General features: G+C 55.9%; 22 protein-coding genes, 3 long non-coding RNA genes and 1 pseudogene across 38 annotated transcripts in view; 15 read left to right on the top strand and 11 right to left on the bottom strand.

Moving 5' to 3' along the window:
• Positions 1-7,249, top strand: part of LOC117652694 — a 16,397-nt gene extending 9,148 nt beyond the window's left edge. The window contains exons 3-4 of the long non-coding RNA XR_004588178.1: positions 4,606-4,693; positions 7,174-7,249. This is a non-coding gene — a long non-coding RNA (uncharacterized LOC117652694). The remainder of the gene's footprint in view (positions 1-4,605; positions 4,694-7,173) is intronic.
• Positions 7,250-7,279: 30 nt separating this feature from the next.
• Positions 7,280-16,032, top strand: LOC117652684 (cell surface glycoprotein 1). Its single transcript, XM_034397779.1, has 12 exons — positions 7,280-7,461; positions 7,546-8,143; positions 8,252-8,559; positions 8,821-10,317; positions 10,689-10,851; positions 10,933-11,167; positions 11,952-12,092; positions 12,174-12,356; positions 12,438-12,815; positions 12,909-13,037; positions 13,216-13,569; positions 13,659-16,032. Exons 2-12 carry the CDS (start codon positions 7,704-7,706, stop codon positions 13,710-13,712), a joined length of 3,882 nt encoding a protein of 1,293 aa, XP_034253670.1. The 5' UTR covers positions 7,280-7,461; positions 7,546-7,703; the 3' UTR covers positions 13,713-16,032.
• Positions 16,033-22,964: 6,932 nt separating this feature from the next.
• LOC117649873 (bumetanide-sensitive sodium-(potassium)-chloride cotransporter) lies at positions 22,965-45,515 on the top strand. 3 transcript variants are annotated; one of them, XM_034393061.1, is made up of 18 exons: positions 22,965-22,981; positions 23,030-23,099; positions 26,628-26,945; positions 37,248-37,542; positions 37,833-38,086; positions 40,116-40,230; positions 40,320-40,459; positions 40,546-40,755; positions 41,132-41,363; positions 41,445-41,566; positions 41,688-41,823; positions 41,894-42,105; positions 42,857-43,098; positions 43,194-43,429; positions 43,507-43,743; positions 43,869-43,983; positions 44,093-44,238; positions 44,330-45,515. In XM_034393061.1, exons 3-18 carry the CDS (start codon positions 26,637-26,639, stop codon positions 44,575-44,577), a joined length of 3,249 nt encoding a protein of 1,082 aa, XP_034248952.1. In that variant the 5' UTR covers positions 22,965-22,981; positions 23,030-23,099; positions 26,628-26,636; the 3' UTR covers positions 44,578-45,515. The 3 variants fall into 3 exon arrangements, with proteins under 3 accessions (XP_034248952.1, XP_034248944.1, XP_034248959.1); XM_034393053.1 differs by lacking the exon at positions 22,965-22,981 and having other exon boundaries at positions 22,996-23,099; XM_034393068.1 differs by lacking the exons at positions 22,965-22,981; positions 23,030-23,099 and adding an exon at positions 23,539-23,667.
• A 444-nt stretch (positions 45,516-45,959) lies between these two features.
• Positions 45,960-48,328, top strand: LOC117650031 (adenosine kinase 2). The gene is made up of 8 exons (XM_034393291.1): positions 45,960-46,154; positions 46,547-46,754; positions 46,843-46,978; positions 47,239-47,384; positions 47,488-47,658; positions 47,749-47,896; positions 47,971-48,057; positions 48,133-48,328. Exons 1-8 carry the CDS (start codon positions 46,138-46,140, stop codon positions 48,258-48,260), a joined length of 1,041 nt encoding a protein of 346 aa, XP_034249182.1. The 5' UTR covers positions 45,960-46,137; the 3' UTR covers positions 48,261-48,328.
• A 267-nt stretch (positions 48,329-48,595) lies between these two features.
• Positions 48,596-49,829, bottom strand: LOC117650077 (60S ribosomal protein L37a). Its single transcript, XM_034393370.1, has 3 exons — positions 49,686-49,829; positions 48,851-48,979; positions 48,596-48,775 (listed from the first exon to the last, which is right to left on the bottom strand). The coding sequence occupies exons 1-3, from the start codon at positions 49,686-49,688 to the stop codon at positions 48,629-48,631; spliced, it is 279 nt and encodes a 92-aa protein (XP_034249261.1). The 5' UTR covers positions 49,689-49,829; the 3' UTR covers positions 48,596-48,628.
• Positions 49,830-50,269: 440 nt separating this feature from the next.
• Positions 50,270-58,972, top strand: LOC117649864 (ubiquitin conjugation factor E4 B). The gene is made up of 22 exons (XM_034393042.1): positions 50,270-50,587; positions 51,142-51,286; positions 51,374-51,555; positions 51,637-51,807; positions 51,909-52,169; positions 52,260-52,472; positions 52,551-52,712; positions 52,788-52,982; positions 53,188-53,376; positions 53,461-53,581; positions 53,664-53,809; positions 53,919-54,014; positions 54,109-54,344; positions 54,429-54,664; positions 54,749-54,875; positions 54,950-55,034; positions 55,120-55,232; positions 55,313-55,458; positions 55,557-55,684; positions 55,776-55,950; positions 56,045-56,191; positions 56,285-58,972. Exons 1-22 carry the CDS (start codon positions 50,564-50,566, stop codon positions 56,347-56,349), a joined length of 3,363 nt encoding a protein of 1,120 aa, XP_034248933.1. The 5' UTR covers positions 50,270-50,563; the 3' UTR covers positions 56,350-58,972.
• Positions 58,973-59,154: 182 nt separating this feature from the next.
• Positions 59,155-62,650, bottom strand: LOC117650039 (ubiA prenyltransferase domain-containing protein 1 homolog). Of its 2 annotated transcripts, none has more exons than XM_034393312.1 (2): positions 62,563-62,650; positions 59,155-62,065 (listed from the first exon to the last, which is right to left on the bottom strand). In XM_034393312.1, the coding sequence occupies exon 2, from the start codon at positions 62,055-62,057 to the stop codon at positions 61,077-61,079; it is 981 nt and encodes a 326-aa protein (XP_034249203.1). In that variant the 5' UTR covers positions 62,058-62,065; positions 62,563-62,650; the 3' UTR covers positions 59,155-61,076. The 2 variants fall into 2 exon arrangements, with proteins under 2 accessions (XP_034249203.1, XP_034249195.1); XM_034393304.1 differs by having other exon boundaries at positions 62,372-62,618.
• A 58-nt stretch (positions 62,651-62,708) lies between these two features.
• LOC117650052 (uncharacterized protein YJR142W) lies at positions 62,709-68,411 on the top strand. Of its 2 annotated transcripts, none has more exons than XM_034393332.1 (9): positions 62,709-62,922; positions 63,528-63,766; positions 63,925-63,988; positions 64,064-64,194; positions 64,430-64,548; positions 64,625-64,754; positions 64,832-64,931; positions 66,030-66,167; positions 66,460-68,411. In XM_034393332.1, exons 1-8 carry the CDS (start codon positions 62,850-62,852, stop codon positions 66,125-66,127), a joined length of 954 nt encoding a protein of 317 aa, XP_034249223.1. In that variant the 5' UTR covers positions 62,709-62,849; the 3' UTR covers positions 66,128-66,167; positions 66,460-68,411. The 2 variants fall into 2 exon arrangements, with proteins under 2 accessions (XP_034249223.1, XP_034249213.1); XM_034393322.1 differs by having other exon boundaries at positions 64,832-64,952.
• Positions 68,412-68,772: 361 nt separating this feature from the next.
• Positions 68,773-72,399, bottom strand: LOC117649915 (endoplasmin). Its single transcript, XM_034393102.1, has 8 exons — positions 72,351-72,399; positions 71,866-71,961; positions 71,620-71,780; positions 70,909-71,541; positions 70,140-70,838; positions 69,800-70,039; positions 69,444-69,714; positions 68,773-69,370 (listed from the first exon to the last, which is right to left on the bottom strand). Exons 1-8 carry the CDS (start codon positions 72,397-72,399, stop codon positions 69,180-69,182), a joined length of 2,340 nt encoding a protein of 779 aa, XP_034248993.1. The 3' UTR covers positions 68,773-69,179.
• Positions 72,400-72,816: 417 nt separating this feature from the next.
• On the top strand, positions 72,817-80,684 carry LOC117649891. Of its 2 annotated transcripts, XM_034393077.1 has the most exons (10): positions 72,817-73,368; positions 73,530-73,600; positions 73,909-74,064; positions 74,140-74,335; positions 74,430-74,706; positions 74,852-74,989; positions 75,074-76,162; positions 76,263-76,820; positions 76,942-77,032; positions 77,120-80,684. In XM_034393077.1, exons 2-9 carry the CDS (start codon positions 73,547-73,549, stop codon positions 77,027-77,029), a joined length of 2,556 nt encoding a protein of 851 aa, XP_034248968.1. In that variant the 5' UTR covers positions 72,817-73,368; positions 73,530-73,546; the 3' UTR covers positions 77,030-77,032; positions 77,120-80,684. The 2 variants fall into 2 exon arrangements, with proteins under 2 accessions (XP_034248968.1, XP_034248975.1); XM_034393084.1 differs by lacking the exons at positions 72,817-73,368; positions 73,530-73,600 and adding an exon at positions 73,694-73,818.
• Positions 80,685-99,086: 18,402 nt separating this feature from the next.
• LOC117650091 lies at positions 99,087-112,958 on the bottom strand. Its single transcript, XR_004588014.1, has 4 exons — positions 112,880-112,958; positions 100,002-100,240; positions 99,703-99,741; positions 99,087-99,574 (listed from the first exon to the last, which is right to left on the bottom strand). It is a non-coding gene; the product is annotated as an uncharacterized LOC117650091 (long non-coding RNA).
• A 7,713-nt stretch (positions 112,959-120,671) lies between these two features.
• Positions 120,672-124,656, top strand: LOC117650005 (MAP kinase-interacting serine/threonine-protein kinase 1-like). The gene is made up of 6 exons (XM_034393254.1): positions 120,672-121,124; positions 121,953-122,078; positions 122,156-122,512; positions 122,602-122,951; positions 123,069-123,277; positions 123,360-124,656. The coding sequence occupies exons 1-6, from the start codon at positions 121,058-121,060 to the stop codon at positions 123,622-123,624; spliced, it is 1,374 nt and encodes a 457-aa protein (XP_034249145.1). The 5' UTR covers positions 120,672-121,057; the 3' UTR covers positions 123,625-124,656.
• Positions 124,654-128,813, bottom strand: LOC117649905 (A-kinase anchor protein 17A-like). Its single transcript, XM_034393094.1, is given in 14 exon segments — positions 124,654-125,373; positions 125,457-125,744; positions 125,825-125,966; positions 126,043-126,213; positions 126,297-126,411; positions 126,501-126,575; positions 126,672-126,891; positions 126,971-127,119; positions 127,193-127,429; positions 127,520-127,702; positions 127,778-127,898; positions 127,981-128,038; positions 128,041-128,246; positions 128,524-128,813. Coding segments are annotated over 14 exon segments (2,445 nt in total). The 5' UTR covers positions 128,553-128,813; the 3' UTR covers positions 124,654-124,922.
• Positions 128,814-128,958: 145 nt separating this feature from the next.
• Positions 128,959-135,997, top strand: LOC117649956 (protein pygopus-like). Of its 2 annotated transcripts, XM_034393171.1 has the most exons (7): positions 128,959-129,617; positions 130,219-130,334; positions 130,661-130,759; positions 131,393-131,592; positions 131,698-132,929; positions 133,015-133,160; positions 133,249-135,997. In XM_034393171.1, exons 2-7 carry the CDS (start codon positions 130,297-130,299, stop codon positions 133,367-133,369), a joined length of 1,836 nt encoding a protein of 611 aa, XP_034249062.1. In that variant the 5' UTR covers positions 128,959-129,617; positions 130,219-130,296; the 3' UTR covers positions 133,370-135,997. The 2 variants fall into 2 exon arrangements, with proteins under 2 accessions (XP_034249062.1, XP_034249071.1); XM_034393180.1 differs by lacking the exon at positions 130,661-130,759 and having other exon boundaries at positions 129,051-129,617.
• Positions 135,998-136,378: 381 nt separating this feature from the next.
• On the bottom strand, positions 136,379-143,597 carry LOC117649949 (macoilin-1). Its single transcript, XM_034393158.1, has 13 exons — positions 143,361-143,597; positions 142,573-142,714; positions 142,360-142,486; positions 142,139-142,268; positions 141,993-142,059; positions 141,737-141,896; positions 141,395-141,614; positions 141,052-141,261; positions 140,814-140,972; positions 140,515-140,715; positions 140,311-140,431; positions 140,045-140,219; positions 136,379-139,878 (listed from the first exon to the last, which is right to left on the bottom strand). The coding sequence occupies exons 1-13, from the start codon at positions 143,435-143,437 to the stop codon at positions 139,658-139,660; spliced, it is 2,010 nt and encodes a 669-aa protein (XP_034249049.1). The 5' UTR covers positions 143,438-143,597; the 3' UTR covers positions 136,379-139,657.
• An 827-nt stretch (positions 143,598-144,424) lies between these two features.
• On the bottom strand, positions 144,425-146,382 carry LOC117650023 (mucin-3A-like). Its single transcript, XM_034393278.1, has 5 exons — positions 146,112-146,382; positions 145,775-146,038; positions 145,366-145,689; positions 144,902-145,274; positions 144,425-144,808 (listed from the first exon to the last, which is right to left on the bottom strand). Exons 1-5 carry the CDS (start codon positions 146,181-146,183, stop codon positions 144,609-144,611), a joined length of 1,233 nt encoding a protein of 410 aa, XP_034249169.1. The 5' UTR covers positions 146,184-146,382; the 3' UTR covers positions 144,425-144,608.
• A 232-nt stretch (positions 146,383-146,614) lies between these two features.
• LOC117649967 (SH2 domain-containing protein 4A-like) lies at positions 146,615-178,394 on the bottom strand. Of its 4 annotated transcripts, none has more exons than XM_034393210.1 (8): positions 178,119-178,394; positions 151,544-151,719; positions 150,910-151,066; positions 149,040-149,382; positions 148,765-148,933; positions 148,514-148,673; positions 148,063-148,415; positions 146,615-147,986 (listed from the first exon to the last, which is right to left on the bottom strand). In XM_034393210.1, the coding sequence occupies exons 2-8, from the start codon at positions 151,716-151,718 to the stop codon at positions 147,718-147,720; spliced, it is 1,626 nt and encodes a 541-aa protein (XP_034249101.1). In that variant the 5' UTR covers position 151,719; positions 178,119-178,394; the 3' UTR covers positions 146,615-147,717. The 4 variants fall into 4 exon arrangements, with proteins under 4 accessions (XP_034249101.1, XP_034249084.1, XP_034249092.1 ...); XM_034393193.1 differs by lacking the exon at positions 178,119-178,394 and adding an exon at positions 155,640-155,859; XM_034393201.1 differs by lacking the exon at positions 178,119-178,394 and adding an exon at positions 153,152-153,365.
• Positions 178,395-178,823: 429 nt separating this feature from the next.
• Positions 178,824-181,138, top strand: LOC117650061 (mitochondrial 2-oxoglutarate/malate carrier protein-like). The gene is made up of 5 exons (XM_034393345.1): positions 178,824-179,133; positions 179,481-179,714; positions 179,794-180,098; positions 180,200-180,299; positions 180,394-181,138. Exons 1-5 carry the CDS (start codon positions 179,084-179,086, stop codon positions 180,578-180,580), a joined length of 876 nt encoding a protein of 291 aa, XP_034249236.1. The 5' UTR covers positions 178,824-179,083; the 3' UTR covers positions 180,581-181,138.
• A 602-nt stretch (positions 181,139-181,740) lies between these two features.
• Positions 181,741-185,842, bottom strand: LOC117649990 (2-phosphoxylose phosphatase 1). Its single transcript, XM_034393229.1, has 8 exons — positions 185,481-185,842; positions 185,258-185,361; positions 184,978-185,142; positions 184,539-184,893; positions 184,296-184,458; positions 183,935-184,210; positions 183,545-183,826; positions 181,741-183,457 (listed from the first exon to the last, which is right to left on the bottom strand). The coding sequence occupies exons 2-8, from the start codon at positions 185,349-185,351 to the stop codon at positions 183,098-183,100; spliced, it is 1,695 nt and encodes a 564-aa protein (XP_034249120.1). The 5' UTR covers positions 185,352-185,361; positions 185,481-185,842; the 3' UTR covers positions 181,741-183,097.
• Positions 185,843-186,049: 207 nt separating this feature from the next.
• Positions 186,050-188,927, top strand: LOC117650016 (probable histone-binding protein Caf1). Its single transcript, XM_034393265.1, has 9 exons — positions 186,050-186,240; positions 186,952-187,245; positions 187,337-187,541; positions 187,618-187,795; positions 187,896-188,090; positions 188,169-188,246; positions 188,321-188,455; positions 188,543-188,641; positions 188,717-188,927. The coding sequence occupies exons 1-9, from the start codon at positions 186,222-186,224 to the stop codon at positions 188,795-188,797; spliced, it is 1,284 nt and encodes a 427-aa protein (XP_034249156.1). The 5' UTR covers positions 186,050-186,221; the 3' UTR covers positions 188,798-188,927.
• Positions 188,928-189,161: 234 nt separating this feature from the next.
• LOC117649998 (NADPH:adrenodoxin oxidoreductase, mitochondrial-like) lies at positions 189,162-191,595 on the top strand. The gene is made up of 7 exons (XM_034393242.1): positions 189,162-189,713; positions 189,802-190,020; positions 190,100-190,315; positions 190,396-190,588; positions 190,670-191,011; positions 191,103-191,276; positions 191,362-191,595. The coding sequence occupies exons 1-7, from the start codon at positions 189,579-189,581 to the stop codon at positions 191,514-191,516; spliced, it is 1,434 nt and encodes a 477-aa protein (XP_034249133.1). The 5' UTR covers positions 189,162-189,578; the 3' UTR covers positions 191,517-191,595.
• Positions 191,596-192,485: 890 nt separating this feature from the next.
• On the top strand, positions 192,486-197,199 carry LOC117645812 (annotated as a pseudogene).
• LOC117650086 lies at positions 193,997-194,416 on the top strand. Its single transcript, XR_004588013.1, has 2 exons — positions 193,997-194,096; positions 194,182-194,416. It is a non-coding gene; the product is annotated as an uncharacterized LOC117650086 (long non-coding RNA).
• LOC117649924 (poly(A) RNA polymerase, mitochondrial-like) lies at positions 197,087-200,950 on the bottom strand. Of its 5 annotated transcripts, none has more exons than XM_034393144.1 (11): positions 200,860-200,950; positions 200,434-200,580; positions 200,216-200,333; positions 200,051-200,133; positions 199,885-199,967; positions 199,612-199,795; positions 198,881-199,527; positions 198,423-198,794; positions 198,169-198,318; positions 197,804-198,082; positions 197,087-197,720 (listed from the first exon to the last, which is right to left on the bottom strand). In XM_034393144.1, the coding sequence occupies exons 2-11, from the start codon at positions 200,534-200,536 to the stop codon at positions 197,532-197,534; spliced, it is 2,208 nt and encodes a 735-aa protein (XP_034249035.1). In that variant the 5' UTR covers positions 200,537-200,580; positions 200,860-200,950; the 3' UTR covers positions 197,087-197,531. The 5 variants fall into 5 exon arrangements, with proteins under 5 accessions (XP_034249035.1, XP_034249018.1, XP_034249027.1 ...); XM_034393127.1 differs by lacking the exon at positions 200,860-200,950 and adding an exon at positions 200,718-200,855; XM_034393136.1 differs by lacking the exon at positions 200,860-200,950 and adding an exon at positions 200,709-200,849 and having other exon boundaries at positions 200,434-200,551.
• A 3-nt stretch (positions 200,951-200,953) lies between these two features.
• Positions 200,954-203,212, top strand: LOC117650067 (FGFR1 oncogene partner 2 homolog). Its single transcript, XM_034393358.1, has 5 exons — positions 200,954-201,095; positions 201,390-201,524; positions 201,613-201,864; positions 201,978-202,103; positions 202,212-203,212. The coding sequence occupies exons 2-5, from the start codon at positions 201,390-201,392 to the stop codon at positions 202,377-202,379; spliced, it is 681 nt and encodes a 226-aa protein (XP_034249249.1). The 5' UTR covers positions 200,954-201,095; the 3' UTR covers positions 202,380-203,212.
• Positions 203,213-203,435: 223 nt separating this feature from the next.
• On the bottom strand, positions 203,436-246,184 carry LOC117645805. Its single transcript, XM_034386246.1, has 24 exons — positions 246,158-246,184; positions 245,755-246,009; positions 243,827-244,110; positions 243,644-243,748; positions 243,465-243,556; positions 233,088-233,147; positions 228,850-228,950; positions 215,656-215,720; positions 215,379-215,556; positions 213,760-213,899; positions 213,239-213,605; positions 211,849-211,986; positions 211,456-211,761; positions 211,149-211,372; positions 210,531-210,659; positions 210,294-210,423; positions 209,963-210,223; positions 208,285-208,488; positions 207,061-207,452; positions 206,848-206,977; positions 205,979-206,162; positions 205,289-205,465; positions 204,156-204,943; positions 203,436-204,054 (listed from the first exon to the last, which is right to left on the bottom strand). Exons 1-24 carry the CDS (start codon positions 246,182-246,184, stop codon positions 203,875-203,877), a joined length of 4,917 nt encoding a protein of 1,638 aa, XP_034242137.1. The 3' UTR covers positions 203,436-203,874.
• Positions 246,185-272,042: the final 25,858 nt, after the last annotated feature.

Genomic DNA, 272,042 nt, shown 5'->3' with positions numbered 1-272,042 from the left:
CTCTCCCCACCGCGTGGAGGAGCCGAGTGCCTGTGGCGTGCCTGGCCGCGAGAGAGCGGCGGCGCCGGCGTGACCTATCACGACGCCCTGCCCAGACACCTCGGCGTCCCGGCGCTGGCTGCCGCCATGCTGCCGCCGCGGACGAGTGCAGGCAGGGCTTGTCGTCCCGGAGCAACGCGCGACGCGCTTGCGACATGGCCTGCGACGCGTCGCGGCGAGGGCTGTGCTGGCGGCGCTAGCTACGCTGCTGCCCTGCCGGCCTGCCTCGGCCTGCCTGCCTGTCGCCACCGCCTGTTGGCGCCGCTGCACGTCCATTGCCGCGTCATGCCTCGGTCATGCCGCTGGAGTCCGAGTCCGGGACGACGCCCGCCCCTCCGCCTCTCCAGCTCCAGTGGCGTCCGGCGTGGGACTCGCGGGGCGGGGCGGGGAGGCGTGATTCACACGTCGTGTCCCTCTGAGGAGGTCACGGCGCGGCTGGGACTTCCCTGCCTATATAGGGAGGCTTCCTGCTCCAGGTTATATTGTTTGCTTGACGTATCGCTGTGCCGCCGTTTCGGCCGTTTCGGCGCGAGGCGAGGCGAGGCGTGTTGTGTCTGGTTTGAGTGTTTGTGTGTTTGTTGTCTTGTTTTCGCTGCTGCTGTGTTTCGTCGAGCGACGGTACGGATGTCCGATTCGCCGTGTTATCATATCCTATCCGCCAACACAACACGCCCTTCTGTTGCACAACTCGCGTCCTGGATGGCAATAGCCTGCAATGGCCGGTGGAGGTGTGCGAATCGGTTTCGGACCATAACAGAAAAAGTGCCAATGTCGTCTGTTTTGGACATGAACGTGTCATTTGCTTCAAAGGATTGTTTTGATATTAGATTTTATTTGAGTTCGGAAAACTGACCGGCATGTGGCGCCGAGCTCGGCCAGCTCGGCGTCCTCAGGAAACTATTATGTGCTTTTGCCGGACGCCATTGCGCATTGCGCCGCCCTCCGCCCCCGTTGAGGCAGTTACGCCCTGGCCCCAGTCCCGGTGCCGGCAGTGGCGTGGCAGAGCCGTGGCAGTGGCGTGGCGATGCGGCTCAGAGATCGCGCCGTTTCCAATGCGCTGGCCGCCGCCTTGCCACCATGCTTGCCACCACGCCGCCGCAGATGTGTGTGCAAGATACCGCCGCAGGTATTATTGCCACCGAGTGCGTGTTTGTTTCCCCTTCCTTTCTTCTTGTTCTTTCTCTCTCATCTTTTATGGATTGCTTTTCGAGTTACGCCACGCCGGACGCGTCTGCTCCGCGGGCCGGGCGGCTCGGGGGATGCCTCGGGGGATGCCTCGGAGGATGCAGCCTCGCGAAACACTCAGCAACGCCAAAAGAAGCGCGCGGAAGGTGGAATGAAATTGGAGCAGGCGAGAATGATGGCCCGGGCCTCGTGCGCGTGCCGGGCCGGACTGCAGAGCGACTCCGAACCTCCGAGCAGCGCTTCGTCGCTCTGTCTCTCTCGCACTCATGGGGCGTCCCGTGCGGGTGCGAGGGACAGGGCGCGGTTCGGCATAAGCCTGCAGGCGCACATCGCGCGGCTCGGCGGCCAGGCAGGCCGGCCCGGCGGGGCCAGCACTGCACGACAGGGAAATGGGTTCTGCTGTGTTGACGGCGCTGCGCTTCGCGACTAAAATTTGCAGACATCATCGCGCGCCAAGTCAGGGTTGTAAGTAGCGCTGCTGCCGGCCCCCGGCCCCGGGCCCCGGGCCCTGCCGCGGCAGTGGCGTGCTGAACGCTCGGCTATTTCCAGCGGCAGCGCGTTTGCTCAGAGGAGCCTTCCTCCTCGCTGACGGCCTGACGCCTGACGGGCCAGGCGGAACACGGGGTGTCAGCCTGCTAAGCGGTTCCGAACAGAGACGCTTTCGTTTCTCCGTCTCCCTCGCGCTCTTGGGGCGCGCCGTGTGCGTGCGACAGAGAAGACGCGGCCCTTCGGAGCCGCTCGGCTGTCGGGTCACGCGAGCTGCGCGAGCTGCGCAGGCCAAACAGCCGCGGGACGTCGGGACGGCGCCCTGCTGCAACGCGCAGCGAACGCCCAGCACCCCGACAGCCGAGGCCGAGGCCGAGGACGCCGTCAGTCCCAACGGGCTGTTTGCAGGCCGTCAGCGACGCCACGGCCTCGCCACCATTCACCACCGTGCCCCCAACAGTCGGCGGCGCGACGCGGCTTCCAGTGCCGGGGACGGTTTCCTCGCCCCCTGACCTCGGACGTCTCGGACGTCGTACTCCGTGATGGTGATGACCGGCGCCCGCCCGGACCCATCCCACATCGACGGAGTGGGCTTTCGGCTTTCCTGAGCCGGGCGGGGATTGGCTGGCTGGGATGGAGCGGGAAAGTTGGCCGCGGATACTTGGCGTGTCACGGACCGCTGGGGAGGCTATCACGTGATGCCCTGCCGGTCTAACCACCCCGCCGGCATCTTCACCCTCTACTGAGCCAACCGCCGGAGAAATCCGAATCCAGTCGTTGTTTTTTCGGCAGCAGGGAGAAACTCCGCGTCGAATTACCACACTGTTATCCTTATTACGCCGAGGCGGTGGCACGGTGCGGGCACTGCAGCACGCGTGGGCCGAGTTGCCCAACCCGGTCATCTTCCTGGCAGTTTTTTGGGCAGCGCCGCGGCGGCCCGTCCGTCCCTGCGGCCCAGCAGCAGCACGGCACCGCCCTTTACGTAAGGGTTTGATGGTTATCCGGCGCCAAAGAGTTCCGCCGACGCGAGCACGGCGCCAGGCTGCGCCAGGCCGACCGGCGCCCACTCTGCGCAGCCCAGACATCCTCGCTCGCGGTTCGCGGGCCTTACGCCTCGCGCGGCCCTTTGCCATATACCGATGCTACCATTTTGGCACCGGAGGTCCGAAGGCCAGCCGATGCGCCCGGCCCGCCGGCGCGGCCAAGTGGTCTATTTTCGCCGGCCGTCTCCGTTGACCAAACTATGAATCGGCCTCCAGCGAGTCCAGGGGGCCGAGGGGGCGTTGACCTGCCGCGGGCGTGGTGGGGCGTGGCGTCGCAGCGCCGTGCGGGGCTGGACGGGCTGGGCGGCACGCTGGGCGGCAAGCTGGACGGCCTCCAGCGCGCTCCAAGACTCAGCCGCACTCCAGCAGCGCGCCGCGGACTTCCCGGACACCGCGGCTTACCGCGGCAGGCTTGCAGCCTTTCGTCACCGTCTCGCTCGCACTCATGCCGCGTGCCGCGGGGGCGCGAGAGAGACGGAGCGTTGTTCGGTAGCAGCCTGCTGGACCGACCTGGCCGCATTATGCGCGCAGGCGGCGTAACACCGACGACGGTCGACGGCGACCCCGCGGCCGCGAACACGCGCGTTGTGTGGGCGGCGAGGTGCGAGGAGTGCGCCGAGGTAATCCAAGGCTGGGCCGCGCTGGCCCCTCGGGCCCAGAGCCTAGAGGCGGCCCGGGCCACATTACCGGCACATTACCGAGCCGTGCCGCGCGCCGCCCGCCGCGCCGAGACTCAAGGGCAATAGCACCTCTTCTTATGGCCTGCGGGATGATTCCGAATAGCGATCTGTCTCTCTCGCACTCTCGGGGCATTGCGTTGGGGCGAGAGAGAAAGAGCTCTGGGAGCTGCTCGTCGTCGGGGCGAGCAGCTGCCAAACGCCGCGCCGTTTGGATTTACATCCCGAGAGAAGCACCGCCGAATGTGTGGTTGCGAACACCGCGCAAGCGGTCGTTACTTTACTTTTAGTGCCAAAAGTAAAACTCCGGCAGCAGAACCGAAGCGAGCAACCACTTGTGTACCCTTTTGTTCTGCCCCACGCGCTTGCGTGTGACGGATCCCCGCGGCCGCTGGCGGACTGGCGCCACTGGCCACGCCACTGGCCACGCCGTCGGGCACCACTTAGACACGCGCCAAAAGTGCGGCGCGGGCACCCTGTACCCTGCTCGCCGGAGGACGCCGCCGCGCGCCGCTGGAGACGCTCCGGGTCCAGGTCCTCTTGTCCTCTTCGGCCCGGGGCTGCAGACCAAGCATGACACACAAGGTCTCGCTCAGGAAGCGCGTGGCCCGGCCGGGCCCGGTACGGCCGGGCATGGCCATAGGACGCTTTTGGTGTCTTTGGTGGTTCGTCACCTTGTTGTTTTTGTTGTTGTTTGACGAGGGTGCAGTGCATCCGGTGGTCGCGGCGCCCCGCTGCTGCTTCGAGTAGCTGCCCCACTTCCCGCTTCCTCGGCCTCTGATTGGTCGATCTGTCACTAGAATGGGGTACGTCGCCGCGGTCGTCGTCGTTGTGGTCGGGCTTTTGACCCAGATGTCGATGTCGCCGATGCGAACCCGCAGCGACCCGTCCCCCGTCCCGCCGCCAATTTTGCAAGTCAGGTGGAAATATGGGCGCTCGTAACGTTCTCCGGACTGCAGTTCCAGTTCGGTTCGTGCTGCCAAGCCTGGCAGCCTGGCCAAGCCCTGCAGGCTGATTCCCGCGCGCACGAGTCCGAGGGAGACAGAGCGACGGCTCAGCCTGCCGCGGGGGAGAATGATTGTGAAACGGGCGAGCTGATCACGGCGGGGTTGTTGCATTTGGAGCAGCGATACGATCCGTGCTCACTGTTTAACTTTTTTCGCTCGCTGTTGCAGGTGCACTATGAGGTGGCCCGCCCCCGCCACTGCCGCCGCTCCACAGCCAGACGCGCCGCCATGATCGGAGTGCCCCCCGGCCTCTTGGGTAAGTCGCAAAAAAACAAAACCACAGTTAGTTTTAAGAGAGGGGAAGAACCGATCGCCCTGGGCTGGACGCCGCCAACCGCCGACCGGACCGTTGGCGTTGGCCGCAACAAAGGGTCGCCTCGCCGCCTCGCCGCCCCGCCAGGACCGCAAAGCAGAGTCGCCCAGTCGGCGCTTCTCCGCGAACGGCCCGTAATTGTATCTGAAATTTTATATTTGGTTTTACGAGCGTGTTCCACCGCGATGGCGCGAGCGTCCCGCAGCAGCAGGCTCATTTCGAGCTGTGCTTTGTCTCTGTCTCCCTCACGCCGCTACGGGACACTCCACGGTGCGAGAGAGGCAGAGCGACGCGGCCATCAGAGATTAGGCCGCGCAAAAAGTGTTCCTGCCTGTCCCGTGTGCTCCGCGGCGCTCGGCGCTCGGCGGGCGGCAAATGGGATTCGCCGTTATAGCCGGGATGTAGAGCATGAGGGTCGTGACGAGGATCTCGAAGCGTGACAGGAAACACGAGTACCTTGGCGGCGCCCTGGCGGCGCCCTGCCGGAGGACAAGGCGGCCGCCCTGCAGCCGCGACCCGGCCCACCGCCACCGCCTCGCCGCGCAGAGCGGGTCCGCGTTTTTTCCTAGCCCGACAGCCCGACACTGCAACATTCCAAAGCGAAAGGTGGCCGGAGTGACTGCTTGGCGCCGATACGGATGCCGCTACCCCGCGGCGCGGAGACTTTGTGCGGGCCGCGCGGGGTATCGCCGACGCCCTTCACGCGGCTGCGCCGTCGCTGGGCGCGATAGTGCAGGCCCCGGCCGTTGGCCTGCCTAACGGGGGTGTCGTTGTCCTCGGCGAGCGCGGCGTGCGCGGCGTGACGCAGAGCCGCGGCGCGTGTCTTGGCGTGACTGGAGCCTGAGGCTGCGGCCCGGAAGCTGGCAAGCAGGCAAGCTATGGCCGTCAGTCGCTGAGCCTAATCCACGTCCTTCCGGCACCGCCTTGCCGCCTGGCTTCTTGTCGGCGCGGTGCAGCCATTAGGTGCAGCCCGGGGCGCCGCCGCGCCACGCCCGTCGAGTGCAGCGTCGCGGAGGACCGCCAGCGCCCCGGGAAGGAAGGGAAACTTAGAGCACGTTACTGACGAGCCACGCCGCGCCACGCCTCGCCACGCCTCACCGGCGCACCGCGTTAATTTCAAACGAACGCGAGAGAAAATGAAAACGGCTTCGCGGCGGCGCCGGGATTCGAACCCCTTCCCAATTAGGGGCGACGCTGGCAGCCCAGCCGATGCGAGTGAAACCTGCTCGGCAGTCCGACAGTGAAAATGAGGAATGGGGGCGGCGAGCGGTGGCGAGACGAGCAAACGTTGAAATTCAACTTGTACACTCTATGGAAGCTGGTCCCGCAACGGTCCGCGGGGTCCGCGGCCAGTGGCGGCCCGCCCGCGGCCTGCCCGCCACGCGATCGGATCTCCGAAGCGGCCGGCAACTGCAGCCAGCAGCGAGTAGCGCAGCAACGCAGCGGACTAATGGACAGGACTTTCATCCACGACCATCCGCTCGCCTGCGCTGCCTGCGCGTCCGTCTGTCTGTCCGTCCGTTTGTCTGGGTTGCTTTCAGCTCGGCGATGCCGGCAAAATATGTGCACGTGCGCTCGGCATCGGCACGCGCCACACGAGCGTGTCGTGCCGGCCCGCCCCGCCCCGCTCCGCCCCGCTCCGCCCCGCCAGGTTTCCATTCCTGCAAAAGGACTCACTTCACTTGACAGTAATTGAACCATTACTACGGCCGTGAGTCACTCGCCAGCTGGGCCAGCTGCAGCTGCCCAGGCAGATGCGAGAAAGTGCCGCCGAGTCCGCCGCGCAGGTGGTGGCCGTCGACATCTGCGCCGCCTCCACCGCCGCCACCGAAGTCGGACGCTTCGACACGTTTTCGCGGTGCGCGGTGGCGGCGGCGGCGGGGAGTGTTGAAATTTCCTGACGCACTGATGCATATGCATGCCGACTAGGCACGAGCATCCTGCGCGTCTTTTGTGTGCGCGGGTACAGTATGTGTTAGTGTGAGTGTGTTCGCACCTCGTGGACTCTACGATGTGCGTGCGTGTGTGTGTGTGTGTGTGTGCGAGCGTTATCGCCGTGCCCCCATCTGCAGCTGCGCACGCTACGGCAGCTGGATGAGGCCCTCCCCGGACCTGCCGGGCCTGCTAGGGCCTGCCCGTCGAATCCCGGAGCCTGGCTGCCTGGCTCATGTCAGTGCGGATCCTCCTACTTTCGTCATGCGCATGAACGCTTCGAACGGCGACGCGGGCCCGTCCCGCCCCGCCCCGCCCCGCCCCAGCGAGGCCCACTAGGCGTTCAAGTGGGCGTCGGTGGCGCTCCCGATCGTGCGGCAGCAGTGCGCATTAGCGCAGCACGTGGCTGGGAGGGGAATTCCCAGCATGTATTTTCCTTGCCTCGCCGTGCCTTGTCGTCTGACGGTGGGATGTGCTTCGCTCTGCTGCAGGTCTACTACTGACGGCGGCATGCCTCCTGGGCCCCGCGCGTGCCGCCACGCCGCCCCCGGAGCAGGGCCCCGCCGCGCCATGGGAGGCGGCCGCGCCGCCGGGGGTCGCCGTCGACCTGGCCAAGCCCGTCCTGAACGAGCTGGTGTCGGGGCCCCAGGCGCCCCAGGCCCCACAGGCGCCCTCGCTGGAGCAGGCGGTCAAGGCCGCCGAGGCCACGCCGCAGCCCACTAGTGCACCTGGTGACAGCCACAGTACAACGCCGCAGCCCACCAGGCTCGCGGCAGCAGGTAAGCGCAACTGACACACCGGGTAAGGTCAGCCCCCAACCTTTTGAAGTGGACGAAAGCTGCATTATCACTTTCATTTTTCAGGGAATAAATTACCACGGCCGACGGAGAAGACACCCGCCGAGCGCGGTCCTCGGCTGGTGAGCACGGAGCAAGATGCCAACTCGCTGGCCACTCGGCCTCGCACGCACCGCCAGGACGCCGTCGGAGGGGAGGCCGAGGACGCGGACCCCGCGGGGGGCATGACCAAACGTCCGCGCGTCCGTATTTCGGTGCGCCGCGGCGTCAAACCCAACGCTACCTCGAGTGCCCCGACGCAGCTCCCCGCCGCCCCCGCCGCCCCCGCTGCGCCTGCGTCGCCCCCGCCCACCAAGGAGGCGGACTGGAAGCCCTTCGCCGTGGAGGACAACGCGCTGCTGACGACGGAGCCGCCCGCCCCCGCTGCCGCGGCCAAGCCCGGACCGCCGCCACCCACAGTGGCCTCGGCGCAGCCGCAAGAGCGCCCCGCCGGCAAGGAGGTCGGGGAGATGATGGAGCTGAGCTCGGTGTCGCCGCTGCAGCGTTCCAGGTTGTCGACGCTGCGGTGGCGACACCCGGAGCGGGACGACGGCCCCACCGAGCCGCCGCGAAGGCTGCGGCACCGGGAGACACCGTGGGAGGCCGGCGCCACCACCACACACAGGTAGGAACGCCAAAGGCTTAAACTCCCAGGGCGTCACTTCACTCTTTCCTTTTCATTTTACTATTGCTCGCTGCAACGCCCCGATTCCGATATGCCGACTGTCTGCAGGCCGCACTCCAAGCGCGGGTCCGTCCGGTATGGTGCTAGCGCTGCGACCCCTGCGGCCTCGACTTCCACGTCGACATCCACGTCGACCTCCACGACGGGTGCCACGCCCACCAAGTCGTTGGACGAGGACATGCGCGTCCCCGAGACGGCCTACGCGTGGTCCTTGGCGGCCATGCGCGAGCCAGGCTCCCCGGGGCCCTCGGGGGCCGCCATGCCGGAGGAGGCCCCGCAGGGGGTCGTTCCCATTGCGGGCCCGTCGTTAACCACAGAGTCGCCAACCATCGTCATCGAGGTGTCCACCCTGCCAGGCAAGTCATTTATTTGAATTCACGCTGCGGCCATCGAGTCGGTCAAGTTGCCGAATGGCGCTCTCGTGTCACCGTCACATCGTGTTGTACTGTGTCACTGTGTCGTGTTCCGTGGCTAAAGTCTCTTTCCGGCCCGCTTTCGCAGCACCGCGTGTAACATTCAAACTCCTAAATTGCTAACTCTCTAAAAAAGGTTGCCATCAGCCTCGCTTTCCGCCATGGGTGGCAGTCATGTGACTAAATCTCCTCTCTGCACAACAGACGTGACTCCCGCTCACGCGCACGCCATCCACACGGTGCACGCGGTGCCCGCCAAGGCCGAGGCCGAGGAGTTCAGCAAGGACCGGCGGCCGGCGCCGCAGACGCAGCCCGACAAGATGAGCAACATGATGCTGGACTCTGAGCCCCACCTGCCGCTGGAGAGCGTGTTCTCGACCAGCCGGCCCGCACCGCGGCCGCAGAGCAAGCCGCCACTGCCCGCAGCGCCCGCCACACCCGCCGCGCCCACCACGCCCGCCACCAACAACACGGGAGAGAACCTGGTGGTGCAGCCGCTGCCAGAAGACGTGATCGTGGAGGTGGAGCCGTCGCGCGCTCCGACGCGAACCCCAGCCTCCACGCCGCCAAGCCCCGCGCACATCGCACACAACGCGGTGCAGGCCTCAGACGACGAGGAGGAGGACGATGACGAGCCAACCAACCCGTCCAACATCCACGTCATCGACCCACCCGACCTGGCCACGCCAGCAATGGGCCCAGCCCCCGCCGCGCCTGCAGCCCCCTCGTCGACGTCAACCACGTCCACCACTAGCGGCCGGCCCGACCTCTGGCGCCCAGTGCAGCCAGTGCAGCCAGTGCAGCCGGCAGTGCCGACGCCAGGCACCCCCGCGGGGCCGGGGATGGTGGAGTACTTCACTATCGCGCCGTCGGCCAGCGCGCCCAGTGCACCCAGCGCACCCAGCGGCTCGACCTCGGACTCGGCCTCGGGCCCCGCGAGTGGTTCTGGCCCGGCGAGTACAACGTCGATGGGCAGCGCGCCAACGGCCGAGGCCTCGCCCAGTGGCGCAGCTCCAAGCGCGGGCGCCGACCAGGACTTGGACGAAGACGTGATTCCATCGGCCGCCGCCCCGACCCCGCTGCCAGAGGACACGGTGCCGTCCACGCTGCCGCCCGACGACGCGGCGGAGGAGGAGGAGCGCGAGGAGGACGCGGTGCTGGGCCCCGTGCTCGTACCCACGACGCGCGGCAGGCCGAACACCACGCCGGCGGCCGCCGTGACCGAGGAAGACGACCCCGTCGACATGTCGAAGCGGCAGCCACCCGTTGCCACCGTCACTCCGGAAGACGCGTCTCCCCCGGCCAGGGTGCCGATCGGCGGCGACGTCCAGGACAAGACCACGGCGTCGCCAACACTCGCTGAGCCTACCGCGCCGTCGGTGGACACCTCCGCGGTAACGGCGGCGTCCCCGGCTCCCACGACGCGCACCGCGCCACCGCCCCCACCGCCCACGCTAGTGCCCACCGCCCCCGCCACGCCGCCCGCATCGCCGGCCGCGCCTGAGACGACGCCATCGCCAACTGAAGCCGCCGCGACGACCATTGTCTCCCAGCCTCCGGCGTCGCCGTCGTCCCCACCATCACCAACACCAACAACGCCGACCACCCCGACGGCGTCCTCTCCAACGCCGACGCCAAACGTCGGGGAGGTGCACGGCAGTGACGGCGATATCTCGGAGCCCTTCGATGACACCGGGACACGTAAGTAGTAGAACTCCCCCCAGGACGGGATGCATAAGTAGCGGCACAGCCAGTCCGCCTGCTGTGACTCACAAACTGGCCTAGACTAACTCGAGCCGTGCCGAGGGGCCTTCATTTCGAACAAGCGTCAGATGTAAATGCTCCAATCAAAAGAAAGCAACCACATTTTTAAGTTGTTTAATTGACAAGATTTGTGGCTTGCAATGATTGGCACACTTGATGAGCCCCCCGGTTCTCGCTCGGCACGAGGCGTTGCACTGCATGCGCAACTCCCCAAAGACCGGTCGAGGACCATCACGATCACAGCCTTCCTCCACACTCTCGCGGTAACCTCACACAGTGATAACCTGCTTTTCAAACTCATTTTGCAGCGCTGCCGGAAGAACCAGTGCCCGAAATCACCCCTACCCCCACCCCCGAGCCGCCACCCGCATACCTGCGTCTCGTCATGGAGTCCGACTGGGGGCGCTTCTGCCAGGAGGTGGAGGCCTTCAAGGACGCCGCTGCCTTCCTCATGACCAACGGCACGGGCATGTAAGTCAAACTCCAGCAGCGGTTTTTTTCTGGACAAAAAGAAAGGGATACTGGAATGATTTTTTCTTTGTCGGTTTCCAGGAAGGTACACGCCTCGCAGGTAGTGCTGCTCAACACGGGCGTCTCCTGCTCCGAGGCCGCCGACGAGGCTCGCGCCGAGGACACGACCACCACGGAGTCGCCCAGCGCCAGCGCCAACCCTATGAGCAACATGATCATCATCCAGATGTACGTCGCCGACACCGCGCTCCACTTCAACCGCAACCTCACCGAGGACTTCCTCCGTTTCTGGGGCTGCAGGGGGCTGGAGTACCCGGTAAGCGACGCCTGGCAACGCCTGGCAACGCCCAGAAGCGACATTTCTTGGCGCCTCGTTTGGGCCTAACCCAGCGGTTCCCAACCTTTTTCGGTTCGCGACCCCAAATTTGTAACAAAAAATTTCCGCGACCCCCAGGAAGAAATTTTGCGACCCCACGCGACCCCTCCTTTAGCATGCCTTTGATACAAAGTGCGATAATCCACCTTATTTTGGGAGCAGTATTGCCGCAACGTTGATCAAAACGGCCACAAATGTCTTTTAAAAATCGTGTTTTGGGCTGACTTTAAGCAGCCACTGCGTTTGATCCGAGGCGGTATTTCGTCCCCCCTCAACGGGCATTTGGTCTTTGGACCTTCCTTTAGCATGCCTTTGTTACGGAGTGTGATTATCTGCCTTAGTTTGGGAGCAGTATTGTCTCAAAGTTGATGAAAACAGTAAAGAATGCCTTTGAATGCCATTTTGATCCACTTTGAGACAATACTGCTCCCAAACTAAGGCAGATAATCACACTCCGTAACAAAGGCTTTCTAAAGGAAGGTCCAAAGACCAAATGCCCGCTGAGGGAGAGCGAAATACCGCCTCGGATCAGACGCAGTTGCTGCTTAAAGTCGGCCTAAAACACGAGTTTTCGAAGGCATTTTCGACCGTTTTGAACAATTCTGCCAGCCGGGAAACAGCCGCGACCCCAGGCGACCCCAACCACCTCGCCGCGACCCCTCGAAATTTTTTCGCGACCCCAAGGTTGGGAACCGCTGGCCTAACCTGCTCTTCTGCTTGGCAGATCCGCAAGGTGGACCTGGTGCTGCAGCCTCTGGTCGGCGCGGACGGCGGCTCGGGACAGGGCAGTGGTGCGGGGGTCATCGCCGCCATCGCCATCTCCTGCGTGGCCGCCGCCTGCCTGCTCGTCCTCGCCGCGCTCCTGGTAAGCCCCTTTCTTGACGCCCATCCTGGAGGCCCACCCTCGAGGCTCACTCTCACCAACTCAACCTCCCTCCTCTTGCAGCTCATCATGCGCAAGCGGCAGAAGAGCCTGAGCTACGGGCAGCGCTGCACGCCGGTGTCGCTGGACGCCTACAGCCTGGACAGCGTCTCGGTGTGCAACAGCAGCAGCGTGCGCCGCAAGGGCGCGGGGGTGGGGGCGCGCGCCTCGAAGCGCTCGTACGGCAACCCCGCTTTCGCCGACCCGGTGAGCTGAGGGCGGAAGCCGAAAAGCGAACAAAACCATTCCGCCGAGCTGGTGTTTGAACCGCGTCCGTTTCCTTTCCAGGCTGCGCCGTCGCACCCCCTCACCTTCCCGGCGCTGTCCAACGTGAGCTCGGACCGCAGCGCCCTGGAGGCCGAGTTCTCCAACATCCCGCAGGTGGCGCCCAAGGCCGACGAGCTGCCGGACGGCGCCGACACCCGCAACCGCTACGCCAACGTGATCCCCCTGCCCGAGACCAGGGTGACGCTCAGCTGCAAGGATGGCGACCCGCTGTCCCAGTACATCAACGCCAACTACGTCCGCGGGCCCAAGAACGCCGAGAAGTTCTACATCGCGTGCCAGGCGCCGCTCGCCACTACCGTGCACGACTTCTGGCGGATGGTGTGGGAGACGCAGGCCAAGGTCATCCTCATGCTGACGGACCTCGTGGAAGACGGCGTGGTACGTCCAGCAGCAGGGCGATGACCCAGTTAGTGGGCTCACTCACTCTCGAATCGGCGCTCTCATTCTTCATTCTTCTCATTCTCTCTGCAGGAAAAATGTGCCGACTACCTGCCGCCGTCAGAAGTGACCGACTGCCACCGCCTGTTCGGGGACTTCCAGGTCACGCTGAAGAAGCGAGAAGTGAAAGACAAATACGTGGTCTCGAGCATCCAGCTCAAGGTGAGGGCGTCCCCTGTCCCCTTCCCTGCCTCGGCTGCCTCGGCCAGCCCGAGCGCCTGTGAAGCCGAGGGTAGGCCGGCCCGCCGAACGCCGGGGCGTTGCGTGGCTGCCTACCCTGGACTTCACAGGCGCTCCGCCCTCGGCCTCAATCTAACGCCGTTGCCGTTTGCTGTTGCAGAACATGGAGACGAACCTCTGGCGCGAGGCCACGCACATGTGGTACATGGGCTGGCCCAGCAGGGGCGTCCCCGACGACCCCAGCACCATCATCGCCTTCCTGATCGAGGCGCGCGCCTTCATGCGCAACCCCAGCGCGGCGGCGGCGGGCGCCCGGCAGGCCCCCAGGGCGGCGCCGCACGTTGTGCACTGCAGCCCCGGCACGGGCCGCACCGGCACCGTCCTCGCCATCGACCTGTGCATCCGGGAGTTCGAGACGACGCGCCAGGTCGACATCCCGCGCACAGTGTACCGGCTGCGCAAGGACCGCGCGGGCAGCGTGCAGACCAAGGAGCAGTACATGTTCGTCTACAAGGTGCGTCACGTGCGGTACACTAAACGCTGCCCACATCGTCCTGCCGTTTCAATGGAGTTGTGCGATTCTATATCCGCGTCTGCTTCCAGGCCCTGAATCTCTACGCGACCAAGCTGACGGGGGGAGCCCTGGACTCGATATGAAGGATCGCGACTAGTCCACTGTAGTAGAGTTGCCAACACAGCTAGCAAGTCATGAACGGGATGAAGAAGGAACAAAGGAGATGGTGATGTCTTTGGCAAGAGAATACATGTAGTTGCTTTTTTTTCAGCGGTCGGGTACTGCTTTTAACTTCTTTTTATTCTGTTGAGAAATATTACAGCACTGATACCAACTAGGTTTAAGTCGGAGGGCAAAGCTTTAGTTTGAAAGAAAGGTAAGCCTTATCCAACAATGTTGTATTCCAATGTACATTCCATGACAGAAACTAGAATTTTTACTCTTTTTTAACCCATAATTTCCTTGTGTTTTTTCTTTATTTTTTTGTATTCCTTGTTATGGCATCTGAAAATGCACTTAAAGATTTTTTTCAATACCTGGAAAACGAATCTGTGACAGAATGAAAATTGGCTGTGTGGTGTTTTATCTATGTTGTGTTGGTTCATTGTATTTGATAAAATACTCTATTATATTTGTTACTTTTTTTGTTAAAGGGAATGACTCCATGTAAGGCAATGAGGATAAGTTTTGTTGCTCATCCTTGAAAATGTTGAGAGAAGTTGTTATTGTGTGTGAAACAAATGGGCAAGACACAAATAGCTCAATCTAGCTGAACTGGAAGACCCTGTAGTCATGTGATATTATGTGTATGACTTTTTTTATGATGTGTAAAACCTATACATAGACAATTTGTCTTTTGTAGCCGTGATATTAATACAGAAATTTGTATTTGCTTTAGAAAATTTTGACAAATTATATTTTTAATTTATATAGAGAAATTCTACGCACTGAACTTAGTCAATGATTTGTATTGAAATGAGTGTATGTGAATGTAGAGGAGATGACATATTTTAAGTGGAAAGATTAGAACTTCAACTTCTTGACAGGCCTGATTGTACAATGTATAAAAAAGATGCATCACTGGCATTTCAAACGTACGTAAATAGGTTCAAAATATTCATGAAACCTCTTTGATCGCATTAGTCCTGATATGTTAGAGTTATGGTTTCTTAATTAATGAGATTACAAATGACTGCAAAGTTGATCTCTTCATAAACTAGGACTTGCAGTTGATTGATTTTAGCTCTGAGGTGACTCCTATGTTCTGATGGAAAATATGATTTGAGGTAATCTAGGTTTGAACTTATGCAGTGAACTTACTAGAGCACCATTGACGTGATGAGCATCACATTTGACTAAACCGTAGCACAGAACCAAAAGATTTTCCGAGCTGGTTCAAAAGAATCATTATTCTATTTAGAATAATTTAGAGGTAGAAAAAAAAGTCTTCCTTAAAGATTGTACTAAGATTTTTAGTTTAAATATTGAAAATATTTATATGCATGTAAATCTTTTTGATGAGTCAGACATGGTACGTAGTATTTTAATTCCAAAGCAGAAAATGTTTCTCTCTATTAAGAATGTGTTTGTACATCCTTTTTCCAAAACTACAACTTGCATAGTTTGGATCATGGATTTGTGCTTGTAGGCCTACTTCATCATAATTAATCCCATTATATGTATGTTACCATAGCATAAATGCTAAGTGCACTGGAAGTCAGCACCCAAAGATTACTATCCTTTGTGTTTTGAATTTTGATTTATTCATTAGACAGTTTGGCAAAAGCACGAAAGGTTTGAGGGTTCTTGTGAATCGCACTCTCTATTGACCTGCAGGGCACATTTGATGCTTCTGTAAAATGGAACTAGATCTTTGTGAGTTAATGACATGACAATTTTTTAAAGTTCCTGTTGTATAATAATAAGTATCTCATAAACAAATACTCTTCACAAATTACAAATCATAAGAAAAATAAATTTTTATAGTCCTGTTGATAGAATGTCAAATTAAAAATATGTTTTAATTAAGCAAAGTGCTACTTGCGAAATTTTTACTTGTACTGTTTGCAGCTAGATTTATCTTAGGTAGTTCAACACTTTCATTTCATAAATTAGCGAAGGAGGACGTTCTAATCTTTTCCCAGAATGAGTCCCCTACATAGTGTCAGTTTAAATTGACAAAGCTGAACATTTCTGTAGGAAATACTAAAGCACACCTAATCAGATCACTGAGCGCAATTTTTTAATGTTAAATTATGGAAAAATATGAGGGACCATTACAGAAACTGCAAAGCAGTACAGTAGGCGCAAGCTCATGGTAGTTATTTATTTATTACTCATTAACCAGCTCAATCCCAATAGAGCGTACCAAGCACTGGAGTTGTACTTCTGTCTTGAATACAAATGTATAATCTATTTTGTAAATGTGTATTTTGTGTGAAATATAAGGAGCAATTACAGAAACTGATTCTCTTTTATTCATTTTTGACATTGATTGAAACACTGCAGGGTGCATACAGAGACAATCGCTCTGGCTGTCTGGAACGTGAGAAGCGGCATGCATAAGCTAAGCCGCCTTTGGACCGCGAGCCGGAAAAGATTGAGAACCGCTGTGCAAGACTTTGACTTGACATGAAGCCCCTAGTCTCCCGCCGGGTAGGCAACCCAACTTACCGAGGAGCCGTCTGGGCCGCCTAGCCGCCAGGGGCCCTGGACGCTGCGTGGCGTGGCGGCCACCAGGTTCGTCCTGCTCACCGCCGTGATACCCGCGACTCCACCCCTCCCCGGCCCAGGCCTTCCACAGAGGAAGTCTCGGACATTCTGCCGGGTAGAGTCTTTAAGTCCGCCGGGAAGACTTGTGTGCTGCATCAGCCGAGCCGTCACGAGCAGGAAGGAGGCCTACTTTTAGCCAAGAGGCGCCCGCAGCGCTGCGAATCCTTGGTCTTGGCCCAGGAGTGCGTGTGCGGGGCGGGGCGGGGAGAAGAACATTCGCCAGTGAAAATGGCAAGACTGTTCAAGCTTTCTGAACGTGCCCTCGGCGGCACGTTGGAAGGGCCGCTGCCGCCGCTGCAGCGCCGAACACGAACGCGGTGGACGCCGAGCTGCCATGCGTCATTGCCCCGCGCACGTGGGGCAGGCCGGGCAGGCCCACCGTCGCGCTGCCTCTCTCGCACCTGTGCAAAACGCCCTATGAGTGCGAATGAGACAGAGCGACCAAAGTACTGTTCGGCGCCTGCCCTGCGCCGGCTGTTGAGCCCGGCGCCCGCCGCGTCGGCAAGCTGGCGGAGCAGAGCCCTGCCTTGAAGGCAGGCGGTGCCGTGGGGCCTGGACCCGCCGACCCGGCGCCGTCCAGCCGGGACTAAGGACTACCCGACCAGCCACCGCCACCTCCGTCTACCCGGCAGACACATTTCTGCTGGACGAATCTGGTTTGAGGCGGTTCTCCGTTCTCGCGGGGCGCGGGACCGCGCGGGGCAGCCGCGGGGAGGAGCGAGCCTTTTGGCCGGCGGGCCGAGCCGAGCTGCGCTGTGCCGAGCCGCGCCGAGCCGCCAACAGGGACCGAGCCGAGCCGGGGCTCTAGCTAGCCGAGGCGCCGCCGCCGCTCAGGTCTTCGCTTATTCGCTCATCCTTCCTTGAGGCGCTTAGCGCGCTTGGCGCTTGGCGCTTGGCAGAGCGAGTATTGTTCGTGATGAGGCATGTCTGCTTCCGAGAGACGCTCTCGGTCGGGGAGGAGGGGGCGGGGTCGCGCGGCGGACGGCGGACGGCGTGACAACGTGACGACGACGCGCGTGTGACAGGTGGGACGGCCCGGGCGGCCTCCACTGCCTCGGACGCCCTCACCTGGAAGTGGAACTGGAGAAGAAGCGGGTTAGTGATCCTCGCCGCCTCCTCTTCCTCGTCCTCGCCCGGTGACGTCACAACGACCTGCATTGATTGGCCGCGGCCGGGGAATTCCCCGTCAGCCGAGCGACGTGCGGCTGGCCCGGCCTGGCGTCCGTCCGTCGTCGTGACGCACCCTGCTGCACCGCACTGAGATCGCGGTGGCGGCTGGCCCAGGGTAGCCCAGGGCCGGCCCGCGTCTGTCTGGCGCCTTGACGCCTTGACGCCTTCATGTTTCTGGGCCATTACAGCGACTCACCCTCGCCAGCCGGAGCGTGGAGGTGCGAAGACCCAAACGAGAGGAACGTTGTCGCACGCGGCGGCAGTGTGGGAGCATCGCACCGCGCGTCTGTGGACGTACCCCCTCCTCTCCCCGCGGGCCTTAATTTTTTGCCTAGGGCTTCCGCGGGTCCGGGCTGGACACCCGGGGCCCGCGGCTATCCGGTGCCATCCGGTTCCAAGACGCGGCGGCTAAGTACCCTCAGACTGCCGCACTGCGGCCGTCGGGGCTGGCAGATTGGCCAAGTAAGTAACCGAGCGAACAACCTGAGCGCTGTGCGGCTGTGCGGCTCGCCAGTGCCCTGCCAAGCATTTGAAACACGTTGGAACAATCAACGAAGCAGCGGCACCCCGCTGTACCGAGCTGTCCAAAATGGTTCTCTGCCTCCGCCACGGACAACAGCCAGTGCCTCCGGCATCGCGCAGTCCCCGGGTTCAAGTCGCCGGGGGGCTCGTCTTTTTGTCCCTGCCAATGATTTGCCTCGGTTTGACGGTGACCTGTCGCTTCTCGGACCGGAACCGGTACGCCAAACGTAGTAATGCATGACACTTTTTTTCTTTTCCCACAACTTTTTATCCAACACGGTGCGCCCGCGGCCCGCCGCTGCGTCGTCAGGTCACTGTAGCGTCCGCGGCACGGTGCGTCCTGGCGGCGCCCGCGGCGTCCGCGCTTCGCCTCGCGAGGTTCGCGCGCTGGGCGCGCTGGGCGCGCTGGGCGGTGGGAGGGGCTGATTACCTGCGCGGCGCGGGGCATCGGCATGGCTGGGCATGGCTGGGCATGGCTGGGCGGCCTGGAGGGGGCACCGCGGGAAGGGGGTGGGAGGGGGCGCCCTTGATAGATCAACATTTGTCACCTGGCGTGTGTACTACTACAATGTTGCGGCTACACGTGCCCTGAAGCCTGCCTGTTTCGGACAATGCGGTGCGCGGGCGAGGCGGGGCGGCGAGGCAGCGGAGCTCAAGGTGGGGCCGAACACTGAGTCAGGCGTCAGCAATATGCCCTTCCAAGGCGCTAAACGTTCGTACTGCCTCTTACACGGCGCGTTCGTCGGGTAATGCTAGAGAGACAGAGCGATGACACATTATGCTGAAATTCCCAGGTCCATCACGTCTCTCCGCGATCTGAGCGGCGATGACTGACGCCAACAATTTAGGCTGCCGTGGCGTGCGTGCACCTGGCGCGTGCACGTAAAAATGTCGGTATGCGGCCTGAGAGCAGCGGGCGGAATGTTGGCCTTTGTTTTCCAGTGAACCAGCGCAGTCGGCGTCAGCCAGCAGGCCCGTTCCGAACCGCGCTTTCGTCGCTCTGCCTCTCTCGCACGCACGGCGCGTTCCGTCGGGTTGCGAGAGAGACAGAGCGATGACACCACGTTTGCTCGGAATCGGTCCCCAGCGTCCGGTATGCACTGGTTCGTCTCCGACGATGCTGGAGTCGTCCTGCGAATGACTCGACGCCAACAATGTTAGGCGCCGTGGCGTGGCGTGGCACGGCGTGGCGCGGTGCGGACCCGTGATAATAATGTCGGTGGATGACGGCCTTGATGAGCACCGCGAGGCGGAATAGTGGTGGCGCAGTGTAAATTGAAATTGGTTGTCCGCGGCTGCATCAGTGTGAGTGCACTGTGAGCGCACTGCACTGCAGGAGCCGAACTACTGCGCCGCACCCCGACCCCGACCTTTTTGGGGCCGTCCCGACGTTCCGTGTCCGTCTCCGTCCGCCGCATCGGCGTTTAATATTGTCTTTATCTCCACCGCAGACTCGGTCAGCTCCCCCCCCCCCTTCCCTTTTCCGCCTCGTCCACCTAATCCACCCTATAAAGCTCGGAGCGTCTCCTCGTTATCTACGCAAAGGCTCGTCCGCCACGCCACGCGTCACGCCACGCCAGAAATTACATTGAACCGGCTGAATCCACCCCGAACTCGATAGAACGGCCGGCCGGCCGTGCAACAACACGATGCACGTTGACCATGGTACATGGCGCCGCATGGCGCATCCTGCGCGTCCGGCTATCGCTACCGTCGCAACGCTTGCCCAATGCACTAGAAGAAGAGAGATCTTTTCTTAGAAAGGAAGGGTGGACAGTGGACGGCGTCCGGTCTGTGGGTGGGTTGTCTAGCGGGTGCGCGCTGCGACGCAGACCCACCCCGCACCCCACCCCACCCACGTCCGGGCGCCTCATCCGTTCCGTTCCCGGCGGTGGCGGCCTGCCGGCGGCAGGCTGATTGTTGGGGGATGGCCGATGACTGACTGCGCCGACGTGCCGCTGCGCGCCACGTAGTCCGGGGCCGGGCCGCCCAGCACGGCTCTCGGAGCGGAAATGCCAGTGGCGGCACGAGGCGCAACAGGTCCTGCGGTGGGGCCGGTGGGGCGCCGCGGTCAGCACGGCCAGCACGCAGAGCAGCCCGCCGGCCTCGGACGCCTGCCGGATAACGCACGTGTGCGCCGGCCACGGCGGCAAGGGCCTAGCCCGGCCTGCCCGGCTTGCCCGCGGCATGGAGGCTCGGCGCGGGGGCGCGCTATTTTCAGATCACAACATTGTGAGAGTGGTGGGCAGCGCCGGCAGCGCACCCCGACGCCCCCGCCCGGACTGGACCTCCCGCGCTGCCCCGCCCCGCCCCCAGCCGCCACCCCCACCCCCGCAAGCCCTCTCCCCCGCAGAGTCGGCCAGTCGGCCCGTGCGGTCGCCCCGACCCCCGACGTCCAACGGCCTGGGCAGCCAGGGCAGCCAGGGCACAGCGCGCCTTGGCAGGGCGGAGTCTTCTACGACGCCAGTCCGTCAGTTTGCACCACCCCGCGGTGGAGACGCCCAGACGCCCCGCAGCACGGCCAGCACGGCCAGCACGGCCAGCCGGGTGGGCAGCGCCACGCAGCGCCAGGCAGCGCAGGGACCTTCGTCCGCCCCCGCGCCACCCCCGCGCCGCCCCCGCGCCGCCCCCGCGCCGCCGCCCGCCAGGAGGTCACTGTCCCTGCCGTCACTTGTTGTGTGCGAAGAGGGTGGACAGGACGCGCTGTCCCGTGTCAGGGCACTCCGGCTCCCCCAGCAGACGGTGACGAGACCTCGCTCAGACCAGGGTCCTCCGACGACGGGGAGGTGCTGACGACGGGGAGACGACGGCGAGGCCCTGACGACAGGCACGCAACAACCGGCAACCCTGGTGGAGGATCCTCATGATGGGGTCCGAGTCGGGGTGAGTGTCTTCCCTTGGACGCCATTCATTTGTCGGCATTAGCTTAGTCTGTTTATCTTGTTTACTACTTTCACGTTCAAACGGGACAAACTGTTTTTGCTCTTGCTTTTTGTGCTGGATTGTGCTGAAGAGATAAGAATAAATATTCTAAAATGCGACTAAAATCGCGTATGCGGTCACCTATTCCAAGGTGCGTAGTACGTAGTGAAGCCAGATCCTCGAGATCGCGGGACTGCGGGGCCGCGGCCGCGGGGCCCACACTGCCCACAGCCCAGCCACCCTCTCCACTGTACTGGCCTGGCCGACCGCACAACAACGCTTTAACGACCGCAGCCCGGGACCGCGAAAGTGCATCGCGACGATATCAGCCCTTGCCGGTGTGGCGTTGTAACCGCGGGTGTAACGGTGTAACGACATCCTGGCCAAACAAGCGGAACCGGCTCGCCCGAAAGTGGAGTTGAGTTTTCAGGGTCGCGCGGCGCGTCGGCGCGGCAGCTGGCAAACAAGGGGGGTATCGCAGACGTGGCGCGGGTAGCGGGGCGTCGGGAGGGCGGGATGCATGGAATCAAAAGGCGAACGGGGGCCGGCGGGGCTTTTGCGGAATTTAAAAATAGTGCGGTATGTGCAGCGGCGAGCCGAACACAGGCCGAACCGAACCGCCGAACAGGCGGCGACGCTTAGGCCTTGGCCTGGGGCACGGCTGGGGCTCGGCTGAAGCTGGGCTGGGGCTGGGCTGGGGCTGGGCTGGGGCTGGGCTGGGGCTGGGCTGGGGCTGGGCTGGGGCTGGTCGGGCCTAATGCACACTGGGCTCGTGCTCCTCATGCTCCTCATGCTCCTCATGCTGCCCGAGTGCCTTTAATGGCGGCTTGTTTATTTTCAGATTGCTTCCGTAGCGACTCGCCCCCAGGATGCCGACGACGGTGCGCGCATTTCAATGGGACCCCTCGGCCGCAGAGTCATGTTCTCCGGCGTGTCACCGACCGACAAGGCCACCCCCGGCAAGGCCACCCCCGGCAAGGCCACCCCCGGCAAGGCCGGCAAGGCCGCCCCCGAGCCCGTGGACCCCTTCCTCGCGCGACGCCGCCGCCCGTGGCCGGGGCGCCACCGGAGGTCCATGCCGGCGGGGTTCGTGTCGGGCGCGGCGGCGGGGCGGCTGGCGGGGGCGGGGGAGCCGGGCTCCTGTTTCACGCTGCCCTACGACCGGGTGAGTGCGTCTCCGCCGAGTCCACCGAGTCGGCCGCCTCGGCGTCGTGGCCGCCGACGCGGGCTGTGCCGCGGGGGCTGTGTGCAGTGCGGGGTTCAAGGTTGGGCGGCCACTTTTCTCGGGCTTGCTGTGTGTTCGGACAACACCGCGACGGCCTATGTGACGTGCTGCGGGGTGGGGTGGCGCCGCGCCTCGCGCTCCGCGCTCCGCCTGGCGAGGAGTGATGAATTGGGAAGTGCGGAGAAAGACTCAACCTCAGCGCGGCGGCGCCCCTTGCCTCGGCGGGGGTCGGCTCAAGGCTGCGCGCCGCGCGGGGTTGGGCGGAGGGGGTCGCGGACGGCAAACACGGAGGTGGAGGTGCGTCGTTCCTCCTGGGTGGCGTGGCGGCGGAACACACGTGCGGGCTGCGCGTCTCGCCGAGCGTCCAGCTGTCTGCGTGCGAACCGTGCGGACAGGTCCACTGATTCCGGGCAGTGCTTTTGTCGCCCTGTCTCTCTCGCTCTCATCGGACTCCTCGGGAGGAGTGCGAGAGGGACAGAGTAACGAGAGCACTGGTCGGAATCGGACTGCAGTGGGGCGCGGGGCGTGGCTGACGCCGTGGTGGGGACTCATCCCCGCGGCGGCGGCCTCGACGGGCAGGTCAAGGGTGCGTGCGCCGGGGCGTCTGTCACTTGGTGCGGCGTGCTGCGGTGTGGCCTAGGCCCGCCCGGCCCGTGCGCCGCTCCCCTCCACTGTGTCGGCGGTGGCCCAGTGAGAGAGTACTCAGTCCGCACCGGGCCAAGCCGACGGGTAGTACCGGGTGGCAGCGGCACACCGTGTTGGCCCGCCGCACCGGCCCGACGCACCACGCTCCACGCACGAGGCCACGACGACGGCCACGACGACGGCCACGACGACGGCCACGACGACGGCCACGACGACGGCCACCCCGCGAGTACCCGCCGCAGTGACGCAGTGAAGCAGTGCACCCCGCACAGAGGTAACCTAGGTAACCTAGGCGGGGTCCGCGTCCGCAGCGTGCCGTCCCGCTGCTGGAGCCTGGAGCGCTCGATGCGCTCGATCCGAGTCGTTTTGCACGTGCGCGCCGTGTGCCCTGTGCCGTGCTGGAGGCGCTCCCCGCCGTCTGAGAGCGCCCGCCACACCGCCAGTCTCCCCGCGGTCGGCGATTGGCGCGGTCGCGGTCGCACTGCCACTGACTGGAGCCTGGAGTGCGGAGTGCCAAGTGCTGGAGTGCCGGAGTCAGCGGCCCGGAGCTAGGCGCGCTAGCCGCGCTAGCCCGGACGGCCCGGACTTCCCGCGCGTGGCGGTGTGGTGGCCTCCCCGGCCACAGTAGCGCGCGGCCTGCGTTCGCGGCAGCCTGGCACGGTGGCGACCAGAGAGCACGGCTATAGCTTCAAGCCGGCGACCAGCCGGACTGTCATTGTCAGCGCGGTGGAGCGGCAGTGAGCCGTGGAGGGTGGACTCTCGGGTGGACTCCCCCAGCCGGAGTTCGACAGTGCGGCACACGGCGGCACAGGTGTTCCAACCTAAGCGAACCAGGAAGGAAGGTACTTATCGGCGGCCTTGCGTTGGGTCACCGCGTGCGCGGCGTGCGCGGCGAGCGCGTCAAGGGCCACGGGCCGCGGGCCACGGGCCACGGGCCGACGGGAAAGCCCGGCCCGTCACCTGAAGGACTCGCTGTATCAGTGAAAGCCTGCATATCAGCGCCCAGGGCCGTCCTTGCAGTGACGCCCCAAAGGTCGGCAGCCTTGGCGCCGTGTCCAAGAACACAATGGTGATGACGGCAGTGTGCTGGACTCGACATGCACCTCGCGTGTTAGACTGTGCCACTGCCATAGACTCCGAAAGCATTTATTTTTATCAGCCGTCTATTCGTTCCTTTCGTGAAAAATGACACATCAGTCACGTCCCGACAGCGCCGTTGCATAAGCCCAACCTGCGCACGACAACATTGGCGGTCATTTTTCCAAAACGTGTCCGGGCCGCGAGCTTCCCACCCACCCACGCACACTAGCAAACTTTCCGGCGACGGTCCGGGCCGTGCAACGACGCAACGCCGAAATAACCAGTCGGCCATCCAGCCCAGCTTTGTTGCACCGAGTGCACAGTGGCCGTGCCCCCGGCCCCCGGCTGCCCCCGGCCGCACACAACTTGTCAGATTATCAGCGGCCACTACATCAACTCCCCCCACCTGTTGCCTGTCGGCTACCCGAACCGCTTCGCACCGCCCGTCGCCCCGTCGTCGCTCGTCGCCATGCACAAGTAGTGCGTGGTGGAAATGACGGCCCCAGCAGCCTGAGGAGTCGTTATCGTCGCTCTGTCTCTCTCGCACCTATACGGGACGCCCCATTCGTGCGAGAGGGACAGAGCGCATCGTTCCGCGGCTCGTTAGTTTGGCTTTCGGTCGCTTCGGCGGCCTCAGCTGTCAGCCGCCTCATTGTCCCCTATTGGCTGTCGGTCACCAAATGAAGCGGCGCGCGCGATCCGCGTTTGGGGGGCCTGACGCGCCGGACGCACTGCCCAGTGCCGTCGCACTGCACTCGCACTGCACTCGCACTGCACTCGCACTGCACTCGCACTGCACTCGCACTGCACTCGCACTGCACTCGCACTGCACTCGCACTGCACTCGCACTGCACTCGCACTGCACTCGCACTGCACTCGCACTGCACTCGCACTGCACTCGCACTGCACTCGCACTGCCCGGCCGCTCGCGCGGTCCAGCCGGTTCAGCGGCGGCGCGGGTTCGAGTCCCAGCCGGATCGGACCGGACCGGCGGCGGTGCTTTTCTGCGAGAATCTCATCGGTCGGCCGCAAACCGCAAACGGCGCCGTATTCTCGCTTTATGTCCGCTTTACTGCGCAGCCCTTCGCGACCGCTACGCGTGCCCCGCCCCCCCAATCCGATATGGGGCTGTCCACATTCCACGTGACGCTGGGGTGAAGCTCGCTGGACCCCCTTCTCCGCGCGGCTTGACCTAACCTTGTTGTCACTGGATCCGCCACGCGCGCGGCCGCACCCTTGACTGCTGTTACGTGATACGTGGACGCCCCCTTATTAACCCAGCAACAGGGGGTCTCGCGGTCTCGGGGGGAGAGGGGATGAACTGCTCCCAGCCGAGCAAAGCATTGGGTTTGTCCCATTCTTCTGCCGTTGTTTTTACGCGAGCGGCGGCATCGTTAACTTAAACAAACTCGGTGCCGCCCGCCCAGTTCGCAAGGTAGCGCACGTCTCCCTCCAACTCGTGGGGCGCCCCCTCGGAGCGAGAGAGACAGGGCATTGTTCGGCCTGCAGGTGTCCGTCCGCTGATTACAAGCCGGGCCTCGCCCCTCGCAGTCATGCCGCGGCAGTTCGCAAGGCGGGGAGATGAACAGAGTCAACAGTGCCGGGGCCGCGGGGCCGCGGGGCGGTCTACCGAGAAAGCAGCGCGGCTGACTCAACGCCGGGGCAGTTGATCCGGGCCGAGTGGGCAGGGCAGGCCGGTCCAATGAGCCGCGAGCGCGCATCTTGCATCGTCGTACTATTTCGGTGGCCCGCCGAGGCGAGCCGAGCCCCCCGGGCTGCCCTGGGTGCCGGCGAGTGTTTGGCGAGCCGGCCTACTCTTTAATGGCCTGTGGGGCCTCGACTAGCCTCGACTAGCCTGGGCCACGCCGCCGCGCCGCCACGCCGTCCCGCCCTGCCCATAAAGCCTTATCTGTCTCTGCCGATTGGGCGGCGGGCTGGGCAGGCCGGCCGGGACAAGACACGCGGGGTAACGCGAGTCGAAGTCGAAGCCGAAACCGAAATCGCGCTGCCGAGCTGCCGAGCGAATTGGCGGGGCGGCGAGGCCTAGACCAAAGGCCAGCGGTCACCCCCGGCTGGCTTGCCGCTCCAGCGGCCAGCGAGGTGCTGCTGCGGCGCTGCGGGGGGCGGAGGCCGGCCCGCGGTGCACGCGCGTGCTCGTGTTGCCTGCCGCCCAGGGGCTCCTCTCTGGCCGCTGCATCGCGATGCCGCACCCAGAGGCCGCGCCGCGCCCCGCCACGACCAGCCTCGTCCAGCCTCCCCGCTCCAGCGCTGCAGCGCTCCAGCAGCCTCGCTCCGGGTCGTTCCGGATCGAACCCGATCTGCGGCGGCGGCCGTGGCGGGCCGTGGCGCGGTGGCGGTGGGTCAGTGGCGTGCGCACGCCGCGCAAGGCGTGACGTGACGCACGACGCATGTCCGAAACCACAATCCCCGGATTATGGCCGAGGAGGGCGAAGCGAGGTTGGGGCAGGTTGGCTCCAGCGGGTCGGCGGGCCGGCCTCTACGCGCGCTCTCAAATTGAAATGATAATTGCGATGAGACCAGCCGGTCGGCGTTGGGCCGAGGCCGGGGCAGGGCCAGCAGGGCCGGCAGGGCCGCTGTGCGGTGCGAGTGGACGGTGGCACGCCGGCACGCCCCCGCCGAGTCTGGCCGAGGCCTGGCCGAGGCCCTGCTGGCCGTGGCCGTGACCCCCGCCAGCGTACTGACGTCGCCTCTCTGTCTGCAGCGCAGCAACATGTCGCGCTTCTCTGTGAGCCACCCCGAGGACGGCGACGTCTCCCGGATCCCCGACGTGCCCGAGAACGGCGTGCTCGAGATGCGCCGCCACGACACGGCGCCCACGCTGCAGATGAGCGTGGAGACCGACCTGGACCTCTTCTCCGCCGCCTCCACCACCTGCCTGTACGACGTGGGATGGCGGCAGCAGCGGCGGCGGTCTCTCGTCCAGCTCACCCGCGAGGCCCTGCCCCGCGTCGACAACTACCGCAACGGGCCCAAGAAGAGGCCATCTCTCGGCGACCTGCACGACTGGCACGGACAGGGGGTGAGTCCATGTAAACAAACACGGCCAATCGGTCTGCACGAGTCCTCTGTGGTCCAGTAGGCCACCACGCCACCGGGAGGGGCTGGCAGCGCGCCAACAACATAGCTCTGTCTCTCTCGCGCGGCCCACCCTCCGCCCACGCTGGATCACGTACTCCACGTGTGTGATCTCGTAAACATAGAGAAGAACGGACCCGATGCGCCACTGCAGCCGGCACGGCTGGCACACCCGCTTTTGCGTGGCGGAAACTATTTTTCTCTGAGTACTTCTCGCGCTCAATGTACTCGCGACTTGAGTGTCGGCGAGGCGTGGCACGGCGTGGCGTGGGTGGCGGCTTGTGGCAGGCCGGGCCGCCGCCTCGCATAGTTTCGGCGTCCTCTACCCGCGTGCCGCGCCGCAACTACTGTGTCGGGATGAGCCGAGACGAGCCGCGTCGCTCGTTCCATGCAGTAATTATCACCTGCCAGTTTGACTTTTAGCACTCTTTTTGTAGCTCGGTTTGGTGGTTGGTGAGACTTGGCGGACTTGGCGATACCAATCAGGCGCACGTAGGATGCGGTCGGCGGTCGGTTTGGAGGTCCGAGGGGACGCGGGCAGCGAGCTGGGAGCTGGGGCCTCATCCCGAGAGTCATTTTCGTCGCTCTGTCTCTCTCGCACCTATACGAGACGCCCAAGAGTGCGAAAGAGACAGAGCGACGAAAACGACTCTCGGAATCAGTCTGCTGGGGCTCGGCGAGGGTACTGAGGTTGCGCTGGGTGGCGCTGCGTGCGGCGGCAGCATTTTTCAGCGGCTCTGACCAGATCCACGACCCACCACTGGCAGGCGAGCCAGGCGAGCCAACAGGGCCATCCATCCAGCTCCGGGCGACTCCGGGCGACTCCGGGACACACACAAAGACGCGGGCGCCCCGCCCCAACCCCGCCTGTTGCCACATCGCGGCGAGGGTGGGAAAGGGGAGGGGGTCGAACGCGGGCAATAACGCAAGACTACATGCAGGCAGGATGAAAGTCGCGAATTCTTTTTATTTCGGCGCCACGAGAGAGGAGCACCTCGAAGAAAAAAAGCGGGTGCCCGCGTTGGCGAGTTGGGTCGAGGAAGACTGGCGCGCGGCATGGCGTGGCGTGGCGTGGCGTGGCCTCCTGAATAGACGCGCTGCCGCCTGCCAGGAGTGCCGGGCCATAGAAGCCTCCTCGCGGACAAGGCCGTGAACGTTCTGCTTTCAGGAGGCCAGGCGGCCTGGCGGCCAGCCCCGCGCCTCATGGCCCTCACGCCCTTCATGCTCGCGCAGTGCCATTCCGCATTCCGCCGGTAGCAGCCGAAGGGCCGCCGAAAAACCGAAGGGCCGCCGAAGAACCGAAGGCCGTGGCGTCGGCACAGCCGAGGGCGTGCGTGAGTCGCCTTTAAAACCGTCAAAAAGCTGGGGTACACTCCGCCACTCGCCACTCGCCGCCGCCCCAGCCGCCGCCTCCGCCTCAGCTGCCGCCTTCACCCCCTCCCGCCCCCGGACGACCCCTGCCGTGGAGAGGGCAGGCCGGCCGCGCGTCTCGGCGCACGTTGGGTTGCCGCCTCCACGGCGGCGGCAAGCGCTTCGCTCCGACGCCCTTCTGCGCTTTCCTCGTCGTCGTCCTCGTCGTCGTCCTCGTCGTCGTCCTCGTCGTCGCCGCCGTCGGGCGGGGCGACCGCAGCACGTACAGCACGCGCGCTTTGCCTCACGGTCAATAACAGTCATAACGGGACCGAATTCGGAGCGCGGACCAACGCGCCAATTTCTGTGTGTGATTAGGTCCCTGCTTGTGGGCGTGAGTGCATGTGCGTGTGTGTGTGTCGGTGGGTTTCTGTTTTCCTCCGCGCGGCGCGAACGGTGTGGATGCCACTCAGAGAGAGAGAGAGGAGAGATCCCCTCGCGGACTAGGTAGCACGTTTTACGCACACTTTCACACACTGACACGCAGGCGCAAACAAAAAAACACACGGACAGACACGCCCACAGTCATAGACCCCCGAACCGAAAGAGAGAAAGAGAGAAAGAGAGAGACGGGAGAGATGGGCGTAGTTTCGCGAGCGGGTTAATGACACACTGTGGGCGCGCAGGTCCCTCGCTCGCGGGGCTGTCTCCGGCCGAGCGATTCGGAGGAGTCGCTTCGGCGCTCCGTCTTCGTCGCTCTCATGACACTCTCCATAAGTGTGCGACAGAGACAGCGAAAAACCGCTCCTCTGGATGCTCGGCTGCTCGGCCGGGCCGACACAGACAGCAACGCCTTGGCGCCTTGGCCTCGCCGGGCAAAGCGGTTTTCGAAGCAGGCGGGAGGAGCAGAACCGAGTCTGTCCTGCCTCCATCTCTTCCTCTCTCTCCCTTTCCACGGAAGAAAAAAAATGAAAGAGTGTAGGGGGAGGCGCTCAGCAAGTGATGTCCTTGGACCAGTCGCCTTTCTTTATGGCACAGTGATGGAATACGGATGGGATCTGTGTTTGTATTTGAAGACATGTATGTCATTGACCCTCAGAATCGATTCGAAGGGAGACTCTCTGTGGGCGCGCACACACATACACACACGGTCTCACGCGCTCACACACACACACGCACACACACACACAGACGCGCGCGCACGCACGCAACACCTACATCCGACGACAACACCGCTGGCGTGCGTGGCCGACGGCAGAGAGTGATAAAAGTTGGGGCAAGGCTGTCCGACGCTGTCCGTATGGAGATGGAATTAGCGAGGCGAGCGGGTCGGGTCGCCTTGGGTCGCCTTGCCGGCTGCCGGCTGCTACCTGTCACGGATACTGTCGTCGCTCGTGACGCAATAATGTGTATCCGTTAAAATGGGAAACAAATGCAAGGTTTTTTGGGTCAGTAAGCAGGTTTTCCGTGATGATGTACTCGCCGAAGCCGAAGCCGACCCCGTGGCAGCGCCAGGCTTCCAGCGGCTTCCAGTCGCAGCAGCGAACGGTGCGGTGCCTCTGTTGACAGGACACGCGAGTGTGAAAGTGTATGGGTCGTACGGGTTGGCGAGTGCGCTGCCATGCCGCGGCCGCCCGCAGGATGATTCACTCAATGGCTCGCTTCCGGCAATTAGCAAAGCGGGCCAATCCGACCGAACAAAATTGACAGGAGCGTTGTGGTGGCGGAGGCGTCCGTGTGAGTGGTCCTGGTTTTTACACGCGCCTGCTCGTGTTTTGTGTTGCTCCTTTGTCGGGGCGGCAATTACAATCGCCCGACGGATTATCGTGGGAATGACACAACTTCCTCGGCGCGGGGCGGCGCGGGGCCTCGTCAGAGGCGTCAGGAACACGCTAGCGTCGCACCGCGCGTCGCACAGTGGGCCAGAAGACCGGTGGGGGCGGTCAAAATCCCGGACGCGTTTTGAGCGCCAGAGTCGCTAAATGGGACCCGAACCGAACTTGTGACAATACCAACCGTAACCTAACCTAACTCGAGTACTCGGAATTCTTTGAATGAGTCGCCGGCGAAGGATATGCACTGATAAACTGCAAGGCCCCGCCTCGAAGAAGGTGCAGCCAAATCCTAGCGGGATCACCGCTGGGGCTCCCAGCCTGGGAGTGCCGCTTGAAGAGACGATACGGGCGAAGCCCGCGCAGGGGCACGTCGAGGGAGGCGTGGACAGAGACTGTGTTTCCGGGATTGTTGAAAGCCGAAGTGGTGGACACAACTCCGAAAAACCTGCTGCACGCGTGGTCGTGGTGCGTGACGATGATGAGTCTAACAGAAACAACACGGAAACGGAGGCGGAAGATCACACCTCTGTCACGGCGGTTATTAGAATACACAATCGCGGGCCTCTTGTTTGTGGTTGCCCAACTAACCAGCTTCAAGTGGGGCCTAGGTGTGGGCGTGGGCCGTCGCCGCGTCGCCGCGTCGCCGTGTGAACGGTCACCTTATCACAAAAGCGGCGCCGGGCCATGCCGGGCCATGCGGGGCCCGTGGGCGGCGTAATCACATTCACGCCCCGGGAGCGACTGGGAGCGACTTGGAAACAATTATCCGAAAACGCAATCTCGTCTCGTTAGCGCCGTGTCGCGTGCTGCCGTGCTGCGCTGTGCTGCGCGCTGTGCCGGGCGGGTGGCAGCACGGCAGGCGGCAGGCGGCAGGCTCCACGTGGAGGGCCGAGACCTTGGGCAGGGCGGCAGGGCAGGGCAGGGCAGGGCCTCGCTGGGGTGCGCGCGGCGACCGCACAAAGGACGCCGTTCTGCACGCCGCCCCGCGCCCTAGCCCTGCTGTTCCTTGGCAAATCAGTCACGTCGGACAGCAGCGAGAACGAGAAAGGGCCGACAGCGCGGTGGCGTTGTGGCCGCGGTGTTGCAGCGCGCTGCGCGGTGGCGCGGCACGCGCACACTAGCGCACACCTGTGCGGGTCACAGCCGCCTTCGCCTTCGCGCGTCGCCAACCCCCCGCGCTCGGCCGCCGTGCTCCCTCCGCTCCGTGCTCCGTCCGCTCCACCCGCCCGGTTCCGTCGCTCCTCCACGCTCCACCCCGCTGCCCGGGTGCCGGGTCCTGGTGGTTCTGGGAAGAAGCGGCATCAAACGCCCCGCCGCGTCGCTGCGTCGCCGCGTCGCCGTCGCCCCGTCCGAGAAGACGCCGGCCGGCGCGCGCTCGACCACTCCGGATCAAACCCGCCTCGGGCCGTGCCGGGCGGGCGTCGGCGTCCCGGCCTGGGTGCCTGCATTCATGGGGGCGCGGGGGAGCAGCAGGGGCGGGGCCAGCAGGGCCGGCAGGGCATGGCCGAGGGGAGCTGGGGGCGTGGGCGTCAAAGTGGAACATCGTTGGCAGTGTCTCGGCGCCGGCGCTGCTGCCCCGCCAGGACAGCGGCAACTCGCCCGACCCGCGGCGGCAGTTACGCCCTTGCGGCCGGCAGGCCTGACGGGCTGACGGGCTGACGGACGCCCCGCGAGCGCGCAAAGTGGCTGTGCGGGCAGCCGCGCCACGCCGCGCCACGCCGCGTCGCCGGGATCCTTCGAAAAGGAAAATGGATGACGCCTTTATTAAACATGACAATCACGATCGGACGGACAGCTCGGCTGCGTGGTGGGCCAGCGCAACGGCCAGCCCGCCCATCGCCATGGCAGCGCCATGGCAGCACCAGCACGGCGCCGACGTCGCGCGCTGCAAGCCGCACGCACGCCTTGCACACATTGACGCCGACCCCAAGGCTCCAACGCTGATGTGCGAGCGACCCCTGCCCCTCCCACTGGGCCAGAAGGCGTGTTTTGGCAGCAGCATTGATGCATTTTGTTTCATGCTCTGTAATCCCTGGTTTGCTCGCAATCCAATACATGTAGCTTCCTCGGTCGGCGGTCGTGTGTTCGATCTGAGCCGAAACGTTTAGCAATAGGACTGATGCGCGCGGACGTGTGTCCCCGCCCCCGTCCCCGCCCCGGACTGGTGCTGGTGCACTGCGCGCTCGACTGCGCGCCTCGTCACGGCAAATGCTTCGCCTAAGGCCCATGCCTCACAGCCCCGGTGTATTTCGGAGGGGCACTGCGCTTTGCAGCGCGGGCTCCGCTAGCGAACGCCCCCGGCAACACCACAGCGCCCTGCACCTCCCCGTCGAAGCGCCGCGCCGCGCGGCAGACGCGTTTGTTCCCCGGCGCGGTTTCGCTTTTGTACTTTACGCCATTTTTAACTGGCCGTTCGCTGCCTCACAACCGCTTCCCTTTCTGTTGGCGCGGAAAATGTTGCAGCAGCTCCGCCGATAGGAATCAGGTGCGCCAAAGTTGGGGCTCCGCCTCGGGCTCTGCTAATGCAGCCGGAATGCCGCACCAACTTGAGCAGTGTGTCTGTCGGGTGACACACTGGGCGCGTTTCCCTAAATGCGGCGGCGTTCGCGCTCGTGACCGTGACTTGGTAAGCGTGCCCGCGCCGCGACGCGGCGCGGCAAGTCGTCAGGGAACGCTGATTCCGAACCGCGCGCGCGTCGCTCTGTCTCCCTCGCACTCTTGGAGCGCGCCTAGGGGGGGCCGAGAGAGAGACGCGTCCTTCCGTGTGCCGTGTCCTATGGCCTCGTTTGGAGGCTAAACGCCGCCCGCCGGCACGTCGTGTCGTCCAGGGCCGCGCGGGGCCAGGAGCCAGGAGGGCCAGGAGGGCCAGGAGGGCCAGGAGGAACCGGCAGGAGGTGGACGATAGAGTGATGACTGACGGCAGCCCCTCCCCCTCAATGGGACCAAGAGTCCATCTGACGTGCGCGACGGCCGTCTGAGTCGGGCTGAGTGGCGGCGACCCCGAAGCCTCCACGACGCCACGCCCCTTCGGCGTGGGATAAACGAACCAAAAACGGATTTGGCGGCTCGTTGTGCCCTGCCCGACGGGCGGCAGGGTGGTCCCGAGGAAGGCGCGTCGCGCTGTCTCTCACGCACCCCTACGGAGCCCCACACGAGTGCGAGAGAGACGAATGCTGCTCACGGAAGTGCGGTGGCGATGCAGCGGCAATCAGTGCCACGCCGGGAATAGACGGACGCGGCAATCGAGCCGCGTCGCGCCGAGTGGCCATACACTCCACAGTAGCGAGTGGCTCGCGAAGCGATAAGGTGAGCGGCCGGACCCAGCCCATCAGGCCGAGCAGGCCGAGCTGGCCGACCCGAGGGGCCGAACTGGAACGAGCCAGACCGGGAATGAAATGGCGCGGCAGCGCGGCAGGACCGGCGGGACCGGCGCCTCGAAGGACACCAAGGCGTCCAAGGCGTCCTAGCGGGCCAACGCGGGGCAAGGCGGGGCGGGTCGTGGTGGCCAGTAATGAGCAGCGGGGCGGCGGGCCGGGCCGGGCCGCGGCGTCTTGTCAAGGCTCGTTCTGATAGCAGCCGTGGAGCCACTGGCAGCCACTGGCAGCCACTGGCAGCCACTGGCCGGCAAACGGCGCCGGGAAGAGGCGCCACGCCACGCCCCGCCACGCCCCGCCCCGCCCCGCCACGCCAAGAAGGTCCTCAAGGACTAGAAAGGCCGCGAGGTCCTCGGCCACCAGGACGTGGAGGCACCGGCGGCGACCTTGACCGGCAGTGCCACAACTGTGGATCCGCGCGTGTCCTTCCGAAATTTAGAACAGTTGGGCAAGGCCGACCGGTGAATCCTCAACGGAATTAAGGAGCTGCTGTTTGGGCTGTTAACGCCATAAAGGTCAGCTGAAGTCAGATTCTTGGTAGAATCTCAGCCACACTGAAAGTTTCTCTCCGTTCCGTGTGGTGGCCCATGGTATGGGGGCGGCCTGCGGCAGGCAACACTTATTGAGCATTTGATGCCCCATTACGACCCGTTTCAACATCGGAAGTGTATTCCTGAGGCGCCAAGGAGGGGGTACCCGGCCAGATGCTTGCACATACACACTGTACCGCAGGGTAGGTGGGGAAGAGAGGGGGAGGCGATTTGAATATGTGAGTCTGTGTGTGTGATACTGATGATCTCGCGTTTTACGCGCAGTCGTTTTGGTAGTTGAGTGGAGTGAGAACTGGGCCGCTGCCGCCGCTGCACTGCTGAGTCGCTTGTGACGCATGGTCGTGTTTAGTGGCTGCGGATGACTGCCGGACAACACGTGTCCGACGTGTCCGTCCACTCTCTAAGGACGAGGGGCGCGTAGTCCCGGGGACGGGTTCACAGCCGACGGAGAGACGAATCTGGACACAATCCCCGATGGGACAGAACAACAAGAAATGCGTGTGCGCGCGTGCGTGCTCACATGACGCGGAGCCTGGCAGTCTGGGAGTCACTTCACTGTGACGGCGACCTGCCCACGCCCCGACCGGTGAGGGGTGGATTAACGACCTGCCGTAATCGCACACACACACACACACACACACACACACACACACACACACAGACACGCACGCGTTCGCACGCGTTCACCTCTTTGGTGACGACGCGGCAGCCACTATCTCGAGTTGCCTCTGATTCCAAGCCGGGATAGAAGATTCAAGGTGAAGAAGCAAAGCCGTGGCGGCCAACCCCTCGGCCTCGCCCTCAGCCCTCCCTGTGGTGACACTGGGGACGCACCGCGCACCCCACCCCTCGGGCTAATCAGCCAAACGCCCCCTCGGCGCGCCGCCCCTGCCGCCCCTGCCGCCGGGCCGCCCCACCCCGAGCGATGACGACGTCCTGTCCGTCGGCAGAGGGAGGCGGCACGGCGCGAGGCGGGGTGGGGCGTGGCGGGGCGTGGCGGGGCGTGGCGGGGCGGGGCGGGGCGGGGCGGGGCGGAGCGGGGCGGGGCGGGCCCAGCGTGGGGGGCGCGCGGCGTATGGCGGGGCGGCCATGCGCTTCGCTTTGCCTTGCCGCCTTGCCGCCTTGCCTCGCTCCGTGCCGCCCGGCGAGTGCTGCTCGAGTAGCCAGACGAGCCACACGGGTAGGGCACGGCCGGCACGCACTGCGCGGCCTCCTCGCCGCGACCGCCCCGCGCATCGCGCACCGCGCACCGAGCACATGGCCAGCATGGAGGGCGACGCGACGCACGCCGGTATCATGCGCTCCAGCACGGACGGGCGCGCGCGCAAGAAGAGCACCGCCACCTTCAACCTGCCCAACAACGCCGGCGATGGCGACGGCGGCAACGCCAACCCGTACGCGGGGCGGCGCGCGTCGCGGCGGGCGTCGCAGAGCGCGTGGAAGCGGCGCATGTCGTTCGCCGCCCTGGGCGAGGTGCTGCCCTCCCTGGACCTGTACCGCCTCGGACACAACCGGAAGAAGCGGCCCTCCATCGGCGAGCTGCACGGCGACAGCGCGGCCGGCGCCACCGCGGCCTCGGTGAGCTGCCCCTCCGGCCCCTCCCCTTCCTTCTGCCCTCCGCGGCGACGCCCTGCATGGCGACGCCCTACATGGGGGTCGTTAGGCCGGCAATCGGGCGCCACAGGCTCTAACGAGGCCGCGACCTTGAACCGGCCATGCCAAGAGCCGCCGGCTGGAATACTCCGAGTCCGGTGCCCGCTGCCGCCCGCCGCCCGCCGCCCGCCCGTCAACAGGTGTCCCGCGCGCCGAGCCCGGGCGAAGCAGCGCACGGCCGTGGTGGCGGTCCTCTCCAGTGATAATTCCCCAACCATCCCGGACCGGGCAGGGCCGGGCTGGTTTCAATTTCGATTCCAGCGACGGTGGCCCCGCTGGGATGGCCACGCCAAACGAGCCCCGCGATTTAACCACTTTACGCGCGGCATTAAAACGCCATTTAAATTAAAGGCTCGCAGATAAGCCAATGCCCCGAACCACCAGGGCACCGCCCCGGTTTCTTGCAAACGCGGGCGAAGGCCAAGGCGAACGAGAGCGAACGACACCGCCAATGAAATAATTGTCCCGCCCTCGGCCACTTCGTGGTTCGCCACTTTGAAGAGCTGATTAAATCCATCTCGTGCAGATGTCCTGTTCGGGCGGACGGACACACGCACGCATCACGCTGCCCTCGGCACGCTGCCCTCGGCGCGCGGCACGCGGCGCCTGCAAGTGTGCCGCCGTGGCGCGTCGCGGGGCTGGGGCTGCGGGTGGGGGAGCGCAGCACGCTGTCGCTCTCCTGGCTTGGCGGCGCTTCGCGGAGCTTCGCGGAGCTTCGCGGCAGCGCTGGCTTGTGTCACGCACGCGGCTGCACGCGGCGCGCAGAGCGCGCACGCCGCCTCCCTCCAGCCCCTCCTCTTGCGACATGCTCACCTTGCCCATTGACTGGCGCGCCGTCGGACCGTCGGACGTTCCGCCGATCGTCCACGCCGACTGGCCGGCCCAGGCCGGCCGCCCGAGGAGGGACTCGGCTGCAAACTGCAAAAAAGACAACGGAATAAACTGCAACAATGGCGGCGCTTTGCGACGCCGCTCTCGGTGATTACCACTCTCGAGACCGCGGGATTAGGCTTATCGCGTGCCTGTGGATTAGGCTGGCGTGCCTCCGCGGCCCTACACCGCATTTGCATATGCGTTTCTGGGTCTGCGGGTCTAGGGCGCGCCGGCCCGGCCTTGGGGGCGTGGCGTGGCTGGCCGGTGTCCACGTCGGCCAAGGTCGCCAGAGTCTCCAGGGAGGCAGCGAAGGCACACTCGTCGCGCACTCGGAATGAGAGTTTTCTGAGACTAACTTCCGTGAGGGCAGTCGTGGTGTCGCGGGTGCGGACTTCGTCGGCATGGACTGTGGCGGCAGGGCGGCCACCCCAGAGCACGTCACGTCGGAGGACTCGGCGGCCCGTGACGCGGCGCGGCTACGTCGCCGCTTGTTTGCGCGGCTGACGGCTCCGTGTTGCCGGGGCACGCGTGTTGCGACGGCCCTCGGCCCACGCTGCTTTTGCTGCTTTTGCTGCTCTTGCTGAAGGCTCACCCTATTCACCTGTTGCAGCGTGACGATGGCGACCCGGCCGCAGGCGGCGGGGGCGGCGGAGGCGGCGGCGACCTGGAGGCAGCAGCCAGCGCCGGGGACGGCCACGCCGGCATCAAGCTGGGCTGGATCCAGGGGGTGTTCATCCCCTGCCTGCTCAACATCTGGGGCGTCATGCTGTTCCTGCGGTTGGCCTGGGTCGTGGCGCAGGCCGGCATCTTCCAGTCCCTCATCATCATCGGCATCTCCACCATCGTGTGCGTGCTCACCACCCTGTCCCTGTCCGCCATCTCCACCAACGGCGAGGTCAAAGGAGGTCAGTATGGCTGCCGCCTGTCCACCTGTCGGCAAATGACAACACCCCAGGCAACCCAGGCCCAGGCCGGACGCCGCGACTTGCGGCGGTGTGAAGGGCCGGGGCGGGCCGGGCCAAAGCGCCCGGGCAGCGGGCAGCCACCCCGCACGCCTGTGTGGCGGGACTGCCTACCCTGAGCGCTGCAGGCGCTCCGTGACTGCCCTGCAGTGCAGTGGCCGCGCTGCGCGGTGCGCTGTCCGCGGTTCCCGCTCCCGTCGCCATTTTCAAACCCTCCCTCCGCTTGCTTCCAGGCGGCATCTACTACATCATATCTCGCTCGCTGGGCCCCGAGTTCGGCGCGTCCGTGGGCGTGGTGTTCGCCTTCGCCAACGCCGTCGCGGCCGCCATGAACACCATCGGTTTCTGCAGCTCCCTCAACGACCTTCTCAAGGAGCACGGCCTCAAGATTGTCGACGGACACAACAACGACATCCGCATCGTCGGCGTCCTCGCCATCCTCGTCATGATCGTCATCTGCGCCGTCGGCATGGAGTGGGAGTCCAAGGTAAGACCCATCATTGAGGCCGCGTTTTATAAGGGCTCGTATACTTTGGCGACGTGTGACGTCACGGCGAGCGGGTCGGCACCACCCCGGTGGGGACCGGGGGGCGGGGTGGGGCGGACAGAACGCTTTATTGTCGCGGACGGCTCGTCGGGCTCGCGGGGGCTGTGGACGTGGTGGACGTGGTGGACGCCACCCCAACCCCCCTGGTGGCAACGCCGCCACCACCACCCCCGGCAGCGGCCACCCTCGCGGCCATATGTCTTTACTGACACGGCCTGGCTGCCTGGCCGCTGGCCGCCTGGTAGAGGGTGACATGCGACCCGCCCCGCCAGCCCCGCCAGCCCCGCCAGCCCCGCCCTTGGCCGCCGTGCTGGTCGTCGCGGCTAGTCGCGGCGTGTCCACGCGTACTCTCGGCGTTACACCGCGCCTATGCTTCTCACGACGGAGCGCCTGGAGTCACGTGCCGTGCAGTCCAGAGCCACCCCTTGACGACGGGGCGACGGGCTGGCGGCGCGTCGTCCACCCTATGTTGCTTATAAATAGCAGCCGTCATGAGTGTTGTTCGCGCGTCGCACCGCCGCCCCGCCACGCCCCGCCCCGCCCCGCCACGCCCCGCTGCACGCGAGTCTCTACGGGACGGGCCGACGGGCGGGGCGTTCCTCCCTCCTCGCCCCCGCCACGGTCAAGGCCGGGCCGAAGCTGGCGTCGGCTGGCGTCGTCGCGGACGTGAGGCCACTGTCGTCAGCCGGACGGCCCGGAGCGGACAAGCAGGGTGCGTGTTTATCGACGCACTGCTTGGCGCACGTGATCGTGTGTGCGTGTGAGGGGGAGGGGGAGAGGGAGGGCGCCACTTCGCCGCTCGGACTCGTCCGCGAGGTCCGCGGCGGCGTCCCCGCCACAGGCCCCCGCAGGCCGGGACAGCGCGCAGGCCGCGGTCCAATAACGCCGCAATGAAGCTAATGGAAATGGGAAGAGGCGCGGCGTTAACCGGCTACCAGGCCTGGCAGGGCAGCAGACTGATTCCCCGCGGCGTTTCGCCGTTCTGTCTTCCTCGCACCCACGCGGAACGCCCCAAGGCGCGAGAGAGACAGAACGACGACAGCGGTCGGTCTGCAGGCCAAAGATTGTCTCGGCACACAGCACGCGCGCGTTTACCCCGGGAACACATGACCCTCCTGGTGCGGTGCGGCGAGGTGCTTTACCCCTGGGCGACCTGTGACCCGCCGCCCGCCGAGCACGGCAGCCAGCACGGCCGGGTCGGGTCGGCCACGACTTGCACTTGGGCAAGTGACAGGGCAGGGCGGGCGTAGGTCATACGTGCTGCTACATAATACGCGTGTCATTAACGCGAGTCAACACGCACCGACGTCGTGCAGGGCGGCAGAGCGCGCGCACACACACCGCCACACCGTGACTCGGTCTTTCTGTCTCTCTTGCACACACACACACACACTGGGTCAGTGGCGGCCCGCGGCGCGGCCACCACGGCGCGAACGCTGTTAAAGTTTTACGAGTCCAGCCTGCATCGCCGTCACGGCCAGTGTCGCGAGTGTCGCGCTGTCCCGTCGGATCGGAGTGCCCATGTAATGCGCTATGATGGACCGACCGGCATTTCACCACCGTAACCCCCACCCCCTCCACTTGGCGGAGTATGGACACAACGCAAGCCGACAAGCACTTTGGCCGCGGATGCAGGGCCTGTCACCATCGGGCCAGGTGGACGACGCGTGTTGTGGCCCCACCCGTCTTGCAGGGCGAGCCGCAGCCGCAGGTGGCAACCCTACAGATGTTGCGGACTTCCGGACTGCACCACTAAGCACTGCAGTGCTTCCACCTGGTAGTGGATTTCGAAAGTCTTGGACTACAGGATTGCCAACTTCGACAGACTGGGTGTGGGCACTAACTACTATATAGTTCACCCTAGGCCCAGCAGGCCCAGCAGGCCTCACACTCAGGGCGTCCTGTGAAGACGGGGCCGCCAACCTGTCCTACGCTCACTTCATTTAAAATGTGCCTTTTGTTTCTGCAGGCGCAGAACTTCCTGATCGTCATCATCGTGGGGGCCATCGGCATCTTCGTGGCGGGTGCCATCGTGGGCCCGCGGAGCGACGAGGAAGTGGCGATGGGCTTCGTGGGGCTGAGCAGTGAGTTCATGTCGGCAGCAGAGCGCGCCGGGCAGGGCGAAGCGAGGCGAGGGGTGGCATATTTTGAGCGTTTTACTTTCCTCCCACAGCGAAGGCGTTCGCGGACAACTGGGGCCCCGACTACCACGAAAGCGAGGACGTCATGCACAACTTCTTCACCGTCTTCGCTATCTTCTTCCCTTCGGTTACGGGCATCCAGGCTGGCGCCAACATCTCCGGCGACCTCAAGGTGACGCATAGCAAGTTGAAATAACTGCCTGACTTCGCCTTTCCCTTGGCCGAGATGCCTCAACGTGGATATTTGGCGGCCCGCAGGACCCAGCCGGCTCCATCCCCAAGGGCACCATGCTGTCCCTGCTCGTGTCCATGGCCTCGTACGTCCTGTTCGTGCTCATGGCAGGCGCGTCCGCGGTGCGCGACGCCAGCGGCAACGTCACCGACCTGGTCAACGGCTGGCCCAGCAATGCATGCCGCAACGACACCGCCGGCCTGCACTGCGAGTTCGGCCTCGGTAACAGCTACACGGTGAGTCTGTCCGGTCTTCCCTCGTCTTCCCTCCAAAATGACATGTTTTGCGGAAGCTCACTGGCCCCCTGGCCCTGCAACGGGTCCGCGCGATTCACTGCCGGGACGAGTCGACGATGGAAGCACTCCGCACGTCGACGGCCACGCTCCGCCCCGCCCCGTCCCGTCCCGTCCCGTTCCCGTCCCGCCCCGTCCCGCCCCGCCCCGACCCGCGCGGCCGCGGGCTGCTTGTTACGCTAGAAATAGCGTGGCCGGCAGGCGGCAGGGCCAGCGCGGCCCGGCCCGGCCAGCCCCTCGGGCGGCACAGACAGAGGGCTTGCTGGACAGCGGCGTAGATCGACTGCCAAAACCAACGACCGCGTGACGTGTGTTGCAGGCCATGCAGCTCATCTCGTGGTACCCACCGGTCATCTACGCGGGCTGCTTCGCGGCCACGCTGTCCACGGCCCTCACCAACCTGCTGTCCGTGCCGCGCCTCATCCAGGCGCTGGGCGTGGACCGCATCTACCCCGGCCTCATCTTCTTCAGCAAGGGCTACGGCAAGCACGGCGAGGCGTACCGCGGCTACGTGCTCACCTTCTTCATCTCGGCCGTGTTCCTGCTCATCGGTGAGGTCTTGGCGCAGGCAGGTTATGCGTGGCGTCCGCGGGCTGTACTGTACTGTACTGACGACGACGGTCCTTTTGCAGCGGATCTCAACTTAATCGCGCCGCTCATCTCCAACTTCTACCTGGCGTCGTACGCGCTCATCAACTTCTGCACGTTCCACGCCGCGCTCATCAAGCCGCTCGGCTGGCGGCCCACCTTCCGAGTAAGCACCGCCCGCAAGCACCGCGCAGCGCCGCGCTGACCTGGCCGAGCACCTGGAGGTCGCGACGTCGCGACTGACCGGCCTGGCCATTAAAGAAGCTAATCCTTTTACTTGCCCGCAGTACTACAACGTGTGGCTCAGCCTCCTGGGCTTCGTCATGTGCATGGCCATCATGTTCCTCATCGACTGGATCTCCTCCGTCATCACCCTGGTCGTGATATTCGCGCTGTACCTCATCGTCGTTTACCGCAAACCAGGTTCGCACCCTTTCCCCTTGAAACGCTGGCACGGCGCGGCTCTGTCTGACTTGCTGTTCACTGTCCGCAGACGTCAACTGGGGCTCGTCCACGCAGGCGCAGACGTACAAGACTGCCCTGAACACGGCCTACCGACTGGCACACATCGGCGAGCACGTCAAGAACTACCGGCCGCAGGTGCTGGCCCTGTGCGGGGCCCCGCGTTCGCGACCTGCCCTCGTAGACTTCGCCAACCTCATCACCAAGAACAACGCCCTGCTGGTGTGCGGGGAGATCGCCAACGTAAGTCTGCAGGCCATGTGCTGGAGTCGGCCGTGCGGCCTTGCACTGATGACCGAGAGTGACTCATGAGAAACTGGTGTGGAACAGGGTTGTTAAAGTTAATTTAACGATTAACGACGATAATCGATTTTCGATAAGTTAATTTAACGGTTAACGTTAACTCGATAACATCCTGCAGACCAGTTATCGTTATCGAGTTATCGTTAACACGATTCTGGTTAACTTATCGATTAACTAAAGTAACTAATTCCCCAAAACTTACAAATGCACGCAAAATTTAAACAAAAAAGGTTTCTGACCTTCGTATTTTGGCGCCGCTGGCACTTCGCCGTGCCCCGACGGTAGTGGTAGTCAAGCCAGTACTGGGTGTAAGTCATCGCTAGTCACTTACTAACGCGCTTGTCAGTCAGTATAAGTTTGTAGAATTTTAAATTTTGATCTTTTTAACTCTATATTCCTAGTTGTCTTTATTTTATCATTTAAAGATTGGTAATGTACACATATTAGTCCAATTAGACACCACTTTTGAGCATTTAATGTTGTTTTTGTTGATTTTCCTTCATTCCCTCATCCTTTTAAAAAAAGTTAGTTACTTTTAACGATTTTCGTTAAAAGTAACTTATCGATAACTCGATAACGTGGCCGAAAGGTGTTAACGTTAAATAGTTATCGTTAACAGGGGTCGAAAATTAACTTAACGATAACTCGATAACCAAAAAAATTAACTTTAACAACCCTGGTGTGGAAGCAGGCGTCGCTGCCGCACCGCACGCGCCTGGAGCTGGCGCACAACGCCAACTTGTGGCTGCGCTCGCGCAAGATCAAGGCCTTCTACTCTCTGGTGGACGGGCTGCGCTTCGAGGAGGGCGCCAAGGCCCTGCTGCAGACGAGCGGCATCGGCAAGCTCAAGCCCAACGTGCTGCTGATGGGCTTCAAGTCGGACTGGAGGACCAGCAGCGCGGCCGACCTGCTCGCGTACTTCAACGTGCTGCAGTGAGTGGCGGACGTGACGGACGTGGTGGATAAACAGGCGTCTTCTTTCCTTTGGCCCTGCTGGTATTCGAACCGCGGTCTTCTCTTGCTCGCAGCGACGCGTTCGACAACCGAGTTGCGGTGGGCATCCTCCGGCTGGCCGACGGTCTGGACTACTCGCGGCTGTTGGAGAACGACAACTTGAACGGGTCCTCGCTCAACGACCTGCAGTCCACTCTCACGCTGTCCGTGCAGAACCTGGGCATGCTGCACAACGCCGACTCCAACCTCAACATCTCCTCGCTGCCCGGCGCGCGCTCCGAGGCGTCCCTCGCCGGCCTCCACGTCAACGGTAAGCTCGGCCTCCGCCAGCCCACTGCTACCCAACAACTAAACGCTGAGCACGACTTGGACGACGCCTCGTTCCAGGTTCGACAGTGTTCCCGTCCGAGAGCCCCAATGCGACCAAGCGCAACGCCAGCAGCCCGCTGCACAGCATCCTCAAGATGAAGAAGAAGGCCGCCTCGCAGCAGGTGCTCAACACGCCGGCCAACATGGCCGTGTCGTCCGTGCCGGTGCCCATGGACGAGCTGGCCAAGATGACACAGTTCGAGCGCCGCCAAAAGAAGGGCCACATCGACGTGTGGTGGCTCTACGACGACGGAGGTAAGGGGCGAGGCAAATTCCTCGCCTGGCTGCGGGCTGCGCGGGGCTGCGCGCTGTGCGCCCGGTGGGTAGGCCACCCACCGTGCTCCCCGAGCGCGCCGCTCAAACAGCCTTTCTGTCGACAGGCCTCACCATGCTTCTGCCCTACATCATCAGCACTAGGACGACGTGGGCCAACTGCAAACTTCGTGTGTTCGCGCTCACCAACAAGAAGCACGAGCTGGAGGTGGAGGAACGAAAGTACGTAGGCTCGTGCATTTGTTTGTCATTGAATTGGAGTTTTGTCATTCACAATGTCCTGGGAGATGTTCTGCGAATGCGTTGTCTGACCGACACGGTGTGTTGACAGCATGGCCAGCCTTCTGTCCAAGTTCCGGATAGACTACTCCAGCCTGACCATGATTCAGGACATTTCCGAGTCCCCCAAAGAGGAGACGGTCGCCATGTTCAACAAACTCCTCGATGGCTTCCGCGAGGAGGACATGAAGGATGGCGGTAAGTTGCAAACCCTTTTGGTCCTCTCACTTGCCTCCCCTTGCATTCGCGCTTCCAAGCCAAACCGCTAACGACTTGCTGTGATTCGCAGACTGCGTGGTGACGCAGGCGCAGATGGAGGCGCTGCAGGACAAGACGAACCGCCAGCTGCGGCTGCGCGAGCTACTCCTGGAGAACTCCAAGGACGCGTCCCTGGTCGTCATGTCGCTGCCCATGCCCAGGAAGGGGCTGGTGTCCGCCCCGCTGTACATGGCCTGGCTCGAGATGCTGACCAAGGACATGCCACCCTACCTGCTCGTCAGGGGCAACCACACGTCCGTGCTCACCTTCTACTCGTGAGGCGTTGCAGACCCTCGGTCTGTGCAGCCTGTCCCTGGTCACCGCGGGCACCGCGTGGCCCTCCACGCACTCCAAGGCCTGGGCGAAGGAGGCTGGGATTTCCCCGGAAACGAACTGACCGACCGACGGACCGAGCCTCCATGTGATATAGCGCACGCCCCGCTCCCCCAAGCGCAGGCGCCGAGAGGGACGCGACGCGACGCGCACCGTGCCTACCTTGCCTACAAGTTTCGTTTTCGTAGTAAATCATAGTTAGTGTCGTCGCACAAAGACAAATGGGTGCGAAGACCTATTTTTATTATTATTGTATATCGTCATTTTATTTTATTGTGTAATTTTATTGATTCCATTCGCCACTCCGTGGATGCCGTCGCGGCCTCGTGCTTGCACTTGTAGCAGAAAGCGGAAAACGCGCTGCTGGCAGCCGGAAGGCCTGTGCAAGGGAGGGTAACGGCTGGCAAGCGGTATGCTCCTGCCAGTGACAGTCTAAGTGAAGGCATAGGCATCCCAACTTGCTCCACGTTTTTTCTTTTCAGGAATTGATGTGCCAAGCTGCGTAGTCAGGAGTTTATAAGTGTATGTATTTTTTAAGAATTGTGCGCTCAATAATTTTCAACAACGAATGCGCAACAGAGATCTATTTATTTCACTTAGATAACTTTGAAACTTAAATAGACTGTTAAATCTCCACACCATTGGTAGCTAAGCTGTAGCTTAAGCCGACAAATGAATCAGTATTCTGGAAGATAGAATTATTTTCCTCGTGTACATGTTGTAAATATGAATGAATGAAAGTATGTGTATGTATGTGTGTTATATTATGGGAATAGTGTCCTCCCCCAGGAATAATATACACAAATGATAGTCTTAATGTATGAGATTTTACCCATATCAGATTTCAATGTTGTCGTGAACTATAATAAATGAAACATAACGTCTTGAAGTTTTATTCCATCCCGAGCCATTCACTTTCTCGAATTTTACTTTGCAACTTTCACGTAGGATTTTACAACCAGCTATGATTCTATGCCCGTGAGGCGTAACCAAAAATATGTATTCTGAGTAAACGACTGTGTCTCCATGGTGCACGGCCTCGTCTCTCCAACAAAACACGAATAAATACAGAATTCACACCTTTGACATATATATATATATATATATAGACATATATATATATTGTTCTCCAATTTGGACTTCCATTTTTAATTTTGAAAACAAGGCTCGTTGCCGCGTACTGTATATCTTTTGACATGGAGACATACATACTAGCTTAGTGTATTGTCTCCATGCTTTTGAAATTGCCGCACTGTCTTACTAGAGTCCTACGCGCGAGGCTACTGCCACTGCCGGCCCCCTCACCCCTCCGCGCCGCGGCCCCCCTTCCCCTTTCCCCAGCACAGCACATGTACAGACCGCCGTCGCCGCCCGCGTCGCATTTTAATTTCGAAGTATTCAGTTCGTCTCTGGCTTGCCAGCTGATAAGTAAATCTGCGTCTTAAAGGAAAGCTTGTACCCGTCGGTTTGGACTAGGACACGTAGAGCATTACCTCTGCTCCCAGGATGTCTTCTGACTTGAAGTGAGAACATTTTACTTAACCTGACCTTTGTGCCTCAATCTTGTGTTTGTTTAAATTTGTTTACCGGATGACCTTGTTATCATAATGCTGTCTCTGAAGTGATCCATCGCCCTGTGTTTGGTGCTTTTTACTGACGTTTAAAGTTCAAATATCCAATATTTTTTCTTAATTTATCAGTCGTCTATGATCTTCCATTGCACTTAAAAAGTTTTAATACTCGAAGGAGCGTAGTGCAGAGATTCACCACCCTCTAAAAGCGTTCCACTCTATTCTTAAAAATTTGAAATGTTTGCCTATTTAGTCTCTAAAATTTAAGGAAAATATCTCCCAAGTATTGTTTTAATAGTTCTTCGCAGAGATTGTCCACTAACAACCGTGTATTTAAATTTCAGAGACGGGACGCTACTTGGCTTTGGAAATCCATTGCTTGATGTTCTTGCCACGGTCACTCCTGATTTGCTAACAAAATACAATCTGAAACCAAATGATGCTATTTTGGCTGATGATTCACACAAGCCACTCATACCCGAGATGGTTGAGAAGTTCAAAGTAGAGTATATTGCTGGAGGATCTGTTCAAAATACACTCAGAGTAGCTCAAGTAAGTTTGAAATTAAGCCTTATTTGCTCCTTTCTTACTTTGTCCATTGCAAATATTCAATATTCTTTAACCTATGCCTTTTCATTAGTGGATTTTGAAAAAGCCCAACGTTGCTGCATTTTTTGGCTGTGTAGGCCGTGATTCCAACAGTGAAATTCTTGAAAAGAAAGCAAGAGAAGCTGGAATCAATGTTCAGTACCAGTACAGTGACTCACTTCCAACAGGTAGGCAACTATTATTTCTAAACTTTTGCTATTTCCATTTTGAAAATGGTTTTCTGGCACATTTATCCCTTTGGAAAACAAATATTTTGTTGTTTTGAATGTTTTTAGAGGGCGTATATTGACCTTGAAAAATGAATTATCTTCTATGTCTTATCTCTTCTCTCCGTGACGCTACATAAGTCAAAATACTGAAGTCAGTTCACTGACCGAAGTTTTTCATACTTTGATAAGAAGTTTATGAGGTTGTGTTTTGTTTTCAGGAACTTGTTCGGTTTTAGTGACTGACAATGGCCGTAAGAGATCATTGGTGGCAGATCTATCAGCTGCCAACTGCTTTACTACAGCCCATATTCAGAAGCCAGAAAACAAGCAATTAATTGAGAATGCCAAGTTTTTCTACATTTCTGTTAGTGTTCTTTGCCTATGACATGTGTCAACTGCTTCCCATTTAACTTTTTTTTCCTGTCCTACTTCGATGTTTCATCAATAATTGAATTCTTCATTTGTAGGGCTTCTTCATGACAGTTAGCCAGGAAACAATATTGACTGTTGCCAAACATGCCCATGAGACAAGTAGAACATTGGCAATGAATTTAAGTGCTCCTTTTATATTCCAATTTTTCAAGGACGGTATGATGGCAGCGATACCATATGTGGACATTCTTTTTGGCAATGAAACTGTATGTTCATCCCAAAGACATTTCTGGTCTCAGCTAATTCTTTACTAAATTATGTTCTGGTCTTATTTACTTGTTTCCTAATGTCAACAGGAAGCTTTGACTGTAGCTAAAGAGCTCAATTTCGGCACAACAGATATCCAAGAGATAGCTGTGAAAATTTCTGAATTGAAAAAGGAGGGATCCAAGCCAAGAATGGTCATTATCACACAAGGCCATGATCCCGTCATACTTGTGAAAGGTAAGTAAATTTTTTATGCTAAGATAGTTCTTGTTCTAAATGGGATTATTGCATTGGACAAATTTCTTGTTTAGGAGGAACTATCAAAACTTTTCCAGTAGAACAAATTTCAGAATCAAAAATTGTTGACACTAATGGAGCTGGAGATGCGTTTGTTGGAGGTAAGTATACATTGAATTTTCTCTAGTGCAACATCTCTGTAAGGATGGACTTTTATTTCATTTTAATGCTTCTAGGATTCTTGGCTCAGCTAATCCAAGGCAAAGAATTGGATGCCTGCATTAAATGTGCCATCTGGAGTGCTACTCATGTGATTCAGCAATCCGGCTGTGCCTTTGATTCCCACATCCATTATTTTGGTTAAGAAACAGATATGTTAAATATCAATGAAATGAATCAAATTTGTAATAAAATACATTTAGCTTGTATCAATCCTGAACAACTTATTTTAACATTGGCCCTGAATGAAAAAATATAATTCTACAAAACATTTGTATGAATGAAAATGCCAGGATAGACAACTTTTACCAATCACAACACAACAAGGACTTCAAAATTTCAGAGGAATGATTCTTTCCCTCCCAGACTAAACTTTACTTAATGCCAGAAGATGCTCGAACTTGTTTGATAGTAAATAAGCAGTGTCAGAATATGAAAGGAACATATGCTTATTCAATTGAAGGAAAAAGACCGGCGAGATTAGTTTTTTTTTAAAGAGTAAGTTTAATATTACTAGTGGTCGGCAACATCCCTCAATCGTCGGACAGCAGAACGCACTGAAGCTGCAGCAGTGGTGGAATAAACCCAGGCGCCTCCGGCAACTGTGCGCTTGCATCGCTTGCACGACCAAATGCCAACACAACTCCTCTTCATGGCGTCCTAGAGCAGAGACAAATGTCTTGAAAGGTCTACAAATGACAAGTAAGATAATAATAGGGTCAAAGTGCCACATACCTTGCCACAGAAGGTGCAAGTGTATTTGGAGTGCTGGGTCACCTCCATCTTCTTGACCATCTTACGGAGTGAGGCACCATAACGGGTACCATATTTACCACAGATTCCAACCTTCTTGGTACGCTTGGCCTGAAACACACATACACATGCACATGTCATTAACATAGAGTGAGGTCATTATTAAAAGAAAGAAAAGGTATGCTTTTAGCATGACAAGCGTAACATTGGACTCCCATCCCAGACTCCAACATGGAGATAATGCTATGTGATGGACGTAACTATAGGGAGAGCTCCTAACGAAAGTAAATTAATTTCCAATTGGCAAAGCAGAAATCAGTCACAAGGTTTATTGCAGAAATTCGAAACAACTCAAAAGGCAGCCGAAGAGTGTGTCATGGATGAAAATAAGGACTCGAAAATGGCAAATAAGCTCTGCGTCAAAAATGCAAACCAGGGCTCAAATTGGAAGAATGTGTTTAAAGACCGGCAGTACGGAACGCATGCGAGTGAGGTTAGGTGACAAGACAACAAAACATAGGCGATACGTGAGCTCGAGGATGTATAGTACGTTAAATATGGTATATGTAGATTCTAAATGTAAAAAATTGCACGTGTAAGAAAGAAGGTGGGTTCAAGATAGATTTGGATTGAGATTACGGGCCGCAAGGACCGACCCGTGTACAGGTTTGAGGTAAACAAATCCCGTTCTCATACATCTACGTTCGGATTTTCAGCATAACAGGACGCTCAGCGAAGCATAATATTATCTCATCCAGAGGGAAAAATGTGACAAGTAGAAAACTGAGGCCGATTCTTTCGGATATTTGACACATACCATTTTGACGAGATTTGGTGTACGCCTAGTCCACCGGAGAAAGAGCGGAAGTGAACTCGGCGAGACCTCAGCAAGAGGAAAATGAGGAAGAAGAAGATGGCTGGTCGCTTCTCAAAGCAGTATCCAGAGGGCGCTGAAAACATGTTGGCGGTTTCATTTGAAATGCACCGTGAAAGTGTCGTTTGGACAAAGGTTTCGGAGCTGCTCGCATGTGTTAAACTAGACACCCTGGGTCTCTAGAATGTTGAGAGAAGGTTAATTCAATTTTCGAACCACAAACACTGACGGAAAACACATTAAACCCAATTAAACCACATAAAACAGTTCAGGGCTTGCAGTATGGACAACATGACAATATTCTAGTCAAAACAATAGTTTCTAATTTTCTATGAGTACATCACAAAGTTACCAAACTCCAGCACAGAATTTTGGAATTTATTTTAGGAATTTAAACTGAGCATCTTTGGCAAGGATCAAAAATCCATCTCTATTCTGCAATGTTTTTCTTTCTTGCCATACTGTCAAGCTGCAGTAGCAGACGATATTTTGACAGGAATAAAGTATTGCCCTCTCATTTATTCACGCAGCGTGCTGTTTTGCGATCATTTGACCAATACATGAAACCGGTTCAAATTTGCTCATTCGACTCCACTGTTTCGAAAGCAGACATGATCAAACAGCTGAGCAGCAGCCCAGCAGCTGAGTCAATGACGTCAGCATAGCAGGAGAGGCAGTTGCTAAACAGAGACACAGAGGGTGACTGACACTTTATTTGGTCTCTGTGGCTCAAGTCGAAAAAATTGTTATTGGTCCATTGAGCTACACGAGTTCGTAAGTGTCGGTACCTCGTTGTCTCTAGTTACCTTGACGCGGGGGAGATGAGCGAGCTAAGCCAAGAGGAGGTACGTTGTCTTTAAATGAGTGTCTGTGTTGAGATTCTTTGTGTTGTTTATGGCAGCATCATGCTGTGTCAAGCAGCGAAAGGGCCAATTTTTCGTCTTGAATTGTTATGTCGACGGCTCTTGTGTCTCTAACACTAAAGTCTTCATCTTGTAAAGAAATTCCCTTTTGTCGAAATGTCCCCATTCATTTAACCATAGCCTTGGATGTTATTATAACCTCAGTTTTGTTCCTTGGGTGACATGCATTTCTCTAGTTTAGAAATGAATGGTGCCATCTCTTTCTATTCAGAATAGTTTATTCTCTATTTAGAACATTGATCATGTGAGGAGATTTCGTTTTCTGCTACGTAATCATGCCTCACTGTGAAATTCCTTTGTTTAAATTGGTAAGAATTTAGTTAACTCCAGATTGTTTACCTTTGCACCAATACATCGTCTACTCTCAGTCTGTTAAAACTGTGGCGGAAAGCAGTCATTCCAGAATTAAAATACCTATCTGGGTTGCTTTGCTTCCAAAGTTTTATTGGTACTAATTTAAATTGTTCAAATTTTAGATACGTCAGAAGCGATTAGCACGTCTGGCAGGCCTTGACACCGCAGGAAATGTGTCTCCAAGCCCTGCCTCCTCTTCAGCACCATCTACTTCACCCTCTAGCACTGCAGTCTTGCCATCTCCTTCTGCACCGGGTCCTTCCAGAAGTAAGATTCATGATGCTGACCCCTCAAGCTACATTGTTATTCTATTTTCTGTTTTCTATTTAAACTAAACTCATTATTGCATTTTAGGTAACCATGGAATACCTGTTCTCAACACCCAGAAAAGTGATTCATCAGTCAGTGACAATTCACTTCAAATGGAAGTGGATTGTGAAAAAACTAATGTTTCTCAAGTTGATGTTGACTCAGGATTTGAAAACATGGAAGTAGATGAATCTGATAACAAAAAAGAAGTAACTAGGAGACAAAGAGTAAGATTTGAGTGAACAGAGGCATTGTTGATTATTATTACAAGTGTGCTCCACCTAACATACCTCATTCTTGTATTACAGACTGTAAGCTCAAGTGCAGAAGTTACAGAAGATGTGGTCCTTTCAACCATATCTCGTGTTCTTTGCGTGTCTTGGACTGACCGAAGTGAAGCTACTGTTTTCCTACCACACACTGCAGAGGCCATTAAAGAAGCCAGGCAAGAAGACCCAGCCATGCCTGTAAATGTTCAGGTATAACTAAATTATTGAATCCTTACCACCACTCCACTACCATGTGCTTTTGTTTTTGGTTGTAAAATGTTTGAAACAACTGTCATTTTTACTGTCTTTAGGACCTAGTGAGCCAAGCTTTGATGGAAGTTCTAGACCAGTTTGCAAGTGGTGAAAATCCACTGACATATCACAGCTCTGAATCTCCGGCACCATCCTCATCTACGTCTACTTCGGCATCAGCCTCAACATCAAAAGAACAATCAACAGAATCTAAAGAACTATCTGCCTTGCATCTTGTTCAAGCAAAAGCCAGTAATGGTCTCAACTATCTGTTTGATTGCTATGCAAGGGTTGCAGTTGAAGAAAGAAACCAACCCAAGGTGTGTTCTTGTCACTTTTATGTTGTTTTTGTTGTTTTAAATGAAAGACTAAATATTGATTTTTGTTTTCTATGCTTGTTTTGTTAATAGAGAAGCAGCACACCTCCCCTCAAGGAGGTTCTGGCTGACATTCGAGCCCAATGCGTTCAACTCTCCTCTCTTTTGCTACAAGGCATTGCCATGGAAATAGTTCCTCAACTGCCATCTCCTCTGTTGGCTCCTGTTATGAACCAGTCTCTTCCTCGTGGTTTCCTGCCTGAACTATTTGCCCGAACCTTCAACAATAATGCAGTCTTTCTTCAAGTAAGCAGTATTCTGATCAATTTTTTATTCTATGCTTTGATTTTCCTTTCTAACCTTTTCATTAATTCCTCTGCTCAGATTATGACTCCTGTGCTGCGAGGCTTGTTCCTAAATATGCAAACTGCTTCCATCATTGGGAATGCTCATCGTCAGCCTATCCAAGCACTGTGTGATCTTCTTGAGATACGCTGTGGGCCCTCTGGTAACATAAGGCCTCTGTGCCAGCTACTGACCCAGCAGGTGTGTTGAATAACATTCATAGTTTATGGTTTTGCTTTATCCTACTAAACATATCTTTAATTATTTCTTTTAAAGGTTAATTTCTTACCCGAAGCTGTTACCCAAGCAGTGGGCCGTGAACTATCCCGCACCTCTTTCCTTGGTGCATTCATGCAAGTTTCAGTATTTGCTGAAGATGACCCAAAAGTGGCAGAGAAGTTTTTCTCTGGAAACACAAGCTCTGACAAAACCATGAATCATACTTTGCAGCTTGAACTTGACAATACAAGGGTTTGTACTATGTGTCTTATGAAAGTCAAGCTATGCATCAAAATAACTGTACTTACAGGAAAATAAAAAAAATATGGCTTTTTCTCTTGAACCTTAGTAGAAGTCTGCATGGAAAAGAATTAAAATGCGTGCCTCATTCTTTAATCTTTTTTCTATTTTAACAGTATTTAGCATTGTTTAATCTCACAAAATCTTTCTTGTGCAGGGACTTCTGGCCAAAGTGTTCCACACAGTGCTTCTGAATTCTAGCTCTCGTGAGCCTATGATGAATTGGCTTTCAGCCATGGTCAAACACAATGATAGAAGAGCACAGCTCCAAACTGAAGAGAGTGCTTTGGCAGGAGATGGCTTCATGCTCAATTTACTTTCCGTTCTTCAGCTCTTAGCAGTAAAGGTATAGAAATTTTTAATACCCTTTTAAATTACTATTTATTTGTGATGTTTGCTTGCTTGTTGTAAGTTTTTGTTTCCATTTTAGATAAAATTGGAGAAAGTAGACCCCCTTTACCCCTTTCACCCAGCAGCTGTTATTGACATAGTCAATGCGACAAGGCTGAAACTCAGTAGTCAAGAAGTCTCTGCCTGGATTGAAGGTTTAAGTAAGTTCTTTAATCTGATCCTATTTCCATGTTTTGACCAACTTAAATTTGCATTTTTGAAATTAAATTTTTGTCTTTGCAGATTCATCTGGCACTCATACATGGCTGGAACCAAAGTTTCCAACACAGTGCTGGTTCTTGACATTACACTGCCACCACTTAGCTCTCTTACCAGCCTGTGCCAAGTATCAATTGAGATTAAGAACACTCAGAGAGCTGCATAAGCTGGTATACACTACATGAATATTCCTTTCCATGAATTGAAAAACCACTTTGAGCCCATAATTATTCTTTAATTTGCAACTGTTTTACTTAATATTTTTTACTCTTTAACTAGGTTGAAGAGATGACTCAAACTGAAGCCCAATGGAAGGATCTTCCTTATGCCCAACGCAATAAGGATTTGATTCGTCGTTGGAAGCAACAAATTAAGGTAATTTTATTTCACTCAGTTGCAATTTCTTTTTTTTCTTTGCATTCTCAAAATTTATTTTGTAATGAATCTAATGATTTTATTATAATTGCAGAAATTGAATCGTAGCAAGGCATGTGCAGATGCGGGCCTGCTTGATGAGGCTCTTATACGCCGTGCAATGATATTTTACACCTCTGTAGCTGAGTTTTTAATGAGTACTTTAACTGGCTGGACAGCTGGAAGTCCACCTCCTAGCCTACCCATATCTTCAGAAATTCCCCAACTCTTTGCTGCATTGCCTGAGTGGTATGTGGAGGACATTGCTGAATTTCTACTGTTTGCTCTGCAGTAAGTACTTTACCATCATTTACAAGATAATGTTTTGTTCAGCTTCTTTCTTGTAAATTAACCACTTTTATCTTCTACTTCCAGATTTTGCCCCTCAGTTGCTGCAGATTGTATGGAAGATTCCTTGATCTGTTGGCTCTTGGTGGTTGTATGTGCCCCTCATTGTATCCGAAACCCTTACCTCGTGGCGAAAATAATTGAAGTCTTGTTTGTCATCAACCCTGGAATACAATCAAGGACAGAAAACTTACACTCTCGTGTAATGTCCCACCCTATATCTATCACACATCTCCCTTCTTATTTGATGAAGTTTTATACTGGTATGTTTCTGTAGTTATAAAAGGCCCTACAATATGAAATTCATACCGTAAACTGAGACAATGTTATCTATGCTATTGTTACAGATGTTGAAACTACTGGTTCTAGTTCTGAATTCTATGATAAGTTCACTATACGCTATCACATCAGTCTTATTCTGAAAGGAATGTGGGAAAGTCCCATTCACATGCAGGCAATCAAGAATGAATCTAGGTTTGTTGAAGTCTTGATGGGTATACAAGTATACAACTAAAATTTTTTGACCTCCCATTTCTGATGTTCAACAGGTCTGGTAAACAATTTGTCAAATTCATCAATATGCTCATGAATGATACGACTTTCCTTCTTGACGAAAGCCTGGAATCCCTCAAGGTATTTACAGCTAGGTTACTATGTAACAGTTTGAGAAGGAACATGATTGATTTTGCCTACTGTAACTATTTTTTAATTCTTCTAGCGCATACATGAAGTGCAGGAAATGATGTCTGATACTGCATCTTGGAACCAATTGTCAAGTCAGCAACAACAATCAAGGCAACGTCAACTTTCTGCAGATGAACGCCAGTGCAGGTTTGCATTTGTGCATGTTTGTATCAGTAATCTTTTCTCTCAGCAAAAATACGAACTAAATTGTATGTTACCCTCCTTAGGTCATATTTGACTTTGGCTCGTGAGACTGTTGACATGTTTCACTATTTGACTGCTGGAATACAAGAACCATTCTTGAGACCCGAATTAGTAGACAGACTGTCAGCTATGCTGAACTTCAATTTGCAACAACTTTGTGGGCCAAAATGTAAGTTTCAAGGTTTTTTTCTCTCTTTAAAAAAAATGTAAATTAGAATTGATTGGACAAGTTTTACTTATGTAGCTCCTCTACTTTTCTAACTGTAGGTAAAAACCTCAAAGTTCGAACTCCTGAAAAGTATGGCTGGGAGCCTCGCAGAGTTTTGAGCCAGTTGGTTGATATTTATCTTCATTTAGACCATGAAGAATTTGCATCTGCTCTCGCAGCAGATGAGGTAAGATATCTTTCCTTGATGTCTTTATGATGTTCCTGTTCGGTAAACCTGCAAACCTGCTTGTTTTTTAACAAAATAATTAAAATTTCAGCGCTCATTTCGCAAAGAACTGTTTGAAGATGCAGCAGTTAGAATGGAGCGCGCTCGTATTAAAACCCCTGATGAAATAAAGAGATTCCTGGCTCTTGCTCAGCATGCTCATGAAATCGCTGTTCAAAACATGAAACGTGAAGTGGACTTCAATGATGCTCCAGAGGAATTCAAAGGTGTGTTGGTCAGGCCATTTCCTACATTGGAAACTCCATAACTTAAATAACAGTCTGTCGCTCGTACTAATTGAATGCTCTTATTTTGAACCAGATCCTCTCATGGACACATTAATGGAAGACCCTGTACAACTACCATCAGGAAAGGTAATGGATCGCCCTGTAATCATGCGACATCTACTCAACTCTTCTACAGACCCTTTCAATCGCCAACCTCTATCAGAGGATATGTTGATGCCTGGTAAGATTAACATATTCCCTCAGGCTACATTTTTCAATATTATTCTAACCAAGGTGTTTTGTTGTCACATATATTTTCTTTTCTGTCACCCAGCTACGGAATTGAAAGAAAGAATTGCTGTATGGAAGCAAGAAAAACTGAGATCCAGTCTAACTTAAGTTGATTTTTTAACAATCATTTTTCAGCATGATCTCTTGATTCTTAATTAATTTTCAAATAATTTGTACGGACTTGTTTGGAAGATCAGTTGTAGTAGGTAGAAAGATGCCTCAAAGAATCTTCGAAAATGTTCTTAATGTTGATTTTTTTCTGATATTCCTTTTTTTGTCTCCCTTTTTATATGGAGAATAACAGTTTTCTGTGTTGTTAATATAACCCCCAATCATTTTGTGAAATCTGACAAGGACAGTTTTTAGTTCTTGATGGACCATGTTTAAAATTGTTAGTTTATTTATTTTTCGTTTTTGAAGAGTGTTTGATAGAACTGGCTGTGACGTTGCTTTCAAGAGTTTGTTGAAGCTGCTTTTTCAAATCTTGCGGCTGTTTTGCCAGGACCGTAAGTGTTTTTCTCTCCTATTTTGTTTTATTTTTTTAAATCATTGTTTTCTTTTTATGCCATGAAAATCCTATTGGTAATTGTTAAACAAAACACTTTCCTGCATTTCCCTTGGAAAGTCTGTCAATATTCAGTTTTCAACTTCAGCTCTTTGACAAACAAGGGGATATTCTAAATTTCTTCAGGAAGTGTTGACCTAAGCAACATTAAGACTTTTAAATTGCCTTTCCAAGGAAAATGCAGGAATTTATCAAGCCTTCTAAATACAAAACCAGTCAATGTTGTTGTTTTGTAACAACCACTCTTTACATTGGCAGCATTTTATGATCCTGTGTGTATAAGAAAAAGGATTATTTATTTGTTGTGCGGGTTTGCACATAATCTTAGTCAAAAAGAAATTATATTTTTGTGGAATGCTACCTGGTGATGCTATTAACGTTCTGGCATAAAATCCCATGTAAGGTCTACTGTTAAAATATTTTTAATTTTCAATACCTGTTGAAGAAGTTCTTAGTTAAAATGCAAGTTGAAATTTGCAAACCAAATTTGATGATTAAAGTCGGCCTGCACTCACACATACACTCACTAACACCTAAAAACACTGATAATCGAAACATCAGAGCATATCACTGCCAAAAAATATTTACTACACTTACGATATATTGTTTTGTTCACGCACAATGCCCACTTAAATTATTTGGGAAGTTATTTATTTTCTGGCTTACTTGTGCATGTGTAGGCTCATAATGAAAACTATGTGATATATCAAAGTAGTGGTCTATCCATCTGTTAGTTTAGCCGGTGAAATCAACCCTTTAATTTTCTTTTTGTGAGTACTTCGATGAGTCATGTGGATTTTACAGTGAACTAATCTAGAAATGGCTAAACACTATGAAGAAGAACATTGTTGCTGTAGTATTTAATTTTTGAATTGAGAAGGCTAAGCATCTAGATTGTTTTCTTCACCCTTGTAGATGTGGTATTTAAGAAAGCAAGCACTTAATGTGTATATATTATATGATGGGTTTACTAGCAGTAAATCTCATGTATCTTTAGTACTGGACCTAATAAGAACTGAATTAAAAAGTAATTGACCAAAGGGTCCGAACTTAGTTCTTACCTGCACACATTTTTGTTCTGTTCAAAATTTTTTTTTTAACTCAGCCAGGCACTCATAAAGAACGTTCTTGCTTTCCACTTTGAAGTTTGGGCTTGTCTTCTATCTCTCTGAACTGCATGTTGAGTGTTGTTAGTCAAACCCATGTATAACGCTCAGGAGCTATCAAAGATTTCTACTCAAAATGTGAGATTAATGTAACTATGTTGACTGTCACATTATGAAGAATGATCGCTGTAGAATAAGACTGAACCTTTTTCTTATGTGGCTGTCTTCCATTTCATTACTGCAGGGAAAGGCATTAATGTTCTATAATCCTTGATATACTGTGTGCCAACCGATTTTAACATTTAAGCGTATTGGCACAGTGTTTTCCAAAAGTAATGATAGGATTACTCTTTACTCGTACTTCTACATGTAGTTTGAAACTACAATTGGGTTCAAAAATTACTGTTTCAACTTTTAGGAAATCAATCAAAATTCATATTTAAATTATAATGCTGTTGATGCTGAAATTATTATTTAAAAACATCTTAGATGAGACTGAAGCAGCTCCTTCTAGCTTAGTCAGTTGTTAGTATTACAGTTTGCATCACACTGTTTAAGTAGCCTTTGTTACAGATATTATTTTTTTTGCTTCCTGTGTTAAGTATTACTGTTTCTCCCTACTTTCAATCCTTCATGCCCTAGCAGTGTAGATATGAGGCAAATTAACAAGAAATCTCCGTGAATACATGTTGTCACATCAAGTTCAATTCTTATGTTTTTAGTTGAAAGTACAAAGTCCAGAGCATGTCTGATTTGCTAATGCAAATTGCACTTGTCTCTGTGCTCGTTTTTGTGATGTTTTACTTTATTTCTTGAATGAAGGCAACACACTTTTGAAATGGTTTTAAATTGCTTAGGAAAGAAAAATGCTGGCCTTCATCAAATTTTAACTGTTACACATTTAAGGGGAGTTTGGGTGTATCTCAAAAGGCAAAAGTTTTATGTACTGTTGTAAACATGATAAGTAATTGGAATTCCCAGATTTGTGTTTATTGTAAATAGAATAATATTATTTTATGTGTCCTGAGAGATAAAAAAAATAAAAGTATGAAAGTGTACAGATTGTCTTGGGTACAATTATTTTGTTTTGTGTCAATACACAACACAGACGACTCAGAGCTCTTAGCAAATGAAGATCAGACGCTGCTACATCTCTAACTCGTACGACCCTCATCTATTTTTTTGCATTTCTCTGAAGGCTGAAGGCTGATTTATCTATTTTGGATAAAGAAATAGATGAAATGGATTTATAGAATCTAGTTTTAATATAAAAGCAAATATAAATAATCAGACATATCACTTTTTGAGTTTCTTGGCAAGCATTAACTGAACAAATGACACACCAACATGCTGGTTTTAAAAAAATTCACTGTTCAATCGCAATACTCTTACTTAGAGCTAGAGCAAAGTGAAGGCTGGGAACAGCTGCTAAGAAATAACTCACTTCTTTTGGAAAGGAGATGGATTGATAAATAAATAAATAAATAAATAAATTGACATAACACCCTTGTCATAGGTGCAGCTGTCAAGGCCATAGTTAAAAGAAAGGTTGGAAGTGGTACTGCCTTCAGATCAAAAACAGTAAGCATGGTCACTGTCAGTTTTCAAAACATACCATATTGAAAAGTTGGTGATGTAAAAGTACGTTCCCAATCATCAAACGTCTAAGATACCATATATTTTTTACAATCAAAGCACTGCTCTGCAAGCAAATCAAAGTTCTTCCCTCCCCAATTAACAAAAATTTGAAAAAGTTGTAGTTAAATGTAGCACTAAGGACAATATAAACAACGCATTGACTTTCAACTTGCCTGAAGATGCCAACATACCTTCTTAACTCCTAAATGTTCACATACTAAACACATGGCCTTAAAAAAAAATTCCCACAGACAAATTTAATTTGAAACCAAACAAAGACCAAACAAATTCACTAATCCCTTTAGTCACAGATATTGTCTAAAATATGATATGAAATGTTTGAAACATCTGCTTTTTCTGTTAACAGAGGTAGAGCATGATATGATGCAGGGAAAATACCAAATCATTTCTTTGAAAGGAAAGGGGAGGGAAAATCTCCAGCGAAAGTTCCATTCCCTTGGAAAGAACATCAGTCAACTGTCTACTGTAACTTGTAGTATTGTTATTGTCATGACACATCGATACTTACTTATGCTGGCATCCACAGAATATGCAACAGGCCACTATAGGTAGCCATAACAAAAATATATTATTATTACATAAATAAATAAGTTCTTAAAGACAACAACTTTGTTAAGCTAGGTAAGACATATGCAAAGTTACTATCAATGTAGAAATCAATGTCATTAAAACTCACTTAGTGACTAATTGCATAGACATGCTACTACTTCTAGCATTACTACCATCACTTGACAAAGGCAAATTAAAACTTAAGATTTCAATACCTGCTGTAAGTACACACCGTTCAGGATAAAACCAAATGAAAGCACTCTATGTAAAGGTTCAATCACAGCAATGTCAAAAATGAGGAAAGAAAAAAGATTTAGGGAAGGAGGGTTTAAGTACTTAATTTACTAAGGCCATTTTTTGTTAGATGGCGAAAGAAATGAGCGATGTGAAACATAGACATATGATGATAACGAGATTTGTTTGATAAAAAAGGGATACCAAATTGTAGAAATAGAGACCAACTGAGTTTGTTACGCACATTATGCACTATTGGTTTCACCATCGGTTTATTACGTAATTTCAGTCATAACTAGGGATATCTTTCGCATTTAAATTAGTTCAGAAACAAGTTTGGAAAACGGATTGACATTCTATTCTCACTACATTAGTTACACAATCTACCCCCACAAAAAGGCTGGCAAAAAAAAAAAAAGTAATTGGAGTGCAACATTTATTAAATTCCAAGGGTTCACCTACAAGACTCCATGTTTTTAATCTTAAGACAAGACAAGAATGAGCCACCAACAAGACATTTCAGCTAGAGCCCATACAGTCCTCCCTCAAGTAAATCTGTAAATAAGGTCCTAAAGCTACAAAATTTTAAAAACCAATGTTACTAGAATGATGATTTAAATTCGATAAAAGGATAGCTTACTTCTGTAGTCACAAAATCACATTAAGGTTGCCTTGAAATATTTTATAATGAAGCACATCATTTATAAAAGAGATAGTAGAATCTAATGATTTAAGAAAGGTAGCTGACTGGTCTCAACCATACTGATAGTTATAACATACAAGACACCAAAGAAAAGATTTAATTTGGCTGTCTTTTGGGGTACTTTTTGAATAGTTTCAGGATTTCGGAATTGCTTTTCAATGTCAAAGGCTGCTGGCAGAGTTACAAGTGGCAGTAAGAACCAAAGACTTAGTCTCACCCCCAAGACCACAAATAATATGTATGGAGTGAACAAAAGGAATGCATACAAAATATGAGATGCTGTATGACCAATAAGTATAGCTAAAGTAACTATACCGACTCGTTGGTCGCTTTCTAGATCACGAGTATTGTTGCTATGGAGTATTGCTTCAGTATTCAAAGCAAGTGGAATCGCATAATAGATGGTGGCAAAATCTATTCTTCCACTTTGAGACATGAATGCGAAAAGGACAGATATTGGGCCAAATATAATTAATATAAGAACATCTCCTAGAGCTATATATTTTAAACCAATGCCACCTGTGTAAAGAAAAGAGCTTGATAATCCACCAAAGTACACAAGAGCTAAATGTTCCATCTTTGCTGGTGATATTGCGGCAAGGAGAAGGAATCCTATAGAACCCGCTGCATATAGCACTCCTCCCAGTGTTGCAACTTCATCCTTAGACAAAATGTGATCCACCAAAGTTCGGTCATCACTTTTACGTCCATCTATACCTTTTACATAATCAAAGTATGTGTTTACAAGATTTCCTGCTCCATGTACACACAAAACAGTTAAGAGAGTGAGTAACAATGTTACCCAACTAAAGAAACCAGCATTAGGACTAAGTTTATAGGCGAGCGCACAGCCAGTTAAAGTTGGCATCAATGATGCACTCAGTGACCATGGTCTTAATGCCAATAAGTACGAAGACACTTTCATCAGAGTAGGTTTGGAGTCCGTTTGAGCTGAGGTCACTTGGTGCACCGTTTTTGTTGTTTGCCCATTATCCATCATAGATTTTCCTGTTAAGAAAATAAAAAGACACAACATCAGTCAACAAGAAATGTTACTTATAAAACTAAAAGTTTAAACCACATGATAAGTAACAACATAGAAGTCTCCTACAGATTTCCATACAACATAGAGACCGATTCAAGTCACTTGTGGCCTACATTTTTTCACATATGGAACATCCAAACACACAGAATAGATTTCCACCCCAAAAAGGACAAAATTTATTCGGAATCTCTCAACATTCAAAAACACAATAGAGAAGATAGAAAGTTTTTCTACATTTGTCATAAATTGGCTGTATTTCCTATACTTACAATGTTGAAAGCACAGTGGTAACTTGAATGAAGTACGTAAAAATTCAATATGTTGAAAAAACATTAAAGCATTAATTTGCCTTTCAAAGGACAATCACACCTTAACTGTGTCTGTGCTAAGATTTAAATGCAACATCCAAACTTATTCTGAATTTTTTCAGAATACAAAACTAAAGATAGGCTATGCTGACCTGTTCTTTACAACACCGCTGTCTGCTGTCGGGCAGACACCGTGACCGACACACCTAAACATTCCAAATGCCGGATATGTTCCGTGTGGCATCCTTTCTGCTACTTTCATTTCCGGTCTCTGCCTAAATATCTCCCTCCCTCTCCCCTCTCCCCTCCCCCTTCCTCCGAGTGTTGTGTTGACGCGACGGTGATTTTAGCGAGCGGACGGTGATGGGTGATGGAGTTTTGCTGACTGCTGTCAGCTTGTGTTAGTGGCGATATTTTCCTTCTGAACTAAATCAAAAGAATGGCTTCGTACAAGCGATCCTCGTCACCTTTCCTGAAAATAGCGAAAAAGTTTAACTGTTTCTACATTAACGGTGCGTATTGGAGGCTCAGTATGTAGCGTTTGCCCGACCCTGTATCATGCACTCGCACGCCGATGTTAGCTTCCTGCCTTCTTTGGGAACACTCTATGTTTCAATTGACTCTATTTTGTTGATCTTAATCCTCCAGCAGATTTTATTGATTCTCAATGTTCATTTCATTGTTATTCTTTCGATTCTATGTGGCTTCACCTGGCCTGTTGTTGAGGTTAGGACTCATATTCTGCCAGGTCAAAAGAACTTCCATTCATTATGTTTCTATTGTCTCCATTTTCTGGGCGTTCCAATCTCTGTTCTTTAGTAACACTCTGGATGGATTCATTGAACGTTCCTTAAGGGGGCAGGGACCAGAATTTTTAGGTAAAGATAGTGACTAGAAGTTTTACTTCGTGCCTCTCGATTTGGTACAAACAAAGTAACAATATAGAAGTTGCGTTGTTTCTCTTCTGCACACTGAAGTTTCAATGATTATACATCACTGAATTGATTTACATTGTACCCTTAGTACATCAGACTTGTGTTGCTTCTATGTTTGAGGACGTTTTATCAAGCATTGCAAATTTTATGCACATTTGTCTGAATAATTACTCTGGTTTCAGGTCTTCCAAAGAGGCACTGCAAGCCCTTTGTTGTCGAAGGCCACCAAGTTGGACTTGTTCGTCCAGACATTATGGTTGAATTATTGCGTTATCCAGAGGTCTTCATTGTAAGGCCAGATTCTGTTGAATTAAACCCAGCATTTCGTGACTTTGATGAGAGAACTGCTCGTGTTGAGCAAGTTTTGCAGGAATGCAGGGCTAACAATACATTTGTTACCCTGAAAGGTTGGAGAAATGAGGTAAGATTTATCCATTTTTAATTATAATTATTATTTATTATATTTTATTTTTTTCATTTTGCTGCTTGTTGTATATATTTATCTTGGACAACCAAAAAATGAAAGCTATATGTCCTTTCCATCTATCTAACATTGGGAAACATGTATTGTGTTCATAGTGCTACAACGTGCATTCTGTCTTAACTGATCCACCACTACTCCGCATGGATCGGTCAGCGACTTGTGAGTAGGCACATCTCTTACACCTTATAATCTTTAACATTCATATGTTAAATTCTATGTTAAATTTGTTTTTAGGTCTGTTTGGCATACGTAACTATGGAGTTACTATCAATGGCTTTGTTCATGACTCAAACAAAGGGCTGTGTCTTTGGATGCAGCGCCGGTCCCCTACTAAAGAAACATGGCCGGGGAAATGGGACAATATGGTAATAAATTGTGTTCATTGTCTTTTCATTCAACTTTCTGATAAAACATAAAAGATAAATTCCTAGTTATATAAATGCCTATTAAAAGACATGGCTATTAACAGCTTTTAAGAGAGTGTATGCACCCAACGGTGCTTGCACTTCGTATGTGCGCCGGTTGGCCGCCGGCGGCATTACCCTGTTCCCGACACGATGCATACAGTATGTTGTGTTAATTATTATTGTTGTTGTTCAGGTCAGTGGTGGTTTAAGTGTTGGATATGGAGTTATTGAAACTGCAATCAAAGAAGCTCAAGAAGAGGCTGGCATACCAGAGAACATGCTCAAGGATATCAGACCTTCTGGTGCAGTATCGTAAGTGTTTAAGAACTAGGCTTGTCTGTTAAATGCCTGAGGTATAGGCTGTGTTAACAATTCTATTTGTTTCCAGTTTCTTCTTTGAGAGTGAGCGTGGATTATTTCCCAATACTGAGTATGTCTTTGACTTAAAACTGCCTTGTGAGTTTACTCCGAAGAATAATGATGGAGAGGTGGAGACTTTTGATCTCCTATCAATTAATGTAAGGTTTTAATCTTATTTTTTAGTTGTAGGGTGTTTTCTTCTCTTTAAAAACTGTTTTTCCAATTTTTTTTTTAGGAACTGAAAGAATTGATTGCATCTCCTGACTTCAAAACAACAAGTTTACCAATTGTCATAGACTTCCTTGTCCGTCATGGAGTGATCTCCCCCGAGACTGGTGGGTTGGGTAGTCTCAAAGGTACATGTTCTATGCATGTCCGCTTGGCTGGGGTTTAGGTAGTGGCTGCTAACCCTGCTCTAAAACATGAAGGGGTTCTTTTTTTTTCTCTTTTTAATATGTGTGTATATGCATACATCTATATTTATTGATCTGAACAGGGTAGCCCACGGACCTCGTGCCATATTGGGAGGGTAGGCAACTGGTTCATTAAATTTTCTCCTAGTTGCAATCGGTTTCAAAAATTGGCCTGCTATGGCTCTTTGGCCTATGAGACATGGGCTTTCAATCATTGCATGAAGCAAAACATTCTAGTTAAACTTGTATTGAACCACACCAGTTCCAGCCTTAATTCGCAGATGGATACGGGCTGCTTACCTCCTCCAGAAGTTGCTAATACTCATTCAGGGTCCGTGAAACACCCTGTAAATTTTCACAAAATATATGTATTAATATACATATTGATTTTTTAAATGCCTCCTCAAAAACAAAACAATCACTTACTGTAAGTTGGAATTATTTCCACCCCTCCACCCGCACTTGTATCCATACAAGAATGTGTGGATTCAAATCAAGACTAAGGTATGAATCATCATTCATTTTGAAAATACTCAGCATATGTTAATTAGATGATGACTGATGACTCCTGTTGTGATGCTTCCTGGTAGTATTTTTTTCTTCTACCCTTATATTGCTTCTGATTGAGCATGGTCGTGTTCAAACTAATGCTGTATGTGGCTTGCTTGGCATGAATTGTCTCATCTTTTATCTGCACATCTTTTGTATTTCTTAGCTGTCTCTCGCTGTTCACTCTCTCTTGCTGTGGTGTTTGAGCTTGCTTTCGAATTTCTTTTAACATGCTACTGCGTGTGAAACACACATTCTTGTTAGGCAGCCATCTTGTATCAATGATAAACTTTTAAGATCAATTTGCATATTTTAGTATGTGTACAATTTCCAGCATTTACTGCCCTGTGAGCTTTAATGTCCAGAAGCACATTTACTGTTATCTTTCTCTTAGTCAAGTTTAAATTTAGGAGAGAAAATGGTGACCGTGTTGGGGTAATCTCTTTGTTAAATGTTAAAATCATGTTACAGAACCCAACTATGCTCAGCTGCTTGAGCTTCTACATGTACCACTCCAAACAATTTACCATCGTGCTGCTCCTTCTGAAAATGGAGACAAAGGTCTTTGACTTGCCAATGAACGATCTGCTTGGATCAGGGCAATAAAAGGTAAGACCACACTTTACTTCCTTATTGCTGAGCAAGAGCAGCTCTCCTTTGGACCTTCTGAAGCTTGTAGTTCTGACAGACAAGGCGTTCATATTAATGTGATTCCAAAACTCTATCTTGGAACTTTCCTTCCATCTCTGTATGTGTGCACACATACACATGATACCTATGTACTTTTACATGTATCAATCCATGTCTTAGGGCTTAGTGAGCTTTGCTTGTTTGCGTTGCAAGGTGGTCAATTAAGGATTGTGCCAATTTTGCTTTTATGTTGTTTTTCTTTCTTGTGCAGGTACTTACACAATTTTTAAAAATTTTATTCAACTCGTGCATTAGTGCCTTGAATGGAAAAGAATGTTTTTGAAGAAGAAATGAAGAAGTAGTCATAATTAGGAAAGTAGTTTAAGGAAACATTCCTGTGTGTTTGTTTGAAATTTTATTGCATGTTATGCAAGATTTCATGATTAATAATCATCATGAAAATTAACATACACTTGTCTTAATTTCACTGCAGTTTCATTTTAAGACATTACTTCAAACTCTTCACAGTTTGTTTTGTGTATGATTATTCATTAATGGTTATTCAGTTTTTGCTTCTTTTAAATACAGTAATATATATACATATATATTATATATAACATTCATACAGATACAGTATATTATAAAAATTGAACGGAAGGGTTCAGCTGCTTCATTTCACAGATATTTTATTGGTTAGCGATACTGCATTATTGTCAGTGTCACACTTGTGCAGTTGATACTTGTTAACCTTAATCAAAATAATGTTTCTCAGTCATCATTTTAATCAACTTAATTGAAGTCAGAATCACTGTGCTTTGATTTTGCCTGTTAATGAACTTCGGTCAGTTCTGATAATCATTTAGTCCTCTCACCTTGCTTTCTTTTTTTTTCTGTCAACAGTAAGACCCAAGGACTCTTGTGATAAAGCAATTTTTCTCTGTTGATTCATTTCCCAACAAATTGTATATTCTGTGATGTAATGGTTTCTCTTAGAGTGGGTACTTGAGGAAGTCTATGTATTATTATAATAAACAAAACATCAAGACAGTGGTAGTTTTTTTCTTTCTCTTTCTGTAATAACAGAACTTTTTTCTGTATTTTATAAGATAAATGCTTTCATGTGTTACAAGCACATTATTAAAATAATGTGCAGCCCTTCTTAGCAATGTACTTCACATTTTTAGGATAGAAGATGACACTAGCATTTAATGTGATGCTTGTAGGTATATTGTATTTACCTAAATTTTAGTGTGTGGGAATGTGCAAATATTATTTATTAAGTTATTTTCAATTCATTTCTGTTACTTCTGGAAACTTTTCTCAGATCATTCTTCCCCAACACAAACAAACAACAAAGCATCATCTCTAGTGAAGGAAAAAATTCATATGTACTGCGTATTTCTGTTGTCTGTATACCTTATGGTGAGTGAACCCTCCAATCAGGGTTCACTTGAATCTCTGTTGGCAGTGCAGGTTATGGAGAGTAGTCTTTATCAGTATAATATCCTCGCTTGGAGTGGCAGTGTTTTGTTACTCATACCAAGCTTCATGTGATATGAAGATTTGATTGTGCGTGTGCATGTATGTGTGTGTGCGCGCGTGTATGTGTGAGCGTGTATGTGTGTGTCTCCTAACAGTTGTACATTCTGTACAGGGAGCAGAGAAAGCCAACTGTATCATCAAATCAGGTGTCATGAAATATACTTGTTTTTACTGTAATTAATTACTTAAATTAATAAGTGCATAAACCCTCACTATAGTTTATTTAATCTGCTGTAAGATTATGTGAAGTGTTGGCTGTTTTGAATTTCATAACTCTACTGAGTACAACTCTGTTATTGATCTCACACTTCATATCTTCAGTTTTAACTTCTGTGGGTGAAGTCTGCTATTTGAGCTTAATGTTGGCTTTCATCTCAGCTCATAACAGTTTCTATCCCAGAGTGATTGCTTTCTCTGCTTTCTTTATATCATTTACATCTATAATTAATACTGTCAACAACCTGTTCAATCTAGTCTATTTCTTTGGCAAATCTTCTTACCACCATTCTCTATACTAGTCTAGTTTATTTTCTGGGATTGCTTTGAAGGTTTTCTAGTTCTAGTCAGGTCAAGACTTTTTTTTCTTTTCCCATGAACTTTGATCTACTTCACCTTGTTTTTGTTTAACCATTATTTTGTTTAATCTAATTTGGTAAATAAAGGTGGTTGCTTCCGATTCCAGCCCTCCTTGCCTTAACATCCTCACAATTGTTTCAAACCAGTAATTTTCTTGTTTTTTCTTTCAATTTTGAAGGTGGCTGCCTATTGGTGCATCCAGAATCATCTATTCCAGAATCCTCAACTCAACCCTAATCAAATATAAGGGTAGAGGAACACACTCTTAAGTAAAGAAAATGTTCTTTATTCACTTGCATTCGTGTGACACCATTCATCTGCTTGCACCTTTCAGATACACAACAACTGCACCCACACGCAATAAGCAAGTTATTGTAAAGCATAATACTGAAGAGAATCGGGACCAATTTGCTCTTTCTCACAAAGATAGATGAAATAATTACAAATCTATATCAATACACACAACTGATAAGGTGGGTCCATTCACAATTTTAATCACAAAGTTTATTTACATTATAAATATATCCGAAACTCTACAATGCGGACCACTTAATTGTTGGAACAAAAACTTATGGAAATGCACGGGTTTGAAGAAGTCTCTCTTACCATTTACATGGTATTGTGAGTCCATGTCATGAACACCAATATGGTGCAAACATTAAGAGATGATGTCAAACATGATCAATATGACATCAATAAAAGATTAAATCTTGCACATGACTTCTTGTTCTGAATTTTAGTCAGCAATTATGAAACAGAAAAATGTGAAGAGAGAAGAGGAACATTAAAGAATTCTTTCTCACTCACTGGAATCACATAAAACTGTCAGTCTGTCGTAAAGGTACTTCGTTGGGACTAAATAATAAGAGATCTTCACAATTCATCATGATCTTGATCTTCATCTTCCTGCTTGTCATCCTCTTTGTTTGTTGAGTCCTCTTCAACTTCTTCCTCTTCTTCAACCTGTTCGTCTGCTGGTATACCTAAGGTTTGCCTCATCATTTGTTCTACACTGGCTGCAAATTCAGCTGTATCCTTAAGCATGTATCCTGAACGCAGGGTTGCTACAAAAGAAGAATATTCAGTTAAGCTCAACCATAGCACAGAATAGCCTAGAGACAGCAAAACAAGACATACCTGTCCTGAACATCATAACAGCCATTTCTTTGGCAACAGGATCTTGAGCGTTGACCTCTACCCTCTGCAGAAGGCTTTTGATCAATGGGTGACGGGGGTTGATTTCTAGAGTTTTCCGTTGGTTAAGATGATAAGCTCGGTTGGGATCATCAGCCTTTTGGTGAGCATTACTCACTGCCAAGCGCTCCATGTTGCCAGTCCAACCGAACATGCTGGCAACCAGCGCACATGGTGAATCAGAAAGGCGTTCTGACACAGCAGCCTTTGCAATCTGTGTAGTGGAATGAAGAACCGCGATTCAGCTAAAATCATCTTTCAGATAATGGATTGGATTAAGAAGCAAACCAAAACAATACCTGATCTTTCAAGGCTTCTTCAGAAAGCCACTTTGTGAGGGGCTCAAATGCTTTGATAGCAGCCTCATGGCGGTCCTTGTCAGCCTCAGAGAGAGAAAATCCTTCCTTAGCAACGTTTTGGAATTTCTTTCCTTCAAACTCTGGCAGAGCTGTGATACAGTACTCATCAACTGCCTCCACCAAGTACAGGACTTCATACCCCTTCTTGCGAAGCCTTTCCACAAATGGTGACTGCTCAACCTGAAATTAATTTAAAAAAAAAACAAAACAAAACAGACATTAACAAAATTGATTAGAAATAAAAGGAGGGTAGATTGAATTGGCTGTATCAGTTACCCACCTCCTCACGATTAGCACCAGCCAGATAGTATATATGAGTTTGCTTGGGTTTCATGCGGCTAACATACTGCTCTAAAGATGTCATCTCTGGTTGGTTGGATGAATGGAACATCAGCAGCTTAGCCAAACGTGAACGGTTAGCGGCATCTTCAACCACACCAAGTTTAATATTAGTGGAATATTCCTTCCAGAATTTCTTGTATGAGGTCTTGTCCATTTTCTTCATCATGTCCAGAGCTTTTCTAACTAATTTCTTCTTGATCACTTTCAAAAGCTTGTGCTGCTGTAAGGTTTCACGAGACACATTCAAAGGTAGATCATCTGAGTCAATAACTCCCTGAATAAAACTAAGGTAGTTTGGAAGCATTTCTGCAAATTCATCTGTGATGAAGACTCGACGAACATATAATTTAATGTGGTCACTCTTTGTTCCATAACGATTGAAAGACTCGCTTGGTAGAACTGACGGAACAAACAGCAGAGATTTAAATGTTACTTCTCCCTCGGCAACAAAATGAACCTTCCCAAGAGGCTTAGTAGCATCCTTGGTGAGGGCCTTGTAGAATTCAATATATTCTTCTTCAGTGATATCAGCTGGTTTTCTAGTCCAGATGGGTTTGCTGTCATTCAGAAGTTCCCAGTCCCACACAGTCTTCTCGACAGTCTTAGTCTTTGATTCCTCATTCTTGTCTTCTTCAACCTAAACAATATTCAAATTAGAAAATTGCATCACCCACTAGCCTACAAGAACAGAAAACATTACCACTCACCTGCGCTTCATCCTCATCTTCTGGAGTTTTCTTGGGCTCATCTGCCTCCTCGATAGGTTCCTCTACTTTGACAGTTTTACTGGCCCACAGGTGAATAGGGAAGTTAATGAACTGAGAATACCTCTTTACAAGGTTGCGGATAGTATCTTGCTCAAGATAATCACCAGCCTCTTCTTTCATGATAAGGGTGATTTGAGTACCGCGTTTCAGAGTGTTACCTCTGGGGTCTTTTGTAATGGAGAAACTGGATGCATCAGATTCCCAGATGTACTGGTCATCATCGTTGTGTTTTGTGGTAACTATGACCCTATCAGCCACTAAGAATGAGGAGTAGAAGCCAACTCCAAACTGCCCAATCATGTCGTTCATATCTTGTTTCTCAGCTGACTCTTGCATTTTGCTCAGGAATTCAGCAGTACCTGACTTTGCAATGGTTCCAAGATTGTTCACTAAATCTTTCTTTGTCATTCCAATACCAGTATCAGTGATATGAAGAGCTCTATTTTCCTTATCAGCCTTTATCTTTATAGAAAGTTCGCCTGTAGATTCCAAGACAGAGGAATCTGTCAGGGATAGCAGACGGATTTTATCGAGGGCATCCGAAGCATTGGAGATCAACTCTCTCAGGTATATCTGAAAAGCAAGACGACAGTTCATTACAAATCTCAACTCAACTAGCTAAGAGCAACATTACGTCAATTTCTTAATTACCTCTTTGTTCCTGTACAGAGAGTTAATAATCAATTTCATCATACGGTTCACTTCAGCCTGGAATGTAAACTTCTCTGCATTTTCTCGCAGCTCCTTAACTTGGGCAGCATTTAGTCCATCTAGTTTAATAGCTTCACCTTCGCGCTGAACAACCTCAGCATCTGTGAACAACAGGTTCGTAAGATACAAAAAATACAATTTGCCTTAAGATTGATAACATGAAGAAGATTGGTAATTTAGACTCACCTGTCCTGGATCCTTCACGGCTGACACCAAGATCAACATCAAGATTCACTGAATCTGAGACTACGTCATCAGCCAGAGAGAGATCGGTAGCAAATCCTGTACACAGAGAAGGTTGTTACGACCAACATACAGAAAACACAGAAGCAGTCGAAAGAACGAATGTGGAACAAAGCGGTCTGAGAAGAAAGAAGCTCCTATTGCAATGATAGCATAAATAATGGTGGAGCTGGGTTAACAATGACGGACGAAAGGGAGGGCCGGAGCCGCCGGTTTCGAAGTGTCCTGAACACCACGAACCAGAGCAAGACCAGGACCGAGGGAAATCGATATCAACGGAATCACAAGAATTTGTTTTGAATGGACCAAAACACCTAAAACTAAACCGACTGACAGGGCAATAAGTAACGCTTCAAAAGCCACTGCTAACCTTCCAAAAATCGTCTGCTTTCCGAAATAAATTATTAGGAAACAGTCGGAGGACTTACCAACTAACAGGGTGATTCCCAGTACATAAACTAGAAGGGGAGGCCTCATCTTGAACCGCAACTCGGGTACTTCAGCCCCGACAGGCGACAAAACGGGTACTACGCGACGTCGCGCTACTCCTGGCTCCTGCCGTCAAGCACTTGTAAATCTGACTGCTTCTGGAAAGATTTGCAACAACCAATCAGCCTTCACCACGCGAGAGATGCTGTTTTGTTCCTTATTTGTCGAAATGTGATTGGTCCACAGCAATCCACTCCCACTTGAGAGCTACCAACTTAATCGAAAATGAAAATGTGTCACTGTCGTTTGATCCCGACGTACATACAGCGAAAACTCAGTGGAACAAAAATGTTGCTAAGAGTCTCTGTCCAGCCAAGGTCCTACTTATCTTGAAATAAGTGTTTTGAGATATGTGTGGCAGCATTGTTTCCGTGTGTTGGTCACTTTGGTCAGTTGCTCGAAAAAGTGGGTGTCGACTGGAACGCCCCTGTTCCCCTGTTCTTCTGTCAACCCCTGTCAAATCGCAACACGATCTGATTTTGCCCCAGAATTCTTTATCGAAGACATAAAATGCCGTGAATCAACTTTGGTTGGAATCAGTGCCATAGATTAGTGGTCCGTTCAGCCATTGGCTGCCGTTGGCACGTTCAGTTACTATGTTTACTAATGAAGTGTGGGAACGGGTGTCTTGGGCTGGGTATCAAAACCCTTGTTAAATCCCCACATTAACCTGATATGACCGATATCAGGCCGTAATTTCAAAGAACTTTCTTTTCTTCGTCTTCAATTAGCAATCATACCATAGCCTATTAGACATCAAATTGTGAAGATGTGCCTGCTAACCAGCGCCATTGTTGGAGCTCTTGAGGAGCTTGAGGATTCAAGCGTCGTCTGCTATCAGTCAACTTTTCCAACTTACTGCCCATCAATCCCATCAACTCAGACGGGATAGTCGTTCTTGTTTTGGAGTACAATTGCGAGAAATGTCACCTTCTCGCAATTGAGCATATCAAGAAGGTACTGTTAATGTCTAAGTCTAATGTATAACCCTTTCCTCTTTAACCATAAATGTTGGAACCAACTCGTCTCTTTCTAAGTTTCTAAATTTAAGCGACTGCTTTACGAGTCTCGTTTAGTTCTGTATCTTATCGTAGTTTATTGGTTTCTGTTTGGTGCAGGGAACTCATGGTTGGAAATGTCAAATGACGAAGATACGCCCATTTCCATTTTGGAGCTTTGGCGCCTAAAGGTAGGCAACCCATTCATCAGCTGTGTTTTGCGGGCGTGGGCGTCATGAACTTGGAAGCGTGCGCCCCCCACCCCCGATTTTATGGTCTTAGTCTATGTCTCTCTGTTCTACTTTTTTCTGCCGTGATATCAAGATAAACACTTTGCAAGTTACTTTGAATTAATGAACTATAGTTTATCTGCTCAATTGCGTTTTATGGGTAGAATATAAAGGCAGAGGTTACACATTGAACTTCATACATAGTACCCTCAGCAACCCTTATTAAATAACCCTTATTTTATATTTATTTTATTCTATTCTCTCTGCAGTTCAACATGTCTCTTCTTGGAGAATGCCGTGATATCAACGGATTAGCTGTCAAGCATGGCCTTATGTACATGGCTGGCCCTGGGGAATGCCACCAGTGTGTGTGTGAGAGTGGCGTGCCAAAGAATTGCCAAGATGTTATGTGCCATCAACCTCAGGCAAGTGCAGTTTGCAGTTACAGCTTATTCTCAGAAGAAAAGAGATTAAATGCTCATTTCACCATATTCTTTCAGAACTGCTCAACATTCAGAAAGGGGGCACGTTGCTGTGATTTTGTTTGCCTTGATGATCTCTCATCAGGAAAAACTGATGTTGTTAGCTTGGAAGGTGACTTTGGGCTCCGTCTTATAGCTTCAGTCATCACAGCAATCCTGTCTTTTTCTCTTCTTTTCTTCCTTATACATCGTCTAAGGCAAAGAAAGATACGTTGTAAGTTAAACCTTATGATTTTTGAGGTCTGCTTTTAGTTTGTCAGAGATGTTAATTATGCAATTGATACAATCATACAATTGGTCAATTGCAGCTGGACGTCAAAATAGACAGATGAATGAAGATGAGCGGAGCTTGGGAAGTATTGGGTACATAACGGGCTCTTTGGGCTACCTTCCTGGAGCCATGGAGCGTTACGAAGAACCTGCAGCTCACTTTCCTCACTACCCTTTGTGGAAACCTCCTGGAAATTACTTTCCTCGAGGGGAGGCGCCACCTCCATATGAGGAAGCAGTAGCTGCTACTCGTGCAGAAGCATTGGCAGTTGCTATGGCAAGTGGAAATCTGCATTCAGCCCATCCAAACTACAGGTTTGTAGTTGTTTTGCTTCTTGCCAAGTGGCAGTAAATTTTGTATAATGTCAATTTCTCACATATTTCATTGATTATCATTCGACATCTGCTCATTATTGTTTATCTCCCCATTATTGCACACTTCCAACCAATTCTGTTTCAGCCGAGATGCTCTGATGGGTGTCAGTGCTTGTAATTACAACACATATTCTGCTGGTAATTTGCTGAGTGGCACTGCTCATCGAACAATCCCTATCAATCTTGCAACAAGTGCCAGTTTCACTTTGCAACCTGATCGCTAGTAAGATTTTTCCACCTTGCTGACTTGAAGGAAATTGTCCTCTAGCAGCATTAATTATATCTTTAACCCCTATTCTCTTTGCAGTGATGACAACCCGGCCGCTGGAGGGGCTTCTTGTGTATCTGTTTCTGCAGGTACAGTGCAGGTCACAGCAACTGTCACTGGGCCACAGATCCCAAGACCGGATTTGCTTCACTCTGACATTGCTCTTATAAGACAAGGAGATCCTTCTTCCCGGTCCAGTACCCTCAGACGTAGTGACATGACAACACGAGCTGAAATTAGTCACAGGCCAGACCAAAATCTAAGAGCTGATGTAGGACGTAATCATCGTCCTGAAGCATTCCAATGGTCAGACGCTCCTCACAGACCTGATGCTGGCCATCGGTCTGATGGAGTTCATTGCCCAGATTCAGCTCATTGCTCTAATTCTAGTCATCGAACGGATGCTGGACATCGATCTGATAATAACCATCGTCTAGAAACTGGGCTTCAATTAGAAACCGTCCATGGCATGGATGGTATCCCACGAACAGAACTGAACCAGTACTCAGATTCTCACCGAAATGATGTGAACCACCGACCTGATATGCCTCACAGGAAAGAAACTCCGCACCACCTGGATCCTAGTCATAGTCACATTCAAGTGGACATCAATGATCGTTCAAGCCATAGACCTGATAATCATCACCGTCATGATTTTTCACATCGAGATGTGGGTCATAGAGACATGTGGCGGCAAGATGCAAATGACTCAGTGAATTTCCGAGGGGATGAAAGAAGACTCCCATCCATACCCCTTCCTGAGAATTCACACTCTCTACCTCCTCACCACTCGCACAGCATACATCATCAAGTTCACAATGTTGGACAGACTCTTCACCAAACTGCAACAATCCATACCCATTCATATGGAAGGCAACTTCAGACAACAACTGTGGGCCATATGGAGATACCTGCTCCAATCCCAGGCCCAGATTTGGATCCAAAGGATAGGAAGGCTGGGTCCTCCAAAATGGTCATCCCACAGTTAGCTAATGTTCCCAAATCTGGAACAGGCGTGTACGAAGACTCTTTTCATACAGCTGTTATAGATAGCTCTCATCTTCACACTGCAACTTTGCGACGAGGGAAGCACCACAGTACAGCAGGAAACGGGATGGTCACCTTGAGGTAATTTTGAAAAACCGTTTGTTTGTCTTTGTCCTTTTAGTAGTTATGAACACTTTTTAATTCTGGTTAAAATTTCTGTCTGGTTCTTGATATGTCATAGAAGGAACCCAGTACCTGTGGCCACCCCCACACTAAAAATGGTACCATCTCAGCCAATGCTGAGTGACTCTACCTGTGTAGCTTCAAGTGGCATGCCTGGCCCAACGTCCTCGTCATCGGCCATTAGCATTCCTCCTCCAACCATACCATCCATGGAAGCTCAGAGTAACATGGCTTGCGTGAGCGCCCCTTCAACTGCGTCTGTGATGGCAGCCATTGTAGCGGCCTCACCCCCGAGGTGCACTTGCCCCAAAGCATCAAGCCCTAGATGCACTTGCCCAGGAAGCTGCCATAGTAGCATTATGAGCCTAGCTGTGAATGAGGCCTCCTTGCCCCAGAACAGCAATGTTTCCCTCGCCCAGGCTGGTCTCGATGACAATGATGATTATCGCAGTGAATGTGAGAATTGTAAGAGCACTCACAGCTCCAACTATTATTTGGATGCAGAGGAACCAGAGCCTGAAATAACGATGACATTGCATCGTAAACCTGCGGATACTAGTGAAGAGAATGGGAATGCCTATTATCGCACAAGCCTCACTTTGCCCACTCGACACAGGTAAGAAATCGACAAATTTCTCCCTACAAAAATGATCTTTTTCAAGAAAAATTGCTTCTTAAAGTATTTTTTCTTGAAACAAAACTGAAGATTTGGTTTGACAAAAATTGTTTTATTTTAGGGTGATTCCTCTCCATGGTAGCGGAGCAAGAGACAACTGGTTTAGCAGTATGCCAGAATCATCGTCTGATGATGAATCAGATGAATGATAGGTACCACATTTCCTTTTTTATTTCTTGAAACACAATCACTCTTACGTTGAAAAAAAATCTTCATTCACTTCTCTGTATTTTTTATAGGTGCAGCAAAAACTCGTGTATTGGAACCATGGCCTCAGAATCAAGATATTTCAGTATTTCAGCCACCAAAGTTTAACTAACTATGCAAGCAAAGTATTATTTTTTTGTGATTACCTTACAAGTATTGCCTTTTTTTTTGTTTTATAGTTTTATATATTATTTTTTACTTTTTAATGTCACATTCCACAGGCTCTGTTTTGCTCTTTTCCTTTTATACTCATGCTGGTAATGAGTTTCATTTTATTCATTTGATGTTTGGTTTGTTTGTTGTTTCTTTGGGTTGTGACCATTCATGCTCATCATAAATAAATCAAAATATGTCACTTCTTGAACCGTTAAGTTATGACCTTAACTTGTGTGATTAAAACTGTGTCTTCTTTATGTTTAGCTCAATTTGACCTGGACTTACAATGTTTAAAAATTTATTGTAATATTTAAAACTTCATTTATGCTTGGTTTCACCATGATTTAGGAACTGGACTCATTATTTAAGTTTCTGTACTACTTTCGGGAGGTAAATTACTATTGATTTAGTATTATGCTCACTGACAACTCATATAGAATCAATCTCACTCCATAAAAAAATAACTGGCCAACTGAAACTGTTCAGTCTCCATCCATGCACCTCATAAACATTTAAGATTTACTTAAGCTGAGTGTTGTCAAATTGTAGCTAGGATATTAGTGACAGATGAAACAGTTCAAATGATGGGGAGATAGTTGGAGAAGTAGCCAAAACAAGTTGAACCTGGAATCTCGTCAGTACAATTTATGGAAAGAAGTCTGTAAGTTGAAGCCTAAAGATTGTATATGTAATGAGTGGACTAATTAATGAAAGGATTTCTTCTTTAGCTGATATTGTAAATATTGAAACATTTTCCTTGCCACTACCTAACCTGTGATACAAATGTAATGCTTTGAATGAGTTGCTATTTATTTGTAATTCTGCAACCAAATTGCTCATTTTATTATGCTTGAACCTGAAAGTTATTGTAGTTCTGGAATACAAAGAAAAGACTACTTTGTAAAACCTAATGTTACCTAAACTGTTTGTTTGTTTTGTTTCTTTTAATTTTAAAATACTCTTATCCAATTGTCAGCTTTTCAACAATATGCCATTTTTTTAAAACTTCTTTGATTTATATTGTGTTTTTATGATTGTGCTAGATGTATTTTCGCTCATCTGCATTGATTTAAAATGCCTATAATTATGGTACTACTACTATTTTAACAAAACAAAGCCTCTCTGAACTAGCAAGTTAATGTGATTCTGAATTATATTATGTGTCAATTGACATGCTAACATGTAGGGTTAACATTTAGTCTGTGTACTCAGATACTACCTTGTGATTAATGTAAACCCATACATTCCTATCCATTAACAGGTGTAGATAAATTGTTCTACCTAATGTCTGTGTGTTTTTTTCCTGAAAGATTTCATGTGTACAGTCCAAATGTCTTCAGTGTGATTTCTCATATTGAATACCTTGTAATTTGGTTAGCATGTCTATTTACACATGCAGTGATAGTCCCATATTATCTTACTGAGACTGTAAGTTAAGTTGATGTCGAAACGAAATGTGCCAAAGAATATGGTTGTCCATTAAATTCATCATGATGACATAGTTATAGGAGAAATAATGACAAGACATGTAAGGGCGAAACATCTGGACTTATTTCAAATTTTTACTGTTGATGGATTGTTTGTGTAATCTGAAGAAAAAATTGATGTGTTCATTATTTAATGAGAGTTGTAAGGTCTAGTAAGGCCTGAGTCTCTAATTTGTATAAAGTTGATCTAATCTGTTTGCTTGTGGAGAGTACCAAACACAACATACTTTGTTTGCTATGGGAAGGAACCCTTAGGGTATGTGCTGCTATTTTAATTGACAAAATGACACTCTTTTCATTGAGTTTAGTGTGTTTTCAAATCTTCATTGTTAGAATTTTCGTTTTTCATCTAGGAAAAAATATGAAAGACCAATAAATGGCTTCAGAGAGAATAGAAATCTATGTCATTCTATTTTCTTGCCATGCAACTATGTAAAACAGAGGATTTGCTTTATGATATGATTCTGCTTAATTGCCAGTCTGCTATGACAGGGACCAGTCCTGAACAACTTTTGCCTTCAACAGTTTTCAGGAATCAGCTTGGCTGCCAAGGATGAACATAACACCTGCAGTCTACAATATACATAGATTTGGCGCCTTTCCTAGAATCAATGGCACATAAAGATTACAAGGAAGTACAAGTGTCTTCTCCTCTGGAATTTTCTTGAAGTCAGTTTCTATTTACAACTCCTAAATTGTCTTTATTCTAATTAGTCTGCTCTTTGTCAAACAGGCATTTATTCAAACATTAATCAAAGATGAGTGTTGTTGAAAACAACTAAATTTGTAAGCACTATCTTAGCATATCTCACACCTTCTTTTTAGATCCGTTCAGGTATGTTGGTCTGATAATATGTATCAGACTGAGCCCCATTCCTCTGTGGAACATATTACTATTCTCAGTGTATTTCTTAATAATTAAGAATTATGTGTATAAATATGACAGCAATATGTATGTCTATAGCTGGTACAATGACTTACTCTTGCATTCTGTTTATATTATTCTTATGTTCTGTTTTTAATTCTCTGTGATATTGGTTTGGATTGAATAGAAATTCATACTGAGTGGATGTCTAAATACTTTGAAATGCGACCTCAGATGTGACATTTGCTAAATAATTTTCAGTATATTTTGTTTGCTGTGCAAAGTTTTAAATCCAAAGGAATGTTAATTGATTTTAAATGGCTGTGACACTAATTGTGGAGGTCTACTTCCCATTTTTCTTGCCCATTCTGATCCACATCTGAAGCTCCTTAGTTTTGATGTGGGCTTTCTGTCTCTTTTTTTTTTTTTTGTTAACAGATAATTTTACTGTTGATGAGAGCACTTTCTCTACAGGCCGAAATCGACCAAACTAATTTAATTAGGCAGTGTTATTTTCCTTAAATTATAACATCAGAAGCAGACTATTGTTTTCTGGATTGGACAAATGAAAATGCCAAGGAGATTCCATATGAGGGTAGCAATGTCACATCATATCAGTTAAGAGGGAGATGAGGAATCCCTTTGTTCCGTTTGAAATCTAATATAGCTATGTTATTAGATTCCTTGTGCAGCTTTCCTTTTTTTGTTGGGACAGCAATGAATGTGATCCTACTTAAGAGGGAAGGAAGGACCATTTCTAAGCCTGTGGGGTCCTGCTCCTCTACTGTCAAAGCTTTTATATTGGCTTGGTATTCAAACCCAGCCACATTACTTGCTCATGCTTGTCCTGTTTTCAATGTAAATAGATGCACTTCAAAGCAATCTTTCAACACATATATTACCAAAGATAAATGTACTAATATAATTTGTGTGTGTTCATGTTTGATGAAGTATGTGAAGAAGTGAGAATTATGTTTAATTCATTCATACCAAAAATACATGCTGAGTTTGGTGGAAACAGATGGAAAATTAGTATGTGCTAATCTTTTTTTTTTTCTGTATCAATAAAAAGACTTGTTAAGACATGCGTCTCTCTCTACTCACCTTGCTCTACTCTTTAATTTACCCATGCTCTGCCTACGATTAGAAAAAAATTATCAAAGTGGAAAAGAGCAGAGCTCGGAAAATGAGTTCCACTCTCTAAAATGTTGGAAAAAAAAAATACGACTTGAAACTGGAAATGCAACACACGGTGGGGGGAAAGGCGGCGCCAGTTTCAAACGCCCCTCGCCTCGGTCCGAGAGCACAAGACGCGCCCCGCCGCCCAGCGGGCTTTATGGCGCTACTGGTGATTGGCTGGGCACTGCCACTACATGAGGCATGGGGCAGACTTGTTTCACCAGCCCATTGCATAGAATGCGGAAAACGCGAATCTTTTTCTCGGATTTCCCTTGAAATTGAAAAGAACTGTACCAGGGGAGCAGGGCGCGGGAGGACGTCACCGCGGACACCTCTTCCAGCCCGCGCCGGTGGAGGGGGTAGGCCGGTAGGAGCCGGTAGGGGGTTGCCTGGTGGGTGGTGGGCTGTGGCTGCCCACCCCAGGGCAGTGCGTCAGCGCCGCCCGGCGCCCAGGGGTGTGCCGGGCCGGGCTGGTCCCGCTGGTCCACTGCGAGCTACCTCGACTTGTTCTGAATCTCGCAGCCGTTTCTGTCGCCACGCGCGCCACCAGAGCGAACATCGCCGTCAGTTTTCCGACATGACGTTCGCTGTGCTCTCCTGGGCGCACCACCCATTTGTTACGGCAAGAATAACCCCCGTATGATGCCCCTAGGTTCATTCCCGACATGGCCGACATGGCAGCAGGCACGCTTGTTCGAAGGGAAGGACCAACTCGACAAAGACTCGTGATTCACCCATTTGACGAATTCCGACACTGTGAGTCAGCTGCCGGCGGAGTGGCAAAGTTTGTTCAAGTGTCGATCATCGGCGAGCCTTCGTGACGGAAGTGGAAAAAGCCACACGTGGAATGTCTATTTTCGGCTCTATCGCCTGACGGATGGAATGGAGTGCTTCTTCGACCAAACCTGCATCATGACAAGATTGCGGTAAAATGAAAAGGGATCGTGCTGGGTGATGAGTGACTGGCGGCCGCCGGCGAGGTTTCCAACGTTCCCTACCCCCTCGGCGCGTCCGCGACGCACCTGTAGCCGTCGGGGGGAAGGCCCCTTGGCCGTTGGGTTGCCTGCCCACAGGCGCCTGGCTCTCGGGCGTGCTCGGCGAGGGGAGCTGGATGGGTGGCCTACCCGGCAATCCCGCAGGCGCTCCGTCTTTTCCACCCTGATCTCGACCCTCGACCAGCCGAGACGCCGAGACTGGCCGAGACCCCCGAGGCCGTGGTCGCCTTGGATACCGCCGAGACCGCATGGCCTGGCATTGCCTGGCATGGCCACAAAAGTGGCATGGCAACCAACGGCAACGCGCGGCGCGACTGTGACACTTGTCAAGTGCGTTGAACGGCTTGGTGCTAAATATAGTCGGTACTGATGTCGCCCGATAGGCCTGGCCCAGGCTGGCCCAGGCCCGGCCCTACTACCTCCCAAGGACGATGGCCCGTCGCGGCGGCGCGGCCGGCCGTCTCGGCAAACAACTTCATAAGGGCGAGGCAGCAGCGTGCAGCAGCGCTCGCCGTCCACTACTCCACTCTTAGCTTTCCCAGCCCCTCGCCTGGCTACTCCAGGGACTTCCCTGGCAAACGTCGTGAAACGCACGCCGTCCTCCGCGTGTCGAACTAGACGCGGCAGGGGCTTCTCTTTGTGTCGTGTTCGGAACGGAAACAGGGGGACATTTCGACGGAGTAAACAAAACGTTCTCAGGTTGGTGGCGTCGGTGTCGTCGTCGGCGCCGTCTTGGCTGGGAGCGCCCCTCGTCTTGCACGTCGCGGTGCCGTGCCGCTGCCACCGCCTGCCGCCGCCGCGCGGTGCTGCCCTCTGGCGAGGAAGCGAGGAGCCGCGCAGCGCGAGCGGCTGTACCCCCCGTGGCAGAGACCCTGCAGATCCTTCTCGCAAACTTGCTTAGCCAGATGAAGAAATAAAAGGGAGTGGTGTTGGAGAGTGAGGCCGTGGCCGTGCCATGCCGTGCCGTGCCTCCTCAGGGCGACTGGGACGACTTGCTGTCTGCCAAGGCGCGACGCGACGCGATGTTGCGGCTCGATGCCCGATGTCGTGGCCCAATGTGACTCACACTGTGATAACGCGTCGCGCGCAGCCTGGCGCAGCCCAGGACCCTGTCCGTCCGCCCTGTCGCCTTCCTTGTCCCAACTCGGACAGGAAATGTGTCAGGGTGGCAAAGGCAAAGGCAAAACGAGGCGAAGCGCGATGTGCGTGCAGGCGCAGGCCGCAGGGTGCAGGGGACGTGCAACCACAATCACAAGGCCCATAGCTCCTGCTTGCTGCTGTTGCTGTCGCTGTCACTGCTCTGCAAAACTAAACAAAGCCCCTCGCGTCACTGCGCGGTGCGCGAACCATCCCGAGCGGCCAGGCCCCGCCGGGGCCCTGCACGGGACGCCGAGGACGCATTGCCGGCCTTGCATCTCCGAATACTAATGAGATCCCGGTGACGTCACTGGGCCCAGGGGTGCACCGGGCGCGGCGCGGCGGGCGGGGAAGTCCCAGGCAAGACGCGCCGGCAGCGCCGGCAGCGCGGCGCACTGCGTGGACTTGAACGGGCTAAAAGGACTAAGGGGGCGGTACACCGCAGGGGCTTGCCCGGGCTTGCCGCTCGCTCAGCTCGACGGGGAGGATGCGACGGCGAGGGTGTGGCGCATGGCCTGACGGACGAGGTGTGAGGTGGCGCGGCGTGACGTGCGGCGCGGCGGCCTTCTGACAGGGAAGTTCCAACGTGGCCGCCGCGCGGTAGCTGTGTGAGTGAGTGTGCCTAGGCGCGCGCGATTGTCTCATGCAACGTGTAACGTCGTGGGGGCGTTCTGACTCATTGATAGGGTCGGCAAGGCGCGCGGCGCGCATTCGCGCGAGCTCCACTCCGCCGCCAAGCAGGTCGGCAACCGCTGGGGCCGCCCCCCCGCGGCTTACCCCAGATTGCGGTGACTTGCGCGCATGCGGTCAGTGCGTTGCATCCACGTTGCATTTCGCGCCATCATTGCGCATTGTTGCAACTGCAATTAATTGCTTTTTTGCGTTGCGATGCCATCTGGTGTGCGGCCTGCACCGCCTGCGCCGCCTGCTCGGAGCGCGAGGTGCCGCGCCGTGTCCGCAGTGGCCATCGGCCATCGGCCATCGGCCATCGGATCGGCCATCGCGACAGCTGTTGTGCCGCGGACACCAAGGCCGCCTAGGCCGCTGAGCTGACTCGCACTCAGCGAGCGAGCGCCAGCGCTAGAGTTAGTGAGTCTGTACTGTAAGGAACTGAGTTACCGTCACGATGTTAATAGAATCGCTCTGTACCGGGAAAATGTCGCATGCACACACCCACTCACTCTCTCACTGGCCGCACGCGCGCGCGAGGGGCGCGAGGGGCCTGGCTGCTCCTGCCTGGCCGGGATTGCTGGCCTCTGGCCGCTGGGAGATTCCCGGTAACTGTCTTTCTCTTGGCATCGCGAAGCGGCGCAGCGGAGGGCTGGCTGCTCTTCGCTTGCTTCGCGCTTCGCTCTTTGTCGCCATGCAGGACGCCAAAGCCGAAAGCAGACTGGGCTGTGAAGTCATGGGTATTCTTGGGGCGCACCGCGCAGCACCGCGCAGCACCGCACAACACCGCGCAGCACAGTGCTACGGTTGGCGGGACGGGCTTCGAGACGGCCTCTGTGGCGAGCCGAAGGAACTGAAGGGGCTGAAGGGGCTGACGGAGCTGAGGGTGCTGAAGGTGCTGCAGGAGCTGAAGGGCCCCCGCGCCGCGGCCGCCACGTCGCACGCCTCGGCGCACGCCGCGCCGCCGTCAGGTGGAGGAACACTTGCACACTTGTCCATCGAGGATCGAGGCCAGGCGCCGCCAGGCCCTTGGGATTCTGCAAATGCGGCCTTCGCAGCGCGTGGCTAGGCCGATAACCAATTGGGTCGCTCGGCGGCACGGCGGCACGGCGCCGCACCGGCCAGGCTGGCTATCATCCGGCACGGCTTCGCGGCGGGGCGCGGGCCGGCACGGCCACGGCCAGGGCACGGCGCCGCCCTGCCCCAGTTCGCCCTCTCCTCTATTAATACCGATCAAAGCTGTTCAAACAGGCCACGCTTCCGCCATTCCGCGATTCGCGGCCGCCAAGTCACCCGGCGAATCTGCTATCATTTTCGCCGGCCGGCTGGCCTCTCTGGGCGCCGCGCTCAAGTGGAGCGCCTTCGATGCAACGCCAACGGGTGCGACGCGACGCTCTAGGGCGCCGCCGTCAGCATTCGCAGAGCGATTGCGAAGAGTCGTTTGTGTCTCTGTCGTACTCTTTGGGCGGCCCGTAGGCCCGTAGGGGCGCGAGAGAGAGAGAGAGACAGGGGCGTCGCACTGCCGGACTGGACTAGCCGGACTGGGATGACGGCAGTAGGCTGTGGGATGGATCCATGGATCTGGGGCGACGGCGACGCGCGACACCGCCGACATCTCGAGCGAGCCGTGAGGCCGACCGCGTGCCGCGTGCCTTGCCCCGTGCATGGTCCCGTGCCGCGTGCCGCGTGCCTTGCCCCGTGCCGTGCCCCGTGCCGTGCCGCGTCCACGTCAGCAGCGTCGCCTCGTCAATTCGAAGGGCGGGTCGTGTGTTTCCCCGTACCCATAAATGAAAGACAAGCATTTCGCAACGACGCCGGGAAACCCTTTCTCTTTTCCGCGAGGGCTGGGGCAGCGCCGGGCAGAGCCGGGCAGGCTGGGACGGGCATAGGGCGTCACTGTACAGGCCTTGACCAGGCACGCCACGCCACGCACAGGATGCCCACCACCGGCATGCCATCGGCACGAATACTAAAGCGGAATGCACTCGCAGAAATGGGACGCGGCAGCAGGCTGCTTCCGAACAAGGCTGTCGTCGCTCGCTGCCCCTCGCACTCATAGGCGTCGCGGAGAGGTGCGAGAGAGACAGAGCGACACAGCCCGACCTGTGGTCATCGCTATCAGCTGGCCCTGGAGTGTGTCCAATGTGTCCAGTGCGTCCGTTAGGTCGGCCACGCGAGGCCCTGGACCTGCACTGCCTCGTGCACTGCAGCGTGGAGTTGCCAGTGCAGTGGACCTGTTGAAACTGACTTGACGCCGCGCCGTCCCGCAGAGACCCCTTCCCCTTCCGCTTGCCGGGTTGCCGGGTTGCCGGGCTTGCCGGGCTTGGCGCGGGTGCATCTGCATAGGGTGGCGTTCATTCGCATGCAGCGGCCCGCAAGCAGCTGAGTCGCATTGTGCCTCGGCCCAGAAGCGCCAGGTCACCGGTTCGGTTCCCACCGAGAAGTCTTTTGTGCGACACAATACCCGCTGCTGACTGTGCTGACTGAAACACGTAGAGACATCGAGAACGCAGCGTGGGTGGTCGAACCTCTTCTCGAACCAGTCCACCACGCAAGCGCCCGACGGACGGATCAGAAAAGAATTCGCCACGTTCGGGATTCGAACCCGAGCCCCCGGGCACCGCAGTACACTGGCCGCGGCCCCGCGGCGCGCTGGCGGGCTGCAGACGGGACAGGTGGCGAGCGCGTCATACGCGCGACACGCTTCGAGCACAGGTAATCTCGTTCCACTTTGTGCCCCACTTTCGTTGAGGGCGAGCAGGGCGAGCGTGCACTGGTTATTTGGGCCGCGTACAAATACTCATTGTGCTGCAGGCCGCACGCAGGCTGCAATGCTGCCCGGTGGGAACAGCGGAGGGTGGGGGGCGGACGGGGCGGACATCCCTGGCGCAGCCCTTTGCAACGCCTTGCCTTGCCTTGCCACGCCAGCCAGAGTGGCGTCAGTGATAGACGCTAGGGCTGCCAACTGGCACTCAATTCAGGCCCACTGTTGCCAAATTTTCGTTTCCCGTGAACCCCTTCCAACCTCCACCCGTCCCCGGTGGCACAACCTGGGGCTGCCACGGTGCAACGGAGGGAGGCCCTCAGCCTTTACCCGTCCCCGACCGCCCACGCTCCGGGAGCCCTCCAAGGATCGTGTAGTCGCTGTCTCTCTCGCACTCAAGGGTTGCTCCGGGTGGGAGAGAGACAGAGCGATGACGCCCCAGACCTGAGTGAGCCCCGTGGGGAGGCCGCGGGGCTTCGGCGTCCTCCCTTCAGGCGGTGGAGCGGCCGCGGCGTGAAGTCAAACGGTGAACGACTTGCCCAGGACTGGCAAGCAAAGGCCCCCGCCAAAGACCCCCGCCAAAAGGCCCCCGCCAGGGAAGACCTCCACCGGCAGCGACCCGCCCCGCCTCGTCCCGCCCCGCCCCGCCCCGCGACACGCCAGGCGTTCCGCCCGGTGTTCCGCCCCCACCGCCCCGCCGCCGCCGGGGCCGGGACCCCGCCGAGACGGCCGGGACGAAGAGATGCCTTTGTCGCTTCCGTGGACCCACGGCACGGACCGCGGCGTCGGAGACTCTATTTCGGTTCGGGGATCCTCGGGCGGGGTGGGCCTCGGCAGCGGGGAGGGCGTTCCAGCAAAGGGCGTCTCGTCGTCTCGTCGTCTCGGCGTGTCGGCGAAGGCGGAGGAGGCGGAGGAGTGAGGAGTGGCGGTGACCACAGCCCCCGTTTGATTTCGGCCCCGCGACGCGCGACGCACGACGCTCCCTGACACGCTGCCAACGCCGCGCCACCCCACCACACCCCACGCGCCGTCCGGACGCACGCGCGGCCAGGCGAGGCGTAGCCGAGGGCCTAGCCGTGTAGCGAGGCGGGGCGTGCGTTAGCACTGCCGTGGCACGGGGCGTCCCGTGCTGGGGGAATCCGCGTGACGTGAGCGCTGTAGCCGCGGGCTCCGAGAAACCGACCACGTGGCGGGCTGGGGTTCGAGTACCGGCACCGCCGCCATTTTAGCACCCCGGTTGGCACCGTAGTACGTTCGTCGTCCTCCACTCCACGCTCTCGCGGTCGGCCAGCGCGGCCAGCACTAATGCGGGACCTGCAGACTGATTCCGAGAGTCGAGTTCGTCGCGCTGCCTCTCTCGGACGCACAGGGCGTCCCGTACGAGAGAGGCAGCAACGAAAACCACTCTGGGAATCATCTGGCGGCCTGGCCATCGCCCTCGTCGCCCTGAAGACGTCAAGAGTCAAGACACCGCCTGACAGTCTTTGAGTGTTGTCCAAACCCCGTTGCCATGCTCCCCGGGCCGCACCACGTGTAGTGTTGGCGGCGCGGCCCGGCCCCACCCCGCCCCGCCTGGTTGGTCACGACGCGAGTCAGGCTCTAGCCGGTTATTCGCTATTTTCGATTATCAGCTCGGCACGGTGATGGGAGTAGGAAGCGATTGCCAGCTGTGTCCTTCTAGAGGGCCACCCGGCCCCATCGCTGCCCTTGACGACCTTGACGGCCTTGACGGCCTTGACGGGCTGCTGGGCTGCTGGGCTGCTGGGGGCTGCAGAATAAATTCGAGAGTCCCTTTCGTTAGTCTGTCTTTCTCGCGCCTAAACGGAACGACCAATGCGTGCGAGAGAGACAGGGCGACAAAAAACGACTCTCAAAGTGAGTCTGCTGTCCGGGCCGCAACGCCGCAACGCCGCAACACAGCGATGCGGACGGGGGTGGAACGGGGATGGAACGGGGATGGAACGGGGATGGAACGGCGATAGCACGGGGACGCCCCAGCCCGCCCCTGCCAACCGGCCGAAGCAGAAGCCAAAGCCAGCCAAGCAGACGAGCCTGTTTTCGGGCACGACCGAGTCGTTAAAAGGGCGACCTGTTTTCGAGTGCGGTGGCACGTGCTGCCATGGTGCATGCCTGCACCCACGCGAAGGCCGCGATCGTGTTCAACGCTTTCCCTCTAAGTGCCTTCGAGTGGCCGAAGCCCGTTGCCGCCCAGAAAGTCGCTCTTGCCCCTTGGCCGTTACTGGGGGTGGTTTTCTCTTCCTCGACTGCAGACTGATTCCGAGAGTCGTTTTCACATCTCTGCCGCTTTCGCACCTACGCTCGGCCACCCGTGGATGTGAGAGAGACAGAGCGACGAAAACGACCCTCGGAATCAGCCTGCTGGAGCGAGCTAGGACGTGGCCGAATCACAGCATCGACCCCGCTTCCATCCGGGCTGCTGCCGGCCGCTGCCCACTGCGTCACGTCTCCGCTTTGACACACACCTGTCCGAAGCCCCTCGATGCCAACGACCCTCCATCCCAGCAGTGCCTGGCAGTGCCAAGCGCGTCTCGCGGAACGGAGGAACGGACGGCAAAAGTGTCGGCCGAGCCAAGCCAACCCTAATGACGCCCGCGTCCTGACGACTTTCCGAACGGGACTGTCGTCGCCCTGTCTCTCTCGCACTCACGGGGCGTGCCGAATGGGTGCGAGAGAGACAGCGACGAAGCACCACGCGGGATGAGGGCTAGCGCCAGCTAGCGCAGCCCGGGAGGTCCTGGCGTTCGGGACGCGTCCTGGTCAACGCCCTGCCGGCAGTGACGGTGACGGCGGATCACGCCGGCCCACTCAAGCACTCGCACCGCAGATCCATCGCGCAGGCCTCGGCGCTGCTGCTGCTGCAGGCACACCAACCTCTAGACGCCCTTCTCGAGGCCTCGCTCGAGGCGGCCAAAGCCAAAAGCACGCAGCACAGTACACACATTGATGTGTTGTTGCTGTAAAAATAAATCATTCATGCGAAAGGTAAATTTAAGGAGCAGGAGGCGGAAAATTTTCCCCCTGATGATAACCCTGAGTGCCGTTCGCCTTCGCCGGGGTTCGAACCCAGCACCTCGGGCTCCACGAGTCGACGTCGCCTCGTGTATATTTAGTGTAGTTTCCGATTCCGCCCCGCCTCATCCTCATCACCGGCCGTCCTGCGGCTAATCTTATTTACCCGGCGGGATTAGCGCCGGCACCGTAGATCCATGGCGGCAGGCTGGTTCCGAAGAGCGCCTCCCTCTCTGTCGCGCTCACGGGACGCTCCGGAGCGGTGCGAGAGAGACAGAGCGACGTTCGGCGACGCCCATTGGCTTTGAGCTCCTCCTGCGCTGCGCCGCGGCGTGGCCGCCCTGCCCCGCCCTGCCGCCTTGTTTACCCGACGATCAAGTGTGAGGGCCTGTACACCACACTGCACGTACTACACCAGACGAGGATTAACGGCCGCGTGGCGAGGTGCGTCTCGGCCGCGGCCCCCGGCCCTCTGTCTCTCTAGCACTCCTGGGGCGATCCGTGTGGGCGCTCTACGCAGCGTCGTTCGACGTACACGTGGTGGTGGCGCCCAGACCTCGACCCAAGTTGAACGGAGGCCACCCCAATGAGTTGATACCGCCCTCTAGAATGACAGCGACACCGTTAGTGCGTCAGCAATCGGAATTTATTTTTTCGCCGCCCCGATAGCTTGTCGGCTTGGCCGTCGCGAGGCCGCAGGGGCCGCAGGGCAGTCGACACTGTTGGCAGCCCTTGGCTTCGGCCGGGGTGCACCGCGGCACCGCGGCCAGGGAGGAGCGCTACACGTGGCCGCCGTTGTCTCCGTGCTTTATTGGATCCGAGGCAGTACAGTGATTCATCGTTCTGTCCCTCTCGCACCCTTGCGGAACGCCCCGAGAGTGCGAGAGGGACAGAGGGAAGGAGCCACTGGCGTGGGGCGCGGCACTGCGCGGCACGCGGCGCAGCGAGACCCCTCCAGCCGGCAGCGCCGCGTCTTGCTCCGTCTCCGGGAGAGGGGCGGGGAGGGGAGGGGGAGGCGGTCCCAGCGCCGCACAGCGCGCCGCGCGCCGACCGCGTCTTCTGTCTTGCGCACCACCGCCACGTCGCAACGCGGAGCTCAAAAGTCCAAAGTCCAGAATGGTCTCTGGGAGAAGAATTGCTCTCGGCGGAAATGCGGCAGAGGAATGCTCTCGACAGTGGATGGGGGTGGGGTCCATCGGGGGCGACAGAGGGCTCCGCGTGGCGCGGAAGAGGAAGCACCCAGCGAAGCACACGCGTCGCGACTTCGGGACGCACGCGGAACCAGGAAGGCGAGTCGCGAGGGAGGGGGAGGGGGAGACCAGCATGGGCCGCAGGGCATGAGGCCGACGGTGGAGGGGGGGAGGGGGCACGAGGGGAATGCGAGCGGGGAAGAGGTTCAGCCCGCACAGATATTTCGGGACTCCAAGGTTTCCAATGCCTGTGCCCAGGCCGCGGAAATAGAGCGGTGGACCTAGCCCAACAGCTGACGGGGGCGGGGCGGGGCGAGGCGGGGCGGGGCGGGGCGGCAGCGGCCTCTTCCGAGTGCTGAGCCACGGGAACCACGCACACGACCGCTTTGAACCCATACGTGTCGCGTACCGGCTGCGCACGCTGTGCAAAGCTCGCTCGCGTTGCATCGGCGAAAACAACACAAGGTGTCCTTGCCGCGCCGCGCCCGCCGCGCCATCGAGTAGTACGCGGCCGAGGAGGACCCGTTGCTTATCGCCCGGCGCAAGGCCACGCCAAGGCCCGAGCCAGGCCGAGCATTCGGGGCGCTACCAGTGTACAGCCCCTTGCAGGCTTGCAGGCCTTGCAGGCCGCAGCCTGCCTCAGCTTGCAGTGCGGCGACGTCAGTCCCGGCCCGCCCGGCCCGCTGCACTGCAAAGACGTGCCGCCGTCCCGTTGGTCCAAATCCTGGTCGGGCGGCTCCGCGAGGCGCCGCGAGGCGCAGGCAGGGTGCATCAGCAGAGCGCGCAACTTGATACGAGTGGCGCGGTGTGGGTTTGCTTGCTGCTCCGCTGTTGCAACGTGTTTGTCACGAACCAGTGAACCAGGCCGGGCCTGGCCCCCCCTCTCGAAAAACAAAAACATGCATCGATTGTGGAAGGTGCCTCGACCAGCACAACGCGAACCGCGAGGCGCTACCGAACAACGGCCGCCGTCCGGACGGCGCATCGCATAGCAGTGTAGCGCCAGCGAGCGCCTGGCAGCCGCCGAGCTGCGCAGTGCTGCGTGTCGCGTCCCGTGGCCCGCGCCTCCCGCTCCCGCGCCCCCCACAGCCAGGCAGCGCGACAGGATGCTGCGAACACTCGCTCCAACACGGCATGAATATGCGGCGACTACAACTCGTTCCGACGCGTCCGAAGAAAGTTAGTCTCTTTTTTCCCGGTGTCTGTCGCTAATCGGCGCCGTCCTGGACATCTGGACGGCGTGACGCGCGTGACGCGCGACGCGGCCGCCGACGGGAAGCTCTAAAAAGCAGAAGTGGTGTGACCCTCGTTGACACGGCGGCCACGGCGGCGACCGGGATGACGGCGGCGGCCGCGGGCGTCAGCGCTCCTCCCCCCCTTCCGCCCACGCCACCGGCAGGCTGATCGCGCTCGGCGCTCTCGTCGCTCCGTCTCGCTCGCACTCGCGGGCCACGCCGTAGGGCCGTAGGTGCGAGAGAGACGTAGCGACGCGGCGGACGCGGCGGTCCGGCCGTGGAATGGCGCCACTGATAAGCGCAGGGAAGAAGCCGCTGACAATTGGGGTCCCCGCCGGCGACCCGCGACTCGCAGCATCGCCGGGCAGGCCGAGCGGGCCGAGCGGGCCGGGCGGGCCGTGAGTCAACACGAGGCGACCGCGATAAGGGAGGCTGAGGCGTCACCCTTCCATGACGCCGCGCCGCCGCGCCGCCGTGCCTCCCGCAGGACGCTCGCGCCTTGCCACAGACCGCAGCCCGGACGTGTTTGGGACAACCACGCCCCCCGATTGCTTCAAACAGGACAGTCTCAGGAGTTCTGGAGTTCAGGAGTCTTGAACTGCAGTCACTTCACTGTTTCGTGCAGACCGCGTCCTGCCTGGACCCACCATACACATCACACATCCCGAGAGCCCCGACAGTGCCCTCGTGACGTCCAGTCCCGCTCGCAGCCCATAGGTTCTAGCGTGCGCCTGAATAGAGTTGGGAACGTGACCACAGTCGTGTCGTCCTCACTGGCCTTCCGGCCGCGACACTGTTAGAACGGCGCGCCGTCCGCAGCGGGGTGCGTCGCGGTGCCGCGGTGCCGACCTACGTCACGCCGTCCGCGGTTATCGGCGTCGCGCGGCAAAGCGGCAGTACGGGGCCGGCGGGGCCGGCGGGGCGGGGCAGTCAGGGGCAGCGCGGACAGGGCCGCCTGGAAGGAGGAAGTGACGTGCATCCGCGCCAGACTGAAGGATCGTCCCGTCGCTCTGCCTCTCTCGCACCCACGGAACGGCCGTCTAGGCGCGAGAGAGACAGAGCGACGAAATCGACTCTCGGAATCAGACCGCAGAGTACGCAGCTAGACAGCGAGGACGCGGGCGACGCGGGCCGCGAGACAAACAATGCTTCGGCCCCGAAATGGAAAACAAGCGCGGGGCTTTAACGCGGGGACGCGGGCCCCAACTGGCGCAGCCGGGCGGGCCTGAAATTAACGCACTATCCAGACCAGACAATGAGATAAACCATTCAAAACAAGCGCAAAATAGTGTCAGCAGATAAGGATGAACTGCGCCTTGGCGCGAGGGCCGAGGCGAGTCGAACCGAGCCCAGCCGAGCCCAGCCGAGCCCTGCGCGCACGGCCACACGCACCGCACCGAGCCGGGCGACGGCCGGCCGGCCGGGCCGGCAACATGTGACACGTTATCGAATTGGCGCTATTATCTCGAGGAGGCGATGGCTTTGTGTGTGCTGCGTGCTGCGTGCTGCGTGCCACGCCATGTTGTTGACGGAGGCCCGCACTGCACGCACAAAGGCGGCGTGGAGTACAGAGCAATTCTGATTGGCTGTCGGGAAAGCAGTGGCGTGGGCACCCAGGCGCCGCCGCTGCGCGGGGCAGGGCGCGTATACGATCATGTGTGGTCCAGCCCGTAATGGTAATGGCAATGGAGCGCCTGGAGGACGGCCGCGCCCGTCGGCCGCGCCCGTCGGACGCGACGGTGCGGCGGGACAGCCTACCTCCCAGGCTGGAGCTGCTGGAGCCTCCCTCCCGGCTTGACTCCCTCCTCTCCGCGCTCCGCCAGCATGCCGCCAGGACGCCGAGAAGGCCTGCCTAACCTAACCTAACTCACCCTGCCGGCACCCTGCCCGCACCGCCGACTGCGCCGTGCAGGTGTCGTGCCATGAATCGTACCTGGAAAAGTGTACCTAGGGGTACAGCCATCGCGCGATGGCTGTACTCTGTTCCTGTCGGATCCATCGTGCCACAGGTGTCGTGCCTTGCTGGCATGCTGGGCGGGCCAGTTAGGGTCCAGGTGCGAATCGGAGCGCTCTCGAATCTCGAACCGCCGCCGCCGCGCCGCCGCGCCGGGTCCACCGCCAGCGGCGGCAGGGCGAAGGCCCGGACCCGAGGGGCGGCGAGGACGCTGCGCTCGCCCGCCGTTCTGCGTACTTCGTTCTGCGTGTGAATATTGTTCTTTCCTTTTGGTATCTCTCGCGAAAACCTATACAAACGGGAGGAAGAAAACACAGACGCGATGCCCTTGCCGTTGTCAAAGGTCGCGGCGCGCGGCGCGGGGCCGGCCGGGCGTGCGGCCGGGAGGCTGGGAGCGAGAGAGACGGAAGGTGATCGTCCCCTCGTTCTAGTTGCGCTAGTTACGTAAACGGCGGAACGGCGCCGCATACAAAGTAGTCGGCAAAACAGCACACACACAGTGTGCATCCAAACACACACCTTTGCACACCGCACAGCGCCGCACGGGTTTACACACAAGTGCATCCAAAGTCAAACACAGGAGAGGCGTTCTATTCTGGGAGTCCTTGAGACATTGACCTCGCTTCGCCTCGAGGATGCTCTCGCCCAGGTATTTGCGGGCGACTGGAGAGCGCGGCCAGTGATAAGGCGAGGCTCGCTGCGCCACGCCACGCCGCGCCGCGCCACGCCAAGTGAATGGTTGGGATGGCGGCGTGGTGCGGGCGGCGGACGTGCCGCGAGGCAGGCCTGCATGGCGGCGAGCTCGAGGGGAGGCGTTTACTCCCAGTATTGCCTGTACATACGCACTACGCACCGCGCCAAACCACCATTTTGACACGTTTGTGACAGGTTCTGACCAACTTTGTGGCAGCATTGCCCTAATCCTTTTACTCCGACATCGACCCAATTTTGTACTCTTTGGTCTTCGCGCCAGTCGCGCCAGTGCTTGGAGAAGTGTGCGCACTCGCATTGAGAGGTTGGTACTCGGTGCGGTGGAGGCGGAGGTCGGCGCGTCTCCGCGCGACGACGGTGACGAGTGTGCCGAGGACGAGGCGAGGAGGGAGGGGAGGGGCGCCAATTTGGAGCGAGGCTGAAGGGCTTTGGGGCCGGGCTGCCCTAGCTCCTCGTCCGCCTCGTCGGGGTGTCGTGTCGCTGTGTGCCGTCCTCTTATCTCCCACCTTCCGCGTCTGCATTAGCGTCTAGTGCGCGACTTAGCGCGCAGCTCGCTCGTCGCTCTGTCTCTCTCGCACCCCGTCCGCAACGCCCGGTGAGTGCGAGAGAGGCAGAGCGACGAAAGCGGGGTTCCGAATGGGCCTCAGGTGCTGCTGCAGCGCCACAGGTGGCCGCGCCTCGCCGCGCCTCGCCGCACTGTCCGTCCTGCAGGCCGAGCGCTTGGCGTGGCCGGGCGTGGCGCTGACCCGCCCCAACCCGGCATGGCAGGCCGACGGCAGGCCGACAGGCCCGACATGCAGGCAGGACCAAGGACCCTTTCCCTCTCGCGGGGAAGAGGCGATAAGTCTTCAGCGTATCAGGGCGCAGTGGAAAGGCAGGGATGGGTTGAAGGACAGAGGACAGAGACTACTCTCTCGGAATCAAAAAGGAGGCAACTGTTCGCCATTTTACAAAGTGGCCCCCAGATTGCCCTGCGTTTTCGAAGCGTACCTCAGCTTCCCGGCTTCCTTTCTTCCTCGAGTTTGTTGGCCGATCCGCACCGAAGCGCCCCAATTATTCTGATGTAAATAAACATTGCCTTTCATCATGGCCCTCGCCGCGGCCCTCGCGACCTTCCCGCGATAACCGCAAGCCGATTTGAAGGGAGCGAGTCGAAGGGGCACTGCCGGCAATGCCGGGCAATGCGTGCGCGGAGTTACATCACCCCAATCGGCCGGTATCGCTCGGGGGTCACTGCCGTGGTCCGCGGTACGTCCCTGCGCCACCTGCTGTGAGAGGAGGAGGTGGCGGTGGCCGTGGCGGTGGCCGTGGCGGTGGCGGCGAGCGCACTCGGACCGAGCGTGCCTTAATCGGACGGACTTGCGTTGTCTCATCATCGCATGGCTCCATTATTTTTAACCGCATGCAAAGTACACATTACCTCGGGTGAGTCACCCACTCGCCAAACTTGATTCTTTTCCTGGTGGCTCGACTTACTGCCTGCACGTGGAGCTTGGTTTTAAAATAATTGAAAGATTCTTTTTAAAATAAAGAGAATGAGCTAATGATCACTGCACTCTTCATGATTCCCAACGTTCCATCTAGATGGTGTCCAGAGGTGGTGCCCCATCCCAGGGGAGCGCAGAGCCTGTCTCCTCTCCGCTGTCAAATTTAAAACGCAGAAAGTAAAGAGGGAGGGTTGATTGACCAGCCAGAGCTCGGTAGAGCCACGACGTATCGCAGTATCACGACCAGACGGCCTGCCAACGGCCTGCAGCCTGCAAGGCCGTGCAATTCGCCATGAGACTTGCCATAAGGCTTGCCATGAGGCTTGCCGCGAGCCGCGAGGCTTGCCATGTCATCCCCCCTTCCCCCTCTCGGCTCTTCTGGCGCTCTTCTGGCTCTGGTCATGAGGCGGTCCGTGCCGACCGGCCCGCACCGGCCCGCACCCCGCGCGGAGGTGACCGCGTGTAGGGACTTTAACCGGCTGCAGACGACTGGGCCGACTGGGGCAGACTGAGGTCAAGCGGCGGCGAGAGAGACTCGACGCGCGACGGGGCGACGCGACTGGGCGACGCGACGCGGCCGAGAGGCACGACGTGAGCGTCGCCGCCGGACACAGCAGCGTCGCGTTGACCTTTCAGGCTGTCGGGCGGCTCGGCCTGGTTGCGTTGCCTGCCTCGCAGGGGCACGCGGCTTGCGCGGCTCGCGGGCCGCGGCGCGGGTGCAGTGACCCGCGGCGTGGCGATGCGTGGTGCAGCGGTGCAGCGCGCAGCACGGGATGTGGCGTGGCGGAGCACCACGGTGGTGGGCGTCGCCACGTGACTGGTTGCACGGCGTGGTGCATGGCGTGGTGCGGGGCATGGCTGCACTGCGCCGAGACGCGCCAGGACGCGCCTAGCCGCGTCACTGCAAGGTCAGCCTGACGCGCAGACGCGCAGACCGCACCAACCCAACGGGCCGAAATAGCCGCGGAAGAGCAGCGGCCAGCTCCTTTGGCCGGCAGGCGGCCGGCAGGCCTTTGCATCCTTATGTCTCTTTCACCCGGCCGACGCCCGACGCAGCCCGACGTCTCGATGTCGGGGTGGCGGTGGCGGCGGCGGGGGCGGCGAAGGCGGTGGCTAAAAGCGCGCCGAACGCACCTTTTTCTCTCATCGCCGCGTGCGCGCGCGTCCGAGGCGGGGGCCAGGCTCAGGCCACCTCGGGCAGGACCCGCGGCAGGAAACGGGGCGACTGGGGCCTAAAGAACGGGCCGGGCGGGGCCGGGGCTGTCGGGAGGCGGACTGATAGCCCGGCCTTCAATTGGCGGCCTGGCCTCGAGTACGAGTGACATAACGTGAACAGGCCAAACCACATGAAACCGAGACCATGTGCCCCACACGTGGACGGCCCGGCTCAAACTTGAACCGAGATTCCAGCCGTCCTGAGCGTGACACCACCTGAGCACCGGACAAAAGTAGAGAGATCACCCCGATCACCAGCCGCCATGTAATAGCCTACCCATGTAATACCTACTCGTCTTAGATCTAATTGCACAAATGGGAGAGGTGACCTGTGGGGTTCATGATGGCGATGGCGGCCTGATGGCGGCGGGTGACGGGGTCTCTTACTGACTGACCTGTCGGGTTCAAAATGGCGGCGGGTGACATGGAGGTCTCATACTACTGACTGGCCTGTGGGGTTCAAAATGGCGGCGGGTAACATGGAGGTCTCATACTACTGACTGACCGACTTACTCCAGTGGCGCGCCCTCCAAAGATGCCAGATTTTGACCCTTCCATGCTGCAATCAGGAGAGACGCAGATCCTGGCCGCACCGCCGTAAGTGGGCGGATGCGCCTGCACTGCACTCTGCCTCTCGGCAGCGACAGCAGCGACAGCCGTGCAGGACACGTGAGCGAGTGAATGCATCGCCTATCTAGCCTCTTGTTGTCTCGTCGGCCTCGCCAATAGCGCTCCGTCACCTTTGTCCTCGGGCACCTGTCGTTGGGGCGACCAATAAGAGGGTCGGCGTCGAACACCGGCAACGGCGGTCCAGTTGGGGACGAATTTGGCCATTTGGATGTCCCTGGTTCGGTTCAAACAACCGGGAAGCAGGCAGGCAGCACACCTCCAATTTGTTGGCGGTGGATAGTCCAACTAAACGCAGCGGTTCTGTTCGACTTCCCGGCCAGCGTGTTCCGGTCGTGACGCATGCTAGCTCGCTGCCACCTGTATCGGATGAGGGCAGGCAGGCGCAACGGGTGCGCACCGGACAGTCAACTATAGACACTGAGTCACGATTCACAATCGCCGGCAAAAACATTAGTTATTCCGAAGCACGCCCCAGTTCTTTTTACCGAGAATCGCTGGTCGTGCCGCAAGCGTCAAGGTGAGCGGAATATGCACGACTCAGCATATCTTTCGGAATACTCGGAATACCTATTTTACCTTACGAAACATTTTATAGTCTTACATGTTGCGGGTCCCTTAGAGATAAAAAGACAAGTCTGAGAGAATATAAGGCATAAATCAGTTTCGAACGACTTCACTCAATCAAAAGGCAGTTTATCAAAGTCTTGAAGTTCTTTTGTTTTTTCTCTCCCGTATTATTTTCCAAATTGAAACTGATGAACGCCTTTGTGAGTGTCAGCTGAGTGCGACAGGAGCAAATCACCCCCTCAAAGCAGATACGGCTTATCGTATTAATCTGATTGTGTCAGGTTTTTTTCTCGCCTTTATCAACCCCCATCGCACAATGTCTGAATACTGACCAGGCGACAGGCGAGTCGGCGGGGCTGAATTTTTCATTCAGGTCGTTGCCGTGCCTCGCCCCGAGCCCGCGGGGTCCGGGGGCCTCCCGGGGCCCCCAAGGGTGGAAGGGGGTCGTCGTTTGAATAAACTGACATAAGATTCAAAAGTTTGCAGCTCCGCATTGTAGCGCCCAGAGGGCGTTCGCCCGTTTCACAATCAACGTCGTCCAGGTGTCCTTCCCTGCGGTCCTGGCTGGCCGAGTGGCTGGCCGAGTGGCTGGCCCGGGTCGCCCGGTCGGTCCCCGAGGCGGTGCTCCAGATCGCACCTAACTAAACCTCAGCCAGTCGGGGCGTCGGGCCGCCTCGGGCCGCCTCGGGCCGCCTCGGGCCGCGGACCTCAGCCGCCCTTCTCTGGTTAGTGTTTGCGAGCGGAATAAGCCCTTGCATCGTGTTTACGGTGTGGTTGCGCGCGGCCCGACGCGGCCCATGGCGGGGCCCCGAGCGATTCGAAGAACGGGGCCGCCCCACTTCACCGTATCGTCTTGACTCTGCAGAACGGTCTCGTTCAACATGGCGCGCATACAGTCTGTTATTTGTCTCAAGATTATTTTTTCAACTCCCTCCCGAGAAAGGGGGTGCCGAGTGTGCGCACAGCCACACTCCTTATTTCCACAAATCGCGCGAGCGACGCCATCTTAGCGTCATTTGTTGATGTTTTGCTAAGGTTTCCGTGATTTTCCGTCGCCGCCGTCACCTGTCAGCGTTTTGGCCGGCCGCCCGGCCTCCGCGCTGCCCTGGCGTTGCCCCTGATGCTGATAGCACGCCGTCAATGGCAGCCCCGGGGTCCACGGCGGCGTGGCCGAGGGCGTGGCGGGAAGGCCCCGAGCTGCGTCAGACACCTACGACTTGCGTCGCGAATAAAAGGAAAGTAACAGTTTTATAGCAGTTTGGCGGCTGGGGGTCTCTAACCCAACCCATCGACTAAAATGTCACAGCTTGTCACGAAATTACAAATAAAAGTACTCTGACTCACTTGTCGAGGCTCCAATGGACGTGACCATGAGGGTTTTTCCTGTAACAGTAATGAATCCGTCTCGTGCCAGCTAGCATGACATGGTCGGCCGAGTGAAGAGCCCGCACAATTTTAATTTGCCTTTGCAACCAGGCTGCAACGCTCCTTCAAAGATAAAACCGACTGTCCGACCGCACAGCAGCCAGTGGATGGATTTCGAACTCTGCTACCAGGTCCAATTACCTCCGAGAGCGCGACAGAGATGGAGCTCGCCCTGCCTATTCTCCCCTTTCTTCATAGAAGTAATTGTTGGTGCATACCTTTGACCGCTGACGCCCCGGAACCCATACCACGTGCCTTAGTTACTGCAAACAGAACGCCGACACGCGGCGACGCAGCTCTCGAGCGGGTGACACTTTTCGCGCGAATCCGCGAATCCTTCTCCACGATGCGGGGCGTCGAGGCTTCAGCGGCTTCAGCGGCTTCAGCATGCGGCAGTCAGGTGCAGCCGTCGTGCGGGAAGACAGATAAGGCGCAATGAATGGGCCTTCCCAGAAAACTGCAAAAGCGCAAGTCAAACAAGGTGTAACGTAGCGCGCGTAGCGTGATCTCACCCACCGCCTGACGAGCAGTGCTGCCATCCACGCTGCCGTGCCGTGCCCGTTGCCAAGCGCCTGCGAAGTCGGCGGTAGGCACCTCTGCACGACACGCGTTCGCGGCGGCCGGCCCACCCGCGTGCCTCCAGGCGCTCTCCAGGCGGAGGCGGAGGCGGGGGTAGCGACGAGGTGCTCTCCTATGCAGCGGGGGGTAGCGCCGGGCCTCCAGGCCGCCAGGCAGTGGCCGAGGCAGTGGCCCGGGCTTCCGGAAGAGGCCGAGGCCATGAATGGGCACGAGTTCCAGCAACGAAAACCCATGCATCGCTGCAGCGGTACGTTTTGGAGCCAGCAGACGTCCGGAGGATGAGTTCGACCGAACGAGCTTTAAACTACCACTCCTCGACGATCCCGAGGAAGGGCAAGGCGATCTTTATTTTATGCCCCCTTAGAAGAAGACCGAAGGCACGTGTCAGGTCTATATTGAAAACACACGCGCCCGTATCGGTTTCTTGGTACAAACAACTCGTACACGTTTTTTTGTCGTTATGGTCTTCTTGCTGTGCTCGTGCCAACCGGCAACCGCGTCGTGCGGCGTCAGTTAGTGCTGTCCGCTGGGCCGTGGCTCGGGCGCACGTGGAGGTTTTTGGGTTCAGTGTTCGAAGGGGGAAGGAAGACTGCTGCTGTCACCAAGGGGCTAGCGGGGCTGCCCGGGGCTGCCCGGGGCTGCCGACCCGCCCACTCCACACTCCCCGCCTCGCCCCGCGTGCATGCAGGTTCCAAGGAGCCCTTTAAACCTGCCGCGGCGATGCGAGGCGAGGCAGCAAGTGACCGACATGGCGAATTTCGTTAGTCAGATCACTGACCTGAGTCCTGAGGCTGGCCGCGGCGCCGCAGCCGGCGGATTCCTGAGGAAAGGCCGGTCGGTGGCCGGACGGCGGGACGGCGGGACACTGCTGCAGGCGGCAGGGCTGGGCAGGACTGGGCAGGGCACTGCAGGGTCAACGGCACCACGCCACGGGGAGGCAGCGACCGTCCCTCACCCGTCTGTCCACGCAGCCTCCGCCCCCGCGCTGCCCCCGCGCTGCCTCCGTGCCGCCCCGCCGGAGCATTTCAATGCGGAAGGAGGGGTCAGGGAGGCCTAGGTCAACCAAATTACCGCCCCCAGGCGGCAGCCGGAGCCTGAGTCTCAATAATTATGTATTCAAGCATTTCCGGGCCTTGGTTGGCAAGCAGCTTGTTGCGGGGGCGGCCTGCTCGCCCACTCCACTGGTGGGAAACTGTTAAGACGATCGCCGAAGCTCAGAGGCCACCGTGGCGGAAGGCGCAGGGTAGTCCACCACAAGCCAACCAATTAACTCGAACCAATTTCCGAAGGGCCGCGGAGCGATTTTATCGGATTCGACCCCCACCGCCCAACGCGCCGCGGCCGTGCAGCCATTGCGGAATGGACCTCGTCGTCTCAACCTCCAACAACCCCAAAAACCGGCGTCCGAGAGCCATACACTTTTGCAGCTTTTTCGCCCCTTCCTGCCTTTGGTTTGGCCTCTGCTTGAAAGGGTAGCTGTAGGCGGGCCGCGAGCCGCGGGCTTTGATCATGCCACTCTGACTGTCAACGAGACCGACCGCGAGGCTGCGGGGCTGCGGGGCTGCGGGCTGCGAGGCTGGCTTCCTGGAATATCGCATACATGCATAACTGCGTAGTGACGAGACGGGCGGCGTCGGCCGGGGCAGGCCGGGGCCCGGGGGCGTCGACCCACGCATGGCAGCACATGGCGGTGCACCAAATTGGCGTGAGGCTCCGCCTAGCTCCGCCTAGGCCCAGGGAATGAGGCAGAATGTGAGCAACCGCGCCCCGCCCGCCCTCGAACCAAACAAAAAGCTTCCGGGCCGCGTGGCCGTGAATTTCAAAGTTTCCTTAATGTTGCAATTTTGTCGCCTGAGAACGCGCCGTGCGGCGTGGAAAAAGAGGTTGGGGTCAGGGAGGCGGGCAGGGAGGTGCGCAGGGGGCGGCTAGGGAGCCGCACCGTGCAGATCGTTGATATGCATTTGATAAGAGCCGCGGCCGGCACGGCCCTGCAAGGCCGGGGGGTCAAAGACTGGCCAGGCCGGCGCAGCCCGGCGTGGCGTGGGCCGCAGACACGACACGAGCAACGTGGACGTCTTGGTGTCGTGGCGGCACGCGGCAGACTCGTCCTCCCGCTGATTCGGCCGCAATAGAGTCCCAACCAGCTGATGCTGCAACTCCATCCGCTGGAAGGACCAGAAGCGCCTGGGGCCGCTCCAGGCATGGGGGTGGAAGCAGGGGTGACTGCGGTGGAAGTATCCTGGGCTTCCTGGGCCCTGGGCCGACGCTGCAGCTCCAAGGCACTCCAAGCTGGCGGTGAGGCTGCTCACTCCACACTCCAGGCTGGGAGACGCCCGGCTGGGTAGGCCGCCCACTCGGCAGGAGCGCGTCGCTTCCGAGGCGCTGCCTGCCTTCCAGGCGCTCCCCTTCCAGTGGCGAGGCCGGCGGGATCACGCCACCCGAGGCACCGCGCCGCGGCCACGCCCCCGCCCCGCCCGCCCCGCCCCGCCGCGGCTAGCGAAAACAGCGCGTAGATAATGCCGGCCATTGACGGGCGTAGTAAACAGGCGGGATCGTGCAAAGAAAAACACCTAGGCACCTTCCGCCGTGGACGTCGCGTCGCCACGCGGCCGCGTCAACATTTAAAATTTTCTTGTTTTCCTCGTCGCGGCAAGTGCCGTGTGACGCGTGCTTGTCACGCCGCGAGATTTATGCCGTTTTCCCCATTTTGATGGCGCCGTCGTTCGGCGTCGGCCGGGCCGGCCGGGCCGTCTGCTTCGATGAGGCCGGGCAGCGCGTTGCGGCCCCGCGCGGCCACGGCGACGCGGCCGGACTTGCGTCGCGTCGCAGCGCGTCGTTGGCGACGCGCCACGGATCGCCATGTAGTACCTGTGGGTGGAAGTGGAATGACGCGGGGCGCGGATGACGACGGCGGCGTGGCGGCGACCGGCGGCGACAATCCCACACTTCTGGGACGCGGCGCTGTTTATTGCCGCGTCGCCAAACACGATCGTTTGCAAACGCTCCGTTTCACGGTCAGCCAAGTCGCTGCCAAATTCCAGGCAGCGCGCCGCGCCGCGCAGTGCCGCGCAGTGGAGTGGACTGGCCCTCCGCTCCGTTGCGGTCCGCTCCGGCCGGCGAATGCGACCGCGGCCTTTCTATCCAGTTTCAGCACCGCGGCTGCAAACCTCTGATTCGTCTACCGCCTGCCGTTCACGCCAGTAGCTTGATGTCTGATGTCCGATTGTCGGAATCAAAAGAGTCTGCGGCAGGAGACTGATTCCCAGCAGACTATCGTCGCTCTGCCTCTCTCGCGCTCGAGGGAAGTCCCTAGGGCAGCCTGCTCGAAAGTAGTCTTGAGGCGGCGCGGTAGCCAGGCCCAGGAACGCCAGGGAAGTTTAGCCCAGCCGCCGCCAGCAAGGGTGATATGTGATATTGATACGGGGAAGATAGCCACGTTACCCCCGGCCGACGTGGATCGCGGATTGTACAGTGTAGATACCGGACCGCCAACCGTTACGCGTGCAGGCGGCGCCTGCGCCGCGCGCGGACAGCGGCCCCGTGGAGCAGGTTTAGGGCCTCGCCCGCCTGTGCAGTCGGCAGCGCACACATAGGCACGCACACACCACACACACACACAGGCACGCACGCGCGCGCACGCACACACACACACACACACGCACACACACGCACGCGCGCGCAGGCGGCGCGAAGTGAAGTGGCGGGAATAACGCGCGACAACAAGGAAACGAGGAAACGCGACGCGGCGGCGCGGCGTGCCTTATGGGCTTCACTTAAATGTCAGCGGGTGTGGCGGCGCGCGGCGCTTCGCCTTTCATTGCCATCTCACGGCGCGGGCCGCGGGCCGCGAACCGCGAGCACCGCCAACGCCAAACGCGCCGCCGCTGTACGCGATTGTGGTTCCCGTTGCGTCACCCGGCACGCCACACCGCGGAACCCCCCCTCAATGTGTAAACCAGTCGGGGGCAGGACCGCGGCCGCCCCGCCCCGCCCCGCAGTCCGGCCGGCCCGGCACCGCGGCCACGTGGATGTGCGGCCGGCAAGACGCGGCCGCCGTCGTCGCGGTGGCGGCCGGTCGTGGCGGCCGGTCGTGGCGCCCGGCGCGTGGCCCAAACGGCCGAGGACAACGCCGAAGGGACGCCCCCGGGCCCGGCCACGCCGCCGAGCCACCACGCCGCGCGTTCATTGGGATCGCACCGTGGCGGGGCCACGACGGCCACGTCACCGCAGTCGCCCGTCGCCACCCAGTCGATATGCGTGGCGTGCGCGGTGGCGTGAGACACCACCCAGCGGCCACCAAGCGTCCAGAGTGCGGTCGATCTGGCCTGGCTGATGTAATCCCAGCACCCGCAGCGTAAGGAGTTTAGGAAGTCGCTAGCCCGGCCTAGCGCCGCCTTGCTGGTGCCCGTGGAACCTGCTGGAACCTGGAACTGGAACCCGCTGGAAGCTGGAAGCTAGAGCACCCCTTGCGCCCCCTGCGGAGCGCGGAGCCGTGCGGTTGCTGGAGGCGAGGCGCGAGGCCGGCGAGGCAGACCACAGGGAAGGCCCGCGGCGTTGCCGGCCAGTCCCGATACACTCGGGGACGTGGCGGGGCGGGGCGGGGCGGGGCTGGTCGCTGGCGTGATCCGCTGTACACTACAGCTTGCTTACCTTAGGCACAGCGCTAAAGCACTCAATGAAGCCAACGGGGTGCTATTCTCGTTCACTAAACGGCTCAAATAGGTCACCAAAACACCGCGGCCGGGTCAGATAAGCGGAACAGGAGGGCAGGCCCGGCCGCAGGCTGCCACAGGCTCCCACAGGCTCGCCTTGAGTGGTCCATCAGCCGCAAAGCGCGACGAGACGAGTGCCTTCCAAAATGACGTCAATCGCGTTCGAGGTGCCGCGCCTCAGGGCGGCAGTGGCGGCAGTGGCCAGTGGGGCGTGCGTGCGGTCGCACTAGGTGCACTACACCCGACTAGACCACGAGCGCGGTGCGGGAAGAGCTCTCTCCGTGCACAGCGTGCCGCGTGCCGCACGTGAAGGGTCAGGGGGCGTGTAGTCGTGCCAGGTGGCAACCCCTGACGGGAAGGCGTTCCACTTCCCGGCGGGATGCTCTATGACGTGTTGGCCGCGTTTGTTCTGAATGTTGAACGGAACTAATCCTCGGGCTAAACGCCGACGCGTGTGTGCTCTCCGGTCTAGACGACCACGTGGGTGACGTGGCCCACGCGGCCGCCGCCCTCTGCCGTTACCAAGGCGCCGAGGACCGGGACGCCTTTCGCAGCGGGGCGGCGCGGCGGCGCGGCGGCGAGCACGCGGGGTCCACGTCGTCGGCACGCCCTCGGGCACGCCGGCCGGCTCCCACATACTCCTACGTGCGGCTCATTATCTCGCGGGGTGGAACTGTGGCACAACGACGTGGTGCGCGACGGCGGCACGGCAGCGTCACTCGGCACACACCGCGGGGTTTAGGCGGCGGGACGCAACGTCAGCGTCGCGACTACCCCGAACCCGCGAACCCGCGCCTGTGTCTCTGGCCTCTGGGAACCCCGAACACTGGGCCAGACCGATAAGGAGGCCAAGCCACCCGCGCAGTATCCAGGCCGCGAGAAGGGCAGGGCGCGTGCGCCAGAACGTCGTGAGTAGTATGGACGGGACATTCGGACATGCGCCATCTTGGTTATACATTCGAATGACGTACTCATTCGAACCTTACCCAAGCAAACCACCCCTTAAAGCGGAACTTCCTCTAACTAACGCAACCTCTCGGTTAGAAGAGACAAAGATCTGTCCAGAGAGCTACAAAGGTGCCGGCCCGTCCAGATGAGCCACCCCTCCCACTTAGAACAGAATGCAGACATGCTGGCAGGCATACCGCCATACTTACTGCCTACTGGGAACCCTCGTATGGCTATGCAGGTCAACGCGTTCCTCCGGAATTTTTTCTCGGCAGGTCGCGGTGCACGCGGTGCAAGCGGTGCACTCGCGGCTGTCCCGTGGGTGGGCGTGGCGGGCTGGCGGGCTGTGCCGTCGAGGCGCGCGGCTTTTATCCGGTGACATTTCGACGTGGAATCGGCCGGCACCCACTTCGGCCGCGCATTGATTCCGAGATCCCCGGCGGTAAAGGGCAGCGGAGAAGCAGGGCAGCGGGGCCGCGAGCTGGCTGACGGTGCGCCGCGGCGGGCAGGTGCGGGTGACTGCAGGTGCGCGGCAGGTGCCCGAATCCGGTGTGCTCCGCCCCGATATCGCGGCCGCCGCCGCCTTGGCCTCCGCCACCTGCGTTGCCCGCGCCTGCCTCCGCGGTCTGCTCCGCGGTCGACGCTGGCCGCTGGCCGCCATCATCGCCAACCACCATCACGATGATCACGGGCCTGGCGAGTGTGCCGGACACAATGACAGCGATACCGCCGCGGGAAACCCTCCGCGATGCCGTCCGGGTACCGCCGGGTACCGTGGACAAATAAGGCGGCATGATGAAATGCACGTCCGCGATTTCACCGGCGGCAGTCGCCGCGCGTGCACCCCCGGGGTGAGACGGCCTGACCCGAGGGCGCCGTCGCGGGCGCCGTCGTGGCGGTGCAAGTACAGCAAGTACATAGGCGGTATCGCGGCCAGGACGGCGCGAAAGCGGAGTGGCGGCACGTGTTTGCCGAATTGGCGTCTCGCCTGCCGAGACATCGTGTCGGGACATCGGGGCGTCCCAATCGGGATGGCCCATCGGCCGGGCAGGCTTCGCCATCGGCGTCCCTATCCGGAATGCATTGCAGGCGGCGACGACGTCGTCGGGCACGTGTAGCAGGCGTATAGCAGGCTGCTCCTGAACACTACTTCGTCGCTCTGTCTCTCTCGCTCCCCTACGGGAAAGCCCCCTGAGTGTGGAGAGCCAGACCGACGTCAGCAAATGAAAATTTCATGAACAGCCACCCTGGTGGTCAGCTCCGATGCGCAGTTGAGGGCGCAATTAGAATGTTGCGAAAAATGCTCTCGGTCGGAAGAAGAGCTATTGAGATCAGCACCACCATCAGCATCGGTGCTCATTTCCGAGTCCTTAGTCCATTTTCTGTATCCATACCTCGGTTTTGGGGGAGGGGGGGGGGGACATTTGTGGCCCAAACTTAAGGAAACTTAAAGAATCCTCGGCGCGGACCGCGGAGTGTCAAGGCTGTGCCGGGCCGGCACCGGCAGCGCCGGAGTCAACCTCACGCCGTCCTTGGGCGTGTTTTCTTTCTGGTCCAGTGATCCCCAAGTGGGCTGCCAACTGGTCCAGACCACTACGAGCCACTAGGAATGGACCAACGAATACCCTTTCGCGAGGACGTCAACATCGGCTTCGATCGGCTTTCTGACGCCCGGCCGCCCGCGTGCTTTGCAGTTCAGTCGCCTTTCTCAACTTCTTTTCCAATTCAATTTGACCACGTGAGCTCGACACGACCACAGCACGACACGTGTCTATCGACAATACTAGTTAGTGTTCAGTATTACCGCATTTTCTTCTCCGAAAAATCGCGCTGTGGCCGTGGCTGTACTTTACGTGCCAAAAAACGAAAAGCGCCCCTTTTTTGCTGAGCGAGGTGTCTGTTTTCCCGGCTGGCTGCTTGCTGTTTTTTCGGGTCGGAGGCCACGATGGCGCCTCTCAATTACTCTATTCCCGGCTCGTTTTTTCACATCTGACCCGCAAAACGCCGCGCTGTCGTGCAGTCAGCGCTTCGGGGTGCAGGGCCGGCAGGCGGCAGGGCGGCCAGGCCAAGGGGTGCCGTCAGCGTTTCGGCCTTCGGGGTGACGCCAGTCGCCGGTGCCGTGGCGAGACGGGCTGCTGCAGTGCCGCAGCGGGGGCAGCGGGGGCAGCGGGGGCAGCGGGGGCAGCGGGGGCAGCGGGGGCAGCGGGGGCAGCGGGGGCAGCGGGGGCAGCGGGCACGAGGGTGTCGTGTGCGTGGGCTCCGGGAACCGGGAAGGTCGACAAGGGCGGTATCGTCACGTCCCGAGGAAATGGCGACTTGAACTTGAACCCTCGACTCTCCCAGTCGCAGACGCAGTCGCAGAGGTGGCGCTAGGGTGTTGTTGACGGCATCCGGCTTGCAATGTAAGCAACAATTGAGCCTTGCGACACTTGGGGTACATAGATACATTTCATCATTCCATCTCAAAGTCGCCTTCTCGAAGTCGCTGGGCCGTCGCGTGCGTCACTACTATCCGTGTGGTTCGGCGACTTCGCCCTGCTTCGCCCCCTCTCGCTCTCACACCGTTCGTCGGAACGAGTTCTCCTCTCTCTCCGCCTCACCCCCTCTCTCCTTCTCCGATTCGCTCCCCTTCTAAACATTCAATCGGTTGAACGGCCCGAGACGTTAGGCCCGCGTGACGCGGCGCGATCGCTACCTGTTTCGTTTTCCTGCAAAATTTCCATCCAATGCGCGCCCGGACCATAAACAAATAATGGCGGTTGGTACTCAGCCAATCCCACCTTGGACGGATTACCATTCGAATCCCCCGCGCGAGGCGACGCGGGTGGCGAAGGTGGCGAGCACCGTGGCATACTCTGTCTCTTTCTCACACGCGTGCGGAGTAAGCAACACCCCACGAGTGCGACAGAGACAGAGAGACGAAAGCGCTTCGGAATGGGCCTGCTGCGGGGAACTCTTGTGTATTGATACCGCGATACCGCGAAGGACCGGCGCACCGGACGTGTTTCAAACAGGTTCCCTCGGTTCCGTCTAGGACGGGGCATCGGGCATCGGGCATCTGATCGCAGGTGCGAGGATGATTCACACACGGGGCCTCGGCTCGCTGGCCGCGCCGCCACGCCGCCGCGCCGCCGCTCGCGTGCCCGTGTCCGTTCTGGCCCTTGCCTTCGCCTTGTTTTGGTCGAATCTCTTGGGCCACAAAAGGAAAGAAAAATACTTCCTTTCGCGCGTAATATAGGTCCGCGACCATTCGGCCCATTCAGACTTCGCACCCGTGGGTAGTTTATCTGGCAAAGGCGCACTAGAAATCGAAAAATATTTCGCAAGCCGCGCCGTATCGGACCGTGTGGTGCGGATTGCGGACAGTGTGCGCACAGCGAGGCGCCGCGTAGTTTTTTCTTCCTGACCTGACACGTTCCGTCTTTAGCTTATCGACTACGGCCGAGTGCCAAGGGCGGCCTGGTCATGCGGGCAGGGCCGGGCAGGGCCGGCGGAGGAGGGGGGCTACCACACAGGGCCTACCGGGGCCTACCGACGCGCACCCGAAGGAGCACGGAGGCGTACCCGGGGGCGCCGCTGCGTCCGAGTAGGCCCTCCTCAGCCTCTCCGTGTGGCGAAGCGGGCGAAGGCGGCGCTTTCGGGCGTGCAGCCTGGCCGAGCCTGGCAGAGGGGCGGAGAGGCACGGAGGCACGGCCCGTCACGCTGAGAGCCAGCGCGGCAGGCGCGGCAGGCGCGGCCCGACTCCTTTCTCTCTCCTTCGCCTCCTTGTCTGTCTCTCTGTCTTTCTCCTCTTCCCGGCCTCTCCTTCCCCCCGGGGACGTACACACCAGGACCAAGGCGCGGACCGCCTCCAAAGGGAACTCCAAACTGGTTCTCGGCGGGCCTCGCGCGCGCGCGCATCGCAGCACCGCCGAGAGCGCCGCCCACGGAGCCCTGTGACGGTCTTCGGCTGTCTCCGGCAAACTAAGGCAGTCTCTAAGAGTCTCTGGCAGTGTCTAAGAACATGGCAGTATCTAGAAGTCTCGCGGTCTCGCGCGGATTGTTCCGGGGCTCCGGGTGCGGCGTGCCAGGCGTGCCAGGCCACTCTGCAGCCCATCAGTCCATCAGTCCCGCGGCCTCGCGCGACACCGCCCAGATCGCGTCTCTCGCCTCGCCTCGCCTCGCCCGCCTCGCCTCGACACGTGACTCCCTGACTCACGCACGTTGCGCGTTTCGATAATCCGGCCGGCGACTTGATGACTTCCTCGCGGGGTCTTCTTTCCGTGGAAAGTTCTCCCGCTGGAGTCGCACAGAGTCGCGGCTAGATCGCCCCTCGTCCGCGGACTTGTGGCTCCGGACTCCGCGGCATCACACGGCACTGCTAGCACGGCACGCCAGCTCCGCCCGCCCCGCCCATGGAAACATTCCCCCATTTTTCATCTGCCGTGACACCGTCCGATCGTCCGAAGCGACTTGCGGCGGCGGCGTTCGAGACGTTTGCCTTTTCACGGGCCCGCCAGCAGTCTGATTCCGAACACTGTGGCTGCGCCTCTCTCTCGCAGCACTGGGGGACGCCCCATGCGCCCCAGAGCGACGAAACCTCTGTTTGGAAGCAGTCGGCCGGCGACGGGGAGGCTGCGAGTCGCTGCGAGTGCGCGAACCCAGTCCGTGCCAAAAGCGAGCGAATAGCACACCGCCCCACGTACGCACTGCCGTAAGGCCGTACGGCGGGGGCATGCAAAAGGACACATCCGCGGACGCCGTCTTCGCGCTCCGCGTCGCCGCGGCTCGCCCCGACCGTCACCGTCTCCTCCGAAATTAGAAACGGTCCACGGAGTACTTGCAATAATAAACGCGTCCCTCGCGTGCGAGCGCAGAGAGGGCCAGCTTTGAGCACCGACGCTTTGACGCGAGGAGAAAGATCCTGAAAAAGAAATGCCCCCACCCCTTCGCCAAAACGGCCACCGGCGGTACTTAAATTTGTTTCGTGGGATGGGACTTCCCCGGCCCGTTCTGCTTTGCTCTTGTGCCGTGGGGTACGTACAGTGGTACAGTCGGCCGGAGCCAGGAGGCGCGAGGCGCGGGAGGGGAGTGGAGAGGGGCGAGGCGGGCGGAGGAAACATGGACGCTTAGCTCGCTTGCTCCTCTAACCTCCCCGCGACCTTGGCGTCAGCGCGTCAGCCATTGACACAACTGTCATCCCCTTTCCGCGGGGGCGCGAAAAGCGGCCCATTTCGGAATTGATTTCGTGACAGATCCGTCCTGCCGCCTCCGCGCAGGCCGGGGGCGGTCGGCGGTCACGCAGGACAGAAACGCCAAGCCGCGCTTCAAATTCTAAACGGGGCGGCGCGATCAAAATAGACCACCGGAGGCCCGGCTAATTGTAAAGCCGCGCGGAACTCCGGGGGCGGGACGGAGTGGGGCGAGGCGTCCGCTTGACCTACCTCGAGGGCTGCGGGTTCTACTCACCGGGTGGGCACTGGCACTTGCCTTCTGCGTGCCGCCCCGTGTGTTCGGCGGGGCTTATCATTATGCCCGCGGGAATTAAATTTTAAACTTAAGCCGCGGGTCCTCTCTCTTTCTCTCTCCCCCTCCCTCTCTCTCCCTCTCCCTTGAGCGCTTTGTTGTTAATAAGGTGGTGCGCGTGTGTTGGAGCACCCCCTCCCCTTTCACTTTCATTTGACCTTCCCCACGCGCCGTCCGCACCCCGTCCCGTCCGCACCCCTCCCCCTCCCCTCCCCCAGCGGCCACTCTCCCATTCACCCTCGCCCACGGCGGCTGGCTCGGCGGGCTGAATGGCGCTGGAGCTGGAGGGGAGGGGGCGAAACCGGGCGAAACCGGGCGAATCGAACACGCGACCCCATCCCTCTCTCTCCCTCGCACCCGGCGGCGCGGTAGTGCGGTGCGGCGGAACTCCGGGCGGGGCCGACTCAGCGCGCGCTTCGCGTCGCTTCGTGTCGCTTCGTCGCTTGGAGCAAGCAGGAGACCTCGCTCAGCAGTCCAGGCCGCGATCACTATTTTTCACTTGTTTTGTCTACGTTGCGGGGCGGGGCGGGCGGGGCGGGGCGGGGCCGCGAAGCCTAGCCTAGGCGGCGTAGGCACGCCGTTGTCAGAAAAATAAAAACCCGTTCGGCTCCAGGCCGCGCGGACCGTCAATGGTTTAGAGGGAAGGCCGAGCTAGAGCTGGCCAGCTAGCCGCTCGTTGTTGTTGTTGCTGTTTGCCGCAGAAGTCCCACGGCATCCCGCAGCGCCATTTAGCGTCTCTCTCGCACTCTGCCAGGACCGCGGCAGTGCGAGAGAGACAGAGAGAGGTCCAGGTAAGGAGCGCTGCGCTCCGCGGCGCCGTGCTCCGGCCGGCCTGCTCAGGTGATGTTTGTTTTTGCCTCGCGGCCACCGCGTCGCCGCGACCCCCTCGCCGCGGGCGCGTCGCCGTGCATGCTGTGTGCCGTTGTGGTGTGAAGCGGTGAGCGGTGTGAAGAGGCAAGGCGAGGCGGTGTTGTGCTGGTGGCGCAGATGTTCCGCGCGCTGGCCATTCGCGAGGCAGTGCCAGCACGCCAGCACGCCAGCAGCGACGCGGCAAAACAACAACGGGCCTGGCCGGGAGTCGAACCCGCGCCGACACGCAGCGAAAACACCGCGCGTGCGGCGTGGCGGCGTGCGGGGTTCACTCGCCCGACGTCGGCGTCACCCTAGGGGCGCGCTGCGCGCTGCGCGCCACCAGGGCGCACCATGGCCGCCACGGTGCTCATTGTTGCTGCCTTGCCTGCCCTTGGTGTGGTGCATATCCGTGTTGATACCCTTGGTGGTCACTTGCGGCTCGTTGGCGCCGTGGCCCGTCGCGCCGGGGCGCCACTATATAACTTCACCCCGTTACTTACTAGACACATTTCGTCCCCTCTGACGGCGCCGACGGGTGTCGCCGTGTCGGGCGTCGCCGCCACGTGGCCGCGGGGCCGGCCGGCCGGCGAGATGGTGCTTCTAGGCGTACTGCGCAGTTTGGCCCCCCTAGGACTCCCCCCTCCCCCCGCTGGTGTTCGGCCCCCTCTTTTTTCCACCGGGCCCCGAGGCACGCCGGCATGGCGAACTACCGCAGCCTAGCAGACGGACGGGCGTCGGCGTCGCGACGACCCCCGCGGCCTCACGGTGCCTCACGGCCGGGAGGCGCCGAGAAGTCTCATTCCTAACAGCGCTTCGTGGCTCTGTCTCCCTCACACCCTGGGAGAGAGACAGCGACGTAGTTGACGAAGTCACTGTTCAGGTGTCTTTTGCGCGTTGCGCGTGCGGCCAGCGAGAATATCTCAGCGGCCGACATGACCATCAGCAAGCAGCACCACAACACCTTGTCCCTGCCAGACAACCGCTGTATCACTGCGTCATAGGGGCCCGGGCGAGGCCCGTCCCATGGGGCCACCGGCGTGGTCGAGCGAAGAGACGTTCATCGCTCTGTCTCTCTCGCACCTCACGGAGAGCCCAAAGAGTGCAAGAGAGACAGCGACGAACCGCATGGCGCCGGACTCTGAGCAGATGCTCGGTCCGCGTCAATGCGGGGGGCTTGCCCGCGCCGCGTTCATGGCTGTCCATGGCGACGGTCGGGGCGAGCGGAGCGGGCCTCCCCGTGCACCTTTCGAGCTTCAAGCACTGGCGATGCTGGTTGCCAGGATAGGCCCTAGCGGCACAGGGGGCAGGTGGGGCACGCTCGCTCGTCTAGGCACGTCCAGGCTGTGCAGGCTGTGCAGGCCCGTCTAAGCTCATCTTGCGCGGCGAAACGCGCACTTCCTCCGTGGCCCCTCCTCTCTCTCCTCTCTCTTCCACTCCTCTTCTTTTCGCCGCTCCGCCGCTCCGCGAAAGAAATGGGCAAATGGCGTGGCAAGGCACGCGGGCCCGTAGAGGTCAGAGCGGGTACCACAACACCGCGGCGGGGTGGGCGGTGGGCTGGCGGTGGGCGGGGCGGGACGGCCAGTCACCAGAATTGGGCTCGGCAGTGTACGCCGCTAAGCCCAAAGCCCGTGGACGCGGAGGGCAGTGGAGGGGGCTGGGTTGATTGTAAACAAACCGCAGAGGACGTCGATGGGCGTGGGCTAGCTTGGGCTGCGCTCCGATGACTGCGGCGTTTGTCCACCTTAAGCGCCTTCTTGGGCGTGGCGCCAGTCAGAGGAAAGGGGCGAGTGAGAAGGCATTGGGTAATTTGCCTTTATTTGTCATGGCAGCGTCGCCGTGGCCCCGTGGGCCTCCGTGGGGTATGTAGTTTCCAAGCCGTGGCAACAATGGCTGGCTCTGGCTTGGGCTTGCTTGGGCTGCCTCGACTCGACTCTTGCCTCGCCGACGCCGCGACGCCGACAACGCCGACGTGGCTCGGCACCGGCATGGCCGCCGTGTTTACGAACAGCCCGGCGTGCGCAGCGTGCGCGGCACGCGTGGCCGAGGCGTGACCGGGCGTGACAGCGCGCCGAACACGAAGCGGCATTGTGCTCCACTGCGGGCTCGCTCCCAACACTGCTTGGGTCGCTCTGTTTCTCCCGCACTCGTGGGGCGTCTCGCAGGGCTCCGAAAAAGACAGCGACCAGCCAGGACACTCGGCGGAAAGGGTTCCAAAAGTCCTCGGTGGAGGACGAGGATGCCGTCGAGTCCTGATAGTCAACACTACTGGTAACTGGGTTCCAGTGCTGTTGCGCGGCCGCACGGCCGGGGTGATGCGCCGCGAGGCGATCCTCGCTCTCAAGGACACCGCGCGACGCCGCGCCGCCACGCCGCAAAGTCCACAGCTTGACTTCCGCGCGCGGCCCGCGGCCAGAGACCACCAGCGCGCACTTCGCCGGCGAATGGCCGGCAGGCAGGGGCCGGCCGCCGGGGAGTCGACGCCGGCGTCGCCGAGAGCCGCACGCTGAAAGCAAGGAGGACGCCGCGACGCCGCCGCGCTGCGCAGTTCCGTGGGCTTTCTTGCTGCCGAGACTTGCGAACGATCGTTTCGTCGCGCTGTCTCTGCCGCACTCATGGAGCGTCCCGTAGGAGTGCGAGAGAGACAGAGCGGCTATCCTTCGGAATCGCTTGGTTGGCGCCTTGCCTTGCCCCTGCCGCCTCGCTGACGACATGGACGTGGGCCTCCTGGCCGGCGCGGCGCCGTGTGGCGCGGTGGTATTTACCAATGGAAAGCGAACCAGCTTTCAGCCCGGCCGGCCGGGGCCCGGCCCGCATGCAGGCACCCCACCCCGTGCTCCATGCATTTGGCGCCCAAGGCCAGCCAAGGTCAAGGTCCACGCGGGAAAGGGAAGCACAGTGCCAGCCCCTGTTCTTCCCACAGAAAACACAACAAAGTGCGTCACTGGCGGTGGCCGGTGGTGGCGGCGGAGCGCTTCCTCTCGTCGAGCTCTCCGAGGCTTCGAGGGCGTCCAGCGCACCCGGGCCACGGCCGCACTGCTGCTAACTGGCGCGACCTCGGTGCACACCCTGCACTGCAAGCCGCGGGCCTTGCGGGCCGCATGCAGCGTGCGAGGCGTGCGTGCTCGAACAATGATTCTGTGCACTGCACTCGAGCGGATGGCGGCGCAGCGCGCAGCTGCTGCTGGGCGTCGCCGGCGTCGGCGTGGCGTCGTCGTCGCGCTGATGGTGCACTACACATGCTGCTCCATAAAGCAGTCCTCGCCGGCGAGCCTGGCGAGCATGGCGAGCTGGCTGGCAAGACAGACACTAGCGGTGCGGCGTCGCCGGGCGTCGCCAACGCCCCGCGACCGCCATGCTGGCCATGCTGCCGTCGGCGTAGCTGCGCCGCTGCGCCGCGTGGGCGTCAGCGACAACAGCGCCGCTACGCCGCTGGCTTGGTTCTCGGCTTGGAGTGCTGTTAACCCCAAGTCGGCCGAGAACGAGTCTCGCAAGCAGCAAGCCTACGCCTCCAGCCTAGATTGCGGCCTACGCGGCCACGTCAACACAGCCCGCCCCGCCCCGCCCCGCAAGCCACCAGGATTCCAATCTGGTTTATCAATTTTTCGCCGCCCTGGCAGAGAACAATGCTCGCCTTCATCGCGTCGCGACGCGTCGCCTGGCGACAGGGCCGGCAGGACAGGCAGCGCCAACCCGTTTGATTGATCGAAACTGATTCCGAAGCCGAGGCCGAGTGCAGCGCTAGCCACTGCTGGGCGGCGTGAGGAGGGTCGCGGGGTGGGCGGACGCCTTGGACGCGGAGTCCAGCCTGCTGTGGTATCGATCGGACGCGTCAGTGACACGTCAGTGACACGTCAGTGACACGTCAGTGACACGTCAGTGACACGTCAGTCACTCAGTCGCTCCCCTTTCTCTCGAAACCTGCCCGTCATCTGCCGCACACGCCGCCGATACCCAGCGTGTGCACTTAGAGCGCGATCGGCAACTGCACCACGGTGGGGAGGACAATGACTACTGACTCCTGACGCATTCCGTGTCCCCTCCAAGGTTGGGGCAGGTCGGGGACTGTACCAGGGCTCCCTAGCGCTGCACTGCGCGGCACCGTGACTGTACACAACAAGAACAAGCTTTCCAGAAGCGTCTCGCTGCACCCCTCCTACCCCCTCCTCCCGAGGCCCGCACGGCCCGCACCCACCACACCCCAACCGAGCTGTGGGATCCCCTTCCACTCAGCTGCTGTGTTGGTGCGGGCGGGTGGGGGCGAGGAGGATGCATCATGTGATCGCCTCTGCGCCTCAAACACGACAAAAAGAACAACTTGGCGTCACGTACACTACAAAGTATCCCAAGCCCGTTGATTTTCCTCCGCCGGCACTCCGAAACATTTGAGCGCCTACGGGTTCCTTCCTGGTCGGCCGTTCCGAACGAACAACCCGCATTCCGCATTCTTGACAAAGCGTGTTCGGTTCTCTGCGTTGGAAGTGAGCATCGCCTCGAAAGCCCGCGACTGCGAGTGCCAAGACGAGGCCCGCCTGGGCCGCCCGCATGGACGCCTCGCACTTACCCTGTAGTCTGTTCCGAATCGAAGTGCCCCGTCGCTCTGTCTCTCTCACCCCTACCGCACTCCCCATGAGCGCGAGAGAGACGCGGCGACGAGGCACAGCCTGCTGGAATGGAACTGATAACCGTCACAGGCGCGCCCCGACTCGCGAGGCATTTGACGGTTAAATGGTTCCGCGCCGTTGCGTGCTGCGCATGCCGCGCAGGGTGTGCGGGTGCAACGAAATCGTTAGTGGGACCCGGCAAGGTTTCTTGTCCAAGGCTCATGCATTACCGAAAACCCTTGACTCCAATCCAAACCAAATCCGCCGTCAGACAAATCAGATGCCTATCGACCTCACTTTTGTTTTTCGCGGGCCATGAAAACAAGCCGACTGTTTAAATTCCAAGCCTCGCAAGGTCATAATAAAGTCGTACCGCCGGGGCTGTGTGCTTAATACGTCCCGATTCGGACTTAGAAATAATGGCAATGTCAGAATGGGGTGTACCCACTGAATCCAAAAGTTGAAGCGACGCTTGGCCAAGCCGCCAGCCGGGCCAAGCGGCGCGTCGCGGTCGGTCGGGAACGGTGTGCTGGCGGTGCTGGCGGTCCTGGCGGAGTGTCCGTCTTCCCTGGCTTCCAGTGTGGCTATTGTCAGAGGGGCTGTACTAACGGCCGACGCGGCCTTCCAGAAGTCGAGTCCAACCTTGCATCATCCGCCGTGTATACATAGCACAGGTACAGTCATCGACAATTTGGGTCTGGTCCGAACCGGCTGGAAAGGGAGCGAAGGGCCGCTGGAAGGGCCGCTGGAAGGGCCGCTGGAAGGGCCTCGCGGGACGGAAGAGACGAAGGGAATGGATGGAGGAGGCTTGTCTGGAACTGCGCACAACGCGACCAGCGAGATAGGATAGAGGAGAATGGGCGAGAGAGGGGGAGGGAGAAATGGCGATAGGTGGATAGAAAGGGGAGGGGATAGGCGTGCTGTGCGCTTGGCTGGGCTTGGCTGGGCAGCCCGGCAGGGCTGGCGGGGCCCTACGCCCTACCCTTCTACTGCCGCACGGCCACCGCTGCCGCAGCGTGCCCTTGGCCGTGACGCCGTGACCTTGACGGGGTTCGGCAGGAAAGGGAAAGGAGTGGGGCGGGGAGCAGGGCGGGGAAAGGGGGGGGGGTACTTCGCGGCCTTCCCTTCTTTTCCCCGACGGCGGTTCCTCCTCTTGTCGGAATCTGCTCGACTCCTCCAGAATATCCGGCGATTTGTGTGATGAATAGGAAACGCCATGGAAATGTGTGTGAGTGTGTCTTTTGTTTATTTTTGTGCGTGGACAGCAGCCAACGCTGCGTGCGTCAGTCAGACGTGTGGGATCCGAGCGTCAAAGCAATGCAGACGGCATGTTGGTCGCAGCTCGGCGCAGCTACACTAAGCCAGCGACAGCGAGCAGTCCCGAGCAGTCAGACTGCACCACACGCGTTCCAAATGCACACGCAGGCAGCCAGTCCCCATTCTGTCGAAACTCTTCCGTCCCAGCAATCCAGCCAACTTTGCCTTTGGATCCAACCAGAACAATGTTGATGCAACTAAAACTGGCTCCAGCCCACGGCGTTCCGCATCGAGACTCCAACTAACACGGTAAAAGATTTAAATATTTTGGACGCTCGAATTGGCAACGCTGGGTGTGTGTGTTGTGATGGAGTGCTGCTGGCAGCGGTCTCGTCTCTCGCCCCAGCCCGCAGGGGCCTGGACTGCACCTGCCCACAAACACATGCACACACACGCACACACGCACACACGCACACACGCCCCACCCGAACAAAGCCCGGAGCAGGTTGGAGAATTCTGGGTGGAAGCAGTAGAAGGCCATGGATGGGGTGACATCCCTTCTCCTCCTCCTTTCTCGGTCAAGTCCTTCCAAATGACGGGAGGTACGTACCACTCGTTTTGCAGCATCACCTCACCCCACCCCTCCAAAAAAGACGAAATCGTGAAATGACGTAATCTGTGTTGTTGTTGGGGGAAGGGGGAGGGTGGCAAGGAGCAGGGGGTGCGTTGGTTTGTGGTCTTTGTTCCCTCGGCTCCAGCAAGCGGGCTCCAGCTGACGGGAGGCTCCAGAGCTCCGCCCCCTTGCATCACGTTTCCGAGTCGGCTTCTGAGAACTGAGAACGATCCGTCCGATACCTGCTGCCCGGCCTGCCCTGCCCGACCCAGTCGCCCAGCAGGGGGATTTAAATTTGTTGTTATCCTGCAGCGCACGCACGCGTGCAGTCCCTGCAGGCTGTGCAGGCTGTGCAGGCTCAGGGACGTGTACTACGCGCAGGCACGGACTTGCTGGCTCATTCCGAACAGTTCTGCGTCGCTCATTTTCCATCTCTCCCGCACCCCTCCCTACACCGTGCGAGAGAGAGAGAGAGACAGAGACAACCCTGTTCAGAATCGAATCCGCCAGCAGCGCCACCCCGATGCCCGAGCGCTGTCCGCAAGTGATGTTACGGCACCGGAAATGAAGAACCTTGAACAGAACACGCCCCCCGGGGTGGACGGGACGGACTCCTTGCTGTCTTTGCAGGGATTGGGGGGGGGGGGGGGGGGCAGGACGCGAGCACCGGCAGCACCGGCACCGGCAGCCTCTGGGGGCTACAGGGCCTCTCGAGCCCTCTTCGAGAGGCGAGCCGAGCGGCCGAAATGAACTACATTCCGACGCACGGGGGAATTCGCCGGGAATCAGAAGCGGAATTCTGTTGCTGCCGTTGCCGAGTAGGCAGTGTAAACGCGCGACCCTTTCACCGAAAGGGTAGCGCGTAGGCGGGTTGCCGTAAGTTGCAGTCCTAAGGGGTTCGGGTCGTTCGGGGGCGAGAGAGAAGGGGCCCGGGGGTGGAGCGCCCCCGCCCCCCACACCTTTGAGCCAGCCACCCCTCCCGTCCCGGGTCGTACTTGCTGGCAGTCACGTAGGCGTCGAGCCAGCCGTGTGGGCGTGGGGGTCGTCCGAGTTCTGGAGTCCTGGACTTGGCGGGGCCGTCTCCGACCCGTCGCAGCTACTCGCAGCCCTTGCCGGGGACGAGGGCCTTCTTCGGCTTGGCCTGTCCCATTAGGAGAGACTCTCAGTCTGGAGCATTCTGCCTGCTTCTGCCGCGTGTCGTCGTCACGTTTCCGACGTTGCCGACCGAAGATTGCCGACCTGCGTCTCGCATATCTCGCCTATGTCACGAGACGGGAGCGGAAGGCGACAAGTGGACACGCGAGTGCCCGGCATGCACTGCATGCACCCACCGGCACCCACCCGGCAGGCCTGGGCCGGCCCAGGCGGCCTGACTGCAGGGACTTCCCTCGCCTTTCCTCGTGGCCTCCCGGGCCCCCGCCCCCGCTCAACCTCTCTGGACCCAGAGCCCGACACTTTACATTTGCGTCCACTTGCAAGTTATGCACTCAAATCACACTGCACTCGGGGCCCAAAAGCCTAAAGCCGCACCGGCATCGCGACGTTGCCACGTCGGGGCTCATCGCTTTGCTTTCCGCGTCCCCTCCGCCCCCTAACTCCCCCTTCCCCGTGCCCGGCCTGTTTCCAAACAAGCCCCTCCCCTCTCCGCCCCTCCCCCTCCCCCTCAGCTCGTCTTTGTCCCCCACCCCTCCTCCCTCCTCGGACTGCGCACGGCCCGGGTTCGATAGCAACAGCGCCTGCGCGTCGACGTGGAGCGAGTGGAGTGTCTGCGGGCCTGCGGCCGGGCGAAGCTCTTTGGCCTGAGTATAAACTGTTGTGGCGTTCACTTTGCAGTTCAGTCGGCTTTCGGCAGCGAGCGCGAGATGAGTGTGGTCTAGCTTGGCGCAAGTCGGCGCAAGGAAGCCCAGTGCTTTGTGCAGGGGAAGGAAGAAGGAGGAGTTGGTCGGTGTGGATTGAAGAAGTATCACCAACGGAAGGATTGTGCCGAAAGACTTCTGCAGTCACATGGGGCCAAGCACGCAGTGACAAACCCTCATCCAAGTCATCCTTACACCGTGCTGAGAAATCTGCCCCGCTGTGCTCCCAGAAGATTATTTACTCCGAGTACCTTAACGCTACCTTGTGATTCGTTAATTTATTTGTTGATAGTTTTTGTATTTATTGTGTTATTTATTGACTATTGAGTGTTAATTAACTTCGACGAAACAATGGTGGAAAGTATACTAGAGGGAGTTGTGCAGCAAGGAGGACTGGACGCCGCATCTGTCCAGACGAGTGAGTATTGCCCTTTGTTTTGACTTTGTTAGTGGCGTGGGATGGGATCTCGCGCAGAGCCCACTCAGTGCCGATGTGGCCGTATTTTGTCCCTTTGCCGAGCTTGGCCGTCAGAGTGTAGTCGGCCAGGCGCACCTAGCCTCTCCGGACCTCCGGACAAAGGAACCGTTGGGCGAGCTCCTTCCCTGACGCTCTGTCGTCTGTTTGTGTTTGTTTACATGAGGGTCTGCATGCGACTCTAGCTTTAGTCTCCCCTTTTCGATGTCTCGCACACCCTCACTCTTCGGTGTCCGACTTGTTCGGTATGGTAGGGCCTTTGTCTGGTGAAAGGTGCCCTGGTCCTTTCCTTCCGGTATCCTTCCCCCGGGAAATACCGACGTTGCGTCCGCCTGGTGCCTGGTCCGCCCCATTTTTGTCGTGGGCAATCCGCCCCTTGCGGGGGCTGCTTTTCTCGGGGGTCCGACGCGAGTGTCGATGTAAAATATGACTCATGCTGGAAAGTCGGCTGGAGCTGGAGGCCCGGTGGCAAGTGCGACACCCCCTCCCTCCCCACCCCAATCGGAAGTGACTTTCACCGGACGGCCGGACGGGACGGGACGGGACGGGACGGGACGGGACGGGACGGAACGGAACGGCGTGGGGGCGCAGCCTGGCGCAGCGCTGCGAGCCGGCGCGGGCCGTTCGAACAGCGGCGCAAACTGTAAACCCTACTTTTCGCGAGTTTTTCAAAATTGGGCTGGTGGTTGTCAGGGATTTTCCTTTGGCTCTTCTGTTGCACAGTTGGATTATTTTCTGATGAATCTAACATACTTGTTTCCATTGTTCCAGGCGAAGTAATGTCTGTTCTGAGAGATGCCACCAACGCTGATGATTTGGCTAAGCGTAAGGAGGAGGCAAGACGCAAAAGGCGCAAGAAGAAGACGGCGACAAGTCTTGTTTCCGCTTGTTTCCAAGGTAATTCTACTTCTTAAAAAATAAAACTTGATTTTTGTTCAAGTTCATGGTTACTACTTTACCTCTTTTTCCCACAGATCTGTATAGGCTAACCGGAGAAGTCCTAGGAGAGGGAGCCTATGCATCGGTTCAGACGTGCGTCAATGTTTGGACGGATTTGGAGTATGCTGTGAAGATGATTGAAAAAGTTCCCGGTCATTCAAGAAGCCGCGTTTTCAAGGAAGTTGAAACCTTCCACCATTGCCAAGGACATCCCAACATCATTCAGCTGATTGAGTTCTTTGAAGATGAAGAGAGATTCTACATGGTGTTTGAAAAAGTCAATGGAGGTCAATTACTAGGCCGTATTCAGGAAAGAAATCATTTCACTGAAAGGGAAGCTAGTCAGATAATCCGTGATCTCGCTAGTGCTCTTGAGTTTTTGCACAAGAAAGGTATAGTATATTAGTTTTTCCTTGAATTTAATATGTTGCTTGGGTGTTAATAAGTCACCTTACATATTGTTTTATTTTTTTTTGTCTAGGTATTGCTCATAGAGACCTGAAACCGGAGAACATTCTGTGTGTTGATCCTGACAAATTAACACCAATCAAAATTTGTGATTTTGATCTGGGTTCTGGAATTAAGTTCAACTCTGCTCTGACATCTCCAATTGCCACTCCTCAACTTTTGACTCCTGTGGGTTCAGCAGAATTCATGGCTCCAGAAGTGGTTGATGCATTTGTAGGAGAGGCTAACTCCTACGACAAACGCTGTGATTTGTGGTCTCTTGGTGTCATCATGTACATCTTGCTATGCGGATATCCACCTTTCTATGGAAATTGTGGCATGGATTGTGGATGGGAACGAGGAGATAACTGCAATTCTTGCCAGGTATGAATTTGAACCTCTCTATTTTCTGTGCTTTGAACAAACCTATTTGTCTCTTGGCTTTTGTTTGTTAAATAAGCTTCTTAAATTAATTTTTCAACTTTTTTTGTTTGTTTGTAGGAGCTTCTATTCACAAGCATTCAAGAAGGCATTTATGAATTCCCTGAAAGAGAGTGGGGTGGTATTTCTGATGATGCCAAGGATCTCATCAAAAGACTTCTTGTAAAAGAAGCCAGGCAAAGAATTTCAGCAGACTCTGTCCTCAATCATCCCTGGATCCAACCTGGTCCATCTACCCGAGGACTTTTTACACCACACATTATCCGCAGGTATGAACTGTTCCAGACATGCTCTGTCCACTTCCATTCCACATCATGGATTTCTGATTGAATTTTCATCTTTTTTCTTCAGGAACAACAGTGCACGAGATCTGTCTGCATTTGCTGAGAGTGCTATGGCTGTGAATAGAGTAGTCCTTCAACACTTCAGTATGAACATGGATCTAGTGCCACGTGAGGAGTACCATCCAAGCAGCAAGACTTCCTGTAGCGCTGCTGTAGCCGATTCGATGGACTCCGGCCATCTGTTTGGCCTCTCACCACCATCAGAATCCAGGCTTTTGCAGCGCCGTTTGCAAGCTAATTCCGTCCCTCTCATCCCTTCACCATCATGTTAGTGTCATCATCGTACTGTCCTTCATTTTCTCCAGATGTTTTGTTTAGTTACTTTAGACTTAAGTGTCCTTTCCTTTTTTTTTTTGTTGGAATTTTGGAGCAGTGATATGTGGTTGAGAGGATGTGCTCAGTCTTCTGAATGGATGTGTGAGTGAATGTGTGTGAGAGAGATGTAGGTCAGGCTGTTAATGGGTTTGCAATTGCATTGATTTTTTTTTCACAATTCCTTGATGTCTTTAGTTTTGCAATTGCAAGTTTCTTCTTTTTTTTATCATCGACGCATAAATTTCATTTTGTAAGAAGTGATGTGATTTGATTGAATACTGTTTCTCAAAAGTTTTGTGAGTTTTGCAAACCCAGCTGATAGACCTCTCTCTCTGATTAAATTGAACTCAAATTGAGTTTTTCCTGCCAAGTGATATGAATGAATAGACTGATAATTTTTAATAATAGAATTTTTCCAGAGTGTGTACTTGTATGAATAAGCGTGAAGGCTGGGTGCTCAGCGCTTACAGCCAAAGACTATACTACGAAATTGTTACTCCAGAAGTGGAGCAGTAAATGGAAAGTTGCAAATTGATGATAAAATCTTTTTGATCTGTATGCTTTGTAATTGATTTTACTATGGTGCCGAACAGAATTCATGTTCAAAGTGAGTAATGAATCTTCATTTAAATCCTCAGGGCAATTTTGTAATATTCTGTGTTTGGTCCATATGACTGAATGTTATGATTTTAGCACACAAAGCCAAAGTAATGAAGCCATTAGCTTTTGAATTACCCCTTGGCACCTGCACATTGTAATCAATAGCTCATAGACATAGTCCTTGTGTGGCTAATGTGTCAGTCTTTATTGAGGTACCTTGAGGTGTGAAGGGGAATGAAATGCTACAAGTCAAATTGTTTGAACATTAAAAGTATTAATTTGATAGGTACGTATGTACAATTTGTATCTGGTAAAACTAACGCTAAAACCTCATTTTTCACATGGAAGAAGGTAAAATTAATAAAATAAAATGAAAACCCAAATGATAAGATCTAGACCAGTTTTTATTTATATCACCTACATTGTGAGCACATATCATCTTTCTCATAAATGAAGAACACACAATGAGACAATCCAATATTCAATCATAGACCTTTTGCTTAATATCACAGTAGAAGGAAACCAGCTTCAGATTACTGAGATTCCCAGTCTTCAGTTAAACCCCATCTATCGTTGGAGAGGAAAATAAACCTTTCAGTTCAAAATTGATAAAACTTTTGACACATATACAACTACAAATAAAATTAGGACAATCTCATTTATCCTTTTTATGCTTATGCTTCTTCTTCTTTTTCTTTTTATTAGAATCAAGATCTGAATCTTTGCCTTTCAATGTGGAATCTTCTTTGGCCTTTGGTAAAGAACTACCATTCTCAGAATTATGTTTTTGCTCAAGTAAAACTGCTGATGAACTCTTAGCTGCCGTCTGTACAGACGCTTCAGTGGCGCTGCGTTTCAGGGTTCGCGACACAGACAACTCCTTAGACACTAATTGAGGACTTCTTTGACGTGATCTTGATCGAGATTTATTAGTTTCATTGGCCACTACCGAATTTCTTAAGGCACCTTGTCTGGAGGACTTGGAGGGAGATCTTGACCTACTTCTGCCCCTAGATTTCAAAGTAACTGTAGACTTTGATCTGGAGCTAGACCGCGATCTTTTAGATCGATTTCGCGATCTTGACCTTCTCCTCGACTTAGAACGCCTGCAATCAAAGAATCGACGTTCGGGAGTTACAAAAAACATGCGCTTGACCACAGAAGGACCTGATGGTGTCTATAAACTTGCCTGGTTCTACTCCTACTTCTCCTCAATCTCGAATTACTTCGTGACCTTCGACGACGTGTCCTTGAGCGACTACCCGAATGGCTCCGTGATCGACTGCGGCTTCGGGAACGACTAGATCCTGTCTGACCAGCGAGTTTGCTGAAGTACTTGTAGTAGTCGTCGGACATGCCATAGTAGTAGTTCTGCATCATGTAACCACCGCGGCCACGAGGAGCACGAGGCCACCGCGGCCAGCGACCCCTTCCCCCTCCCCCTCCCCCGTACATTTCGCCTTGTGGGTACGGAAATCTGTAACAAAGACAGCAACATTGAAAGCCGACCCATTCATCACTTCAAGTTTATTTGGTAAAATCAGGCAGAGTACTAACCTTCCCGCAAAGGAAGGGTTGAATCCCAGCAGACCACCATGAAAGTCCATTGGAAACATTCCCGCTGCTGACTGAGCATTCACTGAATTAAACCAAGACCCAGGTTCATCTGAGCTCTTTCTGTCATCATCTTTCTTGTCACCTACACAACAAATATGGACATGACAAGTTTCAAAACATAAATCAGTGAGAACATCCTTTGATGAGTAAATAAATACCTGGTAACTTCTTTTTGTCAATTTCCTTTTTATGAGTCGCATTCTTTTCTGTTTCCTTAAATGAAGTTACAGAATCACTGCTGGATGAGCTTGAGGTCGTTGAGTCATCAGAATCGGCATCATCTTTCATCAGTTTTGATGATGTCAAAACACTCCGTACTTTGCTTCTCCCTGATTAAGGCAGCATAAAAATGATTAAAGTCAGTTTTTTTCTTCCTATTTTATCTTAGCGATTATAAGGGCCAACACTTTACCCTCAACAGTCTGACGCAGTTTTTCTTCTTGACCTTTCAATTGAAGTTCTTGCATGCTTTTGTATTTCTTCATCAATTTAGATCTTAATTCTCTTTCTTTCTTCTCCATATCCTCCTAAAGTTTCAATGAGCACATAAGTGTTAATAGCTAAAACTAATTTAACACATCTGACAGTCAATAAGCTTAATCATGAAGAGACTTACTTTTTCATCTTTCTCCTCCTTACTTTCCTTCTTGTGCTCGACATTCTCTTTCTTTAACTCTTCTAATCGCAACACCTATAAGGACAACGAGAAAGATCAGTTCATAGGATTCATACTGCTTAATTAATTGCTGATTTTGGTGCCACAAATAAAAGTGAACACACAGCTCACCTTAACTCGCTCAAACAATTCGTCTAAAAGGCGTATACTTTCTAGTTTCCTTTGGGCAATTAATAGCTTACGTTCCTCCACAGCTATTTTATAATTCATGCGCTGAGCTTCTTCTCTTTTCAGCCTTCTCAGCTGCCGGGCCTGATGTCGTTCTGCCTTGCGCTGTCTCCGTTCTTCAGCAACTTGAGCCTTTAATTGTTCTTCTTCTTCAGCTTGTTTTCTGTCAATTAGAACAATCAAACATGCAAAAGAGGAACTTAGCCAATCACCTTTTCAAAACAAAGAGAAGAAAATTTTACCTTAAATTTTCTGCCTCCTTTTCAGCTTCCTCTTTAGCTCGTCTTTCTTGTTCTTCTTGCTCTCTTTCTTTAGTCATCAGCCTTTCTCTTTCTAATTTTCTCTTCCGAATCGAAGTATCACTCAGATGTTTGGTACGATCAAAGTCAATCTTAAAGAAAAGAAAAACCAACTTAAAATTAAAAAAAAAAAAAAAAAAAAAAGGCACGATGCACTTCAAATACCTTGATACTAGCAGTGAAAGCCTTGTCTCCCTCTTTGTGAAGAAGTTTCATGCCACGCAAAGCATCCATAGCTTTCACAAAGCAAACATATTCTTGGTACTGAACGTAACCTTCAAACGCTAGCTCTTGGCCAAATGAAAATGTCTTCATACCAGAAATGTGAGCTTTCATCTGACTTCTGTAAGGGTCTAGCATGGGAATATCTACATATCTTATTTCACCAAACTGCTCAAAAACCTGATGATATTTAAACCAACATAACATTAGCAATCATCTGTTTAAAACTGGCTTCTCTTATCCTATGAGACCAAAATTTTCTTATTTTACCTTCCGAAAAACATATTCACTTGGTTTGTCACTTCCCCTTCCATTTTCTTGTCTTGATGAGAACCAACGACTAGGTAAGTTGGAGAGATGGATTGTATCTGGCCTCTCTCCTGGCTTCATTTCATTCATATTTTTAGCGTCTCGAAAATATGAGTCCCAAGTATGCCGTGATGGAAATGCTGTCTGAGAACGATATTTGAGATATAGAAACGTTTCTAGTTCATCCATGTATCTGTTTTCCAATGTATTCTCACTTACTTTGGCTTCTGCAGCTCGGACCTTCAATAGGTCAGAAAACCCGGATAGCTTGATTGTTCTGCCATCGAGGCGAGATACAACTTCACCTATGTTTGACTTGTTCTCAATTTCTCCTTCAAATCTGAAACCGAGGAATGAAATATGACGTTTCTCAGTTTTTAAGAGAATGCAGGATATATCAGACATAAATAGTTTGCACATACCGGATAAATTCTAGGGTGCTTTTGGAAACTTTCAAAACAGTAAATTGAACAGGTTTACCATGGTTTTTAATTTTTCCATCACTTCCCAGTTAGATATTGTTTTACCAGGAAGTTTCAACTGCGGAAGTTGTACAGAAACATTTAGTTTGGCAACAGGCTTGAGGTAAAGCTGTTGAGGAATAAATAATTCCACAGCATCACTAGTATCACTACATGTTTGAAAAGCACTGTTTAGTGTGTTGCTCACACTTCCAGGATGTCCGGCACTGTAAATGAAAAGAAAAAATCAGGTAATACAAATAGAAACATATTTATAGTGTAACCATTTTTTTTCCGTCAAGGGTTGAAGAAATCCTTAGGAAATCCTTAAATAGGTTGCAGAGAAAATTAAAATGTTCAAAGCAGGAAAGTGGCAGTACATTGATCTGTCAATGTTGACATAGAATTGTAACATTTTGAAGGTTAGGAAATATCAATGTAGTCAGTAGATATAGGTACATAAATATAAACAAACGCAAGCAGATAATTGTGATGTTATAGTACCTTTTGGCTTGATGGTGTGTCTTGCTCATGATTATTTTGATGGTCCCAGTGTAACGAGGCCGGATTACCTCAACATGAACGTAGCACCTCCCGAAACATTTGTTAGTCAGTGGGGTTTACCATACATCTATCAGTATGTGAGGAAATTAAGGTCATTTTCATAAGATGCTGGGCGAGTTCTACCGATTTCCACAGTTTAAGTCATAGCAAAGGCGGCAGAAATAAACATAAGTTGCCCCCTGGGTCTGTTTGCTGACAGGTTACACAAGGAGACGTCGCGACCGACGTCGGTCGCCGTTGTGCGAGACGAGGTAAACCAACCCACAAGTGGGAGTGAGACACAACATGCAGTTTTTCAAAGTGCAAGTGAGATGGACATGGAGGTAGTCAGTGCAATCAAAGTTATATTTGAAAATGGAAATAATAATCATCATTAAGTAGAAATATAAGGAACTAATGTGCTTTCTAATAAAAATGCGTGAATTTGTGGCATTGCCGGCTCTTCTTGAACAAAAATCCGTTTTTCTGATTTTCTGCCCGGTGCCTTTGACTCCGCGGAAGCGGCTGACTCAAAAAAGTGTTGTTTAAAATCAAGATTTCCCGAGTTTTGGGGGTGAAGTTCGTCGCTGCTGTATTTTGAGCGACATAAGGGATGGAAACACCACGGTAGACCAGTCAACAGGAAAACTGCATCAAGAATCAAGGGCAAGAAGCCGGTGCCGGGCGGTGCCGGGCCGATTGCTCTGCTTGCAACTCCCGCCCCGCGATTCGGCTGTGGTTTCCGACGTCGCCCAAATATTTGGATCCCCCACGACTACCGCGACCTCTGTATGTAAATCATTGAAAGATGGCGACATGAAAGTAGCGTGTGTTTGGGCACTCGAGTGTAAATTAGTAATTTGTTTTGATAAATGTAGGGTTAATTATATTTCTAGTAGTATGTTGCTCTTTGGAAGAAGTATTGGATCGTGACCCGCACCGTGCTCTGTGGAACCTCTTCCCCCAGTCTCAGGAGCTGCGGGACTTAGCAGTTTGGGTTAAAATAGTCGCAAAAGCTGTGGATTTGCGTCGGAATTTGGCGTGAAAATGCTGAAGTGAGTACCTGCAAATCATATTTGTGTTATGTTTTCAGTTCTTATTTTTATTTAAGTTAGTATATGACTGCCTCCGTTGAGTTTAAGTTCATTTTGTTTTGATGCGAGAATGAGGTTATGTTGTTGATTTGGCTGCTTGCATACCAAGGCCGGTCATCTTGGTATTGCGAACATTTCTCTTCATTCGCATTTGTGGACCTCGTTATAAAGCTTTTAATTGCATTTGTTTTGAATTTCAACTCCAGTTACTTCTAGACATAAGTGTAATTAAATTGTAAAGTGTAGCTTTGAAGGGCATTAGATGAGCCCAACGTGAGCTGGACAGACATATTGCTTTGTAGTGATTCTGTTTACCTCCTGAAACTACTCTTAAAACTTGGTTTGTAGGCTACTCTATCATTTAAAATGGCTCACATACTTAAGCATGCTAGGTTTCAGCACAAGTATGCATCTGGCGTGTAAGCTTGTGAGAGTTTCCGTTAGCTAGTTTCTGTATGAATGCCTCTATGCTGGTTTTGTAATTGAATTGGACTACAGTGCTCCTTCTTCATCCACTCATCCACACAGTTGTTAATCTGACTTTTTGTTTTTGTTTTTCTAGGACAAAGCACTTCTTTGATGTGAGGAGAAGAGTGTGAACTAGTTGTACCCAAGCAAAGGCATGGTAAAGTGAAAGGACATGAGCCAAAACATTGCAGGGATGGCACCCCTCGTCAGGTAACTTTCACAACACATTCTTCAATGATCTAGATTTAAGCGTAGAATTTATTATGTTTTACAAGGCCAACATGGCAAAGAATTTGATTTCTAGTTGCTTTAAACTATCAAATCATAAAATCTTTTTAAAAGCGTCATTCTGTTATTTTTCAGACAGCCCAAAATAAAATTGTCTTAAACCAATATGACACAAATGTCATCTTACATCATATTATGTCTTAACTTCTGTTTTGGGATGGCAGTGGACAAAGCCAAATGTCTTGAGTGTACTTTTACAAATCTGAGATTTAGTTTCCTTTGGCTTTGAAGTCGTGGTCGTGTTGCAGTATGGCTCGAGGCAGAGCTCCATATCAGTACCCTGGGGTTGAGGCGCCCCATCGGGGTCCTTTGTACCCAGACAGCAAAGGCATTTGCAACCCTTTTGGGTGAGTGCAATTGTCTTAGGTTCTGAATGCCTCTCTCTCTCTCAATTCACTCTCTTTTTCATATTTTATAACAATCTAATCGTCAGCCTATGCAGTTTGCATCTGCAGATTCTATAATCTGATTGCAGCTTCTATGGATCTTGGTGTTTCTGTTATTTGCCTTGCTGGAACTAACAATAGGTTTCAGTGTCAAGGGCACTTTTGGTTTTTAAGAAAATAATCCTTTATTTGAAAATTAATTAAAAGAGCAGCTTAATTAACAACTCAGCAACAGTTTTCTTAGAGTTTCTGTTAGTTGTTTTGGTTCCCAATAAAGAAATTCTGCCTGAGGTGTATCATCGACTTTGCTTGCAGATTATTACCTTTCGCTTTGGTTATGTAATTTTCAAAGCTTTTTTTTCTGTCCACTTAATATTACTTAATATCACTTAAGTTTCCAATACTGTATTGTAAGAATTTGCTGATCTGCCTCATGTGAAGTTATGTCTGTTATGTTTTTAACTTAATGATATTTAATTACGTTAACATAGTTTAAGTAGAGAAGTTGTCCTGCCATCAGTTACACTCTTCATTTTTTTATATTCCTCCTTGTATTCCTACAAGAAACAATATTAATTTTTAATTTTTCTCTAGAAACATGCCGATGGGTGCAATGAGTATGGATCTTAAACCACCACTTGGTAGTGGGCTTGGTGGCCCCATGGAGCCAGCTCCTCCACCACCAACAACCAATGCCAAAAAGAGGAGAAGGACGTCCAGTGCTGCAAATGCTCAACCACCCCCGCAGCCTCCACCAACACAGGTGCAAGACCTTCTACCTCCTCCTCTCTCTGGTACGCACAAGTTCAAATTTATTTTGTGTCTTATTATTTCAATTTTATAGTATTCAAATTTCTTTTATCACACTTGCTAAATTCCTTTTTTTTCCTGCTGGTCAGGCTATGGAGATACCATTATTGCATCCAACCCGTTCGATGACACTCCTCCGTCATCGGGCATGGCGATGATGCACCACATGAATCACCACCCTCACCACCCGCACCACATGGGTGCCATGAGTCCAATGGGCAGTCCGATGGGAAGCCCAGGCATGGGTGGGCTCAACTCGGCCCCCATGGGTCCTGGTCCAAGTAGGATGATGGGACCTGGGCCAAGAATGAGTGGGCCTGTTGGACCGGGAGGTATGATGGCATCACCCAACATGCCGGGTCCCATGGGAGGTCCTGGCATGGGGCCCATGGGCCCTATGGGAATGAACAACTCCCCAATGAACTCAGGTCCCATGAATTCTCCCCTTGGAAATTCTGGCATGAACACAAGCCCTTTAGGAATGAATTCGATGGGTGGCCCACCCATGAACAGTTGTCCACCGATGGGCAGCCCTATGGCTGGAAGTCCCATGAGCAGTGGAGGTGGTGTAAATAGTGGACCGCTGAGCAGTCCCATGAATAGTTGTCCACCTATGGGTAGTCCAGGAATGGGAGCCCAAATTGGTGGCCCTGGCGGAAGTCCAATGAACAGGCATCTGACTAGCCCTATGGCGCATATTAGCCCCATGGGAAACCAAGGAATGAACAGCGGTCCTCCCATCGGGAGTCCATTGGGCCACATGAATTCGGGGCGAATGGGGAGTCCCATGAACAACATGAATAATGGCCCTATGGGTTCAGGCCCGTCCATGGGTTCGGGCCCGTCCATGGGTCCTAACCCTTCCATGAACAACGGCCCCAGTAACAACTGCGGACCTGGAATGATGATGTCGATGGGTCACCACCACGGTCCACCTCATGGTCCTCCGCACGGTCCACCTCACGGCGGTCCTCACGGTCCACCCCATGGTCCGCCACATGGCCCCCACGGTCCTCCCCATGGTCCTCCTCACGGTCCTCCCCATGGTCCTCCTCACGGTCCTCCCCATGGTCCTCCCCATGGACCTCCTCACGGACCACCTCACGGACCCCCTCATGGACCACCCCACGGACCACCCCATGGACCACCTCATGGACCACCACACGGGCCACCGCATGGTCCCCTCCACGGTGGACCTCCGCATGGCCCTCAAGGCATGCAGCACTGCCCACCGCACATGGGCTCCATGGGTCACTTGCATCACATGGGAATGGCTCATGGTTTCCCTGGGCCCAAACCTATGCCCGTGTCTGCTGGAAAGGTAGTAATTAATTTTATCTAAGTACGTAAAAATTTATTATTTGTGTCAGATTGATTATATTAATGCGAAATTTATTTTGTTCCAGGTGTATCCTCCAGACCAACCTATGGTGTTCAATCCTCAAAACCCTAATGCACCTCCAATTTATCCTTGCGGAATTTGCCATAAGGAAGTTCATGATAATGACCAAGCCATTCTTTGTGAATCTGGATGTAATTTCTGGTTCCATCGGTATGTTCTCTTTTACAATATCAACACATTGGACTGCCATTTGGTTTCTTATTCATTGACTTAATTTGGCTGTTTTTTATGTTTTCAGGGTGTGTACGGGTATAACAGAGGCTGCTTATCAACTTCTGACCGCTGAGGTGTATGCAGAATGGGTCTGTGACAAGTGCTTAGCATCCAAAAACATACCCTTGGTTAAATTTAAGCCATAACCTTCAATTGTAGTTAACTCAAAGAGCCTACTGCTTTCATGACTGCCTCTTTATATGTATAATTAAGAAGAATCAAAGGAGGGATGGGTGTTGTGTTTTTCCATATGTTGTTTATGTTGTGTCCAAAAGGAATGCAGTAGGGGTTTTTATGTTTTGAGGAAGATTGTTTGTTGCTGCAAAGAACACTTCTTCTTGTCTCCTTGTGAGAGAGTCAAAACAAGGAAATGTCAGCGGTTTTGGGCCATTTAGACCTCTGTTTTCTATGTGTAATTCAGCTCCCTGTAAGTTAAACAACATTCAAATCAGTTTGTTATGGCCTTCCTAGTTGTTAATCTCTTGGCATCAAAAGACCCTGCCCATGGCTCAACACTTTGTAAATACAGTATAAAACTAGGATGTACCTTTTTTTAGTGCTTTTAAATAAAACTTGGAAAGACAACCTTGTTGTGGCAATTGATATAAATTATCTGCAAAGGCAATAAATGTGTGCCGTCAAGCCATGATTACCTGTATGTTCTGTCTCTAGCTACCGTCTGCCACTCCTTACTCTTGTACAGTAAGTATAGAAATTATAATAGTATGTGAATTGTGATGATTGTCATAGGTTGTGCCAGTAGCTGTGGCTTGACTTGCACACATGTTCTTATGGCCATGCTTAGAGCAGGCCAGTGTGATAAATGCCCTCCAGATTGAAAGTGTCAAAGGTTGTGTTTTCTCTTGTGAAATTCTCAGGTTAATCAGTCTGTGTTGTGATCTGATGAATCATTGTGCGAAGAAGCTACTTGCTATGAGGTGGCGCCTTGTTTTAATGCTACTTAACAATTTTATGTGATTTTCTGTAGTTTCCTTTTTTAAAAAAAAATGACTGTTCTCATTAATGCTAGAATCAAATCAGTTATCTAGAACAAATGAAATCTTTTGTTGTGATTTTATCTCTGAGTCTGAAGATTTGTCACTATTTAATTGCCACATAAATTCTCATTGAAATCTTGTTTTTGTTGCCTGTTAGTTGAAGGTTTTCCAACTGTATGCTTAGTTCAGATCGCTTTGAACTGAGCTAGCTTTTGGCTATGTTCTTAACTCCTTTGATGAAGTATTAAAATGTGCTCTGTAAGTTATTTGTTTAAGGTGCAATGGTGTGTGGATCATGCAGCACGTGATAAGTCAAGTTTCCATTCTGTATGCCCATGATTCTGTATGACTCGGACCAGATAGTAGATTAAGTGCTGTCCGGTGTTGTTCCATCCTGGTTTCTTACAGTAAAAATTTATTTGATTTCTATTGTTTGTTGCACATTTCTAGGTTGAAGTGCTAATGAATTGTGTTATTGATAGACAAAATGTTTCTTGCCTTTTTAGTCTCTCTTTCAAATTGCCATCTTGCCTTGTGGCACCCTGTGTGATCAAATGCGTATTTAATTTGTATTATTAAATTTATATGTTATTGGACGAAAAAATTCCAAATGCAGCATGTCATGGAACACAATTGCAGAGGGTGTCCATTTTTCTGTCAAAGCACAACCATACACAGAAAGTTAGATCTCACTGATGTTGCTTTAAAATTGAAGAATACCGTTTATACTTTAACTATGTAAGTTTTTCTGTTCTAGTGCTGTTTTATTGCACAACTCAGTGTTTTCCTAAATTATTGGGGCACTTCATTTCTTTTTCGGACTTTTGAATTGGATTATTCTCACCACGTGTTGCATGCAATTCTGCATGCATTGTGGAATAAGTCATGTAACAAACGAGACTGAACACTCGTAGAGTAACTTGTGTCCTCATGCGTTATTGGTTTAGTTTTTATCTTATTTTATTATTACCTTATAAGTAACTATTTCAACTCATCTATGTGGCATTGCTGATGCAAGACACTTACTTCTTAGGAAAATACATCTTTAAAGTGTACAAATTCTTGCCTAAACAAAGAATGATCTAAATTCGTGTATTGTTTCTAAAGAAGTGTAGTTTTTCTTCTTTGTTTTTCTACTCAAGAGACATCCATTTCAGTCATTCTTTATTTGACTACATGTGCAGCTACAAAATCTGTTTTGTTGGTCCTCTGTCTGAATTTTATTCATACCTTCATGAACATGGCATATTTATATTGAGCATAGTACAAAGTACAAAGGCAAACTTTCTCATCTTTTATAGAAAGACTGCACAAGGGCAGCTGAGCTTTACATTGTAATGTGTACCAGTGCAAGAATGTTTTGCTGTCATCCCAGTGAAGCCTTGACTTGCTTACATTAATTTTTGATTGTTGTTGCTTACACCTTCTGAATGACAAATATTTTTAATTTAATCAACAGTTAGGAATATGTACAGTAACATTTATGCTCTCATGCCTGTAATTTGTTTTACTTATGGTATGGTGTAATTTGTACATATACTACAACCTGTTGTTGCTGAATATCTTGAGATTTTTGTGTATTGACATGGATGTTGCTATCACAATCTTAATACCTCTAGAAGTTTTTATGACTTTACAGCGACCTGTCAGGTTTTGGTAATGATGTATTGTAACCTTTTTTTTCTAACTTTTTTTTTGTTTTTCAATAAACAAATGATTATTACTTATTAACATCACTTGGTTTCTTGAGAAAAAATAAACATAATTTTGTGCATAGTTTATTTTTTATCATGTGAATAAAATATATCAGCAATAAACATTGTTATACATTTCAAGTGTTGTCTCATTTTTGTCTCTGGAGTGTTCCTATGATCAGTTCTCTCACTCTCTCACGCCAAGACATGCAGGAAAAGGAGAGCATTAGTTGTGAGGTGATGGCTACTATGGGAATATCCTGGGTTCTAGTTGCAGGTGGGTTTATCTTTTCCCCAGTTCGCTTCTGCAATCCAGTGCCATTAGTGTGAGTGAGGGCGCCACTGTAGCAACTGTTCCAGTGGCTAGGATGGTTGAGGTGATGGCATGTGTGAGTACGTGCCTGTTCAAGCCACAGCCTCAGCAGCCATGAGGGTTTGTGAGGACTAAAAAGAACAACAAAACTTAATGGAAATTTCTTAGTTTATTAGGACTCTTAAGAGCAGTTGAATTAATGTCTCCAGGCTCAACAAAAAGGACACTTCAGAAGACAAGACCCAATTATTCAAAACACTGCATACTGCAAAAACAAAAACTGAGATCATACCTGATGCATAGAATTGAGAAAAAGCGCAAAACTGTTACTTTTGTTAAGCCATTTTGACTTGTGTCAAGATAACACTTCAGCTAGACAAATATCCGATGAAGAGAGAAATAAGAAAGAAAAACAAAAAGGAAAGATTAACATATACCTGGAAAACCGTTCCTAAGCCAAAAGGGCTCACTAAACAGCAATCACAATGAAACAAATAAATAAAATAATGTGAAAATTGTGTGAACTACAAGTAACATCATCCGTCATAAGCAAATGAAAATCACAATTCATTGAAGACAAGAGTAAGAGTCAAGAAAACTCTTAAATACTTCAACTTGAGGCACATAAAGTAACTATGTGTCAGTATTATGAAACGATGTGCCCTGAAATAAGTTACAATTATCGTCTGTACTGCAAAATTTTCTTTCATTTGCATATCAGTTTAAGTGCAGTAAGAAAGAAATTCTACATTATATTCTAACCTCGCACAGATCTGCTGTGTACACACAAGCAGAGGACAAAATCCCAAGAGGAATTTTGACTACATATTATCATATATTACATTAGCCATGTTGACCACTGCATTAGAAATGAGCCAAACTAGGCATATTTCATTTCTAAGTTTCTTCACAAAGGGAGGGGTAAAGAGCTAGTAGCATGAAAACAGGTATTAGACACAAAACAAGACATAAAATGGTTGCTGAATTAAGTTTAGTTGCAATGTACAAGTTGTGTTAAAAATCAACCTCCACAAACACAAAAAGAAATGTCAGTCTTGCACGCAATCTGGATTACTGTTGGACTATAATCAGTATTGTGCGAGATTCTTCATTGAACAATCATTATGTATGTGAAAAATATAGCACATCCACAATTCAGTCGCATCTTACATTGATCCAGAAATAAATAAGGTCTACATATTTTGTGATAAGGCAGGCAAGTTGTAAGTCACCAAATTGTGCTATTTTCATGCTGCATAATATCAAGAACGTAATACAACCCTAAATGACACAAGACAGCAGAGGAAACATTTGAAAACTTAACCCAAACCCGAGTGTTGTGCATCTTAAAGAGAAGGCGCACAATTTCTTCAGCTGATTACAATAATAATTGGCTGTCTCTTTTAAATCACAGCCCATGTGTCAAAAACAGGTAAAATTTACATGCCTTCAAAATTTGTACTACATTAACAGGTTTTGTAATTCATTTTGCTTTTTTGCCATACTGTCAAATCGGGAGATAATTCTATAAGAGATATTGCACGGAAGACCTCTGAGAGTTAAGTAATAAAAACTGCAGTCTAGAATCTTTGTGCCTCAGAAAATTCAAAGGAAGCATTGCACAAAAGAGGAAGATGCATTGGAACTTGTACAAAGGCAAATTACCTTGGGACGAAAAAAAAGTCAAATGGCTGGGCTGGGGAAAAGAAGGCTTAACATTCTGTCGATTCAAAATTAAATCCACTGGGATCCTCAGCAGTCAAGACTAAACATGATTATACATGTACATAATATTCTATCATGATGTCTAAGAAAAACCTTGTGCTTTGATCAATTCCACATCTTTGACCATACTTTGGACAATAATGGCAAATAAAACTTCAATCTTTGTAGCAAAAGGTCAATCTACTGCAGAACTCTCCTAAACACACAACAGAGAGCTAGGAAAACAAAATAAAATAAATAAATATTTGAAATGTTAGGACATATGGAAGCATGATTGAACGCTTTGACAGCTCATTATAAATTCATTATGAAACAATGGAAACAGAAAAAACGAGTCTCCTCATTACTAATGAATTTTGTTGAGAAACAACTCTAAAATCATTTTTACAAACAATGAAAACAGTTAGTTTCATTAAAACCTACACAAAAAAAATCCAAGGAACAAATAAGCCCCTCCTGTTGGCATGAGTGTTATTAGTCTAGAAACTAACTTATAATGCAATAAAATTTTTATGATGTTAAAAGGTTTGGAGGGGACAAAACTTTTTAACAGTTGCACAGAAGACTATTGACAGAGTAAGTAGCATGTAACAAGTAACATGAAACATGATCACCTTAGAAGGACACAGCCACAACAAAGTTCACATCTGAAACAACTGCTCAACGTATAACCATTCAGTTTTGAGAACAGAAAATAAATGAAAAACTTTTGTAAGAGTACAATTAAGTGCCAATTTCCGTGAGTCTACAAGACCTGTACAAATTCAATCTAAATTATTAAAATGACTAGTATCCTGCTTTTAAATAAAAAGCTATTACGGCAAATGTCTAGATAACACCATAATTACAGGGTTCCCGAAACTAAATAAATTAAATTTTACATCCTGAACAATACCAAGCCTTCCCACCATCTTACACTACGTTCGATTCATCTCAGTTTCGGTTTATGTAAAATGCAGGACATACAATGCATTGCATTTGCTAACATTAGTAACTCCGAATACAGAACAAATGCTATGTGCAAGCCCACATAAGGCTCTTGTTTCTCTTTGTCACTTAACATTATTGATCAAAACACAAGAACTAAATCATAGGCATGCCAAATCAAAGAAAAGACCTTTCTAGGTCACCTTTAAAGAAATAAAGTATAGATACCCACAGTAGCAGGATTTGTTTATTAATTCTACATTCAGCTTCTACACACAATATTTAAAAGAAAGCAAGTATTAAAGAGCACTGAATTGTTTAAAACAATTATTGACTATAGTTGAAGTAATCTAACGAATTGATAGAACCATCTAGCAACTATGTGCAAAGCACATTTAGCTAGGTAGGACCCAAGACTACAGAAATTATTAAAGAGAAAAGTGACAAGGAGAGAACAAGAAGGATGATGCAGGACACCCCATATGAACACACTGGCTAAATTCACAACTTTAAGTATCTTCACAAACACAAGTGGGTCCCTCCTGTAAGCATTTATTAATGAAAATAAGCACTTACCAGAAACCAGAATCTCAATTAAATTTCAATGGATGACTAATTACAAATCAACAACTTTCTTTTCATTCCATAGTAGACTCCAAATTTCAATTCATAGCTTGGTATTAAGTTCAGATACAGGCTCTAAGATAAATAAGTAAATATTATAGTCGACAGTTACCCCGACCCATTGGGAGCAGGATGTTGGCATCAACCAGGGTATCAAGCTTCAGTAGATGTAGTTCTGTTTGATCCTTTTGGTGTATAAGCAGTTGCATTTGGATCCAAGTTGGACAATGTGGACATGCCAGGTTCTGTTAAGAGAAGTTTTGACGTAGCTCCAGTGGATAATGGGCCGAAGGAGTCGGTTGGCATCACAGCCAAGACTTGCGCCATTTTACTGTTCAACTCATCAACTTCTCGCTCTTGCTGTCGGAGTAAAGCTGTAAAAATAAAGAAATAGAGAGTAGTAAGAATAGAACGTGAAATTATGCAAGTACTATGTTTGCTCAGTGGAAATCTATGATATACTTGAATGAATTAAACAATACTTTTACAGATTGACATTGACTTAGTATGAGTAAACACGGTACAAAATGATGCTCTTACCATCACGAATTTCCAATTGTCTTTTAGCTTCTCCCAGAGCAGAGAAGAGGTCCAATTTAATTCGAGTTTCGGCACTCAAGCTGTTTTCTAAATGAGCATTCTTCTCTTGCATAGCAGAGAATGCTGACAGTAAAATTTCAGTGTCAGCTTGGCTCTCCTTGAATTGACGCAATGTCTGCAACAGTTAAACAGAAGCAAAGTCAGGATGGAGAAAGAATGATAACCAATGCTCAAAAAGATGGAACAAGTGTACAAGGAAAACTTACAACAATTTCTCTTTCAATAGTTGCAATGCGATCCTCTTTTGATTTAATCTCTCTCTGGAGCTGTTTGTTTTCGGCATCAAGCTCACGTCGGCGCAGTTTGCATGATTCAGTACATTCAGACCTGGAGTGATCAGAGGAAAATAAAAAAGGTTTCAGCATGAATATAATTTTTTCAGTTTCAAAGCACAAAATAGGATAACTTACTTGTTTGCTGCAGATGCTGCAGCAGCTGCTGCTATGGCAACTGCTCTGGCCGTTGCAGCGTCTTCTGCTTTTTTGGCCTTGCGCTCAGCAGCAAGTTGAGATTCAGCATTAGTGCGTAGGCGACGTTCTTCTGCCAATCGCTTCTCATTTTGGGCTACTGCTTGCTTGTCTGATTGACGGGCTGACACGAGAACATGTAGCCTAAAATGAGAAAATATTTTCAAAAATTATTACTGTTGAATTACATGACTCAGGGTATCCAATTTTTTAAGCAATAAATGAATACTGTAGATGCTTACTTAGCCTGAAGTTCTTCATTATCTTTTTGACATTGAGCCAGTTCACATCGGATGCTTTTCTCAGCAAGCTGATGTGTAGTGATCTGACTCCGTAAATCTTGTTCTGTTTGGCGGCTTGACTGAAGATCAATCTTGAGTCTTTTAACATCTGCTTCCAGTCTATTAAATTTTTTTTAAAGATTTAGTTAGTATTAAAAAACATGTGAATAGATGCAAGGTAAAATTTGAAATATCTTACCGCTGGTAGTAATCATCCTTGGACGAACTATTACTTGAGCTATCAGATGTGTCTCGGTTTGCTTTGTTTCGACGCTCGCGTTGAGTATTTACTGAATTTTCCTTCACTTGAGTGCTGTTCCACCGGCTACCAGATCCATGTGACTTCATATTATGAGAGCCTTTGACACTTTTATCATGTTCCTCATTTTCATCAAAATCATTAACAGACCTACATATAGAGGGGAAAATATATTAACTTTTTGAATCAAAATATTTAAGCATTAACTCACAAAGTCCAGCCAAGAAAAATTGATGAAAATTAAACATGATTGACTTAAAAATACCAAGGCACTATGACTCACCCGATTCTTTCAATGATTTCAATGTCAGAATGAAGTAAAGATCCATTTGAATGGGAGTATTTGTAAGAACATTTCTCTGCGGTACTTTCAGTAGCTTGATGCAGAGTTTTGTCTTTGTCTTTTTCTCGTTCTGCTTTCTCTGAATGCTTTTTGTGTTCCTTTTTAGGTACTGGAGGTGAACTTGTGATACTTATCTGATGAACTACACCATTACTTTCGCCTGTGGATAGATTAATGTTACAATCACATCATTATCATAGTGAAAAGCACTACATAATTTCAAAATAGCACAAACAATAATTTTATTTGAGTCTAGACATAATTTGCAGCAATATTGAATACCTTTGCTCTTATCTGGAGTTAACTGTTGGTTTTGTTGAGGTGGCTGTGGTTGCTGTTGTGGTTGCGGAGCTGGTGGAGGCTGTTGTAATTCAGGAGGCAAGGCCTGTCTTAACAGCTGCATATAAAATTCATTCTCTTTAGCTACATCTTTTTGCTTTCTCTGAAAAAAGGACAAAGATGCAGATTCAACATTAATGTAAAAACAGACGGTGGCATTCTAGTCAACTGTCAAGAGGCAAAATGCAGAATAACATACTTGTCTCATTCTGTAGCCAATATAACTTTTGAATCCAAATCCTAAAGTTACAACAGGGTACCCGATGCTGCAACATAAAATATCCAATAAATACAGTAGCAAATGTGATTGAAAAAGCAGTATATGAACCTGGATTATGTACTGACCAATGAGCAGCAAAGGGTCTACAGAGGTCTAAGTGGAAAGGCATGTGACGTACATCTCGAAGTCTCACCGCTACTTCCATATATACAAATACCATCCACAGGATGCATGTAGGCAGACAAAGGCCTTTTTCTGTAAAAAAATAATGATGATAATAATAATATAAATTGCATGAAATATTGGCCTGTGTCATAAATTAAAATTTCTAAAATTGAGCACAAACCTGTGTGCCAAACATATTGCACCCACACATATGTACTTGCAGCAAAGAATAACCAATGTACAGGAATGAAAAACAAACAAATCATGTCTGAAGTCAGTGCTATACAGATGAAAAACACTGAGAAGGCCTAAAACCAATGCAAAATAAAACAAAGTTAGAATGTTGGTATATTGAGGAGTCGTTTAAGTTTTAGAGACTAACACTTTTACTCACCAGGCCCTGATACTTGAATGAATCATAAACACTGCGAAGGAGCAGGTAGAATGGCCACAGATATTCAAATCTGAATTCAAGGAGGAAGTCTGCAAGGAGCACAAGGGCCCATAGCACCAGGAACTTCAAGTACAGCAAAGAACTGGATCACAAGAAAAACGAACAGAAATAAACAAGGGGGTTACAACAAATGAATGACAATGAATGAGAATAATAAAATAAACACAACCGCTGGTTTTAAAAAAAACAATAACTACGTATAGCAGTAGTTATTAACTAGACAGACAAATCTAATCTTCTTCAACACAATTGTGTGAAATAAAAATATTGCAAAAAGATTTTAGGGCTTAAGTTTACTAGTGTAGATTTATCAAGGAGTGAAATCCATTAGAGGTTGCCTAGCAAGCTCAATCACAGATGAAAGTGGCTACCACCACATAAGTAACGCATAAAGTTGACTAAACTAGAAAGAAAAGGAGGAATACATGTTTAAAGAGTTTTGTTGTGTAAGTGTTTATTTCATAAAAGGGCAGGTTTTGAAAAAAAAGGACTTCCTGGTTGTAGGGAGCAGGGGGAGATGGAGAGAGAGGTCTAAGGAAACCAGCCAAACAATCAGAGTAAGGCGTCAAGGGCGAAAGCTTGTGATAGGCCTTAAAGAATGTTGCCGAAAGACGATTCATTTCCATTGAATATAAGCGACTGTTGACTGGTTTAGGGATAGGGGAGAAAGTAACAAGAGTTGGGTTAAATGTCAGCCATTTTGAAACACATATGGAAAAGTGCCTTACCTTCCCCAAATTCCATCCGTTACTTTTGTTTTCTTTAACGGCCTCCGAAGCTTACAATCGGCATTTCTCCTCTTCATATTCCTTACAGCTAAACCTACTGTAATACAGGTACAACTACCAGATCCTGCACCAAAATAAGTTGGATTTCACATCTAATTCAACATTTGTTATTATCTGTCGGGATATTTCAGTGCCTGCTGGATCAAACCGAGTCTCAGTGCGGCTGAGGGGAGAAATCGGAGAAATCTTCAAGGTTTCTCGCTCGGTGGGGACAAAACGGGAGACGTTTCACGCGGTAGTGTTGGTACGAGCTCGAGTGAAGAGCAGAAGCAGAAGACACTACGACGTCAACAAACAATTGCGGCAGTTGTGTTTGTCGAACGCTCTGCATTGTTCTTGCGCTCTGTACCTGTGTTTTGGGACGTCACACGTCTGATTTGATTGTTGCATTTACTCAGGTTAGTACTCAAAGTCATATTATGTCTTGCGATACCACTTACACGCCTGTCGCTGTGCCATAACCAAGGCACTCCAGCAACTTTTTATTAAGTAACTGGTTTCCACTGGTTGATTATGACATCTTTTAACTGTTGTCTATGTGTAACCAAAAAAATATACTTGTATTTTTCCCTAGATTGTGCATCATGGGCTGGGTTTTAGAAATTTTTAAAATGGGTATGTATGTATCATTCCCAGTAGCCCTATTCCATTACTTCAACTCACCTGGAAATATTGAAGAAAGTTTAGTTCAAACTAGACAAGAATATATCAGCAAATATATAGGAGATTATGAATATGAACGCAAGAGAGACGAGATACTTGCACGTAAAACTAAGCAGCTGGAAGAAAAAATGAGAGTGGACTGATTGTGTTCATCAGCTGCATGATTGTTCTATTGTTAGATGTTTAGTATATGATCAAGATGAAATCAAAGATTGTCTTTTCTGGATGAGCTCATTTGTTAACCAATTAATGTCCTTGCAAGATTTGTGTCATATTAAATTCTGTTGCCTATTTCGCTGTTGCAGTTTTATTGGAAAAAGGTGAATAAAGCAAAAACAAAGTAATATCAGAAGTACTTTATTCATTGTATCACAGGTCACTCTTTTGATGCCTTTAATTAAATTGAAACAGCATCATTATAAATGTTTAAAACTTCATTATTTGCAAAATAAAAGGAATTAAAATGGATTACAAAGTAGTTACTTTTCTTAAAAATTAAAATAGCCACAAAGGCACATAATAAGCTTATAACTTTATAGATTCCATTTCAGGACTTTTAGAAACAGTCTTTGGTTGAGAAGGTTTGGCTATCAAAGATGCATTGGTCTTTATTCCAGCCCGAAGAGATGGACGGGTGAAAGGTTTTGTAGTCGTACTGGGTGGTTTGATAAGGGATGTCACCTTCGTCACCACACTTTGTGTCCCACTGCTTGCCTCTGGAGGCCCTGAGCATAGAGAAGAGGTTTATTAAACACTTTGTCGACAACACTCTCCTTGCTCAGCGACCCTCCATTTCAAGAAAAATTGTAAAGTATTACCCTTTTTGTTGGCGTCCGACTTAGTCCTGTTGAGCAGACTGGTCGTTGGCGTCTGCCTGGCTTTGGCGGATAGCGCGGTGGTGGCGGTGGTCCCCGTCCCCGCGCAGGCGCTGATCGTCCTGCGGAGCGTGGGGCCGTTGCGGACGGACGCCAAGGTCTCGGGGCCCATCTTGCACGTGCTCGCCGTGGGGCGCGGCGGCCGGGGCGTGTCCGAGTGCGACGACGTGGACTGGACGCTGCCGAGGCCGCTGGAGCTGGACGCCGACGAGGTCCGCGACAGAGGACGCAGCGGCTGGGCGAACCTGTCGGTGGACATGCGGCGCGAGACCGCGGACAAGCGGCGACTGGGGCCCACCGGAGTGTTGCGCAGATTCTAGAAAACAGAACGCACTTCAGCCTGGGATCACGGAGTGCAAACGGGCTGGCCCTGGCCATGAAGGCCATGGGGCTCCCATGCTACTCACCGGCTTCTTGACGCCAGTCAGGAGGCACATGGCCTCCTGCAGCAGGTCCGTGGCCGCCATCACGTTCAGTTCGTCGCCCTGCAGGGTGGTCCACTGGCTGTTGAGGGACCCCGGCGGCGCGCTCAGGCGCCGGTTGACCGGCGACGCCGTGTCCTGCGTCGCGCTGCCGCTGGCGGAGTCTCCGTCGCGGCTCCAGGTCCTCTGACGGGTCAGCCTCGGCGGGGCGAGGGCGTTGTCGTCAGTGGTGGACGTCATCGAGATGTTGAGGGGATCCTCCAACTGCCCCACGGCGGACGGCGTAGGTGACGTCGCACGGGAGGGCGCCTGCCAAGCAGAGGAGTCATTCATTCATTCACACTCTCATTCGTTCATTCGGCCCATTCGACTCTTTGCGGTAGCCAACACTCACCTGTCCGGCGCGGCCCGGGGGATGCAGGTGGTTGTTGAGGGCCTCCTCCGACGGGCAGGTGCAGGGCCCCTCGCCCTGCATCACGACGCGCGTGCCGGACCGCTGGCAGATGATGATGGCCCTGCAGCCGGCGCTGGAGCCGCCGCGCTCGCCCTTGTCGCTGTACTTGACGTCGAAGCCCGCGCTCAGCAGCATGCCCACCAGGATGGGCAGGTCCGGCGCCGACGGGGTGCTCGGCACGTCCACGTCGGGGACCGCGTTGCCCTGCGAACGCGTAACGCCACCATTGAAACGGGTCTGCTTTGCGACGCACTGCACCGTCGCATGCCGGTCTTACCTCATCCTTCTCCTTCGGGGCGAAGAATTTGAGCATATGGTTGAGGAAATTGGCCTGCATTTGACTGTCCATGGCGGCCCGGACAAGTCCCGTTGATCAGTAGTTGGTTCCGTGACGACGATCTCGGTCTGTGTTCGCGTGGTCGCTCGACGAGCTGGGACGTCGGTTTGGGTTTGTGGTCAAACGTTGTGTTCACCTTCGCGTCCGCTCGCCCACTGTGACTGTGGCGCTGCTGCGCTGCCGGTGGCCGTGCGGGCCGTGCGGCGCGTCGTCCGGCGTCGTCTGTCGTCGTCTGCTGCCAGGTGTGCGCGCCAAAAAATCAAAACAACCGATAGGAGGGTGTGGGGAGGGATTCCCCGCCACACGCGCTCGCACTACACGCACCGGCACAGTAATCATAGCAAAACTAGTTATTCTCAGTTATTGATTTGTGTTGTGTTGGGATTTGTGTTCCAACGTTGGGGCATGAAAAGTAAAGAGGGTGCAAAAGAAAACAACGTTGCTCTTCATGAAATAAATATTTATTTTCATAGAAAATGTTGACGAAGTGTCCAAAAGACGGACGTCTCTTCTACATAGCATCAAATATTTGATCCTTTCAGAAATAACACCAGATAACAATAGCATGTCCACTGTTTTTGGACTTACAGACGATAAGGAGATTTTGGCCACAGTATGAACTACATTCAGACTTCAAACGAGTGAGTGGTTCAATCAAAATGAACAAATGGACAATGATTAACGGGCTTGTTAATTTTATAAAACACCATTCGCCACTTTAACTTGCACAAAATATTGTTATGAACATCCCAATATTTGAGCTGAAAAATGACATTGTATTGATTCAATTAATTATAAACAAATGCAAACAAACCTAATATCTAATAACTTGGCTTACTTTTAAATTTCAGCATATCACTACAAGAGTAAAAATTAATTAAGCATGGCGATTTTATTCATTCACATCTAAGTATCACATGACTTGAAAAAATATATACAAACTCACTTCACAACTGTCACCAAAATATTTTAATTTGGATACAAAAAGTAATGTAGTGGTCAAAATGTGTTGCTTGAAAATGTAGTGAACTTTTAGTTTCTGTGTATTATGAAGTTTCAATGGCAAGATTATTCTAACGGCTCACATTTGCCCTAAACACAAGGATACATGGCATGCCGCAGACTATCACAAATGTGGTTGCATCTGAAAATCTGAATCGAAATGCGCTGGCTCCAACACATTATTCAGCAGCCTGGTAACTTTTATAAGACTGGCACTTGCCACAGTCACACACACGCAAATGCTTTAGGCCGTTCCGTGAGCGTCTGAGGCAACCAGTTTAAAGTTCACATAAATCTCTTGCAGGAAAATTCGCCTTGACGCAATCTCTAGACGAAGCTTCAAAGACCATAGTACGTACAAACAATACAAAGAAGACTATGACAGAGTAAGTAAGTCTAAGCAACAGTCTAGTCCCACTCAGCAAGGTGCAGGAATCTTTATCACAGGTCCACACCTCTGCCGTGCGAGTAACAGTACAAAAAGAAGGGCGCCCTCTCCAGCCTGGCGCCCCTTCCCCTCCCCTCCGCGCCCCGCCCCGCGACACTACGGCCCGTTCCTGCCGAGGCGCGCGCCGCCAGCGAACACGGGCCGCTGATGGGAGGTGACGGGGATGGGCGGCAGTGGCCGCGCAGGCAGGGGAGGCAGCGACAGCGGCGCCAGCGGCACGGGCGCGGAGGCCGGCGCGGAGGCCGGCGCCGACGAGGGTGGCGACGGGGCCGATGGAGACGACGGTGGTCGCGGACACGCCTCCAGCAGGCGCTCGCCGCCCAGCAACGTGATGGGGTTCTCGCGGTGGTACCGGACCAGATCCTCTGCAACACCAAACATACGGTCAGCCACACGGAGTCCCTGATGCAAGACGACACTCTCCCGGATCGACGCGCTCACCTAGGGACTTGTGGCAGATCTGGTTGGCGCCCAGGAACTGGTAGCCGCCGCCGGGGCCTGTCGTGTCCACGAGGTAGTGCTTGCACCGGCGGCTGGTGGACGGCGGCGAGCTGGCGTCCCGGTCCCGGTAGCTGATGGCGTAGCCCCACACGCGCTCCGACAGGCGCACGAGGAAGGCGCCAGGGCCCCTGCTGGCCAGGCGGGCCTCGGCCTCGTGCCGGCTGATGAGGCCGTGGAACCAGGCGTGCGGCGCACCCGAGGCGTCCAGCCCCGCGCGCCGTGGTTGCGGCTCCTCCTTGGTGCGGTACCACTGCAGCACGGCCTCGCGGCTCTGCGGCGGTGGCGGCGGCGGCCTGCAAAGTCACCGCCGGTTAGGACAAGGAAGCGGCGGTGCACGACGTGACGCTGCAAGCCCAGAGGCTCGCCCAGAGGCCAGGGAGAGACTACTCACACTGTGGGCGGCGCGGACGCCGTCGGGCTGGGTAAGGTCGGCGACATCGGCGACGTCGGTGAAGGCCTCGGGTCACCCAGCACGGAGGACCGGCGGTGCTCCTCGCGAGCGCGACGGGCGATCTCGCGGATCTGCTGCTCCGCCTCCTTGGCCCGTCTCTCTGCAACGCGAGCGACGTTAGTATAACACTGCAGCGTTCGCAACGAAGGCGACGGGGAAGTCCCGGCGACGCTCGCGGCGACGCGGCCTACCTTGCTCCTGCCACAGGCGCTCCTGAGCGGGCGCCATCTCCTCCGCCTCCCTGGCGGCCTCCTCCTGGCGCTGCTTCAGGTTGGTGAGGATCTGCTCGGTGCGCGTCTCCAGCACGCGGCGCTCCCACTGCGCCACCCGCTGCGCCACCTTGGGCACGCGGGCCGCGGGCTGCAACACAGAGCAATGCGTGAGGACCGCGCCGAGCAAGTCAAGTCGACGGCGTGGCGCGTACGTCGGCCACCCCACCGATAGCTTCCTCGGCCCTCGGCCTCACCTTGTTGTTGAGCGAGATCTCGTGCAGCACGTCGCGGTCCGGCCGGCCCGTGGTCCGCAGCTTGCTGGCCGCGTTGCTGAGGTTGTTGTTGTTCTTGAGGCTGTTGATGGCGTTGTGGCCCAGCACGGCGCTCTTGTTCTCCTCCTCCTTCTTCTTGCTCCACTCGCGCAGCTCGTCCACGGAGCAGTAGATCATCTCGGAGGGGTCGTCCGCGGCCGGCGGCGTGGGCGCGGCCACGGAGGTCTGGTGGGGCGCGCAGGGTGGCGCCGTCGCCGTCCGGTCCGCCTCCATCTCCTGGATCTGCTTGTGGCTCAGGTCGAGCAGGTCCGTCAGCTCCGACAGCCTGGAAACACACAGCGGACGTCAGTTTGAGGCCCAAACGGTGTCGGAAGCCCCTTCCAGTGGCGCAGCATGCAGCCTCGTTAAAGCGAAATTAACGCGGCGTGACAGTCCGAGTGGGGGCGACGCCAGGCGACGCCAGCAGAGCAGGCTCATTCCGAACGGGGCTTTCGTCGCTTTGCCTCTCGCTCACTCATAGGGGCTCCGTAGGGGTGCGAGAGAGACGGGGCGAGGGGCCTTGGCGGCGTGGCCCTGATCGTGCCGGCAGGCCCGCCCAATTCCGCGGCGTGTCCACTCCATTGTGAGGTCGCGGCGGGCGGCGTGCCTGCCTGCACTGTACACTGTGCCCTGGACCGTACCGCGACCGTGGGCACCTCGTCTCGCCTCGCCTGCCGCGGCACGGGCCAGGACGGCACCGGCAGCGGCCGCGGCGTCACAGAGGCTGACATCACCGCGCGGAGATCAACCACGGGGAGGCGGGGGCAGAAATTGGGGGCAATTTGTTGAAAGGCCGCCACTGGGAAACTCAACCGAGCCCCTCGATGGGCCGGCGCGGAACTGACACCGGAGCCTCGTCCTCGTCAGCCAGGCCGTCAGCTGTCTCTCTCGCACCTCGCACTCGAGGGGCGTCCCGTGGAGGCGCGAGAGAGACAGGGCGACGAAGCGCTGTTCGGAATCGGACCACCGGCCGGACAGTGACGATGGTGACGCAACTCGCGCGCACAATTAGCGACGCCGAAAGCCGAGACGCGACGCGACGCGACGCACGGCCGCGGGAAGACGAGACGCCGCCGGCAGATTCGCGTCCGTCGGGGAAGCCCAGCGCCCAGCTCAGCTCCACCCAATGAAAAGCTTGCAAACTAATTTGCCGTGCGGCGCTCGGCGCGCAGCGGCCCCGCCCTCGTAACAATGGCAGAGCCTCAAGCCACACACGCCCCGCCCCGTCCCGCCCCGCCCCGCCCCGCCCCGCCCCGCCCAGCACGACACGGCTCTACTAGAGTGAAACTCAACGCTGCCACACCCGAGTCTTAACGCACGGCCTCACTTCGATATCAGCGACTCGACGGGCAAAAAAGAGAGGCGTCACGCGAGCCCCACATTACCCACCCAGTCTTGTGTCAGAGTCAGACCCGGCTGCGCGAAGCGCGCGGCTTAGACGAGCTTATGACTTCATTGAGGGGAGGCGGGGACACGATGGGCCCGCTCCACGAAGCACCGTATTTGCTCAAGCTGGACCAGCTATCGCATTCGGCGACATGGCTTGTCCATTACTGCCCCCGGCCCTGTGCCCGGCCGTCACCGAGACATGGCCGCGCTGTCGCCGAGATTGGTGACCCAAAAGCGAGCCAAGGTCGCGCCCCCGTCCCGTGCTCTGAAGTCTGCAGCGTGGTGCCGCGCCACCCGGACTTGATCAGTCCACCCGGGAAACTTCATTCGCGCTGACCCTCTCGCTCTCGTGGCACGATGGCACGATCCCTGAGGGCGCGAGAGAGACAGAGCGACGAAACGCAATGCATGCGTTGCAACGTACCTGAGCTGCTGCGCCTCCAGTTCGGCCTGCTGCCGCGCCTTCTCGCGCGCCTCCAGCTCCAGGATCTGCTCGATGGGGAGGTCGTCGGGGTGCTCGCCCATGACCCACACCCAGGGCTCGCCGTCGGGGCCGTTGAGGAACTGCACCGTCTTGGAACCTGCGCCAAAACACACTCTCTCAGTGACGGCGGCGGCGGCGGCCTCCGCGCAGCGCAGCGCCAATGCAGCGAGGCGGCGAGGCGCGGCAAGTGAAAAGAAGCCGATCCACCGCCAGCTGATTGCGAACAGCAACAGCGCTTTCGTCGCTCCGTCCCTCTCGCACTCGTTCCGGAGGAGGCGCGAGAGAGACAGAGCGACCAAGTACTGTTCGTTCGGAATCGGCCTGCCGGGCTGCGCGGTGCGCGCTGTATGCTGCAATGGAGTTGCCACCTCGTTCAGCCCTGCCCGGCCCGGCCCGGCCGAAAGCAAGCGAGCCCGGAGGCGCCGGCGTTTCCGAAACGCAGCGAGGCGAGCGGCGAGGCGCGCGGCGCGGAGAGGAGCGCCATCGTTAGCGGAACGCGAGGCGGGGCCGCGGGGCCGCGGGGCCGCGCGCCGTGAGGTAGGGCAGGGCCGGCGCACACTAGGAAGACACTCACTGTTCCGGCGGGGCCGCGGCGGCGAGGGGTGGTCCGACAGCTTCTGGTCCCACTGCCGCCATCGCCGCACCTGCTCCTCCCGCATCTTGCAGAACAGCGTCTGCTTCTGGTCATCGTCCAGCTCGGCCAGGATGGCGGGGTCCACCCACATGTCCTGGAGGATCTGCTGCAGCATCCTGGAAAGGGGGAAAGGAAACCAAAGGTCACTCTCGTGTGATGAGTCATTCTTCAGGCGCGGATCCGGGGCCATTGACACCTCTGTGGCCCCTAGACAGCCGCCTGAGAGGTAGGCATAAAGCCATACTTTGCCCCTGTCAGTAGGCAAAGAGTGCTACGTTGCCCCTCCCTTGGGCCGGCGCCGGATCCGCCAGTGCTGGCCTGTTTCGCGCCGGCCGGCGCCGGCACCAAAGCAAATCGCGCAACGGCACTGCAAGGTGAAGGTGTTGGCATTCATAAGCGGGAGAGAGGAGGCTGAGGGTCGCGAAGGTTGGCCAACACGGCGGCGGTGGATGAAATCGATTTGAATTTCCCGCGCCGAGACAATGCGCGCGTTCCGCTCCAGGCGCGCCGCCGCCGCGTTTGTTTCGGTCTCGCCGCCGAGGCGTGGCGGGGCGTGGCGGGGCGGAGATGGCGACGACCAGAAAACCGCGACAAAGGCGAATCGACTTGCATTAGGACCAATTAACGCCGGGGAGCAATCAGGCCTGAGAGTGGCAGGCTGCTTCCCAACGGCGCTTTCGTCGCTCTGCCTCTCTCGCACTCATGGGGCGTCCCCTCTGAGGGCGCGAGAGAGACGGGGCGACGACGGGGCGCTCCTCGGAATGCGCCACGGCCACTTCTTGCCGGCCCAGCGCCCAGCGCGGTCCTATCGTTGGCGGCTGGGTCCTTCCCTCTTCCCCCGGGGCCCGGGGCTCTAGCAGGGCCTAGGTGTGAAAAACGGGAACCGCCGACGTCCGGTGCGCGGTGTGGCGGTATGATGGCGGTATGGCGCAACTCTTAATGACCCGGCCGATGACCGACTTGAAGGAGTGACGCCGCATCGCCGTAATCGTAAATAACTTTATCTGGGCGCCGCGTCACTAGTAAAATGCGCGATCCGCGGCGCGTGGCGGCGTGGCGGCGCTGACGTCACTCCGCGGCCTGGGCTCCGATTTACAACCGTAAGAACGAGCTGCACCCAGCCTCATTCTGCGCACTGCCGTCGTCGCTCTGTCTCTCTCGCTCTCATGCGACGCCCCACATGGGTGCGAGAGAGGCAGAGCGACGGAACGCTGTGCGGGTGGTGCCTGCAGGGCGATGAGGAACGGGAATCGTCAGTCAACTTCCGGCGCGCAACACTGCAAGACTGCAGCGCGCGGCGCGGGGCGCGGGCGGGCGGGCTTCCTTCGGGGAAGTACCAGGGCGGCGTGTTAGTCAACAACGGCTCGCGCAGGGGCGGCTGCAGCCTGCTGCCGCATGTGGCGGCTGCTGGTCACGGTCATGTACTCATTCGTTTCCACGAAGAACAGCAACGGTCTCGCCGACGAAGAAGTAAGGAGCTCCCCTCCGTTGCGAACGGAAAGCAAAACGCTGGCAAATCCTCGTGAGACGTTGTCACCGTTCTCTCACCTGCTGTTTTGCCGGCTGTCTCCCCGAAGATCGAGAATCGACACACACTATCGAATCGGCGCACACGCGAGAAGACGCACGCGACGGCCGTGCGGTTGGCGTGGGCGTTGGTGCTCGCGGACGCGTTAGACGTTCCTCGCGGGCGGCGCGACACAACGCGACTGACGATGACGGCGTGTGGCGTGGCGGCCCGCTGTCCGCACTCCGCAGCCAAGCCGGCCCGGCCCGGCCCGCCTGGCCCGGGTCCGCCTCGGCCGGCCGAACCAAAACAACGCCGCGCGCCGCCACGCCCGGCCGCGCCGAGTGGCCACTCTATCTCGCGCGCTGCCGAGCGCCAGGTGGCCACTCTATCTCGTGCGCTGCCGTGCGCCGGGTGGTCTATCCGCCCCCGTCACAACTCACAGGAATCGGAGTTGTGTTGTGTTCGGTCAGGATGCGCAATTATTAGTGGTATGGTATCGATTGGCCGTTGTTTGCTGTTTCTGGGCAGCGGCCAGGGCGGCCAGCCGCGGCAGGATGCAGGAAACGTCCCCGCGGTTCGCAGAACTGGAGCCGATTGGCGCGGCGCAGCGCTGCCCGTTCCGCCGCTCCGCCGCTCGCCGGGCGCGCCAACACTCTTATCAGTGGAGGGCCGCGTTCGAAGCACCAAAACAAGGACCAAGGCAGAGCCAAGTGACTGATTCCGTTTTGGTCGCTCCCACAGGCCGCCCCGTATAGGTGCGAGAGAGACAGACCCTCGTAGTCACTGTGCCGCCCGAGGCCCGAGCGGCGCACGCAGCCCGACGACGTGTGGTGCGCGACAAGGAAACTGGAACGTGCCGCCCCGAGCTAGAGTGCCGGGCGACTCCCAAGAGTCTGCGTCGCTCTACCTCTGTCGCACTCATGGGGCTCTCCGCGCGGGTGCGAGAGGGACAGCGACAAACCGCTCTCCTGCACCGCTATGCTGCAGGCAAGGAGGAGGAGGAGGAGAAGTCCCCAGATAGTGAGGATCAAAGGAAGACTTTTAATCTAGTCGCCAACAAACTCCTGACTTATCAGTCAAAGGGAAGTACCTTGGCTGCGCGGCTGCGCCTCTTCTAGAAACGACCGCAGCGCGTCACGAATCGGCTTAAAAGGCCGGCCTGTGACGTTTTCGTTCGTCGTGTGGCATGGGCGGGTCTTTAGCGATTACAGCCTGTTTATGGCCCGGCCGCTTAAGTGAGACACGAACGGGCTGTCGGGAAGACACAGTGGAGTTAGCCATTTTCCATCGTTACGCCGCAACTCTTGACTGCAATGCCGGTGCAGCTCCTATGGCAACGAGAGCTTCCTTCGAGTGCAGGCGGACCGAGCAGCGCGTGCTTTTAAGCCCCTTCGGCTATCGGCTTTGCAGGCCTGCCTTCCGCCTCTGACTCAGAGGCGTAAATAAAGCCCGATAGCATGGGAAGGAAAACGGATTGAGTATCGAGTGCGCGATGCACTCGCGAGACGGACTGACTCGTGATTTGCCACTCGCGACGCACCGTGTCACACTCGTTGACGCCTGTAGGCGACACCAGCGGACTGACGTCGTTCTGTCTCTCTCGCACCTACACGGGACGGTCCATGAGTGCGAGAGAGACAGCGTGACTTAAACGACTCTCGGAGTCAGTCTGCAGCGCACTGCAGCACGAGGCGCGTGACAGCCGCCGCCGCCACCGCCGCCTAGCCGCAGAGGTCACGGCTGCATGGCGGGGCCCGATCTCGAGACATCACTTCGAGTTTCCGTCTCGTCTTGACCCCCGTCCCGCCCCGCCCCGCCCCGCCCCGCCCGCTCCTCCCAGTCAGTCGTGGACGTGTGGTCCGTTTAGTTTGTCGCGGGCGGAAAGTCTCGACACTCACTCACTCTTCGTCCCGCTCACGACTACGTATCCATGTGGGTTATTTCGGGTGAACCTCGCCTTGACACGCATTCAAGAGCGCCGTGACCAGCCGCCCTAGATTGGTCACGAGCTTCTCAATGGGTTGTAATGGGCAACTCGTTTGGCCGAGGCATCGACACCGCCTGCCATTAGCAGTGTGGGGCCCTCGACCAGCGCGCGACGCGCAGCACAGCACGCAGCACCGCGCAGCACCGCGCAGCACGCCCGCATGATCCAGCTCCAGCCATACTGATTCCGAGAGCGATTTTCGTCGTTCCAACGCGAGTTCCAACGCGACAGAGACAGGGCGACAGGGAATATCGGAATCTGTCTGCAGCGGAGCCAGCCGACGACTTCTGGAGCAGAGAAGGGGCTTTGGACGGCCAAGGCCGAGGCCCAGCAGAGGCCGCCTGTCAAACGCTTTCTCCCCCACATTAACACTTCACTTCCGAAGCATTACGACCATTACACTCGCAGCGAGGGGGTCCCGCAGCAGGACTGCGACTGCAGGGCCCCCAGGACGCCCGCCCTCGCTAGGCCCCGCTAGCCCTCGCCACAGGGTCCCCGCCGGACGTCCCGGAGGTTCCTCCGCGTGGAGTAGAGCGTACCTGGAGCCGTGTCGTGCGGGGTTTCCGAGAAACAAATCCAAAGGGTGACGTCGCGTTGTCGCCGTGGGGAACAAAGGCGCGGGCCCCAGTTCACACATGCACGACCACACACATGGCACTCACACAGACACACCCGACGCGAGCGCGCGCGATACGCGAGGCGAAGGTCCCCGACCGACCAACCACGTGGTGCGGTCGCGGCTGTACTGCCAGTGTACTGCCTGGGCCCTGGCTGCCTGGCTGCCCGGCCGGGCTGGATCGGCATGCCGGGACTCCCCCTCCCCCTCTCCCTCCCCTCCCTCTCCCCCGCACCGCGCCTCGCGGCCGCGCCCCGCAGTGCCCCGCGCCCGTTCGAGGGAAGGGAAGAAGGCTTCGTCTGACACCAACGCGGAGTGCATTAGGGGGAGGGGGAGGGGGAGGATCGCCCTCTGCGTCGCTCTGCGTCGCTCTGCGTGCCATTCCCGCACGCCTCCCCGCTCTGCCCCTCTCTCTCCGACGGTCGTCCGTCCACGCCTTCGCCGTACGAACCCCCCTGCTAGACCAGCGTTCTATTTTGGAGCTCGAGCTTTGACATGCACTCAGTGAGTGCTCCGCCGCGTCGGAAAATAAATGAAATACTGTCCACAGTTAAAAATTAACAGGCCCGAAAGCTGCGTCGGGGGTTTCGGTTTTTGAAACTGCCAAAAATTCACTGCGGCGTACAGACAAAGTAAAACTATAAATTTTGGTATTTTGAGAAGATTGCAAGCAGCTTTCTCTATCATGACACTTTGTTTGATTGATGATTGGACTTTATTATTTCGAGTGTTTAGATTGGGGCTTCTTTTTTCCTGCACGCTCACCGCCTGCTTTTATCTCCGCCACCGCAAACTCCACCATCGATGATTTGCCCGTCTGCCTCTCTCGCGGGTGTTGTTTTGAACGCGTGACCGATCCTGCATTCCCCGCCAAGTGCGGGCGTGGCGTGGCGTGGCCTGGCGTGGCGTGGCGTGGCGTGGCGGGGTACTTGAGCTGAACACACACGACGCGAACTGTCCATCCCGACACCCGTCGAGAAATGCCTTCTCGGAACGGCGGCGGCGACATGTCGGCGACACCGCATGCCGACACGAACCTAACGTCTAGCGACATTAATTGGCTCAACACAGCACAGCCCCCGAAGGAACGGTCCGCAAATATGCAAACCTCAGCCAGACAAAAACGGCACAGTGGCCATACCGCAGCGGCCGGCGCATGCAGCTGCCGCCATCGCCCTGTCTCTCTTGCACTTGTACGAGGCGCCCGGTGAGAGCGAGAGAGAAGGAGAGAGAGCGCCATACGGGTCCGGCCACGTTAATTCGCTTAGTGAACTTAAGGAGAGAGATGAGGCGAGGCGCGCCTTGAGAAAGGTCTGCCGGCGTTTCTCAGACCTCAATCCGGGGCCGTTTATCCGCACGGCGTGTCTGGCGTCTAGTCCGTCTAGTGTAGCGCCCCGGACGTGCCGGCCCGGCCCGCCAAGCCCGCCAAGCCGGCCTAGAAGGCCGTGCCGGGCGAGACGAGGGCGAGGCGGTGCGCCGCAGCACCGCGGCACCGCGGCACGGACCAGGTGCAGCGTCTCGAGATAGCGAGAACCGAAACCCCCAAGGAAAGTCGAGGACGCGGATCGACGGTGTAGTGGCATAGCTTCGCCTACGCAAAAAGTGCATCCATTTAGCGCGCGCGGTTCTGAAAACATCCGACGGAATTTCGGAGCTGACGGCGTGCTTCTGGCGCCGCGCGCCGTTTCCTCGACGGCATCCTGGCGCTGCGTTTCCCTTCGGGCAGCCGCCACTGCTCCAGTGGCTCTGTCTCTGTCGCACTCACGGGGCGTCCCAGAGGGGTGCGAGAGAGACAGAGCAACGGGCCTGCAGGATGAGCGGACGGGCTGGCTGCTGGCGCTAAACGGCGCCTGCCGCTACAGCGCGCCGCAGCGCTAGACAAGTCACTCCCGGGCAACGAGAAGGACGCCGAGAAGCATGTTGATGGCATCACGCTGCACGCTGACCGTTGCGCGGCAAGCCTGGCAAGCGCGGCCCGGCGGCCCCTTCCCGTTAGCGGCCGACTTAAATTGATTGCAGTGCCGCTCCTGACACGTTTCCGAGAGGAACAGGAAAATGTCTCATCGCCAGGCAAGTGCGCCAACTGCAGACCGGCTCGGCTCACCGAAACGTGGAATGAAAATCGACGCTCTTCTTGAAGGTGGCACAGCGGGTCTTCACACTGAGATGCTTCACACCAGAGCGGCATCGGCCTGCCCAGCCTGCCCCGCAGCGATCGCCGCCTTGACCCCACCACGCCGGCCTGCTTAGGGACGGCCCCTAGGAAGGGCTCAGGTGTGAAGCGGAGGGATGTTTTGAAAGGCGCCTCGTCTTGGCGGCGCGGCGCGGCCTGCGTTTCCGGCGACGCACTTTGCGCGGCGGACGCGCCTCGCCTTCCGTTTCCGCCTGGCCGGCCATCTGGAGCAGCAGCCTCAGCCTCAGCCTGGCCGCGGCGGCACGGCGGCGGCGCGGGAGGACCATGCAACAGGATAACAGGGGAGCGTGTCACGTGGCGCGCCGCGGACGCCGCGGACGCCGCGCCATCGTCGTCGATACCACGCACGCCGGCTCTCCTGCAGGAATTTTCGTCGCTCCGTCTCTCTCGCACTCACGATGCGACCCACAAGTGCGAGAGAGACGGAGCGACGGAAAGACTTCCCTGTCCAAACGCCGCACGCTGCTGGCCGGCGGGGCTCGACGGGGGTCCGGCCCGCGGGCCGCGGCCACGCCGCCAGTGCAGTGCAGATGGCCATCTCCGTCTCCGTCCTGTCTCCGCAGCCTCCTAAGCCCACCGGGCCGGGCCGCCTGTTTGTTTATTGTTTGGCGGCGATTTCTCTGGACCGCGGCGTGGCGGCGTGGCGCGCTTCCGGCGCGATGGCCACGGCCCGGCGACACAAAGTACAAAGGGAAGGACCTCGGCTCGGATCAATTACCGGGAAAGCCGAGAGCGGCCAGCGCGGCGCCGAAAGGCAGCGGGAAAGACGGACGCGGCGCTGCGTCACTGCGTTGCTTCCCGCCAGAGCGCCTGCAAAACGGAAGCTAGGCAACCGGTTCGCCCCGTGCACGCGCGTGCGGCGGGTTGCCTACCCGGGCGCCCGAAGCGCCTGCGAAGAAGCAGGTAGGCATCCGGTCCGCCCCCGCGCACGCGCGTGCGGCGGGTTGCCTACCCGAGCGCCCGAGGCGCCTGCGAAGAAGCAGGTAGGCAACCGCCTCGACAGCCGTGCGCGCGGACGCGGCGGGTGGCCTATCCCGAAGCCGACAGGCGGCACGAGGTCGACTGCGGCGGCTGCAGTTTGCTGCAGTTTGTTGCAGGCTGCTGCAGGTGCAGTGCGAGCGCGTGGTGCTCTTCACGTGGACGCCGCTGTGATTTACCACCTTGTTGTTGTTATTGTTGTTGTTGGCGGACTTGTTGCTGGCGCGCAATAGCGAGGCGCCGCGGCAGTACGCTGGAAACCGGTTTCCCGCGCGTTTCCATGCGCGGTGCGGAGGTTGACACGCGGGCAAATATCGCAGCCAGCGGCGGCCAGCGCGTGGCGGCTGTCCAATCTCTCACACCGTCTCGACACCACACGCACACACGCACACACGCACACACACATGCACTGACACTGGTTACCGGTTCCACCGCCCACGCTGCAGGCCGGCTGTGTCGCCGTGCCCCCTGCTGCTGGTCCCGATGCAGCCGCCACCCACGTCGCCCCCGCCCCGCCAGGCGACCGGCATCGGCGTCCCTGACACGTGACCGGCGCCGACCGTGGCCCTCGCCGTGGCCCTGACGACGCCGAGCCGAGCGGACACTCACTCCTAGGGGGGGGCGCGTCCCTGAATCGGGAGCAATCCCATTGGGCCGAGCTTCCAGTGCCGTGGCTCGTGCTTTAGGGACGGCCCTTGCCTTCCTTCCCGTCACTACGCCACTGCGAGTACGGCGTGGTACGGCGCTGCAGCGCGCCGCCCAAGGACCGCCAAGAACGGGACGGGACGGGCGGGGCTCCTCGGCGCTCAGCAGCGCAGCGCCACGCAGTGCGCAGCGCCCACGGCTACACCGCCGGACAGTCAAGGCCCCGAGCCGGCTCGGCATCACCAACAACAACAACAAAAACCTGCCTGGGATTCGATCGAAGACGGCCATTCTTCATTTCGCGACCACGTCCGTCTACGGATGCGGTTGTGGGGTTCGGCCGGGTTCGGCATCGCTCGGAAAACAGCAAGAGTAAACAACAACAAATTCCTTGTCCGGGGAATCGGAGATAAATCGCGCCCGCCCGCCCGCGCGTCCAAGTGTGTGTGTGTGTGTAGGTGGTCCTGTGTGGCTCTCGCGTGTGGTGTGGTGCGTGTGTGTGGTGTGTGCGCGCGCGCGCACCATCCGAAGTGCCGAACCGCACAGAGGCGCGCGCTGAGGCCTCCAGGAACCGGAAGAGATGGCACGGCACGGCACGGCACGCTGTAGCGGCGCGCCCCGCCCGGCCCTGCCCGCCCGAGCGATTCCTGGTCCTGGGGCGCTGTGCAGCGCTGTGCCGTTGGCGGCGTTGCCCGGCCGGAGCGGCCGGAGCCCTGCGCGGACCTTGGGACCTGCAGACTAATGGCAACTCTATGTCTCCGGCTTGGCCTCCTCTCCAGCTCCTCCGCGTCCGACGGCGGCGTTGGTGATTTCCTCCCGGTTGTTGGCGACGTGGGCACCCCACAGTGCGTGTCCAGTGTAGGCGACCGCGGGCACCGCGGGCACCGCGACGATGGCGGCGGCTGTCGGATTATAGGCCAGTTACGGCCATAAGCGTCTCGCCTGGTCTCGCCCCCCGTCGAGATGGATGCTGGAGATACACCGCGAGCCGCGAGCCGCGCGAGATAGCGTATTTACTCTTCCCGTTATTTCGAACAGCGGCTTCACGGCTTTTCCAGCGTGAAACGCGCCGCGTGTTTGACGGCCCCGAATGTCAAAGAAGATGCGCGGGCACAGCCCAAGGCACAGCCTTGCGACGACGCGCCGCGACGCGCCCCGCCGCGCGCCATCAGAGTTTCTCCTTCATTTCCCCTGCCTGCAGTCGGCAGTCGGCACAGAAACGTTGAAAAGGGAAAAAGAAGAGGGTGGAGGAGGAGGAGGAGGAAAAAAAGCACCGTCTAATTTTCCCGGCCGTGATAATAGAGCGCAGTCAGTGAGGGAAATCGAAAGTCGTGCCCGTCCACTCGGTCCACTCACTCGTGCCGGAGCCCGCCAGCCAGTCCTTGTGTCCACGGCCAACGACCGCGCAGTCTTCCGGCCCCAGGCCAGGCCGGGCAGGCAGGCCGGCCAGGACAGGCAGCTGCAGACAACGACAACAACACCCAAACGCTGCCATATTTATTTATTTACCTAATTGTTTCCTTTATTACGGTCATTTGTTATTCCAGACTGCCGTGTCCGCATCCGACTGCTCCGTCGTTGCCGTCCACACACTCAACCGTGTCTTATTTCATTCATTTTGCATACGCACGCAATTGGTTCGCGCACGAATATCGTGCACAGTTTTGCAGGACTTTTGACCTTGGTTACGAATATCCTGAAGAAATGGTCTGGAGTTTGGCTTTGTCGCGCTGAGGTTCAAGTTGAATCCGCGCGCCGCGATCCCGCCCTGGTCCCGCGGTTCACGACGCACTAACACACTCACAGCAACACCGTGCGGCGGGAAAGGGGGGGGGAGGCACCCAACGCGGCGTGCTCGTTTCCCAGTGGTGCATCGCGGCGACACGCGCCCTGGGCGCCCGAACGGCTAACGGTGCAGCGGGACGCGCGACAAGTCCGGACAAGTCCAATCGCTGGCGAAGGCGAAGCACGGCGCGAAGCATGGCCGGTGCACTCGCACACGCCACTCGCAGTCTGAGCCAAACCACGCACATTTGGGCAGAAGAGAGAACGGCAGCCCGCCGAGCCAAGCCGGCAGTCTGGTGACTCCAAACAGTGCCTCATGGCTCTGTCTCTCTCGCACCCCTACGGCACGCCCAACGAGTGCGAGAGAGACAAAATGCCCGCAGTCCGACGGCAGGCGCGCGGCCGGAGAGCAGCCATGCGGGATCGGGAGGGATCGGCCCGGGCCGGGCAAGTCCACGGGGCCCGGGCCCACATGGCTGGGTGGGTCGGCGACCCCGCGCAGCAGCGTCCCGCCGCCCCGCCCCGCCCCGCCCCGACAGCAGAAAACCTCGCCAGTTTATTCATACTGCTTTTGAGAGGCGAGAGAGAGGGTGGGGTGGCGGCCGTGGCGGCCGTGGCGGCCGTAGCGGCGACACTCGGAAAAAACGGCGTCGCTGTACGCCGAACGGCCCAACGGCCACAGCGTGATTCACTTCGGCTTGGCGGTGACTCCGGGTGACTCACCTCACTCACGCCTCACTTCGCCCTCCGATCACCTTCAAGCGAGCCTCCGAGCCAAACGCAGAACGCGGTGGCCACCTCCGCTCCGGCGCTCCGGCCGGCCCGGCCTGTTTCAAATTTGACTGAGTCGCAATGCCACGGACGGCCCTCGGGTGCGAGAGAGACGGCTGCGGACTAGAGCCATTTTCCATCTTTCCGCTGAGTCAGCGAGTCGGCGGCGCTGCCCAGCCCATTCACAAACGAGGCGCCGGCCGCGCCAAGCCGCGCCAAGCCGCGCCCACTAGCAGTGTGGGGTTTCGCGTCCCTCGCCGCGCGTTCTGCACGGTGCTCTGCACGACGACGGCCACCCCAAGGGCCGCCCCAAGGGCTCGCCCGAGGCCACCTCCACGTCCGCCTCGGCAGACCTAGAAGCGCCGCCGCCGGCTCCGGCTGTGCGAGAGAGACAGACAGACAGGCGGAGGGTTGGAGAGAGCGCGAGACAGCGAAGAAGATCCGCGGCTATTCAAGTCGCGGCTCGCGGCCTAGCCGCGCATTGTTTCGGTATCGCCGGCGCACTGTCGCGCTGTCTCGTTGTCTCTCCACCGAATCCGGCTGGCCGGGCTGGCCGGCAGCGATCATGTCCAGCTCGGCGAATTTCGCGTCCGTGCGCGGTGCGTGTGTGCGTGCACGCGTGCGAGTGTGTGTTTCTTTTGTCCGCGATGGCCTTCCCGTGTTGACGGGCCGCCCGCGTGCTGCGGAGCGATTCGCCAGCTCATCAGTGCGGCTGCTTCCGAACGGAGCTTTCTGTCTCTCTCGCACTCGTGCGGCGTTCCAATGGGGTGCGAGAGAGACAGGGCGACGGAGCGCACTGTTTGGCATCAGTCGACGGGCTAGGCATGTCTTATCTCATCATTATGGGGCTCCGGGCGCGCCGGGCGCGGTGTGGCGGCTCCGTCCAGCGATAGAGCCGCATTCTGCCGTCGCTGCACATCGCCGCCGGTGTGGAGCCGCCCCGCCCCGCCCCGCCCCGCCCCGCCCCGCCCCGCCGATAGTGCATCCGTTAAGTAAACAGGCGCGCCCACCCAGAACACGGCAACTTTTTTTACGCGAGCCATTTCGAAGCAATGCCGGCTTGGGTCGCGGTGGTTGCACGTTGCTGCCCCACTGCCACCACACTATGGCTCGAGTGAGGACAAAGCGACACACTGTACTGTTCCGAAGTGTCACTTGCAGAGCGTTTCCCCGTTTTTGCGGCGGTATTCACCAGCGTGTGTAGTCGTGCGTCGACCGTTACCGCTAAGCCCGCCCTGCCCCGCCCCTACTAACGCCACGACACCCACGGCTGTTTATGGCTCGCGATTTACATGAGAAAATGATTTTCTGCGCACCGGGCCGAGCGGCCGAGCCGACCGGCACCGCCAACACACTGGCGCCGATTCGAAACTGCCGTTCCCGCGCACGAGGCACGCCCGAAACACGATAATCCGTTCCAAATGCCACCGTTTCAGCTTCAAGTCCGGCGCGTAATAGTTCTCTAATAGGACCCCATAAAAAGAAATCATCATAGTCTTCTGGACGTCCTGCTGGAAGGCAGACAAGGACGCCTAATAGAAGAGCAGAGTCTTGGCAGGCGGTGCGTGCGTGAGGGCGGGGCGGGGCGGGGCGGGCCTCCACGGGGGCGCGCAGCACGGCGGCCGGCCGGCCACGCCCTCCGAACCGGACTGCGCGGTGAAGACGACGGTGCTCTAGGCCTCCGGGAGAGCACTGCTACTCCTGGAGTTCCTGGAGCTCCTGGAGCCCACGCCGTTCTTACCACGCGGTGGTAAGAACGCGGGCTTGAAGCCGCCCACGCCACTGGCAGCAGCAGTAGTCCGATTCTGACGATGTCGACCGTCGCTGTCTCTCTCGCATCCCGACGGCACGGAGCGGAACGCCCCCAGAGTGCGAGAGAGACAGAAGGCACGATCCGCCTGCCAAATCACAGCATGCGGCTACACTACACAATCAGCGAGCCAAAACTTTCGCTCGACAATCGCAAACTTGGCCGGACGAAAAGCGTCACCGCAGTCGGCCAGCCGTCCCCGCGATGGCGGAACAAGACACTCCGTCGCTCTGTCTCTCTCGCACCCGCTGCGGCCCGCGGGGCGTCCCGTGAGTGCGACGGAGACAGAGCGACGGGAAGCCCTTCGGAATCGCTCGGCAGGTAAATTGTGGGGAAAGGCGGCACAGTTTGCTCGTGATAACGCGAGCCAGGCCGTGCCGTGTACGTCGCCGCGGCACGCACGCATCGCACGGCGCGGTGGTCGCGGAGTCCCGCAGCAGTCCGAGCAACCGAACACCGCGCCGTGGCTGCATTGGGACGCCTGGCTGCCTCCACTTGCTCCAGACCACTCCAGACAGTGCGGCCGCTTGCTGCACGGACACGGCACGACGAGCCAGCCCGCCTGGCCCGCCGCAGCTTCAGCTTGGCCGGGTTCGGTCCAGCCGTGTGCGGAGCGCGCTGTTCGCGCACCAACAACGGTGCAATGCAAGTTTGCGTCATTTGTCCACCTAAGTGGTGGCCGCCCCGCCCCGCCCCGCCCCTCGCCTTTCTTCCTGCTGCAACCGGCGTCAACTAGCGCCGCCGCGAGGTGTCTCCGCAGCAGCGACCGCGGAAGCAGCGGAAGCGCCGCGACAGGTTAAAGGACCAAAGGACTCTGTTACGACCGAGTTGCGGTCGCGGCGCCCAAAAGTAAGCCAGCCAGCCGGACAGGCGGCGACGCCCAGAAACAACGAGTCTTGCTCCAAGTGGGCTCGCACCGACCGGGAAGCGGTCCGTCGCTCCGTCTCTCTCGCACCCTTACCGGACGCCCCATGAGTGCGACAAGGAGAAGACAGCGCCGTTCGGAATCAGCCCGGCTGAGGCTCTCCGGGGCTCTCCCTTTCCAGCAGCGCGGCGTGGCGCATGGGACCCAAACGGAGTGTCGCGGCCCTCGGTGCCAAAGCGGCTACGTGGCCACGCGGCTACGTGGCAACGCCAAGCGGACAGGCCGCAACAACGGCCAAGAACCGAGTGGCCGAAAGCCAATGATACACTTTCACCATGTCGATGAGGGGATTTGGGCTGTTCTGCTCGGGGTCGGCAACCGCGCGCACACTCACACACACTCACTGGCCTCCTTCTAAATCGCGTCACACTTAACTTTTGATATCTCCATCCGGCGAGGCAGTCACGGCGGGCGCTGCTGCGCCTTGGCCGCTGCCGCTGTGCGAGCCGCTGTGCGACGGGAAGTGTTCCATATCCAGAGGGGTCGTGTAAAAGCACTAAAGGCAAGCCGGAAAAAATGCCATGCCCGCCTTGCTTTCTCACTCCACTAAACCTTGATGAAGCGTTCGTTCCCACGGCGGGGTGCCCGCGCGGCGCCCGCGGCCCCGTACAGAGGCGCTCGTAAAAGCCGCTCTAAGGACTTCCCCGACGCGGTCCGGGTCTGAAAGGGCCTCAGAGGGACGGCTTCTCGATCCCAAAAACTGTGGTCCCAAAACCGTGATCCCAAAACTGGCTAATCTTGACTTCTCCCCTTTATTTTGGCAGTGTGCCTTCCTCGGCCTCCTCCGGCACCGAGTGTGGCTCCGCGCCAAGCGCGCTTCCAGTGCGCCAGCGCGGCCAGCGCGGCCAATGAGTGGACATGGTAAATACCGCCAACTGCGCAGCGCAGCGCCAAAGAGTCCGTGACTCATCGGAGAAGCAGAAAAACAGAAACGGCTCCAGTGAGCGACGCCACGGCGCGCATGTTGTTCAAAACAAGAAGGAAAACCGGCGAGTTTCATATGACCAAATTTCTGCAACGAGTAAAAACCCGCAGCCGATGTCGAAGTTCGTTTGCCCGCTGCCATACGACGAAGCCACACTTTTTCCGCCGAGCAGCCCACGGTGCTAAACGCGACACGCGTTTCCCCGCGCCGTGTGAAACTCCGCGGCTGTTTTGCATCAAGTCGTCGGCGGTCCGTTCGGCACGCCGCGGATCCGCGACAGCCTGCCCGGCCGGCCCGCCCGCAGCCTTGACCTTACGTCACTTTCCAGCCGAAAAAGGGAAACGTGTGCATAAAAGATGAGCCGGCCGGCCGGTCAGACAGAGACAGAGGGCACTCTCGTTTTCGCGGCGCCAGTCAGACGTGTCCGGCCGTTTAGTGGTGGAGTGGTTGAGTCACCAAGCCAAACACTGCGCGCGGCGCGGCGCGGCGCGGCGCGGTCGGCGGGCCGGGCTACACGTTGCCGACGACGACGGCGCCCCCCGCCGCCCTGTCGCGGCCCTGCCCGCCCTGCCCCCCGCCGCGACGGCAGCCGTTGGGGCGAATATATCGCCGCGATTCGAATGGCAAATGAAAGTTGCCATTGGCCCACTTTTCCCGCGCTAGGCAGGCCGGGCTTGGCTTGGCCGCCGTCGACGTCCCCGCCGGCCCCACGCGATGTCAACGCATCCAATGGTAATGTATGCCGATCCGGGGTATGAAAAATTGCCGTAGCGCTGTCTCTCCATCTCTCTCGCACCCATTCGAGACGCCCCGTGAGTGCGAGAGAGAGAGGTGTCCACGCGGCCAACTACAAGCGCGGAATGGGCTTTTGCTTTCCACGTGTAAGGGTCACAATGAGGCGCACACGTGACGTGTGTGAAGTGGCTTTATCTGCGTCCTACCCACGTCCCTCTTTTCCCTCCTCCAATAGCCTCTCTCTCTCTCTCTCTCTCTCTCGCTCTCCTTCACACAGCGCATATCCCTCCGTGAAAGCATACGACTGGAGGCGACGAGACGCTTAGAACCGGTATCCGCGGTCGACGTCGAAAAGGAGCTGCGGAGCTTCTCTATGCACTGCAAGCTCTGCAAGGCTGATTCCTACCAGTGCTCTGTCTCTCTCGCACTCGCCCTGAAGCCGGCGCGCCAGGTTCAAGGTCGAGCGCGTGGGCGGAGAGGGCGCCGTGCCCTGCATGCGAGCGTGGGCGGCCGCGCGGCCGCGAACCCGCGACCCGCGACGCGGTGCCAACCGTCGCGTGCAAGTGCAGTTTGGTGACCGGGAAGAGAATCCGCTTCAAATTTAGTTTCATAAACGTCTCATCGCGATTAGGCCGGGTCGCGAACCACTTTCAAGCGCGACAAACCTGCCACCGCCGCCAGTGCCGGCTAGGGCGTTCTGGGCGTTCCGGGCGTTCTGGGCGTTCCCACGTCGCGTCGCGGCGTTCCCAAACAGCATTGTCCCGTGTGCATGCAAATCGCAACCATATTAGCCATGCAGCCCGCGGGCCGCGGCGCTATCGCCACCAGGAAGGAGGCGCTGGAGCACTCCATCGACACCCTGCCAACGCCACGCCCGCCACGCCCCGCCCCGCGCCGCGCAACGCCTACAAAGAAAGTAGGCATAAAATGAAATGTGTGCGATAAGGTAAGAAATTTTGTTGAAACAGTGTGACTGTGTGAGAGGGACCTTTGCACGCAGTGGCAAAGTCATTCACCACTGCAAACAAAATGACTTCAACTTGGTATGAGGTTTGTTGGTTCTTCAGTCGGTTCTTTCAAAAAAACCGACTAAATTTTTTGCAGTTCGGTCATTTTTCTTCGCCGTTTTCTTTCTGGATAAAAAGAGGTACAAACGTGTCCTCCACAGAAAAGTCATTTCCCTTCTCGTCTGCGGAATTCGTTTTCTTGTTTTCATTTTCATTTTTTTTTGTTTATGGAAGCGCGGCGCTGCGAGGCCCTTATCCCCGCGGAAGGGTTAGCATTTCATTCCGTCTGATGCACTGGCGATGCACTGGCGATGCACTGGACGCCGCAACGCCGCGCACTAGGAAGAAGATAACAATCGGCCGGGCAAGCCGCCTGCAAGTACCGCCGCCACTGCGGTGCACTGCGGCGCACTGCAGACCAAGCAAGGCAGCAAGCCGGCAAACACCGAGTGCAGCAGTGCAGCAGTGCAGCGGAGCAGTGAAAGTGGCGTGGGCTCGACTCCCTTGCGCCTTGCGCCGCACCGTCATGACCGTCATCCCCGGCAACGAGCGCCACGCCACGCCACGCCGCGCCACGCCACGCCACGCCGCGCCACGCCACGCCACGCCACGCCGGGCCACGCCACGCCACGCCACGCCACCCAAACGGACGCCGCAATGTCACGGCCGGCGCCGGGACCCGTTTGGGCGGTCATGTTCACTCTGGGCACGTCTATCGAGCTCCAAAGAGCCTCGAGTTGAACTCGAATCGGGCGCGCCGTGCCGCCGTGGCGCTAATCGATTCCTCGCGCGGCTCGTTGGCACCCTCACATGAGTTCGATTCGAGTCCCACTCGAGAGCTCGAGCGCTGCCGCTGCAGGCACGAGTCATTCGCTTGGCCGCCCAAGCACCGCGGCGTCCGGACGGTCCGGACCGGTCATCGGCGGCGTGAGTTCCGAGTTCCGCAGTCCGGCTCCGCATTGGCGGACGGGACGCGCGGTCGCCGACGTCCCCCGGGACTTTGGCGGAGAAAGCCGCGGCGTGGCAGCGCACTGTCCAGCCCGCACCGCATACGCGGCAGATGAGTGACACGACGGCGCGAATGGCACCTGCAGCCCGGTCCACGGACGACTCTGCGAGGCGGAAAGAATTCCAAAAGCCGCACTCAAAGTGGAGTCTGCGGAGGGAGAGCCATCGGCAGGCCTCGACAGCGCGGAGAGTACGTCAAGCCACCACGGGGGTCATGACGGGCTTCGCCAGCTGCGCTATACGGGTCGCTCGCGGCTGCCCTGCAGGGCTTACGGACCGAACCACTCCTGTGCGACGGGGCACCAGGGTGTTAGGGAAGTGGCTAATCCCGTCGGAGGGCTGCATAGAAATTGGCAGTGGTGCCGATGAAGCCATCCATGGGCGAGTGCGCCACTGCCACACTGTGAGACGAGGCTCCGCCTCACTCTGCATGGCTCTGCATGCGGACCTCCCTTACACGTACGGGCACGTCCACACGTCCTCATCGCTTTCACCCCGCGCACTTTGAAGCCACGACACTGCTAACTAACAGTGTATGAAATTAAGTTGAACACGTTCTGTTACTCTACACAGAGGAAACCAAACAAACAGGAGCAAATTATGGATGAATAAAATAATTTTGTTTTTTGTTTTGTTAGAAATGCCCCGCACGCAGAAGAGCAAATGTCCGTACAGTAATGCTAATAGTTACAACCAATAGTAAAAGTATAATAAGCGCGAGCTGGAAAGTGTGTGCCTGGCTGGACTAGGAGCGCGCGGGTACTTCCCCCGGTGTTTAAGAGTGTGCTTGCGCCCGGCCCAATACGCTGCAGGCCGCGAGAGCCACGATTCGCCGATGCACCAGGAAGCTCCTCGCGCCTGGCTGGGTGCCTGGCTGGGTGCCTGGCGCGGTGTGCCTGGGGCCGCCTTTGGCCCGACCAGTGCGGTGATTCATTAAGCCCGCACCGCGAGCACCACTGCAAAACGGCGTGCAACAAAAGTGCAACAAGCGTGCAGCAAAATAATGCCCGCGCGAAAAACAAACTTGTTGTTTTTTTCTTAGCCGCTAATTAACTTCTTTGTCGCGTCGGCGCGCTGCTTGACAAAACCCGCGACCGTCGCCAGCGCCGCCGCGCCACAATCAAACATCACCGATGCCAATCAGCTTCCCGTTAAAGTCCGTTGCCCCCCCCCCCCTTTTCCTCCTCCCCGGGGATGACGTTGCAAAGCACTCTGCCTGTGGCCTAGTTCCTGCGGCGGTCCGCAATGCCACTGCCCGAAAGAGGCCCGGCGGCCCGGCGGCCAGCCCCACCGCGCGGCGAGGGTGGCGGCGTGGCGCGGCGCGGCGCAGCGCTCCGGATGCGGCGAATGGGTGTAAGCTGCAGCCGCCGATCTCCCAGGCCCGGCCGCTTAGGCCGCAACGCCAGGGCGCTGCAGCCTCGCCTGTTTCCAAATGCGGACGCGGGCTGCAGGCTGCAGGCCTTACTGCAGGCCGCGGGGGCAGATCGGCCCCGCCGCCCGGCCCGCCCGGCTTCCCGTCAGGACTCGGGCCATCTCCCACCAAAATATCGCTCCGCCATCTCACGACTCTGGCGTCGCCGAGGCGTCACGCTGCGCCCCTGCTCGCAGTGCTTGCAGTGTGCTTGCAGTGTGCTTGCAGCAACACGGGGGCGGCGGGCATCGAACATCGAGAGAGGAGGTGGGGGCTGGCTAAGTCAGCCAAACGGAGCACATTTCCATGTCAGTGGAGCGTCGCGGCCGTGGCGGTGCAGCGGTCTTGTGGCGGCGGGGCCGGGCGGGGCGTCCGGGCCATCAGATTGCGGCGAGGAGGTCAACGAGTCGATGCATTACAGTGCACCACACTGCAGCCGAGCGGCCTGGCTCCGCAGCGCTCCGCCGTGAGTAAGCGGGGCGCTAAGGCAACGTCCAGCAAGCGCCCAGCGTGTCGCCATGCCGTGGGAACGCGGAGGGAGGCCCCGGCCCGGACTCGACATGCACCTCCCCGTCGTACTCGTCGCAGTGCACTGCCAATTAGCTGCGGCCGGGCGGAGCGGCGGAGCGCCGTGCGTGCCGCGGGGGCAGTCCCGCCACGCACGCGCGTCGGCGCGTTGCCCGCCCTCACGGCGCTCGCCGCCCGCCTCCGCTACCCGCCAGCCGCCACCAGCTCGACGTGCCTCGCCGCGGTCCGGGCTGCGGCTTCCCTCGCCAAACTTGAACACCCCCGACGACGCTGTGGTCAGTGTTTTGGGGGCCGAACGCGGCCGCGGCTCAGTGGTGCGAGAGAGACAGAGAGGCGAGGCTGACGAAGGCGCAGCCTTGCGGCGCCAAAAGCAGCAGCCCTGTCGGACCGTTTGGAGCGCACCGTACCGCGCGGGGGCCTTGTCCGCCTTGTCCAGGCGGCGCGGCGCGGCGCGGCACGGCGGCGTCCTCTCCCTCCCCGGCCGCCCCGTCGACGACATGATCCACGCGGCCGACATGGTCCGCGGTCCCCGAGACCTTCTAGGCGACAAGGCGACAAAACTGAGGCGGATCCAAGGCTAAGGGCTGCCGGGCTGCCTCGGGCTGCCTGGTGAGGCGTTGACGAGAACGACCCTGAGCACTGGAGCGAGCACGCAGTGCGCAGCCGTCATGGCGCCGTCATGGCGAGGGGAGGAGCGAGAGCCACGCCGATACCCCACGATCAGCCTCACGCACGGGCCGGGGTATCGACGGCGTAGTTTCTCCTGCCACTGACAGCAGCCCCAACAAACACACAGTTTCCGAAGCCGTCTCCGCGACCACTCACTTCAGTGCCTCGTCCGCGAGGAAGATGTGCGCTCGCCTCGCCGCGACCGCCGCGACCGCCGCGACCGCTGCCACACTGGGCAGGCCGGGCTGGGCTCCCCTTTATTTGCAATAACGAGCGTCCCATTGGCCTGCATCGTCTGCATCGCATTGCCACAGCGCGCTGCCTCGTCGCGCCGTCTCTCTCGCACTCACGGGGCGTCCCGCAGGGCCCGCAGGGGTGCGAGAGGGACGGAGCGACTGTTGGGAATCGCCCTGCGGCCGCGGCCCAGTAATGCCATGCAGGCAATGCAGGCCATGCAGGCCAGTGCAGATGCCTTGCGCCTTGCTGCCCCTTGCTGCCCCTTGCCCAAAGGCTGCCAAAGGCCAGGCAGGCCGATGGCCTTTACTGCCGCGTGCCCGAGTGCCCCGGCATCGCGATGCCAAAGCAGCCCGCGTCGTGGAATACGGTCACAGCAGAATTACACGCCGCGTGCCCTTTGTAGTTTATTTTCATTTATTTATTTTTGGCTTTTTTCGGTCGTCCGGCGGGTCGCTCCCTCCACCCTTGGAAGGCACGGAGACGTCCGGAGGGCACCTCGCCTCACGTGCATGCAGCCAGGCAGTCATGCAGTCGCAGCGAGGAACAAAGGCTGTGGCAGGCGGCGCGGCCAGGCGGTGTCGTGATGTCACGCCGACACCGACTGACCCATATTCCGAGGCACCGAGTCAAGCCGGCACCGCCACGGCACCGCCACCGTGCCGTGCTCTCCGTGTACCAGGTCCCCTCACGGGTACACTCTCAGACGCAGCCACGCAGGCCGCGCGACACTGTAACGGTCCACGGGGCACGGCCGGCACGGCCAGCACGGCCAGCACGGCGCCCTCCCCGGCCGCGTGTCGCCACTCGCAGTCCAGTCGATTAGACACACCGCACAGCAGCGACAACGAGACTAGACTCGGACGGCGTCCGCTAGGTTTGATGTGCAGCGCTGCGGCGGCGGCTGGCGAGGCCTGGCAAGGCCGCCGAACGGTCTGCCCGGTCTGCCCCACGTTGGTCATGACAAACAACACGGCGTCTCGATGCAAATGATTCCAATCATGCGAGAGATCCAGCGCTCCGGCACCGGCAGCGCGGATCAGCCTCATGTCAGTGGCGGCAGCCCGCAGCCCGCAAGGTGGCGGTTCGTCACCACACCGTACTACGCGGCGCGCAGTGCGCGGTACACTGTGCGCGGTACACTGTGCGCCCCCCACGCGGAAGCGAGGCGACGTCGCCTTTCTTGGGCGTGCACTGCACAGCGCGCACAGCGCTGGAGCGCGGCCGTGCGTGTGACAGTGTGTTAGTGTTGGCGCGAGTATGAGTAGGCGGGGCGCGGCCAGTGTGCGGGAGAACGATCCTCGCCGAAGGATTGACCAGCAGCCATGCAGCATGCTCGACAAAGCTCGGAAGGACGGGTTAGGTCGGCCTGCTGCCTGCGGCATGCGGGTTAAGTGGGCCTCTGGGACGCGCCAGACGGGCTCGGCGAGCTCACGCACACCAACACACGCACACCAACACACCCACACCAACACACGCGCGGCGCGGCGCACGGTGCGTGGAGAGGCAGCGGAGGGCACCGCGGCACCGCCGCCAGGGCCTCAACGAGGTGCATCCTCAATGCTTCCGTGTGCAGCCGCGGGACCACGCCCCGCCACCACGCCCCGCCACCACGCCCCGCCACCACGCCCCGCCACCACGCCCCGCCACCACGCCCCGCCACCACGCCCCTCACCGCCTTTCCGGGCACACCACCGAGACAAAGCTCGGCCCTGCTCCGATGGACTGCAGTGGCTGCATCGCACTTCGCAAGTTCTTCGAAGTGCTTGGCGGCCCCGCCCCGTCCATCGCAGCCCCGCCCCGCGGCCGCGAGCCAGCCGAGGGGCATAAACCGAATTCCTGCCAGGTGTGGGAAAAGAGGATGCCGGCGGCTCACTTCGGCGCGTTGGTGCGCGACGGCGGCGCGGTGCAGCGGGTCGTTAGCAGGGCGTCGCCGTCTGAGTGGCGGGGCAGGGCGGGGCAGGGCGGGGCGGGGCGGGCGGAAATTCTTTCGCAGTCGTGATTATCATGGGAAGCAAGGGACTTGCACCTGGCGGGCTGGCGGGCGCGCCTCGCCGAGGCCCGCGCCGAGGCCCCAACCCCTGCCAAGTCAAGCACACCGCGCGGCATTCCAAACAGCAACAGGGCCGCGAGTTCCCGGAGTCCAGACTTGCAGACGGCGCGGCACGGCGCGGCAGCAAGGGCCGAGACACTGCAAGACAGGGACGCGATGGGAATACGGGGGCGGCGGGCCGGCGGCGGGCGCAGGGAATCACAGGAGCGGAAAAACATATTCCGAGCACGACGTCCTGCAGCCTGCACTGCAATGCCGCCGGCCGGACGCGCCTCGCCGCGCCGCGCTGGGGCACTGCAAGCAGGCCGCCGGGCTGGAGGGGCTGGAGGCGCGCAGGACCACGACACTGGAGGGACTTGGGAGGCGCCCGAACCGCTTTGGGCGACTTTCCGCGTGTAGGCACAGTGTTGCGCGTAGCCATAGGCCTTTAGGACAGCTTCAGGCAGGACTTCCGAGAGGACCCCACTCTCGGGTGCGCGAGGCCAAGAAAACGGCGAAATTGGCGAAATGCAGCGTGGCGGCCATTACATGTAATGCTTCCAGCAGACATTAAGACTTAAGGCAACCGGCGAGTGCACACCGAGCTGCACGCGGAGCTCCACGCGCCGCCACGACCCATATTGCAGGTTGAGTAACCTCGCGATAAGAGGAAGAGGCAGCCAGGCAGCGGCAGGGCGAGATTACGCGTAGCAAGGCGCCCCTCCACACACACACACACACACACACACACACACACACACACACACACGCGCGGGGCGTCACGGCCGGCTCGCCAGTTTGCCTAGCTTTGCTAATACCAAAGCGGAGCCCCGGCAGCGGCGCAAGCAGTAATTGTTATTCTTATACCTATGTTGGCGCGGAACGGCCGAGGGGCCGCGGACGCAAGCCGAGAGGACACACTCTGAAAACCGTACAAACTATTTTTGGCCTTACGAAGGAAATCAGCTTGTTATAACAAAGTATTTTGAGCATACGTAAGCTTACAAAGAAAATACTTTGAAACTTACGAACTATTTCTTCGTATAACGAAATAAATTATTTCGTACTATATGATCAAAATACTTCGTGAGGTGTGCAGCCTACGCAGCTACGTTTTCGTCGCTTGGTCTCTCTCCTTCTCACTGCTCGTGGAGGGGTGCGAGAGAGAGAGAGACGCGGAGAGAGACGAAACGCCGTGCGGAATCAAATTGCTGTCCTCGCGATTTCCATTTATCCTCCAGCCTCGTGGTTTTCGTCCGGCCCCCAAGCCAATACCCAACCCGCGCTCGGTGGCCGTCTGGCCGGGTCACGCAGCCCATGAAAGGGCGCTGAGGTGTCACAGTGGCGGCGCGGCAACGCCTTGGACAGAATTAATAACGATATCACGCGGGTCGGATCGGATCGCGGTCCGCCCCGCCCCGCCCCGCCCCGCCCCGCCGCGCCAAGGTTACGCCATCGGCTTCGGTTTTACGGTCACCTGGCGGTAGGGAGCGTGGGTGCAGTCTCAGCAAGGTTTGCGGTCGCCGCTCATGGCGGATCGAACAGACAGGCAGACGGGCGAACGCGGACTGGCGAAAAACGAGCACTCCCTTGAAGGTTGTCGAAAAATTGTCAGGGTAACCTAACCAGTTGACAGACCACGCCGTAAAACCGGCATCCGCGCTGCAAACACGCGGCCGTGCGAGGAGAGGCCCTTCGCCTCGTCCTCGCCCATTGTGGTGGCCGCTGTGGGCTGTGGCGGTCCAGCCCGGACCGCGCGGAACGCGAGAGAAGCATGCCGAGTGACAGCGCACTGCGCCACTGGAAACAAAGCGCAATCAATGCTATCGGCAATTAGGCTGCTCCGCGTGGCTCCGCGTGGCGCCGCGTGGCGATTGGCTGGAGGGCAGGGGAGGGGGAGGGGGCATCGGCATTGTTTGGGCCGGGGCGTGACCGCGGGCGTGACATCGAGTCACATCATTACTGCAACCCGCAGAAGCAACCTTTTAATTTCATCCTTTCACGCACTTTCACCCCTTATTGCGTTGGTTTGCGTTCCGCTCCGATGCCGGCCGAGGCTGCCGAGGCTGGCCGGCCGGCCGGCCGTTCGAGCAGGCCGATGGGCACATGTCCATCCCCTCCCCTCCTCCCCTCTGGCCGCTCATCGCACCGCCACGCCGCGCCACGCCGCCAGTCATGAGAAATCTGAGGCGCAGTACGCGCTGTCAGTGCTGTCCACACAAGCGCTGCAATTACTGCAATTAAACCGCGGACACCTGCAGCGTCCTGCAACGCACTCTTACCGCCGCTCTGGTGGCTCTGGTTGCGCGCCCCCGCGTTCAAGTCCCAGGTCGCGGACGTGCGGGGGGAGCTGTGGCGCTCGCAGACTGATGCCGCGAGTCCTTTTCGCCCTCGCGCACCCATAGTGCTTCCCACAAAGGTGCGAGAGAGACCAGAGCGACGGAAACGACCCGCGGCAACAGCCTGCAGTGCTGCGGGGCCAGCCGGGCCTGCCGGGCCAGCCGGACACTGGTGCGGGGGCACAGGACCCCCGCCTTTAGCCTTTCGGCGACGGCCCCTGAACGGTAGGCAACCAGAGGCACTGCCAGCCTGCGGGCAGGCAACAAGCGCGACCGACCCTCCGGACTCCTTCTGCAGGATTTCTGCGCACGCTCAGGCTGCAGCAGCCAGAGGTCGCAGTGTCGAGAACGTGCAAAGGTGAAGGTCCTTGAAGGTCCTCGGTGGGTAGTTTCGCTAGTTTCAGCCGATCGGGGATCTGCGTTTATTCGCGCACGGGCAGGTAACGACGTGGAACCTGGCTCGCGCCGACAGACAGCGCAGCGTTGGTCCGGCGGCGAAAGATAGAGGCTGTCGGAACAAAGAAGACACCAGCGCGCCGCTGCAGGATCATTCCGAACGCGGCTTTCGTCGCTCTGTCTCTCTCGCGCTCAGGGGGAAGGGGTGGAGGTGCGAGAGACACAGAGCCTGCCTCGTGGTCGTGGCTATGCAGCGGCTCCATGGCCTTGACAGTCTCGCGGCGGCCCGAGCCGACACACGCCCCAAGCCATGCCCCAAGCCATGCCCCAAGCCGCAGCACAAAGGCGGAGCGGCGGAGCCAGGCGCGTCGCGCGTCGCACAGCGTTGGCGTCGCGGATGCACATCATTGTTGCGCCCTGCAAGAGGAGACGGCCAAAGTGGCCGCAAGCTGCTGCCTGGCAACGTGCCTCCGCCCGCCCCGCCCCGCCGCCTTGCCCAGCGCGCCCAGCGTCGCACACCGGCCGCCCCAAGGTCAGGCAGGCCACCGCGCCGGTCAAACCACCCGCCGGGCCCCACAGCCGCAACGCCGCCGTGCCGCCCTGCCAGCAGGCCGATGATTCTGAACAGCATGGCAGCTGAGTCGCCCTGCGCCGCCCTGCGCGGACGGACGGTGAAGACCCAACGCCGTACGACAGTTCCCATGCCCATTCATGCCCGTGGTGCCTGGCAGTGCTCGCTGGAGCCAGTGAAAGTCACCCCGCGCCGCCCCGCCCCGCCCGGCTCCAATCATTAGCGGCACGGCAACTGGTTGCCCTAGCAACGCCAGCAGCGGCCAAACCATCGGAATCCCGGATCTCCTGACGTGTGCTGGAAAGGCCGAGGAGTGCGCCGCGCAGTACCGGCAGTGCACTGGCAACGCCTGCAGGCTGCGGGCCTTCAGCGCGTGCAGCACGAGGTGCAGCAGTGCGCCGGCCGACCGCCCCGTCGTTAAACACACAAACCCTTACCACCAAGTGGGATTTCCCCACCTCACAGAAAAAACGACCAGGTGCATAAAACTATACAACGGTTACACGAACCTCCCGCGCCAGCCAGTCGGTCTGCCGCCACTCAGCACTCCGCACCCAGGTCAAACGCCGCGTCCTTTTGCAACCGCAGCACAGCGCCGCCACCGGGACAACCAAGACCAATCACACTTGCCCGTTTTTAAGCCTCTCACATTACCACAACAAAAAACTAAGGCGTGACTCCCGGATTGCCAAACGGCAAGCAACAAGGGACCGCCCGAGGTGTAGACACTACGCGCGGTACGCGGGGGAATGACTGCTCAGCCCCAAAGGGCGCAACCTTCGCTACCTAGTCCGAGACCTAGTCCGAGGCCTAGCCGCCACCCGATGGCCCAATGCTTCGTTATCTAGGCACGACGAAGACTTCCATCAACGGGGCCCGCCCGCGCAACGGACCGGCACCCTGATTCCGAACAGCGTCCTCGTCGCTCTGTCTCTCTCTTGCACTCATAGGGCGTTTCGTCAGGGTGCGAGAGAGACAGTGACAAAGCGCCGATCGGAATCGGTCTGCTGGATAGCGTCTCGACTTAACGCCTGTCACACCGGGAAGAATCTCTAAGGCACGAAACCAGCAGCTCGCCTACACATCTTCGCCTCCATTCTGGACTAGCTGGCCAGCCCGATGGGTTGCCTACCCCTCAGGATGCAGCTCCACCTCTTTAGACACCTCTTCATTGACTTATAACTGAATTCCCTTCCCTTTCGACGGGGGTGTCGATCAAAGCATTTCGCACGTCCTCCCCTTAACTCAATTTCGTGACAAAGGCAAGAGTCCTGACTGAACCGCGTTGGACGGGATGGGTTTTCCTACCCCGCGTGAACGCGGTCCCTTGAAGTAACGACACCTCACCCCCTCCCCACACACTTCTCGCGTACGCGGCGCACCAAACTGTCCTCAGACAAAGGGTTTGCACACAGCGCGACGCGACTGGCAGAACGTACCTCGTATCGATGGGCCTCTTCCTGCAGTGACGAACCGGCCGACCTGGGACTTCCCTCCTCGATGCTTATCCTTTGGGTGATGACAACAGTGGCGGCAGTCACTCTACATGTATCTCTCTCGGTCTCTGACGCACACACAGACACACGCTCGCGCACGCGCGACACCCGGCAGAGGCAACGTTAGAGTGAAACAGAAACGGTGATAGGAAAGCTCATCCTGCCCGCGCAGAGCCCGGCAACTCACTGACTGACTCTCGGTCGGTTCTCCCGCTCCTGAGCCAGTCCGGACTGCCCGCCCGCCCGAGCCAGTCCGTGGCAAGCTTCCCACTCCAGCCGCCAGGGAGCGCGCCGCGCAGTCGTGATACCACCACAGATCCCTTATCTGAATTTCCAGCAAAATTCGGCTTGGCCGCTGCATATTATTTTAATCCGCCTCTTTCACTAAATAGAAAAGATAACATTCATTTGCTTTTTTCCTTTTCCCGGAAAACAGTGCTTTATCCCACCATCTTAGAATCTATAAGAAGGTCTCATTTCTGTATCATCCAAGAGTACCCAGAGGGAAGTCAAAAGATTTGAACGTCAGGCGGTCGATTTCAAGCAAGATTTGGCGCTGAAATGCTGAGCGACACTAGCGCTGCGGTGGCGTTGGGGCGACTTACAGGGCAGCGACTTGGGCGCTCCCTCGTGGTGCCTTGGCGCACTCGACAGCCTTGTAACTTGGAGTGTCATCAGCTGTCCGCTGCCCGGCTGTCTTCTGTCCGGCCGTGGTCTACGCGCTGGCTACTGCTACTCCTACTTCTGATATCGACGTCGGGGACGGGGCGGAGCGGAGACAAGTTGTCTGACAACCGGCCTAGAGTGTTTGCCAGTCACTCGCGGCTCGCCCACTCCGTGGACTGCGTTCTGACCCCTCTGACCTCGACCGTCTTAAACCGTTCTTGGGAAACTTGAACTCGTTCAAAATGTCCAAGGTTTCGTACAGCCAACAGTTCATCATTGGCGGTAGTGCAGGGTGAGTGCTACAGTGCCCCTCGTGGCTCACCTTGACTTTATTCCTTCGGATAAAGCCGGCAGCATCTGCTCTACTGCCTATCACCCCAGCCTCGTCTTTTGAATGCCCTTTTGGACCTGTTACAATGTCACACTGCCTCACTGTTTCAAATATTTATTTTGAGAATGACAATAATAGAATCTTGAAACTTTCCTCTCCTATTTATGTCTTATATCAATATGATTTGATCAAAGGCTGTTCTCGTGGCTCGTTCAATGAGTGGTTTCGACGTGTCCCATGAAGAAATTCATACTGTTGTTTACTCAAAGTAGCATGGTTCTAACTAGGGCTATTAATTTGTGTTGCAGGAGTCTGGCTACTTGCTTTGTACATCCTATGGATGTTGTTAAAAATCGGATGCAGGTTAGCGGTATCGGTTCGAAAGTGAAGGAACATAAGACCAGTTTCCATGCAATGCGAGCAATTCTTAAGAATGAAGGACTAACGGCAATGTATTCTGGTTTGACTGCTGGACTTCTGAGACAGGCCACATACACAACAACAAGATTAGGTGTCAACAACATCTTGACTGATGTAGCAACGTCGGTATTGCAGTGTTGATACATAATTGTTTTGCTGACCTTTTGAAGATGGTATTATGTTTGTAATTTTTATTTTCAGGAGTAATGGAGTAAAACCAAACTTCATGCTGAAGTTGATGGTTGGTGCGACTGCTGGTGTCGTTGGTTCCTTTGTAGGAAATCCTGCCGAGCTTGCTTTAGTTCGCATGACTACAGATGGGAGACTACCCCCTGCTGAGCGCAGGAACTATCGCAATGCCATAGTGGCTCTTGTTCGCATTGTTCAGGAAGAAGGATTTCTCGCTCTCACAAAAGGAGCAGTGCCCACTATGGGCCGTGCTGCTGTTGTGAATGCAGTACAACTTGGAACTTATGGGGAGGCCAAGGAGCGATTCCTTGAAACTGGTATGTTCTTTTTTTGTTTTGTTTTTTCAGCAAGATAGTATAATATTATGGCCTGTCACATGTTACTTTGTAGGCACTCACATTTGAATATTATCTTGTAGGCTACTTTCAAGAGGGTATCAAACTTCACTTCTGCGCAAGTATGATATCTGGGCTCGCCACTACTATTGCATCCATGCCACTTGATATTGCCAAGACTAGGTAAGTGTGATTATGAATAACAAATGCCAGTATATTCACCTGTTAGTTTTTATCGATGGACAGGTTTCTTAATTCTGTTCTATTTCCCTTCCAGGATTCAAAATATGAAGGTGATTGATGGTAAACCTCAATTTTCTGGCACTGCAGATGTTCTCAAGAAAGTTGTTGGTCAAGAAGGAGTATTTGCCTTGTGGAAGGGATTCACCCCTTACTATGCCCGTCTGGGACCCCACACTGTCCTCACTTTCATATTCATGGAACAACTAAGGAAACTGTTTTAGGTCCAAGAGTGAAGTGGGTTCCAGCAGTATGACAAATAGTGACAGTATTTCAGCTTTTCTGCTACACTGTTGCTTTGTTTTTGGTGCATTTTTGTTTTTGTCTAGAAGATTCTATTTTTGTGGTTGGATTTTTAAAAAGTAATTTGCCCCCTGTACTCTTGCCTTTGTTACGTTTTTGTTAAATTTATTGACATTCACATTCCATTTATTGTTTTGATCACTGTGTACATATTTGTACTTAGAACTTTGCATTTTTATTGAACATTTTGGTCCTCTACTGTGTACTTTTCTTACTAATGTTTGTTCAATTGAAGGTGTGTTAACATAGTTGGGCTATATTTGGTCTAGTCATGTTTAAATGAGTATGTAGGGAATAAGTAACAAACCAGAGTCAACTATTTATTGAAAACTTGGTTACCTTTTTTTAAAAATGCGCTTGCTATTTTTTAACACTTTATTTTAATTCCATCTAGAGGGGAGAGGGGTCATATTTTGTGCATGTGTCAAATGAGGCTGTACCTGGATTTACATATTGTCGACAATAAATAGATAATTATACCTCTTGGAATTATTACGGTTCCCATTGGTTACATGGTGTGGTTTATGTGCCAGAAAGTTGGATTTTGCATCACGAGCTCATCTAGCTTAGATGTTAGGATTTTCATTCGTGTTTGCCTGTCTCATGTTAAGGTTCATTATGTAAACGCAATACCTGCACATGATGTAATTCAATTTTTTTATTTTATTTTTAATATATAGAACAAGAATTAAGCATCAATGAACTTCAATAATTTTACCAATAACGTTCCTCAATCCTGAAAATTTCCATTTTTCTGTTGATGTTCTAGCTCCCTTCACTAGAGGGATCTGAGTACCTTAATGGGAAGTGACAAGCTGCATTGAACAAATACCTAACAAAAACTGCCACAGTTAAAGCTACAGCTACATATTGCGCCACTGCCATAATTCTCTGATTACAATACACAATGTCGGATAATTAGAACTTCCAACTATGCTAAAGGTCAAAACTGAAGACAATTAAATTAAAACACTCGAGATAAAAAATGTAGAGCATGTTGAAGCACCTTACCTCCAATGCTTGCTCTATTCTGCTTTGGCTATGATGGAAAACTTAAGGATTAGTGAGAAACAAGACAAAATCTCTCAGGAGACTAACATTCAACAACACTTACACTTTTTTTGTTTTCACAAACTTGTTTTAAAAGAATTTTTTTTTGGACGGTTCTCTAGAATACTTGACAAATTAATATGGGACACACACACATGGAGAAGGGAGGGGAGACAACAGTTAGGTCGAACAAAAGCATTACTACTAAGAAACTCCAAATCTCTCCTATCAGAGCTAACTCAGTATAACACACGACACACAAAATAACTATACGATGTGACATCATTAACACTTTGCTAAAGGGGTTAACATTAACATGTGCAATTCATTTTTTTTTAAGAAGAAAGTTGAAGATATTACAATATGAATGATTCACCAAGTTTTGATCCACTACCCTCCATAAAATTAGATTATGGCCAGTTCCTCTAAAGGCATCCAGTAAAACAAGAACAATGAGCTTAAAGCACATAGATCTGAGTAAAAATAAATCTAGATGGTTTAAAAAACAAAATTAACAAGTAACAATAATTTAACAACAGCAAATTAGTGAGCCACATAGCAGCACTGGATAAACACATAGAATAAATTAAATTAAAAGGAAATAGCTACTTAGCAGTACAAAGGGGGAAAACAAGGATGAACTAATATCACAAATTCTGTTATTGGCACACATACATTTAGTAATACATTACAATAAATAGTTAACATACAACATACTTCTAAGTATGACATTTTCTTGATTGGGAATGTGCTCATAGGGATAAGGCAGTTTTCAAAGGGGGATGGGATAATCCTAGAGGTATGTTTCTTTTCTTTTAGCACCATAAACAGAATAACATTAATACACTGAAAAAACAAAAACAGAAAAGAAGATTCTTAAGCATTAGCAAACATTACAGTTGCAAACATACATGGCACCAACCAAGTTGGGGATTCTCCAAATGTCATGCATGGCATAGTTGTAAATTCACATTCAGTAAACTGATTTTCTCACCAGTGGCAGTATACAAATCATATCACAGCCTCCAATTTCTAAATAAAACATGTGACAAACTGTCATCTTTTAAAAACAAGCTGCTTACATCATATTTATGGCTAAATGTTTGGGTTTCAATGGAAAGATTCATTTAGCACACTCCGTACTCTCCTGTTAATTAAATCCTACCGATCTAGATATGAAAAAGCAGAGGTAAAGAACTTTTATCAACAATGATTAACTGCAACTTTCAATGTGGAACATAAGCAAGTTTATTCTCATTAGAAAGTCTCTTTTTTGTCTTGTTTTGTCTTTTTACAATTATGTCTATACGTCGCACTTATTTAATCAACTGTGAAATCGGCTCTGAGCAAAACAATTGTAGATCATTTTCTTCTTTCATTTGGTTTGTTTAAAGATGATTAGTACAGGCATCTTTGAAATTAGATGCATTAAATGGAACAAAGTAATCATCATGCAAAAATCGAACAATTGATTCTATAGGACATAAAAATGACGAGTTACTTTTACGATGAGAAGAAGATGAAACATTGAGAGCTGGATCAACTTCCTCCGCACGAGAGTTGTGGTGAGTATGAGGATGAACGACAGTTGACCCTCCATGTCGACAACAAACAACATGGTTGGTGAGATCCCTACCATTGAAAACAAGTCGGAAGAAATAATCTTTGGCTGCAGGTCCATCTTCATGCTGAGAAGATCCAGTTGGTTCACTGGTGGATGGATGTTCTGAAGTTTTACTGCGATATACCTGTGATACACAAAAAATATGCGACCTTTAGCGTAGAGAAACAGTGATAATGGGATAAAAAATCAAGAAACAAAAATAGAGACGAACCTCAATAACAAGTCTAGAAGCATAATGGGGAGCTGCTGTTTCAGCAATAACACCTAATGCTCCAGTTAGATACTGCAATGTTTTGTCATGTCCAGAGTATATTACAATACGAGGTTTCCCTTCAGATACCATCTTCAACAAATATCCCACCACACTTCTTAGCAACCCATATGCTCGAAGCAGACAGGATCTTTTCAAACTCTGACTCTTGACATATAAGCGTTCTTCCCATTCAGTATATGCAAATAGACTGGTTACTTGCTCAGGCCGAACACATATTTCCTGTAGGAAGGAGTTTTTGAATTTTAAAATGCATAAGTGTAAATAGATTTTACACAAAATAAAAAATTAATAAAAAATTGGAGCAAGAGCTTTGAATAGATAACTTACCTTGTTTAACAGCCCTACATCAAGGCATGGTAAAGGAGCGCCATGGCACACATAAGCAAGAAGTGCGTCCCTCAAAGCGTGAGGGTCTGATAATAAAGTCTTGTCAGGTGACTCATATACAATTGATGCAGCAGATCTGACCAGTTTCATCACAGCTGGGTGAGATCGAAAATGTTCAGCTGCTTCAACGCTCACTTGATGGCGGTACTTCTCAGCAGCAGGGCACGCACAGTCATTAAAACAAAAGGCCAAGCTCTGACTAGGACGTAATGTAACCTGATAAAATTTAATAATACAAGTCAAAGATGCAAATAGAACCACAGTCTTAAATTGTCCTGAGCAATTAATAATATTATTTCACCTTGTGGAGATCATCAAGAGAGAGAAAGCTGTATAAGAACGCGAGGGCACTCTGAAACGTGCGCCTATAATGGGTGCTGTACACGACTACATCTTCTGCAGTTAAAGAGCCCGTCCCAATACCCAATTTTTCAGCATATGCTGCCTTAAGAATCTGGCCAGTCCTAAGAAAGCAAGAATTTATAGAGTTTGAACTTGCTGATAAATTCCACACTGCAAAAAAATGATAAGAATATACTAATACCTGAGAAGCTGGGTGACTCCAACTGGAGTCAACTGTCCAAGGCTACATTCACCACTGCTGGGTGGAACCAGAGGAAAGGCATGGAAAGGCCCAAGCAGCTGCCATAGAAAGTTATTGCTCAATTTGTCACTTCCTCCACCCCCACCACCAAGACCGGCTGCTAGTGACGCATTTTGAAGGAATGCTTCATATGCAGCATAACCAGCATCCCATTCACCATTTGTTATGTCAGGACTTAGCAAGTCCCCGGCACAGTTTACACTACTTATGTTCCGTACGTGCATAAGTGGCCCTCGGTCTCCATGGCGAAGAAATACTACAGCACCCACTAGAGTAAAATTATCATCAACTTGTCCTGAAAAAGTTGTATACAGGCACATTAGGCTGAATGAGCTGAATGACTGATACAAAATAACAATGCCTAATATAATTTCCTTACCCTCACTCCCCAAGTTAATATCTTCAGGGGGATTACACAGACGATAAATTCGACGACCTTTAATTTCAGGCTTTAGGTCCTTAGGGAAACCTCTTACAAAGATGTCATTAGATGAGTGCTTGTAACCTTGACCACCATCTTCTGTCCCAATATACTTGTACATGCCTAAAAAATCAGGTAAGACAAAATCATTAACTATAAAGACATGTAGGACCTGGTATTAAATACAAGCATACAGGATTAAAGGAGAATTCAATTACATAAAATAAACCAAGCTCACCTCCAACCATAAGAAATATCCAGACGCTAAGAATGAGGTAGCAGTACAAGACACGATGTTGTGACAACAACTTCATCATAAAGCCTGGCAGCATCTTGAGATACCTACACAGTGACAGAATAAACAAACCCTTTGACATTCATTATGATTCATCAAAACGAGACAAATGGACATAGAGGTCAAAGGATAGGAAAAAATATTTCAAAAATAGATTTGTACTCACCGTTAGTAGCAATCAAAATAGATAAAGGATAGAAGAATGGTAGCAAAACTTATTGAAAAAACATTTGTTTGGATAGGAATAGATAATAGGTGGGCTCCATTTTTGTGTCTGCTATGTGCAAGCCCCACGTTACTGAGTTTTCATGAACCACACACTTTGGGCTCGCAGGTGCGAGCTTCACGTGCAATCCACCAACAATAAGGGATCCATTCATCAATGCACAAAGATAAAACTAGCAGTTGTACAAATCGGTAGCAGACCAAAATTGATAAACGTCAGGTCAGTTTTCTCTCCTCTTCTGCTACTTCTTCTTTCAGTGGTTCTTCTCTGATCGGTTGGACAAAGGAGCTGCCGCTAAGATAACCCTACTATTTCTCTGTGTAGTTACTTAAGATCGTAAGGCATTATTTGTTAAAGAAGTCGAGATAAAATTTTAAATATTTTTTATCTAGAACAGAGATTTAAACAATAAATCAATGAATTTAGAAATAGTTGCTCCCAGTAGAATCTAGGAGGCCACGCTGAGCGTCGGGTTGGCGGGAGCGCGGGAGGCGGGGAGAGGGAGGGCTTGCAGCGCATGCGCATCAAGCTTTGTTGAGTGCAAGCAAGCGAGGCTGCTGTCTTTCGTCGCCCGTCGCGCCGCTCAAAGTTGCGTCGTATTTGGGCTGCTCTTCGCGTTATCAGCGCGCTTTTTCGTCCCAACTGTCCCAAGAAGGCTTTCCAGTGGCGTCCTCACGCAAAATGACGGAAAAGGACGGAGGTAATTCTACAATGAAGGCTATCTGTCTTCTACTTTTGTTGTGACGCTTGCTGCTACGGTGCCGGCAAGGTGGCGCTAGAATTTAAGCGCGCACCGCCGGCCCCCTAAATTTAACCTCTTGGCTTCGCTCAACTGATCATTTTCCCTTAAACCTCATCCTCCCATACTCTTGCTCCGCTCCATTGTATGGTTCATTGAGTTAACGCTGTGGCTGAGCGTCGATTTTCCAGTTCGAAACCACCGAACCCGTTTGCCTCCTACTCATTTGTGTATTTATCTCCTCAACATATTATTTTAGTCTCTTCTTGACCTGCAGTTTCAATCTTCTTCCGTCTTTCCTCTAGATAATTTAGCTGTTCTTCTTTGCTCATCTACCTTAATTCCTACCTATCTTACCTAACCCTTAAAAATTGTCCTTTCCATTGTCTCAGTGTTTTCCGTGTCCCATTGAATTATGGAAGTGGCTATTTTTATTCTCTTTTATTCTGATTGTTTGGTTAGTTTGAATGGATAGTTCTTTATATCTTGTTTGTTCTTTAATCGCATTCGTATACATGAAGAATTTTCACATCAGTGTCCGTCTCGCATTGACTTTCTACAGATTTGCCTCTTCCAAGATTTTCGCGCTTTTCCTCTTGTTGCATGATCTTGCCTTTCCATTTTTAAAATTTTCCTATGTGAATCTAAGTCTATTTTGTTCTTGATTTTCAGAAGCGTTCGATGATGCCGTCGAAGAGAGGGTCATCAACGAAGAATACAAAATCTGGAAGAAAAATACACCGTTTCTGTATGACCTTGTCATGACACACGCCCTCGAGTGGCCTTCGTTAACAGCACAGTGGCTTCCTGATGTCACTAGGCCTGAAGGAAAAGATTACTCTGTGCACAGACTCATTTTGGGAACCCATACGTCAGACGAACAGAATCATCTACTAATTGCCAGTGTGCAGCTGCCAAATGAAGATGCCCAGTTTGATGCTTCACATTATGATAATGAGAAAGGAGGCAAGTTTACTTGTAGCTCTTTGATATTTACATTGAATTAATCCAGTTTACCTAAATGTTTTAATTTTCATCTTATTTGTTTTTATACTAGAATTCGGAGGTTTTGGTTCTATCAGTGGAAAAATAGAGATTGAAATTAAAATTAACCATGAAGGTGAGGTCAACAGAGCCCGCTATATGCCTCAGAATCCTTGCGTTATTGCCACCAAGACACCATCAAGTGATGTCCTTGTGTTTGATTACACCAAACACCCTTCCAAGCCTGATCCCAATGGAGAGTGTCACCCTGACCTGAGGTAATTACACTTGGCTCATGTCTTGGCTGTCCAATTGCAGCATACATTTTTCATCATAATTTCTCTCTGATTTCAGATTGCGTGGTCATCAAAAAGAAGGCTATGGTCTTTCTTGGAATCCGAACCTAAATGGATATCTCTTGTCAGCCTCTGATGACCACACCATCTGTTTGTGGGATATCAATGCAACTCCCAAGGAGAATCGTATTATTGATGCTAAAACTATCTTCACTGGCCACACCGCTGTTGTTGAGGTGTGTATGAAGAATATCAATTTTTCCCTGTCTAATATCTAGCTTTGGAGAATCGATTTATCATCCTTTAAATTGTATGTTTTTTATTTTTTATTTCTAGGATGTTGCATGGCATTTGCTCCATGAGTCCCTCTTTGGTTCAGTTGCTGATGATCAAAAACTTATGATTTGGGATACACGATCCAACAACACCAGCAAACCCTCCCACACGGTTGATGCTCACACTGCAGAGGTCAACTGCCTGTCTTTTAATCCATACTCAGAGTTCATTCTTGCAACTGGAAGTGCTGACAAGGTAAGTCCTGGTTTGCCTCATTACTGTAAAATGCATTGATATTATTTAATTCTTTTTCTTCCCCCTTCCTTCACCTAGACTGTTGCTCTGTGGGATCTAAGAAATTTGAAGCTGAAACTACATTCATTCGAGTCGCACAAAGATGAAATTTTCCAGGTATGCCTGTTTTACTCAACTAGTGTAGAGAAATGAAAGTATATAGATTATTAATATTTTACATTGATTTACAGGTTCAATGGTCCCCTCATAATGAAACGATTTTGGCGTCAAGTGGCACAGACAGGAGACTGCATGTATGGGATCTCAGCAAGATTGGAGAAGAGCAGTCGAGTGAAGATGCTGAAGACGGACCGCCAGAACTGCTGGTACTTACAATCTCCTCTAAATTTGAGTGGGGGTATAGTTAATTCAATCTCCTCAATCATTTAATGCTGTCCCTGTCTTCGTTTCAGTTCATTCATGGAGGCCATACTGCTAAAATATCAGACTTCTCTTGGAATCCTAATGAACCCTGGGTCATTTGCTCAGTTTCTGAGGACAACATCATGCAGGTATTCCATCAGGATTAATTACCTTATGAAACTTTAAATCAATTTTTTTTTGGTAACAATATTTTTTTTTCTCAGGTGTGGCAAATGGCAGAAAATATTTACAATGATGAGGAACCAGAGACCCCAGCAAATGAACTGGAGGCAGCAGCATCTTAAAGTCTTGTTTATCTTTTATTATTACCTATCATTATTCATGTTCTGCAAGCTTGTATGCTTTTACTGCAATTTTTTCTCCATTGTGATTCATTTATTTACCAACAATCATTAATTAAATTTTAGAATTGTACCTGCAATCCAACTTTATTTCAGCTATTCCCCTCCCACCCACTAGTGTCGTTCATTTGTGATAGTTTGTGATCTTTCGGACGTATCGCTTCGAACGGTAACAGAGACTAGCTACTCATCTGCCGACCGGGTACGTGTTCGGAGGCAAGTTCCCGCGTTCTTGCCTCCGTAACATTCACTAGATTGAGATTCAGATACACTTTCACGTTTCACAGTTTCACGAGCAAGCAGTTTCTCATACAAACAAAGGTACTTGGCAGCGGTCCGGCGGCTGGCTGGCCTGTTGACCCGGTTGAGTTTGTTGTATTATTCATCAGCTGATTTCCCAAACTGCTAAGGATTCTGAATACAATCCTGTCCATTGGTGCATGTTAAAACATTTGTAATCCTAATGTAAATTTACATTCAGTCAGACAGAAAGCTGTTACTACCTGGCAAGGCCACATAGTGATGTGATGACTGATAAGATTGCAACATACAGTCAATCCAGACTTCTCTCTCTATACATGTCAGATTCATTCCTTTCGCATAAACAGTATTGCATGCTCGATGTGTGACAGACAGTTCTGGTATCTTGATAGCCAGGACATGGTAGGGTAACTAACTACGTCAAGGAGGACAACCAGAACAAGTGTTCCAGCCTGTTTCCAAAATGCACCGCTTTGCCTTCTCTATCACAAGGAATACCCGGTCCTTTGTTACTTCTCCTGCCTTGAGCGAAAGTACCAAAATATGTGTAGTCGGTGGTGGACCTGCTGGTTTCTACGCAGCCCAACACATAGTAAAGGTTTGTTCTTGCATTGTTGACTCAAGTCAACAAGTCTTAACAAGTTTACAAAGACTTTTTTTAAAATTACATTTGTTTCATTTAAAAGGCACTACCCAACAGTGAAATTGATATCTTTGAGCGTTTACCTGTTCCGTTTGGTTTGGTGCGATTTGGTGTGGCTCCCGATCACCCTGAGGTGAAAAATGTGATAAATACTTTCACTAAAACGGCTAAAAATCCCCAAGTAAGATTTGCAGGAAATGTTAATTTTGGAACTGACGTGTCTCTACAAGATTTGAAGGAGGCATATCATGCAGTTTTATTAGTAAGTTTGCTTTTAATTGGAGTTTAAGCATTTATAGTACTTTTTAAAAATTTATGTCACTGCTTGTGCTATTTACTAGACGTATGGAGCTGAAGAGGATAAAACTTTTGGCATTCCTGGTGAAAATTTAAAGAATGTTATATCAGCAAGAGAGTTTGTTGGGTGGTACAATGGACTTCCACGAGACAAGGACCTTGATGTAAACCTTAATAATGAAGATGTTGTAATCCTTGGTCAAGGTAATGTTGCTGTTGATGCTGCCAGGATGTTACTTTCACCTATCGATGAGTTAAAGGTAGTCAGAATTATTTTATGTTTTTAATTTATCTCTTAAATGCTTACGTTTTTATAGATTCTTCCTGTTTTTTCTTCCAGAAAACAGATATTACTGAACATGCTTTGGCTAGGCTTGCCAACAGTAAAGTAAAAACTGTGTACTTGGTTGGTCGACGTGGACCACTGCAAGTTGCGTTCACAATCAAAGAGTTGCGAGAAATGATCAACCTGAGAGACTGCTCCACTGTGTTTGAAAAGGATCATTTTGAAGGGGTTCCAGAAACTATTCCAAGTATGTTTTATTTTAATAATGTATTTGCCTCTCTTTATGTACCTTTTATGCAGATTTGAAATGTTTCAAATTTTTTATCAGAGTTGGTTCGTCCAAGAAAGAGACTTACTGAGCTTTTAGTCAAAGCTGCACTGGAAGCTAAAACAGTTGATTCGCCAACAAAAACTTTCCGCCCACTATTTTTGAGAAGTCCCTTGTCATTTGTGGGTGATTCTAATGTGACTGGGGTGAAGTTTGGCATTAACTCCCTTCAAGGTGCAGACCTTGAAAGCCAGCAAGCTATTGCTACAGGCAAGACAGAAGAGATACCATGTGGAATGGTCCTGCGAAGCATTGGTTACAAAAGTGTATGTGCTGATCCAACAGTACCATTTGACAGCAAAAGGGGTAAAGTTATGAATGTAAACGGCCGTGTGGATAAAGGTAAAAATATTACTGTATTTCTCAGTTGTGTGTCCCTTTTTTTCTATTTATCATAGAACATAAAGTTAATTTAGAAATATGTCCTTTCTAGGTGTGTATAGTGCTGGTTGGCTATCAACTGGCCCAGTTGGAGTTATCCTGACAACTATGTCTAATGCATTTGAGACCGGATCAAATGTTGTTACTGATGTGAAAAACCAAGTGATTGACACATCTGTTAAAAAACATGGCTTTTCTTCCATCAATTCTAAGTTAAAAGCCAAAGGTATATTATGAGCATCAGCATCTAATGTAATTTTTTAGATTGCTGTTGAGAATAAGCTGTGATTAAACAACAAAAACAATTTCAGGTGTGCAGGTTGTTTCATTTGAAGATTGGGAAAAAATTGATCAAGAGGAAATCAAACGAGGCAAAGCTGTGGGTAAACCACGTGAGAAGATAATTAACATTCAAGAAATGTTGAGCATTGCAGAAAGTGGGAATACAATTGCTCTAAAGAGCTAAGTTAGGGAAGTAACGAAACCATATTTTTTCTTTCTCTTTTCCTCAAATTTTTAATTGATCAATGATATTTTTAATGTTACATATTTTGTGATAACAAATTTATATTATGTTATTATTATTATTGGACACTCCACCACTTCTCGCGTATTCAAAATCACGCCCAGTGGCTGGGGCAAAGGCCACCTTGACCCTGCCGGTATATTTAAAGCCCGCCGGAACGGGCGCCCCTGGGTGTCAACCTGCAATGAGTGGCAAAAAAAAGAGAATGGGGTTAGTGGGCCGGGGGCAAGGGTGGGAGAACGACCACCGGTTACAAAGTGACTTATCAGCAATGTCCGGCCCCCTCCGCTACCGTCGCGGAAGGGCGAGGATCATACAGGGCCTGGGGTGGCGGTAGCTCCAAGGGGACCACGCAGCCAGGAGGGAAGTCCCTTCGCTCCCTCCCGGCCGCCCTCTCTCATGCAGCGGGGAAGGCGGAAGCGTAGTGCGGTTCAGCCAAGCAAGCAAAGCCCTTCAGCGTGCACCGCGATCTCTCTTCTCCCGGCGTCCTCGACCTTCCTCCTAGCCTGTGTCCGGGTCCTGCGGGTGGTGCCCGTTGCAGAGTCCATTTGTAATCCTAATGTAAATTTTCATTCAGTCAACAGAAAGCTGTTACTACCTGGCAAGGCCACATAGTGATGTGATGACTGATAAGATTGCAACATACAGTCAATCCAGACTTCTCTCTCTATACATGTCAGATTCATTCCTTTCGCATAAACAGTATTGCATGCTCGATGTGTGACAGACAGTTCTGGTATCTTGATAGCCAGGACATGGTAGGGTAACTAATACGTCAAAGGGGGACAACCAGAACAAGTGTTCCAGCCTGTTTCCAAAAAGCACCGCTTTGCCTTCTCTATCACAAGGAATACCCGGTCCTTTGTTACTTCTCCTGCCTTGAGCGAAAGTACCAAAAAATGTGTAGTCGGTGGTGGACCTGCTGGTTTTTACGCAGCCCAACACATAGTAAAGGTTTGTTCTTGCATTGTTGACTTAAGTCAACAAGTCTTAACAAGTTTACAAAGACTTTTTTTTTAAAATTTCATTTTGTTTCATTTAAAAGGCACTACCCAACAGTGAAATTGATATCTTTGAGCGTTTACCTGTTCCGTTTGGGTTTGGGGCGATTTGGTGTGGCTCCCGATCACCCTGAGGTGAAAAAAGTGATAAATACTTTCACTAAAAAGGCTAAAAATCCCCAAATAAGATTTGCAGGAAAAGTTAATTTTGGAACTGACGTGTCTCTACAAGATTTGAAGGAGGCATATCATGCAGTTTTATTAGTAAGTTTTCTTTTAATTGGAGTTTTAAACATTTATAGTACTTTTTAAAAATTTATGTCACTGCTTGTGCTATTTACTAGACGTATGGAGCTGAAGAGGATAAAACTTTTGGCATTCCTGGTGAAAATTTAAAGAATGTTATATCAGCAAGAGAGTTTTTTGGGTGGTACAATGGACTTCCCCGAGACAAGGACCTTGATGTAAACCTTAATAATGAAGATGTTGTAATCCTTGGTCAAGGTAATGTTGCTGTTGATGCTGCCAGGATGTTACTTTCACCTATCGATGAGTTAAAGGTAGTCAGAATTATTTTTTTTTTTAATTTATCTCTTAAAAGCTTACGTTTTTTTAGATTCTTCCTTTTTTTCTTCCAGAAAAAAAGATATTACTGAACATGCTTTGGCTAGGCTTGCCAACAGTAAAGTAAAAACTGTGTACTTGGTTGGTCGACGTGGACCACTGCAAGTTGCGTTCACAATCAAAGATTGCGAGAAATGATCAACCTGAGAGACTGCTCCACTGTGTTTGAAAAGGATCATTTTTAAGGGGTTCCAGAAACTATTCCAAGTATGTTTTATTTTAATAATGTATTTGCCTCTCTTTATGTACCTTTTATGCAGATTTGAAATGTTTCAAATTTTTTATCAGAGTTGGTTCGTCCAAGAAAGAGACTTACTGAGCTTTTAGTCAAAGCTGCACTGGAAGCTAAAACAGTTGATTCGCCAACAAAAACTTTCCGCCCACTATTTTTGAGAAGTCCCTTGTCATTTGTGGGTGATTCTAATGTGACTGGGGTGAAGTTTGGCATTAAATCCCTTCAAGGTGCAGACCTTGAAAGCCAGCAAGCTATTGCTACAGGCAAGACAGAAGAGATACCATGTGGAATGGTCCTGCGAAGCATTGGTTACAAAAGTGTATGTGCTGATCCAACAGTACCATTTGACAGCAAAAGGGGTAAAGTTATGAATGTAAACGGCCGTGTGGATAAAGGTAAAAATATTACTGTATTTCTCAGTTGTGTGTCCCTTTTTTCTATTTATCATAGAACATAAAGTTAATTTAGAAATATGTCCTTTCTAGGTGTGTATAGTGCTGGTTGGCTATCAACTGGCCCAGTTGGAGTTATCCTGACAACCATGTCTAATGCATATTTAGACCGGAGCAAATGTTGTTACTGATGTGAAAAACCAAGTGATTGACACATCTGTTAAAAAACATGGCTTTTCTTCCATCAATTCTAAGTTAAAAGCCAAAGGTATATTATGAGCATCAGCATCTAATGTAATTTTTTAGATTGCTGTTGAGAATAAGCTGTGATTAAACAACAAAAACAATTTCAGGTGTGCAGGTTGTTTCATTTGAAGATTGGGAAAAAAATTTATCAAGAGGAAATCAAACGAGGCAAAGCTGTGGGTAAACCACGTGAGAAGATAATTAACATTCAAGAAATGTTGAGCATTGCAGAAAGTGGGAATACAATTGCTCTAAAGAGCTAAGTTAGGGAAGTAACGAAACCATATTTTTTCTTTCTCTTTTCCTCAAATTTTTAATTGATCAATGATATTTTTAATGTTACATATTTTTTGATAACAAATTTATATTATGTTAAAAATTTTTATTATTGGGAAAATACCAGAAAGGTCCAGCTGTATTATGAAACCCCCAAAGGACTGGGGCAAACCAAGAGTTTTTTAACCCAAACGGAACGGCGCCCCTGCAGTTAACCCCAAAGATCTAAAAAAGAGTGGGTTGTCTGGTTGTCAAGGGTTTTTCAGAAAGCACCAGCTACAAAGTGTTATCACAATTCCCGGCCCCCAGCTATAAGGGCAGGATCATAACACCCGGGTGGCGGTAGCTCCAAGGGGACCACGCAGCCAGGAGGGAAGTCCCTTCGCTCCCCCCGGGCCCCCCTCTCTCATGCAGCGGGGAAGGCGGAAGCGTAGTGCGGTTAGCCAAGCAAGCAAAGCCCTTCAGCGTGCACCGCGATCTCTCTTCTCCCGGCGTCCTCGACCTTTCCTAGCCTGTGTCCGGGTCCTGCGGGTGGTGCCCGTTGAGAGTCCTTCTTGCCCCCCTCCTTAATTCCTACAGGGGGGGGGGGGGGCGGCAGCCCCCCCCCCATACAATTTATCCCTAAAAACAATAAGTTAGAATTAGATAATGAAGCCTGCCGTCGGTGCTCGTTGTGGGTCCTTCTTACCCCCTCTTCCCTACCCAGCGGGGGGGGGTGGGGGGGGGCGGCCCCCCACCATGCAACCTATCCCTAAATTAGCCATTAATTGAGTCACCTCACCAAGTTTGAGTCCCATCTCTGCCGGGTCCGTTTGGAGCCTCCTTACTTAGTCTTCGGCACTGCTTCCCTCGCGTCCTTCGTGCCTCGACTCCTGAGCACCCTGCCTAGTCTTCAGCACCTCATCCTTCTTGTGCCCCAGCCTCTGCTCACCCTTCCTTTCTCTCTTCTTTCTGGTCCCCTCCTTGCCGCACTGTCCTTTGCTCGCCCTGGTACCGGGCCACGATGTTTGGCTGCCCTGCCCGGGGTCGTTCTTCGCTTCTCGCTCAAACCATGCAAAAATAAAGCAGATATAACCAAGCTCCACAAAAACCCTCGTGCACTGCCGCATTCGGCGCTAAGAGGGAAAAATTTTTTCCCCCAAAAAATAAGTTAGCTATGAAATAATGAAGCCTGCCGTCGGTGCTCGATGCGGAGTCCTTCTTACCCCTTACCCCCCTTTCCATCCTACTTTGCCTTAAATTGAGCACCTCACCAAGTTTGAGTCCCATCTCTGCCGGGTCCGTTTGGAGCCCCTTACTTAGTCTTCGGCACGCGTCCCTCGCGTCCTTTGTGCCTCGACTCCCGAGCACCCTGCCCCAGTCTTCAGCACCTCATCCTTCTGTGCCCCAGCCCCTGCTCGCCCTGCCTTTCTCTCTTCTTTCTGGTCCCCTCCTTGCCGCACTGTCCTTTCTCGCCCCGGTACTGGGGCCCCGATGTTTGGCTGTCCTGCCCGGGATCGTTCTTCGCTGTTCGTCAAGCCCTGCAAAGATAAAGCGTTATCTACCAAGCTCCACAAAAACATTTTTGCCTGCGTGCACTACCCGTTTGGCGCTTAGCAGGGGAAGCAAGCATATTTACAAGCAATTCCTTGAAGCCAAAGGCCCCACCATGCAAAAACAAATGCTGCCCCTCCCAGGAAAGATCGCTTGGAGATACCGCCACGACACTGAGGGGCTACTCCCCCCCTTGCCGCCTTTCCGTGATAACAAATTTATTTTGTAAATAAAAATATTTTTTTTTGAACATACCAGAGACGGGCCATTGTGTTATGAAAAACCCAAAGGACAAGTAAACCAAGAGTATTAACCCAAACAGCCCACCCACCTACACGCAGTTTAAAATTCATCTTAAATAAGAGTGGGAACTTTGTCTAGGTTGGGAAGCTAAAACAGTTGATTCGCCAACAAAAACTTTCCGCCCACTATTTTTGAGAAGTCCCTTGTCATTTGTGGGTGATTCTAATGTGACTGGGGTGAAGTTTGGCATTAACTCCCTTCAAGGTGCAGACCTTGAAAGCCAGCAAGCTATTGCTACAGGCAAGACAGAAGAGATACCATGTGGAATGGTCCTGCGAAGCATTGGTTACAAAAGTGTATGTGCTGATCCAACAGTACCATTTGACAGCAAAAGGGGTAAAGTTATGAATGTAAACGGCCGTGTGGATAAAGGTAAAAATATTACTGTATTTCTCAGTTGTGTGTCCCTTTTTTTCTATTTATCATAGAACATAAAGTTAATTTAGAAATATGTCCTTTCTAGGTGTGTATAGTGCTGGTTGGCTATCAACTGGCCCAGTTGGAGTTATCCTGACAACCATGTCTAATGCATATGAGACTGGAGCAAATGTTGTTACTGATGTGAAAAACCAAGTGATTGACACATCTGTTAAAAAACATGGCTTTTCTTCCATCAATTCTAAGTTAAAAGCCAAAGGTATATTATGAGCATCAGCATCTAATGTAATTTTTTAGATTGCTGTTGAGAATAAGCTGTGATTAAACAACAAAAACAATTTCAGGTGTGCAGGTTGTTTCATTTGAAGATTGGGAAAAAATTGATCAAGAGGAAATCAAACGAGGCAAAGCTGTGGGTAAACCACGTGAGAAGATAATTAACATTCAAGAAATGTTGAGCATTGCAGAAAGTGGGAATACAATTGCTCTAAAGAGCTAAGTTAGGGAAGTAACGAAACCATATTTTTTCTTTCTCTTTTCCTCAAATTTTTAATTGATCAATGATATTTTTAATGTTACATATTTTGTGATAACAAATTTATATTATGTAAATAAAATATATTTTTATGAACATACCAGAGACGGTCCATTGTGTTATGAAACCAATGGACAAGTAAACCAAGAGTATTAACCCAAACGAGCACTACGCCACTCTACACTGCAGTTAACATTCATCTTAAATAAGAGTGGGAACTTTGTCTAGGATTGTCTGGTTTGCAGACTGCAGCTGTTCAGCTACTAGAAGTGTGTTATGGCACAATCAGTTCAGCATATAATACATAATACTATAATACTGATACTCACAGTTCAAGCTAAATAGTTCCTTAATTCTATATGACATAAAACATGCAGTTTATTTTCTTTAGATGATATTCATCAACAAATTTTGAGATACAAACTTCACAACTTATTCACTACCAACTTGAGTGGTGTGTCGCACAATGAAGTTTTGAAGAAAAGAACACAGAGAGTTGAAGTAATTGTTCAGAGATCTCACATCAGATATTTCAATTCTTGCACCATGACTGTCCATGCAAACATTGCATGAGAAACGCAAGATGGGCAGTGAAGCTGGTAATGCATGCTTTCTCCTCACCTGTTGAGGACACAATCGAAGATTAACAGGAGATACCAGTAGGAAATGGAAACTCATCTCAAAATCATTGATAATCATCTCACCATATCATTTGTTAAGTTGATTTCTTCCTGAAGACTTCTTATTAATGAGGTATTCTTGGCTGTTTGTTCGTGAGGACTGTCTGTTTCTGGTGATTCAATAATAATGATATCTTCTTCTAGATCATGGGGTTGATCAAGTTTCACTTTTTTAGATTCTGCGACCTCTTCATTACTTTTCCTTTTCCTTGAGCTACCTTGAGCATTCTGACCACCTTGGGCATTCTGACCACCTTGAGCATTCTGGCCACCTTGAGCATTCTGACCACCTTGAAACACCACCTTGAATCGAGTGTAATGAACACATAAGCAAAACAACAACATGGCATATTTTTCTAGACAAAATTCAATATTTTTCACAAACAAACCTGCACTTCCTCTTCATTGCGATTGTCACATTTTAAAATATCATTTTTTTTCAGATACCATCGATTCCACAACTCATCCCTCCCTCTCCACAGAACTTGCGACCCTTTACAGATGAGATTCTGATCAGCACCAGGTTTCGACTCTTTGTTCTGTACAAAAAATCAATGAAGCAATGAAGACAGTAAATTATCACCAAGAGAAAGAAGAGTAAAATAGGTAGCTAAATGATGTAAAATAGCATAAATGAACTAACCATCTGATGTTCAACATCAATCTTCAGAACTTTTTTCAAAATAAGTTTAAGCTTTTGTACCAACTCATTTCTCCACAAAAGTTTTACTTCTTCAGTCTCTGGGAAGGGAACACTTAGCGTCATAAATGGTCGCAACGGTTTCAGAGGCACGTGCATGGGATTTATGTGCCATGATTTTCTGCCATCTTGGCTTGGGTACAGGTAAACATTTGATAGCAGCTTAGGTAAAAATAAATGAGGTGGCTCCCTGTAGCTTATCTGCACTGCAACATGGCAGTGCTCTTTAAACGATTGAAAGTCATGTTTTGAGACATTTTTTGTCAGATTTAAATTTAATTCAATGGGATCCTGAATGCAAATGGCTGAATCAAGCTGAAACAAGTGAGAACATGAACAATTCAATTAAGTCACAACCCAACATGATTAGGCACTATTAGTAAAATACATTGACTACGAACCTTGATAGTTTGATTTCCTCTGTTAACATAAGAAACATAATCTTCCATATCTGATGGTAACTCCATATGATGGAAATGTCCCTTATGAATAAGAGCACCTTCTAATGGGCTCACCACATAGTTTTCAAAATCAGTTTTAACTAAACATTGGAAGAAACGAGTCAACAGTTCCTCGACAGGCAGGACGTTGCTTGTGGGCCTTACCCTTGTACCATCATAATCAAAATTAACAGTCCAATCTGCTATTTTAATTCTCTCAGCATCATTGCTTTTGAGCACTCGTAAGGGTGGGAGAATTGGTTCATTTAGTGACTGAAGAAAGTTTGTAAGGAGCATTATTAAAGCATAATTTGAGAAACGCTTTCCAGTCAAATGATGAAGTTTGGCCCAAAATTTCACTATCATAAAAAGGGGCTTTATTCTTTCATCTAGGGTAGTCAAGAATTTTATCAATTTACTGTTTTGCACTCCCATAGTATTCTTAAAAGAAAGATCACAGCTACATCCAGTTGCTTTGTGAACCAGTTTTACAATTGGCACTCTTGCATTTGGTACAGGCTGCACAGAAATAAAGTGAGGGTCCCTTGAAAGAAGTTTTGTAACTTTGTTTAACAAATTACTGATATCTGGGCCATTAGTATCAGGCTCTGCAACAACAAATTCAATAAATTATTTGATTGAATAATTAGCTACTTCCTGAAAAATTTTTCTACACTATCAAAGGTAGTTACCTTTTCCAAAGAAAATATCCAAATCAGAGTCCTTAAAAGCTAAGCCATTGACGCTGGAGCCAAAAGGCTGAATCTTGTATAATGAGGAAAGGCTTTTCAAGGCATATTCTAAATCTCTACAGACTTGACGACGACTATTAAAATCACTCTCATCTGCTGCTAATAATTTGAAGAATTCTTCAGCCTTCAAATTCAGAAAATTCAGAAGAAGTTTAGACAACTTAAAATTTTAAATGATAAAAGATGTTGAAGAAGAAGAAAGTGAAGTAACACCTGCTCTTTGAAAGTGTTTTTCTTAGAGAGTAAATTGAGAAGTTCCTTGTGATATGATGGCAAATCATTCTCAGCATTTGGATCTGTAATGTAAAATGCATATTGTTCAAGTCTGGAATTTAAAAAATAAAATAAATAAATCAAATGTAAGGTAGGAGCAACATACTATTGTTTTGACGACGTTTTTTTATTCTTAGTCTCATGTCATACATAGAAACAGGATAACTGAGTACATGTTGTAGAGATTGACTGAAAAAAAAGTTGACAAATTAGCCAAACTGAAACAAAAAACTGACCCAGTTGATATATTAACAGGAAGCTTAAGACTTACTTGTCATAAAAGTTGACCAGGCAATACAAACCATTATCTGCAAGATAAAAGTCTGCAATCCGGCCAAATTGACTAAAGAAGTTATAAACATATTGTTCTTCCACATAGGGAGGCAAATCTAATGAATAAAAGAATACACAGGTAACAGATTTTTTTCAAAAATACTCCAAATGGAGTGTCTTAAACAAAACTAAACTAAAAGCAAAAAACACACAAACCTGTGACATAAATTCCGTTGTTTTCAATACGTCGCACGAATGACTGAAATTCAAAACATGGTCTGCAAACCAACTGGTTAGCAGAAGCTCCTCGTTCTGTCATTGCCGGTTTCGAGCACTAGAATGTAGAGGATGGAGATGTATCTTCTATCACACACAAAGCAACATTGAAAATCTATTATTTATTCAAAGTACAAAGGCGAATCCAAGGTGTAAGTTTTGAAACAGGTTCATAACCTAGTCTTAAAAACAAGTATAACATTAGTAAATTTTACCTAACGAACCATCAGCGTAAGTTACTCAAAAGAAGTCAAAGAAAACATGTCACTGACAGTCAAAACAGATCAATTAATTCAGAAAATCATCTTCCAGACAGACTCCGTTTACAACAACACTACAGTCTACAGTCACCACCACCACACTCACCACAGTACTACAGTATGAGAAATATCCACAGCCTTCTATTTACTCGAGCTGCGTCCGAAATGCATGCCGAACGTGCGAACGCAGTCCGTGCTTGACAGCTGCTCTACTTTTCTGCTTGTCGCTTGTCTGCTTTCAGAATCACAATTTTAACAGCCTGCTAACGCTGTTGTATGTCTTTCTCTCCAGTGGTATCCAAATTTTTCTTTCGGAAACAAAATTGCAGTTAGTTAACTGACGTAAGTGCCTTTTAAAGCCACCTTTGCAATTTTGCGCCGTGATCTTGCACGGTGCTTTGTATATTTTATACATAACCCTGTGTTTGAGTACAATTTGTAGACTGCTTTTAGTACTAATGACGCTCCTATCCATGGGTTGTATTTGATATCTAATTATTAAAATCACCTGGTAGTCAAGAACATCTTGTCTGAGTGTCAGGGGAGATATGCCGATATAATTATGAGTGATTTTTGTTTTCCTACCATTAGCTTGCAAACATAGCGGTGAAATGTGATTACTCCTTTGTGTTCCAGATGTCTCTGACCATTCAGCAGATTCTGTCTGATGCCAAGCGACTTGCAAGCCGCCTGAAAGAGCACGACACTGCAGCTGACGTATTGCTGTCACAAACACAATCTGTTTACAAGCAACTTGATGCCATGAAACAAGTGGGTAAAATTACACTGACGAATTCAGTTTAAGCGCATCTTACCTGCCTAGTTTTTTTAATACTCTATGACCAATTTTTTCTTGCAGTACCAAGAGGACGTCAATGAATTGAATGAGGTTGCCAGACAGAGACCACATGCTGCTCTGGCCGCTGGAATTCAACAAGAGAATAGACACTTGCGGAAGCTGCAACAGGAAAATCGAGAGCTTCGGGCTGCCTTAGAGGAATACCAGAATGCCTTAGAACTGATTATGAGCAAGTATAGGCAACAAACTGACACCTTGATTCGTCAAAACCAAGTTGATCTCTCAAGAGTGTGCCAAACATCTGACATTGATGTAAGTGCTTCTCCTGAAACAACCTAAACAATCTCACAATTTTTAAAAATAAATTGAATTTACCAACTGCCTTAGCCATCAACTGAATTTTGTGATCTTTTTTGTTCCATTAGAAAGTCCACAAACAAGCTGAAAAGATTTCAGAAATGGCAGCTGTTATGAATCAGGTTGCTGTCATGGATGAAGAAAGTTCAGTTCGGGATCTAGAAAGTATGTCCCAGCTAATAACAGAAAATAGGGTAAGTAATCTAATCAGGTCTCAATATTGAGTCCTGTGTGAATCTTTTGTGCCTATACTCAATTTAATGTACAACTTTAAAAAATAAAATCCGGTGTCATTTTAACAGGGCTTAAGAGAAATGCTTCAAATTTCAAGAGGATCCTTTAATGCTGCCCAACAAGAAGCTCAGCGGGATGAAGTAAAAGCAGTTCCAAACGATAGCAGCTACAAAGCAGCCCAACTTAATCCTGATTGTGCTTTAGAAAGTGCCGAGCAGAAAGATCCCCAAGACTGATGCAGATGCAGGATGTGTAGACTCTTGTCAGTTATTTCTCTCCAATCTAATTTGTCACTTATTGAACATGGGAGATGGTAATAAATTGGCTGTACTGATCTATTTATGTTTTAGTTGGTGCCGTTAATTAAGAACAAAGCATGTTCTATTGGCCTTAATCAATTACTTTCATTCAGTGAGGAATGATTTTTTTTTGTCTGGTGGTAATTTCACTAATGTCAATTTAAAATGAGTCGGTCAGTAAACACGTTGAAACTCTTGTGTAGGATCTGAACGCTCCTTCCTAACTAGTACCCCTGATTTATATTTTTTGTCACTCTTCACTATGAATTTTGAGAGTACTTAGTTTAAGTATGGGATATTTCCCCTCACATCGGACTTAGTTGCCATGCACTCGGCTGCGTGCGCACTTGCTGGAGACTCGAAGCGCTCGACTGAGGTGCGCACCCTGAGGCCCTGAGCCGAGCGATAGAGAACCTAATGACTCTTTTGTGTGAGCTAAACACCGTAGACAAGAATGTGCTGAGGTTTAGATGTGATTTTTGCTAATTGATCTAGTATCTGATAAGCGTTTGATGTTGATGGGTATCAATGTACTGTTTCCAATGCAATCACTGAGACCACTTTGAAGATCTTATGTAATTTTTTACTTTTTTATAATGCTTTGATTCTTGGCGATTTATGCTTCCTAGATTCTTTGCTTTATGTTGTAATTCATTAATTTTTGATTATTTTTGAGGGTATATGCAATATTAAGTAAGCATTTCAGTAAGTGTGATATGATTTTCTGTTTGTTATTGTCATCATTAATAAAACTATTGCTTGTATATGAATAGAGATCTGCTTCTAGTCCCCAATCAGCCTCTTTCAGGCATTTTGTTTTAGACTTACACAAAATGAACACAGCAGACACTAAGATCAGTTTGAAGATCTTTTTTAAATTTTTTTCGCATGCTTTGATTTTTGGCGATTCATGCTTCCTAGATTGTTTGCTGTCATGTTGTCATGGTGATCGAATATCTAAGAAGGGCAGGTAAATGATCATTGAAATGTGTCTTCAATTATCGTCAGTCTTATTTTTATTTGGAGCTTTGGTATTAATTATGATACACAGATTTCATTGCACCAGTATTCATTGTTTTACTAACACTGCACGCTGTTCAAATACCCCATGGCATAAAAGTGCATAAAATTAATTAATTAATAATAATAAAATCCAGATCACACTCAATATAACAAACAAGTCTTTTAAATGAAAGGAATAATACCAAGAGGTACGCACAGTCTCAATAAATATTTACATAACTAAATCATTTCGAATTTCCATTAAATTAACCTAAAGAAAGACTTGGAGCACCCGTGGCCCGCAACCTGACCACTGCTGATGCTCATAATACTCTTTGGAGCCCATATATGATATGGATGGAGCGGGGAGCAGCCATGGCAGCTGCGGTAACGTGAAGACGACGACGTGACAGCGGAACGCGATGACGCGTTACGTGGCCGCGGGGCCGTTGCCTTCCCCGGCGGAGGGCGCCGACGCCGAGGGGACCGTGGGGACGGCGGGAGCGCTGCCGATGTCGCCGCTCAGGAGGTAGTCGAGGTCGTGCGAGATGCGGTTCAGGACGTCCTCGTCGAGGGCGTCCTCGGCCGACGCGGCCGACGTCGCTGGAGGCTGCGTCGGCTGCGTCCGCTGGGCGGCGCGGGGTGCGGCGCGGGGGCGTGCGCGGGGTGCGGCGCGGGGTGCGGCGCGGGGTGCGGCGCGGGGTGCGGCGCGGGGTGCGGCGCGGGGTGCGGCGAGGGCCGCGGCGCCGGCTCCACGTCCGCCTTGCAGGTGACGATCTGGACGCGGGGGCGGGGGCACACTCGCGACGGCGTCGTCAGCGCTGGCGGCGGCGGTGGCGGCGGAGGCGCGGTCCTGGTCGGGGACACGACAACGGGGACCCCAGGCTCGCCGCGGATGTAGCAAGGCACCGGCTCCGGCCGCAGGGGCACGGTGTGGTCCTGCATGGTGCTGCAGCTCGCTGGCCCGCCCAGCGAGCCTAGCGCGGCCCAGTCGTTGCGGTACAGCGTGCGCGCGTACTTGCGCGGCGTGGCGTCCGGCCCAGACGATCGGCGCGGCGACCTAGTGACGGCCATCGCGTCCACCGCGGCCACGTCCACGGCTTCCAGGGCGTCCTGGTGCACGTACTCGTCGCTCTCCTCGGCGCGGCACGGCCGGCACCGCATGTACAGGTACTTGTTGGGGGAGCGCAGGCTCATGTCCTGCAGTGGGAGCTCGGCGTCGGACGCGCCGAGCAGCGAGGCCTCCCTGCCGACGCCCAACACGGAGCCGACCGGCGGCACCGACGGCACCGACGTCACCGAAGACACGGGCGTGGGGCACATGGGCACGTAGCGCACCGAGTGGCACACGCAGGGGCACGTGCAGTACGTGTGGCACGTGCACATGGGCACGGCGGCCGGCTTGCCGTTGGCGGCGCCGACGGCCGCGTGCTGCCGGGAATGCGTCTCCGCGTCCGCGGCGGCCTCGCTCTCCAGCTCCGCGTCCTGCTTGGTGAAGACTGCAACAGTGAAGGGGCCGCGTGAGCGGAGGCTCGGCAATGCGACTTCGGCCGAGTCAGACAATTCAGACAAGTGAGGAAGGCGAGGCGGAAGGCACGGACATGCTGACACAGACACCTTTCCAAAAGCGCAAGGCACACGGTTAGTCGCAGTAAAGAAAAGGAACAGACACCGGAGTAGACAGACTCGGTGACAACCACCTTGGGGACGCAGACACGCAGACCGCACACCAACCCATGCAATCGTTATGGGGCTGCCCAGAGAAAGAGAGAGAAAGGGTTAGAGCGGGAAGGGCGCAAGGGCCTGCCCACCAGGGATAGGGCTACATCGCACTGCCAGTTTACCGATGAAGGGGCACGGGGTCTGGTCGGCGCCTAGCCTCGCCGGGGTAGGGGTGTCGGGTCCGCAGGGTGGGGGCACCAGTTGGTAGGACCGCACGTTGCAGCACAGCCAGCACAGCTTGGCCAGGGCGGCGCGCAGGGGCCGCCACGGCGAGCGGAGAGCGTCAGCGCCGCCGCGGGCTAGGCCGCCAAGGCCGTCAAGGCCGTGGGCCAGGCCGCGGGCACAGCGCGCGCAAGCAGCTGCAAGACGAACAGTCACCTCATCCAATTACCAAGGTCGAGTCGAGCACCGCGCACCGCGCACCGCGCACGGCGGCTGTCACCGCTAAACTCCGTCCGGGACCGAATCAAATTAAAAACATTTTACAACGTTAAGACCCTTTTCGCCGCAGAGGGGAGGAGGGGGTGGGGAGGTATTTACGAATCTAGCCTGGAGCTTTAACGCTAACCAATGTCACGTTTTTCGTTGACAAACTAAATTAAAAGGAAAAAAAATCCGGCCAGCAAGGGTAAAAACGCGGGTAAAAACGTCAAGCTATGAGCTGAGGCGAAAAGTTCAAAAAGTAGCACACTAAATGGAACAACGACTTTGTTAGGGCCAGCCGGCGGTGGGGTGAGAAGGCTGAAGGGAGTCACTACAATGGCAAAAGGGCTCAACGCGGCGCGACGCGTACCACCGACTCCGACACTTACAGGTGAGTGGCTCGGTCTGGCTGGCGTCCCCGGCGGGGTCCGGGGCCGTCCGGATGGTCGTGGCGGCGCCGCCGTCCCCGCGCAGCTTGTCGGCCAGGGCGCCAGCGTCGCGGAGCCCCGCGGAGGGGCTGGGGCGGCTGGGGCCCTCGGGGCGCACGACGTAGCACAGCAGCGTGACCGCCCCCTGGAAATGGAATAAGGGGAATGAGGCTCACTCCGGGCGTTCATTGTTCATTACCGCGCTGACAAGCCTGGCGGGGCTGCCGGGGCTGCCGGGGCCACTCGGCTCCCGTTACACCGGCGCGCCGTTACAAAGGCCTCGCGCTAGATGGGGCAGCCCTCCTAGGCGGGGAGGATCGCTGATTGAATCAATTTCGTGCCATCGCTTCCGCGAGGCCGTCGCGAGGCCGCCGCGCGGTGGGCGAGGCGCGGGCCAGTACACATTATTATGATGTGACATTTTGTAGCAGACGACAGGAGAGGACGGGGAGCCGAAGGCCCGAGAGGCCACACAATAAACCACCTTTCGGCTTGTTCAGCTGCTGTACAGGTAAAAAGAATTAGTGGCTTTTATTAAAGAAAGAGTGCGCACTTTGCAGCGATCTGAAAACATCAAGGGAGGATCGGAAGCCTCCTCGTCACACCGAGCCGCATTTTCACAAAATTGAAGAACATTCCAATCCGGGAATACTGCTTTTTGCCACATTGTTTTCGGGATTTTTCACAAGGAAATTTGGTGGGTGCTGCGTGACACGGCACGCTCACGCTCAGAAAGTTATTTGCTTGTTGGAATCCAGAGGAGGAGAGCAGCCAAGCCATTTTTCCTGATGGATATAGATTTTAAAATGGGGTCTTATGCCGTTCCTTACCAGCGTCGCTGCTGAGGCGCTGAACACGTAGCAGACGGCGGAGGACTTGACACTGACAAAGGCGATGCTGAGCGCCACGACGGCCACCTGGCACAGCACGATAGCGCACGACCTTCTCAGCATGCCCCACCTGGAGGAAGAAACGGGAAGGAACACACGTGAGACGCCCGTGCGCGCACACAGACACAGAGACGTGCACTGCGAGAGCGCTACCTGTCCTTCCTCTGGCCGTCCTCTTCCTTGCCGCGGGCGTCGCGCGCTATGCGGACCACCACGACGCAGAGCAGCATCCCGAAGGCCACCAGGATGATGGCCGCCGTGGCCACGAGCACGGTGCACAGGCGCGTGCCCCAGGGCGCCCAGGGGGCCCAGGGGTGGCCGTGGTGGAGGCGCGAGGGCGCGGGCACGGAGCGCGCCGCCACCTGGCCGCACAGCACGGCGCCCAGCGGCGCGCCCACGGCCACGGCGAGGAGGCTCTGTCGCAGGTGAGGCAGAGGCCGCACGCCCACCACCTCCGTGTAGAGCAGCAGCAGCTGGGCCAGGTGCGCCGTCAAGGCCGTCAGCAGGCACGAGTGCAGGGCCGCCACCAGCCCCGGGCCCGCGGACTGGAACACAGAGCAACCGCCCGTCAGACGACGCAGCACCGCGCAGCACTCAAAGACAGCCAAGGCATCCCAAAGGCGCAGCGGGCTTGCACCGAGTTTGATTCAAAACGACGGTGAACGGTGAAAGCGTGGCCCAGCGTGGCCGTAGCGGCCGCCGATGTGTAATCACAGCCGAATGAACCCTGTCCAGTGGTCCGCAAAGCATGGCGAAGCGTGGCAAAGCGCCCTTGCTCGTTCCGGTGTGGTGGGCACGCGCAAACACGCGCAGCACACACCCCTCCACGTCCGGAGCGGCAAAAATAAAATGCAAACATGTTTCGCGCCTCGCGCCTCGCGCACGCGAGCCCGCAGCCGCACCGCTATCGGCGCATCACATCGCCAGGGCTGCCAGGGCCGCCAGGGCCTGCCGCAGCGGAATGCAGGTTTCACATCACGCTCGGCAAACACGGCCCGACGTGGCGCCCGCCGCCTCATTCCGTGGCTCTGTCTCTGTCGCACTTATCGGCCGTCCCGGACGGGGGCGAGAGAGACAGAGCGTCGAAACGGTTCTTCAGAATCGACAGCGACAGCGGAACCGCCGCGCGAGCCAACACCACGCTCCACGCGCCTGCTCCGCGGGTTGCCTATGCGCCGGTCCGCGGGCGGCGGCAGTGTGGCAGCGTGTGGGACGCTGCAGCGCAGGCTGCCATCGCCTGGCTCACGTCTTCTCAGAGTGAATGCACCAATTACCGCGGCCCGCAGTCGAGCCAACGCCATCCCCCTGCTGACGCAGAACCAGCGCACGCGGCTAAACGTGCGTAAACAATGAGAAACTCGAAAACAGTGTACTCACGCTGCTGACGGTGAGGCCGGTGAGGAACACTCCGGCCGACGCGGACGACGCGGCGGCGCTCTGGAGCTTGAGGTACTGCATGCAGGAGGGGCGGCTCAGCCAGCGCGGCAGCAGCACGAGGAAGGCGGCGCCGGCCTGCAGCGCGCACAGGGCCAGCCCCGACAGCAGCGCGGCGGGCGGCCGCGGGCCCAGCGGCACGGCGCTCTGCAACGAGGACAAGCACGTCAGCGTCCACGCGGCAACACAGAACACAGGGCCATTGTTGTGGCGGCGGGCGGCGGCATGGCGGCGCGCCCTGCAGCCCGCCAGATGTTGGGAGGGCGAGCCTGAGCCAGGCAGCGCGCACGGCGCAAGGCTCAGACCGCCACCTTGCCCACGCTGGTCGCGACGGGGCGCGCCGGGGCGCACCTGCGCGGCCCTGGCCGCACTCGCTTCACCCTCAGCACGTGCGGCCACGACCCCCAGCCGGAGGGCGAGCTCGGTGAGTATCCGCGCGCGTCAAAAGTCCCAAGACGCTGGTGGTGGCGTGACGTCACGTTACGGACACCGCCCGCAGACGCGGACCACGACTGCAGCGACATAATAAGCGAGTCCGGGGCTCCGTCCGGGGCCCCGTCCGAGGCCCCCTCGGAGGCCCCATCGGCGGCGTCCGGACACGCCTCCACCCCCGCCACTACGCCCAGGGCCGGCCCCACTCTGGGCCTGGGGCCGCCGCCCGCACCGCCAGCATGCTCGTGGGCAGCATGGCCCTGCGCGGCCAACGCCGTGCCCGCCATGACCCCCAGCAGGCTGCACGTCATCTGGGTGCACCGGTCCGCGCTGCCACTGCCAGTGCAGTGGTACTCGTGCCTGCTGTGGGGCGTGCTGGGCGGCATGCTGGGCGGCGCGCTGGGAGGAGTCCTGGGCGGCTCGCTGGGGTTGGTCGTGAGCAAGTCCACGGCGGGGGCAGCGGCGGGGACCATCGGCGGGGCCATCGGTAAGTATTCAGACCAACTCGAAGCAGCTGAATCTAGTGCTCGAAGGAGGCTGGGACGTCTCCGCTTCGCAGGTGGGGGCCTTGGAGCGGGGATGGGCGGCGCTGTTGAGGGCAGCGACACCGAGGCGGACGCCGTGGGGCTGGCCGTGAGGGGCGCGGTCGGCATCGCCGTGGAAGGCACCGTCGGCGTGGCGGTGGGCGGCGCGGTGGCCGGTGCGCTCGGCGGGGCGTTCGGCGGTTCGGTCGGCGGCGCCCTGGGCGGCCTGTTCGCCAAGGTGCTGGGTGCGGCGGCAGGCGGCCTCATCGGCGGCTCCATCGGCGGCGCCTTGGGGGCGGGCGGGGGCGGCGCTGTAGGCGGCGCGACGGGGGCGGCTGTGGAGCGAGCCCTGCGCGAGGGCCAGGGCAGCCCGCCCACCAGGAACAGAAAGGGAGAGACGGGCGGCGAGTCCACCAGGTCCGTTCGGCCACACTCCCCCTCCCCCATGTACTACTGGGTGCCGTCCGTGGCTTCGCCCAGACCCGCCGCGACATCGCTTCACTTGCAATAAAACAGACACTCCGGACGGGAGACTCCAAAACGACACACGTCTTAATATCCCTCCCACTCGAACCCTTCCCGTTCATTCAGCAAACGGGGGAAAAATATAAACTATGAAAGCTAGAAACCGCGTCTCAAGCAGAGTGGCTGTAGGGTTGCGTTACCTCCGACGTGTTGGACGTGAGCAGCACGGCGATGGTCCCCGGCGCCGTGCAGTTGCAGCGCAGGCTGAAGGTGCCGGAGCGCAGATCGTGGGGGCTGCCGAGGCTGCCGAGGGGGTCCCAGTCGACGGGCAGCGTGGCGCAGGCCGTCGTGTTCCAGGGCAGCGGGCCGCGCGTCGTGGGCATGCCGCGGGCGATGTCCGCCACGCCGCAGCTCACCCCCCACCGCGGCCACGAGTACGCCGGCCCGGCGGGCACCGTCACCTGCAGCAACGCACCGCGGTCAGCAACATGCACCCCTGCATCCAGCACACCCGGCGCACCACGCACGCACCAGCAGCACGACGTCGGCGCCGAAGTCCACGCCGTCCTCCGCCACGTCCTTCACCAGGTCACCGGCCTCCGAGCCGAGGGACACGGACACCAGGGACGAGGCCAGCTCGTACTCCAGCTCGCTGTTGTCCCTGTTGCCAACAACAACAGCGCCATCAACTACAGGCACACTGCCAGGGGCGACGCCACGGCGCCACGGCTCGAGTCAAAGATCAGGGACGCGGTGCTGTGTACTCACGGCAGCTCGGCGATGCTGCGCTCGGGCAGCAGCTTGTGGAGGGACTTGAAGGCGACCACGGCCGCCACCAGGGACCGGTTGGAAAGCAGGGCCTTGGACACGTGCAGCTTGAGGGAGCCGCCGACCCACCTGTAAGGCAAGCAGCACGGCGGGGTGAATAATTATTCGACGCGGGCGAGAGGAGAGAGAGTGGGGGTGAGAGGGGGGTGGGCTGCTGCAGCGGGAACAAAGAGACAAAGATTCAAAGGGGTGGATGAGGAGGTTATGGCCGCTAAGCGGAGCGTCGCAGCCAAACGAGGCAGTGCATTGCCATGCCATGGAGCCCCCTTATCTTTATCTCTGGCGCAGGGAGGGTGGGGGAGGGGAGGGGAGTTCATTTCATCAGGCGGGGCTGCACGCTGCGCGCTGCGCGCTGAGCGGCGCCCACTCTACCAGGCTACCAGGCTTCACTCCAGAACCGATCGGGAGCGATACGACCAGCACCGCACAGGAAATACTCCTTGATACCCAGCGAGGGAAATCCATATGGATCGGCCCTGAAAAGAGGGCGGAAAGAGGGTACCCCATCAGGGCACCCTCTCGGGGCCGTGGTGGAGGACAGACCGACAGGCCACTTACTCGGGCAGGGGCACGCCCTGGCCCTTGGCGCGCGTCGCCTCGTCCAGGTCGTTGGCGCCCACCACGTGCACCTCCATCTGCGTGTAGGTGGCGGCGGGCAGCAGGGCGGCCGAGGCGCTGCGGGCCGAGGACGACGACGACGAGGCGGAGGACAAGGGCGAGGGCAGCGACGACGCCCACAGCAACGCCTGCTCGCGCACCAGGCCCTGCACCTCCTCGATGGCCTGGAGGACAACAAAATGGCCTTTCGTTCTCATTCAATAATACCTGGGAAGAGGCTTCCCACCGCCTTGCACCAACTACTGACCGCGTTGTCCCGCACCGCGTGCCGGTGCAGCAGCAGGGCGTCCACGATCCGGAACAGCTCCTCCCGCAGCTGCAGCACCTTGCGCGCGCCCAGCACCTTGCGCTGGTACGCGGCCACGTCCACCACCAGGTCCAGCACGGGCTGGCCCTCGCGCGGACGCAGCCCGTCGTACGTCTCGCCGTCCAGGTCGTCGTCGTCGCCGTCCTCGGCCGTGTCCGCCGCCAGGCGGGCCTCCAGCCACTGCCGCACTTCCTTCAGGGTCTGCAGGGCTGTCGTGTTGGCGTAGCCCAGCGTCAGCCGGACGAACTGTGTGGGTCAAACGGGGGCGGCGCAGTTGTTAGGATAAGGACTATGTTCCAAATTGGTTAACGACTAAAAGACCCGTGCACTCACGTTATCCCTGATGAAAGCGAACTCCTCCTGCACGCACTCGGAGAAGTCCGGCTCGTCCCAGTGCGCGGCCTGGCCGTGCTCGCTGCGGCCGAGCGCTTCCTGGCCGTGGTGGTCCACGCCGCCATCCACGTCGCCGACCTGCTCGGCGGGCGGCGCCTCCACGAGGCCCGTGCCCACGCACTGCCGCCTCGCCAGCCCGCCCGTGTGGCCCAGCAGCGCCGAGCACTCGATGCGCGCCTCGCGGCCCGCGGGGGTCGTCGCCCAGGCCACGCCGGCAGCGCGCGCCGCCGCGCACTCGGGCACCAGGCCGCCGCCCACCACGTCCACGCGGCTCTCCACCGCCGCGTTCTCCGCGCGGCACGTGTACAGCGCCGACTTCTGCAAGGGACATGAACGCGTTAGCGAGGGGAGATGAATCAAGGGCGCGAGCAACCCTTCCACGTTCCACGGCCCGGGCCACGATAACGAGCCGCGCACCAAGTTGGGGCACTTCTCGGCCATTAGTTTTCAATAGACTCTCGCCCCGCCCGCACTGGCCGCGCCCGACTCCGCGGCGAAAGGTCCACTAGGTGTGAAATGAGGAGCAATGAGGATTCCACTCCCCACGCCGTCGCCGGACGCAGCCCCCTGCCCCCTCCCCAGCGGGGCGTGTGTCAACGAGTCCGGCCGAGGCATCTGCCAAATGGAAATGGCGCGGGGACGGGCACTCGCTCAGCCAGCCAGCCAGCCATGCGGCATGGGGCGCATGGAGCCCCACCCCCGTTTCCTCGTTCGGGCATCGACGGCCCCAACGTCTGGCGGCCGCGTTCGCCGCTCGCCGCTTTTGTTGATGACAGCAGACGGGGGACGCAAGGCGGCAATGACGCCACCGCCGCGCCCGACAAAACGATACCGCCAAACGAACTGCGGAATGAAGAGACAAAAAACAAGACAAAGAGGGAGGAGAGCGAGTGGCTGTTATCTCGCCGTCGTCTGCGCTGCCTGGCGCGGCCTCGAGACTGCCTGGAGCAGCACGCTGCCGCACGCTGCCGAGCGAACCAGGCCATTGGCTTGAACGGACGCAAGCGGAAGACAAAGGCGGATCAAGGACGCCGCCCCGCCGCTTGCCGCTTGGCGCTTTGCATGTTGAATGTTCGAGTCGGCAGAAATCGTCGGATCCCTGGGAAAAAATCCCACAGCGCTCGGCCGGGTTACACTTGCTGACCGTGCAGGCCGGGCCGAGGGGGCCGAAGGCGGGGCGCAGCTGCGACCGTTTGGCGACACGCTCGGAATAAAGGGTTCGCGGATCGCCGTGCCGCGAGTTGCGAGTGACAGGCCGGGCCGGGTCAAACTCGTGCCAACAAACTGCGGTGCGAACGCCCCGCGTCGCCCCGCGTCGCCCCGAACTCACCTTGACGTTGTACAGCCGCAGCAGCGACCCCGGCGGGTACTCCAGGTCCTCCTCCACCTCCTTGCCGGGCTTGACCTCGAGCAGCGCGCGGTCGCGGGTCCAGGTGACGCCCACCTTGTCGGCGCCCGTGTAGCAGCAGGTGGTGACGTTGGGCGCCGTGCCCGCCCGGATGGTGTGCACGAGGGGGCGCACGGCGAGGCGCGGCGGCGACCGAACGCGCACGTCCACGGAGCGGCACTGCTCCGAGCCCGCGTCCACCACGCGGCACGTGAAGCGGCCCGCGTCGTGCCAGGACGTGCTCTCCACCACCAGCAGCGCGGACCACAGCGCGTCCTGCCCCATGGACTGCACCGGCGTCAGCATGTTCCTGCGGCAGCCGGAGGCAGCGGCCAGTACCGGTTAGATCAAGACCGCCACATCGCCCAGCCAGGCAAACTGATTCCGAGAGTCGCTTTCACCTCTCTCTCTCGCACCTAAGCTGGGCCCACCTATGGGTGCGAGAGAGACAGAGCGACGCCTACCTCCGCGCCAGCGACGCGTTGATGAGCACGCCGTCCTTGTACCAGCTGAACTGCATGGACGTGGCGCCCCTGGCCACGCAGGACAGGATGAAGTCGTTGCCCTCGTGCACCACCCCGGACCGGATGTTGGACCGCAGCTCCTGCCAAACACACCGAACACATCAAAACACAGCATGCGTGGCCGCCTGGCCGCGCAGCAGGCCAAGCCGGGCGCGCTTTCCGGCGACGTGCCATGCTACGTGGCCCACTACGTGCCCCACTACGGGCGCACTGCGTTCATTGTGCCACCGGGACAATACACTTCCCCGATGCAGCGCGGCTACGCTACGCCGCGCTCTGGCCGCGCTGCCAGCAGACTGATCCCGAAGCGTCGCCCGCTGTCTCTGTCGCACTCATGGGGCGGCCCGTGTGGGTGCGAGAGAGACGGCGCGACGAGACGACTCTTAGGAACCGGTGGACCGCGCCGGGCGCTAATGGGCTGCGGAACCCCGGCCTTCACGCCTGGGGGTGCCATCGCCAACGCCAACGCCCTGCACTTGTAGTCCAGGTTCCGCAATCGCGTCTCTCCTCCTCGACGTCCTTGCGTCCTTGGCTCGCCGGCCGGGCGGACTGTAGCGCCCTTAAGCGGCTCCACGGCCACGCCACGGCCACGCCACGGCTAGGCTTGTCCGGCCCTTTGCGCCCACTTACTTCCGCTCGGCTGGCCAATGACTGGCCATGGCCGGCCCTCCCCGCCTCGCTGCTCCACAATATCGCTCCGGTCTACCCCCCTCCTCTCCCCTCCCCTCCCCGCCCTATTTGCGCGTCGTGTTCCCCAGGCGCCCGCTCTCCCTAAAGCATTCCTTGTGATCCCTGACGGTCCCTGACGGTCGCAGCTCACAGCCCCGCTTACCCGCCATGTAGGAGATTGCCACTCCGGAGTCCGGACCCAACTCGCCAGTGTTTTTAATATGTTTTTCTGTCGGCGCGCGGCGCGTCTGTCGCCGCCGTGTCTTTCTTTTGTCCCGCTCCCCTTTGCGTCGCCATGGCGCGGTCCGCACCCGCCAGTAAATGGTTTTAGGTCGCCGTCCGGCAGCACGTCCACGTCTGCAGGCTGAGAGTCGTTTTCGTCGCTCGGTCTCTCTCGGACCGAGAGACACATGTGTGCGAGAGAGACAGCGCGACAAAAATGACTCTCGGAATCAGTCTGCTGACCCAGGGTCGTGCGGACCGTCCGGGCCTCACGAAATGACCTTGATTAATGAGAATCCCCGGCCCACCCCTCTTCCCTGAGAAGCTTTGAGCGCCGCTAACAACATGGACCGCAGAGCGCCGCAAAGCCCGGCCGAAAGAGGGACAAACGACGTGCTGCTGTGCTGCGCGGCCCGGCCACGGCCCGGCGGTGCATTAGGGGAAACCGCCGGCAAAACCGCTGCACGCCCGGGAAAAAGACAAAGTGGTTTAGTAGTCAGCTTCAGAGCAGCGCGGCGGTTTGGCCAAGTCGATTTACCCCAAAACAGGGCAGGGCCGGCGGGGCGGCCTGGGGAACACCCGGGTCGTTGTTTTGACACGCCGTGAGGACGACGACCTTCCTTGGGGACGGCCTTGGGGGTGGCCTTGGGGACGGCCTTGGTGCTCACCAGGAGATGCAGCAGCGGCTCCGGGTCGGGCACGCGGGGTGGCGCGGCGAGGCGCATGGAGCCCAGGCAGTCCCTGCACGAGTCCACGAGGCGGTCCAGCGCGGCCTTGAACGGCGCCAGGTCCCAGCGGCCGCACACCACACGGAACGTCAGGTCCATGGCGGCGTCAGCGGCCGGCCTGCAACCAACAGCAGTCAGCGCCGAGCAAACGACAAACACAACAAAAACAACTCGCACACAAGAAAAACAGGTTGGCTTGCTCGCTCTCTGTACTCACACTATGCTGACGACGTGGAGGTCCACGACGACGGACACGTTTGAGTTCTCCAAGTAGTCCGTCATCTGCAACAAACAGGCGTTTCGCCCACATAAATCAGCGGCACGGCCAAAGTCAAAGCAAAGTCCGGCGGCGAGGCACGGCGCGGCACGCGGCAGAGGCCGTGCAGTGTGCCGCGTGCCGCCGCGGCGCAGCCAGCAGCAGGCTGCAATGGATGGCAGTAATTAACACTGTCTCGACTGGGGCCCTCGGCTGGGGCCCTCGGCTGGGGCCCGCTGCTGCGCCATGCCCCCTCGGGGTGCCCCCTCCGGGTGCCTCTTGGTGCGCCACCAGCCCGGGCCGTCCGTTGCGGAGCGAAGAGCTTAGACGTGTCCAGCGACGCGACGCCGCGGCTGCAGCGGGCGAGAGGGCGGAAGCAGGCGGAAGCGGAAGCCAATAAACTGCCGTTTCGTCTGCGATGCAATATTGCAAACTGGGAACGACGCGCAGCGCGCAGCGTGGTGGCGGTGGTGGTGTGCGGACACTACGGCCGGCGGGGAGGGGGGGGGGCGGCCTCGCCCATTCATCAGGGCCGCATTGAATCACACGATCTGCAATGCATCTGCCGGGGAGTCGAGTCGAGCTTTCCCCGGCATCGCCGCCTCTCCCACTGATTGCGCAGGCCGTGCCCCGCCCCGCCCCGCCCCGCCCCGCCCCGCGCCGCAACGCGCAACGCCTGTTTTGGGGCCAAAGTTAATTGGCCAAGTTTGGCGATCAAGTCACGCGGGGCGGGGCGGGGATTTGTAGCGTAGCGTAGCGCACGGCTGTTGTGCGCGGATAAAATTGAATGCCGGCGCGCGCCACGCCAACGCGTCTGCCCTGCCGGCAGGCCGCGCCAGGCCGCGCCAGGCCGCCATGCGATTAATCCCGGTGAAACAACTAGCCCCACCGCGAGCGTTTTTTGACGGGCTTTGCTTTTGTTTTCGGGTTCAAGTTGGAGTCGTTTTTGGGCGCGGTGTGCCCGCCGCCGCGACGTGTGCCCGGACGCATTTCCGGCTGCACTCCTTCCGGGCGGCGCGCGGCACGACACGTTTAGCGGGCCGCCTCGCCGGCCCCTTTGTGCCTGGAGAAAGAAAAGGGGAAAGGAGGGGGGGGGGGCGCCCGGTGCAGAGCGCGCCGAGGGTCAGGGGGCCAATTTCCAATGCAAAAATAGGCGCCACGTGGTGCCGGGGTGCCGCGCCTCGCCGGCCCCGCCGGTGCACAGCAGCCCGGCAGCCTGGCAGCCTCGCAACAACGCGGCGGCGCGGAGGAAAGACGAGAACTACGAGAACGCGGGAAAGCGCAGAAAAATGGCACTTTTTCCAGGAGGAGCCCGAGATTTGCGATAACTACAAAGTGCCCCCCGTGGGGAGGGGTGGGGGTGGGTGCAGCCCGGGCCCGCCCCGCCGCGGGGCCGCGGGCCGCCGGTTTCAGGTTCGGCTCGCGGTGCGCGGGGGAAGGGGAGAGCGGTATCGCTCGGCTGCTGGATCATTTCCCGACAATGAGACTCATTTGTGAGATTATATCATTCTTTTTGGGGTCGGAAACGGGGAACGGAATACGAATCAGGCTGTGAAAGCGTCCCATTCCGGGGCTGACCCACAGACTGTGGCGCTGTGGCTCGCAGTCTGCGACGCAGGAACGCTGCTGCGACCTCATTGCATTCTGCTGAATATTCAGGCAAACATGCACTCTTACCGGGGCCGGGCCCGGCCGGGCCGGGGGCAGGCCGGCTGGGGGGAGGGGGCAGGGAGGGGTCCCTTGTTAGAGGGGATTGGCTGGCCGAAACGGCGGCAACGGCGGAACGAGCAATACGGAGACAATCAAACGGGGCGGGTATGTCGCACCGCTTACCCCGTCGCCGGCCGCGTTATCAGTTTAAATCCCCGCTTCGTCCCCCCCCCCCCGGCGCGCCGAGGAACTACTGGCCGCCTTCCGCCCTCCCCGCCCCGCCGCCTCGCGTAACCCGCTGGAAGCGAGCCGCGTTTTCCGAAGCGATCGTGTTCCCCCGCGACGCGCGCGTCTGAGCGTGTGTACCTGTCCACCCGTTGGAGTTTATAATACCCACTCCAGACTTTTGAGCGCGTACTTACCCGCCGCATCGCCGAGGAGCGACAGGCGTTGCGGGAAGCTAGCTAACTTTTCGTCTCGTTTTCGAGCGTCGGCGGCGACGCGTCGGAAGCCGCCTTCTGGGAAGCGGGGCAGGAGCGCCCCGTACACGCTTTAGCCTACCCCCCCCCCCCAACCGAATCTCGGTCCCCCTCCTCCTCCACTGCACCACACGTCTCTCCTATCACGCGATTCCAGTTAAAATACCGCCGTCATGAATTTGCGATTACTCGGGCCGAGCCGCAGCGGGGCTACACGTTATAGATCGGTATCGGGCCGACCTGACGCCACTGTTAATCCGGCTCAATTGTGGCGGGCTGACTGGCTGACTGGCTCGTACATCAGACTATCAATACCTTATGAACCCCAACCCCAGCTCGGGACGCCCTGCCGTCCCGCCCCCCCGGACGCCCAAGGCCAAGAATCGCGGATTACACGAGTTCGCTCGACAAAAAAGTGTTCAGATTTTCATTGCTCGTGAAACACAAACACTGGCAAGAAAAACAGTGGCACCTCGTGGGGAATCGAACCCAGAGCCGTCGCTGGCTGGCTGGCCACCGCATCCACACGACTGGGCGTGCCGGCTCCCTCTTGAAGCTTGAAGCGCCCTTCGCGAGGCTAGCCAGGCTAGCGAGGCTATTTGCCCACAGTTTTTCATTTTCATTCTAATCTCCCACTGCAAATCCCGGCGTCGCGTCCCGGCGTCCCCGCGCTCCGGGCCCGGGCGAGTCCAGGGTGGGGCTAAGCCTCCGCGGGCCGGGCGCGGAGTGGGTCCGGAGGGGGGAGGGGGGGGGGGAAAGGGGGGGGGGGAGACTGCCGGAGGTGCGCAAGAACGAGCTCAATTTGGTGAAAGCGGAACGGCTAAGCCACTTGCCGTCTTAGACACTGGCGCTGCGCCGCTCCGCTCCGCCCGCTCGGCCATGACGACCGTCTCCGTCTTGACGGACCACACGTCGGCGCGGCTGCCCCCCGGCTTCCAGCCTCGGCCCCCAGCTCCAGCTCCAGGCGAGGCAAAGCGCGCCGACATTAGGAGGCGAAAACATTCTGGGCCGAATAAACGAGACAAAAACCGTGACGCGCGCCGAGATCACTGCCGCACGCCCCGAGGAGAAAAAGCATCCGCCGGCGGATGGCGGACACTACAGAAAAAGAGAGAGCGAGAGGGTCGCGCGAAAAAAAAGAGAACAAGCTGTTGCCCTTGGCGCCCTTGGCCGAGAGAGTACGGCTGTAATTAGCAATTAAGTTTACGACTGCCGACTGCCTCTTCGCGACTTGCAGGCCGCGGGCCGGGGCGACGGGGCGAGGGAGAGGGAGACAGAGAGAGAGAGGAGAAAGACAGACAGTAGGAAGGCGTACGAGCGCCTGTGAGGCAGGCTACTGGCCCGCGGCCCTGGCCGGCGGGTTGCCTACCCTCGACTCAGCGGGCGCTTCCCGCCGGGCCTGCAGAGCGGTTCCCAACACCGCTCTCGTCGCTCTCTCTCTCTTTCGCACTCATGGGGCGGCCCGTATGTGTACGAGAGAGACAGAGCGAGGTACCGCGGGTCGGAATTTTGTTATGGTAAAGAAACGGGGCAACTGCACAGCACACTGCGAAATAACTAACTGCGCGTCGCGTTCCGGCGGAGTAACATGAACCGACACGAGTCCGGCCGGCCGGGCCTAGCCCGCCTCGTGCCTCGTGGCGACCATTACCACAGCGAACACGATTGCCGCGAATTGCGCAATGAACTGACGGAGGGAGGGGGGGGGGCGAGGGTGGGCGTCAGTCCTGGCTGCCGCCACGGCCGCTCCCACAGTGGGGCTGCCCGTCGTCCCGCCCAGCCCGGCAGCATGCACGGGCCACTCATTTGTCTCAAAGTGGCGCGGGGCGTATGGCGAAGGGGAGTGGGTTAACGGGGTGCGCTGGGCCGCGCGGGCCCCGAGTCCGTCGCCGAGTGCCTCACGGCGGCGTGTCTTCGCCCGGCCGCGACCAAGTCCTGCCGACGGGGACGAGGGCAGGGAGGGCTCGCGCGCCACCGAATGGAATGGTGGCTGGCGGCGCCGCCGCCTGTACGGAGTGAAAGACTTTGTTTTGGTGATCAACTTTGTTCCATGGGCTAAATTAGATAACTGCAATCGAAAATCAGGTAGCAACAAAAAAGCGGAACTTTTTGGGGCGTAAGTTTTTGCAGGTCGGCGCCGGGAGCTGTCGAGGTTCAGCCGAAATGAGAGACCCACATCGGGGGGTGTTGGCCACGCCACGAGCTAAGTACTCATAACCCGCTTTTCAATAAGGGCCGCCGATTGAGCGTCATTCCGACCCGAACCGACCCGAATCGACCCGACCCGCCGCACCTCCGGCACCGTAATGGAAGCTGCTCCGGCGGGTCGGGGCGTCGAGGATCCCCTGGCTCGCCCTGGCCAGCAGACTGATTCCGAGAGTCGTTTTCGCCGCGCTGCCTCTCTCGCACCTATACGGGACGCCCTATGAGTGCGAGAGAGGCAGCCGGCGAAAACGACTCTCGGAATCAGTTTGCAGTGGTGTGATCCCGTTTGGCGCTTCGTCGCGCTGACGTCCCACGAGTGCGAGGGGGACAGAGCGGCATGCACCGCACCGCCACTCTCTCTCTCTCTCTCTCTCTCTCTCTCTCTCTCTCTCTCTCTCTCTCTCTCTCTCTCTCTCTCTCTCTCTCTCCCTCTCTCTCTCTCTCTCTCCGCCGCGCGGACTGTTTGGCGGCACACCGCGAAATTGGGGCGGCCCTACACTAGTCCTAGCGCGGCACTGCCACCCAGCCATGGGGAGCCGAGCCGCGCACCCACGGATTTATTTTTCCCAAAGCCTCGAATGAAAAGGGTTCGAGCGAGAAGCGGAGGGGATCCTTCTCGCATCGTGCACTGCAAAAGTTCTAATAAAAGAGAGAGAAGAGTTGGTTGCGTTCACCCTTTGCGTTCAAGTTTGTAAAATTTAATTTTCGTGACAGTTTGGACCGACTAGATCTATGTCAGAAAATGAAACGAAATCAATTGGCGCGTTGTTTTGGGTGATGACACGATTAGGAGTTTCCCGGTAGAAATCATTTCGGGCCCACAGCGCTGCAGCGCGCTGCGCTGAGTGAGGCCCTGCACTCCCTGCACTCCCTGGACTCCCTGCACTCCCCGGGCGTGCTGGCGGCGCTGTAGCGCGCTGCGGACCGCTGGCCGTAGACAGGGTTACAAAGTGGGCTCCCGGGACCCATAGTGTAGCCATGGCCCAGCCGCCCGGCCGCCCAGCCATGGCGGAGCCCCGCGTAGCGCCGCGTAGCGCGAAGCCTTGCTTTTGCCGACGCCGCGGCTTCGCGCTTCGCGGCTGACAGCGCCCTCTAACGCAATCACGAACAACCGCTCCACCATTCTGGCATTCTGCGGACCGGTTCCGAGAGTCGTTTTCGTCGCTCCGTCTCTCTCGCACTCGTGGGGCACCCCGTAGAGGTGCGACAGAGACAGAGCGACGAAAACGACTCACGGAATCAGTGTGCTGGCTCCGATGCGGAATAAATACCGCGATGCCTTCGGCGGGTCGTCGTCGACGTGGGGAGGGGGGAGGGGGCACGTGCCCGCGGGCTGATTCCGAACATCGCTACCGTCGCTCTGTCTCTCTCGCCATCGTGGGCCGCTGGCGTGAGAGAGAGAAAGAGAGAGAGAGAGAGATGGCAGGCGACAAGCGGCATCTTCCTCGAGTTCGAGTAACCCGGGTCCCCGCTAATCCGCATGGCGATGGCTGGGACCGACCGGGTATTACACTGCATTACAACGAGCGGGCAGTGAGTGAAATGTGAGAACCCCGCGGCTTACAGAATTTAATTACGCTATCAGCCATACGTGCCGCGTCGGCTCTTTCATTTTATTTCGATTTCGGCACGTTTAACTCAGCCGGAGAAACAATACAGTCCCTCGATCACCACACGTCCCGACGTTCCCTTTCTACTTTTTATGACTTTCATTGACCAATAATTTCTTTAAGCCAGGAATTTAATCAGCTCTTTCGAGAGCCATGACGTGCTCGCCCTCCTTTTTTGGGGAGCTTTTTTACTCTTGATATGATATAGGGGAGGCAAGCGGTACCTATTGTCTGTCCAGCGGCGGGCGGCAGTTCTCGCCGAGGACTTCTGCACTCCTAGTCGCGTCGCCGCGGCACATTTACCCTGCGAAGCCATTTCGGCACAGAGTAAATTAAATGGGACGGACTGCGAATCTTTGTCCGCGCGGCCTGCCTGCCCGCCTGCCCGCCGGCCCCGCGCTCTCATTCAGGCGATTTAATGCGCGGCGCCAACCGCGCGTGGAGAGCGCCACGGCACGGCACGCCACGGCGCGGCACGGCGAGGGGACACTTGCAGCCAACAAACTGTTAAGTCCTTTTGTTACGGTACGACACAACAATGTATACCTTGCAAAAAGGATTCGGGTCAAAGGGGGCCTGACCGGGCCAAGGCGTGGCGGGGCGGGGTGGGGCGGGGTGGGGCAGGGCGTGGCGTGGCGCCAGAGCGCGCCCGCTGAATAGACCGTCCGGACATAAAGTGGTTGCACTGCCGCACACGCCGCGTCTGTGTGTGTGAGAGAGAGGCAGAGACAGAGAGATGGAGGGGGTTAGACAGAGGGAGGGAGAGAGTGAGCGCGCGGAAACCGGGTTACGGGCAGTGCATCCCAAGCCGAAATCCGACGTCATTTTACATGGCAAGACGCGCGGGACACATTTCAGCTGGTATTGCCTATGCACCCGTCAGCGCAGCGTGCAACGCACACCGTTAAAAAGACGAAGCCGCGGGACGTGCTTTCGGAGCGGTGAGAGAACCACTCATGCGGAGGACTTTGGATCGTGTTTTCCTCTTTTTCCCTCAGCGACTGGAGGCAAGGGGAGGAACCAGGACAAGGCCGACACAAGTCTCGGGCGCATCGAGGAGTTTAGCGCGTCACGCCACTGCCAGGCCACTGCCAGGCCACTGCAGCTGCTGCAAGGAGGGGGAGGGGGTGGAGGGATGCCGCCGATGTCAATCTAGGGCGTCCCTCCGGGACCGGCCCAAGTGTCCCCGAAATCCGGAAGGAATCCCATGGCCGGCGAGCTCGGACGGGCCGACGCAGCACTCGCCCTGCAGGGCCACTGCAACACTCACCGTACACTGTACGCGGCACACACGCACACACACAACACACACAGGAACGCTTCAATATAGTATACCCGGCCTCGGCGGATTTATTATAACATACTTACATGTATCAAACAAACATTGGAATTGTAAATGACAGAAGGGGTGCGGGCGGGGGTCGCGAATCACAAATTAAGCCGCACGCAAATCTGCCTCGCAAATATTGCCCCGGCCGCCTCCCCCCCGTGAACGGAAAACAGCTTGCGTGCTGCCGTACTGCGCGTGTGTGAATGTCGCCCTTCGGGACTGCCCCCGGGACTAGAGAGCCACTACACAACGTGCAACGTACAAGCTTACATATGTACGAATCTGTCATTTATGGACAATAAAAGTACGGAAACACTTAGTGCGTGGAGGAGGCCAAGGGGAATCGAACCCGCGCCGCGCGCTGCACGGTGTGACCTGCGAGTATCGAATTATGTATGGCTGCCAGCGCTTCCAGCGTGGGGGTTTCCGTTCCCGCGAACCCACCTGCCTCTGCCGGTTCGGATTCTGGATCCAGTCCCCTCCGCGCTTCCACGACTGTGCGCCACGCGGCGTGCGAAGTGCAGTGGCGTGGCGAGGCGGGCACGGCGTGGCGGCCACGCGGAGGGGAGGCGCCTCTTGCGGCGGAGGGCGTGGGCCGTTCAGAAGGCCGCCAACAAACGACTCAATGCGACAAAGCCCGCGGCGTGTCGCGTCGCGTCCGAGCGACGGCCGGCAGCCGGCACCGTTCCCGGGGCATTCCTCGAAGGGCCGCGACCCGACGGCCCCGAGCACTAAGGCATCAAAGGCAGGCTGAGCCGGACGCCGGACGCGCGACGCGGGCGTCGTCGGGAACCCTTTGCCTCGGCCTGGGCGTCGCTGGGCGTCGCGGGGAACACAGAGAAGGCTGGATGCATCCCTCGCCCTCCGCCCTCGCCGACCGGGCGGTGCAGGGCAACACCTTTTGTCCAGCAGCCACCCTCCCCTCCCTCGCCTCCCGACTCAAAAGCGGCGCCGCGCCAAGGAGTGGGTGCTCGCACACGTATTCCGCGGCGCCGAGGCGAGAGGGGTATTTTGCCGCGCGGAGATTATTTTCGCTTTGGCAGAGGCAAACCAACTTCAGAAAGCGCACAGTGCCTCAGTGCGATTCGGCGCAGCGTTTCACGGTTCCGCCTCTCTCGGCCCAGCCTGTAGCAGGCTGCACGCACGACGCACGCGCCTCGCGGGCTGGATAATCAGGCCGCGACTCCGCGAGGCCGGAGGCGAGAGCAGCCCGCGGTGCCCTTCCAGGTCGTGCTCCTCGTGGAGCTGCAGCGGCGTCTCGTCGCGCCGTCTCTCTCGCACCCCTGCGGCCCCACGGGACGCCCCATGAGTGCGAGAGAGACAGAGCGACGACGGTCTGCGGGGAAGTGGGCCACTCACCCTGACCACTAACCGACTCGGCCGCAATGTCATTACAGACCCTCCACTGGCCAGTGCAAAATTCATGCCTACGGGGCGGGGCCGGGCCGAGTCGAGTCTGGCCGACGCCGCGACCCCAAGAAGCACGCCCGGCCCGGCAGACTGATCCCGAGTCGTTTTTGTCGCTCCGTCTTTCTCGCACTCATACGACGTCCTGTGTGGGTGCGAGAGAGACAGAGCGACGAAAACGACTCTCGGAATCAGTCTGCAGGCGTGTCTGAACCTCGCCGAGGCCGACGCGGGAGGAGGGTCTGCACAGCTCAGCCCAGCCCAGCGTGGGGCCGTGCCCGAGTACGCCCGATTTTTTAATGTGCCTAAAAGTTTGATGCAACACTTGTTTGTTAGTTCCGTGCCTACAGGCCGACCTACAGGCGGCTTAGTCGGGGGCTTCCCTGCATCGACTGAGGGCCGTGCGCGGAGCCTCGCGGAGTCGCTCCGTCTCTGTCGCACCCTTCCGGGGCGCACTGCAGGTGCGAGTGAGACAGAGCGGCCAAGACACTGTTCGCGACCAAGCTGCCGCACGGCTCCCGCGGGACAGCAAGAAGCGCCTGATGGGAAGCCAAACATCAAAAGCCAGAGCTATCCACCTCGGCCAGCCTCGGCCCACCCGAGCCCACCTGCACGGCTTTACGGTGGGCGTCCCTTGAAACCAGGGCGGGGCGGGGCGGGGCGGGGCGGGGCCTCTTTAAACAGACCTGCCTTGTCTTGCGTCCCGCTTGCGTCCAGCGCGCACGGCGTCGCGGCGGGGGTGGGGGAGGGCAAGGGAATTCGGCCCCAACTTCGCAGCAACTTCTTGATGCGTCAACCCCGGCCCGGCCCGCCCCGCCCCGCCCCGCCCAGCGGGGAGACACTCCGAGTTCGTCGGACTGGGTGTGTGTACACGTATATTCCGGGGCCGAGGCGAGACCTCAACAAACACTGCAGACTCAATTGCCCTGACTCGATTACAAAGGGGGAAAAACTGACGCAAAAACGGGGACGCAAGCGGCGCGGAAACATGCAGAAAACACGACCGGGGGGATTCTCTTTTGAACAGTGTGGCGCACGTGGACGCGCGGCAGGCTCGCTCTCAAAGTCGCGCTCCCTCTCGCAGTTTGGGGCGTCTCGAAGGACGCGAGGGAGACGGCGCAACGTGCAGCGCGACGAAGACCCGGGACGCACCGTGCGTGCGGCCCGTACACCATGCGTACACACCGAGCACATCCCAGGCCGCTCAAAGCCCCTGCCGCTGCCGCTGCCTCCGCGCGAAGACGGCCGGGAGGGGAGCACGGCGGGGAGGGCGAGGCCTGCCGGGCCCGCAAGGAACGACAGAGGCGTCGCTACGCCGCCGCACGCAAAATTTCCGTTCCGCATTAAATTTTTATCAAGGCGACGGCCTGATCCCCGCGTGACGCAGCGCGGCGGCGCGGCGCCTGCAGACTGAGTCGTCTCGGTCCCTCTCGCACTCACGGGGCACGCCTTGGAGGTGCGAGGGGGACAGAGAAGACCCTCGGAGTCAGCCCGCTGGCGGCTCTCGGAGTCAGCCCGCTGGCGGCGCGGCGGCGCCCGAATCCGCGTGACGGCGCGTCGCGGCTCGTTCCCCGCCTCCCTGATTTCGCTTAACAAGAAATTTTTAGCCGGGCCCAGCCAAGGCCCGGCCCGGCCCGGCCCGGCCAGCCAGGAGCGTCGGGTTGTGTTCCCTTCCGGGCGGCCGCCCCGAAATAAGGCGAGGCGAAGGAAGGCGGAGCGCTGCTGTTTTATTCAAATTTCGCGCGCGCTTTTTGCAGCGACACACATTAATTAAAAGCCGGGCACACATACCGAGTCGCAAGACGCGTGCCCGTTCGCTCTAAATTACGACGCCGAGGGCGGAGGCCGTCCGGGGGGCGAGGGGGAGCACGGCGTCCACGTCGCCACTGGGAAAACGTGCCCGTCGAGCGGGTGCGCCGCGGCGGTCCCGGTGACGCCGTCACGCAGTCACGCCGTCACACGCAACGCAGCGCTGTTCCAATCTCGCAAGTCGCTAACGCACTTTGGAGCCGCCCCGCCGCCGCGCCGCTTCGCTGCCAGTGTGCCAACCGGGGGGCGAGGCGCGAAGAATAATTCGCAAGGATGGAGCACGCCGACGACGCGGCCCCCGCGAGCGCGAGAGCGTCCCGGCCGCCCATTGGGTGATGAGTGGACCACTCGTCTTCATTCAGGTGAGCCGTAGCCTCGGTGTCCTTCACGGGGAGCCCAGCCGCGGTTAATGCACTACATATTTCACCGCGTTCCGACCAGTCGGACCCTCTCAGCGCCAAGGGCCGCCCGGGGCCGCAAAGCGAAAAAGAAAGGGGGCGTTTGAACGTGTGTGTGTGTGCGCGCGAGTACGTGCGTGTGTGTGCGAGTACGCGTGCGTGTGTGTGCGCGTGCTCGGACCGTGCTGCAGCATCCCCGCCTTCCGCTCGCTGCGTAGCTCCGCGTGTCGCCCAATTTATAATTCACGCCTAAAGTGCTGCCGAAACGAAGCGATCTTTTGCCTCTGCCCGCCCAAGGCCGGGTTACGCAAGGCTGTGTGCGGGAAACCGTTTAAAAACCAGCCGCCAGCTCTCTCTCTCTCTCTCTCTCTCTCTCTCTCTCTCTCTCTCTCTCTCTCTCTCTCTCCTCTCTCTCTCTCACTTGTCGACGTGGGATCTGTGAGGGGCAAGGCGAGGCAGTGGACGCGGTCCCCCGTCGCGGCCACCATGCCGACCCGACCCCCTTGATGGAGAAAAGGGGCTGAAAACTGAAAAAGGTGAAGCTGGTGAAACTTCATCCTCGCCATCCACACCCATTACCCGCTGGCTTCCGCTGTCCGCCTCGGAGGGAAAAAATTAACCCTTTATGCGGGAGGAAGTGTGTGACAGGAAAGAGGGAGAGAGAGAGAGAGGGGGAGAGTAAAACCAAAAGTTTAGAGGCAAAGAAGGAGCCACCGGTGGGGCCAGGTCCCTGCACGGCCCCACCGCAGCACGGCGCCCTAACCTGTCAAACGCGCAGTGGGATCACGCCTCACAGCGGCGAGGCGGCATGGCATTCGTCCGTACTCAGCCCTACACCGTGCCTTGGCGTGCCGTGCCCGCCGGCGACGGGGCTCGCAGCGAGGACACTGAATGCGACAGTCGCTCTGTCTCTCTCGCACTCGCGAGCGACCCGCGCAGGTGCGAGGGAGACAGAGCGACGAAAACGGACGGACTGTCGCAACGACTCTGCTTCTTGCTCGGCGGCGTCGCGGCGGCGCCCCTGCCGGGGAAGCGTGCTGCTCCGCGTGCTGCTCCGCGTGCTGCTACGCGTGCTGCTACGCGTGCTGCTACGCGTGCTTCCGCACCGCAGTGCTCGCACGGACGCAGAGACGGAACGGACGGAACGGAGACACCGCGTGCGGCGTTCCGCGCCATCAGCAGCCAGCGAGGCGGCCTGCCTGTCTGTCCGTCTGTCTGGCCGCACCGCCCGCCCGCTCATTTGAACACACAGCCGCTAAATAAATAAGCGGGACCAAATCTACTTCCTGACGGTGAGTTATCTGCTGGCGCCACGCACGGCCTGGAACTAGCAGTGGAGTGCGTGGGGGGCTGCGTGGGGCTGCGAGGCTGCAGTGAGGCCGCGGCAGAAACTCGGATGAGGCACTGCGAATCACACGGCGCGGCAGCACCCTCTTCTTTCCCTCGCGAATCGGCGAGCCAGCCAGCGAGACGCGGTGCGCAGTCAGTCCCCACTTTCCATTCTCGTTTATATAAAATAGCGCAAAATAATTTGGACGCCCGAGCTCCTTAACGGAGTTTCTTGTTTTTAAAGTTTCGTCATTTCCAGTCCCTTTCCCCCCTCCTCTTCTTCCCGCCCGACCTGCGCTGCCGTGGCGTGGCCGGGGTGGGGTGGGGTGGGGTGGGGCGCCCCACCGGGACCGCGCCCCCAGGGGCCCGCAGCGTCGCGTTGCACTCAGCATGTCGCGTCGCGTCGCACCACCGCCATAACTAGATCCGTACATGAACAAAAGTGACGGCAGGGCTCCGGAGGGCGGCCAGGCCGAAGCCACCGGCAGAGGCACAGCCGAAGGCACAGCCGAAGGCACAGCCGAAGGCACAGCCGAAGGCACAGCCGGTGACCCGCCAAGTAAAAAGTGGCCGGAAGGCGGCCAAAACGAATCCCGTGTCGCCGAGAGCAGAAAATGAAAGTTGCGTCTAATTTGAATTTTCGCGCGACTCGCGCCTCGAGCCGCGCCGTGTCGGGCCGTGTCGGGTCGTCGGTACGCGCGCCCAGGGAGGCTGCGCCCTGGTCGCTCTGTCTCCCTTGCATCCCCGCAGGACGGCCCACGAGTGCGAGAGAGACAGCGCCACCGAGCGACGCGTGTACGAAAGGTGGCCTATGCCGCCGTCGGCGGGCGCGCCCTGTGCAGACCGTGACGGCCTTGGATCGGCCTTGGGTCGGCTTGGGCGGGGCCGGAAGCAGGCAGGGTCGGCTGCAAGTTTGACAGTGTGTACTCTGTACTCACGTTGCGGGTGAAGGTCCGGTTGAGGTTCTCCCTGTAGTGCGGGTCCGCGTCCGGGTCGGCGGGGCCCGCCAGCCGCACTTCGGCCAGGTACCGGGATCGGTCTGCAACACCAGAGCACCGCGGTCAGGCCGGAGAGAGAACGCACACTGCACCTGCGGCGGACCTTCCAACGATGGGAGTTTTAAAACAATGTGATCCACCTGCGACGAACCTTTCAATGCGAGTTTCAAAACAAAGTACATAAAACCGTGTCCAAAATAAAGAGCTCTGCAGAGTGCAGCGGCCATAACGCACCGCGAGGCACGGCGGCAAAACGGCAGTTAAGAATGTAAACACACGGCGCGCTGCCCCGCGACGCCCCGCCACGCCCCGCAACACCGTCATCATGACCGCCAGACCGGCACCGCGCCGGCACCCTCCCCCCTCCCTTCCCAGGAGCGCCATTTCGAGGGGGGCAGGTCGGGGGCCGATGTGCCGCCGGTGCGTTGCGGTTGGCGCGCCCCGCCCCGCCCCGCCACGCCGTGTGCAGTAATGTGGAGCGCAGGGCAGCTCGCAGCAAAGCGGTGACACTGACTGACGGCACCGCCACGGCACCGCACTGGGTCGGGGTGGGGGTAATGGGGAAGGGGGCGGGGCGGGGCGGGGTGACCGTGGTCGTTTCATTCAGCGAGAGCGAGACCAATCTAGAGACGGCTGCTCGCGAGTGACCACAGCAATCAGGTGACTCAAAAAAAAAAAAAAAAAAAAAAAACCGTTCTAGAAATGCAAACTTGGCATACAACGCGCGTCCTCCTCCGACAAAGCACGCGTTTCTGCCAACAACACAAGCAGGCAGTCGAACAGCGGACGACTTTATCTCCGTGTCCATCCGTCGATGTTCTCGCGCAGAGAGACACCACTGCCAGCACACTGCAGTGCCACGGCCGCAAAAAAGGGCAGCACCACGCCGAAGTGAAAGCTGGAGTGCGCTCCGCTGCTCCGCTGCTCCGCTCGCTGCTCAGGTCGATTCGTGCCGCGCCGCGTCACCTGGGCGAACCGCGCGCGTCACGCCGTCACGCCCGACGCCAAGCTTCGACGCGCAGCTTTGACGCCAAGCTGTGGCGCCAAGCTTGACAGTGTGGCGACAGTGCGGGCCGGCGTGGCGCACAGTGCTTGCAGTGGCGTAGGTCGGGCACGTCGGGCACGTCGGGGCCGAGGACCCCATTAGAAGCCACTGAGCCACGCCGGGCACGCCGGGCAGGCCGGCCACCACGCCCCCGCGCCACGCACCGCCAGCCTAAAATTCCAGGCGGCCTCTCAGAAAGAGAGAGCGAGACAGAGAGAGGGAGAGAGAGGGAGAGAGAGGGAGAGAGAGAGAGAGAGAGAGGGAGAGGCGTCACGGCTAACGCAAACAAATGACCGCGGGGTCGAGCTAGCCTCCCTCTCAGGATGCCGCCCATATGCCAAAGGACCTCCTCACCGCGCGGCCCCGTTGCCCTTAATCTTGTTTTGCCGTGCTGCTAACAGGCAGAGCACCGAGGACGCCGAACCTGGAGTCCCCGTGCCCGGCAGACTGATTCCGAGAGTCGCTTTCGTCGCGCTGTCTCTCTCGCACCTGCACGGACGCCCCTTGAGTGCGACGGAGACAGAGCGACGAAAACGACTCTCGGACTCAGTCTGCGGTCCCCGGCAGCACGCGAAGCGCGACGCGGCGACGCGGCCAAGACGCTCATCAGCAGCGGCGCCCTGGAGACGTCATTCCGAGAGTCGCTTTCGTCCTTATGTCTCCGTCCCACTCATGAGGCGTCGCGTGAAGGTGCGAGAGAGACAGAGCGATGACTCTCGGCAGCAGTCTGCGGCAGGACGTGGAGCCTCGCGCGCCACCCGCAGAGTGCGCCTGGTTCAAGCTCAAAGGCTGCAGCAGCCAGGAGGGCCCCGCCCCGCCCCGCAGGACGCCAGGAATGCCTGCATGGCCTATACCAAGCCTCGCGGGGACGCGCAAGACGCGCGCACGGAGCGCGGTGTGCGCGGTGTGCGCGGTACAACGGTGTAGGCACCTCATGCTGGTCACGCTCGTCGGGCCAAATCAGCGGCCAGACCTGCAGCGCGCTGCACAGCGCGGCACAGCGCGGGACAGGCCATCTGATGCAGCGGTGCGGGGCGGTGCCGGGCGGTGCGGCCCGCTTCACGGCAAAGGCCCCTCGCGGTGACGGCTGTGCTTCGTCACTGCCCCCTTCGGCCCCCGGGACCCGCGCGGCAAAAATGATCGACAGGGCGTGGCGAGGTGAGCCAAGGCCTCGGCGCCTCGGCGGCAGGGACACTGACCTTTCGCAGTGGTACAGTCGGACAGACAGGCAGACAGGCAGACAGGCCGACAGACGGGCGGGCAGACAGGCAGGACAACGGAGCCGTGCCTTCATTGGCAGGTTATCGCACGCCTAATGACTCCAGCAAATGACCTGTCCTTAATGGGATGAGCTTGGAGCGCATGTCGCTGTGTGTGTGTGTGTGTGTGTGTGTGTGTGTGTGTGTGTGTGTGTGTGTGTGTGTTCGTGTGCGATAACGCGGCTCGTATCGTGAGCGCGTGCCGCGCTCGCACACGTACGGAACCGAACACACGCAGGCACACGCAACACGCCTTGTCGCTGCCTGTGCCTCCGCAGTAGACCCCCCTCCCTCTCTCTTTAGGCCATGCTGTCACGGTGCGGCTCTGATGCAGCATTGTGGTCGTTGACGCCGACAGCCGACTGATTCCGAGAGTCGCTGTCATCGCTCTGTCCCTCTCGCACCGACACGGGGCGGCCCTCGAGTGCGAGAGGGACAGAGCGATGACAGCGACTCTCGGAATCGGTCTGCGGCGCAGCACAGCTGCACCTGCCGACGTGACAGCACGGCGGCGCGGCGTGTTGCAGCCACTGTAGCGGCGAGGCCTGCACGCGTCGCTCTGTCCCTCTCGCACTCATGGGCCGCCCCGTATACGAGCGACAGAGCGACGAAAGCGACCCTCGGAATCAGTCTGCCGCTCGAGGGCGAATCGGAAGCTTGCCGATAAGGAAGCGGAAGCGGACAAGCAGTGCCGTGCCGCACGCGCGCCGCGCTCCGGGCTAAGACACTGCAGGCATAATTTTGTCCTAAACTATGCAAATCAGTAAACATATCCCCGCAAAACGGACGGACGAAGGGAGAAGGACTTGGCATAACAGCGGCCCGGGTCCCTCCTCCCTAAGCCACACCCGCTGGCCGGCCGGCCGGCCTGGGGCTGGGGCGGACTGGGGCGGGCTGGGGCGGGCTGGGCCGGGCTGGGGCGGGCTGGGGCGGGCTGGGGCGGGCTGGGGCGGGCTGGGGCGGGCTGGGGCGGGCTGGGGCGGGCTGGGGCGGGCTGGGGCGGGCGGGGCGGGCTGGGGCGGGCTGGGGCGGGCTGGGGCGGGCTGGGGCGGGCTGGGGCGGGCTGGGGCGGGCTGGGGCGGGCTGGGGCTGGGCGGCTGGGGCGGGCTGGGGCGGGCTGGGCCGGGCTGGGCCGGCCTGGCCGGGAAGCGGACGGGGTAGCAGCGGGGCTGCACCCGGGAAGGGGGGGCCGGGGGCTCATGAATTGCATTACGGAGTGGGGCTCGGGGCGCTGTAAGGCAGGCCAGCGAATCGTGGAGCGAAAAGCCATCGGTCCGTGCGTGTGTGTGTGTGTGAGAGTGCACGAGTATGTGGAGGCACGGCCACCTGTCAGTGGCACTGCGATACCCCGCGCCTGCTCGTCCTCCATCTCCCTCCATCTGCCGCTCCTCTCTCTCTCTCTCTCTCTCTCTCTCTCTCTCTCTCTCTCTCTCTCTCTCTCTCTCTCTCTCTCGAGCCGTATTAGAGCTTCCCTTTGGCGGTAAAAACGCCACGCCTTTGTATCGGCGCCTCTGAAAGGGTGGATTTTTGGTCGCGGCTCGGAGAGCGACCGGCGGGCGGGGCGGCGGCTGCTAAAAGGGGCATCAGTGCGGGAGGGTCAGAGCGAGATGGCCAATGGCCGCCACGCTCCCCGTTAGAAAGCATGCACGGGCGTATTAAGTGATTCTTTTTGAAGTGGAAAAAGGGGCTTAAATTGCTGGGAGCGCGAGGCGTTTCGCCCCAGCGGGGTCTTCTTTCCCAGACAGGCGCAGGCGATGTGGTTGTCGCAACAAGTCGCAGTTTGCCCTGGCAGACAGGCAATCTTTGCGCCCCCCCCTCCCAGAGCCCGTCCCTGGATCCGCCCTTGCGCTGTCCGTCCGCGGCTGCTGACTTACCCGACACCACGCGGCTGCCCCCCGTGCAGTTGCACACCGTGCCCCCGTCGGAGTGGCATTCTGGAACAGAAAAAGGAACGCGTTAGTCAGGGGTTATTTTGCAGTGTGGCAGCGAAGAACGCCCTTGAGAGGTCACCGCACTGTGACCAACACAAAGAAATAAAAAAGTATCTTTGACAGGTGTTGAACCCGCGGTCGCGACCCTGAAGCTGCTCCCACTGGAGAGCAAAGTCGTGGCGCGTAGCCGTCACGCGCCGTTCAAAAGGCGACTAACTGCGTTAGCGGCCCCCAGAGGGCGCGGGGCGGCGCGGGGCGGCGCGGGGGCGACTTTCGATGGAGACTGATGGCAACAGCAATTGGCAGCTGTCTGCCGGGTGGTCCCGGCCACTGCCGCCGCTGCCGCCGCTGCAGAGATGCTTCATTCCGCCAGACTAAATTTAGCGTCGTCTCGCGGCTGCGGTTCGCGATCATCGCATTGTCGCTCAAGTTCGGCGGCAGCCAAGGCGGCAGCGGCACGGCGGCCGGCGCCCCCGCTCCATCCGGGCAGTCCACTGTAGGCTGCCGCAGGCAGACAGAGAGACGGGTGCAGGCGGCCAAAACTCTAGACGCGTTCTGAGCTCCAGAGTCGCGACACAGGACTCGAACCGAACGTGTGACCCCGACCCCACCAATGGATTCCTCGTTCGGAGAGCAATCCCTTGGAGGGGTCACACGTTCGGTTCGAGTCCCATTTAGCGACTATGGAGATTCGAAGTGACAACCTTTTTTCTGGGAGCCTTTCTTGTCGCGTTCGGCCGCGCTGCAGTGTAGTGGCGCGGGCGCCGCGGGGCTGTTGTGCTGATTGACGGGCGCGCTTGAGGGGGAATAACCGGATTTAAGGAACACGGGCGGCGCCGCGTCCTGGCTGAGGACACTGTCCTCGGTGCGTGCCGAGTGCACTGTAAGTGTCTCACGGTGAAAAGGCTTCACGCTGCACCAACATGGAGATTTTCTCCATTACACAAAAGTAATTGGACCGTTGGACAAAAGAGAATATACAATAGAGTACAATGAATTTCCAAAGGTAAGTTACAAAATAAGCTACCACCATAATGAAGAGAATTTTCACCATAATATGGGGAATCTTCACTTTAAGACGTCAAGAGTGTAACAACAAACATAAACAAAAACAAAACAAGAAAAACAAAACACCGGCGAGGGGCACGCACTAGCACTAGTAGAGACATTTCGAAGAGAAACATTTCATTGCGACGCCGAGAAGGCCTGGAAGGCCAGAGGTCCACGACCCCTCTTTTCCAGCCACTAGCAGCTTTCCGCGGCAAAACTACGGCCTGCAACGTGTTAAGAATGCGAGGGGTGGAAAGGGGTGGGGGAGCGGTGGTTGACACGGTGTTTCGCTCGCCGCGCCGGGGAAGGTGAGACAGTGTGGGCCCGCGTCGCCAACCTCACCTCACCAAACTTTCGCAGCAGGGCTGCCCTCGTATCCCAGTCGTTACTAGGGAAGGCGACTGCAGACGTTCGCCGCTAGGGGCGCCACTGGGATATACGCCACTAGCAGCCAGGCGGCAGCCGGCACGGATGCTGTTTTTGACTTATAGCTCTCACTGCAATTATCGCACATGTATGAAAACTAGCTTATTGGGAAGCTAGCAGCGTTGCCTACAATCGGCTCGCTTACACTACGGGTCTATCTTGCATGACAAAGAAGTTATGGGCGAAATTGGCAGACTCCTAGGGGCTCCCCTGGCTAAATCGTGGCGCGTATCCCGGTGCTGCCCTCTACCATGAGCTTGCCGTGTCGCCTTCCTCCTTACAGCGTGCGCGCCCTCAAAAATAATTCGTCAGTGGAGCGAGCAGCGCCACGGACGACACTGCCAAAGGGAGCGACGAAATTTTTGCCGGCGCTGGGAATACTAGGGGTACGCGCCGTTTAGTCTGGGCGCGTAGTGTGGCTGAGCGATGCGAATTGACATGGTTTGTGCACTTTGGACTTTGCTTGAGAAGACGAAATGTGCATCTTAAGGACTCATATTGAGTGAACTTTAGACCAGGGGTACAAATGGAAGTGATTTTCGTTATCAGAACACCAAAAACTGCTGGGATCAATGCCAAACTCGATTTAAAAATTTTGGTCCAAAATTGGTTAAAATTCGTTAAATGTGAGTCTGGGAAAAGTTTGAAGGTCATTTTTGAGTTCAGCACACCAAAAACTGCAGGAAACAATATAAAACTCGACTTGAAAATTTTGGTCCAAAATGACCTAATTTGGGATGAAAATATAAGTCTGGAGTCGAAATGAGAGTGATTTTCGTTATCAGCACACCAAAAACTGCTGGGATCAATGTCAAACTCGATTTAAAAATTTTGGTCCAAAATTGGTCAAAATTCGGGTAAGTGTGAGTCTGGGAAAATTTTGGAAGTCATTTTTGAGTTCAGCACACCAAAAACTGCAGGAAACAATATAAGACTCGACTTGAAAATTTTGGTCCAAAATGACCTCGTTTCGGATGAAAATATAAGTCTGATGTCAAAATGGAAGTGATTTTTGCTATCAGCACTCAAAAAACTGCAAGAATCAATGTGCAATTCAATTTAAAAAATTTGACCCAAAATCGGTTAAATTTTGGGTCTGGGGAAAATTTAGAAGTCAATATTGAAGTCAGCGCACTGAAAACTGCAGGGAAACGCATGACTCTCAAATTAGAAAGTTTGCCCCAAATTGCGTAGCTCTAGGTGAAAGTGTAGGTTTGGCATTGAAATAAATGTAGCTTTTGTGACTAGTACACTGAAATCTACAAACAACTATCTAGACTCAATTTCTGTACATTCCTACACTGTCTTCATGAAGCACCCTCTGTCATCACCAATTCCCTGATGCCACACCAATGTGAATCCCTCAGTCGAGTAACATTCAATTGCCAGCATTGAATCGCTTAATTGGTTACTCGTATGATTGGGTCACTATTCGATATCTCTTTTTTCTTAACTAATGAATTCTCAATTTTATAAGTAATATCTATGAAACATTTTGTCATTCTTTCATTGTGAACCAGTGAATAAAACAATATTGATTGGCATACGTTATCACAGTTAATATTAAGAGAGTCAGTTTAGGGTAGGCTGATCTGAACCAGTTAACGGGGACCAATTATTGTCAAATCCAGTGATTCGTCATATAGAGTCCAATGCCAAGGCTACCCAAAGGGTTAATGAACCGACACAATTTATCTTACTCAGGTATGCAATACTGAGTAGTACCAGTTATATTAACTTCAGTGAAGTGAAAGGAATCGTCTCATTAAATCCATTCACTAATTCACTCACCGCTCAAAACCTGAGTCGTCTCTTTGAACCCAATATCAATTCAAACTCTATTAGGATTAAATATACACAACCATACATTGATTCTATTAATAAACACATGTTAGTACTTTTGCACTCTTGTCAGCTTGCAGCATTGCAATAGAATGTATTTCTCGAGTCCAAACTAAGTATGCCTGCTAATTTCAACACAAGTTATTTATGCATTTCCCTGATTTCCTCTACTATGAAAATTTAAAAAAAGAGGATGACACTATAGAAAATGAAACAAGTAATGCCCACAATACAAAAGGTCAAAATAAAAACATTCTTTTTACACTGCTCTGTCAAAGTGCACTGACCTGAAGAAGATTCCCCTCGAAAGGGGGAGGGGGGGCGAGGGGAACGAAACACGTAAATCATTTTCACTGCCATTCTCCATATTTCGCTGTGTTGATACTCTAAAAGGGTTTTATCATTCTAGAATGTGGAAAAACTATGGCCGATCTCATTTCCAAACCCTTCTGCTCGTTATTTTGGTTTATTTGCTTATTTGCTTCTGTCCCGTATTTGAGAGCCGCGGCCGCAGGTATGAGAAATTCGTGAGTGCTGAGTGCTGCCAACCTAACCATGCTAATAACCTGATTCAAAAGTATGTTTTGAATATTTCAAACGATACTAAACAACGATTTGAAACAAACTCGTGTTGGGGGGTACTAAGGCGACGTTAAATACGAAATCTTGAAACTATAGCCACTGTAGTTGCTGAGAATCGTTGGTGAGTACAAAGTCACAGACAGACAGACAGACAGACGCACGACCAGTCACTTTTCAGCGCGCCCAAACACGGCAAGGGCTTCGCTATCGCTCAGCCAATTAAAGGCAGACGGTAAAGAAAGGGAAGGACGACATTCGCGTCGACGAGCCACTAGACAAGCGTGGCCTGGCCGTGCCTTTGGCCGTGCCTTTCTTACTGCCTCGCCGTTTGCCGCTCGCTCCGCACCGCTCCGCAGCACCGGCCCGACAAAGTTGCGATGCAGTCCCGTTCGCCATAAACGTCCCGACATCCCGACCCGGCAGCGTTATTATGCTGCGTTGCCGCACAGAAACAAGGAGGAACACACACACACACACACACACACGAAAAAAAAAAGACATACACACATTCAAAACAAAATTAAGAATAAAACTAAGTCTTTTGAATCGGTTTTATTTCATTGTTGGGGCGTCACTGGGTCATATTCGGTTGAAACTGCCGACGGAAACGTGGCCTATTTCACATGAACGCACTGATTAACAGCACACAGGATTTTTCTCGAGAAAATAATTACTTCGTTGCCGCATGGACTATTTTTTTTCATGATTGGCACCGTGTTGCGGTTAGCCACCACAGAAACAAAACAAAAAAATAAAATTAAAAAAAAATCCCGGTAGGGAGAACACTGCAACGTGCAGCGAGGTCGTGGGGAGAATGCGTAGCGAGGGAGGGTACAGCAAGGGGCTAAAAAGCTGCGCACCTAGCACGTTTTTGACACTGTTATTTTAAGTTTTCAGGTTCTGAGGCGCCACATTTTATTTTACGTACTCCTATTTTCAATACTCGACGAAAGTTTTATAGTTTCATAATCTCGTTCAAAATACCAAGTAAGTTTCTCGGTTCGTGACTCGCGTCATAGAGTAAGCATTGTGCGTTTAAAATAATTCATAGTCTTTTTTTTGGTACGGAGTTTGAAAATTATTTTAGGTACTGCATGGCCGTCGCTGCGGAGGCTCCGGCCGAGATCTTCCTCGAGGCCCACGCGGAGAACCGACTGGCAGACTAGCGCCACCCCATCCGGCCTCCCCACCCCCGGCCGTGTGAACCCCGGCCGGCCGCGGCCAGATCCGCGCAAACGCGAGAAGGGCCAAACGGCCTGCAATCGGAGTGGCCCGCTAATTCCATTCGGGCGCCGGGCCGGGCCGGGGGGAGGTGCGGAGCGTGGAGCACGCCACTCGTCTTGGCGCGCGTGCCGTGGCGTGCCGACAGCGGGAATGGCCTCCAGGGCGTAAATCCAGGCGCAACAAAAGGAGCAGTGTCGCGGTGCAGGGCGTGCAGGGCGGGCCTCGGGGCGTGCAGGCCGGATGGCAGCAATCGCCCTGTCCCTCTCTGTCTCTGTCGCACTGCCCTTCCTCAAGGACGGCAACAAGTCCTGCTGCGCTCGGCCACCCCTACACTCAAATGACTCCCCACCCCCAACACACACACACACACACACACCAACACACACACACCTACACACGCACACACCGTGCCCACTGTCAGTGGCCCCGGAGAGCAGAGATTAGAGGAGGGCGGGAAAAAGGCGAGTAGAACACGCAAAGCAGCGCGTGGTATGGTGTAGGCACACTGGACAGACGGTCGCCAAAGGGAATCGCTTTCAGTGGGTCGTTCCACCTCGGCGTGACCTCCGTGTTCATTAGGCGCGGTGAAAGAGATAGAGAGACAGAGAAGAGGCTCCTCATTGGCTCCATTTCATTCCGTTTCAATTCGTCAGAAAGAAGCCGCAGCAGTGGAATGCGTCGATATTTTTCGGCCCGCTGACACATCAGGTCGACGTCCTCTGTCTCTCTCGCACCCCTAGGGAGCGCGCCCAGCGCGCCACGAGTGCTAGAAAGAGAGAAAGAGGAGGAGGGGGGGGGGGCGGCGGCGCTCATGGCCCTTCAAAGCGCACGTAGGTGCTGCCACTGCCTCTGTCTCGTTACGAGCAATAACATGCCGCGCGCCGCCGTTCCTTTCCACTTGGAGGGCCACGCCCTGCCGCGCCATGCCATGCCCTGCCACGCCGTACCACGCCCTGCCACGCCCTGCCACGCCCTGCCACGCCCTGCCACAGTCACAGACGGACGGCCAATTTGAGCGGGCCGAGTATCGTTCGCCCCGACGGCCCTTGGAGCCCTCGGAGTACTGGGAGGGCCCCGCCGGCGTGAAGAAGCGCGCTGCTTGAAAAACTGGACCGATACCGCGCGGCCTAAGATAATGGCCCTATAAATCGCGACCTTCACACTCGCAGCCTCGCGGAGCACGGCGGGGCGGGGCGGGGCGGGGCCGTCAGGGAAGGGTTCTAACAAGCTCATCATTAATTTATAGGGTACGACAAGTAGCAGCACAATACACACACACATGAACGAACACACACGCACACCCACACAAACACAAGGTGGTTGCCAAGGCGAAGCTGCGAAGGGGGCAGCCACCGGCGTGATAATAGCAAGAAGATCGATTTGTGTGCTGGGCAGGACGGGAGTGTGGAACAGTGTGGACGGACGGGGCGGCGAAGGCGGTGGCGCTGCGCGGCCGCGGGCCCCTTTGGGAGTATTGCCTGTCAATCAGGTAAATAATGATAAGGCCTCAATCTACACACGCGATCGATTGGGGCAGAAAGGGGCTGGGGGTTGGGTTGGGGCAGGTCGGCCAACAACAGTGCTTCGCAATTTACTGCGTGGAAACCGATCTTGCATAATGACATAGGGGTCATCATCGCGCACGATCATCGATGCCTTTCGCTTTCCCGGTCGAGTGGCGTTGAGTCAAAGGGGCAATCGTCACCGATTGTGTGACGAAGGGATCCGCAGCCGGCTGTGCCGCCCTCCGCGAACTTGGTCTTCGCCCACCCCCAGCTTGCGAAGCCGCCTCCCCCACAGACGGGCTGCCCTCCTCGAAGAAGAAAGGAGGCGCGCTTCCCGCCGTGTTCTGAATATTCATGCCGTTTTTCCATTTTTAACAAGAGCCAGCAGGCCAGCGGTTCCGAAGAGTCGTTACGCCGGCCCGTCTCTCTCACACCCTTCCGGGCCGGGCCGCGAGAGCGACGGAGACGGAGCGGCGGGGAAAGGCAAGGCGCCGCGTCGATAGATTCCACACGCGCGCAATCAGGCCGCCCCGCTAAGAGCGCGGCATTACGGCGCTCAAATTTTTAATGAATGTTTACAATAACGACGATAGAAATAACAAACTCGGCGGCGCGGTTCGCAGGAGAAGAGCAACACACGTGGCAAGAACGAAAACAACTCGACTGTTGATTTTTCCAGCACAAATATCGGAGCCAAACACGGTGCTGCGCGCCGCCGCTGTCCGAGCGACGCGGAGAGGAGGAAAGAGGTGCTTTCAAGACGATATCCGACTCGCGTTTCCGACGGCCAGCCCGGCCAGCCGACGGCAAAAACTGCAGCGGACATCAGTGAATTCGCGTGAAGTGGGGCTATAAAACGGCCATTGGGGTCGGACGGGCCGTGGCGGCTAGTGGCGGCCGGGGCCGGCCGGGCTGGGCGCCCCACTCCACGACGCGGCGCCTAGCGCGCCTAGCGGGGCTCTCCGGGAGGGGCTTGGGGTTCTCTGTCTGGGAAGAGAAGAATAGAATCAAGAGACGCGTTCAAAAACGTTTTCAAAGAAAACAGGGCGGCGGGGCTTTGCCCAATTAATGTCGTCGATCTCTCGAACCGGCTCGTCTCGTCTTGGCCGGTCTTGGCTCACGCGGACGCGACGCGACGCGGCTGGATTCGCTGCAGTTCCCCGATTCCGTTTCCGTCCTTGCAACGCCCGAACGGCCTGAATGGCCCGAAGGGCGTTGACAAGCGGCGCACGGCCACGGCCTGGCCACGGCGGCGCGCGGCTGTCCGGGACAGACGGGGCGACGGCCCGGCCCGGCCAAGTGCCGGCAAGTTGAGGTAAGTCCCGGCGGACCGGCCGCGCCGGCCGCGCCGGCCGCGCCGGGTCGATGCTGTTAGCGGCGAGTTTGGGGATCGCCGACGGGGAGGGTCGCCCCTCGGAACAGACACGGCCGCCAGACGGATTCCGTTCCGCGGTTCCGCACCGCATCGCCGTGTCTCTCTCGCACCTGAGGGGGACGCCCGCCAGGGCGGGTGAGGAAGAGAGAGAGAGAGAACCGTGCTCCGAGTCGGCCTGCAGCAACAGGGATAAGAGCAACACGAGATGAGCAAGTTAGCGCTGCCCGGCGAGGCGGTGCGCGCGGTGCGCGGTGCTGCACGGGGCAGGTCGAGCGGGTCGAGCCGCCGAGTGCGTAGCGAAGCAGTGGCCGTGGCCGCCGAGCCATCCCCGCGGCCTTGGCCGCAGACCCTGTTTCTGTTGGCGCGGCCTGGCCTGGCCTGGCCTGGCCTGGCCTGGGCTGGGGGAGTTCGCACTCCGCACTTCGCAGGGCGCGCGGCTCGGGGCGTCCGTTCAAACTGGCGGCCGACTGCTTCGCCCTGTGGCAATGCAGCGCGGTCCATCGGTCCAGTTGGGAGACTGTGCGAGAAGAATTTGAGGCCCGGTCTCCGCCTGCCTCAGCCTCCAGCAAGGAAGCGGCTGTCCGTCCCGACCCGTAATTGGCAGGGACGGACGAGCAGGGCGGGCAGGCCGAGCAGGGCGGCGAGCCCACGCCACGGTGAGCAAAACGGGCCACTCGCGGGGCCGGGGAAGAGGGAAAAGCAACCGGGCAGGCGAAAGAAGGAGCGGCAGAAAAAGGAGTGAGCATCCCCCCTCCCCAAAAGGCCCGCAGGGGTCAGGGACTTGACGGCCACGCGGGCACAGGTGCCGCAGAAGAATTTCCCTAGGCACAGCGGGCAGGGCGGTGTGGTGGCGGGGAGGGCGTGGGGCCGAAAAAGGGAGGGGGGGGGGCGGCAAGGACCAAGGGCCCCCCTTGAATGGTACGGTCACTCTCCCTGAGCCTCCCACCCCCCATTGTGGCTCCCCGTCCCTGAAGGGGCAGCCCCCCTCGGGGTCCCTCGGCCCGCGCAGGGCGTCGTTCTAATATCCACATGACTTCGCACAACTCGGGCCGCGACGGGGGCGGGGGCGGGGGCGGCGTCGGAGGGGGAGGGAGCCGCACGGGGGACGGGTCGCCGACGACGGAGGGCGGAAGCCGGGGCTCCGGAGTTGTGCGCGCGCCGACAGCATTACGACTTGGTGGTCACTTGGGCAAAACGCCTCTAAATCTGATAGGGGGCGTCGCTCCACAACCTGGCGTGCCCCGGCGAGCCCTGGCATCGCCTGGCATGGGTCGGGACGTGACCACCACACTGGCAGCGTCGGAGTCGCGCCGGAGCCAATGCCAACCGCCGAGAGGGAGCCAGCCGACTAGACTGTCAAGTGGTCATCAGCCCCCCGACAGAGCGGGGCGCGGGGCCCGAGCACGGCCTCTCTCTCTCTGTCCACGTGGCGCTCGCACCCTCCGCCGTGGAGGGCTGTTCCACTGCACGGCCTAGGCCCGCCTAGACGGGCCGACCCGGATTCACATGAATAAATTATTTTCGGATTTCTCGCCGTCCAGCCGGGCGGCCGAATATGCATGCGCCAGCTGTGTGTGTGTGTGTGTGTGTGTGTGTGTGTGTGTGTTATTGCCACTGTGTGCGCACGAACCAGCCGCCAGCCGGTGTGGAGATGATGGCCATTGTCAAAAGCAGAGAAGGGAATTCCCCCGGGAAATGGCCGCGGCCGCAGTCACAAACACTGAGCAGCGCCACCGCGCCAGCAGCCAGCGAGCCATGGGGTGGGCCATGGGGCGGGCCGCGGGGCAGGCCGTGGGGCAGGCCCGAGGCAGCCAACTGACAGCCGAATTCCGGCGAGAGGCGAAATAATACTGTAGCGATCGCCAAGGCCAGTGCACAGCCGCCGCCGTGGACGCGAACCCGAACCAGAATCAGTATTCCGGTCGCCGCGGCCCTGGCTCCCTGGTTGGCCTGGTTGGCCGGGCACTTTCCGCGCTGTGCGCTTTGCGCCGCGTGGCGGCCACTGGGCCACTGGGCCGGCGTCGTTTTCGTCGCTCTGTCTCTCTCGCACGCATACGGGACGCCCCACGAGTGCGAGAGAGACGGAGCGACGAGAACGACTTTCGGAATCGGTCTGCAGGCGGGCTTGTCGCGCTCGCCTCATGGGGCGTTCCGCGTTCCGCGTTCCGTGGGCGTTGGGCGTGCGAGAGGGACGGCGCGACGAGGCACGCCACTGGTGGCGCGCGACAGCGGCGGAGACGGAGGGCCGCCGCCCCGCCCTCCTGCTTGGTGGCTGCTTGCTGGGGTTGCTGGCTCGGTTACCACCACGCTACTTACCCCGGTCCTCCTCGTCCACGGGCGCCACTTCGCAGAACGGCCCCGAGTAGTTGTCCACACAGTCGCACCGGATGGACTCGGCGCCGAGGCTCCTGCGGACAGGCAGACAGACATGTAGGCGGGCGGGCGGACGGCCACGGTCAAGGGGTGCTGGACTCGCTGGACTCCGCTGGACTCACTTGCAAGTGCCGCCGTTCCTGCAGATGCCCGGCTCGTCCCTGCACTTGGGGCCCAGCCCGCAGTCGGGGCCGTCGTGGCCCTCGGGGCAGGCGCAGTAAAACCTCCTGCGCGACAAAGACAGCGTCAGCAAGGACAACGACCAAACAGATTCACAGGGACGGGGCGCCGCGCAGCGCACTCACGTGAAGTTGGCGTCGGCCAGACAGTCCCCGACGAACGAGCACTGCATGGGGTTGCAGCAGGTCGGCGACGAGGGCGACGACGTCGACGACGGCGAGCAGGGCGGCGTCTCGTCGCCCTCGCGCACCTCGTACGTCACGTTGAAGCCGAACGCGTCCTGCAGGTGGCTCAGCACGCGCAGGTGGTTGCCCTCCAGGCGGTCCAGGGACAGGTCCACCACCAGGTAGGGGTACTTGGAGCTCAGCCAGTGCGTCGTCGTCACGTTGCTGGGCGCCACCGAGTGCACCTGCAATCACGAGGAGAGGGTGCACTGGTGAAACCAAGGCGTGCCACGACGCTTCAACCAGGGCGTCAGCGCCAGTACGCTGGAAAAGGGCGTAACGCCACACCACACGACAGAAGCTACAAAAGCGAATCGCGAACCGAAAGCAGGGAGCAGGGTCGCGCGTTAGCGATAGCCTTGCCCGCACCACGGGCAGCAACACGAGGACGTCTTTCGCAGTGCACCTGCGATGCGCCAGCCTGGCGCACTGTCGCACCCTGCCCAGCCTCCAGCGGGGAGGCGCCCCCGGGGGCACCCCGCGCCGTCGGCATGCCGACTCCAAATCCCCGCCCGCCAACAACACGGCGTGCGCGGCGTGGCGTGGCGCGGCGTGACGCGGCGCGGCGTGGCGCCGGGGCTTAGGGGCAATCCATCTTCGCGGCCATCGCCGCAATGCAGCCCGCCAGCCCCGCAGACAGCCAGGTGACCCCCGTCTCGCACCTGACACGCTGTGACGCGTCACTGGCACGGCACGGTACGCCACGGCACGGCACGGCACCTCACGCCGCAGTGACGCAAAGGCTTTGCAGTGTGCGCGCCACGCAGTTTGCTGCAGTAACGCCACACGTTTTCCAGACGTCCCCGACAAACACAAATTTCTCAGCGAAAGCTCTCGCTGAATGCAAACGGCTCGCTTGGCCGGCGGGGCGCGCGGCGCGCGATACCATTAATTAATTTTTAAAAGCGCTCACGCCATTCATCACGAGTTCCTGCGCCAGTGGCGACCGCTGCGACCGTCGTGACGTGTCGCTGGCGGCGCGTGCTGCTGGCGTCCGACGCGTCCGACAACAAGACCCTCCCCTTCGCGCCCCGAGGCCCCGTGGCCGCGCAGCCCAAGGCGCAGCCCGCCCGTCGCCGCCGCGTCTATTTCCGACGTTTACGAGACGGCCGGGACGGGACGCCGACGGGACGCCGACGGGACGCCGGGACTTGCGGCAGGAAGGGCCGAGCCGAGGCCAATTCCCTCCGTCCGTCCGTCCGGCCGGCCGCCCCGCGGGAGGAGCAGGCGGGGGGAGGGGGAAGGTCAAGTGACACCACATCCCCCGAAATTCCGGAAACCCGTCTCCCTTCCCGCCTTGATGAGCCCATAACACCCCGCCCGCCCCGTCCCGTCCCGCCGCGCGGCCGCGCCCGCCACCGAATCCATCGTTAACATTAGACGCGACATAAAAAGCTGAGAGGGCGAAACTTTGTCGTCTGCTGCGCAGTGGGGAACGGCAAAAAAATCCGAGGCGGCAGCAAAAAGCGGTAGTAGCAGCAGCAGGGCACGCCGCGCCGCGCGCCCCGCCGGACAAAGAACGCTGACCAACCGAGCAGAGCGTCGCGCCGGGCCGCGGCCGCGACAGCGCGCCGCCGGCTGCACTTTTGGCCGGGTCGCTTAGCATGGCGGCGGGGCGGGGCGTTCTTTGCGCCCCAACTATGGAGTGCCCGGGCCGGGCGGTCACACTGACCAACGACAAGCGCGCGCATTTTAAAAGACCGCCTTTGACACACGTGGAAAAGGTATAAGCCTTTCATGGAGATAGATATTTTGTTAGAGGCAAATCCCCTTTTCCCATGGGCTGGGCTTTTAGGCAGTGTATGAAAGTCTGCCTGACTGCAACTCACCTTGGTCTCCCCCATGCGCGTGCGGCCATACAGCGCGTAGGCGTAGAAGTTGAGGCCGTTGAGCACGTAGACCTGCGTGAGGTACACGACGACGACGGGCTTGACGTAGGCGGAGGCGTCGATGACCCAGCGGCAGTGCAGCGGCACGGGGAAGGGTCCGGGGAAGTTGGGCGAGTGGATGACGCCCTTCGGCGCCGTCAGGTTGCCGCCGCAGAACTCCAGGAAGCCGTCGGAGGGGTCGTCCTGGGGCTCGGCCTGCGCCGCCACGGACAGGCTGGCGGCCAGCAGCGCCGACACCAGCACCGGCACCAGCACCGGCCGGGCCGACGGCCGCGCCGCGGGCCGCGCCTGGCGCCGAGGCTCCCGGTGGGCCGCACCGTGGGCCGTCTGCAACAACAAGGACCTCGTTACGGTGGTGCAGCCGCCTCATGCCCAAGAATAGTTCTCTGTCTCTGTCGCACACGTGAGGCGTTCCGCACGGGTGCGAGAGAGACAGAGCGACGGAACGGTCCTTCGCAATCAGGCGGCATTGAGTATGGAGCCGCAGGCAGTGGCCGCCGATTGGCTAGCCTTAATTAGTCCTACCGCACGGCGGCACGGCGTGTGTGGCACACTGTGGGGCACACTTGTGTGGCACACTGTGCAGCCAGGGCCGCGGGGCTGGTGGCCCGGCGCAGTGAATACAGTGCAAATCATCACGGATCAGAGTCACAGGCACTGGACCGCACTCCAAACGGGCAGGCTGCGGGCTGCGCCGCTGCGGTGTCGGTGGGCCGAGGTGGGCGGCATGTGAGGCCAGGCCTCTACAGACGGACCGAAAGCTCGAGAGGCCCGTGCCAACGCGTGCCACAGCCACTGCTCCCAAAACTAGCTGCGGTCAAAGCCTTCCCGAGGCGGGGCGTGAAAGAGCAGGGTCTTAAGAATACTAGAGCGTTGAGGGAAGACATTGACCGCAGCTACATTGGACGCAAAGACCACCCGAAGTCAGCAAAAACGGCTACTTTCGGAGATTCAATCACTTTTTGATCATATTTGAGACGCTACTGCTCCCAAACTACCTGCGGTCAAAGCCTTCCCGAGGCGGGGTATGAAAGAGCAGGGTCTTAAGAATACTGGAGCGTTGAGGGAAGACATTGACCGCAGCTACATTGGACGCAAAGACCACCCGAAGTCAGCAAAAACGGCTACTTTCGGAGATTCAATCACTTTTTGATCATATTTGTGACGCTACTGCTCCCAAACTACCTGCGGTCAAAGCCTTCCCGAGGCGGGGTATGAAAGAGTAAGGTCTTAAGAATACTAGGTCGTTGAGGGAGGCCTTTGACCGCAGCTAAATCGGACGCAGTGGCCGCCCAAAATCAGCAACGTTTGATTTTGGACATTTTGACAGCTTTTCGAGGCCGGCGCTCAAATAATGTTCCCCCTAATCAGTTAGTTACCGCTAGCCCGCGGCCTACAAATCCGCAATTTGCCGCCATTTCCATCGTGGGTATCACCGGCTGCGAGCAGCACGCTGATTCCGGCCAGCGCTTTCGTCGCTCTGTCTCTCTCGCACACCAAGGGCGTGCCGAGCGGGTGCGAAAGAGACAGAGAGGCGAGTCATCCCGCTCGTAAATCAAAGTCAGTCGGCGGAGATGAGCTAGGCGCCGCCGGCCGAGGGCAGGCCGAGGGCCCCCCGAAGGGCGTCCCGAACCGGGCCGAAGGGCCGAGGTGCCCCGAGCGCTGAAAAATGCTAATGCAAGGTGTGGCTGCGAAAGGAAGCGACTGGAGTGGCGGGAAAATTGCTTGTCTGCCAGCAGACGTCTGCGGGGAAGCCGGGGCGGCCAGCCAGGGGTGGCAGACAGCCTCATTCGCGGCCACAGTGTGGCGGAAACGTAATCAGGGTGTCCGTCGCGAAGCCCGTTTCAATCCGCTTTGTTTCGCCGCGCGTCTCGGAAGGCTCGCAGATTTGGGAGCGCGTTTTGTTTACGAAAAGGACCAAGCAGCCCAAACACTGACGTCAGAGGAAGCTGTTGGGACCGCCCATACGCTTGGGGAGTGAGCAAAGAGAGAGAGAGTTTGGAGGCAGCAGCCGCCCAAAGATCCAGTCACGAACAGTCCAAAAGAGGAAATATTGCAGTCACTGCAAGCCACTTGAGAAATCATTGGCCGGCGGCAGTACAGCTTTCAATGGAGCTACTGCCCCTCAGCCTTCCTAACCTTTCCGGGACTCGCACCAACTAGAGGCTGGAAAGCTCCGCTTGCAATAACCCAGCCCGACAAAGAAGGCGCCGAGCCGCCATTGTGTTTCGGCGGCGACGGCGCGGCTTTCAATTCACGGCAAGCCGCGTCGAAGGCGGCAGGCGGGCCGTCGAACCAAATCAGATCAAACCGAACCAACAGGGCGACCCGCAAATCGGTTGCTGAGGGCACTCACCCACCCTCAGCCCTCCCCGAGCCTCCGCCACGCCGCCCTGCCGCCCTTCGGGTCCTTGGACTCCGGCCCTCGCCTCGGGGCCCTGGGGCCGCCTTGGGCCGCCTTGGGCCGCCTTGGGCCCCGGGCTGAAAGACAGCAGCATCGCCCCCGGGGCCCGGGGCATCGCCGGCAACGCGCAGGTGGGGCGGGGGACCCTGTGCGGGGGCCCGAGGGTCAGGGGACCAAGTCACTGGATGCCGCCCGCGCCGCCACTACCCCGTAATAGCGTCACCCCACTCACCGCGGCGTGGCGTGGCGCGGCGGGGCGGGGCGTGGCGGTGCAGCTGAGTTCCATTGCCTGCAAATGGTATGGCTAGCGCGCGGCGGCGATGCGTTCCGCAAACGGTTTGGCCGGCCCGGAGACCCACACTCCGTTTTGCTCATTTGAGCCCCAGTTCGGGACGCGTTGGGGCTGCCGGGGGTCAGCGCGGCGCTGATGGCTCGCGATGGCGGCGCCAGGAGTCCTGTTTAGCTAGCACGCCGCCGTCCTCGGCGCTGTCTCTCTCGCACTCACGGGGCGCCCCGTAGGGGGGCGAGAGAGACTCTACGCGGCGCGTCGGCCGTGTCCATCGACTCTCGGTGGACTCAGCGCTCTCCAACGCGCTGCTCCCCAATTTCGGGCGGAGCGAGGCGAGCGAGGCGAGTGAGTGATAAGAGGGGCTCGCTGTCGAGAAGAGACCCATCAATGGCAACCCCGACCGGAGAAAAGGGTGGGGGGCAAAGTAATGGCAGACCGAGCAGAGCTAATAACAAACCCCCAGCCATCTGCAGCAGTCGTGGCCCCGGCCCCGGCCACTGCCCCGCCCCGCCCCGCCGTCCACGTTAACGACAAATAAATAGTGCAGGACTCAGTCCCAGCTGGGCGGGGCAGCGCGGCGCGCCGGGCTGTGTCCTCCCACACCACCACGCCGCCCTGCGCCACGGCGGCCACGGCGTGCTGCAGGGCCACCAGCCCTTCGTCGCCCTGTGTCTCTCGCACCGCTGCGGGACCCACCGCGAGCGCGAGAGAGACAGGGCGCCGAAAGCGCCGCCGGGAGTTGACCCGAAGCGGTCGTCCCGCGGGGACGATGTCTGCCTGGAAGCCTATCCACCAATTACCAGTGTAGGCCCCCCGAGCCTGCCGTTGTCTTTGTTTTGCCCGGCCAGGGACCGCCGCCTCGCCGCCGAGCCCCACTAGGCAGCGCGGTCGAAGGTCGAAGCGAGGCGCCTCAAAACTGTTACACACTTCGTCACTGCAGTCGCCCAGGCAGGCATACGGCAGGGTAGTCCTGCCGCAGCGCTTCGCAGGGCTTCGCAGGGCGGGGCGAGGCTGCAGGGCCTTTGGTCTCTGCTTTGGCCAGCCGCAGCCTGGAGACCGCAATTGGCAGAAAGTTCCCTCGCTCTCCGCCGGGGCGGGGGGCGCTCTGGGGCCTTATCTGATTGTGGTGACACACAGACACACAGAGAGAAGGACGACTACACCCAGTCGGGCCTGCTGCTGCGCGCGTCTAGTGGCGGCAACTCCAGGAGAAGGGCAAGCGGCAAGGCCAGCAAGCTGCCAGAAGGACTCGTCGGCCGGGGCCGCCGGGGCGGAGTTCGCACCGCACGATTGCCAGCAGGAAAACACGCAGGGGGCTGTGACAACTAGCAGTGCAGGGGCGAAGAAACGCTCGCCGCCCCGCCCAGGCCGCCAGCCACACGGGGTTGGGCCTGCTAATGAAGCTGGTGCCTCCAGGGAAGTCACAAGGGAAGTCCCCGGGGACCTGGGGGACGGCAGTGGCCCGGCCAGTGGCCCGGCCGGCTACTTTTCCTTATTAAAAGCAGCGACAGCGTGAAGCCTCGTTATGATGGCGAACACGGCGGGGCGCCCGCAACAACAGCGCGCCGAAAGGCAAAAGGAAGAGGTATCGCTGCATTCATTGCGTTCCGGATCGAACGCCAAATCCCGTTTTCCAGTGGCGGAGCGCGGAGAAAGGGACGCCCGGAGCTCGTTTGAGCCAACATGATCCCGAGTGATGGATCGGACCGGAGCACAGCTAGGCAGAGCTGCAGAGCTGCAGAGCTAGGCACGGCGGCCCAAAGTGTTAGTGGCTTCGCTCGCAATGAACCGCGAGGACATTTAACGGGCCGGTTCGTTCGGGTACACGCAGTGCCATTCAGGGGGTAACGAATGAATACCCATTGCAATTCAATTTCCTCTGGAAAAAAAGAAGAGTTGTGAGTGAACTCTGCAATACATTTTGTTCAGATTTCTCTGTGCTATTTGGTGTTCCAAGTGAATGATGCCGTTGAATGCCATCCACCCAAAGTGAGCCCCACCCTCAGCCCCGACACTGGCAGCGTGTGCACTGAAATGAGGCGAGGCTCGGGGCCTCCTTGTCTTCGCTCGGATGACACGACTCGCGCCGCGGCAGTGGAGCGAGCGACCAATTAAACTTCGACAGATTCGCGGGCGCTGCCGCGACTGCGGGGAATGGGCGCGAGTCCCCCACGTGCCGCAGCCATCGCCTTTTGAACCAACAAGGGAAGATCATGAAGCGCGGGTTGCATGCGAATGGCAATCGCAATCACACGAATGAAGAACACTGTCGCGGACGACAGCGCCAGCAGCAGCGGTCCGGATAAGAAGTCTGGGCCAGAAAGTCGGCCAGTGGGACTCCCACATGATTCACTCGGCCACCGACTGCAGGCCGACTCACCCCGTCCCTCTCGCACCCCTTACGCCACACGAGTGCGAGAGAGACAGAGCGCCGCTGTTCGGAATCAAGGCTGCCGCACACCCCAAAACTCGGTGTCCACCACGTCAAAGCGCCCCGCTGTTCCATTATTTATCCGGGCCTCCTCGACGGCCGCGTCCAAGGGACGTCCAAGGGACCCAAGGGACCCGAGGGACGTCCCAGCGAAGTCCGAGGGATGTTGCCGAGCCGCGAGGGCGCAAAAACACACGCACTTACTCTGGCACGAGATTCGCAGCGCGCCACCAAGTCAGTCGAAAAAGCGACGCACAGGACATTCTTCTTAAGACGTCCCAAGTGACACGCGCGCGCACACACACACACACACACACACACACGTCGTGGCTTACCAACAAACTGCCCCCGGGCGGCATTCAACCGGCGACACTTCAACTTTTTAGGGCGCTCCAATTGAAAGCCATCTCATCATCCTGCACCTAGACGGCCCCCGCCACGCCCCGCCACGCCCAATAACTGACTGTCCCGGAACGGGGCCATAACCGGGGCGACGAGTTCGGCCCCGTTGCGCAATAGAGCACGCCGATGGCGCCGCCACCAAGGCCTGCCCGGCCCCGCCCGGCCCCGCCTGGCCCCGCCGGTTCAAGGGCTATTTGCAATTCCAGCCGTCAATGGCACAGAGGAGCGCTGCAGCCGAACATGACAGCGCGGCAGCACTTCGGCTGGAAGGGCCTTGACTTGAAAACGAAAACTAAGCAGGGCCCTCGGGGCTGCCGGCCGGGTCTGCCACCCCCGGGGCCCCGGGGGGCACAAAAGCATCGGCCAACTCCGGCAGCCTCCAGCAGCCACCGCCAGCCAGCCTTCGCACCCTGATACTCCAAACTCCTCGCCTGGCTGGGCCTGGCTGGGCTGTGTTCGCAGTGGAGGAGCAAGCCGTTGTGGCTGCGGCCGGAATAATGCCTTACATTTGGCCGACAATGCGCAGGCCAGCGACGCAGCGAAGCAGCGACGCCGTGGCGGCGGCGAGGTGCAAACGCGCAAAACTGCAAAACGCGGCCAAGGGGGCACACGGCGACGCCATGTTGGCTAAGCGAGTACCCACGCCACACGCACGCCGGCCACTCGCCCCGCCCCGCCCCGCCCCGCCCCGCCACGCCCCGCCACGCCACGCACGCCAGAATTTGCACAGCACACAAAGAGACGCTTTGTGCGGGCACTTGTGTAGCGCACCAGATTAACCTGCAGTGTTCTTCCGCCACTGTTTGCGGCGGCCTGGCCGGCCTGGCTGGCTGGCTGCCGGAGCCCAGATCCCCGCTGTCCAGGAGCCCTGCCGCCTGCCTGGCCGCCGTGCTGGAAAATTGTCGGGGTTTGGTGGCGGCCTGGCGGCGCGCCCTCGCTGCCCTCGCATCGCGCTGTCCAGTGTAGGGTTGAGGGCGCAGCGCGGCCGAGCGCGGCGCCGCACTGTAGAGGAAGCCCCCGACCCGAAAGCACCACGCCGTCGTGGCGGTGGGCCCGCGATCATTTCCCGCTTTTAGCCGCCTTGCTTGGCCAGTCGAGAAAGGTGCCCCGTCGAGAGGAGAAGCAGGAAAACACCGCCGCTAGTGCACTGTGCACGGGGCCGGGCCAAGGTCCACTACACTGCTTGCCGTGCGTGCAAAGCGCAGCCGCGAACCCAAGAGAGCCCCTTAATTCCAGGAGCTTCACGTGCGCCGCGTATTTTCACGTAGGGCCACAGTGTAGGGCCCTCCAGCGCGCAGTTCTGGAGCGGCGCGCCCCGCCAAAGAGCAGTGCGGGCCGAGCAGCGTGTGCCGGGGATTCGCCGACCAGCGCCAGCCAGCTCAGTTGAAAATGTCGAAAAAGTTTGAAAGTCGACTTTTTTTTTTGAACAGCGTCCGCCCGACGTGCGAGTGCTCGTCTGATTGGCTCCGAACGCGGCGACGCGGCGCCACCTGGTCCACGCCATTCCCATTCGGCTGCTGCGCGCCGCGGCCCACCTGGGCGGCACCATCTGCCCCGCCCCGCCCCGCCGCGCCCCGCCCCAGCTGGCGCTGCACTTCCCTCGAGAGTTGGGCCGCGGCGCGACGCAGCACGACGCCTTGGAGGCGGCATGCAGGCAGCCAGGCCGGGCTGGCAGGCAGCGGGCCGAATCCGAGCGAGGGCCGCCGTCACTGTCTCTCTCGCTCCCACACGGCTCGCCCCAGAAGTGAGTTAGAGCGAGAGAGAAGTCGACCTCTCGCTCAGAATCAGCCTGCGAGGCTTGGAAGCGCTTGGAAGCTTGCAAGGCAGGCAGTGCGAGGAATCGATTCAATTCGCACCGCCTTGTTCGTGGAGGTGAGCAATTAACGCGCCAATCGTCACTCCACTGTCCGCTGACGAGTGGAGTGGCGAGGCCAGTCACTGACCCGGCCGTGTGTTTGAGGCGCGCTCAAACAGTGCTCTGTCTCTCTCGCACGCACGGGGTGGACCGCAGTGGCGCGAGAGAGACAGAGCGACAACGCACTGTTTGCAGTCGGCCAACACGGATCCGATAAACCGCCACCGGCGCCCTGCTCGAGGCCCCGCCCCACTGTCTAATAGCAACCCACGACGGCACACGGCGAGCCCTCCAAACGAGGAATTGATTGGCGCCTCGGTGTGCTTGATTCCAAGCCCATTCGAGGAGTGGCGTGTTTGATTCAATAAACCACCCGTGTACGGTGTAGTAGTACTGCCCCACCCCCCAGCGTGTTTACATGAGCAAAAGCATGTCGCGTCGTTTTTTGTTGCCTCCATTGTAATGAAGCCTGGCGTCAAATGGATGATGGAAACGATGAATAAATCAGACGGACGCCGCGTCGAAATGAACGCGCGGCCATGCGTACGACTCGACTGTAAACGGCGCGCAGGCGGCTAGGGTTACCTACTCGCACCTCCGACCGCCATGCAGCGCCGTGCACATCCTGTGAGTTACGGCGAGAGCGGCAAGTCTTCGCGTCTTTTCGGTTGACGACCGACGCGGGACTTTTCACAGTGTCCAGGTCAGTAATTTAGGCCGCGCTTCTTTGCACAGCACGGCGCGGCGCGGTGCGGAGCAGAGCGCGCTGACGGCCTGATTGAGGGCGAGACGCGAAGCGACGCGACGGACGGTGCAAACAAACCGCACCGCGCGCACTGTCTCTCTCGCACGCCCACCGCACGCCGGCGCGCCCCACGAGTGCGAGAGAGACGGAGCGACGAGAGCACCGTCGGGAAGCAGCCCGCTGCACCGGCATGAGTAATGACGTGGTCCCGAGGCAGGCGGCCCGGCCAAGGGCCCGGCAGGCAGTCGGCGCGGCGTCCCCGACGCGTCCATCGCCGAGACCGCGGGGCCGCCGCCGTGGCGGTCGGCAGTCTGCGTGCGGTGCACTGCGTTGCGGTGGGGAAGGGCAGGCACTGCGTGCACGGCACGGCGGGGAGGGCACGCCGTCGCCGCAGTGCGCCCTGCGCGGCCCTGCGAGGTCCTGCGCCCCGCCAGCCCTGCGTTCCAGAGCGTGCCCTGCATGTCGGCGGCGCGGCCTGGCGGCGTGGCGGCGCGCGGGCCAGAACGAGTTGACGTCCTCCGGATCGTCATGCGCATCACCATCACCATCATCGTCGTCCTCCTCGTCTTTGGCTGCGGGGACAGGGCGCGGAGCCAAACGAGGCCCAATGCGGCGGGGCGGGGCGGGCCGCGCGAACGCCGCACCGTGTGACTGATGGGTGGGGGCGCGTCGACCTCGCGCAGCAAGCTGCTGATTCCGCACAGCGTTTCGTCGCTCTGTCTCTCTCGCACTTGTACGGGGAGGCCCGCGAGTGCGAGAGAGACAGAGCGACGCTCGGATTTGCGTGGGGCGTCGCAGGGCGTCGCGGGGCGTCGGACTGTGACGCGGCCGGCCGGCGTCGCGCCGCTCGTCCCGCCCGCTTGCTCGTCAAACCGCGAACTCAACAAAGCGTGCGACAAAAAAAGCCAGCCCGCATTCGGGACGCACAGGAAACGCAGCCCGGTAATGCAGTGACGAACCGCGAATTAGACAATTTCGCATCCGACGCAGCCTGCGGTGGCGGCAGCAGCAATAACGGGGCAAAGTCCTGCCCCAAAAAGGAAAGAGACTCCTCAAAATTAATTTTTCTAGTGCCTCCAGGCCCTCCGGGCCCTCCCGCCGACGGCGCCTTGATGCGTTTTTCTCGTTTTTGCGTTTGCGCTTCAACTTAATAACAGTTGTCGGAGTGCGAGCACAGTGCCAACGCGCGCGCGCGCGTGTGTCTGTGAGTGTGTGGGTGCGTGTGTTTGTTTGCAACTACTGCGAGTCGTTGGCATCGCGGCCGCGCTGCCGTTTCGGCCGAAACGAACACGCCGCAGCTGCATTATTGAGCCGAGTAAAAGTTTAATGGCGCATCCGGCAGGCCGCGCTCTGGCCGCGCTCTGGCCGCGTCGCGCCACTCGGCGTTCAGCACGACGCCATGGCCGCGCCATGACGCCGCCAACATGACGCCCGGCATGACGAAGGACCGAGTGACGGACAGTCAGAAGGCGAACGGACGGCCAGAGGGCCAGAGGCGTTGACCCGCGGGCTAGCGGACTACGGCCCGCCAAAAGAAGGGGGGGGGGGCGCCGCCGAGGTGGGCTAACGACCAAACCGCACGGGCCGCCCGCCGCGTCGCTCCAAGGAATGAAAGAGAAGGAGAAGGGGGGCAACCAGGACGAACGAACGGGACCGCGTTTCGTTTTCATCTCCAGCAACAATGGGCCCGGGGCCGTACCGCCAAAAACGCCTAGGCCGCGGGGGCCGCGGGGCCGCGGGGCCGTAAGCGCGGACGCCCACAGCCGCTGCTGTGAGTCTGCCGCCTCGCGGGGCGCGGGGGCGTCCACGCACGGATCGGCACGGTTGCGAGAGAGAGACAGCGGCGAGGCACTGCGCGCGGAATCGCCCCGCAGTTTACAGAGTTGTGAATACAAGTTTAGGGGGCTGGCACCACCAGAGGGCCCCGCCTGCCCCCATTTCGACGCGCAGGTGTGGGCGGACTGGCGGGCTGGCGGGCGGGCGGCGCGGAGACACGGCGGCGAGCAGTCCTAGCCTCGCTCGCTGTGCCGGCGGGGCCGCGGGGCCAATATCGCGAAAAGGTGACAATCCAGTTAATAAAGAGCGGCAATATTGTCACGCGCCCAAATCCCGGCCCTCGGCGCGGCGGGGCGCGGCGGGGCGGAGGAAGACACCTGCTGCTGCGGAACTGCGGAACACTCCTTCCGCGCCGAGCCAGACAGCCAGAAGGCAGCCAGACGGCCCCCTCAGCCTCGCCTCGGTGTGGCTCGGCAATAAGCAACGACACAGGCCAGCCGGCAGCGTGGCCGACTTGTAGGAGCCCAGCGTGGCAGCGCAGGCTGCGTCCGAACGGGGTGCTCCGTCTCTCTCGCACCGGTGCGGGCTGCCTTTGAGGTGCGAGAGAAACGGAGCGACGCGAGCGCCGCTCGGGGCGAAAGCCCTTCCCGGAAATGAAAGCAGCGGACGGCCGCGTATTCTCAAGGGCGGCGCGCACCGTGCTGGAGGTGGTCATCAAGGCACCGCGGCTTAATCGGCGAGCTCCCCCCTCCCCCAACCCCACACAAACACGAATCCGCGCATCCGCGCGCCACGCCACGCGGCCACTCCACCGGCCTTGCGTCTGACACGCAATCTCACATACAAATGGCTCCACATAAACGGCGAGAGCTCCTCTCTCTCTCTCTCTCTATAGCGATGGTCAGCAGCAACACTGCCGGGCGTGGCGGCGTGGCGCGACGGGGTATTCTTTCCGCGCGAAACCCGATACAGCCCCGCGCTGGCGTCGCTAGCGTCGCTGCCGAGCCGAACCTCCTAGAGACGTGGACGCCCCGTCCCGCCCCGTCCCGCCAAAGTGCGAGGACGTGTCAACGTAACGGCCGTAACGGCCGGTTTGCCCGCTCGCACTCAAGCGCGTGGCCGATGTGGTTCCCTTGGCAGGTTGCATCGGGACAGCTCAATTTTCAGTTGAGTACGACTCAATAAAAAAAATCCTCATCTCTGGTTTACGAAGAAGATGCAGTTGTAACAATTCTCTGACTGGAAAAAAATGTGGCCGGTGATCCTGGTAATTTAAAAAGATTCCATCTTTGGATTTTACGTGATTCTTCGTAAATCGTAAATTTATGTTTAGGACGTGGTATCAGGATCAGTTGTTGCTACTAGTTGCTGCGTCCGAGGCAAGACCAGAGGAACAGAAACGGTTTGAGGAATGCGTCTCCTAGCGTGCAGGGACCGGAAATTAGCCTCACCACCAATCAAATTACAACAGTTACAAGCTTCTTCCACTGAAGTCCGCCCCGCCCAGTCTCCCGTCTCCTGGAACGGCCTGCGGTGCGGCTCAGCTCAGCCACACTTTCATCAAATAGGACTCCCCCCCCCCCCCCGCCCCGCGCGTGATCCCGGCCAAGCCGGTGGCTGTAACTCGGGGCGTATAAAAGGCTGAGCCCAGGTAAGGCGCTGGAACACCGTCGTCGTCGTCGTCCTGGGGGATAAAACGAGCCGGTTGACGACCGCCAATTAATGCACCGACACCCGCACTGCCCGCACTGGCCGCACTGCCCCGCAGGGACGGGAGGACCGGCCGGACAAGCCATCCGCGCTCCTCGCTCCCTCTCTCTCGCACCCTCACGGTGCACTCAGGAGTGCGAGGGAGACAGAGCGAGGAGCGCGGGCTCGCCGGGACGCAGGTGAGAACTTGGCGCGGTGCCAGCTCGGGCGCCGCGCCGCCGATCAGGGCACGGCCGGGCAGGGCTGCGGCCAACTGAGTGTGAAATGGAGGCGACGGGGCGCTCGCTCGCCTGTCCAGGAACACGGTGAACACGGCCAGCTTCGTGCAGCGCCGCGTCGCCGCGCACACCACGCCCATTTCTCCAGGCCGCGCGGAGTCCTGGAGCGGAGTCCCGGAGTGGAGTCCTAGCCGCTGGAGCGAGGCGAGCGAGGCGAGCAGCACGCGTTCTAAGTGCAGCGCGTTTAGCAGTCCGCGCAGACGGCCGCCTCTCTCGCTCTCTCTCACTCTTCGCGGCGCACATGGGAGGGAAGGAACCAGCCTGCCGCCCTTGAACCTGCGCTGCGCCAAACGCCGGTGCGTCCGGCACGCCCCGTTCGCACCAGTCATCCTGCGGCTCCATCCCGAACATCGCCCTCTCTGTCTCTCTCGCACCCATCCGGGACGCTCCGTGAGTGCGACAGAGACAGAGCGACGAAACGACTCTTTGGAATCGGCCCGCTGGCCCAGCCCGCGCCTTCCGGCTACGACTACACTACGCGGCCGGAATCGCAGAAACGTCTCCCCCCCCCTCCCTCCCTCTCGCTCTCACTCACCTGCTTGGCGGGGGCGGTGCCGCGGGCGGTGCCGGGGGCGGTGCCGGCGACCGTCATCGGCGACCCCGCATCACGTGGCCAGGACGGGAGAGCTCGGCGGACGAGGCGAGCGAGGACCCTGTGGACAGAACATTGAGAGTCAAGCGTTTGCGCACCCCGGCACAGCAGGCACACTCTCACCCGCACAAATATACACGCCGCGGCGCACGCACAAGCACGCACGCGGCCCAGGTGGGGAGGCTCAGTACGCATGTATGCATGTATGTGTCCGCATAAGTAGCGCCGCGCCGCGCTGGGCCGCGCTGGGCGAGGTGGTCCGCGGGGAAAGAGTTTGCACGCGGCCAGAAACGTAATCCGGCGAGCGCCGAGCGCGCCGAGCCAGCAGCACTCCGTTCACTCCGTTCCGTTCCCCGAGACCGAGAGCGACGCGGCCGACGACGTGCTCGCGCGCCCCGCGGCCCCGGACTCGTTCCGCGCCGCGCCCAGGACGCCGCCGCCGCCTTCCCCAAGCTAGACCCCAAGCGGGCCGCGGAGGCTGGCCGCTCGCGAACCGTGGCGACACGGCCGCGTTTTTCTGGTGCGCGGTCACCGCCGCCGCGACCACCGCGATCCCTCCGGCGGGTCTAATTTGGACAAATCGCTGGGCGGGCGGATTGATTCCTCGACATTTGCCTTAAAGACCTCCCCCCCCCCCACATACCCCCTCGCGGGGCGCGCTCTTCACGGGAGGTAAATCGTGGCTGGCAAACAAAATTACCGGTGCAGAGGAGGGAGGCGCGCCGGCAGAAGAGTCACTCGGTCTCTGTCGCACTCGCGGGGTGCCCCATTGGGTGCCCCATTGGGTGCCCTTGGGTGCCCCATTGGGTGCCCCATTGGGTGCCCCATTGGGTGCCCCCAAGGGTGCGACAGAGACGGACGACGCCTCGGAATGCGGGGGCGCACCGGGGCGCACTTTGTGACACTCGACGGCGAAGATTCCACAAATTAATCACGAGCGACCCAATATGTCGGCCGCAAACATCCCCCTCCCCCCCTTTTTCCCTCCTGGCCGACCAATCACGGGGCCAGGGGAAAAGTCCCCGGGGAAAAGAAACTTTGAAACATACTTCTGTAAAAAAAAAAAGGAAACGGATGGCAAGGCAAAAGAAAAGGAAGGAGACAAAAAAAGAGAAGGAAAAAAGCCGGAGGACAAGGCACGAATTTCATCAAAGTTTGCAGAGGGGAAGTGTGTGGAGTCGGAAAGATAATGGGCCGACTGCACAAGGTCACTGGAGTAAAATCGAAGGGATCCCGAGCTCGGCTATAGCCTAAAGCCGATGGACTCCAAAAGACTGTAAGACGACCGAGACTTTTGCGGACGAAACAATCAAGACACTTTTGGACATCCGCGCGCCGTGCTACCTTAATGAGGCTCCACTTAAAACAACATTAATTTTAATGCGAATCAAACGCGTGCGTGTCGGGGCTGCGAATGCGTGCCATCTTTCCTGGACGAGAGAGCCTTGTCACGTCCGTGCGTCCACGCCCCGCCGCTTGCCCGCTCCGCACGCTATGGTGCGCTGAAAGTGCCGTCTTGCCGGGACTCAAATTAATTCGTCATTTACTTTGATACACTGCGTTTCTTTGACGACATTATTTTCTTCTTCTTTTTTTTTTTTTGACCCGGCGCGCTGGCTTTCCTGGCGCAATACCCGAGAAGGCGTCGGGGCGTCTTTGCGGATTACTCGGATTATGAGTCCCTGGCCTCTGGACTTGCCGCGCTCTCGCCCCGTCCTCCTCCGCCTTGGCAGGTCGTCACGCCACAGATCAGTCTTTAACATCGGTCGAATCCAGTCGGAAAGTTGGCGATGACCGGAAAGCCCGTGACAGCAGATATTCGATCGGGCGTGGCCGCGAGACGAGTCGAGAGTTAGAGAGAGAGAGAGAGAGAGAGAGAGAGAGAGAGAGAGAGAGAGAGAGAGAGAGAGAGAGAGAGAGGCTGTCCATTCTTCTGACGGACTGGAATGACGAGGCGATCGTTTCAAAATGCCAACGTGCCAGGTCGAGCAGATAGAGCGCTCCACCCTTCAAACAATTTAAAACAAAAAATAATTAATTTTTTTTGTGGACATGTTTGGCTTAGTAGTTTGTAAACAGCCAATGAGTCCCTTCCTTTCTTTCAGCAGAGTACCGAGATGACCAATCGCTGACCAGAGCTGCTCGTTTCTCTCAGTGTTTCTGTCCCACAGGCTCCGCATACCGAAGGTGGTCCCACTATGATGGATTGGCATGTCCGGACAGATGGACAGACAGACAGGAGCGAGCAGGACCGGCAAGCGGGACTCCACAATCAATCGGCAAGTGGGCGACGGCCCGGGCGCGCTCTGACACACTGCCCGCGGGGTTCAAGCACTCAGGCATCTCACTCATTTTGGTGATTGCTTTAATGCGTGCTGTACTTGATGTGCGTGCAAAACCCAGCACTCTGAAGAAACCTCAGCTGTTTAGCAGAAAAGTTACAACAGAGCCACAATATACCATGCCCATTATTGACCAGGCTCGTGCATATCTCTGGCCCGCTGCCTGGCGGCGAGAGAAGAAAATGCGAGTTCTTGACGGCATTGTTGAAGGGTGCCGCCAGCCGGCACTGGCAGTGTAGGTGCACGCTGGCTGGGCGAATCACTGCCCCGTGCCGAGTTTACACGGCGTGACACGGATGCGGTGCGGTGCCGCGCCTACCCCGGGGGAGCCATAACCTGTCTCTCTCTCCCTCCCTCCCCCGTCGCGATCCCCGTGTCGCAGATAAAACGAGCGACCGGCCCAGATATCGACGGATGGAGTTGGTGCATCAAATTACTCTGGGGAGCGGGCCGGCCGGGCCGGCCGGGCCAACCGGGCTGGAGCAGCGGCGGTTCACTGCCCTCTGGAGGGGCAGCAGCTCGGGCAGCAGCTCGGGCAATGGGGCAGTGACGAGGACCCTCCGAAGGGCACGCCACTGCGGGAGTGGAGGACAGCCAAGGAGCGAGAAGAAGGGCACCATCACGTCAAATGATACGTGTTAAAGTGACTTTCATTGCCGGCAGTCAAAGTTAGCGTTTCTTGACGCCAAGTGCGCGTCAAATGAAATCCTTTACAATGGAAATGACGTGAATTCGACACGGAATGTACCTCTGTGCCGAGTTATTTTTCGGCGGCCTCGATCGGAGAATGCAGACGGGGCGAGGCAGGGCGAGGCAGGGCGAGGCACGACCACAAAACGCAGCGGTGGTCGACAGCGCCGCGCAGCAACGCGCAGCAACGCGCAGCAAAGCAAGTCATCAATTCATGACTTGCGCGCCGCCTTTTTTAATGGCGCCCGTCATTTTCGCCGACGAGGGACGCCATTGACGACGCCAGATTCGCGAAGCGTCAAGGTGAGAGCGAAACAAAAAGGGCGTCGCGAAAAACGCATTCGAGTTTTGTTTTTCTTTTGTGCCGGCCATCGTCACCGCCATCACCGGGCAGCGTCTGTCGATAAACCGTGACGAGGTGAAGTATTGTTACCAACAAACCGGTCAGCCGGAACGCGCGCATCATTATCGGGACGGAGGCGAAACTTTTGCCACATCGCTTGGTGCGACCTGAGTTCAAAACCTGCGACCTAGATTCGAAAACTGCGACCTGGATTCGGAATCTGTGACCTGGGTTCAAAGCCTGCGACCTTGGTTGAAAATCTACGATTTGGGTTCAAAACCTAGGACCGCGTTCAAAATCTGTAGCTTGGGACTTGCGTACAAACTTTCAAAATCTGTAAACGTGGGATCTGCGTTCATAATCTGTAAACGTGGGATCTGCGTTCAAAATCTGTAAACGTGGGATCTGCGTTCAAAATCTGTAACGTGGGTCCTGCGTTCAAAACCTGTAGCCTTGGACCTGCGTTCAAAATCTGTAAACCCGGGACCTGGGTTGAGCTTGCCTCGGCTTGTCTGTGCCTGCTCCGACCCACGGCATGAGAGGCACCAAGACACAGGCGTGCTCGCCGCCCCGCGGCCGCCCCCACCACTGCCCTAGCCTCCGCTGCTTTCGAATGGATGATATGCCGACGAAAACAAAAGTACGTGGACAGGACGCCCGTGACAAAAAGGGAGTCCGACATTGAAACAGGCGCACGCGGCGCGCACGGCCCTATGCATCATTGACTTGGTGGAGAAACGGTGACAAAAGTCCGGAAATGGTGGTCGGGCTGACTTTGGGCACTGCGTTCAATCCAGACTGGCTAATCGTGCTTTCGGTGCGGACACTGCCTGCTTTTCTGAAGCAGGCGACAGGGACACTGCCATGGCAAGACAAGCAGACAGACTAACACACACGTCGTCCTGCAGCGGCCCGTCAGCATCAGTAATGAATGACAACTGCCCTGTCAATGGCACCAGAGTGAACAACCTTCCGGCTGCAGGCTTCGCCTCGCTTTGCCTCCACGCAGGTGCCTTTCCGTCTCTCTCGCACTCACGGCGAGTCCCGCAGTCTGGCGCGAGGGAGACAGGGAAACAGCGACCCGCCGAGTCACTGCCGCTCTACTGTTCGCTCTGTTGGAGTTTTTTCCGCGCTGACCGGCTCGGAAGTTGCGCTCTGCTTGCGGAGAAACACTCCGGCATCAGGCGAAGCCAACAAGGAAAATCGCAAAGTTGGGGAGGCCAGCCACTTAGGGCCGGCTCCACCGATGCAGACAAGGGTCTGTTCAATATGAAAGCCCAGCCAGCTTGCTGGCCGCCGCCCCGCCCCGCCCCGCCCCGCCCCGGAGGAACAGGATCTCCTCATGGCGACACGGGGACGCACTGCGACGAGTCCGGACGAGCCAGGCTACAGTCGCAAACTTCACCTCACGGCCAGAGCACTTGAGCTAATTAGGACGGAAGGTAAAGCAGAGCCAGTGCATGGACGAGGAAGTCACGTCTTCAAGTTTCTTCTCTTTGATTCTTCTTGCGTCAAACAGGCGGATCTATGATTCCGGCTACCTCACCCCGAATTCTCGCGAAATAAGCAAGTACGTTTTCATCGCAGCGCGCGTGTTCGCGATCACACTCCGTCTCTTTCCCCGCCATGTATCGAGTCGACTAAGTGGCTCCGGAATTAGAGGGCAGCCGTGAGGCTCAATTTGGCCAAACCGAGACTGCAAACTTGAAGCGGGAGGTGGGGCTCCCCTTTGCCCCCCTTCCCCCGCGCCGCTCCACGGCGAGCCGCTCGCCCTCCACTTAGTGCTCCGAGTTGGCCGAGGTGGATCGTGATTACTCATTCAACTGGTGGCAACAAGCCCTTGACACATCGCACGTGTGTGAGTGTGTGTGTGTGTGTGTGTGTGTGTGTGTGTGTGTGAGCGCGCGTGCCTGTGTAGGTGAATACGTGAGTGAGAAAATGCACGTACCGGCAAGTGAGTGAGTGCACGGGGTGCTGGTGCAGGCGCTGCGACAACAGGTCCGAAACAAAGCCGAATTAGACCCCTTTCTGGCCGACACAAAGGCGACCGTCAGCCACACCTCTGAAGGGCCGAGGGGCCGAGGGGACAATGCCCTGTTGATCACGACGGGGCTGCCTGGCTGGCTGGCGCTGCACTCTCCACTACACTACACCGGGGAACGGCGAGCACGGCAAAGCCAGGCAATGCGGACCAGGCGGACTAGACCCAGGCACCCAGACCCGCTGTCTCTCTCGCACTCCCGCGAAGCGGTGCTCGACGACGGACGACGCTAAACGCGTGCTCGAAGTCACCCGCTCGACTTGCCGCGATTCGCGGAGGAAAAAATATAAATGAAATGATTGCCGAACCCTTGAGCGCCCGCGCCAGCCGTGTTGGCTAGTTTTTTCCTTTCTGGGTGGCTCTGCATCGCTCTGCACGCACTGCACAGTGCAGCCTCCCAAGACGTCCCGCTCCTGCTGGTGCGGTGCCACCGCAGTGGCCGCAAGGCGGGCTCACGAACCGAATAAAACAAAAGACGAGTTTAAGTGCCGCCGCGCGGTTTGTCTATGATCGAAGCGACGAATGGAAAAAACCGGGGGCGTGCATTTGGAGCCGAGGTTGCCTTGTAATCACGTCCACAGCGATCCGGCGCGGCCGAGGCGCAGTCAGGACAAGGAGCAATTACCGCTCCGCTCACAATCACACTTGCATGGGAGGGACCGACTTTCGGAAGACTACCAGCCTGGGGGAAAAAAGTCCTCGCTCCCCTCATTACTTTTAATTATTCCGACTCCGTTACAACTCTATTAAAGGCTTGGAACCTGACGCATCTCCACCATCGCGCAAACCACAAAAAAACGCTTAAAAATGCTTCTGCGAATCGCACCGCGCGTTCCTGCCGCACATCGCGCCGCCATGGCGCACCTGAGCGCCGAGAAAGCACGAGAATGCCGCGGCCAAATGGCTTGCGAGGAATCCCGGTTCGGTTCCCTCTGGTTCCCTCTGGTTCCCCCCGCGCAAAACACCGATAGCACAAATTCCATCATTGCCGTGCGTGGCGGCGTGGCCGCGGCGCGTTGCCACGCCCGCCCCCCGGAATGGCACCAGCCTGATTCACAACAGCGGCGCGCCCGTCTCTCTCGCACTCGAGGGGCGGCCGGGCGGCCCGTCGGGGCGCGAGGGAGACCGAGCGATGCGAAGCCGTCGACGGCTCTCGCCATCACGACACGCGCGTGTCACACACGGCACCGCGCTCCTAAAATTTTACTAGACTCGCGCTGCGGACTGCTCATCAGCAAAACGGCGGCGACGCCAACGCCTCCCCCCCCCCCCGCCACCGGATTGTCGTCCGTGCATTTCCACACGGCACGTCCGCGCCTTCTCACGCCACTGCAGTTTTACGACCGAAATCCGCACCCCGCCAACGCCGTCCCCGCAGCAGCGCCGCGGCCGTGCCGCGCGCCTTCAAGTGCGTCCTGGCCGCGGAGAGCGCTTCTTGCCGCCCGCTTATGGGATTGGACGCGCTGCCCGGCGCTGCCCGGCGCTGCCCGGCGCTGCTGCGTTGCCATGGCGACCACGCAGCCCATTGACGGACCGGCCCTTTTTGCCAATCCGATTCCGGAGTTATTATAATCGGATCCCGCCGCCGGCTTCCGCGTTCTTGTTGCGTGAGCCCTGCAGGCAAATGAAGGGGCGCCTCAAACAACGCTACGTGTTGGGCCGACAAGAAGCGGGGGGTGTTTTCGCCCACTGCCGCGCGGAAATCGAGAAACTTGCTGGACCTGTCGACCACCGCAGCGCATCACTGATTAGTCACTTACGAACTTTGCAGACCTCCTCCGGGCGCCTGACGACGGCGGGGTAGGCAACCAGGACGCACACGTGCTCGGCGGGCCGGCCTGCCTCCGGGCGCCTGCCGACGGCGGGGTAGGCAACCAGGACGCACACGTGCTCGGCGGGTCGGCTTGCGTCCATTGTCATTACCATTAAGGGCCAGGCGCCTGCCGACGGCGGGGTAGGCAACCAGGACGCACACGTGCTCGGCGGGCCGGCCTGGCGCTAGCTGCTCCCAGCCATCGATAAGCCAGACATGCCTTCCTTGTTGTCCGAAGAGACCGCCTCTCTCTTCGCGATAAGGATACTGCAAAATCGTAAAGGCGCCGACCGGAAACGACCGACACTGCGCTAATTTGAGTCTATCTGAACCGGAAGTGGCACTTTGAGTGGCACTCGGAGTGGCATACGCGCCACGCACTGGCTGTTTCTTTCCGTTCTTCCAGTCAGCCCGCTCTGCGACGCCAAGTTTCCCGGGGCGCACTGTGTCCACACGATTTTCCGACGAGCAGCGAGTCGGAAACAAATCGGAGGCACGATCAGCCCGGAGGAAAAGTGACCGAAGGCCACCGGGTCGGTGCGATCGGACAGGGCGCTACGGACGATGCTGCCGACTTCGGCGAGCAAACAGGCGTGTACTTCCACACACACACACACACACACACACACACACACAACACACACACGGACGCAGAGAGCCGTGGGAATGCTTATCTAGGGCAGAGGGAGCCCCGGAGCTGTACGGCCATGCGCGGCCGCTGGCTACAATGTCCGGGTGGGCAACCAAGCGCCGCCAAGCGTCCAAACCCCGCGGCGGCAGCAGCAGGTACTTCTCGGTGGCGGCCCGAGCCCAGGCCAGGCCCAGGGTCACGCCGCCGACGGGACTTGTGTGCGCTCTGAGGTGGACGTGGCTCGACTCGGCCACAGGTGTGTGGTGCATGTGCTGTCAGGGCAAGAGCGCACCCGGAGATACCGTAGGTACGTGTGCGCCTCGTCGTGAATGTCCTGTGTGTGCCCCGCGCACGTGTAGGTGTGTGTGTGTAGGTGTGCGTTTGTGTTTGTGTTTGTGTGTGTGTGTGTGTGCGCGTCACGTCTGCGCGTTGAACACGGCGGCGACGCTGAAGTTAATGAGGCCTCGGCGTAAGCCGCGGCAAAGCCGTATAAAGTGGCGCGGAGGACGGAGGTGACTGATGGCGAAGACCGGCAAAGACCGGCACGCCGGCAAAGGCTTGACTAGGGAAAGGAACGGCAAGAGACTCGATTGGCTTGGCGGGAAAGGGGGGGAGCGCAGCGCGACAGGGTGCGCGACCGCGTCGGCTTGCACGCGGCGGGCGAAAATGACCGGTTCGTGACGGACATGACAAATCCACGTTTGGGTCGCGCCGCGTCGGGGCAGGGCAGGACGCCGCGCACGCCGAGACGCGCCGAGCCGAGCCGAGCCAAGCCGAGCCGGGCAGCCGGGCCAAGCGGGACCGAGCCGGGCGAGCCGAGCCGAGCCGAGCCAAGCCGAGCCGGGTCAGGCCGGCGGCACAAACTGCAGCGGACCGCAGCGACGGCGGCTTGGTTACGGGTTCGAACACAAGGCACGCCGCGCCGCCACCATTGAGCGCCTCGAGGCGGGTCAGGGCGCGGCACGGCACGGCACGGCACGGCGCGGCACGGCACGACACGGCACGCCCAGCCCGCCAGCCGGCAGACAGACAGCGCCACATTTAGCGGACTCGCCCGATGCATATTGATGTCCGAGACGAGGCAGGCCGAAGCAGGCGAAAGGGCGAAAGGGCGAAAGGGCGAAAGCCACCACGGCCACAGAGAACAGGGCGCCGCCGTCGCCGCTCCGCTCAAATTCGACTAAACTCACACAGAACAAAAACTACGCCGAGAGATTTGTTCGCGGTCTCCGACGTCGCTCCTCTGCGGCAGATGATTGCGAGCACTGCTTCGACGCTCCGTCTCCCCCACACCCCTGCCCGTGAGTGCGAGAGAGACGGAGCAGTGCTTGCCGGAGACACGGGAGAGCGGCGGACCAAGTTGAAGAGACGCACTCACAGCGACGGGGAAAGAGAGCAGCTCCCCGAGGGCATTAACTATTCTCATCCGATTACGGGTCGAGCAGCCGGCTGGGTGGACCACGCACCGGCCGCGTGTGTGCGTGTGTGTGGGTGTGTGCGTGTGCGCGCGTGTGTGTGCGTGTGTGTGCGGCACGGACGACCACAATCAGATCGAAGCACACAGACGGACTCGCTGATCAAACGCCACTGAGAATCCAAGCGCTACGAGTGTGGCGTCAATTGGTGCAGTGCGTTCCCACCCCGCTTTCATCGCACCGGTCGGCGCCACGCCTAATTTGCATCGCACGTGAAGTGCCGTGCTTCGGGCCTCGGGCTCGGGCTCGGGCCGGCTCGCGGAAAGGCCCACCAAAGCACTGCCAGCACGACGCTCGGTTCAACTGGGCGAAAAAGCGCGCGCTCATCGCGACCATCGCGGTAATGGTGGCCAGGCCAGGCCATGCCCAGATCCGCTTAAAAATTCGAAACGCCGTCGTCCGGCAGATCGCAAACAGAAGCTGGCGGCACGTGGAGAGAGAGAGAGGGGAGAGAGAGAGAGGGAGAGAGAGAGAGAGAGGGGGGGAGAGAGAGAGAGAGAGAGAGAGAGAGAGAGAGAGAGAGAGAGAGAGAGAGAGAGAGAGAGAGAGAGAGAGAGAGAGCGCAGCCTCCGTGTTACTCGCGGCGGCGCGCCGAGGAGGCCGCGGCCGCGGCGCCAGGTAGGCCCGGCGCGGCCCGGCGAGGCATGCCTGGAGAGAGGTCATCAGCCCCGTCTAAACACTGAACACCACACCACCACCACTGCTACACCACTGCCACGGCCACGGCACGGCAGCGGCACGACGACGGCACGCCGAGGTGCGCGCCGAGAGCGGGCCTATTGTGCGAGCCGCACAGCAACAACAACAACTTGAGCAACGTCGTGAGGCGCCTGGAACACGGAGCGAGAGGAATCAATTGGGCCAGGCAGGCTCGCGATATACCGGCCCGCAGAGCAGGTTGCCTTGTGTTGTGTGTGTCTTCGTGGCGGCAATCACCCCCGGCAGGCCCGCACCACGTGGGCCCGGCTTGGCCCCGCGGAGACGCCGAGCGCGGCCACTGCGCGCGTTTTGCACACTTCACCGCGAACGGCCTTTTCATCACATTTTATTCACTTTTAATTTTTTCTCGTTACGATTGAGTGATCCATCACGACGGCTCCGCGAACGCCGCGCCATGAATCACACTCACCGCGACAGCGTCACCGTCTCTCTCGCTCTCGCGGAGCCTCGCGCTTCCCGCGCGGGTGCGAGCGAGACAGAAGCACAGAATCAGCCCGCAGAGCAGCGACGCGAGTTCTGCCGAGTCGCTCCAGTGTCCGACGAGCACCAACGCCATGAGTGACTCCGTCGCTCGGTCTCTGTCGCACCCGAAGCACGGCCCGCGAGTGCGAGAGAGAGGGAGGGACAGCGCGCGCGACTGCGGCAGCACTCGATGTAAAAACACTCTCGCTCGCCGACAGCACCACTGTGCCGCGGCCCCAAATTTAATTTATGTCTGCGAGTGCACGGGGCCAGCCAGGCAGGCAGGCAGGCAGGCAGTCGGCGGGGCGGCCGGCCGTAACTCTGATACCGCGGCCCGAAAATCCCTTCGCAAAGTGATACGCATTATTTATGATTGTCGTCTCCACTTGATGATGAATTTTACTCACTTCCGGCCGGGAAATAAATTCCACGCTCCTTTTTCATTCGCTTCCTTCCGCCCGGAGCGAGGACGGGAAAAAAAGAGTGAAAAAAGGGAAATAAGGAGATAAATGATTCGAGCACGCGGCCCCCATGTAGAGTGTCCCCCCGGCCAGTCGGCGGGGGTAGTGTGGGCGAAGGGGCCGACGCGAGCGGCATTTGCGGCGCACGCGCCGGACGGGCACCCTAGCAGACGGGCCGACGGGCACCCTAGCCGACGGGCCGAGGAAGGCAGACGGCAGACGGTCGCACAAAGGCAGCCTTTTTCCTCTCCAGTGGACGCGTTCCTGGGAACACATTACACGGCTTACGCGCGGCCCCTCTGCCTGCATCTGCATGCCCCCCCCCTTCCCCCGCATCGCATCGGCTTGTGGCAGGGTCGTCGTCTGTCCCTGTCGTCTGGGACGGCACCGGGATTCTGCGGTCCGCGCCCCGCCCGCCGCCCCGCCCGCCCCGCCCCGCCTCCGGGCAAGTCTTCGCCCTTGTTGGCGGGGGCCCGGCCGGGCGCGGCGGGCGCGGCGGACGCGGCGGCAGGCGTCCATAAATTTGGTGGCGACGTCGCGGCGTCGTGACGTCGTCGGGGCGATGCTGAGCTCCGCGTCCGCGTCCCCGCGAGCCGCCGTGACCGCGATCCGCCCCCCGCCGCGCTGCATCCCGCTCGCGGACAAGACCGCCGCCAAGCGGGACAAAGGACCTCATCGCGGCGCCCCGAGGGTGGCCGGCGAAGAGGCCGATTGAGCGGGGGCCACTAGGGCGAGGTACAGGCTGGCGCGGAAGTAAAGTTGTGCGCGGCGGGGCGGTGGCGGCCGGTGGTGTACGGCCCAGGCCAGGCCAGGCAGGCCAGGCAGGCCCACGGCGACAAGGCCCACGCCGCCCCGACCGACGCCGTGTAGCGCCAGATGCTTCACCCCGCCGCCCCCGCCCCCGCAATCAGCACAACACGCCGACAAAGAGTAAGCGAGAGGCGTTTGGAGGCGTCAGGGGGCTTAGAGAGGCCGCGGTGCCGGGGGCGGCGGGGGCGCCGAGGGCGCCGGGGCGAAAGTGGGAGTACACAACGCGCAAAAAGGGTCCTTTTAGTTGGTAAAGGTCGACAAATTTTGTTTTATTAGCGGAGAGTTGGCTGCGAAGCTGGGCGGATTAGAGGCCAAACAGCCAGCGCTCTGTCTCTCTCGCACTGGTGCGTTCGCTTCCAAGTGGAGTCACCAGCGAGGCGCGTCGTCGTCTTGCCGGGCCTGTCGGTGACGCGGGCGCGGCGGTGGTGGCGCTGGTAGTGATTGTGGTGGTGATGCCCCCCTGATTTACAGCGCGACGGACGCGCACTCTCGCGCCATTTGACCGCACTACCATTTTTCTGGCTTGCATCGTGACGCAGTGACGCAGTGTGCCGATCGGGAGCAGCACGAGCAGCAAAAGCAGCAGGGCGCATAGGGCTTGGCCGGCCGGGCCGGGCCGGGCCCTGGCTGAGGCTACACTATCCACTATCTTTAGCACGCCATCGAAGCGCTGCCCGCTCCGGCCTGGCCTCTTCTCTTCAGCATACCGAGGACCGAGCTTGGGAGCCCCGTCGCACGGAGGAGGGGGCCAGCAGGGCCCGGGGAGACCTAGACAGGATGCCTTTTTGAGCTGCACAGTGCACAATCCTTCTGAATTCCGAACAGATGTTGACGGATACTCTCATGTGAGTTCTATTTTAAAATTTAAGAGCCCTGGATTTCTTTCGTGGAAGGGTCTTCTGGGGATCCTGCCCCTGTGGGCGTCGGCCCGGGAAACTGGGCCGAGCAAAGACTTGACAAAGCCGGTACTGCCGCGCACCTGCCGGCAGCCCTCTTGGCTTTGCAGCCTACCTCACCAATTATCGCCTCCAAATAAATTCGGGGCAAAAGTTGGGAAGGAGTCTCTGGCAAAAAGCGGAGCAGATTTCTCCGGCAAAACTTCCCGCAGTCGCGCTCTCACCGGCCGTCAAATCGCATATCCCACAAAAAGTTTCCGACCGAGAAAAAATAAAACATAAAAAAATGAAATAAAATCGAGGGGAATGGGAAAGAACGCCGTAAAGTAACGTTCTGCTAATTTCAGCCGCTTAGCTGCTGATACGCTCGCGACAAAGTTGTCGAGGGCCGCGTGGAATACGCCGAACCGTTTTGTAAAGATAAAAAAGACAAAATGAATATAAAAATGAGGGAGGAAAAAACGCGGAGAGTGTGTCAGACAAACGAAGTCGCGGTGCAGGGTCGCGCAGCGAGTCGGTGTCGTGGCCTCCTCGCTGGCGAGTCGCTGGGGGCGGCGGGGGCGGCGGGGGCGGACCGCGCCCCACAATTCTTGCCTGTCCTGCCAGGAATTTTAATATTCTTTATTCGACTTGGTGGCCGTGCTCCTGCATCTTCATTAAGCCCCAGGGATGCGCGTTCGAGGAACCCCTCCCCTGCCTTTTCGGCGGCACGGGACGCCCCTGCCAAAGGCTCCGCGACGCCGCGACGCCGCGAAGGCACCGGGGAGTCGTTGCCGGATGGCGCTCGGGGTGTCCTGGCCGGTCCTGGGCGGTCCTGGCCGGTCCTGGAGGCAGCTACCGGCAGCGCGTCTGGCGGTTCGGAAAACGCTCTGGCGGAAGTTGGGGCGCTTGGGAATCGAGCCTGCCGGCAAAGGCCAATCAGGCTAAGCGGGCCAGCGTCCCGTGCATCGCAAAGTGGGTCGATAAAAATAAAAATAAATATTAAGGTGGGCGGCTCTGGCGCCCTAATCAGGCAGGGCCGGGGGATGAGACGGCCGGCCGGTAATGGACTCCGTCTCCCTC

This window comes from Thrips palmi, unplaced genomic scaffold, assembly GCF_012932325.1.
Source record: "Thrips palmi isolate BJ-2018 unplaced genomic scaffold, TpBJ-2018v1 HiC_scaffold_10, whole genome shotgun sequence".
NCBI classification, from domain to species: Eukaryota; Metazoa; Arthropoda; class Insecta; order Thysanoptera; family Thripidae; genus Thrips; species Thrips palmi.
The sequence above is the reverse complement of the archived record's forward strand: the minus strand, read 5'-3'. Positions and strand labels throughout refer to the sequence as shown.

Excerpts from the sequence above, each read along its gene's own strand:
- LOC117649915 (XM_034393102.1), bottom strand. The coding sequence starts at position 72,399 with ATGAGGCCTCCCCTTCTAGTTTATGTACTGGGAATCACCCTGTTAGTT. Across the intron at positions 71,962-72,350 it reads GGGAATCACCCTGTTAGTTG|GATTTGCTACCGATCTCTCT; the intron begins GTAAGTCCTCCG and ends CTCTGTGTACAG. Across the intron at positions 69,371-69,443 it reads TGTTATGATGTTCAGGACAG|CAACCCTGCGTTCAGGATAC; the intron begins GTATGTCTTGTT and ends CTTCTTTTGTAG.
- LOC117649864 (XM_034393042.1), top strand. The coding sequence starts at position 50,564 with ATGAGCGAGCTAAGCCAAGAGGAG. Across the intron at positions 54,015-54,108 it reads GTTGGAAGCAACAAATTAAG|AAATTGAATCGTAGCAAGGC; the intron begins GTAATTTTATTT and ends TTATAATTGCAG. Across the intron at positions 54,665-54,748 it reads TTTGATGAAGTTTTATACTG|ATGTTGAAACTACTGGTTCT; the intron begins GTATGTTTCTGT and ends CTATTGTTACAG.
- LOC117650016 (XM_034393265.1), top strand. Across the intron at positions 187,246-187,336 it reads TTATGATAATGAGAAAGGAG|AATTCGGAGGTTTTGGTTCT; the intron begins GCAAGTTTACTT and ends TTTTTATACTAG. Across the intron at positions 187,542-187,617 it reads GAGTGTCACCCTGACCTGAG|ATTGCGTGGTCATCAAAAAG; the intron begins GTAATTACACTT and ends CTCTGATTTCAG.
- LOC117650077 (XM_034393370.1), bottom strand. Across the intron at positions 48,776-48,850 it reads CTTGCACCTTCTGTGGCAAG|GACGCCATGAAGAGGAGTTG; the intron begins GTATGTGGCACT and ends TCTCTGCTCTAG.
- LOC117650061 (XM_034393345.1), top strand. The coding sequence starts at position 179,084 with ATGTCCAAGGTTTCGTACAGCCAACAGTTCATCATTGGCGGTAGTGCA. Across the intron at positions 179,134-179,480 it reads ATCATTGGCGGTAGTGCAGG|GAGTCTGGCTACTTGCTTTG; the intron begins GTGAGTGCTACA and ends TTTGTGTTGCAG. Across the intron at positions 179,715-179,793 it reads ATCTTGACTGATGTAGCAAC|GAGTAATGGAGTAAAACCAA; the intron begins GTCGGTATTGCA and ends TTTTATTTTCAG.
- LOC117649924 (XM_034393111.1), bottom strand. Across the intron at positions 200,334-200,433 it reads CAACGGAATTTATGTCACAG|ATTTGCCTCCCTATGTGGAA; the intron begins GTTTGTGTGTTT and ends TTTATTCATTAG. Across the intron at positions 199,796-199,884 it reads AAAACACTTTCAAAGAGCAG|GCTGAAGAATTCTTCAAATT; the intron begins GTGTTACTTCAC and ends CTGAATTTGAAG.
- LOC117649990 (XM_034393229.1), bottom strand. The coding sequence starts at position 185,351 with ATGCTGCCAGGCTTTATGATGAAGTTGTTGTCACAACATCGTGTCTTG. Across the intron at positions 185,143-185,257 it reads GATATTTCTTATGGTTGGAG|GCATGTACAAGTATATTGGG; the intron begins GTGAGCTTGGTT and ends CTGATTTTTTAG. Across the intron at positions 183,827-183,934 it reads ATGTAGGGCTGTTAAACAAG|GAAATATGTGTTCGGCCTGA; the intron begins GTAAGTTATCTA and ends TCCTTCCTACAG.
- LOC117649891 (XM_034393077.1), top strand. The coding sequence starts at position 73,547 with ATGTCAAATGACGAAGATACGCCCATTTCCATTTTGGAGCTTTGGCGC. Across the intron at positions 74,336-74,429 it reads AAGGCAAAGAAAGATACGTT|CTGGACGTCAAAATAGACAG; the intron begins GTAAGTTAAACC and ends GGTCAATTGCAG. Across the intron at positions 74,707-74,851 it reads TCAGCCCATCCAAACTACAG|CCGAGATGCTCTGATGGGTG; the intron begins GTTTGTAGTTGT and ends ATTCTGTTTCAG.
- LOC117649949 (XM_034393158.1), bottom strand. The coding sequence starts at position 143,437 with ATGAAGAGGAGAAATGCCGATTGTAAGCTTCGGAGGCCGTTAAAGAAA. Across the intron at positions 142,060-142,138 it reads AGACCCTTTGCTGCTCATTG|CATCGGGTACCCTGTTGTAA; the intron begins GTCAGTACATAA and ends TTTATGTTGCAG. Across the intron at positions 140,716-140,813 it reads AATGAAGAACTTCAGGCTAA|GCTACATGTTCTCGTGTCAG; the intron begins GTAAGCATCTAC and ends TTCTCATTTTAG.
- LOC117650023 (XM_034393278.1), bottom strand. The coding sequence starts at position 146,183 with ATGGACAGTCAAATGCAGGCCAATTTCCTCAACCATATGCTCAAATTC. Across the intron at positions 145,690-145,774 it reads CCCCGGGCCGCGCCGGACAG|GCGCCCTCCCGTGCGACGTC; the intron begins GTGAGTGTTGGC and ends TCTGCTTGGCAG. Across the intron at positions 144,809-144,901 it reads GTCGGACGCCAACAAAAAGG|GGCCTCCAGAGGCAAGCAGT; the intron begins GTAATACTTTAC and ends CTCTATGCTCAG.
- LOC117650005 (XM_034393254.1), top strand. The coding sequence starts at position 121,058 with ATGGTGGAAAGTATACTAGAGGGAGTTGTGCAGCAAGGAGGACTGGAC. Across the intron at positions 122,513-122,601 it reads TGAGTTTTTGCACAAGAAAG|GTATTGCTCATAGAGACCTG; the intron begins GTATAGTATATT and ends TTTTTTGTCTAG. Across the intron at positions 123,278-123,359 it reads ACACCACACATTATCCGCAG|GAACAACAGTGCACGAGATC; the intron begins GTATGAACTGTT and ends TTTTTTCTTCAG.
- LOC117649873 (XM_034393061.1), top strand. The coding sequence starts at position 26,637 with ATGTCGCGCTTCTCTGTGAGCCACCCCGAGGACGGCGACGTCTCCCGG. Across the intron at positions 40,756-41,131 it reads GCCTCGGTAACAGCTACACG|GCCATGCAGCTCATCTCGTG; the intron begins GTGAGTCTGTCC and ends CGTGTGTTGCAG. Across the intron at positions 44,239-44,329 it reads GGAGGACATGAAGGATGGCG|ACTGCGTGGTGACGCAGGCG; the intron begins GTAAGTTGCAAA and ends TGTGATTCGCAG.
- LOC117650031 (XM_034393291.1), top strand. Across the intron at positions 47,659-47,748 it reads TTCTTTTTGGCAATGAAACT|GAAGCTTTGACTGTAGCTAA; the intron begins GTATGTTCATCC and ends TAATGTCAACAG. Across the intron at positions 47,897-47,970 it reads TCCCGTCATACTTGTGAAAG|GAGGAACTATCAAAACTTTT; the intron begins GTAAGTAAATTT and ends TTTCTTGTTTAG.
- LOC117650052 (XM_034393322.1), top strand. The coding sequence starts at position 62,850 with ATGGCTTCGTACAAGCGATCCTCGTCACCTTTCCTGAAAATAGCGAAA. Across the intron at positions 62,923-63,527 it reads TAACTGTTTCTACATTAACG|GTCTTCCAAAGAGGCACTGC; the intron begins GTGCGTATTGGA and ends CTCTGGTTTCAG. Across the intron at positions 63,989-64,063 it reads CATGGATCGGTCAGCGACTT|GTCTGTTTGGCATACGTAAC; the intron begins GTGAGTAGGCAC and ends ATTTGTTTTTAG.
- LOC117650039 (XM_034393312.1), bottom strand. The coding sequence starts at position 62,057 with ATGATGGATAATGGGCAAACAACAAAAACGGTGCACCAAGTGACCTCA.
- LOC117652684 (XM_034397779.1), top strand. The coding sequence starts at position 7,704 with ATGACCAAACGTCCGCGCGTCCGTATTTCGGTGCGCCGCGGCGTCAAA. Across the intron at positions 8,560-8,820 it reads CGAGGTGTCCACCCTGCCAG|ACGTGACTCCCGCTCACGCG; the intron begins GCAAGTCATTTA and ends TCTGCACAACAG. Across the intron at positions 10,852-10,932 it reads ATGACCAACGGCACGGGCAT|GAAGGTACACGCCTCGCAGG; the intron begins GTAAGTCAAACT and ends GTCGGTTTCCAG.
- LOC117649998 (XM_034393242.1), top strand. The coding sequence starts at position 189,579 with ATGCACCGCTTTGCCTTCTCTATCACAAGGAATACCCGGTCCTTTGTT. Across the intron at positions 190,021-190,099 it reads CATATCATGCAGTTTTATTA|ACGTATGGAGCTGAAGAGGA; the intron begins GTAAGTTTGCTT and ends GCTATTTACTAG. Across the intron at positions 191,277-191,361 it reads TTCTAAGTTAAAAGCCAAAG|GTGTGCAGGTTGTTTCATTT; the intron begins GTATATTATGAG and ends AAACAATTTCAG.
- LOC117649956 (XM_034393171.1), top strand. The coding sequence starts at position 130,297 with ATGAGCCAAAACATTGCAGGGATGGCACCCCTCGTCAG. Across the intron at positions 130,335-130,660 it reads GGGATGGCACCCCTCGTCAG|TATGGCTCGAGGCAGAGCTC; the intron begins GTAACTTTCACA and ends GTCGTGTTGCAG. Across the intron at positions 133,161-133,248 it reads TGTAATTTCTGGTTCCATCG|GGTGTGTACGGGTATAACAG; the intron begins GTATGTTCTCTT and ends TTATGTTTTCAG.
- LOC117650067 (XM_034393358.1), top strand. The coding sequence starts at position 201,390 with ATGTCTCTGACCATTCAGCAGATTCTGTCTGATGCCAAGCGACTTGCA. Across the intron at positions 201,525-201,612 it reads AACTTGATGCCATGAAACAA|TACCAAGAGGACGTCAATGA; the intron begins GTGGGTAAAATT and ends TTTTTCTTGCAG. Across the intron at positions 202,104-202,211 it reads AGCTAATAACAGAAAATAGG|GGCTTAAGAGAAATGCTTCA; the intron begins GTAAGTAATCTA and ends TCATTTTAACAG.
- LOC117649967 (XM_034393193.1), bottom strand. The coding sequence starts at position 155,737 with ATGTGTGAACTGGGGCCCGCGCCTTTGTTCCCCACGGCGACAACGCGA. Across the intron at positions 151,720-155,639 it reads CCCGCACGACACGGCTCCAG|GATGCTGCAGCAGATCCTCC; the intron begins GTACGCTCTACT and ends CCCCCTTTCCAG. Across the intron at positions 148,416-148,513 it reads GCGTCCGCGCCGCCCACAGT|GCCGCCGCCGCCACCGCCGC; the intron begins GTGAGTAGTCTC and ends GTGACTTTGCAG.
- LOC117645805 (XM_034386246.1), bottom strand. The coding sequence starts at position 246,184 with ATGAGGCGGCTGCACCACCGTAACGAG. Across the intron at positions 213,900-215,378 it reads AGCCGCTGCTGCATCTCCTG|GAGCTGCGGTCCAACATCCG; the intron begins GTGAGCACCAAG and ends TGTGTTTGGCAG. Across the intron at positions 210,660-211,148 it reads CAGGGCGTGCCCCTGCCCGA|GTGGGTCGGCGGCTCCCTCA; the intron begins GTAAGTGGCCTG and ends CTTGCCTTACAG.